This window comes from Halichoerus grypus, chromosome 8 (genome assembly GCF_964656455.1).
Source record: "Halichoerus grypus chromosome 8, mHalGry1.hap1.1, whole genome shotgun sequence".
NCBI lineage: Eukaryota > Metazoa > Chordata > Mammalia > Carnivora > Phocidae > Halichoerus > Halichoerus grypus.
In genome coordinates this window covers 57,352,581-57,640,938 of record NC_135719.1, presented here as the reverse complement: position 1 = coordinate 57,640,938, position 288,358 = coordinate 57,352,581, and the positions used below count along the sequence as shown (strand labels likewise).

The 288,358-nt window shown below is 38.8% G+C and overlaps 2 protein-coding genes and 2 pseudogenes across 9 annotated transcripts in view; all 4 read right to left on the bottom strand.

The window, feature by feature from the left end:
* The window catches only part of PRTG (protogenin), a 121,607-nt gene extending 10,977 nt beyond the window's left edge, over window positions 1-110,630 (bottom strand). The window contains exons 1-15 of the mRNA XM_036101615.2: window positions 110,537-110,630; window positions 107,982-108,284; window positions 52,516-52,660; window positions 51,164-51,297; window positions 49,553-49,690; window positions 49,142-49,300; window positions 48,354-48,513; window positions 46,847-47,094; window positions 44,599-44,763; window positions 41,220-41,525; window positions 40,330-40,518; window positions 6,771-6,866; window positions 5,946-6,132; window positions 5,134-5,261; window positions 3,513-3,683 (exon numbers count right to left, since the gene is read on the bottom strand). Coding sequence (XP_035957508.2) covers window positions 3,513-3,683; window positions 5,134-5,261; window positions 5,946-6,132; window positions 6,771-6,866; window positions 40,330-40,518; window positions 41,220-41,525; window positions 44,599-44,763; window positions 46,847-47,094; window positions 48,354-48,513; window positions 49,142-49,300; window positions 49,553-49,690; window positions 51,164-51,297; window positions 52,516-52,660; window positions 107,982-108,284; window positions 110,537-110,630 — 2,623 coding nt within the window. The remainder of the gene's footprint in view (window positions 1-3,512; window positions 3,684-5,133; window positions 5,262-5,945; window positions 6,133-6,770; window positions 6,867-40,329; window positions 40,519-41,219; window positions 41,526-44,598; window positions 44,764-46,846; window positions 47,095-48,353; window positions 48,514-49,141; window positions 49,301-49,552; window positions 49,691-51,163; window positions 51,298-52,515; window positions 52,661-107,981; window positions 108,285-110,536) is intronic.
* On the bottom strand, window positions 33,094-33,671 carry LOC144382757 (NADH dehydrogenase [ubiquinone] 1 alpha subcomplex subunit 1 pseudogene; annotated as a pseudogene).
* A 53,942-nt stretch (window positions 110,631-164,572) lies between the features above and the next one.
* On the bottom strand, window positions 164,573-285,924 carry NEDD4 (NEDD4 E3 ubiquitin protein ligase). 8 transcript variants are annotated; one of them, XM_078079306.1, is made up of 29 exons: window positions 285,649-285,924; window positions 270,898-270,971; window positions 261,469-261,547; window positions 261,328-261,366; window positions 242,434-242,487; window positions 203,483-203,533; window positions 201,979-202,040; window positions 199,331-199,433; window positions 194,106-194,272; window positions 192,110-192,227; window positions 191,850-192,017; window positions 188,544-188,609; window positions 185,462-185,581; window positions 183,391-183,591; window positions 182,244-182,324; window positions 181,758-181,812; window positions 181,605-181,663; window positions 180,508-180,573; window positions 176,730-176,959; window positions 175,864-175,985; window positions 175,701-175,771; window positions 174,510-174,605; window positions 174,107-174,180; window positions 173,759-173,819; window positions 171,496-171,555; window positions 171,306-171,413; window positions 170,598-170,694; window positions 168,140-168,212; window positions 164,573-167,594 (listed from the first exon to the last, which is right to left on the bottom strand). In XM_078079306.1, exons 1-29 carry the CDS (start codon window positions 285,691-285,693, stop codon window positions 167,492-167,494), a joined length of 2,703 nt encoding a protein of 900 aa, XP_077935432.1. In that variant the 5' UTR covers window positions 285,694-285,924; the 3' UTR covers window positions 164,573-167,491. The 8 variants fall into 8 exon arrangements, with proteins under 8 accessions (XP_077935432.1, XP_077935433.1, XP_077935434.1 ...); XM_078079307.1 differs by lacking the exon at window positions 185,462-185,581; XM_078079308.1 differs by lacking the exon at window positions 261,469-261,547 and having other exon boundaries at window positions 285,649-285,667.
* Window positions 263,766-269,676, bottom strand: LOC144382812 (large ribosomal subunit protein eL37-like; annotated as a pseudogene).
* Window positions 285,925-288,358: the final 2,434 nt, after the last annotated feature.

Genomic DNA, 288,358 nt, shown 5'->3' with positions numbered 1-288,358 from the left:
TAGGTGGTTGACAAAGTAATCCTTTTAAAATGTAAATCTGATCAAAAGTCTTCGATGTCTTTCATCTCTCTTAGAATAAAATCTGTGGTCTACAAAATCTGCCCTTGGTTTCCTCCCCATTGATTTCCTACTGCCTGCTCTTCCCCTCACTCTAGGCTCCCTGCCTTCTTGTTGTTCCTCTAACGCCAAGCACACTTCCGTCTTAGGGCCTTTGCACTTCCTCCAATACTCACATGGCTCCGCTTAGATGTTTCTTCCAAAAGGACCTAACCTTGCTACCTCCATCATTCTGTCTCTTCCGCCTCCCCGCTTGCAGCTTTTTTAATACCACTTATAACAGTACCTAAATATCTACATATTTGGTGTTACTGAGATATAAGCTTCAAAGGGGAAAGAACATTGTTTTGTTCACTGTGGTATTGCCAACGCTTAGAAAAGAGCCTGCCACACAGTAATCACTCAATAATTCATTTAATAAATCAATTTGTTCCTACTATTGGTATTCTGATTTACTTGGCAAATGTTGAGTTAAATTCCTTTATTGAAGAAAATTAATTTCCAATGTGCATCTCTAATAGGAGGAAATGACATATTTATTTAGGTTAAATCTATTTAGTCATGTAACTTTTTTTTTGAAGAAGGAGCGTCTTTACAATTGTGGGAAATTCATGCTATGAGGAACAGAGTTCAGGAACTGCTGTAGTATAGGGCATGACTTTCTATAGTGCCTTTTAGATTTTAAAAGAACTGACTAGTTTGTGCTGATTTACTGCATATCAGAAAGGTAAAGGCTGTTAATTTCTGATTCACTTTAAATTACACACAAGTATGATTTCATATCACATCTCTGCTCAACCATTTGACCATGTACACTTTTAGCCACAAATATTATCTGGTCATCAGGAACATTTTTAAAATGCTTTATCTTATTCCACTTGGCAATATGTGAATTAATTATACACATAAATATGTATAAACAAAACATGTATATAGGAAAGAAATACTGATATTCTCCCTCTTCTGCTTTCCTCATCTTTTTCTACACTTTCACCTTTTCCAAAAGTTGCCATAATTAGACATTAAAGACCATTTTACATTTTATTTTTCTCTTTAAATGCCATGATGTATTTTTTGCTTTTGGTTTAAAAGTCAGTGACTCAAGGGGCACCTGCCTGGCTCAGTTGGTGGGGCATGTGACTTTTGATTTCGGGGTTGTGAGTTCAAGCCCCACACTGGGTACAGAGCTTACTTAGACATAAAATCTTAATAAATAAATAAATAAAAATAAAAGTGGGTGACTCAAACCCTTTATTTTTTTTTTAAAGATTTTATTTATTTATTTGACACAGAGAGACACAGCAAGAGAGGGAGCACAAGCAGGGGGAGTGGGAGAGGGAGAAGCAGGCTTCCCGCTGAGCAGGGAGCCTGATGCGGGGCTCGATCTCAGGACCCTGGGATCATGACCTGAGCCGAAGGCAGACGTTTAACGACTGAGCCACCCAGGTGCCCCCCCTTTATGTTTTTTACTCTCAAAAAAATAAACTCAACTCTTTTTTACCTATATTGCTTATTGTGTCCTCTATGAAGTACTAGCATTAGCTATAAAAAAGGACGTGTACAAGATGGTATAGCTTTTTGCTGAGAATTTTTCTTAAAATCACAAAAGTAGGATAATGGCAAAAATAGATTTTTCCCCCTCCCATGCATGATTATGTAGTTAGAACAGCTTATATAGGTGTAAAAACCTGCAATTACAACCCATTTCACTACTGGGTAATCAATGAGGCAAAATGTTGTTTTCTGAGCCTTGTCTGAAACTGACAAATGAATGTGTTAAAAGGAACCAAAACAAAATACTGTTTCTTTTTAGGCAGGTACAAATGAAGAGCTAAAGGGAAGAAGTGCTCATGTGATAAATCAGGTTAGTCAGGGTCAAATGTGTCAATAATTCATTTTGGAATTAACTAAAACTGAATTGTACATTTTAAGAATATTGTGGTAGTTTGTAAGACTAATAGCCCCAAATAAATTGTACCTCCATCAGTCCACACCCGTGGGCAGTCCGGTCCGGCACTAACTCTGGGCTTGCCTACCTGATCTGCTTTGCCCAGTGGGACATTAGCGAACGTGATACAAGCAGAGGCTTGCAAAGCTTTGTACGTGCAGCTTCCTCACTCTCTTCCTGATGTTGGAACTCTCTCTTGCTGTTTTTGACCTACTCACACTCTGTTGAAACCATGAGATGATTTCAGTCTCATGAGTGACCTCAGGAGAGACCAAGAGAAGAAGTGCCCAGCTGATCCCAATCCAAACTGCTGACTCACAGAACTGTGAGAAAATAGGATGGCTAATTTTTAAAGTGGTTTGTTAGGTAGCAATAGATAACTGATGCAAATATAAAACTGTATTGCCGGCAAGTACTTATTACTTTCAAGTCTCTTCAGTGACTAGGAAAATATTACTTAGTGGGGCTTTGGCATAATGAAAACATGAATATACGACTATTAAAATTCCATAGAGGGACGCCTGGATGGCTCAGTCGGTTAAGCGTCTGCCTTCAGCTCAGGTCATGATCCCGGGGTCCTGGGATCGAGTCCCGCATCGGGCTCCCTGCTCCGCGGGGAGCCTGCTTCTCCCTCTGCCTCTGCCTCTCTCTCTCTCTGTCTCTCACGAATAAATAAATAAAATCTTTAAAAAAAAAAAAAATTCCACAGAAAGTCACCATTTGTTTGTTTTACAATTGCATAGAGAGTTTTATCTTAAATCCACAGGTCTTTAAAGTTCATCCTAATTAGGTAAATGTTCCCTTTAAAAGGTAAAATGTATGTGCAAATGCCTAGTACTGTAAAAATGTTTAGAATATGTAGATGGCCAACAAATTTCCTTCTTGAAATCCTTCTGAAGCTTTTAATTGCTTAGCAAACTGTTCTTTTCCCAGCATGCATGTCTGAATTAAGTACTTAAGTGGGACCCTGATATTCATATGGGCCAATTTATTTGTATGTGGACCATTTTAGTACAAAAGTCTGCTCCCTTAAACCAGATCTTCTTCCAGTGTTTGCTACTCTAGCGCAAGACACACAACCACTGGAAATCTAGTAGTCATCTATAATAATTCTTCCTTCCTTGCCCCATTCTTTCTCTACTTAAGCTACTGTCATTTGACCATCCTCTCCTTTCCATCTCAATCCTCGGTATCCTAATACAGGCTTATAGTCTGGACCACTGTAGTCACCTCCTAGTCTCTACATTATTCTGACCCATCCCTCCTGCACCAAACCCATTCTAGTCACAATAGTCAAGAGTGATCTTTCTGGAATGTGAATCATATGCTCATGCTTAAAATATGCTGATGGTTTCCCAATGCTCTGTGAATAAAACCCAAATCCTTTATCATTTGTTACTTCATAAATATAAATTCAAAACAAACTCGAGATCCTTCTTTCTGTTTGTTTCCTTACCATCGATAATCTTACTTTTCATCCTCTTTGATAATTTATGCTCATATTTACCTTCTCGGTGTAGGACCTGCCACTCTCCTGCAATCCAGGCCTTCCTGGACGCGTACAAGATGGTATAGCGCGTCACCACGGTCTCTGGACCATCAGGAGGTTTCCAAGAAACCAGAGCAGTGTCATCTTCTATCAACGTCACTTTTACTCCAACTGGTGGGCCTGCCGGTGCTGTGCACACATGGAGAAAATACTGTATTACCAGGATTAAATGGTGATAAACACTCAAATACCTGGCTAACAGACTGAAAACTCAGGGAAAAGAGTGTGAAAAACTAAAAACCACTAAAAAACATCTCAGAATCACAGCTTTTACAGATCATTAATGATAAGAGTAAAAAACACTACTTTTTTCTTCTTTTTCTGAGAGCTAATTTCATTTTTATAATGTTTAAAACATCAAAAAAAAAAGAAAAGAAAAAAAGGAGATGGTAGATTCCTAGATGGAGAATTACTAAGTCAAAGGGCATAAGAATTTTTAGGGCTTTTGATATTGTTTTGCCAAACTGATAACTAGAAAGGTTTACAATTCCACCAGCAGCACCTGCCCATTAGGTATTGAGTCTCACCCCATTAGGTATTGAATCTAAACTACATTTCTTACTAAAATGTACAGAATATATATTTCACCTGATCTAGGAAACCACTGAAGATAATACTTCTGAGACCAAAACATTTAGTTATTCTCCAAAAAGTTGTGAATCAGTGAGTTTACAGGGCAGACCTTAGACTAATACTTTATATCTGCAAAAGCAGTCAAGGCTTGGGATTTTAGCTGACCACATGTTTAGTACGAGCTAAAAGTGTGAAGAGCTGGTTTTTGGCATCACATCCTATATGGAATATAGCCAAAACCACACCCAACAGGCCCTATGCTCCCTGAAGTTCATGTCTTTGCTTTGCTTTCTCTCAGCATAATTAGAATAGAGTTGTGATGGTCCTTACATAGATCATTTACCCCCTCACCCTCATTCTAGAGAAAAGGAAATGCAGGTCCACAGACATGAAATACCTTAGCGAGAGACAGAGGTAAGCTCCAGAAATGGTGTTCGATCAGATATCCAAACCACCACACTGTGCACAGGATCAAGCCACCACACACATTACTTCTAACATGGGCTCCCAACATCATTAAGTACACTATTCACTTACTTCCATTTTAAATTATTTGGGTACAGTCTTGAAGAGTACACCTGATTTTAGAAAATGTAGTGTTTCCCCAAAGAGACATTAAATTTAAGCCCACTGGCTTGTGTAATATATATAGTGAGAGGAAAAAACATTTACTATAATAAAACAAAATACATTTCAAAAGTTAAGAAACAAAACAAATGCATACATGTTAACCAGGGTGGTAACCAGGTAGTATCTTCTTTAAAGACCTATCTATTTTTTTTAAGATTTTATTTATTTGAGAGAGAGAGAAAGAGAGAACACAAGCAGGCAGAGGGGCAGAGGGAGAAGCAGGCTCCCCGCTGAACAGAGAGCCTGACACAGGGCTCGATCCCAGGACCCTGAGATCATGACCTGAGCTGAAGGCAGACGCTCAACCAACTGAGCCACCCAGGTGCTCCTAAAGTGACATATCTATTTTTTAAACATTTAGAATAAATGTCTGTACCTTCTGGAAGGGTCGAATGGTAGACAACGGGGCTCCAGGGGCTAGAAAGCTGATCCACATGCAGTCGTACAGCAAATTCATATTTGGTGTTTGGTTCTAGACCTTGAACCAACATGTGAGTTTCTGATCTATAAAATGAGTAATGAAGTTGTTAATGCTGGTAGTACTTTGTTTCTAAAAGATTATCAGTATTTCCAGTCAATATAGGTAAGCATACTGTTATTATTATCTCATTTTCTTTAAAACCAATTTTTTTAGACTAAAAAAGCAATCTCCTCTATTAAAATACTACATTTGGTATTATCCTGTAGAAATCAGCCTACAAATTGCCTCTCTGAGAGGAAACTATGAAATTGGCAGTATAGAAATATCCTAATACAAAGGGATTTCCTCTGAAATACTGGAAGTCAAATCATTCTTTTAAACTATAATGATGGGCATTTTTCTAACTATAACCAAGAAGACAAAATAAGCTTTATTTTTTGATGCCAGCATGAAAGTGGTCTTTTGTTTTTTCCTTTAAACATGCTAAGGGTAGCCACTTGAAAGTAGTAATATCTTCTTGCCTAATCTTGTTGCATGAGGCTGAGGAAACAAACAAACAAAAAATTCATTTACAGAAACTAAATGTCAGAAGATGCAGTTTTCAGAACTGAATATGGTAAAGATACAAAATTCCCAGCCATTTTATAAGTAAGATAAGTCCTGAGACAGGTGCTTACAGCTAAAGGTCAGCCTGGCCCAAGATGGTAAGAAATAAGTGGGAAGAGGGAGAAGAGCAAAGAAAACCACCATTAATAGAAGCTACATACGTTTGAAGGTACAGAACCAAAGAAGCGTTCTGCAGGCCAACGGGGTTACAACGGATGGTGTAGTTAATTATTTGTGCAGTGGTGAACGCAGGCCTCCTCCAGTGCAGGAAGATGGAAGATGAGGTGTTAGCCTTCGCATAGAGATGGTGGGGTGGCGGTGGTGGAGGAACCATGCGATCACGGACAGCTATCAAAAAAGACAATGTTAATTTACTGTACAGCATATTACTGCAGAAAGTGGTAAAATGATAAAATCACAATTCCCCACCCTATTAAGTTGACTTTAGGTCTTTCTTTCATTAAAGAGGTTCATAGATACATCTAGAGATGTATCATTCAATTATGAGCAACTCTTCCATGAGTTAGATAAGGAATCAAATATTAAAACAGAAGCACCAAGAAGACAAACTACTAGCCAAAGACATTCAGAAGGCCAGCAATGGACTTAAAACTAAACGGACACCCTCTCTTCAGTGGCAATAAAACCAAACAGGTCTTAGCAGCAGTAAAACTGAACATTGTAATGGGAAGGAAATAAATAGCCTCAAGATTAGAGCAGATAGGTATCCAGGGTTATTTTTCCCAGTTAAATTACTAAAGGTCTTTTGCTTGCAAAAGTAAAATGAGTTCTTATAATTAAATACATCTCACTTAAATATTCAGTTTGAGCACGTACTTGTTCAAAATAACTATGTTAGGTGCCACGGAAGATAGAAAACCACCAACGATTCCAAGTAGTAATGAGACTTAAATTTACAGAAGGAAGAGGAGAACAAGGACTGGGAGCCACACAGAGTGAAACGTGCTACCCCGACTCTTACTTACACACGCATCCCGGGGTGCTGACGGTCTGATCCGCCTGGTAGCCGTCTTCTACATTGTTATAAGCCAGCAGCCTCACGTGATACTTTCTTCTGGGGTCTATAAAGAAACGGACAGGTAATAATTTGGTCCTGCCCTCTAGATGTCAGCCCTCCAGAGCCTTTGCAGGTTTTGGTTTAAAAATCTTTTGGATGCCTAACAGTTTTATGTAAAATGAGATGTTTTTTCCTCTCCTATCCTACATAGTGATTCAGCAATTCACCTCTGTGTGACTTTGCCACTGTGACTATCTACCAGTTATTTACAATTTTACTTAACCTCTCTTCAAACAATAACATTAACTCTACTACTCTTCGTCCTCCTCCTCAACCGACCAGAGATAGATTCTTGATCCTAAAAGCCTTGGGATCACTCGTAAGAGGTTACACTAAAAGCCTTGGGATCACTCGTAAGAGGTTACACTACATAGAAGTTTTTTGTTTAGTTATTGGAGGGTTAGCTACCTTCAAAAGCATGGAAATCAAAGCGAGCTTATTTTCTCCCTCAAAGGTAAAGATAATTATAATTGTCACCCTTTCATACCTTTAAAAAGTTTTATAACCATGTGTAATTTAAGTTTATTTCTATGTGTGCCCTTTCCATTAACTATTTTCAGGTTGACTGCTAAATTCACCAAGAAAGAGGAGTTGGAGCTCCCTCTACTGGTGCTCATTAACTGTCACAATATGAAATCCAAAGTCCATCCCATACATACAGAAACAAAAAATTTTTCAGGTTTTTGAGGATATAAATGGTTATACATTTTAAATGACATGTTTTAGAACATATTCAAGTTTAATAATATAAATACATTTAAATATAAATATTTATGATAACATTTAATTATAGAGTACTTGCTTGGGACAAAAATAAATACTACTGAGAAATAATGTATTTTTTTTTTCTCCCCAGCTTTGCTGAGGTACAGTTGATGAACAGAAGTTGTATATATTTAAGGTATACGAGTTGATGTTTGACATATGTATACATCGCGAAGTGATTTCTACAATCAAGCTAATAAACATCAGTTTTTATCTGATGTTTAATATCAGAAAAAATGATGTAAAATGATGTAAAATATCATCTCACATAGTTACCATTTTTGTGTAGGTATGTGTGTTGAAAACAAGATCTTAGTAAATCTCAAGTATATAATACAGTATTGGTAAGTATCATCACCATGCTGTACATCAGATCTCCAGAACTTAATTCATCTTGCATATGTGCAACTTTGTACCCCTGAGCAGCATCTCCCCACATCCCCCACCCCTGAGCCGCTGGCAACCACCATTCTACTCTCTGCTTCTATGGGTTCAACTATTTTGGATTCCATACATTCATGAAATCATGCAGTAACTGTCTTTCTGTATCTGGCTTATTTCACTTAGCATAACATCCTCTAGGCTCATTCATGTTGTGCAAATGGGAGGATTTCCTTCCTTTTTAAGGCTGAATAATATTCCATTGTGTATATAGGCCATATTTTCTTTGTCCATTCACCCATCAGCAGACACTTAGGTTGTTTTTATATCTTGGCTATTGTGAATAATGCTGCAATGAACATGGAGGTGCATAACAGTTATCTCTTCAAGATACTGATTTTATTACCTTTTGATATATACCCAGAAGTGGGACTGCTGGATTATATGGTAGTTATATTTCTAAACTGAATATATTTCTATATTATATTTCTCTAAATAATAATAAACATACAAACACATCCAATACTTCATAAGGGAAAAATCATCCTTGAAAGTTATATCCAATGTGGAAAAAATTTAGAATAAAAAAAGATAAAAATATTTCTAGAGTGAATTTAAACATTTAAAAATCCAAAAATAAGGGTGCCTGGCTGGTTTAGTTGGGGGAGCATGCAACTCTTGATCTCAGGGTTTTGAGTTCGTGTACCTTAGCATAAGTAGCACATAGAGATTACTTAAGTAAATAAACTTTAAAAATAAAAATCAAAAATTCAAAAATAAAATGTGAAGTTTATTAAAATCTCCAAAATAATCTGATTCTGCACATTTTAAAAACTGATGTATTCTATTATTTAATATGAAAGTGCATTAAAAGGATGTCCTAAAATTTTTATTTCTGTTTCTATTCATTTTGACAAAATTAAAACCACAAGAAGAAAAAAATTTATACAACTTAGGACATTTCTATACTTTTTAGGTAGGAAGTAGGAAGACTAATATTCGATTATACTATAGAAAATGGTATCTTATATGAGTAACACAAAACTCTATCAATGTTCTTCCCATTCTATAAATGGTGGTACCAAGGTGTTAAGTAGCATGTCTAGTGTTACTCAAAGCTAAACCAAGGACTTGCTGATATTTTTATCACATGTGCTTTTGTCACAGCAGGTAAGTCTGTCTCCTTAAATTCTAAAACTGAAATATTTTCAAACATTTTATAAAATAACTACAGAAAACACAGAAATACATTTGGACTTCATTACTCAAATGATTTCCAACATTAAGCACCGAAATTCTAAGATTCGAAAATTTCTGTTCAGATTAAGAGCAACTTAATTTGAATCTGTGTTCATCTTTCTTTCCTCCTAACATATTGCTGAGCTCATTAGGCAACTGAATCCTACGTGCCATCTTACAAATACTACTTCTGAATGGGTACAAATGGAATTCATTTGGCTCTCTGCAGTCAAGTTCTTCAAACGTATTTCTTCATTCTGTCTCTACTCAATCAGAAGAGTATCTTTAGGAAAGCCTCCTGAGTGTGGGGCATTGTGCCAGGAATTAGGAGATACAGAAAAAGAAGGCGGGATGAGAGAGAGTTTGCCCCAAGTAGCTCACATTCTCAGGGAGCCAGACACGGATACGGTCCGCTCTCACCGAAAGCGGATTTTGATGAGGGTTATGAGTATGTGTGGAGAGATTAATCTTTTTTCCACTGTGCAAACAATCAATCAACAGTTCATGAATATTTCTCTGGAATGGTTATTTATTTTTAGTCCTAAAATCGATTCTTCATTTTCCCTTCTTTGTCCTTAAAAAAAGGAGCTGCTTACATTAAATTTTAAACCCCAAATTAACCTTTTCTGGTTGATGAGAAGCAGTGTACATGTCCTGAGACAATGAGAGAAGAGCACACCCAGCCCTTGTACAACCCACTCAGCACGGTAACAACCCAGGACTCCTGGTGCTCATCTGGAAATCATCCAAGTCACTGGAGCAACCATCTCCAGGGCTGGGCTCCTTCCCCTGTTAGTTTCCATGAGGTCAGGAAAAGGCAAACCATTAGGCTGGCAAATCAAGTACATCAGGTGCACAGGAGTCCTCTCTATCCACACACAAAAAGTACAAGAGCCAGGATAATTTTGGAAACCACTTTAGTGGAAAAAAACATTAATGGGTGCATTAATGTTTTATGCACCCATTAAACGTTTGTTCACATGTGATCAACTCTTTATGCTCTTCAAAGAATCTCATTTATTAAAATTAAAGTGCCAGGTTGGGGGCCAAGCTGAGCAGCGGGCCATGCTCTCCTCTTAAGCCCTGGGAAGTAGGACTTCAACCTCAAAATCTAGTCACATTATTTTGGTTTGTTAATCCAGAGACCCTGGAACAACATGGCTCATCATGTTTATGCATCAATTTGTTAGAAATTTGATGTCATGGACCCAGGGGACCAGAGCCCTCAAATAATGTTAAAATGAGCACTATCAGGCAATAAGAATTATCAGCTAAAAAAGAAAACAGAGAACAGCTATACAATTAACAAAATTAAAAATTCAGAGTAATAAAAAAAATCAGAGTTTAAGACCAGCATGTTAAATGTAGTTAAATGCACAAATAATGTACCTTAGCATAAGTAGCACAAGTCCTAAAACTCTACAGTTCTGAAAAGACCCTCCAATGCATAAAGTACAAAGCAGAGACCCAGGATCAACACTGTGAAATGCCACAGGGAACCAGCTTCCAAGGCCTGCTAACAGCCCTCCTTGAGTCAAACATTGCCACGTCTGTGGTGCTTGGTTACACGAGACTCAGCAGACTTAGGGAATGTGGTTTATGGGGAAAACAGCAGAATCAAGAAGAGCAACCACAAAGAACAGTATAGGCCTTCCCAAAACCCAGTGAGGGAAAAAGGAGAAAGGGAAAGAGCGGAGAGAGTTCGTCCCATTTCCTTCCAAACTCAACACAAGGGGCATAAAAATCACTCATTGGGGCTAATCCTTAACGGTCTCAGGAGTGATGGCTCAGATAGGTAGTATTTGCATTTAACTTACTTAAAGATTTAGCAATATGTAAAGATGGAGGGCCAGGAAAGAAAGCTCAACTTTAACGCGAACCTCCAGTGAGTGTCAGCTTAGGTTAACAGAATCGTGGTCCCAGCCAGATTAACTTGTACCTTTATTACGGAGTCAACCTTTGGCCAAAAAATGAAGATCTCCTTCCTGAAACACTGCTATGGCCACACTCCTCCTTTCTCCTCTGGCTCTAGGATTTGCCTTACCTTCTTTCCTTTCTGATTCATTCTCACCACTAACTCTTCCACTTTAGTTTGTTTCACGTGAGGAGAAATCAGAACCAGAAGTCTGGTTGGCCAAGAAAGAGTTCACAGGTATCAAATAAACATTTATCAAATGCCTACTAGAAGCCAAACATTATATGAAGACTCAACAATTAGAAAGCCGTAACTCTTGGGGTGCCTGGGTGGCTCAGCCAGAAAAGCGTGTGACTCTTGATCTCAGGGTTGTGAGTTTGAACCCCAGGCTGAGTGTAGACATTACTTAAATAAATTTTTTTAAATAAAAAATAGCTCGTGCTTTTAATTTTAATCTACCAGAGTACAGACTGATAAATGAATATTCTGTAAATAGTATTTACTGTTTAGCCTTGAATATATTTTTTAGTTTTCTAAGCCTTGCTTATTTTCATTTGGAAAACAGACACATAATCCCTTACAGGGATTTTAAGAGTATTAAATGAAATCATGGCTATTAGGGACTTTGTACAGTCCCTATAATTAGTAAGCACACAATATTATTATTGTTGTTATTATAATGAGGAAAGTTGCCCAGGAGAACAGAAAAGGTTCTACCAAAAATATGGTACACTTAAATTTGGGAATCATCTTTGTGAAGGCAAAAAATCATCAAGGATGCTCATTCATACAAGCAAGGTCTGGAATCCAGAATGTCAGTAAATGAGCTGTTGGCAAATACTAAAGCTGATCTCTAACTACTCTCTGTCCTCATTAATATTCCCTGGTTTGTGGAGCAGGCAAAGGCTCCCAAGTGTGTGTCTGACTTGTATATACGATTGAAGGAGCTGTGTTCTGGGTTTATGGCCACTAAGAATGCTTGCTGTTTTGGCAACCATGTCACATGGTGTATAATCCTCTCAGTTTCAAATCCACCTTCACCCACGTCTTCCATGTTCATTTAATAATCTCTCATCTGCTAACAAACTACCTGATGAAATAAAAGCTTTAGAAAACAACATAATAGGTTTCTTCCTTAATGGAAGAACAGTAGATTGTTTCATGAAATGGAAATATGGAAGTCTGAGGGCTAGCATTAGCAACAGCAAGCAGATGGAGACAACAAATTCATTCACTCTGTTAATTATATCCAGTTTTAACAATTAAGTATTTATTACCCTCAATGACTACAACTCAGAACAAGAAAAAAGTTCAATAAAATGAGATTCTCTGTAATGCCAAAGTCTTTTAAAGATGTACTGATCGAGGACCTAAATTCCATTCTAAAAGCACCCGATTTAACAACAATAATGCATTAACTGTATCTTTATACATCTTAAGGAACCTACAAAAAACTGTGGTATAATATACTCAACTTTCATTGCAACATGTTCCCAAAGACCACAAGACAAGAGAAAACCCAGGTCTTCTTCCAGTGTTTTACTCGAATAACTTGCACTTCTCTTGACTACCACTAGATGGCACCTGTGTGCCTGTACAGAGAGTGATGGCCCCACTCATCCAGCTACTGAAGGTGGGAGCTATTCAGGTACCAGCTGTAACTATGAAAGAGCAATTCGAAAACAGGTATGCACGAAATATGGCTATTGCTTAAGATTCATCAAAAGAAGGACTGCATGAAATGCAAAGCAGTGAAAAGTAAGGGTGCCTTGGATCAGTATTTGTCATATATATAAATATTTCACATGGAGTTTAAAATACTCTGTGAGCTAGATCATTGCTTTTGTCACCCGACCTCCACAGAGAAGGATGCTGAGACAAACAAAAGACAACTTTCCTAATGACTCAGCACTACTTGGAAGCTAAGAGACAGTCTAGCACAACAGCGAAGGTCTCAGATGCCAGCCCCAGGCTGCCTGGATTCTGATTCTAGCTAGGTCATTACCGTGCAACCTGGGGAAGTTATTTTTGCCCTCTGTACCTTAGTTAAAATCACCTATAAGACGGGAAATGATGATGATAACAGAATCTACCTCTCAAGGCTGTTGGGAAGAGGAAATGAATTAATTCACTGAAAGTGTCTACAAGAGTGCCAGCGTATCACAATAATATACTGATAAAAATTTCAATAGCAATAAAATAATTACTAGCAGCATCACATGACCCCTAATCCCTGCTTCCTTTCAGGTAGAAGGGCAGGCTGGCATAGTGACTAAAGGACAGACTCTGGAACCAGACTACTTGGGTTTAAATGGAGTTTCCTCATCTGTAAAATGGGGATTAAATGGATTTATATTTGTAAATGCTTTTAAAAATGCCTGGCACTTAGTAGGTGCTTTCCAGTGCTAAATAAATAAACACAGAGGAGAGGGCTGGTTTGAGAATTAGGGGATTTGGATTTTAATCTTGTATTTAGTAGCCGTGTGGCTGCAAAGGCAGTTCCCTGGAAGTCTGTTTCCTCATCTTTAAGATTAGCAAGTTGAAATATATCAGTTGTCCTCAAATTTGTTTTGGTAACAGTGTATTAGGGAAGCTAAGACAAAGGTACAAATAAGTATCATGCAACACAGGAAGAACTGCTGCAAAGAGATTTGTTAAGACTAAGGGAATTCAGAAGAAGGAAAGGTTACTGGTATTTTTTTATTGCGTGGGGGAGGGCTTCGTTGAAGTAGAGCATGTGAGCAGAATTTGACCTTACAATAAGCACAGGGCGAAGAGATTAAGGCCAAGGGAAGAGTGTAAGCAAAGGCTTGAGGACAGGAACACATGGATCAGGGATGAGTAATGGGGAAGAGTTCGGTAAGGGGGCATGAGTGAAGGTCACATAGACAAGTTAGGCTGGGGGTGGATCTCAGAGAGCTTGGAGAGCCAGGCTGGCCAGAGTGGATTTTGTTACACAGACACAAAAGATGGCTTGAGTAAATGGAATTGTTGAGAGAAGGGATTCATGAGGAGTCAGAAAGCTCCCAAGTTCCCAGCCTGGGTGGACAAACAAATGGAAGAGGAGATGCAGAGAGCCAACGACATGCTGAATCAGAGATGCCAGAGGAACATTCAAGTGGAGCTGACGCATGGGTGAGAAAGCGTGGGCTGAGCCGGCAGTGAGGATGGAGAACATGGTCAGTAGTCCTGCACACAGAGGACAGGGTACCCAGGAGGAAAGATAGCAGGGACTGGCAACCTGGGCGTGAGATGGCAAGTGGTGTTAAGGAGTCATGAGGAGAACCAGGAAGGTATCACGGGAGCCGTGAGCAGACTGGATGACAATGTCCAGCGCTACAGAGAAGTCAATGAGGGTACAAGTAACACCTGATATCTAGGTCCTTTAACAGAGTAAATTCATCAGGAAAGAGTGGGGTTGTGGGGGATAGCAGAAAACAGGGACTTAAGGAGCAAGGATGTGGTGACCCTGGAGGCAGGGCTCGAAAGGAGAATGAAGATGGAAATGCATTATTTTCTCATATGTACCAAAGTGTTAACAGTGGTATTTAGCTTTGTCTCCATGGTAGAATTTTTAGCTATTTTGCTTCCTGTATTTCTACCTGTTCTACAATAAATATGAATGGCTTTGGTAATCACAAAATATTAAAGAATTAGAACTCAGAAAGCAAAACTGACAGACACCAATTCAAATTTTATGGATTTTTTGTTGTAATACTAACACTTCTAGAAGTTTGAATTCCTGGAAAATGGGGAAATGCATAATAGAAAACTATTATTTACAAAGTATTTAGCTATGGACCAACAAAAAGAGATAGTATTGGGGTCATGAAAACCAGGACTTTGCTTCCTTCAGCTGCTGTGTTGGTGACACTCCAGAACCCTTGAAAAGAGCCGGGCTGGAGTGGACAGGTCAAAGGTAGATAAAACCAAGAAAACACCTGAGGTCAGGACCGTGAGAAAACTTTTACCCGACATGAATAAATCCACCTCTGACATCATTTCTAAAATCCAAATCTAGATAAGACTTAATGAGTTTTATCCCCCATCCTTCTAAGGAAAACTTCTCAGGTGGTGCGGAAAAAGTCTTCCTAGGACCAAAAGGAAGATCGAGCAACTGCATTTACTTTGAGACATTTCCTGCCACTTGGTTCGATTTAGACATGGCTCATGTTTAGTGAAATGTCTTAGGTAAATACAAAGCGTTACTTTAAAAATCCCCACGTACAACTTTAAATGATTTACTTAAAATACCACTATAGAAAGCTTTGCTAACGTTAACCACCAAGTGTCACAATTAAGATGGCTACAAAGCATTAAAGAAGTCAAACGAATTAGACTATATATGCAGAGGTAAACAGCAATCTGAAAATTTGCTGATAGAACGTCACCACAATGTGAAGTTTGGAAATGTTAAATTAAGAAACGTTCAGAGTAAGTGAGAAAGGTGAAATTCTGAAGGACGAAACCTAGTATCTGGCCCAATGTCCATTTTTAATTTAATCTTTTGTGTTACAAGGTTTTGTGCGAGCCTTTTCAGGGCCATTGTTCCGCTGTGGTCCGACTGGAGAACCCCTTGGTCTGGCTAGTCAGGGTGACTGCACTGCCCCCAAGCCTGTCCCTCCAACACAATACCCCCCCATATAATTATTCAGAGAAGAGGCCAACAGTATGACCGCTTTGACACCCGGGTCATGGCCTCTGACACAGGATCTGGGGCCAGCCCAAGTCTGGTCCAGCATCAGAAGAGCAGGAAAAATGCTAAGGGGGATGGGTGGGAAAGGAAAGCCTAGCGAAATACTCTGCTTTAAAATGGGATGTGTAAGCACAGTAACAAAAACACAAATCACATGCAAACAATGTGATTTGCGTTCAAGTTATCCAAACGTTGTTAGATTGTAGGTTTCTCCTCTCTGAGAGAGAAACCTGAGAGAGAGAGAGATTAGAGGAGCAGGTCTCTTTCAAGCAGGAATTCTTTGTCTTCTATCTTCAGACTTACATTAGAATGGAAAAAGTTAATTCGTGATGGTTAAAACAATACCTGACATGAACGTGTGAGTATGTAGATTTAAAAACAGGTTTTCAGCTAAAAGAATGCAAATTTTACTTAAAGCTGAGATTAAAATTTCATTCTCCTTTTGTTTATAAACTGAATTTCTGTAAGGATTGTTAATGATAAACATCTTTCATGTCCATTACAAATTTAAAGGATTTTTGTTAATGATCACTATGTCAAAATGTTATAAATCTGTTCTGTGATAATACAGAATATTTGACTGTAAAATAGACACAGTGGCAGATGGGAGGGGGCAACCCCCACTCCCCAAATTTCCCTGTGTTCTGTGTAACAACTCTCTATGGAAGCTGATGGTAGAGTATTTGTCTAAACCTGAAATGACTCAGTCCCTTTTGTTCTGCCCCCATGAAGGGCCTTAAGACAAATAACGCCTCTCACTCCCAGTGAGAACATCCCCTCTCCTACTGAGTTTAGGATAATTTAGAAGAAAGTTCTTTGCATGTGACATTTGAGAATCAGTTTCCTACCAAAATAAGTATATCCTACTCATAATCTCTATTTTAAAAAACCTCCCCCCCCAAAAAAACTCGGGATTGTTTTTACAAAATCCAGAAGCAAATGGCTTTTTCAATCATATCATGTTCACTAATACTTTGGTCACATTATTTTTTGAACGTGTGATTTCATCTTTATACATCTATAAGGTTTTCAAGACTTCTTGTAAAAACTATTTTTCATTTTTGACAAATGCATTACTTGAGGTTGTCTGGATAAGAAATATTTGGTGTTAAAGATTTCTACTTGAACACTGCCATGAATGAATCTGATTTACATCCAAATCCCGAAAAACAAAACCTCCCACAAACATGGTTTTGATCTTTTAATGTTCTTATGATACTTCTTTCCTTTTGTGAATCCCTGTGGAAAAAAGACACCTCATTTGTCCAATTTTGTAAGATGAGAGAGCACGGCCACTAAGTCTCTCTATCACATAATCAATTAATGGAATTACGCCAGTGGCTGATATCCTTCGGGGTGGGGAGGAGAAAAAGGGAGACTCCAAAAGAGCAGTGGCTTAACTGTCCCCAAATTTATGAGAGCTTGATGTGAACAGTACTAATAAAGCTGGTCCACATATATGTTCCTGAATAACTTAAAAGTGAATATAATGGAACTGCTGATTGTAAGAATTTAGAATTATAAGATTAAAAAAGTGTGTTAGAGTGGGGGGGCATGCAGCCTCCTAGGACAATTAAGATGCTACAAAGTTTACTTAAGAAAATGAAATAAATTACTTTAATTATATTGGTATTTCTATCACAAACAATCCTCACCCTAAAAAAATCCAAGTGCTTGACTTACGATACTGTACTTGGCTTAGCATTTGTTTAAGTAGCTGCTCTGTCTGCCAACACACTCACACTGTCTCATATATATCACATCCTTACAAACAATATTTTTATAGACTGACAGAGAGAGCCTATTCACGACAACCAAACATCCCCTGAAGCCATGAAATAAATTTCCTTCCAGGACTAACATTTCTCTGTTTCACTGTCATGGGCTTGCCATGCCATTTTGACCCTTTTGTGAGGCAACATGGAAATACCATCTATCATCTCCTGAACCACAGCGACTTGGTCGGAGGTGCACAGTTTCATTGCAAAAACATCTGTGGTTTGATAACCATTCCTCCAAATCTCAGCCCTTGGCAGTTAAAAGCATGCTTACAAGATGGGAAGGATGCAGGTAGACAGCTTGAAACCAATCTTAAATTTCTTCTCAAGTGGGAAATGCAAGCCGGAGAAATATCAGCCTCATCAATCACAGTGATAAAACACGATCGTGTTATTTATTTATGCCTCCTTTAGAATTCACAAGAAGCACTACGTGACAATTTATTTAAACTTTGTTGAATGTATCACACTGAAATCAATTTTCATGTTAGCAGATAAGGGAACTGTGGGAGTTCTTTGATACAAGCAGGTGCAGGTCATTACCATGTTAATTGGCTATCAATAACCTACTCAAATTCTATATAAACCTTAAATCTTTCAGGTATTAAAAGACACTGAAGATTACTGGGGTACTGGAAAGTATTCAATATATCTTAAGATGGTTTTCAACACACATGATAGAGAATCTCAAACAATCTGAGCATACAGAGTTAAACAAAAAGGCGTTTTCTGATAAATAAAACATTCAACAGAAGATCTAAGGTTTCTTATATTCCGTATCTGTTATTTCAGAAGAGTTATTGTTGCAACCATGTACATAGTCACTGTAAAACCATTCCTAATTTGGAAATACTGATTAAAGATTAAAAACAAAACACGGCATTTTTTAACCTTTTAAATTTTTTAAAAACATTTTGATGATTTGCTTTATTACTTGTTCTCTTATTTGTGTGTGCATGTGCAAGTGTACACACACAGAGACACACAATTTTCTTTTGTTGAATCATCATACTTCACACCTAAATACTTGGACATGCTTCCCCCGAGAACAAGGACATTCTCTCCTATACAACCATAATACCATGATCATAACCAATAAATTTAACAAAAACACAATTTTATCTAATATATTTCCCAAATTACTTCCAAAATGTCCTTTATAGCTGCTCCCTCCCTACCAGTACGACGGGGGGTCACACACTGCATGTCACAGCTCCTTCATGGAGAATTGCTCCCTGTCCTTTTCCTATCTTTCATGACAATGACACCTTTGAAGAATCCAGTACAGATGTTTGGTAGACTCTCTCACAATCTGGACTTATCTGTTTGTTTCCTCATTATTAGATTCAGATTAAACATTTTCTTTTTTTGCTAAGACTACTTTATCAGTCAGATTATGACTCTAACACAGGGTCTTTTATTCAGGGAAATTTAAAACTCACAGTTTTTGCAAGTGAATTTGTTTTGAATTTTGAATTTGTTAGATTGCTTGTTGAAGGGGAATATTATGGTTTCAAAAGCTTTCCTAAACTCAGAATGGCCTAATTTTCTCACTGGCCAATCTTATCTATTTATCTACATTTATCCATATAAATGAACTCTTCCCTGACACTGAGGACAAAAAAGAGAAAAGCACCAACATATTTTTAGGCTTCTTGAAAGATTTCTAGAAATATCTGATATATTTTTTATATATGTAATGCAAATGCAGATTTTTTTTTCTAAAAAATTCTCAATGAGTCACACTGGAATGCCAATTTGTAATATGCACAGAGCATGGGAATAAAGCATACAAGGAAGCAGGGCCACACACATGTGCCACTGAGTCAACATGGGAAAGAGAATACGATGAGAACAATCCCTGTAATTCCTCAGAATAGAAATGTGCATTAGCAAAATGAGAAACAGTGTCTCCTTACTTTTTGAAGTTTTCAGAGGTTTAAAATGTAGTTTCTATAGTTTTTTTGGAGTCAGAATTAAGGCCCATCTGCCATGATTTTTCTTCTGAGACAAAAGGTCATTTTATGAAAAGAATGGGAATGTATTCAAGAAAGGGAAATACACTAAAAACCATCCTAATGGGCCATCCAGATGGAGAAAGGTGAAAGTTCAAAAAAATTATTTTAATTGTTTCCTCCACTAATATTTCTAGATCATCCAAAACCTATAACTTGTCAAATGATCCTTTTACCACAGAAATCTTCTTTCCTTATTATAAGTCATTGTCAAGCATAAGTTAATATGGTTTTCAATACATAAATTCATAGAGAATCTTCAACAATTTGAGCATATAGAGTTTTTCTGGAGGTACTATATTTTGGGAACTTCATTAGTATATTACAATTTTTTTTTCTGATAATTAAAATATCCTGTGCCCTGTAGCTAGCAGTGTTTGTGGTTTGCTTTGGTTGCAAGGAAGCTCACAGCTAAACTTATAGGCATTTCTAGCAACTGTACAGGACCCTACAGCATGCAATAAAGAAGTCAATATCCTGGTTTCATCGATTTTCCAACTTTATTTATCTTGGCTCTAATTTCTTCATCTAGGTATATTCAATTTTATTTTATTTTATTATTTTATTTTTTTAAAGATTTTATTTATTTATTTGACAGAGAGAGACACAGCGAGAGAGGGAATACAAGCAGGGGGAGTGGGAGAGGGAGAAGCAGGCTTCCCACGGAGCAGGGAGCCCGATGTGGGGCTCGATCCCAGGACCCCGGGATCATGACCTGAGCCAAAGGCAGACGCTTAACGACTGAGCCACCCAGGTGCCCCTAGGTATATTCAATTTTAAAAAATACTTTTTTTCTCATTAGGATCAAATGTTTGTTATAGAAAGTTTATAAAACTCAGACAAGCAAAAAGAGAAAATAAAAATAAAATATCTTAATACCAGCACCCCGATATAAGCTCTTTTAACATGAGGTTGTACCTCTTTTTTTTCATTCCCTTTTCTATTCACATACATACTCAATATTTTTTGTATCTTATAGACTGCTTTTTCTCACTCAATATACTGTGAATAACCATTCATGCTACTAAATATTCTTCTAAAACATTCCTTTCAATGTCCACATTTATTCAAATTGTAAGGATGTACCACTGTTTATTTTATTAACCTCTGTAATTGAGTATTTAGGTTTCTTCCAGCTTTTCACAATTATAAATGGTCCTGCACACTACAGTGAACATCCTTATGGTTAATGTGTGTGTCCATGGGGTGCCTGTGTGGCTCAGTTGGTTGAGCATCCAACTCTTGGTTTTAGCTCAGGTCCTGATCTCAGGGTCATGAGACTGAGCCCCATGCAGGGCTCTGCGCTCAGCTGAGAGTCTGCTTCTCTCCCTCTCCCCCTGCTTGCTCACTCTCTTTTTTTGTTCTCTCTAAAAGTAAATCAAATCTTAAATGTGTGTGTTCATTAGTATTTTCTCATGATAGGTGTCTGTCTACTAACAGAATTGCTGTGTAAGGGAGTGTGCATATCACAACCCCCCTTGTGGTGTTACCCAGTTATGCCTAGAAAAGTTGTGTATCACTTTACACTCCTACTATTTGTATGAATGTTGTTTAATCCCAAACCCTTTCAAACACTGAGATGCATATCACCAATTTGTTTTTTGTTTTTGTTGTTGAATTTTGTGTTTCCGTACTGAGTCACTCCAAATCTTTCCTGGAAAAGGAAGCAGGAGATATGTACATCTGAAATAATGACTTGTTAGATATATTTATACAATCTACCAGGGAAGATGGACACACTGTGATAATCAGGCAAAATGTGCTGCCTACCATCTACACAGGTTTCTTAAGTTATTGTTAACATCCTGGCATGCTGACAAAGCGAAGATGCCATTTTAACCTTCAGCTGAAGCAACAGCTCTAGTTTCTGTAATAAACCAAGATAAGCGTCAGTGGAGTCAGCTATCTCAGCTAATTCAAGAGGCTTCCACCTACGCAGGGCAGTCTCCATTTTCTGGGATGTTATGCAAAGTCTTTCAAGGTTTCACATGTTTTAAAACAGAGTAGCTATAATCATCAAGACAGTATGGTACTGGCACAAAAACAGGCACACAGATCAATGGAACAGAATAGAGAGCCCAGAAATGGACCCTCAACTCTATGGTCAACTAATCTTTGACAAAGCAGGAAAGAATGTCCAATGGAAAAAAGATAGTCTCTTCAACAAATGGTATTGGGAAAATTGGACAGCCACATGCAGAAGAATGAAACTGGACCATTTCCTTACACCACACACAAAAATAGACTCAAAATGGATGAAAGACCTAAATGTGAGACAGGAATCCATCAAAATCCTTGAGGAGAACACAGGCAGCAACATCTTCAACCTCAGCCGCAGCAACTTCTTCCTAGAAACATCACCAAAGGCAAGGGAAGCAAGGGCAAAAATGAACTATTGGGACTTCATCAAGATAAAAAGCTTTTGCACAGCAAAAGAAACAGTCAACAAAACCAAAAGACAACTGACAGAAGGGGAGAAGATATTTGCAAATGACATATCAGAAAAAGGGCTAGTATCCAAAATCTGTAAAGAGCTTATCAAACTCAACACCCAAAGAACAAATAAACCAATCAAGAAATGGGCAGAAGACATGAACAGACATTTCTGCAAAGAAGACATCCAAATGGCCAACAGACACATGAAGTGCTCAACATCGCTCGGCATCAGGGAAATCCAAATCAAAACCTCAATGAGATACCACCTCACACCAGTCAGAATGGCTAAAATTAACAAGTCGGGAAACAAGAGATGTTGGCGAGGATGCGGAGAAAGGGGAACCCTCCTACACTGTTGGTGGGAATGCAAGCTGGTGCAACCATTCTGGAAAACAGTATGGAGGTTCCTCAAAAAGTTGAAAATAGAGCTACCCTACGACCCAGCAATTGCACTACTGGGTATTTACCCCAAAGATACAAATGTAGTGATCCAAAGGGGCACCTGCACCCCAATGTTTATAGCAGCAATGTCCACAATAGCCAAACTATGGAAAGAGCCTAGATGTCCATCAACAGATGAATGGATAAAGAAGATGTGGTATATATACACAATGGAATATTATGAAGCCATCAAAAAATGAAATCTTGCCATTTGCAATGACATGGATGGAACTAGAGGGTTTTATGCTAAGCGAAATAAGTCAATCAGAGAAAGATAAGTATCATATGATCTCACTGATATGAGGATTTTGAGAAACAAGACAGAGGATCATAGGGGAAGAGAAGGAAAAATGAAACAAGATGAAACCAGAGAGGGAGACAAACCATAAGAAACTCAATCTCAGGAAACATACTGAAGGTTGCTAGAGTGGAGGGGGGTGGGAGGGATGGGGTAGCTGGGTGATGGACATTGGGGAGGGTATGTACTATGGTGAGTGCTGTGAATTGTGTAAGACTGATGAATCACAGACCTGTACCCCTGGAACAAATAATACATTATACGTTAATTAAAAAATTAAAAAATAAATAAAACACAGTAGAAAAATATGTAGAATCTCAATAAAGCCTGTGAGGATTACATTATCACACTAGTTTATACAAATCAACTGATAAATCAGATTGTTTAGATGCTAAGATACTCTAGTATTTAGCCTGTTCTGATGATTAGTCTATGACTATTGTTTATACCATGCCTGCTTTAATTCTTTCATTATCCCTTCAGGGTCCTTCACCCAGTTAACCTGTTATCATTCAGATATCAATTCAATATCAGTTTCTCAGGGAAATCTACCCTGACCTCCACCCTCAAGCCATCTCCTGTCCCCTGTAACACAGCCTTATAACTCCCTCTGCTTTTCCATCAGAGCACTTACTAAAGTTTGTAATTATAATTTCTGTGGTGATTTTATGAATGTCTATTTTCTCTTCTAGATTGTACAGCTTCATAACTGAGTAGTTACTTAGAAATATCTGATTCAATATTTTAAAATAGTGGTCTCCCAAATCTTTTTATTTTACCTTCCATTAGTAAAATATTTTTCTAGCATGCATATTCACAACATATATACTTTTATTTATAACATATACACGTATAACTGTCCTGATATACTATGCACATTATGAAATAAACATGCACAAATATTTTTAAAGGCTAAGGTACAAAATATTTTCCTCCAGGAATGGCCTATCTTGCAGCTCCCCTTCTACCCCATGGAGTAATTAGTACAATGCTAAAAATTTTATTTGCATGAACTAAGTTTTTTTTGTTTTTTTTTTTAAGAACAGGCTTAAAACAAAAACAAAACAAAACCCGCAAGTATAATTACTGCTTTACAACAATTTTTTTTCTATCCACCCTGAAGTTTCTTTCATGTGCTAATGGTGGTATTTAAAAAACCTCCTCTCCTTTAACTTACTTAGATCTTTAAGGACCTCACACATCTAAAGACTCTTTACATTCACCAGAAACTTCCAGAGTGGTCTGAGGGCTGACAAGCAGTATGATTAATGAACAGTATTGATTTAATTTTCTACAAGAGTTTTTCCTCCTATAAGGAAAACTGTTTGTAATTCATGTCATTTTGCCATGTTTACAGATTCTTAAAAATAGGAGAATGAAAAGCTTACTGAAGTTTTTCCATCATTCAAAAAGTACCATTTGAAAGCTCCAGCCTATAAAACAATCAAGAGCTGATGGATGGCTAGAAGTATCTTCTTAAGACCAAGGAACTATTGCTTTTATTTGTCACCATTTTAATCAGGTTTTACTAGCACATCTAGGAAAGAAACAGGAAATAAAACAGTAAAATCAGTTTAATAAATAAGCTTCAAAATATAAATACAAAGTGCTACAGAGGACAATGGGATTTTTTAGAAGAAAGATACATCAAGTTAAAGGTTTAGTATAAAGCTCTTAGTTAAAAGCCATGAAACAGATGTCAACATCATCAGATATAAATGATTAAAGTTTCTTCAAATGTCTTAATTTGAAGTGTCATTTGGAACCAAGCTAAACACTCTTTTTCTGGAGACAAATAGTGGCTAATTTTGATCTCATGTACTTTTTATATTTTATAGCTGAAGAAAAACTTGACTTAACATATGAAGAGCTACACAACTGGTGATTCTCATCCTCACCCATATTTTGATAGTACCTTTTTTTTTTTTTTTTAAGTCTTCTGTTGTTTTGCTTTCTTTAAAGGAAAAATATTTCAAATGGAAATTTAATTTGAGGGAGTCAGCAGGAAGGGATATTTGCTGGTAGCAAAGGAGACAGAGAAGGATGCTTTGCCCAGGGCATCCCTGACTCAAACTATCCCAACATCAGACCCCAAACTTAAGTGACATCAGACTCAAAACTGGAAACACATCGCAAATGGTATTTCACTTTATGGACTAGTAAAAATAAAACAACACACAGCCACTTGAAATAATGGAACTTCCTTATCCTGCTTATTTTCTCCATCTCCACAGGGGCCTTACTTTATTTAGGGCTCTTTTCAGTCAGGCATGTGGAATGAGGCTCCACAAGTACTGTAAATCTTTACCCCAGTGCCACAGGTCAAAGGGTTATCTGTGCTATGTAGTTTTAGGGTAGATGATCTTCTTTACTCTTTTCTTTCTTTCTCCTTTTTTTTTTTTTTTAAGCAGGAGAACAAAACGAATGCATATGAATCAGAGCAAACTAATTTAGGTACTAAAAAAGTTCCTCTTCTAGAGATAAACTGCTTTCTCAAGAAACCACTAAGTATCAACTTTTCAGACATTCTACAAAGAGAAACCAGATGCAACTGAGCTCCCCCTCCCCACCTCCATTGTCTGCTAGAAAACTTGCCACACAGCTGCTAAAGCAGTAAAACAACTTCAAGCGTACAAAAGTGATGACCATTTAGGCAAATGCATCCATTTCATTCTTGGGGGGAAAAAGAACAACTTGACTTTATCGTAAAAAAAAAAAAAAAAAAAAGGTAGTAGCTGTGCATCGTTTTTGTTCACAAATTACACTGCATTTAATAACAAGACAGATGTTTTTCACAGAGCTTTCCATGTTTTAGAGCATTTTGAAAGGTGATGACTATTCAAGACTAAGAATATAAAAGCCCAGGAAAAACCATCAAAATTCTTTTCTCAATTATTTTTTGGGATTTTATACGGAAAGTTGAAGCTTATTTTTTTTTAAAAGATGGTAAAAAAAATATTTAAGAAAGTATAGGCATTTATTTCTCCCTTCCTTCCGTCTCTCCAAATGATTTTCCTTAAAACGAGAAATAAAATTGTGAGGTATAACATCCCATAGGATGCCATTAATACAATTCTGATAAAGTACAATGTACAGCAGAAGAGTATAAGGCATTGGAGGCACTGTCATTTTAATGCTGCTCACAATGCTCTGACTTTAAGAGGCAAAAATGCAAATTATGATAGCATTGCTATTACAGTATAAAATATCTTCTGTAATTTGTTACAAGATTTGGTTTGGAATTTGCCAACTATACTTCTCCCATAATACAGCAGCAATGATTTACCTGATCCTCTTTGCTTCCTTCTTATTTAAAATTCTTCTATGTTTGTGTGGTCAGAAAAGGAACTGATAAATGTTTAGAATTGCACCAAATTAAGGTTATGTATGACCTTATCTATATGGACAGAAACTATAGAAAGAATTTCAGTTTCCTGAGGTCTAGGAAGATAAAAAAAAAAAAAAAAAAAAAAGACTGGATGGACAGTGATTAACACAGGAAATGAGAATGTTCAAGGTTTCACAGAGTAAGAGGAATTTCAATTGGATTTGTTGGATGTGTCTCGCTTTCCTCAAAATGACCTAATGTCCTTTGTTTTACAGTTATGCTGACAGAGGTTTCTTCTGCTCAAGTTTTTCATCAGCTTCTTTAAAGGTAGCTAAGCCGGAGAGAGGCCAGGTCTCTTGGAGCACGTCTGCATCAGTAAGCAGCCTTAACTCCCAGATGCACACAGATTCACCATTTCAGATCTTCTGAAAGCTAAACTACTAAGCTATTACAGACATCTCCACTAGAACACCAATCTTTTCAACCTAATATGAGCAAAACTCAACTCAGTATCTCCCACTTCCCCACACCTGATTTTGCTCCTAAAAGCCCTACTCCAATTAAAGCACCATCCACCCAGAGCTCTTGGGAATCATTCCAACTTCTTCCTCTCTGTAATCATATTTATAAAGAGTAACTAGTTACTGAGCACTTACTTTGTATCATACAGTGTGCTGAGGGTTCCACATGCACTAGCACATTTAATCCTCAACATCCTAGAGGTGCCTGGGTGGCTCAGTGGGTTAAGCGTCTGACTCTTGATCTCAGCTCAGGTCTTGATCTCAGGGTCGTGAGTTCAGGCCCTGCACTGGGCTCCATGCTGGGTGTGGAGCCTACTTAAATCATCATCATCATCATCAACATCCTCAACATCCTAGACATACAGCAAGCTGAGGATCATGAAGGTAGAGTGACTTGACACTAGTGGGTGGGGAGCTAGGATTCAAATCCTGGCCACTTGGGGAATGCAAGCTGGTGCAGCCACTCTGTATGTGTGGAGTTAAGTATGGAGTTTCCTCAAAAAGTTGAAAATAGAGCTACCCTATGACCCAGCAATTGCACTACTGGGTATTTACCCCAAAGATACAAATGTAGCAATCTGAAGGGGCACATGCACCCCTGTAGTGATCCGAAGGGGCACATGTACCCCAGTGTTTACAGCAGCAATGTCCACAATAGCCAAACTATGGAAAGAGCCCGGATGTCCATCAACAGATGAATGGATAAAGATGTGTATATATTATACACACACACACACACACACACACCCCCCACACACACACACACCCCCCACACACACACACAATGGAATGTTATGCAGCCATAAAAAATTGAAATCTTGCCATTTGCAACGACATGGATGGAACTAGAAGGTATTATGCTAAGCGAAATAAGTCAGTCAGAGAAAGACAATTATCATACGATCTCACTGATACGTGGAATTTAAGAAACAAGGCAGAGGATCATAGGGGAAGAGAGGAAAAAATGAAACAAGATGAAACCATAGAGGGAGACAAACCATAAGAGACTCAATCTCAGGAAACAAACTGAGGGTTGCTGGACAGGAGGGAAGATCGGGAGGCTGGGTGATGGACACTGGGGAGGGTATGTGTTGTGGTGAGTGCTGTGTATTGTGTAAGACTGATGAATCACAGATCTGTACCCCTGAAACAAATAATACATATGTTAATAACACAAAAAAAATAAAATAAACAAACAAAAATAAATAAATCCTGGCCATTTGATCTCAAAACCCAGTCTTCTGTTTTAATTTCTAAATTTCTATATACTTAAGCTGACCTTTCTTGGTGTACAGTTTTATTTAACACATGTATAGATTTGTTCACCACCACCACAATCAGGATACAGAAGAATTTTATTACATCAAGAAACCCCTTTGTGGGGGCGCCTGGGTGGCTCAGTCGTTAAGCGTCTGCCTTCGGCTCAGGTCATGATCCCAGGGTCCTGGGATCGAGCCCCACATCGGGCTCCCTGCTCAGTGGGAAGCCTGCTTCTCCCTCTCCCACTCCCCCTGCTTATGTTCCTGCTCTTGCTATCTTTCTCTATGTCAAATAAATAAATAAAATCTTCAAAGAAAAAAAAAAAGAAACCCCTTTGTGTTTCCCCTTTGTAGTTAAATCCTGCCCCCACCCCTAATCCACGGCAATCACTACCTAGTTCTGACTTTCCAAGAATGTCATATAAGGGGAATGATACAGAATATGTAACCTTTTGAGACTGGCCTCTTTCACTCAGTATAATGCCATTGAGATTTGCCCACAAATTGTTGCAAAAGCAGCAATATAGTTCATTGTTCTTCATTGCTGAGAGTATTTCAACTGTATAGATATATTGCAGTTTGTTCATCTGTTCATCCAGTGAAGGACATTTACTGTTTCCAATATTTGGGGTGTAATAGAGCTATACATTTGTGTTACAGGTTCCTGTGTGAACATAAGTTTTCATTTTTCTAGAGTAAATCTCTAGGATGGGACTGCTGGGTCATATGGTACAGGCATGTTTAACTTCAAAATAAAAAAGCATTAAGTTTTTTTCCAGAGTGGCTGGACCATTTTGCATTCCTACAGTTCCAGGTGTTCTGCATCCATGTCAGCACTTGTTATTGGACGTTTTGGCATTTAAAATTTTTCAGTTGGGCACCTGGGTGGCTCAGGTGGTTAAGCATCTGCCTTCGGCTCAGGTCATGATCCCAGGGTCCTGGGATCGAGCCCCGCATTGGGCTCCCTGCTCAGTGGGGCATCTGCTTCTCTCTCTACCCCTCCCCTCTGCTTGTGATCTCTCTAATAAATAAATAAAATCTTCAAAAAAATAAAAGATAAAAAGAAATAAAAACAAAATTTTTCAGTCATTCTAATAGGTATGTAGTGGTAGCTTATTGTAGTTTAAAATTTTAAATTTGCATTTCCCTAATGGCTAATGATGTTGAGCATCTTTTCATTTTTTTTTTTTTTAAAGATTTTATTTATCTATTTGAAGAGAGAGAGAGACAGCGAGAGCAGGAACACAAGCAGGGGGAGTGGGAGAGGGAGAAGCAGGCTTCCCGCTGAGCAGGGAGCCCGATGTGGGGCTCGATCCCAGAACCCTGGGATCATGACCTGAGCCGAAGGCAGACGCTTAACGACTGAGCCACCCAGGCGCCCGAGCATCTTTTCAAAGATCCCTTAGGTGTGTGACCCCTATACCTCTATCTGAAGGCCTCCCATCAGGCCATATGTAATCAGTCAAGTCCTGATTGAGCTGAGATTAAGAGTCAGATGCTTAACCGACTAAGCTATGCAGGCGCCCCATGATTGTTCTAAGCCCAAAACAACTTCACATCTGCCTTCTCTCCAATAAACTATTGTCTTAGTCATACCCTCATCATCTTAAATTACTTCAACAATCATCGTATTGATTTCCTGTCTTCAGTAACTCCCTCCCTGGCCCATACTCACTGCATTTTCTAAACCTATCCTTGACATTGTCTTTCTAAAACAAGCCACGTTTTACTTTCAGTTAAAAACTTTTGATGGCTCCTCATTACTGTATTGTAGGACAATATTATTAGGGTACACAGGGCTCTTAAAACATGGTTCCTATTTAACTCTACAGCTTCAGTCTCTACGACTCTTACTCATGCGACCCATGTTTTAGCCATAGTACACCAATGAGGCCACCTCTTCAATCTTCTTTTTTGTACCCTGTAACTTCCTATTATTGGAATGACTTTCCTCCATTCTCTACTATGCAAAACATTCTCCATCATGCAGTAAAAATTATCCATTTATCCTTTATGCTTCTAGAACACTGACTATATCTCAATTTTGTCCATTAGCACATTTTCCTATGGACACTAATAGGTCCCCTTCATGCTGTGCTTAGATACTTTGGAAGCAGGCATGCCATCTTATGTTCATACTCCTTGTCCCCAATACAGGACCTGGTACAGAGTATGTGCTTTCAATCAATATACACCAATTTTTAAATTTTAACAATAATGGGAAATAAACTTAACATCCATAATTAGGCAGGGTAAACTTTAATGTGAAAATTTAAGAAACAAGAAATGGCAATGAAATTGGTATAGATAGCAATCTCGTGTTATTAAACCAAGTAGCTTACATAAAGTTCTGAAAAAATATATATTGTATCAACCCTAAAATTAGAAATTTTACATTTTTATTTAGCACTATCTTCTAGGCAAGGTCTTCAGGAGGTGTTAGGAGAAGAAATCACACAAGTCAAAACTGTATGTTGTGGGGATGGTTTCAGTTTTGTGATTGATTTACTGGTAATTAATTTACGTTAATTTAATGGTAACTGCAGCCCATTATCAGCAACTTCTAAATTGAGTTCATCTTCTGATTTGCAAGGCCACCAAGCTTCTGTGTCATAAGCCTTCTAGGAGCGGCCCAAAAGAGCAACCAAGAAAGCATAGAAATCTCTTTATCTGAGACCTATTGAGTTCCATAAAACTGTACTCACTGTATTCACACAGTGTTAACGAGGGTTTTGTAAACAGTATTGTAGCTCTAAGAGCCTATCCTAAAGCTCAATGGTAGCAGCTGAGTGGGCTCAAAAATATTGTTCTTTTGAGTGACTAATAAATGCTCCTGAATTCACACTGTGGCTTCAAAGAACAGTTTATATTATGGGTTTATGGAATCCATGGCTACATTCCTTTACTTCCTTCTTCATGTAAAAACATGAAATTTAATTAACTTGGCAACATCACAGTTGCCTAAAATGAAATGTCCCAAATCAAGGGTAATTAGGCATTCTCAGGGGGACAGAATACACCATTAGATTTGTGACTACATGCCTCTTGAGAGCTGACTCAAGCAAAGGGAGGGGGAAATTAAAACACTTTAACACAGTTACAAGGCTGACTTTAAGACAAGCATAAACCAAAGATCCAAATATCTTTCCCTTTATAAAAGAGTAGGGTTTGTTTTTTTAGATATGGGATCAATATTACCTAACACTTTGATTTTTGAAGAGGGTCTGCACAAAGAAATTTCCAATTTTACTGATTTGGTGGAGATATATATGTGTATATATAGATACAGATAAATTATACCATGATTGTAGTTCCCAAAAGTTGAGTATAAACTGATTAAAAGCAGCAGAATTTGCTGTTTTCTGAAGAAATCTTTATGATTTGTGTGTATGGAAATTGCCATGTGCAACAGGATTGTAGCAAACATGAAATGTACACTTATAGCATCTCTGAATCAGAAAGGAAGTGAAAAAAAAACTTTCAGGGAAGAGGTAGTTCTGAGCTGCTTCATGTCTTATTTCTCCACATTATATTTTACACACTGCAACAGAAAGATATATTTTTTTAATGTTTTATGTATTTATTCATGAGAGTCAGAGAGACAGAGAGGCAGAGGCAGAGAGAGAAGCAGGCTCCCCACCTAGCAGGGAGCCCGATGCGGGACTTGATCCCAGGACCCTGGGATCATGACCTGAGCTGAAGGCAGACGCTTAACCGTCTGAGCCACCCAGGCGCCCCAGAAAGATATTTCTAAACAAATCTAATCAGGTCACTTGCTTGCTTAAAATCATTCAGTGGTTTCATGCTGCCCTTAGGATAAAGCCCAAATTCCCTCATGCAGTTTCCCAGGTGCTGGTGACACTCTGTCATCAAACAGTAACATTTCGTCTTCTCTGGAGCATGGTCCCCCTCACCTCCTGCATGTCCCACGTGATTTTCACCAGTCCCTGAGCACTCCTGGGTTCTGCCCTTCCCTCTTTGCAGAGCAGATTTACCATGAAGTTGTGAGAACTTTTCAATTTTCAGAACCCTTCACACTTGCATGGAGCCTATACTCTACAGTGTAGGTACAAGGCCCTATACTGACAGTGTATTTTTACATTATTTTTATGTTGTTATATATTATTTTATTAGGTCCCATATAACCTGTGCCTGCCCCTGCCCCTTTGCCTGACTAATCCTACTCATCCTTTAGATCTCAACTTAAATATTTGTCACTTTTTCCTGGAAACCATCCCTATTCAGCCCTGGAACAGGTCAGAAGCACCTGCCAAATGTTGTCCAAGAGTTTGTCACCTGGTTTTTCAGTTGCTTATTTGCTGGTCTTCCTCCTAGACTCAAATGTCATGACCATGTTTACATTAGATGTGGCAGGCCCTAACACAGGGACTACCATACCACAAGCTTTGTAAGTATCTGAGAATGAAAAAATGACTTTGTGAATGAGCACTCAGTGACAGACAAATACAGGGAAGAAGGGCCCAAACTGGAAGATTATACCTGAGAGCTTGTGATTCATCCACTTCCTGGATGTCTAGGAAAAAATGCATTGGTTAAGGGATGATACCCATGAAAGGCCATGTTTATCCCCATGTGAAAGCTGAAGAGTATGGGGAGAGAGGACTAGAAACAAAATATGCCATAAAAAGTCCAGTAAAAGGAGACTTAAGAGAGGCTTAGTGGCAACAATATTTAAAACCTATAATTGGCCTGACAATTAAGAGAGTCAGCAATATAGGAACGCAGAAGGCACAAAAACAAAGTCTGAAAGATTTCCAACATGAGTAACAAACGAATGCTAAAATCTATTAACTTACAAAGAATATTAGTTATTTAGAAAAAATATACTAGGTCCTCTAGTCCAGTGTTTCCCAAGCTTCAATGTGCATACTAATCACCTAATAATCCTATTAACACAGAGATTCTGATTCAGAAGATCAGGAGAAGGGACAAGGGAAGGCCGAAATTCAGCATTTCAGTAAACTTCCAGATTTTGCTGCTGATCCTGGAACCACACTTTCACGAGCAACAACACTAGCATCTACACTTGGCAAGACACAAAAGACACTGCCTAAAGACACCTGCAGATTGAAAGTGAGGGAATGAAGAAACATCTATCATGCAAATGGAAGTCAAAAGAAAGTTGGAGTAGCAATACTTGTATCAGATAAAATAGACTTTTGGTGCATTTCTGTATTTCCTCTGGCTGCCTCTGTGCTCCAGTGACAGAATGGAACACCTGTGGTGGGTCTTACGGCCCGCTGTGTAAGTCTGCTCGGGCTGCCATAACAAAATACCACAGACCAGATGGCTTAAGCCACAGAAATTAATTTCTTACAGTTCTGGAGACTGGGAAGTCCAAGATCAAATTCTGGCAATGTTCAGTTTCTTTTCTTTTCTTTTTTTTTTTTGATTTTACTTTTTTGTTGTTTTTATTACGCATTACATTAATACACTGCATAACCTTCTAGAAGGAGTACATGAGTATGACTGAGTTATTTTTCATCAATCAGGAAAATGCTTCCTAAATCGATATTCTCCAAACCCTTTGACACATAGTAACGATTAACTCCAGAGACCCACTTATCTCTTTGCATCAAACTCCACTGAAATGCATAACAGACAACCCTTTTTTCCTTGTCCCCGTTACTGAGCCTGTGGATGTGCGCCGTGGCTATGCCGGGGAGACCAAGCACACGACCATGACGCCGATCCCGGGCAGGATCTCGAACCACATCGCAGCACGGTTGCCAGGGCCAAATCCTTCCTTCCCGGCCCAGTAAAGATGACCTGACCTCGGCCCCCTTCCCAGTAGGCTCCCCAGTGTTCAGTTTCTGACAAGAGCTCTCTTCCGGACTTGTGGACAGCCACCTTCTCACTGAGTCCTTGCTCACATGGTAGAGAGAAAGCCTACTGTCTCCTCCTCTTCTTAGAAGGGCACCTGCCTATCATATTAGGGCCCCACCCTTATGCCCTGACTCAACAGTTATCACCTACTCCAAGGCCGTATTTCCATATATCCAGTCACATTAGGGGTTAGGGCTTCAACATATGAGTTTGATGAGGACATAAACATTCAGTCCATAATACCCACAAAGCCTAAAATATTTACTATCCGTCTCATTACAGAAAAAGTCTGGGAGCGCCTGGGTGGCTCAGTCGTTAAGTGTCTACCTTCAGCTCAGGTCATGACCACAGGGTCCTGGGATCGAGCCCCACATCGGGCTCCCGGCTCCTCGAGAAGCCTGCTTCTTCCTCTCCCACTCACCCTGCTTGTGTTGCCTCTCTCGCTGTGTCTCTCTCTGTCAAATAAATAAATAAAATCTTAAAAAAAAAAAAAAAGTCCGCCTACTTCTGGTCTAGATGCTGTTTCTCAAAGTAGGTAGGAATGCAAAGATTTTAGGCCATTTAGATATTAAAGTTCAAGAAGCACTGGTTTCCAAATCTAGTGATCATGGTAAATCACATGAAAAACATTTTTTTTAAATACAGATTTCCAGGTTCCATCCTAGGAGGAGAACAATTTTAAAAACAATTATAACAGCTAACATTTGTTGAGGACTTACAATGCAGTTTTCTAGGAACTGTGCTAACTTTATTACATTATTTCATTTAAACTTCCTAATGTTCTAAAATAGCTATTATTATTATTATCCCTATTTAAAAGATTAGGTAAATAACCAGGATTTAATCTGTTAATAAGTTACAGAGCTAATGCCAGGCAACAGACATGAAATTTACTTCACAGATATTTTTCTTTTAGCTGTCAGTGCCAAGTGGTCCTATAATAGAGCATTATAAATGATGTACCATGGGAATGACTGACACCATTTGAGGTCATAAGAGGAGTCCCAGAGGGTTGAGACTTAAAAGCTGGGGAAGATTTTTCCAAATGGAAAGAGATATATCTTCAATTTCATCCAGGGAGTATCAAACATACTTCAAGAGAAGAAATTTAAGGAAAGTTTACCAGATGACAGCCCTGTAAATTTTGTATAGTTCTTACAGTTTCACAAATCGGTAAACATTTTTTCTTTAAATGGAGGTAGTTGCAAATTGGCAAATGAAAATCTTTCCTTTGTTACTGTCTTAATGGAACAGTATTTTTTTAGTAACAGGATTTTTAAAGAAATGGATGCTCCCTTTCTTTTGAGGTATTGGTTTTTAAATATTTTAAGTATTAAGGTTCTAAAGTTTGAGCTGAATATTTATCATATGTGGCATGTTCAGAGACTGCAGAGAATGAAATATTTAAAAGTTTTTGCTCTCCTAGTAAATTAAGAAAAAACAGTTGAGTATTTCCTAAAATCTGCGTTGACATTTCAACATATCTTGGCTAGATAATAAATTAAACACAAGAAAGGGTAACTTAAAAGATAATTAATAGTGAAATAAGTGAAATACAATACTTTTACAATGTTCCCTTTGTTATAATTTGTACTCCCACATTGTTGGTCAGTTTTCTGGCCTAGAGAGTAGGTGGTTTCCAAAATTATTCATGTAAGTTAAATGAATTTATTTTGTAATTCTTTGAAAGGAAGGAAAGAAAGAATGCAATCAGACACTGTTCAGAGGAGAGCTATTTCTACTAAAAGTGGAATTTAACAGTGATAAAGCACAGGAAGAACTGAAGAGAGGCAAAAAAAATACGAGGCATGTCCCCAACTATCTTGCCTGTGGTAAATGACAGCAATAACGTCAATGGAATTTCTACACCAATCGCTAAAAATGATCTGTTAACAAATAAATGCAAAGTGATCTCAAAGAAACCAACACTACTCTGTGAAGTCAACCCTAATCTGGACAAAGTGCTTAATCATGCCTATGTTGTTGATTATATGTTACTTTAGAAAACAGAAGAATCCTGGCATCTGTAATTACATTTGAGTTGGTAGTTGACAGCAAGGCACCAAATTATTTGAAATGAATTTTTAGGTTAAAAGTCAGTATGCTAAGATATACTCGAAACTATACATAATCAGGAAGATCTGTTTATAAAATATGGTGTAGATTTTTACTCTCTCTTAAGGGGTGCAGCGAGAAAGTTGCAAAACAGCTGCAATACAAGAATTTTCACCTGTAGCATGTTTCCAGAGATTTTTCTGAGTGTTATCTAAGGCTTCCTTGTGTGAGAGGAATGAGGGAACACAGTCTCTGAAAAGACTTTGGCTTGCCTTAAAACGTGACTTCCATATTTTGTAAACTGAGTGATTCTAGTTCTCTTCAAAACAAAATCACTATTATAGTGAGGTTCACAATGAACCCTCTCTGATAAAAGTAGTCTCTTTTATGCCACAAAATCTTGTCCTGTCTTGACTAAAGGGAAGATTACAACTCCCTCCAGATATATGTTTGACTCACCAGGGGTAGCTCTTGATTTTCTTTCCTCAGATATGTAATCACACAACCAAATCCTATTCTGTTATGGTAAAGGATAACACCCAGAAATCTGACTTAATTTTACCATGCTTCCATACAAACTGGCTAAGGGACTCTAAAATTACTTGTTACCCAGGGACTGTTTCTTCTGCCTCCTATTTCCCCCACGGTAACTGGGAATTCCAATTTTGGATTTATCAAAAAAAGATCTGTGAGTTTTAAAGGTGTGCAAGGAATCCAGGAACATTACTAATGATTTTAAATATTTTGGATCTTTGTAACTGTTGCTAAATCTCATGCTCACCAATCAAGCTTGCTGTGAAATATAATAGCACACATTCTTTGGCAAAATAGAAGCTAAAGATTATCGTGTCCCAAATGCTAAACTAACAACAGCACCATCTAAATAATCCCCCCTTTCCCCCTTATTATATAAATACTGAACAATTAAGAAGTTTCTGACAGCTTATGAAAACAGTCTTCTTTGCAATTAGAAACCCTAACTTCAGAATTTGAAGCCAACTTCTGAAATAAACAGACAAAAAAAGAGGAATGAATTATTTCAATCAGTCTATTATCAGAGAACACAAGTGTGCTATTAATTTTGCTTCAGTTTATTGTATGGTAAATTTAACAAATGTTTTAAAATTCTGCTTAAAACAGGTAAACATGAGAAGTGCCAAGGGAGGAAAAAAAACAACTGAGTGAAAATAATCACAACAAAGATGCAAATCTTGAAGAAAACCTCAAACCACAATTTAGAACAAATCACATAAACATTAAATCACAAGCCAAATGTTTTTTTCCCCAACCCCCAAACCATTTCTAATTAAAAGCAAACTGTGTATTTACAAATCATTAAACTAGAACAAACCAGCAACATCAAAATACTTCCATTGCTCTACCAATATTTATATTACTCTAATAAAGACACAAGAATCTTTTCAGCCACTTTAAAAAACAAAACTGTCTGCATCTTTGAACTGAGCATTGAGGATTTAGCATAAAATGTTGTAAAACAACTTGCATTACAATTAAATTTAGTTATTCAGAACTTTGGGAGAAAATCAGGAAAGTAAATCAAGTTAGTATCTTTTGGTTTTTCTTGTTTTGAGCAGAGGTCACATCTGTTAAATCTTTTTATTTAGTACTACAATGCCTTATTTAGAAAAATAATTTGTAAATTCTTGTTAAATGAATTGAAATACACAAATTCATTTCTTTCTTTCAGAAACAAAGAACTGTATGTGTTACCAAGGAGAATGTGTCCCAATAACATACTTTTTAGTTGAAAACTTAATTACCAGAAGTAACAAAAGGATGTGTATTAGGGCATCAGAGAAGGGATTAGTATGAAAATGAAATTTTGAGACATCAGTTTGCTACTCAAATTGACACTGATTCAGCAAACAGAAGCATTTAAATTTCATTTCCAAGCCCACTTAGTAAATCTAGTTCTAGTTAGAGCATCTTTAATGTACAAAAGCTCTGTGAAAGAAAGTATTCACCATGCAAGACACAGATAGGGTTCCCTTAACCTACTGCCCTCTGCACACATCACTCTCTGTTAAACAGGCAGCTAACGCCAGATGCTCTTGCTAAAAATGGTCACAGATGGTCAGTTGTCCAGTTAACAGAACATACTGCCCTCCCAATAGCCGAAAGTAAGAAGGAAAAGAGTGAGAGCTCTTAACACTTGCCTGCTTAGTGGGTTATACCCGTTCAACTTGCTATAAGCTCAGCTAGGCCCCAACGGTGTCTAAGAAAGAAAGACTATAGACCCTAGGGCTCTCAAGAGTAAAAGCCATCTTAAAGGTGAGCTAGTCAACAGCTGTAAATGCTTGGATCAACTGCATCTCTGCTGGTCAGCCCGTTCCAGCCCTGGCTTGGCACCTCCAGGGGTGTGGAACCCACTGTCCAACAAGAAAGTCCTACAGCTGAGACACAGTCCCCTGTTAGCCTGCCCTGCAATTAGCCCAACTACCCAGTCTAACTCCACAGTCAGGAAACATGGAGTTATTTTAACAGAGAGGCATAGTGACTATAACAAAATAATTTCCCAGTTTATGCATTATACAGTGATTTTAAGCTGAATTACCCCAAGTAGTATACACAAAGGATTTTACAACATAAAAACACAGGCCGTAATATATGTGATTTACTTTTAAAACACAGAAGGAAATAAAAATTCATAGTACTAAAAGCTATTAGAGATTATAAAAAAATTTCAACAAAGATCAATGGGTCTTCTTTATATTTATACGCACCCATAGAAAATGTTTAAATTTTAAAGCATTGTTTTTTGTTTTAAGATTTCATTTATTTATTTGACAGAGCGAGAGAGCACAAGCAGGGGGAGCAGCAGAGGGAGAGAGAGAAGCAGGCTCAGGGAGCCTGATGCGGGACTCGATCCCAGGACCCTGGGATCATGACCGGAGCCAAAGGAAGATGCCCAACCGACTGAGCCACCCTGGCACCTCTAAAGCGTTGTTTTTAATTGACAAAATTTTAATAAGATGTTTCTCTAAACTTTTCACAAGCAGAGCATTATTCTGTTCTTCCCAATAAATTATTCATTTTTTTAAAATAAGCTACCTAAGTGTTCAAGAAAAGTGCTCTATGAACTTATTTTTTGTATTTTCTACTTATTTATATTTCCTGAACAGTGAAGAAACTGGAAATACTGAGTTTGATGTATGATTTTTCATCAGCTATTGTCCCAAATCCCGTTTCTTACTTGATAACTTAGTACAACTCTTTTGAATAAATGATATGAACATAGAATGGGAGAGCACACTGAGAAGCCGCGGCTAGAAATAAATGCTCCTGACTTTGGCGACAGGTTTTGCTAACATCACCTCTGCATCAGTGGCTTTAAGGAAGGTCACCCTGGAACATATGTAACTTCTCCTCATCATTTATAAAACTGTGTGACAGGGATCAATAGTGAAATTTATTTAAGCAAATGTAGATTAAATTAAAATCCAAGACAATAAGATTAGAAGCAAAATGCCATCTGGAAAACTACAGCAAAGAACCAGAGGATGGGGTCCTCCTATGTGCCTGCCTCTAAAAACAGACTCCCACCATAGCTTGTCACCACGCAGGGTCTCAGGACTACTGCTGTTTTCACAGGTTGTGCCGTGAGGCCAGAAAAGCAAATGGAGCTATCCCAGTGGGGTCACTATGCCCCTTTCCCTTCTGCACTCCAAAGGGTAGTCTGTGATGGGAAGAGCCAGAGAGCACTGTAAAATTCCAGTATGCGCAGAAGGTGCTCTAACAATTCAGTAGGAATCTAGTTGGGAATCACAGTTCAAGTTGCTGCTTTAACAAATAACTAAGAAATAACTGAGTATGCATTTTACAACTTGAGTATCTGTTTATACCCATGTACTTATTGTAGACATAAGTTTCCTTACTTTCCATTAAACATGGTCACATTATGAAATTCTTCACACAGCAAAGATAAGACGAACAGAGAATAAAACGGTGTCTTTCGGAACTGTGATAAACCCAAACACAAGGCTGAGTGCTTTTTCTGTGTTACAGCTACAAAAATAAATATGTATAGTGACATGGGTCATATGTAAGAGCATTATTTTGTACATAATTTAAATATATTTTACATGTGAAAATAACGTACCTAAAAGCACTCTCCGGCAATTTCTAAATTAATCATTGTCTATTTTCTGCTCATTTTGTGATATTGCTATTTCACGTACATCATACACTCACAATAATTGATCAGATCTCACTCTACCAGAACTTAACTGTAGAAAGAAAAGAGGTGGGGGAAAGATAGAAAGATACCATGGTTATCTGATGCCTTGTCAGTTCGCTCACAATGGTGAGTCAAAGACCAGCACAGAGTCAAGCAGGGGGATATACACAGTGATGTCATAAAGGCAATTCTCTTTCTACTAGTAAGTCAGTTCTTCTGCCCTATATCCAAAAACTCTTTTCCCAACTGGTCAGAGAGGAAGGAAAAAAGGAAAGTGCAGTACGGGCTCACTCACCTAAACCACTGAGAGTGTGGAGAAGGTCACCGGTATCTAAGAAAATGGGTCCATTTTCCTGCTGCCCTTCTTCTTTGTAGTACAGCTTGTAGCCCTGAATGGTTGCTGTGTCCTCAGCATCTTGCTGCCACTTCACAGAAATGGTGGTACAGTTCAGAGGCTCCAAATGTAACTCTGGAGACTTAGGGGCTAGAAAAAGCCACCAGAAATGTATGCATAAAAAAATCCATAGTTCATAAACATACACCCAATTTTAAACCAACAGCTGCAAAAAAGTGCAATTCTAAGCAATTATATTTTAACCTAACTTTCAAAATTCCACAGTGATATTAAACTTTGAGACAGAATTAAAAATATAAAATATTGGGCGCCTAGGTGGCTCAGTCGTTAAGCGTCTGCCTTCGGCTCAGGTCATGATCCCAGGGTCCTGGGATCGAGCCCCGCATCGGGCTCCCTGCTCAGCGGGGAGCCTGCTTCTCCCTCTCCCACTCCCCCTGCTTGGGTTCCCTCTCTCACTGTGTCTCTCTCTGTCAAATAAATAAATAAAATCTAAATATATATATATATATATATATACACACACACACACATATATATGGCAATAATATCAATTAGGTCTCTATTAATATACAACTTTTGGTAATTCAGTTTGATTTGGATTCACCCATTTATGCTGAGCAAACTAACAGTGTAACCAAAAGTTTTACACACTATTGAGCTCTATGTCAAAAGGGACTATGCAACAAAAAGTTTAAAATTATTTTCAGTGAAGTCCATGATCTATGGAATATTTTCATTCATAAAACACCATTTAAACATGACTTAGATTTTATAAAAGTAAGTTTCAAAAAAGTATAAATACTCTTCCTCAATCGTGTTTAGAAATTTACCTTTCACACTTGTAGCTTTGGGTGTCCTATGTGAGGTCCACACTGATGACTCTCCTAGCCCCACTCTGGTGGCAGCAGTAATCCGCACCAGATAGACACTGTCTGGTTTCAGGCCCTCCAGAAGGTACTCATGTGTGGTTCCCGGGAGCTCCAGAACTTGGATGGAAGTCTCAGTACTCAGGCGGAAGGACAGGCGATAGAGGACCACCTGGCCCCGTCGGTATTTGGCTGGGATCGGCAGCCAGGAGATGAGGATATCGGTGGGACTTCGACTCGTCAAACTAATTTCAGGAGGTCTCAAGGGAACTAGTCATACAAGAAAACAGGTTGCTTATGAATAGAATCAAAACTGTCAATTAGCATTGCAGTATTTACTGCATTCTCTTAAGAGCAACACACATGATAAAGGAGGGATACGTTCAGCCCTAGCAGAGGTTTTCAGGCGAGTAGATCACAAACCAGAAAAAAAAAGAAGGAAAAATAATGAGGAAGGATCGAGCATAGAGAACCAAAGAAAGCGAAGTGTCACTGAAAGTAAAAGCCCAAGTCCTCACTGTGACTTCATACAAAGCCCTATGTACTTACAGGGTCGGCTCCTCATGGATTCAGGGCCCCAATCTCCTACTGCTTTCCACCCATTCCCTCCACTGCAGCCCTCAGCAATGTCCACTTCCTCTGCCGAGCGTGCACCTCCCCCAGTCACCTGCTTCACCAGCTCCCGCACCTTCACTTCCTTCAAGTTTTCATTCAAATGTCACCTACTCAGTGAGCCTTTCTTGGGTGACCCTGTCTCAAGTCTCAAACCCTCCCAACATTTCATACTCCCTTTCCTTGCTTTTTTCCCCTTCTCCTAGATACTTATCAATATCCCACATAGCATATAATTACATAATGGACTGTTTATCTTGTTTATTGTTCCTCTGCCCCCTCTCCCATTAGAAAGTAAACGCCATGAAATCAGGGACAATTTTTTGTCTCTTTTGTTCACTACTATCAAATAACACACAGCAGGTACTCAATGAATATTTGTTGCATGAATGAACTAATAGTTGGAAAAGAGAAAATCAATTTATTAAGCATTTCTGAGTCCTTGATATGTATGAACTCATGAATTCTCACAAAAACCAAAGGAAGCACCATGATCATTATAGCTGAGGAAACTGAGGTACAAAGAGGTCAAACCGCTTGCCCAAGGTCACACAGGTCGTTAGTGAAGGAGCAGATGTAGGCAGACTGAACAAAGCCCACATTCTTATCCCCTCTACTTTACTGTGTCTTATATAACAACAGTTCTTCTATCACAGGGTTATGTAGGGATTAAATGAGATAACGGAGAGAAGGTTTTTAGAACAGGCAGGGGCAAGCCCTCCACAAGTGTTAGTTGTATCTGCTGCATGCGGCCGTGCCCCTAGGACACCCACACATCTCCGTTTGAGACGTATGGGCTTAGGAAATGTGGAGAAACTGGTGTAGAAACGTGAAAAGTAGGGTCAGAAGTCTGTGTTATTCAGAAAACAAAATGAAACTTCATTAAGTAAAAAAGTTACAGAGTAAGAAAAGGTTTAAAGGAAAAAGAACTCTGAGATCATAACTTAACTGGAACTGGCAAGTTTTAACAAGTAGCTTGCTATGGTCAGACTCCTTTCCTTTAAGGATATAGGGAGGAATACACCAAAAAACCCCCACAAACCCCAAAACAGCACACGCCCCCAGCCTGTGTTTCACCTTAGATATACATGTCAGAGGTTAAATGTGATGAGAATTTGAGAGGTCATAAATACTGTGATTCACTCTAAAATGGAACAGACTTTTTTTTTTTTAAAGATTTTATTTATTTATTTGAGAGAGAGAGAGAGAGCACATAAGCAGGGGGAGGGGCAGAGGGAGAGGGAGAAGCAGGCTTCCCACTGAGCAGGGAGCCCCATGCAGGACACTGAGCCACCCAGATGCCCCTAAAATGGAACAGACTGTTAAATGAAAACTGAATTGGAATTGAGCATCCAGATCAGTAATTTTTTTCATTTAGTCAAACTCTGAATTTATAAACATCTAATAAGTGGCATAATAGAGATGTAAGTAAGAGATCTGGGACCAAATGAACAAAGAAAATGATATGGAAATAATCTACATAAAAATGTTTTGGGGCGCCTGGGTGGCTCAGTCGTTAAGCGTCTGCCTTTGGCTCAGGTCATGATCCCAGGGTCCTGGGATCGAGCCCCGCATCGGGCTCCCTGCTCAGTGGGAAGCCTGCTTCTCCCTCTCCCACTCGCCCTGCTTGTGTTCCCTCTCTTGCTGTCTCTCTCTCTGTCAAATAAATAAATAAAATCTTAAAAAAAAAAAAAAAGTTTTGAAGGACACCTGTGTGGCTTAGGTGGTTAAGCATCTGCCTTCTGCTCAGGTCATGATCCCAGGGTCCTGGGATGGAGCCCCCTGTCTGACTCCCTGCTTAGCGGGGAGTCTGCTTCTCCCTCTCCCTTTACCCTTCCCTCTGCTCACGCTCTCTGTCTCTGTCTCTCTCCCTCTCAAATAAATGAAACAATGCTTCAAAAAAATGTTTTGAAAACTAAGGGTGGGCCATTTTGTGAGGATGAGAAAACATCTGTAAAGGAGGAACAGTATAATTAAGCATATGTTAAATCATTCCCTTTTCCCAGTGACGGGTACAAAAAGGGCCTTCTAGAGAGCCCCTGGAGAGAGAGATGACGAATCAGAGGAGGAGAATCAGTCTCAGGACTTTACTAATGGATCTCCCACCATTACAAGAATATATGGAGGCCTGCCCTCAAAAGGACTACAACTCAACTTCCAACCCAGGGTCTGTAACAACTATTACTTTCCTTCTTAAGCAGAATAAACATATTATACCTAAAAATAGACTAACTGCTGATTTTTAAAGAATATTTTTTAACTGACAGTTTACTAAATTTCAAAAACTCCCAGTTTCAGAGGTCCAAGACCTCTGACCTCTGTTCATTATATATTTACTCGTTATATTTATATTTATTTATGCTTAGGAAATTTCACATTTTGTTCCACTCAAAAAAACCCTGCAATGTCAAAAAAAACAATTTTTTAAAACGTCAATGTATTTACAATTTACACTAGGAAACTTGAAGAAATACAATAATATAAGATTTTTATTATTAAAATTTATGTTACACATTATAAGTTATAAAAACTCTACACTTATCATCTTATTGTCAAAAAGTGAGGGTCAAATTTGAAATGGCAAACTAGCCTGCCAGTTACCATACCTGTTTCGATTATTTTTTTTAACCAAAAAGAGGATATTTTCTCTAATTTAAAACACATTTTTTCATTGAAATGGATTAAACATATTAATGTTCATACTTAAATGACATAGACTGTGTTTTCTTACCATCCTCTAAAGTATTCTGTGTCACATGGTCAGACATCTGGCTGGCTCCCATTGGCATATATGCCACAATGTAGAAAGTATAATTGCTAGCAGGTTCTAAGTCATCAATAATATAATGAGTTGTGTCATTTCCGATGACTACTTGATACTCTTCATTATTTAAACCTAGATTAAAGAATCAGCGTTTAAAAATTAGGAGTATTCAAAATGAACAAGACCAATTTCCCTTACTGTGACACACTGATCCTCCTGTCTAATCTCTGTTATCTTTTGTGACCCTTTAAAAAAAAAAAAGAAATGTGACTTCTAAAAGTAACTACATCTTGCTACAAATTAGTAGTTTGAATTCTTCCCTAGTAAATCAAACTGAAAATAATTAATCTCTTCTAAATTTGTTTTAATATCCAGTCAAAACCCATAGCAGAGACAATGTAGAGCAGTAACACAAGAGAGTGTAATGTTACAGAACACCGTAGTTTGAAACAGTGTAAGTTTTACTTGCTTAAACGCATGGCTTCTTTTTCCTTTTAAAAGTAAATGGAGAGACAGTAGGGAACGTAAAGGCTCTAGGCTTTATGGGAATGTAAAGTCTCCAGGCTTTATAAAAACAAACCAAACCAAAAGTCGTCCTGCAAAAGATCTCATTTTGGCCCTAGAGATTCTATTAAATTTGACTGACACAAGTTGTTCTTTTTATTTATACTGGAAGCAAAAGAACTGGGAGGCACAGAATGTGCTTCAAAACACTTTGTTCCACAACGAACTTTTTCCCCTGCCAAAGAGGAAAAAAAAAAATTTCTCAGCAATTCTTAATAAAATATGCATGGCAAGATATAGAACAGAATTTGCCTTTGTGTGATTTAATTCCTACGGCGCGGATCTGTAAAGGGGAATAAGCACACTGGCAGCTCCTGGGCTTTGCGAACAATTCACGGTAAATGCACGTCAACTTCATCAAAACGCTCTAAGGACCAAGGCCCTTCTCCCCCTCACTGGATTTATAAACAAAACAGAAGGCAAATTCCACTATTAAGTTTTCCCACATTTCTGAATTAACTTGATAGCATTTTAATTAGACAAGATTACAGCCATTTCACAACAGACTGGCTAATGGCTTGTTAATTAGGAACTGCATAGTACGATTTCTGACCTACCAAACAAGGTCCTTGAGTTCGAATTAAAAAGCCTTGTTCTGTCCTTGAATAGACCACTGAGCTGCATGTGGAGGCTCTAATGAAATGACCATAATAGCGAACAAGAGTGGTCTCCACCAAAACCAGCATTCCTTTTACCTTCCTAAATCACTAAGAAGGGAATTAACATACTCCAACATGCTCAGTTAGACTTTCATTCTTCTTGCTAAAACAACCCCTGATTTAAATTCAAAATATTCCTTTTCAAAATACTACTTCAAAGTATAAAAAACAAACAACAACAAACCACCTGTTTATATGGACAATTTTATCATACCATCATTTTTGGGTGCTAGGATTTGTTTTAATGTCTACTGCATAAAATCTAGACTGTGCACAACTAAAATTTGTAAACTTCTGTGGTTTCTATGAGAGATCAATAGAGAAATCTCTAGGATTTCTAAGTAGCTTTTCCTTTCCCTCGAATTTTTTTGCCAAAAGAAAATATTAGGGCAAAAAAGATTGCAAAAACAATGGAATAGTTCTGAATAAAAATTTTAAGACAGATTTGATTTCTACTTTTATAGAAGAAATGACGTATCAACAAAGAGAGTCCTGTTCAATATTCAGAGTTTTAAATGTTTTCAGGAAACATTCAAAACATATAAAATCAACTTATGGGGATCTGATAATGTTTACTCCCCCCCCCCTTAAAAATAACGTGCTATAGTGACCATAATTCACCGTATTATTTTATGAACCGATTACAACATTGCTCCTATGTAACTGTATACTTAAATTGGAATATTAAGTCGTAGCTAAAGAATTTATATCTTGGCTGGAATGAAATTCATTACTCCACCACTCTGTAATTTTTAGCAGGCAGAGATGGTACTTATTTCTAAACAAAATCTTAAACTATACTTATATATACAAAGTATACAATAATAAAAACATTTAGCAAAAACTGATATGCAGGTGATAGATTATTTTATTAAAAGAGATAAATGCCATAGAACTTCAAAAACATTTTCTGGATTATTTAAGACATCATTCATACTGAAATTATTGACAGCAAGTAGCAGTTGAAAATAAATACTCCTCAAATTGCTTACCTTCTGCTTTCATATAGTGCACAGAATAAGCGATGACTTTGTCTGAATTATAAAGTGGCCTCTCCCAAGCTAAAAGGATTGCTGAACTTGACATGGTTTCAGCATGCACGTTGTAGGGAGCACTGGGTCTGTCTTCTGACATTACTACGGTCAGTCTGGCTCTAGATAAAATAGATCCTTGGCTGTTCTCAGCCATGCACTGATAAATAGCATCATCTTCAGGAATAATCTGGTTAATTACCAATTTACTGAGAAAAGAAAAAAATATTTTTATGAAAAATTCTAAGAATGATGTAAAAATAAAGTTAAACTATTGCTAAGTTCACTCTCATTTTAAGTGACAAAAATTACAAAGAACAAAAAACTGTGTAATCAACCCTACTGAAAAATCTGAGTTGCTTAAAATTACTCTTATTTTCTGAGTTTAAGTAATAGTGATATCCAAACCCTGCTTGCTTTAGGTGAAAGACTAATCTCTTTTTTAAAATTTGGCTTTTAGGGGTGCCTGGGTGGCTCAGTCATTAAGCGTCTGCCTTCGGCTCAGGTCATGATCCCAGGGTCCTGGGATCAAGCCCCGCATTGGGCTCCCTGCTCCACCAGAAGCCTGCTTCTCCCTCTCCCACTCCCCCTGCTTGTGTTCCCTCTCTCGCTGTGTCTCTCTCTGTCAAATAAATAAAACCTTAAAAAAAAATTTGGCTTTTATAAAAAAGTATATTACTCTGTAATAGCATCTAACTTATATAATATTGCAATGTTACATAAATTCAGATCAACAAAAAATTTTTAAGTTTTATTAAACATATGGCAATGTTTTAAGAAGATTCATATTTATACTAATAAAAATGAGTTCTAAAAATCATTAAGTTTGAAAAATTCCTTGAGATTTGAATATTTCCTTCTAATTTTCTCTTTTTAATGGAAGAAGGAACTGAGGCCCCAAAGGGTTAATATGCTTGCTAATAACTTAGCTATTGGCTCATCAGGACTAGAACCCAGGTCTAGGGGACTGTCCAACATTTATTTCATTATAATCTACCACTTCCATGATCCACATATAAAATACAAAAGGATCTATGGCGTGCTGATGTTAGAATCTTAATTTCTTTTTCTTTTCATATTTTATTTTATTATGTTATGTTAATCACCATACATTATGTTAATCACCATACATTACATCATTAGTTTTTGATGTAGTGTTCCATGATTCATTGTTTGCGTATAACACTCAGTGCTCCATTTAATACGTGCCCTCTTTAATACCCATCACCAGGCTAACCCATCCCCCCGCCCCCCTCCCCTCTAGAACCCTCAGTTTCTCTCTCAGAGTCCATAGTCTCTCATGGTTTGTCTCCCCCTCTCATTTCCCACCCCCCTTCAGAATCTAAATTTCTTATTTTAGTTTAAAAAAGCAAGATAATTTAGATATTTGATATTACAACCAGTTCACATGGCAATTACTAAAGCCATTATATCTTCTCTAAAATAGTAGCAAAGTGACATAGCCCACCTGTTGTACATTTTAATTCTCCCATTTGAATGTATCTTCCTCCCATTTTTCAACCATGACATTTTGGGTGAGGGGATTCCTTCTGCTTGACACACAAATCGAGCAGTACCAGCTCGAGGCCTTGTTAAACTTTCTGGCCATTCAACAAATGAAGGAGGAGCTATTTTTAAAGAAAAAAGAACAGAGAAAAATGTCCATGTCTCCAACAGGAATGATACAAAGAGTCAAGGAAGAGTTCGGCAAATGACTCAAGTCCCATCCTTGAAAATATTTAACATTCTGAGCCTCTTATCTACACTCTACATATAACTATCCAGATGCCTTTTCTCAGCATTGTTCATTTAGATGTCCACTCCCTCGAGGTTTTCCCTATTGAGACCCTCTGTGTCAACACACTAAAAATAGGTACACTATAATCCTACTTAACTAAGCCCAATAATATATAGCCACTTGTGAACGCATACAATCAACAGATTAAAGTTTTAGATTGGTAAATGGATATGTGGATTTGTGGGTGGGTAACAAAGACATAAAAGAGATGCTTAAATAAGAAGGAACATAATGGTATGCCGGCAAACAGGAGGGTGACTTAAGCATTATAGTTAGTTACATTTTAACCCAGAGCTTTAACTTTCTTCTAAAATTCATTGTTGGATTACAGTATTTCATATCAACCTTCATATCAACGCTACAAAGTTCAAGAAAGGAGGAAGTAAGCGATGAATGAGATAATACAATAAATGTTAAAATACGAGATTCTCCTGAATGCAGCATGAAATAAAACATACCTAAGACAGTTAAGGTTGCCATGGCAACTGTAAAGTTGCGCGTGCCTGGGGTTGTGGCCCGACAAATATACACTCCAGCGTGCTGCAGCTTGACATCAGATATCATGAGATTACCATTTCCCAGTACCCGAGTGTTAAAGACATCAATGGACTTGTGATCTATTTCCAAGAGAAGACTTCAGTTAAAATAATGTAACATAAGATCTAAAATTATGTCAAAAGATCACCATCTAATCATACCATAAAAAGTATAAAATTTGCTATACAAAAACCTTTTCTCTACACACTGAAATGCCAAAAAGTTAAAAGCCACTTAAATGACAAACATGTGTTTTGCATATAAAATAAACATTCTGTCAGTTTCATTAAAATCAACAAAGTTTAAAGACTTTTTTCCCTGAGAAAACTTACCAAGGCGGCTCCAAGAAATGATTGGTTTGGGATTTCCCGTGGCCACGCATTCCAAAACAACTGTCTGATGAAGAGATGTTGTTATGTTCTGTGGGCCTGCTATAATGGTTGGTGTGTAGAAGGAATTAGACTCTTCAGCTTTGAGGAGGAAAGGCACAATATGAAAATAAATTACAAATAAGATATAATAAGTGAGACAAGTTAAAATATCCTTGTTATTCACTTAAAAAATAACTTTATTGAGATATAACTCACATCATACGCAATTCACAATTTTAAGTACTTCAATGATTTTTAGTATTTTCAGAGTTGTGTAACTATTATCACAATCAACTTTAGAACCCCAAAAAGAAACACCACACCCATTAGCAATCTCCTCTCTCCACAGCCTGGCAACCACTAATCTTTCTGTCTCTCTGGATTTGCCTTTTCTAGACATTTCTTAACAAAGGAACCATGTATTATATGGTCTTTTGGTAACTGGCTTCTTTTCACTTAGCATAATGTTTTCAAGATTCATCTGTGTTGCAACGTGTACCAGTATTTCATTTCTTTTTATTGAGTAATAACAGAATAGAATTTAATTTTATCAATAGAACACATTTTATTTATCCATTCTTCAGTTGATGGACATTTAGGTTGTTGCCATATCATTCCCTTTTAATTGAGGCTCAAACATTCATTTAATCCTTTCGCCAATCTTGTTAAGAATTTATGTGACAGTGGGGAGAAGAAAAGAAGTGTGGGAGTGCTTTTGTCTTTAATCTTTCATACCAGGAAGCTAAAAGACACTACCTGATATTAAAACATAGTGTTAAAAATGTAATTTCAGTTTCTCAATGTTTTCCAAAGAGATTTTTTAACCTTCAAGGATATTTTAGGAATCTTGTGAAAAATAAACATTCATATGAAGTTCACCAATGTCTTTAGTCCAGATTTTCTTCCACTATATTCAAGTAAATTTAAATTATTTAAAAATAAAAACTAGTATCTATGTGTAATTCCATTTTAATAAGATACATATTTCTTTCTTCATATTCATCTCTTTAGCTAGTTTCCCTTCTAACTATATTTATGTATGGCAAAATATAGAAAATTACGTTCGCTTAATGTTAACAATGATAATTTCTGGATATTGGAATGGGGATATTTTTAAACTTCTATCTGTACTTTTTTACATTGTTTAATGTAAAAATTTTTATTTTTATACTTTTATAGACATCACTCTTTATGATAAGCATGTATCATTTTTACAAATGCAAATTATAATTTTTCTTAAAACAACAAACAAAAAAATACAAACTGGAAACAAATATATCTTTATTGACAATGGACAATTTTGGTGGAAATGGATAATCGTTTTTCTCATTTCGCATTTTATATTTTAAAAACAAAAGTGAAATAGTTACAAAACAAATATTCATTCTTTCTTAAAGATGTTGTTCTTAAAGATGTTAACATAAAATAAGCTGGCCTGTGAAAGAGGAGGAACCTAAGAGGGATAAAAATGACCATTTCCAACTAGATTACAATAATTTACATGAAATTAAAATGCTATTTTATAGCATACTATTACAGCCACAGAAGAAAAATTAATAGCTGGGACAGTACCTGGAATCACCGTCAGAGAGGCTTCCATACTTTTACGTCTGTGGACTACGGTAGCAGCAACACAACGGTAATTCCCAGCATCCCTTTGGCCAACATCATAGATTTGCAATACTCCTGTTGGTAGGGCAGTTATCCTGTTACAGGAAGAAAGATGACTAAATTCTTTGTAGTAGATTTTATATTTTATTTTAACATGTATTCTATGATTAATATATTCAACCTTTTTAAAGTGCCAGATGCAATACTTTAAAGACCATTTAAAACAATTAGCTTGATTCAATTGTTTTTATTTGGGTCACTACAGGTCTCTAAAACATACGTAACTATGCAGTATGTGGTTTGTGAAATCTACCAGCCTTATTTATTTTTTTTTTTTAAAGATTTTATTTATTTATTTGAGAGAGAGAGAATGAGAGACAGAGAGCATGAGAGGGAGGAGGGTCAGAGGGAGAAGCAGACTCCCTGCTGAGCAGGGAGCCCGATGCGGGACTCGATCCCAGGACTCCAGGATCATGACCTGAGCCGAAGGCAGTCGCTTAACCAACTGAGCCACCCAGGTGCCCTCTACCAGCCTTATTTTATACAGAGTTACATTTGACATTATAGCTTATATAACTGGTGATCTAGGGCTTAGTATGATTTTTTTCAAATCCTGATTTCTTGCCTATTAATACAGATATATTCTCCAAGATACACCTGAATCTAAGTTTGTTTTTTTTTTTAAACACTTTCTTGAATAACTTCTTCCATCTTAGTATCATGAGATTTTAGTAAATGATTTTTACCTACTTTGGAATACTGCTACTCATGAGGACAGGAATTAAACTTTATGAAGGCGCTACTAAGTTCTTGATCCTTAAACCTCAACCACCTGCAGAGCACTGCGGGGGGTGGTGGGGGTGAGCGGGTGTGTGTGTGTGTGTGTGTGTGTGTGTGTAGCCGAGAGGAGACTGGAAGTGGGAGGTGGAGACAGAATGGGCAGGTACCAGGGCATATTGGAGACCCCTATAGTAGTATTGCTATTGCCAGCACTGAAGGTCTAATTTGGTTTCCTAAATCCTTGGGCTACAAAGCAGGTGCTCAGGTGGTCCTATGGTTGGAAAAGATGTTTAAGGAAAGCAACAAAGCAGTAAGAAAGGTTATTTGAATTATGATCTAAACCAAAAATCAGAAATTATTCCCCACGTGCCAGAGACTGATGATCTAATTCTTTGCCTAAGTTTGAAATATCTTTAAGAGGTTGGTAATTGCTACTGTAAATGAAAATAAGCTCCATCATGGTCTTTCCCCCATAAGTCTCATGACACCTTCGTTACTCCTGCATCGTCTCCAAAGACAAAAGCTGCATTTACCTGTCCATAGTTACAGGTAGAGTTGTCCGATTTAATTCCCATGTTATGACTGCAGGAGGGTTTGAGGAAATCTTGCATGCAAATCTAGCAACTCCACCTTCTTGGACCTCAGTAGAAATTGGCTGAACTTCAAATGCAGAAATAGCTGTAAGATAAAGTTTGACAAATTTAGAATAAGTACAGATACTATTATACTGTACTGTACTTGGAAATAACATTATGCAAGATATTATTTATCAGACTTGAACTCCCGCCCAGACATAAGAGCAACCCAACTTAACTAGCACAAAGATAATTTCAGCAGTAGTTTTGGAAAAACCACTGACAGTTGCCTAGCTCAGGGAATCTGGTCTCCCCCAGGATGAAATTCTAAATAAGTTCTCGAGAAACTTACAACTTATTTGGAGAAAAAAAATTAACACAACTGAAACAAAAATAAACAATTAATAATGATATGTAATCACATACCATTTTTGTGTGGTACAAACTTCAACTACTACTACATTTCAGAGAAGAGGGAAATCAGAAAGACAGATTAGACAAGTAAAAACCATTTACAGGGACTGGTTTTGAATTAAGTTTTGAAGACTCGGTTGGGTTTAGATGGAAGGGGGAAAAGAAGACATTCCAGGCGAAAGGAAGCAAGCACAGAAGAAAGGTGTAGCCTCTGTTCACAGGATTTTAAGGAAACAGCCAAGACTATTGTAGAATATTTCAGATGAAGGGATCATGGAAAAGTGGAAGAAGAGTAGAGATAAAGCAGATTTGTACCATGGCACAAATGAAGACATCATTGAAAATTTTTGAGCAAAGGACAATAGTAGTCCTGATAATAGCCGTGTTTGGGAGAAATCAATCAGGCATGGATACACAGGATAGAGTGAGAAAAGGAGAGCCTCAAGTCAAAAGACCAATAGGCTGTTTAAGTAGGAATGACAGAACTGGGTGGTGGCAGTAAGAATGGTGAGATTCTACAGAGAGCTCAATGGAAACAAAGACTTGGTTCTCACTGGACACAAACATGTCACTCTGTTTGGAATCAAATGAGGTTGGTGTTGATGGAGCTGAATGAGAAAGGAGAGAAAGAAGACAAATGGTGTGTGTGTCCCTGATGAATTAAAGGTAGAGAGACTCAAGAGACTATTTTTAGTCTCATGTATTTCCAAAGTGGAGATACATCTCGAAGTGTTGATATTTCTAGAGATAATTCTTCTTTCTCATTCTAGGCAGGCCTCCAGGAGCTAGTCATCGGTGTCCACGCTTTTACATTTTGATAGAGTCCAGACTCCAGGTAACACTGTGGTTTTCCTTCCCTCTACTGTTTTTCAGGATATAAAGAAATGGCCCCAATGATGGTCTTACTCCCCCTCTGCAGACTCCAGTTTAATATCCATATCCATATCCATATATATATATATATATATATGCCTTTACAGTTTATCAACAAAGTGAGAAGTCATGAAGAAAAGCAGAGGGAATAAGGTCTACATGACTTATACTTCATTAGAGTAGGAAGGGTAAAAGGTGAGAGAAGACTATAAATTCTGCCTTAGAATTAGCATCATCAATCTGTAAATGGATCACAAGACTTTAGAGGTACAGGACAAAGCCAGGGAATAATGGTGAAAATACTCAGGAGCATCCACTTCCAAAAAGCAGATGGGGGTAGCGTAATACCTTATGTGTGTATGTAACAAAAAAATTCTGCTTCCTCAAGAACAGTGGTTCTCAAACCGCTATTGTCAGTGGATAACAAAACCAAACCATTTTCATGATCACCATCATCTGCCTTTTTCACTCTTATTTCTCGAGTGTACAGTGGGATGGATGATATTGCAACAGACTTAATGCAGGAGATATGCCTAGTTTATGAAGCATTAATTTCTCTTATTGATCCCATATTTACCTTGTTCATGTATGAGGGGGTGAGTTTTAGTTCTGGTTGTCATTCATAATCCAGACTATATTCAATTTACAGACTTCAAAGGGGGAAATGTATCTTATTCTCCAGTCTTTACCACTCTAGACCAAAATATGTAATATAGTTAAATTTTTTCTTCATAAAACAGTTGTTCCTTCAGCCCTATCTGACTTCTTTACCCCAAAACATATCAAGCACCTGATTCAGTATGTTTTATCTCCTATCTCTCTCCCATATCTGACTTCTCTCCATCCCTAATAGTCCTCTCTTCAATCCAGGCCCCTATCATCTCCTGCCTGAAGTCTTGTAGGCACCTATTAGGTGATATCTCTCCTACCAGCAAGGTTACTCCAGAAAGTTAAGTCAAAAAATATAAATTTGATTGTGTGGCTGATGAATTAATTAATCCCTGCAAAACGCTCTTGTCTCAATCACTTATAGTTATGTTCCATGAGCACTGAACTACTTATAATTCTCTGAATATACCATGATATTTCATACCCCTAAGCATTATATGAGCATATCCTTCTCTCTCAAATATCCTAGGTCCCTCTGTCCATCTGGTGAAATCCTGTCATTGTTTAGCACCTAGTTTGCTTGTCCCTTCCTTTGGGAAGTTGTTCCTTTTTCTCTGCAACCTCTGTACACTACAAACCTCCACTGCTACTTTTATCCCACAGTATTATAACCACTTCACATTTTTCTCCCCTTCCAAACTATGAGCTCCCTGGGGGCTAGTAATGGGTTGTATTCTTTGCAAGACCCCTTAAGACAGTGAATGGCACAGACTTGGCACTAAAATACTTGTTGAACTGAACTTACATATTTTTTTCTCTAATTATATTAGGTCTTTCAACATAGTAACTAGAAATGTAAGGAGTTTCCCAGGTACAAATACAAATACTTCTCATCTTGAAAAGAGGCTAATGCTTTTTATTATTTTGTTTGCTGTAATTCCAAATGGTCCCCAATATTTTAGTGGCATTATCTTTAGAGACAAAAATCGGATCCCCCACTATTAAAGGATTTTTATGAAGATTAAAAAAAACAAAAAGTGAGGGATTTTTATGACTTTCTAAATAAATGTTGTGATTATTGAGAATAAAGATAATTACTTTTGCCTTGAATAATTTCCCTCCAACCACTTAGACATCTGAGCATTGTTTTCTACCCTAAATCTCATCTAAACAAACAATATGATCTCTCTGAACCTTTTTTTTTTTTTTGAGCAGCTTCCTGCTTTCTGCCCCAGATGCATAAGTCTATGAAACCCCTAAGATTTTTATGAAAACTGAACTTTGCACTTCAGGTCAAATGTGCTAGGGCTTTGGAGTCAAAAAATTCCAAGAAATAAAAGGTAAAGGAGTGCATCTTCTGACTGAGTAAGGGTATCTCTTTTGGGGAAAGGGGAAAGAAACTGCTTTTGAGATATAATCACGTAACATGTAATTTACATACCATACAATTCACTCATTTAAAGAGTACAATTCAATGGTTTTTTAGTATATTCAGAGTCTGCAACCATCCTCATGATCCATTTTAGAATATTTTCATCATTCCAAAAAGAAACCCCATATCCTCTAGTTATCACTCCCTAATCTGCCCATCCCCTCCCCAACTCCAGCCCTAGGCAATCACTAATCTAGTTTCTTTCCTCCCTCTACAGCTTTGTTGGGTTGAGAATGACATAGAACATTGTGTACAATGTGATTATTTGATACATGCATATATTGGGAAATGATTACCACAATAAGGTTACTTAGTTAACACATCCATCAAATAAGGGTATTTTTTTTTTAAGATTTTATTCATTTATCTGACAGAGAGAGAGCGTGCACACAAGCAGGGGGAGCAGCAGGCAGAGGGAGAGGGAGAAGCAGGCTCCCCGCTGAGCAGGGAGCCCGATGTGGGGCTTGAACCCAGGACCTCGGGGATCATGACCTGAGCCAAAGGCAGATACTTAACAGACTGAGCCACCCAGGCACCCCAAGTAAGGGTATTTCTTGACCTCACCCTGGTTCTCAGCAAGGTCTCAAGCAAGGATAAAGATTTTTTTTAATCCCCCAAACACCTTTATATTTAACATTTCTCACTTTCTGGTCCCTTTTGAAAATTCAACCTGCTGGCAAAATGATTTTTCCTAAAGAAGACCCCTTGGGACTCTCATCAGTACCTCTGAGACTAAAGAAAAAGAGGCATTCTCATGATTCAACAATAAAAATAAGTTACCATCCTTCTGTCCATAACTACTTCATCTGGGTACCAACCCCATTCTCTTCCCTCACCTCTGGGAACCCAATGTATCTGCCTTTTGTCTGTCTTTCTGTCTCTCTCTCCTGCATATTCAAATTCTTTTCCTGGATCCTTCTCTCAGCCTATAAAAGTGATTAAACTTCTCCAAACCGCAAAACACAAAAAGAACAAAACTCCAGACCTCTCTTTATGGCATGTATCCCTCCAGCAGCTATCTACCCTCTCTCTTCCTCATGGCATTACAATTTTTCTAAAGAGTAGTTGATTCTAGTTGCCTCCCCTTCTTCCCCTCTGACTTTATACCTCAAACATCTCATGTGCCTTCTTCCCCTATTATTTTATTCAGTGTCAATGACATTGCATACTCTTATTTCTTACATACTTTCTTATCTATTTCTCTGATTCCTCCTTCCAGTCTCCCTTTAAAAAAGGGCACTCCCTCCTCCTATGCCCTTCCTTCCAGAGATTCTCTGTTCTCTTCTCTCTCCAGATTCTCTTTGGGTGATCTCATCCACATTCAGTTTTCAATGACATCCATCTCTTGCTGCTGATTCCCCAAAATACATCTCCAGCTTAGATCACCAATCCTAGAGCTTCATACTCATGGCTCCAATTGTTACTGGACATCTTCACCTGGAATTCATAAAAGGTACTTCCAACTCATCAAGTCCAAAATGAAATCATCTTATTTCCTCCAAGCCTGTGTCTCTACTTGTCACAGGACTATCCAGATACTCACCTGACCTAGACACTATTAACTCCTTCTTCTACACTCTCATTCACTTGTTCCCACTGATCTTACTTAACTCCTTAACATATGTCGGATCCACTCCTGTGTCCTCTCCCAATGTCTCTCACTGGAACCACTACAGAAGTCCCTTATCTGATCTTCTTACTCCCATTTTTCCTCTTCCCTGCTTCAAAAACATCCTCTAAATGTACACAAGTATTTGATATGGGTGCACTGGGCTCACAAGCAGCTTCCATCTATTAATTCAAAGGCTTCCATAGGTCGACCTATTACTGCTAAAAACCAGAAAGGGAATAATCTCACAAAAAATGTGATTCCAATTTTAAATGTCAAAAAGCACTATGCCTTAGCAACCAACCCCTCCTTCTAAGTCTTTAAACTGCTTAGCCCAATTATTAGAAAAACTGAACGTATATATCCTTGCTACATCAAAAGGAACAAATAGCTTTCTTTATGTCAACTACATATTTTTAATTCTTGTGGCTGAGTACATTCTCAATAAATAGATTAACTGGCTCCTTTTTGTAAATAAAGGAAAGTAGTTTGACATCCCTTACTCCAAACCAAACTGTTTATATGGTAAGCATACAGCAGTATTTAAAAAGTCACTCTAAATAGTTACATTTAAAAAACACAGAATAGCTCTGCGATTAGAGATACACATTATAACTATGACACAAAGCATTTAATTTCCACAAGTCACACAGTATCAATCCCATTATCAGTATAATCACACCATTCATTTAGTTTGTAGGGCTGGCAGGCTTTGAGTCATGCAATTATCCATAAATAATGGGCCAGATTAACTATCTCCCTAGTCCAGAAAAGGATTTTAATTACACCTATTTTAGAAAAATTTTTGACTAAAGTAATCTCTTCTAAGTTCATACATTCATTCTATAAATATTCATTATCTAGTATATTCTCAGCGTCAAGGATCCAATAATGAACAAAACTAACAGAGGCGCTACCCTCAGAGATCTTTGTCTAATGATACAGATAGGCATTTAACTAAATTACTATGCAAGCATATAACTTATAACTGTGGTAAGTGCTTTCAAGGAAAATTACCAAGTATTATAAAAGCACATAACAGAGGTTATGATAATGACAGAAATAAAAATAGCTTAACATATTTTATTGCCAGGCAGTGCTTTAAATGAATTATATATTCCAATTTATTTAAACCCCACAAATTTCAGTTGAAGAAACTGAGGCATAGGGAAATTAAGCACCTTACTCAAGGTTTTGCAGCTAGTGAGCAGTGAGGCTGGGATCTAAATCCAGGCAATCTCCAGTGACCCTATGTGAATTCTCTCATGAATAAAAGTTTGAGATCCCCAACCTTTTAATCCCCCAAAATTACTGGTTCTAAATCCAAGCAATTCTATTGCTCTGGTATAAGTTAATATGCACTGACTTTCTAGTTGCAAGTATATGTGTTACAATCCTAAATTTCCAAAATACAGTAACACCTTTAAACTGCTGTATATGAGGATTCTGAAGCTAAGGTGCTCATCACAAGCAGGAGTACCTCTATCTCTAGGAACCCATGAAAGATAAGAGAGACAGGAATGCATGCAAATTGAATCATACTATCTCAGTCTAATATTTCTTTAGAAATCAAATTTGAGGGGTGTCTGGGTGGCTCAGTCAGTTGAGTTTCCGACTCTTGATTTTGGCTCAGATCATGATCTTGGGTCTTGGGACTGAGCCCTATGTCGGGCTCTGCGCTTAGCGAGGAGTCTGCTTCAGATTCTCTCTTCCCTTCTGCCCCTCCCCCCAACTTGCACTAAATAAATAAATAAAATCTTAAAAATATTTTAAAATCTCGGGGCGCCTGTGTGGCTCAGTCGTTAAGCATCTGCCTTCGGCTCAGGTCATGATCCCAGGGTCCTGGGATCGAGCCCTGCACTGCGCTCCCTGCTCTGAGGGAAGCCTGCTTCTCCCTCTCCCATTCCTCCTGCTTGTGTTCCCTCTCTTGCTGTCTCTCTCTCTGTCAAATAAATAAATAAAATCTTAAAAAGAATATTTTAAAATCTATTTGAAAAACAGTTTACCTAATGGGAATGCTAGCTATTCCTACATTATTATTCTCAGTTCTAAGTTCACATACATTTGATCATCAGAAAGTCAAATACTTGGAGAGCCCTTAGAGGTAGGGAGACCATTTAAGAGGCTACCAGAACAGTAGACAAGAGACCAGCTGTGGGTCCGAATGATGCAGGAGATTATGGAATGGAAGGGAGGACACATATAGGATGATGTACACCGAACATCATGATTTGGCCACAAGGTGTTCAAGGGAAATGGAACGATCCAAACAGTTGGGGTTTCTACCTATGTACCTGGAAGTTTGGGGTACAGTAATGGTGCCTACACGTGGAACACAAAAGAGGAGCTCAGAGGCACTGGTGAATTACTATTACAGACTCTCACATCCTCAGAATGAGAAGAAACCAGGCATATAAAGGAAGACCAGGAAACTATAAAATTTATAAAATAAAAGGCCAAGCCTTAATAACATAAACCTCAAATATCTATCCATCCTGATTTTTTAACTGGTTCAGATGGTCCAGATGTCAGGCTGTCATTAAGATTTGAAGAAAGACATCCCCGAGTTTTTAGAAGAACAGCCTATAAAAATAGCAATGCATAACGTAAAATCAGCAGAGAAAAGAATTTCTTACTTCTCAGGCTCTGTTGGGATGAGCTTAGGAATAGTGTTTACTGTTCTTCCAATTTAACTTATTCTCATTTTTTTTGTTAAAGATTTTATTTATTTATTTGACAGAGAGAGAGACAGCAAGAGAAGGAACACAAGCAGGGGGAGTGAGAGAGGGAGAAGCAGGCTTCCCACGGAGCAAGGAGCCTGATGTGGGGCTCGATGTGGGGCTCAATCCCAGGACCCTGGGACCATGACCTGAGCCGAAGGCAGACACTTAACCACTGAGCCACCCAGGCGCCCCAGCTTATTCTCATTTCTTGATGACAGAAGTTAAGGCATTAGAAAACCAAAGTAGAGGACTAAGGCAAAACCTTAGCCTTAGCTGGTTTAAAGAAAATCAGGGGGCGCCTGGGTAGCTCAGTTGGTTAAGTGACTGCCTTCGGCTCAGGTCATGATCCTGGAGTCCCGGGATCGAGTCCCGCATCGGGCTCCCTGCTCGGCGGGGAGTCTGCTTCTCCCTCTGACCATCTCCCCTCTCGTGCTCTATCTCATTCTCTCTCTCAAATAAATAAATAAAATCTTAAAAAAAAAAAATAAAGAAAATCAGTATATGTGCTGCCGAAGTGAGCACAGAAATAAAGAAAATCAGGAATAAATTCCAAATAAACTACAGGACATAATTTAGGCAGATAGAGGGGGGCAGTGCAGCAGTACAGCCCTGCAGTTAAGAGTGCAGGTATTAGGGGCACCTGGGTGGCTCAGTCGTTTAAGCGTCTACCTTCGGCTTAGGTCAGGGCCCTGGGGTACTGGGACTGAGCCCCATGTCGGGCTCCCAGCTCATAGGGGAGTCTGCTTCTCCCTCTCCCTCTGCCTACCCCACCCGCTTGTGCTCTCTCTCTCTCTCAAATAAAATAAATAAAATCTTTAAAAAAAGAATGCAGATATTAAAATCTATAGCTCTGGGTTAAAATCACAGCTTTGGACTCGTGTTCATGTACTGTATGCCCTTGAGAAGTTACTCAACCTCAAGCCTCAGTATCCCTCAGTAAAATGGGGATAATATTTTATAAGGCTATTATAAGAATACTGAATGATACACACATATACATATGTGTACACATATACACACAGAACATGAGCATGTGCTGAGGCACTGCTGGGCACCTAGTAACCTTGGTCATGGTGGAGGTGGTAACAGTAACAGGATGTCCTGCTATGAATACACTTCTTTTACTTTCAGAATGATGACTTACAGAGCGGCAAACAAAAGATGTTAGTGACCATCACACAATAAAAATAAACCTTAAAGCCCTAACAAAGGCAGAGGTATTCTAAGATTTAAAATTCTTCTTTTCTACTAAGCCAGACATTGTAGGCTGTCTGTAAAGGAACATAAAGTGGAGAGAAATAATTTTCTCATTTTTCATGTGCATAGATAAATTTTTTGGAGAGGATAAAATCCCCTACTTTAATAATAAAATAATAGGGGATAGATTACAAGAAGATAGGTAATTAAGTTCAGATCTCTAGTGGCAGAATTATGTATAATTTTTTGTACTTATATTTTTCCGACAATACATATAAACTAAGAAAAAGTAGTATTTTAAAATAAACTTTATATGCTTACATGGGGAATAGAATGAAAAGTTCATCTGCATAAATTTTCTATTGCTCCACTACCTGATAAAATCCCTCACTTTATCTGCCTTCTCTTTAGTACTTTGAACTTCTCATTCTTTGGTAGACAACACCTATGAGCTATGGATGCTTGATTCTCAACCCAACCAGGGCCCTCAATCTGAGAATTACAAGAAAAAAAAAGACATCTGAATAATAGCTACTTTTTCAACAAAAAACAAATTGTATAGAATTTTACATGAAAACTTAGAAACTTTAGAGTAACATGTAAATATGCATATCTCTATCATGATAGTCTTAAACTTTGTTTTCCAGCAAATATTTTTCTATTTTTTTCTCACCTTTTTTAATTTTTATTTTTTTAATTTTTACTTAAATTTTAGTTAACATACAGTGCAATATTGGTTTCAGGAATAATTTTGATTTTTTTTTTAAGGGGGGGCATTAAATGGCAAAACATCTCTTATGTTCTTATGCAAATCTTGGCTCTCTCCTTGACATGGACTTTGTGTCTGCCAGTTAGGTATGATTTTACAAGTCTACAGCCTCCTTGTGAAACCTGACCTCTTTCTTCCCTCCACAGCCAGTGCTAACATAAACCAAGAGCCCCACAAGAAGTCATTAAATCAGTGCTGTTAAGAGGCCAGAGCTCTATAAAATAGGTAAGAAACAAGGTCTCGAGAAACATGCACCATCCTCAAAAACAACCTTGCAAACACAATAAATGTAAGTGCCTATTTTATTTGTGACTTCCTCCTCTACACCTGTCTACTTAATCAGTTGCTTCTATGATTTACAGTCAGGAAAAAAAAAAGAAAGGATCAAAGATGCTAAGAGGAAAATGTTCTCCAAACCTTTATTTGATCAGAAAGCAACATATATACATTTCTACACTGGAAATGCAGGACTACCATATTAAACTAATGTGTCATTCAGGTTTCTAAAAGGTTGCAATGAATAAAAAAAAAAATACTTAATACATATTGATTTTAAAACCAACTAAAAATTATAGAAACACAGTCTGAAATGATAAAGCCATACAATAATTTAAAATAAGTTCACAGAGGATGGAATAAAAAATAAACAAATAAATAAGTTCACAGACTATTCCCTAGCTTAAGAAAAATATCACTTTCTTTTGTAAATCTAATTTAAAATATTCTTTCACTAAGCAGAATATTCTTCAGTAAGTCAGAATCTTGACGCAGGGTTTACATCAGTGGTCCTAAGGCTGTGGATGAGCCAAGGGTTCTGGAGGCCTGAGATGGTCAAGGACCGCACCAGCTGCTATTGCCACGCCCCGCTTCTTGGGGAGTCCTAAATGGCAGGAGAACATGGCCAGTAGTCACGTTCTGGTGCCCCTGTGCTCTTTCCATGGGTCTAAGTCCCCAGTCAGTAGCTCTGAGGAAATCTGTAAGCTCATCAAGAATATAGGGAGATTTCTATCTCAGACCCTCCCATGTGTACAATTTCAGAGTCCATCATGGAGTGTATATAGCTTAAAGTTTATTTCTATGACAGTGGTCTTTCAAATCATGCATTTGTCTATTCCAGACATTACTGATCAAAACATAGTTGTAATTTCTTACCTCATCAGGTCCAATTCACTTTGAGTCTTCAAACTTGAAGACTGACCTGCAAACGAACAGGAAGTAAACCAAGAGACCCGATCCATCATTTAATCAAAGCATCAGGGTAACCGATGCTTTACCTACTGAGGTAAACCTGATCAGGTAACCATCAGTTTACCCTGATGCTTTACCTACTGAGGTAAAAACCAACCAAGGTACAAGTTTCAAACAGAAATTAAAAATTTATTATATCCATAAGTCTAGGCAAGAAACTACTTGTACCTTTTTTTTTTTTTAAGATTTTATTTATTTGAGAGAGAGAGAGAGAGCATGAGCAGGAAGAGAGGCAGTGGGAGAGGGAGAAGCAGGCTCCCCGCTGAGCAGGGGCCCCCCCCCGACGTGGGGCTTGATCCCAGGACCCTGAAATCAAGACCTGAGCTGAAGGCAGATGCTTAACCGACTGAGCCACCCAGGTGTCTCCTACTTGTACTTTCTTAAAAAATGATTTTATAGGGGCACCTGGGTGGCTCAGGTGGTTAAGCATCTGCCTTCGGCTCAGGTCATGATCCCAGGGTCCTGGGATTGAGCCCCCACATTGGGCTCCCTGCTCAGTGCAGAGCCTGCTTCTCCCTCTCCCTCTGCTGTTCCCTCCACTTGTGCTCTCTGGCTCTATCTCTCTGTCAAATAAATAAAATCTTAAAAAAAAATGATTTTATAGAAAAAAATTTACCTCCTTAATAGAAATAATGTAACATAAGACAGATGCACTCATTCTGTGTCTTGGGTGTCAACCTCTTTATTCAGCTGTACTGAGCATAACATAGCTATTCTATAAATGGCTTATTACCTGACTTCTAGTCAATTTAGTATCTGCTTGAATCTATAGCAATTCTGACAACCAGCTGCTAAGAGGTATACCTTTGCTTTTCAAAGGAAGTGTTTAGCCAAAATATTTGTCAAAATAAATATAAACAAAATAAAGGCTAGAAACTTTATAACAAGGCTGGAATGCAGGGACTTTCAGAAATAGATTCCACATGTAAGGTTTCCAGACTATATTATTTTCCAGTATATTTCTACTGTATCCATGTTAAAAGATACCTTTAATAACGCCTGAAAATTCTTTGTTTCTTTGATATTTTATCAACCCTGTTCTGTCAAATACCAGCCACAGCTCTCCCCACAGTCAAGTTCTCTGGAAAGAGTGACACAAAGCTCTTCAAGTCCCCTTCTGTCAGCTGGGCCACCCATTGCTGTTCAACAATTCTTTTCTTAATTACTGGTTTTAGGAATTCTCTAACTTTCCAATTTGTTCAGGTCCCCAACCATGTGAATCCTAGATTATAAATTCCTTGAGTTCAGACAACATGTCTTATATGTCTGTATGTTGCCAGGGGCCAGAACAGTGCCCTGCATACAACAGGTACTCAATAAAGATTTCTTGAGACTGAACTCAATGAACCACATTACCATCTCCCTCCTATTTGCAACAGAAAACTCTGACTCTTATCTCCCTGAGAAGATTATGGTAATTTTGGCTATAGCATTCCCTACAGTATAATCCTGAGCAAATTACTCTTCTTAAACACAGGTGGTTATGTAGGGGTGCCTGGCTTGCTCAGTTGATAGAGCATGCAGCTATTGACGTGGGGATTGTTAAATTCGAGCCGCTGGGTGTTGAGATTACTTAAAAAAAATAAAATCTTTAAAAAATGTGGTTATGTAGGGATGCCTGGGTGGCTCAATCAGTTAAGCCTCTGCCTTAGGCTCAGGTCATGATCCCAGGGTCCTGGGATCAAGTCCCACATCGGGCTCCTTGCTCAGTGGGAAGCCTGCTTCTCCCTCTGCCTGCCGCTCCCCCTGCTTGTGTGCTCGCTCTCTCTGTCGAATAAATAAGTAAAATCTTTTTTAAAAATGTGGTTATGTAAAATAGGGTTCTTAAAAGGGTTTTTTTTTTTTTTTTAAGATTTTATTTATTTGAGAGAGAGAGAAAGTGAAAGCACAAGCAGGGGTAGAGGCGAGGCAGAGGGAGAAGCAGGCTCCCCTCCGAGCAGGGAGCAGGACGCGGGACTCAATCCCAGGACCCTGGGATCACGACCCGAGCGAAGGCAGCCGCTTAACCGACTGAGCCACCCAGGCGCCCAAAAGGGTTTTTTTTTAATGGATTACAGAAGGTAAATGCATGCAGAGCACTTAGCACAGTGTCCCTAATATTAAAGGCACTCAATGATTTTTAACTATTTCTATTATTTTATTGGACATAAATTTTCTTCCTTACCACCTAAAAATCTCTCCCTCTTCACTTTGCTTCTCTCCCTTCACTCCTGGCTCTGAGGAAGAAGTAACCATTCCAGTCAGTGCCAAGGTTAGCCCTCTCCTGGCACTCTTAATCCCATCCCTGGGCCCCTATTCTATTTATTATTCCCATTCTCTTGCATCACTCGCTCATTACTAGTTTCTTCCTCTCTGACTATAAACATACTTCTATATTCCCATCCTAAAAAGGAATAAAGAACTCAAGCCAAGCCAATATTCAGTACATTTCTTTTCTGTCACTGTCATTCTTCTGGAATTACTCCACCCACCTAATTCTTTACTTGGGCTGGGATGGGGTGGAGTGGCATGGGACAGGGTAGGGATGGAAAGGAGAAAGGGAGAAGAGCCACAGATGTACAGTCAACCCTTGAACAACGTGGAAGTTTTAGGGGCACTGACGTCCTCCCTCCACCTCCCAGCGTACTCAAAAATCTATGTATAACTTCGATTTCCCCCAAACTTAACTACTAATAGTCAACTGTTGAGTGGAAGAAGCATTCCAGATAACATAAATAGTGGATTAACACATATTTTGTGTGTGGTATATATATATGTATGTGTGTGTGTGTGTGTGTGTGTATGTAAAATACACTGTATTCTCACAACTAAGCTGGAGGAAAAAAATGTTAAGAAAACCATGAGAGAAAATCCAATTACAGTATGATGCTGTATTTATTGAAAAATCTGTGTGGACCCACACAGTTCAAATCCATGTTGTTTGGTCAACTGTATTTATATGCAGGGCTCAGGAACCTCCTTGGGAATGAAATTTATCTTTTTTTTTTAAAGATTTATTATCAGAGAGAGAGAGAGAGGGAGGGAGGGCATGAGTGGGGCGAGGGGCAGGGAGAGAGGGAAAGAATCTCAAGCAGACTCCCTGCTGAGCGCAGGGATCAATCCTACAACCCTGAGATCATGACCTGAGCTGAAATCAAGAGTCAGACACTGAACTGACTGAGCCACCCAGATGCCCCTGGAATGAAATTTATCTTAAGAGAAGTAGTAGTGCTCACAGTGCTCATGGATTTGGTTTAAAACAAAACAAAACAAAACTGACCTAAACTGGTAAGGAGTGTGTTAGAATTCACAGCTGCTTGATTCTCAAATTAGGCAACCATCAGGACCCATAAATATATGTATATAAAGGAGAAGGAGGGAAGGGAGAGGGAGATGTATGTGGGCTATTGGCTAAAACTTCTGAAAGTTTTAATAAGATTACCAGTGAGAGAAACATGGGCAAAGAACACAGGCATGCCCACCATTTGGGGTTACTATAGTACAAACTTGAATGGGGCACAGCAAATACAGTTCATCCACTGGGCCTAATCGGAAAACACCTGGAGAAAGAAACCATAATCCTCACTTGGGGGAGATACTCAATTAACAAAAGAAAGAAGAGGCTGCTGACTCCTCCAGGATCCTAACCACAGGAACTGAACTGAACTGGAACTGACTGAAAATTTACCTCTCCCACAGACCCTTTTTTTAACTTTTCACCACTCAAGACTTGCTTTTACCACTGTTTACTGATAGCGTAATGCCTAGTGTGCCCCTGTAGAGATGCCCGGCATATCTGTCTTTATCTGACACTTGGCGATCAATTTTCATCTTAAAGAAAAAATGATAATCGTTGACTTTATGTTGTCCAGCCACTAACACAGTCTCCTTGCTCAATTTCTTCCCTCTCTCCTTCCTCTGTCCCTCTCTCTCTCACTCTCTCTCTTCCCAAACTTCCATATTCCTTTGTCTCTGGAAGACATTCTGGAACAATAACTACGGCCTGGCCTGGAGGAATGACTGGGGATAGAAACATGGGGACAGAACAGAGATGTCTGGGAGATGGAACCAGTATGACGAGAACTTAGGGGCAAATGTTCCAATAGTGCAAGATAACAAACATTCTCATAGCACATTGCTATTGGCAGTACAATATCAAAAAAGGTTAACGTATAACAACAACAACAACAAAAATGCCTAAAAGGGTGCCTGGGTGGCTCAGTCGTTAGGCATCTGCCTTCGGCTCAGGTCATTATCCCAGGGTCCTGGGATCGAGCCCCACATCGGGCTCCCTGCTCGGCGGGAACCCTGCTTCTCCCTCTCCCACTCCCCCTGCTTGTGTTCCCTCTCTCGCTGTGTCTCTCTCTGTCAAATAAATAAATAAATAAATCTTTAAAAAAAATGCCTAAGGACACTATTCTATCTTCAATTAATGCAACTCAGAGACCTTAAAATGACTATGCTATTACACAGGAAAAAGTTTGAAACATGCTAACTGAAAAAAGAAGATACAAAATTATATTGACAACAGTCTCATGATCGCTCAACTGGAGAGTTGGAATTCACTCTTACGACTTATTTTATTCTTAATAAAATATGAGCAGGTCAACCAAAGTTCTTTTTTGCGGGGATCTAAGAGCTAGCACTAGAAAACAATGCTGTGCTTAATAGACTGGCACTGGCCAATGTGGATGCAGACAGAGTGAAGCAAAAGATGTGAGTCCATGGGACAATGAAAAAAGCAAAAGATTAAACAAAGACATTTTACCTCTTTGAAAAACTTAAAAACAGCTCAATGAGAACTCAAAGTTTTTAGTGACAGCAAAGGATAACTGCTTTAGGAGAGAAGCAAGACTGAGGCAGGGAATTTTATTTACTGGTTGATTAAATAAATGAATGCATATGTAGGGAGCTGCTATAAATGTGTAATAAATATTTATTAGTAATAAAAATCAATATAAAAGTTGCTGCTTGTTGTTCATCTTAAAGAATATGGTAAAAGATTTCCAAATTGGGTGGAAGGTGGAATGATCTTCATGGTCTCAAAGGCACCTCCCATGACACTATTATTCCAGCAGCATATGTTGTGCTCTTGGAAGCTCCATCTCTGAGAGAGAGGTACCTGTGGCACAGAGATCCTGGAGTCAGAAACTCCAAGCTGTGGTTTGGCTCACTTACTCACTGCCTTTAAGAGGCATAGATCGGATTCTCCCTTGAGGCAGTGAAATCTACTTCACAGGTTCTTTTGAGGAGGAGATAAGATTATAGGCATGAGTGTCTTTACGTCCCAAATGTGGGTTACGAATGGACCTTAGCTATGGGGCAGAAAGCAATGCAAATTGAGAAATAGGACTGGACTGAGTTCAGGGACCTGTACTCTTTTCAAGCTCTGTCATAAATGAGCTGTAGGACCTGTCCAAAGTAAGCTCCCTCTGGCTCTCAGTGTCCTCATACTCAAAACGGTAGTGCTCTTCTTCACTCATTCATCGACTCTGCCCCCAGCCTGGGTGCTGAGCTGCAAAGAACGGACCCAGTTGCTTAGGGCTGGGTGTGGGAGGGATGGGGGTGGAGCCACAGGCGTGGTTGCTTATGGCTACCCAGCTTTCTCTTAGGGAGTATGAACATATCCCAAAATTAGATTGTGGTGATGGCTGCCCCAAGTGAATACACAAAATATTTTTTTCATTATATACTTTAAGTGGGTGAATTGAATAGCATGTGAACTATGTATCAATAATGCTGATTTTTAAAAAAAGAAAAAAAAAATGGTAGTGTTCTTCTCAGCCACCACTGCCATTCCTTCCACTCCTAAAGAACCTTCCCAGAGGCACAGTTCAGTACGCCCCAACCCATCTTTGAACTTGAAAACATAGGATTCATGGAGCTAAGAGAGATTACTGGTCTAGCTATAGCCATTGTAGCCTTAAAAAAAAAGACCCAACATGGATGATCTTAATCCTCAATGATATGTTCCCAGCTATCCATAATTTTCAATGGCAAACTTACTAAGGTTGAGGCTTAATTGTTAAACAGAGGGCTCTTTTTGGTAGGTTCCCCTAATTATCCACTTTTTGGCACCCCTTCCAATGCATACACTCAGCAAAAAAAAAAAAAAAAAAAAAAAGAACAAGTGTCATTAACTTGGCATCTGTCTCCTAAAATATGCAAGGATCTCAAGAGCCAGGAATTAGCAGTAATTTCAGCAGGCCTAAAAGTCATAGTGCTTTAGATATAATTGCCCATCATGAAATATCTACTGAAATGAAATTAACTCACAGTTAGTTATGATGTGTTTCGTACAAAACTAGAAAACTTAGCATGAGACTATGAATGACTTAAAATCAGTCCAAGGGCACCTGGGTGGTATAGTCAGTTGAGAGTCCAACTCTTTTGTTTCAGCTCAGGTCATGATCTCAGGGTCGTGGGATCAAGCCCTGTATCGGGCTCCATGCTCAACATGGAGTTTGCCTGAGATTCTCTCTCCCTCTCCCTTTGCCCCTCCCCCCCGCTCTCTCTTGCTCGCTCTGAAATAAATAAATCTTTTAAAAAATCAAAATTTTCTTATACTAAATATTTACAGCATCATTAGTTTGTGTTTGAGTTCTAGTATACAAGGAGACAAGAACATACTTATATCTGTGCATAAACATATGTATCATAAAGCACAAGAATGGAACTTAAAAGACCAGATTTAGCCAGCAGATGCCATGTTTATGAAAAAGAATGCAGACAGTCAAATTCTCCTTGGTCTAAAGGGTCTTGTCAAGTCTGGAGCAGGGAACTATTAAGCCTGAAAGTGGCACAAATATATTAAGTAGCCAGTAGATGTTAAGAAGGTTGGATACAAAATATATGGAAAAAAGAAGTCGCAGAAGACTAAAGACAGGCAATTTTCCCAGGCCACACCTGTCCTTACATGTAGAATAAAAAGCTACATCCCATTATAAAATGTTAATGGAAAGGCAAAGGAACTAGAATAGCCAAAATAGTTTTGAAAAAGAGGAATAAATTGGAGGGCTTGCACTCCTTGATTTAAAGACACAATTTCAAGAATTACGATAAAGCTACAGTAACCAAGGATCTATGGTATTGGCAAAAGGACAGATTCATAGATCAAAGGAACAGAAGAAAGAGCACAGAAATAAACCAAAACAAATATGTCAGCTCATTTTTTTACAAAGTTGCAAGAGCAATTCAATAGAGAAAGGATGGTCTTTTCAGCAAACAGTGCTTGAACAACCGAAACCCCATATACAAGAAATTAGTCTTGACCTATACTTTACACCTTACATAAAAATTAACTCAAGGGGTGCCTGGGTGGCTCAGCTGGCTAAGCGTCTGACTCTTGGTTTTGGCTCAGATCATGATCTCATGGGTCTTGAGATAGAGCCCTGTGTCAGGTCTGGGCTCAGCAGGGAGTCTGCTAGAAGAGTCCCTCCCTCTGCCCCTCCCCCCACTCTCTCTTTCTCCCTTTTACTCCCTCTCTCTTAAATAAATAAATAAAAATTAACTCAAAATGGGTCACAGACCTCAGTGTGAAACATTAAACTATGAAACTTTTAGAGGGAAATATAAAGAATATTTCTGTGACCTTGGGTTAGGCAAAGTGTTCTTAGATACGACATCAGAAGTGCAATCCATGAAAGGAAAAAGTTTACCAACTAGACTCCAGCAAAACAAAAAAAAAACTTCTGCTCTTGAAAAAAACACCGCTAAAGGAATGAAAAGACAATCCATAAACTGGGACAGAAAATTTGCAAATCACATATCTGACAAAATATTTGTATCCAGAATATATAAAGAAAACTCAAAATTCAGTAATTAGGAAATATCCAGTTAAAAGGGGGCAAAAGATGTGAACAGATACTTTACCAAAGAAGATGTATGAATAGCAACTAAATAAGATGATCAACCTCATTTGTTATAGTCATAGGGAAGTGCAAATTAAAACCACAATGAGATACCACTACACACCTATTAGAATGGCTCAAATAAACAAGGACAATACCAAGTGCTGTAGAGGATGTGGAACAGCTGACATCCTCATATACTGCTGGTGGGAATGCAAACTGGTACAGTCACTTTGGAAAACAACTTGGCATCTTCTTGAAGTTAAACACTTATCATAGGCACTTACAGCATTCTCATCTTTAAATATTTACTCAATAGAAACTTATGTTCACACAAAAGCCTATACAAGAAAGGTTACAGAAGCTTTATTTATAAAAGCCCCAAACTGTAAACTACCTAAACATCCTTCAACTGGTGAATGGACAAACTGCAGTAAATCTATACAATGGAATACTACTCAGCAATAAAAAGGAACAAGTTATTAATACATTCAACAACACAGATAAATCTCAAATGCATCAGGCTACATGACAGAAGCAAAACCCACAAGGCTACATACTGTATAATTTCATTTATATGACATTCTGGAAAATGAAAGATAATGTGGCTGTAGGAGTTAGGGGAAGGGGAGTATGACTACATGGGCAGTGAGAGAATACTTCGGGCTGATGAAACTATTCTATATCCTGATTGTGGCGATGGTTACATGGTTACGTATATGTCAAAACTCACAAAACTATGGACTCAATAAAGTAAGCTTTACTCTTTTTTTTTTAAAGATTTTTATTTATTTATTTTAGAGAGAGAGAGCAAGAAAGCACATGAGTGGGGAGAGTGGCAGAGGGAGAGGGAGAGAAATCCTCAAGCTGAGCACAGAGCCCGATGCAGGGCTCGATCCCAGGACCCCAAGATCATGACCTGAGCCCAAATCAAGAGTCAGATATTTAACTGACTGAGACACCCAGACGCCCCATAAGCTTTACTTTTTTTAGGTATGTAAATTAAGAAATAAATTTCAAAAAAGGCTATGTTCTTTACAAAACAGAAGGTTTTAATTCTCTAGTTACTCTTAATAAAGAATTATAAATTCAGCAAGATGGTAACACATAAATTTTACAAGCCAACTCCTGCAGACCATTTTTACTTCTTCTGTGCAGTCACACCTGATTTTCCCAAGTACAGAATTCTTTCATACTCCCAGGATCTTGGAGTATGCTACTCGTTCCATTGTTTTATCAGCTCAACTTTCTGCCCCTACTCACAGGACAAGGCCTGTGTCTTTTCATCTTTGTATTCTTGGCAGTGCACCCAGGCAAAAAAAGCTCTCATAGATACTTGATAAACAAATGAATAAGATATACCCAGGGTACATATACATTCAGTTCCGTCACCAGATCCATCATCTGGAGTGTATAGAGTATAATGTGTGCATAATAACATGATGCTGAAACTAAGTTTACATTATCTTTAGCATACTATAAGTGAAAAGTGTACACAAAAATATTTATCCTAATAAAAAGGAATGGATCTATGCTCCTGAGGAAAAGGAGGAGTAAGAAACCCAGAGCTCTCCTATTCCTCTTCCTATGGAAATGGTGGGAAAGCAGTCACACCTGTGCTGAGAGACTAGACTAGGGAGTCAGTAAGGCATTACACACACATATGTGAAAACACACACACACACACACAGGGATGCACCTAAAAAAATGAGCCCTTCCTGAGCAGCCCAGCACAGTCCTCTGCCTCTTGATCCCAGCAGCACCCTGCAGGACTGCAGTTCTGGCAGGGACCTTTCACAGGCTGCTGACCCAGCGTATGCTGCAGACGCTTGTCAGTTCCCAAGCTCCCTGACATTCTGAGCCCATCTTGGGAAGCCGAATATTCAGCCTGAAACAGATCCCATCCGACCAGGCTTTAAATTATTGAGAAATTGGGTTCTAGAACAAACTGGCTTGGTCCAAAGAACCTCACATGGGAAACAGAGTTTCTAGAGTGGTGACAGGGTTTTGGAATTCATGTTTGACGAAGACTGCTAAACATGCGGAGAGCTCCTTCAGGGTTAAACAGCACCACCGAATGCTTCAACAAAGGTGCACTGTGTTGCACAGCCATGCTTCTACTTTCCTCAAGCAGAGGTGGAAAGAGTTCCACTGAATGAAGGTGTGCAATGCTGAAGCTACAGCTACTTCTCTTGACATCCTCAGCTACAGCTGAAGTACAGTCCTCTTTAACTACACCTTGGCCTATGTTCTGCTGGACTCATGGTGTCCATCCTCAAGAGACCAGCACTAACTAGAGAGTGACAGGCAACAGGGGTAGCTCCTCAGGACCCGATCATAAGAACATGAGAAGCAGATGCAGAAATGTGATGCTGTAAGAGAAACGGTCTGTTTTGGTAGAAATTTAAGGAAGAGATTAGGAACAAAGAGAATCACACAACAAGCAAAATAAATAGGAGCAGGCTGCCAACAGAAAAAAGTCCACTGAAATAAAAATGGTTTTCAATTTTTTTAAAAGATTTTATTTATATATTTGACAGAGAGGAAACACAAGCAGGGGGAGTGGGAGAGGGAGAAGCAGGCTTCCCGCGGAGCTGAGAGCCCAATGCCAGGCTGGATCCCAGGACCCTGGGACCATGACCTGAGCCGAAGGCAGACACTTAACAACTGAGCCACCAGGTGCCCCGGTTTTCAATTTTTTTAAAGATTTTATTTATTCTTATTTGAGAGACAGAGGGAGAGAGCACAGAGGGAGAGGGAGAAGCAGGCTCCCCGCAGAGCAGGGAGCCCGACGTGGGGCTCTATCCCAGGACCCTGAGATCATGACCTAAGACAAAGGCAGCCACTTAACCAACTGAGCCACCCAGGTATCCCAGTATTTTTTAAACCACCATAAAATTACTACCAATATTCCTTATCTTCCTTTTTAGAACTTACAAAATGAAAATAAGCCACTATTCACCTTGCCTTTCACCTTTCCCAACTTCTACTTAATCTTGAGTTGGAAGTCTTTTTTAAATAATCAGTCTCCGTATGATACTCTCATAATCTAGACAGAATCCTGTTAGTTGGGAGTAAAATCTGATCTTACTTTGAAAGACGTCCCCAACTGGGATTTTCCTCTTCTCAAATTATCTGTCTTTCCAGCAATAGTGTGTGGTCACAGAAGTGTATGGGACATGCTAATGCATTTATCAAGTGATTATTCTTGGCCCCTTTGCCGGCAAAAACAAGCAGGAAACAGTACAGAAAAAACATGTCTAGTAAGCCACATTATCCAGCTTCAAAGCTGTTCAACTTGTGTGGCTCCTATGAATTCAAGGGGAAGAGAAAAAGCACCATTGCTTTGTCTTCACCAAGACCACTTCCCCTTCAGCCATTTGCCAAGTGTTTGCCTTATATTGCCTAATCCAAGAAATGCCTTTCGTATGCCTTGTTGTCATTCCATAAAGAATTAGTTCTGCTTAATAGCTCAACTGTGCAGGAAGAACATTCCATGCAATTTTACACTTTGCATCAGTCAGAGAAACAGAAGGATCAAGAAAGCATTAAGAAGAGTGAGGTTTTGTAACAAAACTCATGTCACTTAGCAACTTCATCCAAGTAGAAATTTATAATGAGAAAAATACAGAATCCATCAAAACTACAGCAGAAATGTTTCTGCTAGGATTGTTTTTGCTTTTCCAAATGATTATCTCCTCAAACACAATTCCAGAACTTCAGTACCTTATTTTTTGATAAACTTTACAGTATTCTTTTCCACTGCTGTTTTATATATTGTTTTCTCAGATTATAATTGGCCTAGTTTTCCTTTCTCTTCCTCTTAATAATCTCACACTCAGTGGATATTCAGTAAATGCCTGTTATGCAGTGCAATTCATTACACTTTATGTAATCACAATTTATTACACCAATTAAACGTGCTATATATGACATTCAATTTATAAACTGGGAATCAATCACTATGAAATGTCTGGGTAGCTCTTTCATCTTCTAATAGCTATTAAAGGCAAAGCCTATTTCATTGATAACAGAAAAAAAAACATACACACACACACACACACACACACTCACACTCACACACACATACATCAGATAAACTTGTTAAAGTAAATTCATAAAGTGGACCTTGAGTTCTAAGCTACCTGTCCACAACATAATGAAGTCTTTTAATAATATTGTAGCTCACATTTTTATTAGGCTTGACCACTAGCCCTAAAGGGGAAAAGAGAGAATTAACTTATTACATGTGTTCTATATATTACCTCATTTAAGACTCCTAAAACCTTAACAGGTAAGTAATATTACCCTCAATTACAGGTAGGGAAATATGTTCTGAGATGTTAGGCCATTCAGGGTCATAGAATTAGTAAATAGTGGAGCCAGGAGTCAAAATGGTGTTACTCTCTTTTAAATTACGCTCAAGTTGCAACCCTAGAGAAGTAAGGAGTTCCCCCGCTAGCACTTTAGAGCAGTACTCCTTGTCTCACCTTGTGAATTTACTCTCCCAGTAGGAAACATACATTCACCGACAAAGCAGAGTTTCCCTCTCCCCCAGTTTCTCTCCTTTAAAAATTCCCGGAAGCAGCAACAAAAATATATTTCCCCAACCTTTTGCTTGATTAAATATTCATCATTCCCCATCAATGAGGGCTTTAGGATCTTCTGTCAACAGTTTTTTCTCCCTCTTTTTACCTATTTTTGACCAACATCAATTTAATTGTACAATTACTTATGCAACATTCTACAACACTCTCCAATATGGTTTTTTTTTTTTTTTTGGCTACCCCCAAATAAATCCCCTTGCCATTCTTTAAAAAACACTCAGATTTCAATTACATTAAGTCCCTCCCGAAAAGCAAAACCCACAGGATGCTTTGCAGTCAGGGAAGGCTTTGCAGGGGAGGTGACATGTGTGGTTGAAGGCTGAAGGACTAGAAAGCAGCAAGGGAATATTAACAGTGGTCCAGGCAGAAGGCAGAGCATAGGGAGAGGCAAAGAGCAATGCAAGAGCACAACACGTTCAGAGAACTGAAATCCCATGTAATGGGAACAAGAGGTGTACAGAAGAACCAAGGGGTGAGGGGAGGTGGAGACACGGAGACAGGGTGGGAAAGGCTGCAGCCGCCAGACAGGAGGGACCAGATGATGAAGAGCCTTGCCTATTTATGCTCCAATGTTTTGCTACTCTTAAGTGTGGTTGGTCCTCCTAACTTGTTTGATCTGCAGTCTAACAGGCCCACCCCTGAGCTTACCACGTCCAATCAGCATTTTTTACAGATGCCCAGGTGACTTATATGCACTTTAAAATTTGAGAAGCACAGCTCTAACCATTTAGGTTTCATTCTGAAGGGAGTGACAAGCTACTAAATTTTGGAAGCAAAAGATATACACGGTCAGATTTGAAAGCCATATGCAAGACTGATTATGAGTAGGTACAAATGCAAATGTGTTTTTTTTTTTAATGGTTTGTTTGCTATTGGATTCTTCTATTTGAGAATGATTGTTTCATAAAAGTGCCTCCTACTTTTCTACTCTCTGTTTCCATGGTTGTCAAGACCTAGGAGGTGAGTACAAACTTTCAGCTATAGGATTAATGAGGTCTGAGGATCTAATGTAAAATATGGTGGCTACAGTTGATAAAACTGAGTTGAATAACTGAAATTTACTAAGATACTAGAACTAAAATGTTTTCATACACACAAAAATAAATATGTAAGGTTATGGATATGTTAACTAACTAGAAGAGGGGAATCCTTTTATAACATATACATATATTAAATCACCATGATGTACACTTTAAATATCTTACAATTTTATGTCAATTATACCTCAACAAAGCTGAAATGAAAATTCTTCCCTATCTATACAGAGGCTCCTAATGATAGGAGGAACAGACAAGGTTATCTCAAACACCAAAAATGCACCTTCTATAGGACAAAAGCATGTCCTGAGCATATCCAACTAGTGATTTGAATCAAATTATGCAATCATGCTCCCTAAACGGTTTCATCAACTCTAAGCTGTTGCATAAACAGCTCACTCTTATTGCACCTGTTGAATTACTTAGGTAGGGGTGATACGGGCTGTATTCGCTGCTCATAAATAATTCCTTAAATGAGCAAAGCATACATTCTCCCAGAAATTTGTGCTAAATTATATGCAACCTTTAGCTCAGAAGAATGAAAGCACAGAATTCCGGACCACAGCCATACAGAAATCCCCTATAATGTGTTCAATAAGCCAAATCAAAACAATGCATGTTTTATAGGAACGGGCTGAACGAGACTTGCAGCTCTTATTTCAGCTGCTGTCAAGTGTCACATTCATTCAAAGAGAGGAAAGTTAACTGATAAAATCTGCTCTTTAATGCCTGTTATTGACAATAGAGAGAGCCAAACAGCCTGACTTTTTCTTTGATGGCATATAATGAATGCCACTGAAAAGATTTTGTACTTAAAGAAACATGACCCTGCTAAAAAAAGATAATAAAACTGATAACGGCAAAAATGTAGTTATGTGTGTTAGAACATGTAATGCATCTTTCTTAGTGACCCAGAAGTTATGATACTTCTACCCCTATTTAGTCCTCACAGCCACCTCACCCAAAATTGATATCTCAAAAGGATCATGACTTTGATATGAATGAAACTACATTCAGAACCAATTATAGAGCTGGATGCCCCAACTTTGTGTAGACTGCTATTCACAGCCTAATATAAACATTCCGTGTGGCTTAACAAGAGACCCCGACTATCAGTGGCATCAAGTAATTGGAAAGATTTTTGAAAATATACCAGTGCTTGGAGGCCACGAAGGTAGTGTTTTTCAACCCCTTCCATTCTGTAATGGGCAGCCCTTTAGAGGGCTGGGAAGTCTCGCTGCCCACAAATACACATTTGCTGATGGGGGGAGTCTGTGTGTATGTCCATGGAAAGATGGTGTAAGCTGGCAAAGAAAACTGAGGCAAAGCAGTTAGTGAGAAAGAGGGGAAAGAAAAAGAACAAAATGGGAAAATATTACATGACAAGAAGACAAAAAACCAAAAGAGAAGGAAGAGATCAAGAATGAATGGTGCAAATAAAAAGAAACAAAATTTAAAAATAAAGGAACAGGGGCACCTGGGTGGCTCAGTAGGTTAAGCACAGCCCACTCTTGATTTCAGCTCAGGTCATGATCTTGGGGCCTGGGATGGAGCCCTGCATCAGGCTCCGTTCTAAGTGGGGAGTAGGCTTGAGGATTCTCTCATCCTCTCCCTCTGCTCCTCCCCCTGCTCACACTCTCTCTCTAAAATAAATAAATCTTAAAAAAAAAAAAAACAGGAACAAATCACTGGTCTACTAACCACTGCTAAACAATTATGACAACAGCTTCTAGTACATTTTAGTTTGGTGACAAGTACTGCAGCTGACTCTATTAGTAAATATGTCTAGCCAGGATTATTTCAAACTGATCCCTGCTGGCACTGTGAAATAAATTCTTAAAAAATTATCTGGGAAAATGAGTAGTTAATAGAATTACTGATTTTCTTAAGGTCTAAAAGAACTTACTCATAGTTTAAATTCCTTTATGATTGTAATTATGGATGTAAGGATGTGATCAAATTCAACAGTAGCAAGGGGGCCAATAACAAAAAAAAAAAGTATTTGTATATTAAGTGAAAAAAAAACAAGTTAAATACCAATATAAAGTGAAATCTATTTAATAGGATTACAACAACCACTTTGGAAAAATAGCTAGGCAGTTTTATAAAAAGTTAAATGTATATCTACTGTTTAATCCAGCCATTTCACTCCTAGTTATCAAGCCAGGAAAAATGGACAAAGATTTGTACGTGGCAGTTTTAATAGCTACAAACTGTTGGAAAACAGCCCAAGTGTCCCTTAACAAATGAATGTATAAACAAATAGTGGTATGCCCACACAACAGAATACTGCTCAACAACAACAAAAGTGAACTATCAATAAATATACAACATGGATGAATCTCAAAATATTTACACTGAATGAAAAAATCCAAACAAAATAGTACATGTTATGTGATTCTATTTGCATAACATTTTAGAAAAAGGCAAACTAATTGGTAGTAACAGAAAGCAGATCAGTGGATGCCTGTGGATGGTGAGGAAAGATGGATTATAAAGAGCACAAGGAAACTTTGGGGAGTGATGAGTATGTTCATTATCTTCACTGTAGTAATGGTTTCATTGGTACATACATATGTCAAACTCACCAAGTTGTGTACTGTTACATGTACAGTTTATCACACAATCATATCTCAATAAAGTTTTAAAAGACTGATTAAAAAAAACTGTGTATGGACATAAACGTATTTGTAAATACACAGAAAAAAGTCCTGGAAGAATCTACATAACCATTAACAATAACTACCTCTAGAGGAACTCAGCACTTAATTTATTCTCCATTACTTCAATATTTAGGGTAAGCATGCATTACTTCTGTAACTTCAAAAATAAAAATAGAAATCAGATAGTATCCTCAAAAGCCTTAATACGTTCCAGAAAGCCCTATTCAAAATCACAAACATTTCCACCAATTTCTTCATCCTCAACTGTTAAACATTATTTCTTGCTAGTTTTAATGGTAATCTACTTAATTCTACACTGATTATAGCAATACTCTTCAATATTTTTAATTATACCTGTACAATTTATTAGCTACAACGTGAGTCATACAGGTCTGTTTGCAATCTAATTGTTATTTGTAACACTTCTTTTCCTCATGGAAAAGTACTCTCTAACTGCAAACCACTATAATTCCTCATATTTAGTTTGTGTCTTTCTCTGATAATTATACTTAAAAGATGTGGAGCTGGAGTTCTGTTTTTAAAAAGTCTCATTTTCTGAAATTTTAGATTGTAACTGCAGTATAATATTCTAGAATTTAATATTTTCTTGGTTAGGATATTTACTCTAGGTATGTTTAAATACTTTTAATTTGTCCTTAAATCACTCTTCTATTTTTAACAGATCTAAAGGTCTTCTCTAAGCTAAAATGTTACACCTCTTTCAATGCAGTTAGTTGATTTCTGATCAGTTTAAATATATGGATTATCTACTCAAAATTATCAATTAAAGATATACTAAACCCCCAAAATTTTATCTAAGACACAGTGAGAGACAGAAACAAAAGTTAAACTTTATACCTGCCCTCAAAGGACTTGCCTCTTCCCCTCTAAAAGAATATATAGCAGGCATGTTTTTTAAAAACACAAACAAAACAAAAAACAAATGTAATGGTGAGGGCTCAGAAAGAAACAGTGAATTAGGCCCACTAATTAACAGCTGTATGACTTTGTAAGTTACTTGATGTCTCCATGTCTTAGTTTCTTAATCTATAAAAGGGTGAGAAATTTATTTCACAAAGTTGTTGGGAGGATTAAATTAAGTATCTACATAAAGGATTTAATTCTGTCCATTCCTTCCCTTTCCTCTGTAATCCTGATTTACTTATAACTTCTGTCTTCCAATTCTTCCTCATCCTTAGGTGCCATTAGCTTACAAATATACCCATGTCTTTCCTATCCTGCACAGATGGTCTCCTGAGCTAGCTTCTATACCCTTTGCCTTTTTCCCTCTTCACTCCTCCATCACTACATTTCCTACTCATTTTTCAACCCCATCATGATGATAGTGATGGACCAAATGGTTTCTCCTCCATCCTCAGCTGATTTGGACTCCATACCATCTCCAACAGTGGAATTTCCTCATTTGGAGACTTCCTTCCTTTCTGATTCCCAGGCTACTAATGTCCTCTCACTACTTCCTTGACCCACTTTGATGACTCCTTTGTTCACCCACTCCTTACATGTAAGGCTGATTGTGTCTTTAGTCCTTTTATCTTTGCACACAACCTCTTTCTTTAGCAACCCCATCAACTTCTGGCACCCAATATGCTCATAACTGCTAAATCTATATTTCTAGACTTAAATTTTCCTCTTGGAAAATCTTCAATTCTACCAACAATATGGCTAAATATCTCCATCCAGATGTCCCAAAGACACCTAAAGTTTGGTATGATAGGACTAAACTCATTCTCCTTCTCATTCATTCTTTCCTATTCTTTACGCTTTCTTCCTCTACCTGCCCCCTAACACTTTCTTTCTGCCTAGCTATCCCCACCTTCCTTTCTAATCCAATTTAATGGTATCACTATCCAAAAACACAAGCCATAAATCTTCAAGTTATATTCAAGGGTAGAAATCACCAAATCTTCATTTCCACACTTTCTTGCATATCCTTTCCATCTGCACTATATTCACTGCAAAAGCAACTAAAATTCTTTACTCTTCCATATCCATGCTCTTTCCAATGTACGTTTGCAGTCCTTCCCAACCCTCAAATCTGAGCTACTCTTGAGACTTGCTTTGGCCAAAAGAATGGGATAGAAGTAACAGCAGGCTAACTCCATGCCAGAGCCTTGAGAAGCCTTTTGTGAGTTCCCTCACTCTCTTGGAACTTGCCACAGACATGTGAACAAACTCAGAAGAGCTTGCTGGATGATGAAAGACGTGGTCCAATCTCTCCCATCACTCCAACCAACAAGCAGTCATGTAGGTTGAGATCCTCCCAGACCAACCAGCACCCCTCCTCCCAGCAGACCTCCCAGCCGACTGAAGATACACCAGTGAGTACAGCTGAGATCAGCTTAAAAGACTTGTAAGCAGTAATATACACTTACGGTTTTAAGTCACCATGTTTAAGAGTAGTTTGTTATGCAGTGATAGCTAAACTGATACACTTTCTTTTCTGCTCTGATGATTACACTGCCCTAACTCATGCATCCATCTCTGAGCTGGCTATTGGAAAGGTCCCATAGTTGGTCCCCTTGTTTTTTCTCTCACCCTGTAATCACTCATGTATATATGTGTGTGTATATATTATACAAATAATTTTAGCAACCATCTATATCTGTTTCTATAGTGGGGCAACTCACAAACCATGGTAGCTTAGAAATATTCAAAAAATTAAGAAAAAGGGGGACACCTGGATGGTTCAGTCAGTTAGGCGCAGATCTGCCTTCAGTTCGGGTCATGATCTTGGGATTGAGTCCCGCATCGGGCTCCTTGCTCAGCAGGGAGCCTGCTTCTCCCTCTGCCTGCCACTATGCCCCTGCTTGTGCGCTCTCTCTCTCTCTCTGACAAATAAATAAAATCTGTAAAAAAAAAAAAAAATTAAGAAAAGGTATGTTGTGAATGCATAAAATCTATGTAGGTGCTAGTCTATTTTGTCACTTACTACCATAAAACATATACAAATATATTATAAAAGTTAAAATCTATCTAAACTTATGCAAACACTTATAAGCCATACATGGTACCATTTGCAGTCGAGAGAAATGTAAACAAACACAGATGCGGTGTTAAATCATAACTGCATAAAATTAACTATAGTACATACTGTACTACTGTAATACTTTCATAGTCTACCTCCTATTGTTATTGTGGTGAGTTCAAGTGTTGCAAGTATCCACTTAAAATATGTGATACGAATCCCCTCCGTGTGAGCACTTCATCTCTCCAATAAATTGCATATGGTAGGTAAAAAGTGATTTCTTGTGTTCTCGCTATTAGTGATTAAGTTTTGGGGGAGTTGATAGTTATATGCAGATTCTCAACTGTGCAGGGGTCAGATGTGCAGGCATTGTTCAAGGATCAATTGTGTGTGTACATGAAAAACATTTGCTCAATGAATGAAGATGTAAGTGATTAAGTAAAATTAAGTTAAATAGGTGACAACTCTCAGCAGAGAAGGGAGAGATTACAGTGAGATGAAATGGTAAAAAAGGGCAAATGATTCTGGACATAGAATTTGGATTAGGTCAAATTAAAATAGAGCAATAAAGGCATTCCCAGGCTTCAAAGTAACCTTGTCAATCACACAACTGCAATGTAGCCTTTTAAATAAAATGAATAAGCTCACACAGAATCTTTTTTTTCCTACATGGTAAATTTTTGACATAAGAATGTGAACTCTAGAAGGTTAATGAATCAATTACTAGCAACCCACACTATGGTCAAGATGGTAAAATGAAATGCTTGGTCAGAGTTCACTGACCACTGGTCAAAGACAGACAAAGACCCCTGTCTCAAATAATAGCTTTAGTCTTCAGAGAGAGAGGCTTGTTTTCTGTACCAGAATGCAGTTTTGCTGCGTGTCACAACCAAATCCACAAATCTCAGGTGGATTTGCTTTTTTGGGGGTATTATAATAGCTAATTGAAAAGTAGCTGATTCAATTCCTAATTGTTCATCCAATTTGATCATTAAGACAACCAAAATAACCATGCATGATCTGGTTATTATAATTGTGCTACCTCCCAAATTGAATTAAACGTGGCAACCTGATCGATAACTCAAGGGCCATGCTGAATCAAAATAAGCCAATTTGGTGCCAAGCACAGATATGGTTTTGACTTTTCAACATATACTAGGGCAGATGTTATTCCAGATTATTAGTAGCCTTTTAAATCATAAAATTTAATGCAAATTCAACTTACTGTTAAGACTTGGAAGTAAGAAAAATAGTAAAAAGACAGTTAAGATGAAATTTAAAATTAAGCTGTTAAATAATTCAAGAAACAAAAAACATTTATAGCAACAGTAAGATAATTTAATTTCAGAAGGCCACTGAGAAGGTCACTTTATCTCTGACAAAATAGGGAAATGAAAGATTGTTTATTCAAACTATTTCAAACATACAGAAGAGTAACAGAAATGGCTCAGGTCATGCATGATCTCTGAGTCCTGGGATGGAGCCCTGTGTCAGGCTCCCTGCTCAGTGGGGAGCCTGCTTCTCCCTCTCCCTCTGCTCCTCCCCACTACTCGTGCTCACTCTTTCTCTCTCCCTGTCTCTCTCAAATAAATAAAATCTTTTTTTAAAAAGTAAAATACAGAATAGAGTATGATATCTTTGTATATAGATTGAAAGTATGCAGAGCAGTACATATCTTATTTATGAATACATAGATATTTTAGTAACAGTATAAAATATCCATGGGATTTACAATCACTAAATTCAGGATAGTAGTTACTTCTGGGAAGGGAAGGAATAAGATCAGATCAGAGAGAGGTATACAAGAAGCTTCAACCAAATCTGTAATGTTTTGTAGTAGGTTTCTAAATGAAGTCTATTTCCCTTGCTTTGTGTCACATAAACTTTGAAACATTAATTGCTTCAGGTGTCATGATGTAGTCCAGACTGTGACTACTCAACTCTTTTAACCACTTACACTTTAAAAACAAACATACACAAAACAGCTATGAGATAATACACATTTTTTTCTACCCAAAATATTTATGCATTGAAACTGAGCAGCAGCTTCTTAAAAATATATATAAACATCTTCGATGTTGCTGAAGTTAAAATTTAGGAACAATCCTTAAAAATCTCTGTGCTTAAGGAATTCAAATGGAAACCCCACAGGGGATTTTTGAGAAACATCCATTTACAAAGTTCCTTAACCTCTCAGGAGCAGAACTTTATAACATACAGATAAGATACTCTAATAATAATATTGAATACAATGGTTGTAATTTTTTCTTTTAATCTAATAATTTATCTCTCATTTATTAAAATAGTAAAATATATGAACATCAAAAACATCTAATAAAATATCAGCTGTCTTGACATTCATTTTATTTAAAAAGAAACTACTAAGTAATGTATCTATTGTTTAATTGAGGCTAAAATGACAGACTCTACATTGAAACGAAACACTACCATCCAAAGACCTCAGTGCCAAAGCTTTCACATTTGTTTCCTGTCTAATGAATTAGTTTCCACCATGCCCATGGCAAAACCATAAAAAAATAAATCTGAATTTTCAGGCTAATCAAGAGATTTTCCACTTGCCTTCAGGGATAAGAACACTTTCTCTAAATAATCCCAACTATGTTTTTAATCTTATTGATTCATTGATTCTATACACAAAGCTATTAGACTATTAGGAATTCCAGCCCTTATCCCTAAAAGCAAGAGCATGGAGTTAGGAGCTGACTTGGGGCCTTGAGAGTATTTGAAGCATTTGTAAAAGTGACCTAAGGGCAACTCCAAGCCCTAAAGGATGCTTTCAGTGTTTGCAAAAGCAGCAGGAAGTTCCTAATCCCTTTTTCCTTAAAAGAAGAGATAAATGTCTTTGATTTGGGATCAAAACATCCAGGGACCTCTGGAATTATAGTATCCCCAAAAAACCTGAGTACTAAGGATCCAAACTAGAGGTCTGTGGGGAAAACAATATTGGTTTTAAGATTTAAAAGGGCTAATCTTTAAGCTAAAAAGGCAGTGAAAGAAACTCAAAAAGGAATTCAACCGCTATTGGTTTGGTCTAACAATTAACACCACCAACTCCAAGTGAGAGGAAACCTTTGTGATAAAACATTTAGATAAATAATTCATTTCTTTCTGAATTGGCACACGTTGGAGAAGGCACAGGTAAATTATCCAAGTGCATGGCTATTAAAATGCTCAACACTTGTTCACATTAACTCATTTTTTCAGATACCATCCAAAAACTATCACAGAGACGATCAGAATATAGCACTTCCCTTGAAAAGAAATATTATTTACCAATTTATAAATGAATTTACATTGACGATCAGCTGATTCTCCAAATAAAATTTTGTTATCAATCACAATAACCCAGTTTGTTGATAACTAAGACTGAGCTTTCATTCAGAATAAACAACCTATAGCTGAAGACTGACAATTACTCTGCCAACCACAGAACCTTCCCCTTCCTCTCTAATCCACATGGCTAACCTAGTAGTTAGTCCTCAGTTTTATGAGAGGCAAGGAGTCACTGAAGAGGTTTTGGACTATCAAGAGGATTTCAATAGGATGCTGTGACATCTTCATAATATGGAAACTATCTTCCAGTCAAGTGCTGAGAGGATCTAATCGTCAAGAATACAATATAATCTATTTTTTAAATTTTTTCTAAATAACCCACTAGGAGAAAAAAAAATCACTCCTATTCCTTTCTTTTTTCTTTTTGTATCTACCTAATCAAAACATACAAAGCTATGAAAATTCTTAGGATTATAATTGCTGAGTTCAACACAGCATAGGAAAAGTAATTTCACAGAAATATATGTAACAAAAATATATATGTGTGTATATATATTTATAAAACTTGATAGTCCCTAAAATTCAAGCTGTGATTATGAAATTAGAAGAGTTTTTCATTTGCAAATGGGATTCATATCTAGTGACATCCTCACATGCAAAGTGGTGTACCACCTATGGTAAAAGACGTGGCTTTAGCTACATGATGAAACAACTTAATAAACAAAACAACTTAATGAAAAGTGGAAAATCCAGCCATTGATGTAAGGGCTTTAGTTACATGACACATTTAAGTGGCAGAAACCTCCAAATCTCTAACACTTTATTGGTCCATCCTGATGTCATAGAAACCTGGCTTTTACAGGAAAGTAGAAAATGTATATATTTAATACAGGTGCAATTTTCTAACTTATTTCAAACAGAATGCTTTAACGAAAAATATAAATGATACCTCACATAAAATAGTATACACAAGAAGGCACGTTACAATGAACCCTTCCTATTGAAAACTGTCAAAATCTGGGTAAAGTACAATATTATCCTGCAGTGGAATTCTAGTAGTTAATGATTTTACAAAGCCTTACAGGGGTAAAGGCTCTCTCCTGCTGATTTATGAGATGTTTCTTTCAACCATGCTTCTCCAGTAATTCTATGCAAGGGAGGAAAAAGCAAAAGGCCACAGTGAAGGTTTCTGGGATTTGCCATCTAAAAGCTTTTATTCTTCCAAAGAAAGAAAGTTATGACCTTTGACATTGTGCTATGGTGCCGAAGAAACTGCTCATAAATGTATGTCAGTAATGAAGCAGAAATCAATAATTTCATTTAATCTAGTGAACTATTATGTAGTGGGACACAATATGTTTGAAGAGCCAAATGTCCCTGTCTTATTAATGACACCCATGTTGCTCTCTCATTAAGAAGAAAGTTTTGTTCCTTTTATATTTTTAAAAATCATAATTTTCACTATCATATATGAAAATATCCAGCATTTTAAAGTTAACACGAACACTTTTTTTCCTTAAAAGAAAAACACCTCATAAAAATTCATGCAAATTTTAATGCAGTATTGGGGGGTGGGAGGATGGGTTAGCCTGGTGATGGGTATTGAGGAGGGCACGTTCTGCATGGAGCACTGGGTGTTATGCACAAACAATGAATCATGGAACACTATATCTAAAACTAATGATGTAATGTATGGGGATTAACATAACAATAAAAAAATTTAAAAAAATTAAAAAAAAATTTTAATGCAGTATTTTCGTTTGACCTCAACTATGGAGATACTGCACTTATGATAAGTCTCTTAAGAATCAAATTACTTTTCATAATAATTTTACACATGCAGACATACATAACTGATTTTACAAATATACACACTAATTTTAAGCCACTATATTAGTTGGATTGCTTAATAAAATTGAAAAACTGAACTGCTTAGAAAATCACAGTACCAAAAATAAGGGTTGGGGAATTGTTTTCCTTATTTTGATTGATTTTAATTAAATATTTCCAATATTTACAGGTTAATGAGAAATGGTTGTATGTGTTATACTACACCAACATTATCTGCAAAGTTGATATTGGAAGACAAAATAAAGAAAAGGAAAGTTTGTTTCTTTAAAAATCAAGCTTTCTCTCTCAAGCTGAAGACCTGGTAAGGCTAAAATTTTAGAAGTACATATTTTGAGGGAATTTAATAGATGGCACAGAGAAGTTTAATAAACAAATAATGAATGCCTATTAATGGTTTCATATATTCACTGATTGTTATTTTTAAAGAGTAAGTTCCCCAAGGCAGAACTGTACATATATAACAGTTATTTCAGATAAAATACAATACCAATTTAGCCACTTTATTTACACTAGTTAAATAACTAAATTTTCTGACAATCACCATGACATTGATAAAAGTTTCAGGAAAACATAAAACGGTATTATTTTCCTAAATCATAACACAGTAGTATTATTTCTAATTTCTAATATATTTCTTTTTTCTTTTTTAAGTAGGCTCCACACTGGGCGTGGGGCTTGAACTCACAACCCTGAGATCAAAAGCTTAGCAGAGACACTTAACCACCTGAGCCATCCAGGTACCCCCATAATTTCCAATATATTTCTGATTTCTACTTATTTCTATTTCTAATTTCTACAATAATGTTATGCTTAACCACCTGAGCCATCCAGGTGCCCCGTAATTTCCAATATATTTCTAATTTCTAATTATTTCTAATTTCTACAATAATGTTGGACAATATTAAAACAATGAGAAATTATCTTGCTGTTAAGTTTTAGGCAAAATTCTGTGTCCCTAAAAATTATGCTTGTGTTTCCTCTAAGATTTTAATGACCTATTAATTGCCTAGTACAAAGGGTATTTTTCAAATCTTGTTTTATCGAAACTCTTTGCTGCATCTGATGTTGTTCCATAAGTTCTTTGAAACTTCTCCTTTGGCTTCTGTGATTTAGTACTCTTGTCCTGGTTTCTTCCAACTACCTTCTTGACAATTTGACCAATTGCCTTGGTCTCTGTTGATTGACCATGGCTCTTGCACTGCACACTTATCCTGCTCAAAATCACCCATGATTTAAACTCCATTTAATAACTGGTAATGCTCAACTCAGTATCTTTATGCCATGCCTCTCCTGGCTTCCAACTGTTCTCTGGACCACCTGCTAACCAGTTCCACCTATACATCTCACAGACACCTAAAATGAACATTTTCCATGCCAAACTCATAACCTTGATCCCTGTATTGGCTCCTCTTCCTGTGTTCTTTATTTTAGTTGCTGGCACCACCATTCACCAAGTCACCCAAACTAGAAATACTGACATCATCCTGAACTTCTTCCCCTCCCTTATTCTCCACATCTAGCAAGTACTGCCGATTTTTAATCCTAATTATAACCTAAAGTCCCTCTTTCCTTCATCCCCTTAATGCTCCAGTCCAGGCCCCTATAAACTCTCACTGTGCTGCTATCACAGCCTCCAACCTGCCTCTAGCCCTGTTCACCGGACCTGTTTTCTTCCCAGACTCTAGTAGGATCAATCTAAAACACAAACTGGCCAATCCAATCCCCTGTAGCTCATCACTCACAGATTAAATTCCGGGTTCCTTAACATGCTATATGGTATATAATGAATCTTTCCATGAGTACATCCTGCCTACATCTCCAGCTGCATTTCTGGCCGCCAATTCCTTGAAATTTACTCTCTAGCAACACCAAAAATTTATTATTCCACATATATGATGTTGTTTCTCACTACTATAACTTACTGGACTATCCATCCCCTCATTTAACTAAAATCTAGTCTTCCTTTAAAGTTTAGCTGAGGCATCACTTCTGTAAGAACCTGTCTTTAAGTGCCCCTTAGCCCCTACTCCAAACTCAGAGATGCATGGAGAAGTATTTAGAGGTAAAGTGTCAAGATGTCTGTAACTTTTTTCAAAAGAAGGACGAAGTAAACGTGGCAAATATTAATTAACAGCTGGGCATCTAGGTGAAAGGTATTCAGGTGTTCATTATTCTATCCTTCCAGTTATCTGTAGATCTGAAAATTTTCAATATAAAAAGTTGGAGAAAATAACACCACATATGCAACTCTGCTAGGAGTATACTCTACTACTGCACAACCATACCATTCTAGTTATTACCTATTTATGATTTCCTTTCTGCCCCTAACAAATCATTCAAGTCAGAGACTGTTTTTTAGTAACTGTGGCATTCTCAGGACCTAGCAGAATAGGTTTCAATAAATATTTGTCGAAGAAATAAATGATAGTCCTAAATCAAAAATAAACCTAAACACAAAATTCTCAATCAGCAAGTATTTTAGTGTCTACAATGTGCTAAGTTATCTTAGGTGCTCTGGCGGTAGAAGGGAGTATCACTCAAAGTCACTGAAAAATCCCATTAACTAACATAGGGATATGTTAGTTACATGAGACAATGAGACATGAGTAACATGAGACAATGATGAAAGATAGAAATGCAGTTGGGAGGGATGATGAAAACTAAAATGAAGAGAACCATGATTATACAAAGCAAAGAAGTGAAGTCAGGAAGTTAGGAACTAAGTCCTCAAAGATGAACAAATAATGGCTGAAAACTTCAAGCCTACTTAAAAAAGAAAAAAGAGATTCTTCAGGACTCCATCCTTATTTCAGTTCCTACAAAATAGTAGACAGTAAACACAGCTGCTCTCTCCCACTAAAAATACATAGAAATGCTGCTCAGAACACATACAAAACAATTATCACTACCACTAACAAAATTTTAAGGTCAAGGTCAGAGCAGTAAATTCTGGCCTGATGCCATGATGCTCTAGATGTGGCTATAGGCACTAAAGGCTTCTAGAAAGTAGAAGTGGTTTTGTTCCATCACAACATAGTTAACTGAGACCTGAAGCTGGGAACTTGAAAGCACTTCGAGAAAGGATCAGTGGAAAAATTCACTCACCAGCCAGATTAGGAATAAGGAGGCTTTTATTCTCAATAAGAAGAAATGTTTCCATGACAAATATAAACCCCTGACGTATACCACACACTTGTGTAGAATCTAAATTTATACAACCAATGTAGAGCAGCCAAGAATTAACCCCCAAATTGGTTCATGATCAGCGAAACCTTGGGGCACCAAAAAGAAATAAATACTTCCGTAATATAGTATTTAGTAAGTCTTACGAAGATGAGATCATAATAAAAAATTAACAATCACGTAAGGAAACAATATGCCATAAGGAAAAATTACCAGACACAGAAAAAAAGGAGGTTGACACCTCAAGAACTTGAGATAATGCTACAGTTGAAGGAAATTAAAAGATAATAAAATATTTAAAGTCATGAAAGACAGAAAAGCCATAGGCAATGAATAATACCTTCTTGTTCCTTACTCAATCTTTAAAATGAAAATAAAAGTATGCATCTCATAAGATTATAAGGATTAGACAAACTAAATACATGTAAAGTGCATAGATAATGCCCCTCCCCCCACTCAGGTGATATTATCTATTATCTGGCAGTAAATGTCAGATACCATATGATTTCACTCTTATGTGGAATTTAAAAAACAAAACAAACGATTATAGAGGAAAAAAGAGAGAGGAAAAACAAGAAACAGACTCTTAACTATTGAGAACAAACTGATGGTTACCAAAGGGGAGGTGAGTAGGGGAGATGGGTTAAATAGGTGATGGGGATTAAGTAGTGCACCTATTGTGATGAGCACTGAGTGTTGTATGTAAGTGCTGAGTCACTAAAATGTACACCTGAAACTAACATTGCACTGTATGTTAACGTACTGGAATTAAAAAAAAACAAAACAAAAATAAATAAAAGCCATAGGGAATAAGATACAGATGTGCAAAAAAGAAAAGGATAGGTGAACACAGCCTAAGGGACATATGGGATACCACTGAGCAGACCAACATATACATTATGAGAGTTCTAGAAGGAATAGCAAGAAATAATGGGCACAAAGAATATTTGAACAAATAATGGCTGAAAATTTTCCCAATTTGATGAAAGAATTGAATCCACACACCAGAGAGGTTCAGTGAACTTCAAGTAGCATAAATTAAAAGAGATCCACAAGGAAATACATTTATAATCAAACTGTTGTAAGACAATAAGAGACCCAGGAAAACAGCAAGAAAGAAGAAACTCATCACATACTTATTATTCCTCTAATAAGATTAACAGCTGATTCCTCATCAGAGACTGTGGAGGCCAGAAGACAGTGGGATGACATATTTAAAGAGACATAAAAAACTGTAAAACAAGAATTCCATATCCAGTAAAACTGTCCTTCAGAAATGAGAGAGAAATTAAGACTTCCCAGATAAACAAATGCTAAGGCAGCTTATTCCATTAGACCTGCCCTACAAGAAATGCTAAAGTGAGTCCTTCAGGTTGAAATGAAGGGACACTAGACAGTAATTCAAAGCCATATAAAGAGATAAAGATCTCCAATAAATGTAACTAAATAGGCAAATATTAAAGTCAGTAGTATTCTATTTTTTGGTTTATACCTCCACTTTTAAAAAAAGATTTTATTTATTTATTTGACAGAGTGTGAGAGAGCACAAGCAGGGGGAGGGGCAGAGAGAGAGGGAGAAGTAGGCTCCCCACTGAGTAGGGAGCCCAACATGGGGCTCAATCACAGGACCCTGGGATCATGACCTGAACTGAAGGCAGACACTTAACCGACTGAGCCACCCAGGCACCTCTATACCTCCACTTTTTATTTCCCAATTTTAAAGATAAATAGATTTATATAAGTATAAATCTATCTTACTGGACACACATGTATAAAGATGTAATGCATCACAAAACATAAAAGGAGACTGAACTGCATAGGAGCAGAATGAAATTAAGGTGCTATCAATTCAAATTAGATTGTTAAAATTTAGGATATTAAGTGTAATCTCTATGGTAACTACAAAGAAATACCTAAAAAATATACACCAAAGGAAACGAGAAGGGAGTAACAATGGTTCACTACCCAAAATCAACTAAACACAGAAAGAATGCAGTGGTGGAAGAAAAGAGGGACAAAAAAAGGTATAAGACATTCAGAAAATAAATAGCAAAATGTCAGAAATCCTTCTTTATCAGTGAATATATTAAATGTAAATTGATTAAATTCTCCATCAAAAGACAGAGGCTGGCAGAATGGATAAAAAAAAAAAAACAGGATCTAACTACATTCTGTCTACAAGAGATTCACTTTATATCTAATGACATAAATAGGCTGAAAGTGAAAGGCCTGGAAAAGGTATTCGATGCAAATGGTAACCAAAAGAGAGCTGGGTGGCTGTAGTAGTAGTAGACAAAAGTGACATTAAGTCAAAAACTGTTATAAGAGACAAAGGAGGACATTATATACTAATAAAAGGGTCAATTAATCAAGAACATATAACAATTATAAACATATTGCACCAAACAACAGAGTCCCAAGATTCATAATACTGACAGAATTGAAGTGAGAAATAGTTCTATAATAATAGTTGGAAACTTCAATACAGCACATTCAACAATGGATAGAACATCTAGACAGAAGAAAAATATGGAAATACAGGACTTGGGACAACACGGTACACTAACTAGACTTAACAGACACATGGACACTCTACTGAATAAGAGCAGAACACACATATCCTGGAATATTCTCCAGGATAGACCACATGCTCAGTTGCAAAACAAGTCTCAAAACATTTTTAAAGATTAAGTTCATAAAAGGTATCTTCTCCAATTACAACAGAATGAAGCTAGAAGTAAAAGCACAGAAGGAAAACTGGACAACTCACACGCATGTGGAAATTAGACAACAAACTATTAATCAATGGGTCAAGGAAGGAAGGGGGGAGGAGAGAGAGAAGAGGGGAGGAGGAGAAGGAGGAGGAAGAGGGGGAGAAGAAAAAATAATAATACTCTGAGACAAATGAAAATGACAATGCAACATACTAAAACTTATGGAGTTTTGGTGGAAGCAGTGCTCAGAAGATCTGTAGCTGTAAAGGCCTACATCAAATAAGAAAAAAGATCTCAAATCAATAACCTTAACTACACCTTGAAAGATTAGAAAAAGAAGTAAAAACTAAACTGAAAGCTAATAGAAGGAAGAACAGAATAAAGATTAGAATGGAGATAAACAAAAGAGGCTAGAAAAACAACAAAGGCAATCAACAGAACCAAAAACTGGTTCTTGGAAAAGATGAACAAAATTGACAAATAGTTAGCTAGACTGACAAAGAAAAAAAAAAGAAGACATAAATAAAGAAATGAAAATGGGGACATTACTACCAACTTTACAAAAATAAAAAAGATTGTAAGACAATATTATGAACAATTGTATACCTACAATTTAGATAATCTATATGAAATTGTAGAAATTCTAAAAACATACAAATTATCTAAATGACTCAAAAAGTAACTGAAAATCACAAGAGCCTTATAATGAGTAAAAAGACTGAATCAGTAATCAAAAACCTCCCAACTAAGAAAAGGCCAGGACCAAATGGCTTCATTGGTGAATTCTACGAAACATTTAAATTAGAATTAACATCAATCTTCTCAAACTCTCCCAACAAACAGAAGAGAACACTTCCTAACCCATTCTATAAGCCCAACTCTAATTCCAAAGCCAGATATATATCACAAGAAAATTATAGACAAAGAAAATAGAAAATAACAGACCATCTTTATGAATATAGATGCAAAATCTCAACAAACTACTAGCAAACTGGATCTAATATTATATTAAAAAGACTGTATTGACCAAATGAGATTTCTCCCAGGAATTCAAAGGTGGGTCAACAGAAAAAAATTAATATACAACATTAACAGAACAAGGAAAGAAACTATATGATCATCACAACTGATACAGAAAAAGCAGTGAAAAAGCCAACACCTTTTCATAATAAAACACCTAGAAAACTAGGAATATAATCGAACTTCCTCAATATGATAAATGGCATTTATAAAAAATCCACAGCTAACACCATACTCAATGGTGAAAGACACAGCTTTTCCCCTATAATTTTTTTTTTCAGAAAAGTATTCTATTTTTCAGTTTGGTTTCTCTTACATTAGACTCTGAGTTACAGATAAAGCAAACATTCTTCCATTGCAAGTGAGGTAATAGTCTCGAAAGAGGTTAACATGACCAAGATTTTCAAGAGCAGAAGGAAACTTACACTGAGGACCCATTTCCCCGTTGAGTATTATTTCTACAGCACCTACCAAAAAGCAATGAAAACCTGAGGTCACTAGAAACCCAGCCTCTTTTAGAAAAATACATGCACACCAAAACCCTACCACCACCCAATTCAGGTACAAAATGCAAACATTTTATTTACTTGAGAGGTGATATTCTTCACTTGGTAAGACAAGTGGTAAGACAACTCTGACAAGTTCTGCAAAACTGCTTGAGGTAATCCTTGTTAGTACCCCGTATGTACCACACATAACCTCCTTCCCATCAGTTGTTGCAGTCTCTGCAGTGCTAATAGCCATATTTCTGATTTAGGAACAGGAAGTGAAGACTATTCAACATTGTACTAGAAGTTCAAGCCAGAGGAATTAGATAAGAAAAAGATGTAAAAGGCATCCAAATTGGAAAAAAAAAAGTAGTAAAACAATGTCATTCACAGATAATATAATTCTATACATATAAAATTCCAAAGAATCTATAAGAAATGTTCTAAAGCTAACAAATGAATTAAAAAGTTTCAGTGTACAAGATCAACACACATAAAGCCATTGTGTTTATACACACCAGCAATAAACTATTTCATTTACAATAGCATCTTAAAGAATAAAGTATCTAAGAATAAATTTCATTAAAAATATCTTTGGACTGAAAACTATAAAACACTGCTGAAAGAAAATAAAGATCTAACTACACAGTAAGATGTATTGTTTCTGGATTGCAAGACTTAATATCGTTAAGATATCAACATTACCCAAAGTAATGTGCACATTCAATGCAATCCATATAAAAATTCAAAAATTCTTTTATGCAGAAATGGAAAAGCCAATCCTAAAATTCATATGGAATTGCAAGGGGCCATGAATAGTCAAAAAAAAAAAAAAAAGTCAAAAGAAAGAACAAAGTTGGAATACTCACATATCCTGATTTAAAACTTACTGCAAAGCTCTAATAACCAAAATAGTATGGTACTGGCATAAAGGTAGGCATACAGACCAACAGAATAGAATCAAGAATCCAGAAATAAATCCTATACACCTATGGCTAATTGATTTCAACAAGGGTGCCAAATCCATTCAATAAGGAACAAAGAGTCTCTTCAATGAATGGTGCTGGGACAACTGGATTTCCACATGCAAAAGTGTAAAGCTAGACTCCTACCACTGGATTTGGTGATGGATTATTAGGTCTAACAACAAAAGTACAAGCAACAGAAGAAAAAATAAACTGAATTTAATCAAAATTAAAAATTTTGTGCATCAAAGGACATTATCAAGAAAGTGAAATGACAAAATACAGAATTGGAGAAAATAGTTTCAAATCATATGACTGATAAGATGAATATCCAGAATATGAAAAAAACAAAACTCCTACAATGCAACAAAAATATAAAATTCAACAACCCAATTTAAAAAAATGGGTAGTAGGTATTTCTCCAGATGGCCAGTAAGTACATGAAAAGATCATTAGTCATTAGGGAGATGCAAATCAAAACCACAATGAGGTAACACTTCACATTTACTGTGCGATACTAATAATAAGGGAAATAATAAGCATTGGTGTGGACATGGAAAAACTGAATCCCTTGCACATTGCTGGTGGGAATATAAAATGCTGCAGCAACAGTTAGGTGGCTCCCCAAAAGGTTAAATGCCGAATTACCATATGATCTAGCAATTCCACTCCTAGGCACATGCCCAAAAGAAGTGAAAACGGGGACTGAGATACTTGTATACCAATGTTCACGGCAGAATTATTCACAATAGCCAAAAGAAGGAACAATCAAATTATCCATCAACAGATGACTAGATAAAGATAATGTGGTATATCATACAATGGAATCTTATTCAACCATGAAGACGAGGTACTAATAAATGCTACAACATGGATGAAACTTGAAAACATTATGCTAAGTGAAAGAAGCCAGACACAAAACTCCACATATTGTACAATTCTATTTTTATGATATGTCCAGAATAAGCAAATCTACAGAGACAAATCAGATTAGTGGTTCCAGGGTATAGGTGAAGAGAGAACTGGGCGCTGTAAGGTTTCTTTTTGGGGTGATGGATATATTCTGAAATTAGATAATGGTGAAAGATGCATAAAACCCACAGAATTACACACTTTCAAAAGATGAACTTTTGTGGTATGTGAATTCCACCTCAATAAAACTGCTACTAAAAAAATTTCCATGCTAGACATAGGCTATCACTATGCCCCTCTTTCCAAGGAATAATAATAATAATGACACACAGTCAACCATTTATTTAAATCTCAACTTTTTTTTAAAGATTTTATTTGAGAGAGAGCGCAAAGAGAGAGAGAGAGAGCGCACGCGCAAGCAGGGGCAGGCGCAGAGGGAGAAGCAGCAGAATCCCCACTGAGTGGAGAGCCAATGCACCTCCCTACCCACCCCTCGATCCCAGGATGCCGGGATCATGACCTGAGCCGAAGGCAGAAGCTTAACTGACTGAGCCACCCAGGCGCCCCTCAACCTTTTGACTACAAAAGAGCCTTGTTCTTTGGAGGTTATTTAAAGATACATTGAAAATCAATGCTTTAGCTCAAACTTCCATTTGTACAGATATATCAACAAATGCTGAACCTCTAAAAGGACTGGAGCTCTATCTCCCTGCATTGAGGTTATACACAGGAAAAGAAACTTCATGAAGTGTTACAGGGCAGATTAAAGTAGAAACACATTAGTGATTTTGTTTGAAAATTGCCTATTTTCTACAGCAACAACAACAAAGTCTTATACAAATACAGAAGTAAAGGGTGAGTTGCACAATGATAAAGTAATGCTTTTAAATATTAAGAAATTAAAGAAATGTCTTTAACCTCAGGGTCAGTTCCACTATGATTCTCTTTTCTAAATTCTGGATTAGATGAGATATATTTGAATATAAAAAGACACATTTCCACACAATACACAGGAGAAAATCTTTACTGAAACACTGTGAATTCATGACTAGAATCAGCAAACTTGAACTCTAATCCCAGACCTAGTAGCTGTGCCCTTCTTGGGCAAGGCAGTTATCTCCTTTCAGCTTCATATTCCTTATCTGCAAAATAGAAACTTCTAAGACTACAAGTTGTGATCTTAACTCATGTTAGAGGAAGCCAAAATGATACTGCAAGTCAAATTAGGGAGCAAGGACTCTACTGACTACGGGTTTCAGAAAACCTTAAAGGTTTCTCTTCAAAATGTTCATTGCCAGTATCTTAACAAGTTGTTTTTTTTTTTTTTTTAAGATTTTTACTTATTTTTTTGACAGAGAGAGACACAGTGAGAGAGGGAACACAAACGGGGGAGTGAGAGAGGGAGAAGCAGGCTCCCCGCTGAGCAGGGAGCCTGATGCGGGGCTTGATCTCAGGACCCCGGGATCACGACCTGAGCGGAAGGCAGACGCTTAATGACTGAGCCACCCAGGTGCCCTTTAACAAGTCTTTAAAAGTTTGGAGATTAGCAGAAAAATAATATTTTTTTTTGTCTTTTATTCCATTTTTTTTTTAATGTTATCCCCGTCCGAAAATTGTTTAACAGGGCAAAACTTCAGATTGTCAGCTTCTTTCTGTCCTGAGAAGAGTCAATTCTACTGTAAGAAACCAGTCACTTCTCTATTGACCAGCTTGTAATTTCTCGGTGTACCATTTGCTAAGCAATAAAATTCTCTCCCTAAATATCATAGCTTCCAAGTTGACATCTGGTGGACTGAAAATTACACTTAAATTTCACAAAGTTTCTTCTGCCTGTATACTATCTTTCATGTATTATCACAGATTTCTAAAAATGTGGTAAATCATCCTGGTAAAGATACTTGCAGGCTTTGAAGAAATCATTCCATCACTGGGATAACTAATAATCCTTTTGGTAAAACTTTTAGTAATCTTACTGCTTTACTGAGGTTGGTCCCTCAATTAAAATTATGTTAAAAGTATTAACTAAGACAGAGCATGGAAATGTGACTTTCTCAAACACAAAAAGTGAATTCTTTTTAGTAAAAAAAAACAGTAAATACATTTAACTGTTAAAATTATTTAAGAAAAGCTGTGATCTCTCTTTTAAAAAGAAATACCAAAATGGCAATACCAACATCAAAGCATTTTTTTCCTATTATGTGTTCACTTTGAGGTCAATATTTTAATTGGAGTTACTTTAAATCCAATCAGAGGGACTCAAGCTAACTCAGTTTGAAAGCTGGGGGGGGAATTAAACTTTATCATTCTTAATAGGAATTGGTGGTGGGTGGAGACAGGCAGTATAATCTATTTCTATTAAAATACTAATACATTAGCAAAAAATCTGTTAAGATGAAATTGGCACTATTTCGCTTAAACACTGAGTCAATAAACATCAGAATACACTATTAATTAGCAAAACTAGACACATTTGTAAAGTTATACCTCTCACATACTACGTCAACCTTCAGAGAGCACAGCTATTATGAACTGCCCAGTGCCAGGCAAAGTAACTTATTTTTCTGACTCTTAAAAATTGTACTAGTTCAAATTATCAGTATTGGTTTAAGACTCCCCCCACCAAATTTGATTCCCCTATGATTCATGGCAAGAGTATGAATTCTTAAAAGTATCAAGATAAATAATGGCCAAGCTATTTTAATTTTTTCTCGGTGACTTAAATGGTTCTCTTACAATGTGTGATTGGACTCAGTCTTATAAAAAAATATAATTTATTGCCCATTTATGTAGAATTACAATAACGAATTACAAAAATAAGGGCACTGTGTTGCTCAACACCTGTCCCCCCTCCTTTTTGTCCAGCTACCCATTTTTACAGATAACACAAGGTAGGGATCAGAATGATTAAGTGATTTGTCTGAAGTCATATAAATCACCAGCAACGGAGAAGACATAAATGACTGGTTTTCCTGCCTTTTGTCATTCTGCTTTTCCACTGCAGTTCCCAGCAACTTGGTAAAATAAATAAATAAAATAAAATAAAATAAAATAGCAGTACTGAGAATATTTACCAGATATTGGTACCTGTCAAATTCATAATTTCTTTATGAAATGACTATAAGAATAAGAAAAGAAGAACATTAAAATTCTGTTTTGACACAACTACTATTTACCTTAAAATAAGGAAATGTGCATTTTCTCTTCTAGTTTGAACTAACTGATGATTTGTTCTACTCAAAGGACTTTTTTGGAGTAGAACACATGGTGCAAGTGTTCCACCATCCATGCATGGTCCTAGAGCCACTCTAAGAGATCCGGTTTTCTCCTTCATCCAGCTCAACTGCTACTTGAGTCAGCACTGGCTTCCTGGCCTCAACAGGTGACCAACCACCTATAGGCACAATCTTAACTTTTACTAGCATAAATAGCTAACCAAAACGAAAGCAAACACAAAGAACGATACAGTGAGAAAGAAGACTATGAAATCCCTGCCCACTACCACTAAGTGATCTAAGTAATCTCAAACAAGTATTTCATAATAACCACTCAGAATTTGTCTGCAACTTTGTGTGTGCTAGTTAACATACTGTAGTGTCTAATTCTTTTCCCTTTACTTACCCCTTGATGCCCTCTCAAGACACTACCATTTTTACATCATTATCTAGAGGAAGTTAAGTTGTTTCTGCCCAAAATAAGTCTATGGTACCGTTGAATTAGCTGAAAAGATTTCTGTTAACCATTCACCCCAAGAACCACCTACCACACAGCAAATGTAATTCTCCGGGCTGTTAATCTCATACAGTTTTACTTGTCTCCATGCAGAGCATCACAAAAGATGTTCCTTACCACTTACCACACATGGAGATTTCTCCTATCTTTATCAACACTGGAATCCATCACATCAAGAAAATAAAATGCACTGAGTAAACAGGGTTAAATAAAATTTGTTTTCACTCTTTGACTAGATATCCTCAAGAAAAGATCTAAAAATACTGAGATCAAAATGAATGGACCTATAGAAGGGTGAACTCCTTTTTTTTTTTTTTTAAGATTTTATTTATTTATTTGACAGAGAGATAGAGAGAGAGCACAAGTAGGCAGAGAGGCAGGCAGAGGGAGGAGACACAGACTCTCCACCGAGCAGGGAGCCAGACGTGGGTCTCGATCCCAGGACCCTGGGATCATAACCCGAGCCGAAAGCAGCCGCTTAACCAACTGAGCCACCCAGGCGCCCCTAGAAGGGTCAACTCTTAATAGCAGGTTTCAACGTACCAGGTGTGTGAAGAAGGAATGGAGAGGCAACATCACTCCCACTTAGACAAACAATGACCCAGATGCATTTTTTTAAATCAAGCTTCCTTCACAATACTAAAAAATAGTAACTAGTTCTACAATCAGCAAATTCAGCACTGTTAACACCAAAAAATTAGATTATCAAGCATAAGACAGAAATAGTTAAAAAAAAACTACTGGCCCAGTATCACTTGGAAAAAAGTTTTCTACCTCTTTCAGAAACATCAGTTCTCAACTACTGGGAGGCGTGATTTTGCCTCCAAAAACACATTTTTGGTTGTTACAACTGGGGAGAGGCCTGCTACTGGACTGGCATCTGGTATGTAGAGGCCAGGGATGCTGATGTACATCCTAGACTGCATAAGACAGTGTCCACAATGAAGAATTAATCTAGCCGCAGATGATGACTGCACCAAGACTGAGAAACCCTGAGAAATGTAACCTACAGTAGAAATACAGGATCTTTTTTTTTTTTAAGTTGGTGGAGTAAAAGAGATCCATTTTGAGTACTACTAAAAAGACTACAAAATCGTAACAATAAAAAGCCCATTTTGGAGGATTACTCCCAAAGAATATGATTTAGAGAAAGTAGTCTATATAAAGCAGCATCATTTAAAAAAAAAAAAAAAACCGTCACTGATTTCCTATGGTTTCATAAAGTCAATTTTTTTTCTATTTTTTTAAATTTAAATTCAATTAGCCAACATATAGTACATCATTAGTTTTTGGTGTAGTGTTCAATGATTCATTAGTTGCATATAAGACCCAGTGCTCATCATCATAAAGTAAATTTTTAAAAGAAAATTTCCCTGGGGTGCTTGGATGGCTCAGTTGGTTAAGCGTCTGACTCTTGATCTCAGCTCAGGGTTGTGAGTTCAAGCCCCTCATTAGGCTGGGCATGGAGCCTACTAGAAAGAGAGAGAAAGAAAGAAAATTTCCTTTCCGTCAGTCCTAGGAAATAAGCCCAGTGAGGACACAAATTTGAAACCAGAACCCTGAACAATGACTGTGTTCTCCAACAGTCACTTGATTAATCTAGCCACAAATGCTAAAGCTATTTAAAAAAAAAAGCGTATACATAAACATGAGAAAAGGACAAACCCTCCAGAAACAGAAAAAACAAACATTTTTAATTCATCCCTTCTGCTCAGCCTATAAGAATTTGGCTTTTAACACTCATCAAACGCAGTTTCTGAGAACCAGAGGTTGAAAAAAGAAAAAAACAAGGAATGTAAAAGTCAGGAAAGTATTTGTCAGATTAGTGTCAGAGACCTTTGTGAGGATGACACCTTCATCCTCTACAATACATATCCCTAGAGGGATTCACTTGGCTGCAGAATTATAGCCACTGAAGGTAATTTAGTACATTTTTACCTTTTTTGCACATCACCATTGTCAATTGCCGACTGTGAGCTTGCTCTGTGCAGATTACCATGTTAAAGCAACTGCCAACATTAATTACTTCAATGACTACAACTGTGTCTTCTTCTTCCTCTCTTATTTACCAAATTTAAATGATGAGCTTAAAAAATGTTTTACTGAAGAGTCTGGACATTCAGAAGTATTAAAATAGTCCTGACTGAAAGTGAAAATCTGGGGTATAATTTTTAGGTTTTCTCTTAAGACATCTCAATAATCACAGCTGTTCTTAAAATTCAAGTATGAGGGTCGCCTGGGTGGCTCAGTCGTTAAGCATCTACCTTCGGCTCAGGTCATGATCCCAAGGTCCTGGGATCGAGCCCCGAGCCCCCACTTCAGGCTCCCTGCTCAGCAGGGAGCCTGCTTCTCCCTCTCCCACTTCCCCTGCTTGTGTTCCCTCTCTCACTGTCTCTGTCAAATAAATAAATAAAACTTTAAAAAAAATTCAAGTATGATCCTCAACAAAATGCCTAACATTATTGATTATTTTTCACATAGTCATTGCCAATTTAAAAGCTGAAAGTAATCCATCCTAACTGAGCGAATCTGCCTATGAGAAATAAAAATTCTCTCTCAAAATTGTAGTCAGGGCTATTAGGGGTCTCAAAAAAGTAACCTCAAATGTATTTATTTATTTATTAATTGAAATAGTGCTTCAACTTAAAGTCCTGCTTAAAAGATTTGTTTTGGGGGGGATTTTGGGGGGTTTTGTATTTTGGTTTTTTTGCTAGTCTTTTAAATTACTCTGGACTCCATCAATAGGCCCAGCTGTTAAACTCAGGAGCAATGACAACAAATCCCTTGGCAAACAAGTGCTGAGAGTGAGACCCTTTCTTTAGAATAATCAGAGATAGTTGACAAAAGAGGGCCATACCAAATGCCCTTTCAAAATTCCATTAAGAAGCTGAACAAAAATAAAATAAACACATTTATATACATCTTAAAGCAAATTATAATTCTACCCCTCAGTGGATCCTGCTTGGTTATAAAATTAAAAATCCAACAACTTTGAAAAACAGTGAGATAGTGTTACAGGTTTCTGAAGATGAGAAATGATCCTCACTAATCAAGTGCAACGTGGGAAAAACTGGTTCCATTACCCAGAGATTATCAGGTACCTGATAAACCTTTTAAGTAGACAGACTTAAAGAACCAAGTGTCATTGTATATAAGCCTGTAGAACTCTATGTGCTTTTACTTCCCTGACTTAAGCAATTTTAAGATGGTCAATTTTTAAGTTAAACATGTACTCTTGAACCATAACCTCTTCTCTTTAAAGATGATTTTTCTTGGATCCCAGAAAGCATCATCTGAACCTTATCTACAGTGTTGGCAGATGGGTCTCTCTAAATACCTCAGTTCTGTCGTTATTTTTCTGAAATCAAATGACTTTTACTTTTGTGTTACAACTGTTGAATTAGGGCAGGTAACTGTTAGCAGCCTGAAGTGAATATGCACACATGTAAGAGGTGTTCCCCTTTACAGCATCTATAAATCTCAATAAAAAGTGACACTGTAGCAAAATCTTGCCCATCTTGGGTCCTAGATCACTAATAAAATTCTAAATTTAGGCTAATAGTCTCATAGTTCTTTCTCTTTTCAACCACCCACCTTTTTTTTTTTAACATGAGTCATTAAATGTTCTCAATATATTTTAACTCATTTTGGGCTATAATTATGTATTACTCCTTAAAATAGAAACCACACTCATAGAACAGTTTTTTATTAATCTAACTACAACAACAAAAGCCCTCAAGTTTCATCTCCATTTAAACTACATCCTTTTAAAGGGAATTACTATTCCTATGTAAAGTTATAGATACAGACCACCTCCCCCGCTCCCCCCCAACTTTACACATGCAAAAACTAACTTCAAAATTTTGGGGGGGGGAACATCATAAAGTTACAATACTATGGTCTTCCGGCTAACAAATGCTCGCTTAGAGAATGATTTTTCACCCAAGTGAACAGTCCTGAAATACCTAGAAATATAAGCTGGCTTTATGTTCTTTCCCTGTATCCTAAGACTTCAATTTCCACCTTTTATGGAAAGGAAATAAACAACTAGCTTCCTGTTCAATCACTCGCTTACAGCCAGTCTTTTACACATCACAGAACACAACCCGCCTCCTCCTTTACTTCTCTCAAACGTCTCTTATCTTAATTTAAACTTGTTGAAATATGAGACCATTTTACCACACTAATGCTTTCCTATGAAATTTATCTTAATGTTAAGAACGCAAGAAACATCAAAATGTCCATGGATTATTTCTTATTCCTAAAATATTTAAATTAAATTATTTACATAGTGAAGACTTAGCGCCTGTGAAAGTGAAAATTCGATTTGCCAAAAGCTAAAAATATTGCAATTTATAGGAAACGGCTTAATCTTCTGTTCTTACTATTGTATACAACTAGAAAAAGGGCCTCCCACATACTCTCCTTTCTATTCTAATTTCATGAAAATGTAAAACGGCTAAAATGCTTATCAACAAAAAGGATTACCTTTTTAAAAAAAAAACCTAAATATTAATTTAACCCTAAACTTTCCTTTAAAAATGGGATACCTTAGAAAAACTAAGTTAGACAAATTCTTTTGTGCTCGGATGAACAACAGGAAAGCAAAGCCTCCAGGCCTTTGGGGAGGAACCCTGTCCCTGCAGCCAGCTCTGATGTGCTTGGGAGATAAGACTCCATAGTGACACTTAAGGAAAGGCCTGTTCACATTTGAATTTCTGCATTCCTCAAGAACAATTCATGGCAATAACTAACTTTGCAGGAAGAGCTACATGAAAGCTTTGGCCAATGAATGAGGGTCATCTGCTCTTTATCACAAGGGTAAACCTCATCCTGGCCAGTTTCTAACCTTTTAACCCTGTGAATTCCTAATTTACACATGAATAATGGAATTCTTGCCTAGAGTGCAACTTTCAGCTTCTAGTTCCTAAGTTTAGAAACCAAGACTTGATTGCCTATATGTGTTAAAAATCTAAAACTTGCACAGATTAAAGTTTTAGATTTTCAGATGCTGTACTCTTACACTTTTGAACCAAAAGATATGCTTGCTGACAAATCTTTGATCAGAAAATAAAAAGAACATAGTTGCACCCTGCTGCTATCAATAAGTAGTAGAGACCAAGCTTTTTTTTTTTTTTTAAGCAAAACAGAATGTCCACTTAATGCCTATTCTCTTCCTGTTTAATATGTATAACATCTTTACCCCGGACATAAGATAAAGTCATCTGAGCCTACATCACTGGACATTGCTCTTTAAATATCCAAACTAACTTTGTCAATTCAGAACCTCTAAGAAGTCTCATATTTCTAAAGAAAAATTTAAAACCACTATGCATTCATTTTAGATCTATAATACTGAATGTAATTTCCTAGCAAAATATCTCCACAGAGTTAAAAAAAACGTGTGCTTATGAAAAGTGTGGTCCCTATAACTGAGTACAGTTGACATTTAACAGCAATGTTCTACACAGTTTCACTAGAAAGTTTTTGATACTCATTATATGAAAACTACCTCACAACAGCTTTCAGAACTATTCACATCTAATATTTATTATCCATAATTTTTACACAGTTAAAAAATCTAAAGATATTTTAAAAAGCCAATACTAACATTTGTTTCACTGTTAATAACACTTATTATCCTATACTGACTTTAAAGCTCTGTGTGTTTTCAAGGCATTTCTGAGTGCCTTAGAATTTTGTCAGGCTACTAAGGAGGTCCTGGAAATAATGTGTGGTCATGATAAATGCTTCATCCTTTCAAGGCCCATCCGCCCTCCTCCACCTTTCTATCCTGCTCCTCTCCTCTCCAGCAAAGAACTACAAGCTACAGTTCCTGGGTATGAAACACCTTCCACAACCCTGAAAAGGTGACAAAATTACAACTCTATACAACAACTTTATGTTACACAAAAAAATAAACGAACAGAGCACACTATCTTGAAAACAGCACAGAAAAACCGTTAGTCAACAACAACAAAATGATTATTGGCCAGTGATTACGACAAACAAAAACGTTTATCAGAAATTTTCTCAGGTTTTTGCTATTCTTGGGGGGGGGGAGGTTAGAACTGGGAACTTTTCTACCTTTCTGATATATTTCAATATAAAAGTATCTTTGCTTGGATAATTTTCTATAATTAATCATTACTGCACAAATAAAATAAATTACTAATATGATGGTGGCATAAATATGGTCATACAGTGTTAAAATAGTTAAAGTCACCTAGAAAATCCCTGCCAGTAGCTTTCTAAATTTCAACTGTGTAGACCCTGAAGAAACTATTTCCTAAAGATTATGCTTTATCTCAAGAGCTCCCTCTTCCTATTGTTCATCCTGTAAATGATCAATTTGTCAGTAAAGCACAAAATCTATCTTTTGCAGATTAATAAAAGAATGCAGCTACAATACTTATAAAAACTATTTTTAAAATACAGTTGTCATTGTTTTAAGATTTACATTGTCTATTGTCATCTTGAGTGTTGCACGTTTGATCCCCCAAAGAGGTGGAAAGCCTCAGTGGAAACAAGGAGTTCCCCATTCATCCTAGGCCCATCTTTACACTCAACAGTTATCAGGTCAACCACCAAGCACTGGATCACTTGGACAAATGGCTGATCTGACAGGGCTGTTAATACAAAGGAAATCATTAGACAGCAGACTTTATGACAACTGGAATAAAGGGGGTAGATCTGTTTTAAATCCATTAGGCATAATATGGAAATGGCCTTAACCTCTTTCTCTCCCAGCAGAAAAAGACTAGGAATACTTCAAAGGCTTGAGAGTTACTGACCAATGCCCTCTCTACAATTAAAAAGCAACATGAGTGATCTTAAAGCTCTCAGAGAAATGGAAGATTGGGCTTTAAGAAAGATTTAGCACTCAAGGGCCATCTACAAAGCAGAAAGATTTGCTTGTGACTTTTAAATTTTAATTATTAATTTATGAAAGATGAGATTTTAGAGCTTTCGTTGTATTAGCCAAACTTTTACACCCAACTCTTTTCATAGTGTGAAACACTTGTAAATTTATAGAAAGCCACTTCTACAGGTTTAGGTGTTCTAAAACTAACTTGACTTTCATTCTCAATCACTTATTCAAACTTATATTTTTTTCTCAGATTTTTCTGCACGCCTTAGTTAGCATCAGCTATTATCTCCAGGAAAATTCTTAATGTTTGTGTGATTTTTAGGGTTAGCACATAGTGAATCACAAAATCATCAAAATGTAGCAATGAAAAGTGTCAAACAATGAAGAATTTAAACACTTACTTGACAAGGTAAGATGCGCTTTTTGACTAAGAATGGCTCCATATTTGTTCATTGCCAAGCACTGATAAAATCCTTCATCAGACTGCTCTCCTCGCTTGCCTTCCGCTTCACTGATGTATAAAGAGCCATTAGACAGAACCTGGATCCGTTTATTTTCAGACACTTTTGCTCCATTTTTCAACCATGTGACCTTAATAGGAACTTCTCCATGAGCCTGGCAATCTAAAATGATTGGGTCCTTTCTTGTGACAGTTACATCCTGTGGTTCTTTTATAAAAAACAGTTCACTAAAGCACCACACTCCTATAAGGAAAAAAAAGGGGGGGCATATCCAGAATTACAGATATAAAATCATTTCTTTAACACGTAATTGTAAAACATATTCAGGGTGTAACATGACAAAGTTTAACAAACATATTAGTTAACTGATAAACACCTTAACAAACCAATCTAAGTTCAGCAAACCTTTTCAACAAATCAGAAAAATCATCTTTTACAACACCTACTCTAAAAGCAAAGGGAAGATTTCATAATCTTCTATGCCTTGTAATAATCCTGTTCTCAAGCTCCTTGCTAGAGTATCAAAATCATCAGGAAAACTCATGAGCACAAGCTGTTTGCTACTTTTACAAGCTTGTCAAAAAGATCTTGAGCAGAGTAAGTCGTAAAAGTCTAATTTTACAAGAAATCATTAGCAAAACTCCAACTCTGTGAACAAGCAAGTTTATTTCCTTGTCCCTTGAAGTGTTTTGGACCCCTTGGCACCTACTCCTTTGGGAAGTGCATTTATCTCTTGTGACAAATTACAAGTTTGCATTTTTATATCTGTCCTTTTACAGCAAGGACTCTGTCTCCTCTCCTCGAAAGAGATCCATTTTACTTAATTTCTGCAGAGTAAGATAGGTATTTAACGGACAAACAGTAGGCTTTGAAACGCTGGTAACTCTTGCTGATTGTACTCAGTGGGTGATCGGATTAGAAAACTTTTATTTCTTCTTTCTTTCCTTTCTCTCTCTCTCTTTCTCTTTCGAACTACCAACTGCTGGAAGAAAGTGCGTGACTAATTGGTCCTTACTGTCTAATAGGGATAGGAGATTGCTTAATCGAACAATATACATTTTATCAGAGCAAAGGAAAGGTTTTATCCTAAGCATACACATCGCCCCCGTCCTTGCCAGGAGAAAGCATCCCATGACCGCCTAATACCCTGTCACCTCCTGCATTCTGCGCAAAGGCCAGCTAAAGTCTGGCATACTGATTGGGGAGTGTTAGAGAAGTTTGGGAACATTTCATCTTCCTTATGATGTTCTGAATACATGATTACAAATTCCCGGGACTGATCTGTTTCTCATCAAGGCAGGTCCTCGGAAACCTCACACACTAGTCACGCTCCCACCCTCGGGCTGCGGACTTCTAATATATGCCCTGGGCGACGCGAGCGACCCTAACAGCCCCGCGCTGCGAGGACCACTCCGGAAGGCGCCCATTGTGTTTCCGAGTCACATCTGACTTTGATCCTTTTCTCATGCTAACAGAAAACTAACTCCTCCAGAAAAGATGCAAGTCCGGGGTTTGTAACCTGTAAATAAATAAAATAACCCATTCTCCTGAACATTTCTCCTCCTCGCCCCCCCGCAATCATCACATCCACTTTACACTTTTTATCTCTTTGAGGATAAACCAACGCAGACGCAAATGAGAAAAATCAGTTCATCCAAGTTTGTACAAGGTTAACCTGGAGTATGGAGTGATCTTCACATTGGTACACATCTCGGGCCCTGCCCCAAAATACCTGGCTGGGCGGGGGAGGGGGGGAATCCTATTTATAGGATTATACCTGCCTTCTCAGCTCCCGGTACCTTCCTCCCCTCCCCCCCACCCAGCACAAATCGGCCACGCACCTTCCAACCCATCTTGTCTCCAATTCCACCCCTCCCTCCTCCTCTCTTGGTTTGGATCTGGGAAAATGGGGGCCCTAGAAGTGCTGCCCTGGCCGCTGAGTTCACCTATTCTCTCCCCTGCCCTAAAACGTGGGGGAAACCCCCACTGCAAAAAGGGGAAGCCGCGAGAAACCGCGGCGCCCCCTGCGTGGCCAGGCTGCCACTAAGGAAACAATATAAATAAAGCCACGTGCGCCGCGGCGGCCCCGGCGGGCAAGCCGGCGACCGGGCCGGCGGCGGGGAGCTGGGGCTGGCCGCGGAGGCGAGGACGCGGTCGGAGCCCGGACAATGGCGCGAGGAGAAAGGGGTAAGAGTGGGCAGCGGGCGCCACGGCCCTGCAGCCTGCGGCTCCGGGAGCGCAGCGAGGAGGGGCGTGTGCCGGGAGAGGCGCCCACAGCTCTGCCCGCGCCCCCGCAGAGCCCCCGGGCCGCCCGCGCCTAGCAGCGGCTCCGGAGTGGCTGCAGGGAGGGGGCAGGGTCCGGTGGTCAGCGCACCGCGGAGGACCTCGCCGTCCCCCCAACACCCCCCCCCCCCGCGGTTTCCTCTTTCCCCAGCCCACTCGCGCCGGCTCAAACCCCACAGGAGCACAAGAAACGCAGAAGAAAGCGCGCCCACCTGGACCTGAGCCGAGGAGCAGCAGGAGCTGGAGCGCGCGGAGCAGCATCCCTGGCGGCCGCAGCCGGGCGAGGGGTCGCAGACAAGGCGCCATTCAGCGGGGCTGCGCGGGCATGCTCCCCGGCCGCCCCGTAGCCGCTGTCCGTCTGCCGGCCCCCGCCTCCGGGTGCTCCCCACGCCGCTGCTGGACGCGCGCAGCCTGGGCTTCCCTCTCGGGCTCCGGCGTGGTGTGGCTCGGCGCGGCCGGCGGCGGGTCTCTGTGGTCGCGGCGAGGCCGGCGCACGGACACCCGCTCGCAGGAGGCGGGGGGCCCGAGAGTCCGGCCTGGGGGCGGAGTGAGGCGGCGGCTGGAGGGGGCGGGGGCGGCGGAGTGGACAGCGCCGCCGCTGCCGGCCTGGGGACTACTTTCTACATCTGGCCCCTGGTCTGGGGACCGCGAGGTCGGTGCGGCCGGCGGAGGGAGACGCCAGGAGGGGGGCCCCGTGGCGACCCTGTCGCTGCCCCGCGGGGAGGGGCGGGCCCCGCCGGACAATGCACCTGGGGGTCAAGCCCCGGCTGAGGGTCTTCGGCCCGCGGCCCCGCCCCCTCTGCCTGCCCGCCACCGTCGAGGACAGAACCACAAAGGCCGAGGCTCGCAGCCCAGGCTGCCCCCGGGGCCCCTCTCCCGCCGGCTTGTTTAGGATTCGGGGAAGGAGGAGGCGGGGGTGGGGGAGGGATGGTGTTGAGAGACGTGGAAAGGCCGGAGACTTTTCCCCTGATGGCCCCTGCCCATCCCCCTCCTTCCCTCGCACGCCGAGGCCCTGTGGAGGGAAAACTGACTATTCCCACTTCGGAGATCTATCAGCCTGACTGGAGGCATCTCCGGGTGCTAAGCCCCACATTTGGGGACGGCTCTTACCTTCCCTGCCCCCCATCAGATGCAGCACTGGCTTAAAAACATCTCCAAAAAGTGCCCTGAAATGAACAATTACCTTTTGGGGAGACGTTTTATTATGTTTCTCAAGTTAGTCAAGTTCTTTAATTCGTGAGAACTGTGCACACAAAGGGCCCTGTCCTAAGAATTGAGGCGAGATAGGAGATTTCTAGATTCTTTGAGCTTGCCTTGGGGAACTAGGCTTTCATAGACTACCTGGTTAGAAGTTAAACTGACCAGGAAATACACAAATGTTATTAATTTGTTCACATCTCTTAAAATTAAGGATAACAAGAGGAGGTAAAAGGTACATTTGAAAATGTAATCAGATTGCTAAACATATGTGGATCATAGAGATCATTTCCATGTGGATTAGCACTTGCTAATCCAAAACTAAATCTATGGCACATGATGAGGGCACAGGCTAAAAGCTAACCTTAATGAAAGCTGCTGACAGAAATCTAGCTTTTGTCACTAAAACATCAACACACTGCCTTTAGCATGTTCCCAAAATACTCCTTATGAAAAAAGGAGGGGGCGGGGGGGCGGGGGGGGAGATCAACAGTTTTAGAACATCTGCTGGGAGGGCAGCACTACCTTCCCCGGAAGCTTTCTATAATAAGGATCAGCCTGTTTAACAGTTTTAACCCGTGTAAAACAGTAATACCCTTGGCTATACCGCCTCCAAAGCTTTACTTATAATTTAGATGAAGTAAAACAATTTCTAAGCATCAGAATAAAGGTTCAGGGAAAGGGAAAAATGTTGAGGTAATAAAATGAAATACTTGCAAGAATGTTTTAAATATCTGATAAATTTACACAAATTTACATGACATTCTTAACTGTTCCGCTAAACTAAATTCTCTAATTGTATGACATTCTTCTTCCCCTTGACTCCTTTCTCCCAGTTTCCTTTCAATTGACCCTAAGTGCTCATATTTCCTGCATAAGAATTGCTAATAAGATGCTTTTATACTCTCTTTCTTGAATAAATCAGAAGAATAAAGGCTGGGGGAGGGGAGAGAGAAGCTAAAAAGCAGGGGAAGAACTTTTTTTTTAATTGACATTTGCCTTCCCTTTAACATTTTAATTGATCATATAAGCCTTTGATTCTTACAGGATGGCTTTGCACTTTGAGTTGCATTGGAGAAGAACATAGCATCGATCTAATATGAAATAAAATAATACATGTGATATGTATATATATACATATAATATATATAATGTAGTGAGATTAAACAACCCTATGAAACTTTTCTGATATATTTACTGTCTCATGTTAGCCGGCAATACACTTACTCCGATAATGTAATTATACCATATTATATAAAATTTGCAGAATACCCAAAGTCACTCATTAGTAAGTGATAGCTGGGAACCAGAATTCATGTGTTCCAATTTGTTTGTTGCCCTTTCTACTATATAATCCTTTCTGCCTTTAATTTAAACTTCTCTCTTTTTTTCTTAAATATTTATTTGAGGAGGGGGAGAGGCAGAGGGAGAGGAAGAGAGAATCCTCAAGTAGACTCCCCGCTGAGCATGGAGCCTGACATGGGGCTTGATCCCAGGACACCCAAGATCATGACCTGAGCCAAAATCAAGAGTTGGCCACTTAACTGACTGAGCCACCCAGATGCTCCTCTCCTCCCCCCCCCTTTTTTAAACACCTATTCCTGTTGGCTTCAGAATTTATAGCATACTTCTTTAAATACCACAGTACATGTCTTCTTGGACATTATTACTTAGTAAGTAAATATTCCCAATAGTGATAAATCTTTGTCCGTTCAGAGTGGGCTTAATTTTTAAATATTTAAGTTTTTAAGAGTCAAATCTGATTAATTTGTTTGGTGATTACATTGATGATGACTCTAATAACTTCAAAAGTTCCTAAGTTGGTCCAGAAAGAGGTAGGAAGTGCCTAGTTGTTTAATCTCCCAAAGTTATCCCCTTGAAAGATCAATCTCATTGAGATAAACAACTACCTAAGCTCTATTTCTATTTTGCTTTCACATTTGAAAACAGGAACAATTATTTTCAGGCTGAAAAGAGCCTATATAGCTGAGAACTGAAATCTGAGGGTAAGTTAAAAAAAAAAAAAAAAAGGAATTGCTGTTTCCTTAAATAAATTCAAGTCACCTGGCCCAGCTTTGGGGGGGAAACCACATAACTTCACCCATCAAATTATGGAGCTATACCAAATGATCTTCAGGCTCTCTGATCTCTGAACATCAATCTGGTTCCATGAAATCCTAGACCATTTGTATATGTTTGTGAAGCAAGAGATTGAGAAAAGACAGCAAAAGTCTAGAGTTGTTCAACTTTTCATTTAACAATTATTTATTGAGCTCCTACTATGTTGGTTAGAAGACCGGCCCTGGATAAGGATCACATGCTATCATCGTCTCATGATTTCAGAAATCACTCACCCATGAACTTAATTTTTGCCATCAGAAGCATTCTGAAATGGACTTTTTTTCATAGGAGGATGGTAACTATTTGTGGAATTGTAAAATGGTGCAGCTGCTATGGAAAATGGTATTGAGATTCCTCAAAAAAATTAAAAATAGAACTACAATGTGATCCAGCAATCCTACTTTCAGATGTATATCAGAAGAATTGAAAATAGGACCTTGAGGAAATATTTGTACACCCATGTTCATTGCAACACTATTCACAATAGTGTTGTGAATGTGGAAGCCAAGATGTGGAAGCAACCTAAATGTGCATCAACAGATAAATGGTTAAAGAAAATGTGGTGGATATATATATGTGATGGAATATTATTCAGCCCTAAAAAAGGAGGTTCTGTCATATGCCACAACATGAATGAACCTTGAGGACATTATGTTAAATGAAATAAGCCAATCACAAAAAGACAAATAATGCATGATTCCACTAATCTGAGGTATCTAATCAAACTCATAGAAACAGAAAGAGGAATGGTGGTTGCCAGGGGCTATGGGAGAAGGAGATGGAGTTGTGGTTCAATGAGTATGAAGTTTATACAAGATGAAAAATTTCTAGAGATCCGTTGTACAATAACATATAGTTAACAATATTTTACTGTTCACTTAAAATTGTTAAGAATAAATTTATATAATGTGGGTTGTTTTTACCACAAAGAGGGTTGCAAATGTGTAGGAAAGCCAGTCGTCATGACAAGGCAGAAGCCCATGTTTGCCGAGAATACATATATCAACATAAATCAAGGAAAATGGAAAAACAAAACACATCTTGATTTCAACAAGACATCTGACCACCCACATGTCATGATATTCTTATGGAAAAATACTGATTGGTTGTTAAAGGGATTATGCAAAATCACACTTGATTGAAGCATCTACTGCCACTTAAGGGCTCCATGTTGTCAACTTTCTCTCTGATATCTTTTAAAATCTGTTCTCCACTCAGTATCTCTTGCCACTCGCCATGTTCTAGCTCTCAACAGACTTCTCCCAAATCTTCTCATCCTTCCATGCTCCAATCCATTTTTACAGTGACTACCAGGTTAACTTGCCTGTGATCAAGTTTTTCTTCTGATTAAAAAACTTTCACTGCCCCTCATTGCCTGTAAAATACCAAAGTGTTCATTATGTAACAAATGCCTTAATCCTAATGGCACCCTGCTCTGGTCCCAATCTACCATTACAACTTTACAGTCAATCTTTTCCTAAATGTATTCAACATTCAGGCCAAAGTGAACCTTCTGATGATTGCCCGATAGTACTTGAATTGCCCTGACTCTAAGCCTTTGCAGAAGCTCTTCCCTGAGCCTAGAAAACTTTCTTTACCCACACCCCCACACTGTATTGAGAACCCTCTAAATTTTATCTATATTTTCAGATGCAGCACAGATGTTATTTTGTCTAAAACCTTATAGTATTTTTGTGGCATATAACTTATACATATTTTATCACTAGCATTTTGAGGGCACAAATCATATCTGATTCATCTTTGTGTTCCTTAAAGTGAGAAAGACACTGGCCTTGCAATTAAGAGGAACTAAACAGATATTTGCTCACTGAATAAATAAGGAATTACTGTACTGAAATATTGTTTAAATAGGTGGAACCAATTGGGAGAAATTTCTTGGGGAGAGTAGTGCAAAGTCGTGTACTTGGAGATGAACTTGTCTAGTCTACATTTACTATAATTGGCTTGAATTAAAATACAGAGGACATATTTATCTGAGTTTGCTTGTAAAACAATGCATAACCAATAAGTTGCATGATAGAATGAAAATCTTTTCTATTCCTGGTAGTTGTCTAGGAAGGTGGAAACTAAGAAGAGAGGTCCTGGGGGGACTCTTTGGTAAAGATTTGTTACTAGAAGAGAAAAGAGGAAACAGGGACCAGGAGTAACTCATAAGACACCAGAACTGAATTGGCCATTCCAGGGCAGGAAAGGAGAGGTGATCAAGGGTTTGTGGCAGAAGAGAGCACAAGACATTCAGAACTGGGGCCAAGAGCACTGGGCATCTCCTTGGAAATATATCAGCAATGGGAAGAGTCTTAGAGGAATTGCTGAGGCCTGATCCTACTCACTCATTCAACAAAGTACTGAGCATCCAGTGTATTCCAGGCACCAATAGATGTTGCAGATACAGTTATAAGAAAATTATGTAGGGGCGCCTGGATGGCTCAGTCTGTTAAGTGTCCACCTTTGGCTCAGGTCGTGATCTTGGGGTCCTGGGATCAAGACCCAAGTCGGGCTCCCTGCTCAGTGGGGAGTCTGCTTCTCCCTTTCCCTCTGCCCCTCCCCCCCACTCATGCTTTCTCTCTCTCTCAAATAAATAAAATCTTTTAAAAAAAGAAAATTATATAGATACTGAATATTGTGATCAAGTGCAATATTTGGGATACTTTGAGAACAGAGCTTAAAGATATGTATACCCCTGCAGTGGGATGAGATGGGAAAGGAGGGAGCATGCTACCAAGAAGTATGAAGGGTCTCAGATTTTACCCTGCTTACAAGTGAACAAGTTAGCCTACCACCATTTTGTGGATACTGGTAAAAGACACAAAACTCCTGTGTCGGAGATGAAGGACAGTTTATTGCTCATGGCAATAGCAGTAGCCAAAGTACCAGCAATTTTGCATCAGTTCCCTAAGCACACACAGATCCCATAGCACCATATAGAGGTCCGGATGTCACCCGCACGTACAGTAGATTGTGTTACAGGAGAGGAATCCTAAGCTTAAGAAACCCAAACCTTTAATAATAAAAAATAAGTAATTTAAAAAAAGAAGCCCAAAACTTATAATGGGTAGTAAGTGTGCCTTCCCTCTGTCCCAGAGAGAGACACTCTGTGTGTCTTCCTCAGCTCTTCACTATACCAACACCCTTGAAGAGACAGACCGAACCAAATGCAGCTGCTATCTCTCTTGCAAGCTATTCTCTCTTGGGCAGAAATTCTAGAGAACCATGAAGAATTGTCTCCCAACACATGCTTCACAGAGGAGCTGATATCTGTGGTGAATGTTGAGGCTGAGTCGAAGTTTTCTAGCTGGACTGGATATTGGCTAGCCTTCCAGAGAGAAAAGTATGAATATGGCATTGAAGTATGAAAGTTGAAGATATACTCAGGAAACGATGGCTAGGTCAGTATAGCTGGAGAACAGGCCATGGAGAGTGGAGGGAAGAGAGGTAGGGCCATGTCCAAAGAGGCCTCATGCTCTGCTAAGGAACTTGAACTTTGTCCTGCAGGCCATGATTTCCCAAAGGCTGCCCTTTGGTCAGTTGCCTCTAGGGCATTTTTTGCTATCTGCCCTGTGCCAGGCACTTCAGCAAGTTTATCTCTCTCAGTCTTCACAACTTGATAGGCTGGCTATTGCTATCCTCATTTTGCAGACGAGCAGAGGCTCGGAGAGGCTAAGTAGCTTAATCTGGTTCACACAGCAGGTACATAACATAAGCATGATGCTCCCCCAAGTCTACTTGACTCAGAGTCCTTGTTCTTAGAACCCTGAGTGTCCTGTGAATAGTTGAAGAGAGGAAGTGATAGCGGGAGGTAGACAGAACGACTAACAGATTCTAACAAGATAATTTTTACTAGCCAAGAGTTGCTTCTATATTTCTTATGCTCGGAAATGACACTACTCTTTGGTTCTTGCTGGCACACTCTCCATTCTCCTATCACAGTCTACCTGAGACTACCGCCTGTTTTTCTCCTTTGCATGGACCAGTAAACCACAGACAACTGGTATAGCTGGGCTGTGTGATGGGTGAGAGAGAGCTCCCTTGTTTTTAAAACAGCATGGAATTTATATGAGACAAATATAAACTCCTATTTTTGGGCTAGTTTAATTGCATTTGATGGACAGGAGTCAGAGTTGGGCATGGGGAAACCTGACTTACCGGCAGTTTCTGAGAAAAAGACATGTAGATATCAATCACAACTAAGCCAACAATGTGTGTGGTTGCAATCATGATAATGCAAACCTGTGCTATGTTCATAGATATATATTGCCCAGGACAAGGAAGGTTTAGATTTACTATATGCCACTTTGGTCATATTATATTCATCTCTGAATACCACATTTTAAGAGACAAAGTCTAGCATACAGGCAGAGAATAACCAAGAGGGTGAAATGTTTGGGAGCCAAAATAATAATATTAGCAAAAGCAATAGCTAATCCTATTCTACAGAAAAGGACACAGGCTTGGAGAGGTTAAGAAACTTGCTTAGGGTCATACAACCAGTAAGTAATAATGTAGAACTCAAATTTGGGCTTGTTCGATCCATGCTTTATTGCTTCATGTGTATTTGTTTCTTTAACCACACCAAGAGCAGCATATCATTGGATTCATTGTCTTTGATCCTGTTCAAAAGTCTATAGAGACTGGATTTAAGACCAACTGAATTTTTGTTTCAGGAGTTCTACTGCAAAGCATTTAAGAAATAACAAGCAAAATACATGCATGCATGAAAACATGGCAATGGGATGCCTAAATATAACTTCTGGTATCTAAACTTAATTATTCCCTCCTCTTTAGCAATGGGCTTATCTTCAAATAAAGATTCTATTTCTAGGGGTGCTTGGGTGGCACAGTCGGTTAGGCATCTGACTTGGTTTGGGCTTGGGTTGTGATCTCAGGGTGGTGAGATCCAGCCTCCTGTCGGACTTGGGTTTCTCTCTCCTCTCCCTCTGCTCCTCCCTCCCGTCCCCACACACTCTCTCACACACAAATCAATCAATCAATCAATCTTTTAAAAAGTTCTATTTCTAGTGCTGCTTGATACAACAGAAGCAGAAGAAAAAAATTAGGAAATGGGAAATTTGAGGATGCTGAAGAGGAGGGTAGTGAAGATCTGTAAAGCAAAAGCAATAAGAAGAGGTGGGAAAACGTTTAGACCAAAGAAGTAAAGTTGTGGAATAAATTCACAATATGACTGTGAGATTTAGAAATCCCGTACCTTCTAAACCACCCTGCTGCCAATCTCCCGGCCACTGACGAGGTGCGTGTTCTTACTAATGCTCTGCTTGGAGGATGAGAAAAAGAGAAAAGAAAAGTGGTGAGGGAGGGAACACTGTGTACTAAGATATTGGCTCCAACACCTTCATGCTTCATTAGAGACACTCCAGGGGTCTAAAGGGATTTCAGCACTCCATGTCTAGACACACCCATGCTAAGCTTTTATTGAGTACATTCATAAATCTTTTATGACGGTCCTCAACTAGTGCACCATGCCTCAACACCTTTACATAGCACCTAGCAAAGTACTGTGCACACAGTGGACCAGGGGGTCCCCAAATTTCCAAAAGGAGGAATAAGTTACTTTTCACTTTGTCTCCTGATGAGTGGAGTGGTGCTGATAATCTAGAGTCCATGGTCAGTATGTGTGTGATGGGACTGATGTAGAAGTAGAGAAAGTTCACAATTAGAAGCCTCTGAGTCGTGTCTGCCCCACTCCCAACTCGCCTGGCCAGTGTTCCAAGGCCTAAGCTCAAGGAACACCAAGCTCTCTTCACTCCCTGCCATGGGAAATGTTGATGACACACACAGAGATATAGTAGCAGTTTCTAGATCATAATTTACTGAGTTAGGTTTTATGATCCAATTATTTATTTATTTATTTATTATTTATTTAGATTTATTCATTTGACAGAGAGAGACACAGCGAGAGAGGAAACACAAGCAGGGAGAGTGGGAGAGGGAGAAGCAGGCTTTCCGCTGAGCAGGGAGCCTGATACCGGGCTCAATCCCAACACCCTAGAATCATGACCCGAGCCGAAGGCAGATGCTTAACGACTGAGTCACCCAGGCGCCCCCCAAAAATTTTTTTAAAGATTTTATTTTTTTTAAAAAAAGTTCTAGGGGAGCCTGGGTGGCTCAGTTGTTAGGCGTCTGCCTTTTGCTCGGGTTGTGATCCCAGGGTCCTGGGATTGAGCCCTGCATCGGGCTCCCTGCTCCATGGGAGGCCTGCTTCTCCCTCTCCCGCTCCCCCTGCTAGTGCTCCCTCTCTCGCTGTGTCTCTGTCAACTGAATAAATAAAATCTTAAAAAATAAATAAATAAAAATAATAAGTTCTATACCCAGTGTGGGTCGAACCCACAACCCTGAGATCACAAATTGTACGCTCCACTGGGTCAGCCAGGTGCCCCTGAACCAATAATTTTCTTGATCCACTCTTGAAGGACCTCTGTAAGTTGGTAAGTAATTTAATATTTCATTGAAAATGAATTTTATACCACTGGGCAATTTGAAGTCTGTCACTTTCAAGTCTGTCAAGTCTGTCACTATATATTAGCTTGCTAGTTTTTCTGTTCCTATCATAAATGATAGCCCTTAGTATTTAGTAATACTTAGTGTTTAGTAATTGCTGTTTACTATCTGCTGGGTGGCCACACCCACGTGGTTCAGCCTCTGTATCCGGGAGCTCATAAACCTGTAGGTCCTTGACTAGGTCACGTGTTTCCAGCTAACAAACATATATTTAAATTTCTCTAGTTTGTAAATTGTATGGCTATCATTGCCAAAGGATAATATACTATGTGAAGGTGATTAAAGGAGAAGAGTTTTAATAATTATAATTACAGATACAGAATTTTTAAAAGTTTGTTCTAGAGGTTTTTGGATCACCGCAAAGTGTTTTTTAGAGCTCTTGGCTATTAGAGTTAGAGAAGAAAAGGTAAATAAATGTAGGGATATATATCATCCATCATATAAGTAGATCATAATTCTTTTGCTTTGGCTAGCATTTTTATTTATATTCTGCAAGTTCAAATTTCTTATTAAGATAACTAAGACTGATGACTTAATAAGCTATTAGTTGCCCTTTATTTTTTAAAAATATCATCTATCAATAAATATTCATTTTATAACAGAGAAACTTTCTTAGGTAGCATTTTTAGTGACGACATAGCTGTGAACAAAGACTGAGTAGTTTGGTATGTCTTCACTCTCCAAGATGAAAATGTATGACTATATATTTTGGAAGTGGTAGGTATGACTTACTCCTGGACAAAAATCAATCCTCCTTAATTATGTATGTTTTAAGAATTGGGAGAAATTTTCATTTTCAAGCTTGGTTCTTACAGATTCCCTTAGGTTTGATGTCCACTAAGCAATCATATTCCCATTTATACTAGTCACATCCCATTCATCAGTGAATGGTAGCACCGAAGTTGGAATGGTACCCCACATACTTTTTAGTTCAAAGCTCTTGCACTAGTGAAGGAGTGATAATTTCTTCTAAGGCTTCACGGCAGCTCCTTCACAGCCTTTGAGGGTGCAAGGAATTGTTTCCTGAGTCCCATAGAGGTTCTGCTTAATCACTTTAAATGTAGGGAAGGAGGAGGAGCTGTCCTCTCTCCTTCTCTTCGTCCACCCCTTCTTAAAGAATCTTCTTTAGTGCAGGGGCATCCTGATTAAAAACTTGCTGTGTGTTTTCTAAGGCTTCCCTATTTCCTAATAAGATGGAGGGAAGCAGAGGAAGAACAGGAACAAAGAGATGTGAGGGAGGCCTTCCCTGGCCACCCCATCTAAGAGAGCATCCCTTCGTCCCCCCACCCCTGCCCCGTCCCCTGCCCCCACCCTTCTCTGTTCCCTTACCCAGCCCAGCATTATTGCATATATATTTTTTGTTATTGATTTCCTATCTCCCACTAGAAGACTTTATCTGGTTTACAGCAAATAGAAGATTTTCTGGCACAAAGTGGACATTCAATATCTACTAAATGAACAAATTAGTACATTTTGGAGATATAAACAATTCGCCTGTTGGTAGTTTAATATTAACATCAAGAGAACGTTTTTGAAATGTTAGTTGTTTGAAATAGACTTTTCCTCTGATTTGAAATTCTATTATGTCAATATAAAATGCTCTTTTTGAGGAATTTCTTTCCAGCGCTATCTTAATCAGTATTTGGTTCAACCGGGCAAACACATACTATCTACTCAGGCACTCTGCTGGATGGTGAGAAAATCAAGATGAAATGATGCAGCCCCAACCCTCATAAAGCTCACATCATAACTGTGCAGACAGACATGTAAACAAGTGCTGATAAGGCTCTGTGATATATGCTGTAACAGCAATATGAACTCTGTGCTGGAGGGACTTGGTTGGGTAGGAATGTGTTTAAGTAGGGGAGAGGACAATTCAAGATAGGATATAATTTAAAATATTAATTTAAATGTTATTGAAGTAACACATGTACATAGAGTTAAAAGTCATGATGCAAATAAACAGTTCTGTGCACCTTGCCCCTACTGGCCAGAACCTCCCTCTACCAGTCTACCTCCCTCCTCCAGTCTGGGCTGGTTACTCTAGCAGTCTGCTGCATAGCTCTTGTCCTGGGACCCTCCTTCCCAGCTCTCCAGAGTTGGAGCCATGTTTTCCGGATCCCACATCATCTTCTTTCTTGCATATTCCTTTATTTTGCTTAAAGCATATCCTGTAGTGGATCTCCAAGAAAGGGTGCTTGGAGGTGTTATTTGAATCCTTGAATACCTGAAAAATATTTGTTTCACTCTTTGTGCTTGATTGATGGTGCAGCAAAATACAGAATTCTTGAATGAAAATCATCATCCCAGGGTACCTAGCTGACTCATTCAGTAGAGCATTTGACTCTTGATCTGGGGTTTGTGAGTTCAAGCCCCATGTTGCATATAGAGATTACTTAAAAATAAAATCTTTAAGGGATGCCTGGGTGGCTCAGTCAGTTAAACGTCCAACTCTTGATTTCGGCTCATGTCCTGATCTCAGGGTTATGAGACTGAGCCCTGTGTTGGGCTCTGCGTTGGGTGTGGAGCCTGCTTAAGATTCTCTCTCCTTCTTCCTCTGCCCCTCCACTTTCTCTAATAAAATAAAATAAAATAAAATAAATCAAATCAAATCTTAAAAAAAGAAAAAGAAAATCATCATCCTTCAAAACTTTAAAGGCATCCACTGTCTTCTGGCATCATTTTGCATTGAGGAGTCCTATAAACCATTCTGACTTCTAATTCTTTGAATGTGAGTTTTCCCCCCATCTCTAGATGTTTTAAGGATTATCTGTTTATCAAAGGTGTTCTGAAATTTCATCATCACATGCCTTGATATGGGTTATTTTTCATTCATTATTCCAACAACCAGTGGGGTCTTTCTAAGTTGTAAATTTTTTGAGAGCAACAATTTTACTGAATTTTATTAGCTTGCAAGGTTGTCTGATAATGACTTCAGAAAAATTAGAAAATTGTACTTTGAATAGTTATTTTCAGTTGTTTGCCTAACTTATCCCAATTTAAATTTTTTGTAATATGAAATTTCAAAAGCAGTATTCTTTTCTAAGAAGTAAACCAAATACCATATAATAATGCCTTCCATTTATACAATTTTTATAGTTTATTAAGTGTTTTCACAAACTTGATCTCATACAATATTTTATCAGCTATTCTGTAAAAATTTTTAAAAGATACATCACATAAACAGTGAACAAAAACTCATTTGATATTTTCCTTTTTCTATCTTTTAAAGAAACAATCAGTAGAAGGGTGATTTTCTCTAATCAGGGATCAGTTTGGCATTTTCTTTGCTCTAAATAAATTAAAAGAACAGGGTAATGAAAAAAGGCTGTCTGGTGAAGAATGTAAGGAGTGAGATAGGTAATCTGCATGTAGAAATGGAAAACCCACAGGAAAAAAAAAAGACAAAAACCACAAACAACTAATGACCTGTGAGAGGAACTAGGCTAGTGTACTAGAAGACATAGATATTGAAACAAAATGTTATACTCTGCGTACAAAGCTGACAAACAGGTCTAACTTCATGGGTACATAAGGGCCCAACTTGCTGAGAGAGGGGTATGAAACAAATTCTCCACTTTGGATGCCAGAAAATGCAGAGGGTTTCTATGATAAATCTTTTCCTCAGTCTCTGATTTTACCACCAAGTAAGTATCTTTTGGTTTCCCATCCAGTCTAAGGATAGAAATATATCTCTTGCCTTGGTCTTCTAATACTAGCTTCCCTGGCTCTCTAAGTCATGTGAATGCTCACAAGGGTGGAACAAAAATTCACAATGTTGTTAAAACCACGTTTCTTTCACTTTTTTTTTTTTTTTTTTTGCCTAATGGGCTTTTTTTTAAGTTCAGTAGATTTACAAGTCTTAGACTACATTGGCAAAAAAAAAATGCTCATTTTAACTACTAAACTTGACTTGTTTTGGAACTAAATATATACATGAAGTTCTCTTTCCAGACTTTCACTTTTATTTTCATAGTCATTGTAGTTATTAAGAGTGAATTCTCTAATCTTGAGTCTGATTACTTGGTTTCAATTATTCCCATCACTTACCTAGTTTCATGATGTTGGGCAAGTTGCTTAACCTCCTGAACTTCAGTTTTGCCACCTGTAATATGTGGATGATAATTAGCACCTACATGACGGAGTTGTTATGAGGACTAAATGAGATAATACATATAAACAGCTTGGCAGAGTGCCTGGTACATGGTAAATAAATGCTCAATAAATGTAAGCCATATTATATTTGCATATATAATGTGCAACTGAGCTCCATGTTCAGTTAAACATTTAATACTCCAAAAGAGTTCAGATTTTTTTTCAGTGAATATAAGGAGGCTTCTTGGCTTCCAAAGGGTCAGAAAAATATCTGATGCAATCTTTCCTCCAAATGAACTATCAGAATCAATGCAAAGGTATCCAATTCCATGTCTATGATGACCAAGAAACTTCAAATCCACCTGCCCTACCAAATATGGTTACACACCTATTTGTAGAGTGTATTTATATCTAAGAAAATCACACTTCTACCTATTGTTTCTCAAAAGGTATATATATACCTTTTCCAGATATCAGTGTTTACATATAACAGTCACCTGAGGTTATAAGAATTTCACTAGTTTGACTCTAAAATCAGTTAGACATTTGAAGCAACTATGACCAGATAGGAAGGTGTTTTGTATAAGGAAGGTGCTGAGCAGTTTATGACATGGATTTACCCAGTTTTGTTTCCTCATACTGTTTTGATAGGACTGTATATTACTTATGATAAATAACAATGGCTGCTGTAAAATTCCATGGTTTAATACAATAAAAGCTTATTTAATGCTATGCTATGTCCCGTGTAAATATTCATGGTTGGTGGATGAAGATCTACATAGTCATTCGGGGACCCAGGATCCTTTCATCTTGTGGCTTTACAGCATCAGACAGGGCTTCAGAGTCCTCTGCTGGGGATTCTACACCTGGCCACTGGACTGAGAAAGAGAGTAGAGGACTGTGCAGGAGGTATTTATGGGCCAGTTTTGGAAGTGGGGTACATCACTTCAGCCCATGTTTCCAGGGGTGAGAACTCAACCACATGGCCAATACATGGGGGCTGGGAAATATAGTCTAGATAGATTCCCAGGAGTAAAGGAAATTATAAACATGTAATCTCTGCCATAGCCCAGTTCGAAAGAAAGCCAACAAATATTCTGGGAAGCTGTCAGAGGGTGTGAAGTCAACTAGGCACCATGGTCTGGTCAGAGAAAAATTCTTGGTATCTATGGTCAAAGCAACACTGAAAGAATGGTTTCCAGGGACAAATGTTTACCTCCTGTGTGACATGGCTAAGTTCCTTAACCCTTCTGAACCTAAGCTTTCTTGGTCAGTAAAATGGAAATAGTGTAGTGTTTACCTTTTAAGATTGCAAGGATTACATAAGAAAATGTTTGTAAAATCCCTCGAGTATAATAAACACCTAACAAATGTTAGCTATCTATCATCATCATTATTACTATTATTAAGAATTTTACTAATACTCTCCTTAAAGTCCTTCTAGTTTCTTCAAAATTTCTCTCATATTCTAAGTTTTTATTGTTTGCGGTCCACTTTTAGGCATCAAAATCGTATCAGTTACCTATTGATGCATAACAAATTACCCCCAAATTAGTGTCCTACAATAACAGTAAATGTGTTTTATCTTTACAGTTTCTGTCAATGTGTTACTTTTCTATGGCTGCTGTAACACATTACCACAAGCACAGTGACTTAAAATCACACAGAAGTATGATCTTCCAGCTCTGTAGTTCTGAATTCTAAAACCGGTCTCCCTGGGCTAACACCAGGGTGTTGGCAGGGCTGTCTTCCTTGGTGGAGGCTCTGGGGAGAATCTGTTTCCTTGCACTTTCCAGCTTCTAGAAGCCACCCCATTCCTTTTCTCATGCCCCTTTCTCCATCTTTCAAGCCAGCGTAGCCGTGGAATTCTCACACTGCTTCACTCTGATCTCTTCTGCCTTCCTCTTCCGCATTTAAGGAGACGTGTGATTACAGTGGGCCCACAGGGATAATCCAGGATAATATCCCTATTTTAAGGTCAGAACCTTATTTCCATTTGCTACCTTGATTCCCCTTTGCTATGTAATATGACATATTCCCAGGGCCTGGGCATCTTGGAGAGGGGGTCATTATTCTATCACAGTCATTAGAAGTTCAGGCGCATCTTAACTGAGAGTCTCTTGTGAGGTTGCAGTCGAGATGTCAGCTGGGCTTGGTGGATGCACTTCCCAATAACTCACCAGGTTGATGTTGGTTCTTGGTGAAAAGCCTCAGTTCCTCCCTACATGGGGCTCTCTTCTACTGCTTGCAAATCCTCAAAATATGACTAATGACTTCCCCCAGAGTGACTGATCCAAGAAAGCCAAGCAGAAATGGCAATGTTTTTCATGAGCTAGCTTCAGAAGTCACACACCAGTACTTCTGCCATATTCTATAGATCACAAAGACGAACTCTGATACAATGTCAGAGGAACTATATAGGATGTGAATTCCAGAAAGTGAGGCTAATTGGGGCCATATTGGAGGCCGGCGACCACACTGCCACACCCTTCATTTGAAATCCTTTCTGACCATCCCCCTGCTGCCACCACACTCCTCTGTGCTTCTTCTGTACTCTTTGGATTCTCACTACCCTTCATTTCACTCATTTGTTTGCAGGTCAGTTCCCCTTTCCCTCATTTTGAACTCATTGAAGTTAGGGGTTATGCTTTATTTGGTTCTGAATTCCACATCCAGCACCGTGTGGTTGAATTAAATTTAGTTGAGGAAAGAAAGTCTGAGAACCAGAATGTGGAAGCAAACTCTACTCTTATATGGGAAACTTGCTGAATTCGGATGGTACCTTATTTGAATTTGAAGACTAACCAGAGAGAATCTTGAAATAGTAAATCCCTTGAGTAATAAGATATCTTTACAGTAAATGCAAGAAACTTGAGGGCTGGGGACTAAGCATAACTACTTTTGATTGCTCTCCTGCCTTGAATAAAATTGAAACTTGATGACTGTGCTGAATACCTATAGTCTTTTTAATTGTCTATTTGGACATGGAGACTCCTCACTCTAAACAAGTTGATCTTTCAACATTTGACTGTGATGAGAATCATTAAGGATTATTGTTTGCCTTATTTAGGTTCCCTATTCTTACTCTACAAATATCTCTATACAGACTGTTGACAGTTCCTCCAAAGACAAGACTTATTTGAACCCCTAAGATTTACATTTCCAGCCATCCTGTGTTCTCTTATTAAATAGCAGCATGAAAATTTACAGGGGCTCACACTGTGTTTATTCTGTGAGTGTTCATGTAAAATGTACTCAGTTTTCCAAACTGTGTATTAATCTAGACTCTTTAGAGAATTTTGTGTTAGTGAAAATTATTGTAGCATCCTGTGTTAGTGAAAATGGTTTCAAATTAGACAGCTTGAATTTCTTAATAAAAGCCAAAGAGACTTTTGGTTAATATGAATTGAAAGGAAAGGATCTGCCAGTTTCTGGCCAAAAGGTGACCCCTGTAAAGACATATTTGTTAGTTGTGAGTGACAGAGGTTACAGAGCCAGCCAGGACCATTTCTAAAGTGTTAAGCTGACCTTAGGTAACAAGGTCAGGAGGTCAGTAGAGGTCAGGATTGGTTGAGGAGAACTCTTTGCCTTTTGTGGGAGCTTTTAAAAGGCTTCAGCTCTCTGTCCCTCCTTCTTTCTGGCCTCTCCCTGCATGGCTGTTTGCTAAAAGCCAGAATGATTTGAAAACAGACTCACTGGCTGACCTTTCCAGCCTAGGGGCACATGGACAACCAGATGCTGGGGTTCAAGCCTCTTTCTGTCTGGCAGGGTGGCCAATGGACATGGGGCATCTCCTATTCCTCATGTTGTCTGTAGGTAAAATATTTTGGGCACCTATCCCAAGTACTAACTCTGCTTTCAGCCCCAAACTACTTAAGAACTTTAGATTAAGCTTTTAAGACTTTGCACATGGTTTTTGCTCAGCATTTGGTTGTGTTGGTTTCTCTACATCTCGCTTGTATATTACTTACATAGTACTTTGGACAATGATTTTTTATTAAAGAGACACTGTCTTTTCCCCTTCTGAACATTTTAAAGCACATTTGGACAAACATCTTTTAAAGAGAGAAATTCAGTGATTTGCTCGCCTATACCTTAACTGACTCAGGGACATTTCCTCTTCATTAACCTCTCTCCATCAATTTGAAAAGGAAATCAGCAAGACCTCACCATGAAGTCTCTTTACCTCTTCACTTCCTCTTTACCTTTCTTTGGAAAGTCTGCTGGAATCTGGGTCTGACTTTTGAATATTCTCCAGGCTTTCAGCTATGGTGATCTCAGCTCCCTGAAACCACAGTTGGCTACAGCATCAGGGTGCCCCTAGATGAGGCTGATCCAATGGTTGGAAGTGCGAGCCTCCCCCCCACACACCCCGTGGTGTTTGCCTGTTGACGACTCAGGCAGGCATACGAGCAGTTCTGGCTGCCAGATGCTCATCTAGTGCCTTCCGCCTCCATTTTAGGGGAAAATAACCAGGGGAAGAGGCGGAAATGATTGTGTTAATGATCATGGCCTCACAAAAATCTAGCGTACATGTTGGAGGAACAGAACATGGGAAGGAAAGACCCTGAGCACCTGAGTGAGAAATTTGGATTCGTTTACATCTGATTCAATTCAACAAATATTTGTGAGTAAAATTCTGTAATGTGAGCAATGAGGATGCATAAGACACACAAGAAGTGTAAGATGTGGGCCCTCCATTCAGTGGGAGAGGAAGAAAAAAGTATACAGAACTTATATACAAGCACCATAAAGACATAGAAGCAACACTCATGGGAATAGAGAGGAGGAAGGGAGTCATTCTGATGGGAAGACTTCCAAAAGTCTTCATGAAGGAGGTAGTTATCTTAGCCTGGTCTTGAAGAACGGGTATAATTTAGTGAATAGATTTCGCAGGGGGGTGGGGGGGAGGCGGGAGGGCAGAGGTCAGGGAGGATATTCCAGGGAGGAGGAAGAGAAAACAGCTTGAAATAAATCCCAGAGGAGGCAGCAAATGTCAAGAGACACACAGGTAGGAATTCGTGAGTAGCTTCTTGAACAATTAAATATTACTGTGAAATCATCTTGAGGAAGGAAAATGAGAAATTATCATCACTGGATGGAGAACAGGAAGAAAATTTAAAGACAAGATCAAGATCACTCCGGAAACTTAATTTAAAATTATTTTTGTCGGGGTGCCTGGGTGGCTCAGTCGTTAAGCGTCTGCCTTCGGCTCAGGTCATGATCCCAGGGTCCTGGGATCGAGCCCCGCATTGGGCTCCCTGCTCAGCGGGAAGCCTGCTTCTCCCTCTCCCACTTCCCCTGCTTGTGTTCCCTCTCTCGCTGTGTCTCTCTCTGTCAAATAAATAAAGTCTTTAAAAAAAATTATTTTTGTCAAGAAAAAAATAATATGTGTATATGGCAAAAAACACTTTGGATCATACAGAACATCTTGGAAAAAATCTTAGTAGTTATTTAGACACTTACTGGGATTAGGGTAGAGGTTGGAAAAGAGAAGATAATTGCCTTCATGGGGTAACACTTCTTATATTTAGGATTATTGTAGGGATAGAGAAGATAATTTAGATTAAAAGCTTCATACTAGGCCAAATCCCTAAATGGTAGTTGCTATTACTATTTAAAATTTTTTTATGATGTTCATTGCTATTGTTATAGTTATAGGAAAAATGAGACTTGAAAGTGCTTGGCCCTGGGAAGAGAGGGGAGGAAAGCATCAAACATTACCTTAGGGATTTAGAAAATTAAGAGTGAGACTAGGATCTTGGACATTTAGTCCCCTGTGGACCCTTCCCTCCAGTCTGTGCTTGGCCAACTTCTTCAACAGTCAGATGTTGTTTCCCTATCAATTTTCTACCCATCTCCCTAAGCTCAGGCCAATGCCAACCCCTTCCCTAAGACTGTTCCCTCCTGTCAGTCAGAATGCACCTCTGTTGTACAGCTTACAACATGTTGCTTGTACTTTAAGATTTTATTTATTTGAGAGAGGGAGCGAGTGCTCGCACACACACGAGTTGGTGGGGGGCAGAGGGAGAAGCAGGTTCCCCGCTGAGCAGGGAGCCTGCCGCAGGGCTCCATCCCAGGACCCTGAGATCATGACTTGAACCAAAGGCAGAAGCTTAACCGACTGAGCCACCCAGGCACTCCTATGTTGCTTGTACTTTGAATATGCACATATTAGCATGTCTGCCTCCCCCACTGGATTCTTGTGGGTGCCTTGCAATTAGTGGGTGTCCAAGAAGCATTTATTGAAATAAAATGTGGCACATGGTGAGTTTAAAGTTTACTACAGTTGAATTTTTAATGTAGGTATTGGGGATAGCCCCAAACCCCAGATGTATAAAAAAAAAGTAAAGTTACAGTTCTGTAAATCCTATTCATTTTTCTCAGGGTGATAGAAATTTAAGGGGTCTCTCCTGCTTTTCCCTGGGAGTAGATATAATTCCTGGAGGACTCAAAGAGAACCGTTTTGTTTTTAGTCTTCCATCTACACAGCTCATGGCTAAGGTGTTTTTCGTTCCTTGATTCCTCCCTGTGCCCCTCAGGCTCAAGGGAACCCATTCTACTACCCTGGTGTTCTGTGGGGCCAGCTCCTCAGACCCACTCTGGGCTGTGCTACCTGTTGGGTCTACCAGAGGGCTGGGGGCGAGTGTCCTCTGCTCTCAGCCTCCCTACACCCAGCTGTGGTTTCGGTTGTCATTTTCCACTGCCATCCCCCAGGCAAATTTAGAAGAGGCAGGCAGGGCAAAATCTGTGCTTTTCCAGGGAGCTACCTGCTATGATTTTTATCACTGTCTTCCTCCCCACCGGACTTGCCTCCTTCCAACCAGAAAAGCTTCACCTTGGCTTAAGAGTGGGAAAATTTTCACTAACGTCCAAAGTTTTCCCTCTACTCAGTAAGGCACTGGATAGCCTCTGGCCTAGCTGTCCTATTAAGGCAAGGTTGTGGAGTCGTGGAATGGAGGTTGTGACAGGAAATACCTGTCTGGGGTGGGGGAATCTTTAGTGTTTCAACCACATGGGCATCTGGCAACGTGGGGCTCCTGGTAGAGAAAAGAGAACCAGCAAGGTAGATTTGGGAATCAAAAACAGAACGTTGGTAATGGAAACTGAGAGTGAATCCATTTTCTCCGTGTCTTAAGGGGGAAAAGAAATCAATCACGTCATTTTTTTTTGAATTAAACACTGTGCTAATTACCCCTAAGGGACAGACAGGAAGCTTGCAATTTACTTATAAGAACCTTCTGCCATGTGGTCCCAGGGTCCCTCTGTAGCCTTTTCCCACCACTGCCTTCCTTGACCACCCGCTTCTCAGCTCCACCCTTTGCCAGGCTCTTCCCTGAGGCTGGACTGTCTGTGGGGCTCTCTCCCTTCTCTTCCCCAGCCAGCAAACTCGTCCTTAAAGAAGATCAAGTGTCTTCTCTTGAAAGCTTTCCTGATGCCTGCAGCAGTATTCTCCCGGAACTATCTCCCTAGACCCAGTTACACCAGCAACCACTGACCCGGGAATGGCTGAGGGCAGGGAATGAGTCTATCCCCAGGAACTAGCACAGCGCTTGGCACATGGCAGTTACTTAGTGAATATTTGTTGTCTGAATGGAGGAATTATATATACATTCAAAGGAATCACATATACATTCAAATATGTTTATGCAAAACAACAAAAACATCTGAGCAGTCAACAAAAGCAAACACTTGCTGTATGTTCTAAATACGGTTCCAGGCACTTTACCTCCTTAGCGTTGTTGAGTCCGAGCCACAAACCTAGGAGATAAGCCCAACTTTTATTTCCATTTTCAGATGAAGACACTGAGAACCGGAGAGGTCAAGGTATGTGCTTGGGTTACTTGCCCAACCCTATGACAATTTGCCCAGCCTTGGGTCGGCTTCTTAAGGCCTCTAGACTCCAGTTTCCTCATGCTTGAAGCAAGGGCATCGGACCCTGTGATCCACAAGATCACTTGCCGTTTGGAAGACCTTTGATTTAACAGTCAGGGATGTGACTAAAATGTGATGTATGCTGATGGTGGGAGTGACAAGTGCAGGGCTTGGGGTGGGGGAAAGAGGTATTCTGAAAGCAGATGCTGAGGGAAAGGCCCAGAAGCAGTCACTATGTTCCGTTCTCAGAGCAAGTGGCTGAATTGCCTCTCTTCTCCCCACCACACACCTTCCACACAGTTCCTTCAGAAAAGCCCTTTCTCAAGTTCCTGTAGTTTCTTTCCCTTTTTAAAAGCTGTGCTATAGGCTGCTCACTTGCCCTGCTTTTCCCAGGCAGTGGGAGGGATGCAGGGGAGGATCTCCAAGGATGCGGCCCCTAAGATGGTATTGGGTGCTTCATTCTGTAGATGCAGCCCAGGCCTGTCACAGCAGCTCTGAGAAGTCATGGGGCCCTTCTGAGATGGCAAAGGGGGGCGGGTGACCAGAGCTAAGCAGGTTGTGGGGTGAACAAATGGATCTCCGGCTCCTTTTGTCCCCTAGGGTCCACACATCCAGTCCATGAATCCCACCCATTCTACCTCCCACAGAGCTTGTGTCTCTCTCCCCTCTTTCCCTCTACCTCTCTCTAGTTTGGGTATTAAGTTCTTCCTTGGCTTGGTGCGGTGATCTCCTGAACAGTCTCTCCTCTTTCCAGTTCATCTTACACCAAGCTGTAAGATTTAATCACCAGTCTGGCCCCACAATGCCAGAGCCCCAATCTTCAGACCTTTCCCATTACTTTGTCCTTCATGTTCTGGTTCCAAGCCCTCCGTATTCTCATTTCCTACCATGTACAAGGCCACAACCCTACCCCATCTGTGCCTGTTGGAACCCTCTCAGACCTAGTGCAAATGTCATGACTTTTATAAAGCTTTCCCAAATATCCACAAACTTAATTGTCCATAGCATGTTTTGGTGCCTCTACTTTAGCAGAAGATTACAACCAAACGTGAATGTAGCATTATTTTTGTAAATCTGCTTCCAGATTTTGTAAATCTGCTTTCATGTAAGCCCCATGAAAGTAGGAATCCCATGTTTCAAGTTACTCACAGAGGCCAGTATGCAATCTTCAGTTAGTGGGCACTTGGCAGCTATTGAACATGGGAAGAATGTAGAAATGTCCAAAAGTGGAAAGCATGTAGAGACTAGAATGTGTCCACTGGGGCTGAGCACCATGAGCCAACACTATCTAACTTAATCTAAGAAAGAGAATGTATAGTCCTATGTTGTTGAAAGCCAGATATGATGTGTCAGATAAAAGGAACTTGCTTGTGGTTCCCGTGGAGTTTTCTGCTCCCGGCCTTCCACTCCAGTACATTGTGTTTGTATCCTCCTACCTCTTCAACTTTGGGGGGAGGGGTTTGTCCTGTGACCTCAGTTCTCTGACGGATTTAAGAAGAATTACTGATTCTCGGTTTATTCAGCATTTTCTTTTTTGTGTGGATGGGAGTGATCTCTAAGTTCCTTTCTTTTTTTTTTTTTTAATTTTTTATTGTTATGTTAATCCCCATACATCATTAGTTTTAAATGTAGTGTTCCATGATTCATTGTTTGTGCATAACACCCAGTGCTCCATGCAGAACGTGCCCTCCTCAATACCCATCACCAGGCTAACCCATCCTCCCGCCCCCCTCCCCTCTAGAACCCTCAGTTTGTTTTTCAGAGTCCATCGTCTCTCATGGTTCGTCTACCCCTCCGATTTCCCCCCCTTCATTCTTCCCCTCCTGTTTTTTTTTTCCTTAACATATATTGCATTATTTGTTTCAGAGGTACAGATCTGAGATTCAACAGTCTTGCACAATTCACAGCGCATACCAGAGCACATACCCTCCCCAGTGTCTATCACCCAGTCACCCCATCCCTCCCACCCCACCCTCTAAGTTCCTTTCAACGTGGGGCCAGAAACTGGAAGTCTCTATCAGGTCTACTTCGGATTAAGAAAGAATCAGATGACTCTAGTTTGAGAAGAAGAGAACCCAGGGCGGCTCTGGGTACCTGAGCGGTGGAAGTTGATGTCTCAAGAGTCCTGCCACAGATGTGATTTAGTGTCAGCAACATCCAGGCTCGTCCTCTCTCCCCTCCATACCTAACCTTCTAGGAAGGGACCCAAGGGGGAATTAGCCACCCATGGATCCATCAGCTATGGCCGAGGTCACTGGGGCCACTCCTCAGAGGGGTCTTTGTGAGCCTTGCAGAATCACAAGAAGCGTCTACCCCATGGTCAGAGGTCCCTATTTGAAAAGTTTGGCAGAAGAGAGAACAGGGCAGGGGAAAGAATAAATTAGCCTCTGGAGGAGCCAAATGTTGGATAAGAAGATCTATTACTGTCCAATCCCCAAAAGTTGGAAAATGAATACAAGACCTTTTTTTTTTTTATTACTGTTGTCCTTAGGACAGTGTTTTGGAGACTGGAGAGGTGGAGGCTGGAGTGGGCAAAAGTGTACATAACAAAGAAATGGATCTTAAACCCACTGATTTGGATCATACATTTGAAGAACCAGCTTTTTGGAAAGAGAAAACAGGGTGACAGTTGGAAGGAGGCTGTAAATTCCAAGGATTGTTCTCTTTTCATGTTGGTGGAAACAGGAGGGTGTGATTGGAAATGAGTCAGTAGGCTGGGAGGTGAGAGGAGGGGTCAGGGAGGCAAAGGTGAGGATGGGGGGTGCGGTCTCGGGGGTGGGGCTTGGCTCTGGCAGTCATGGCAGCTTCTGGAAGCAGATTTGCTGCTGGCAGGATTTCAGAGTAGGGAAGGCATCAGGGCCAGAGCTTAGGTGGTGGTGGTGATTATGTGTTCAAACACAAGAAGGACATCTCTCTCCCTCTGAGACCACAGGGAAGATAGAGTTTAGCTGTAAAGACAGGCAATATGGGGACCAGCAGGGTGGCGTGGGACTGAGCACACAGCTAGCAGCCGCTTGACACTTTGATCTATTATCTTCTTTCTTTCCAGGTGGGTATGTTCCTGAGTTAGTTTCCAGGGCTGTTGCAACAATGTATCACAAACTGGATGTCCGAAACCATAGAAATTTCCTGTCCCACAGTCCTAGAGGCTAGAAGTCTGAATCCAGGTGTTGGCAGACGTGGTTCCTTCTGAGGCTGTGAGGGAAAATCTGTTCCAGGCCTCTCCCCTGGCTTCCGGTGGTATGCTGACAGTCTTTGGTATCCCTGGCTTGTAGATACACCATTCCTGTCTCTTCTTTCATCCTCACAAGGTGTTTTCCCTGTGCCTTCACATGACCCATCTTCTTATAAGGACACTAATCATATTGGATTAGGGGTCCATCCTACTCTAGTGTGACATCATCTTAATTCATTACATTTGCAATGACCCTATTTCCATGTAAGGTCACATTCCAAGTTATGGGTTGTATTCTGAGTCAATGTATTTGGTTTTGGTGTGTGTGTGGGGGGAGGGGGGACACAATTCAACCAATAACAGTTCCCATGTTACAGATCAGCAAACTGAAGCTCAGAGAGGATAAATGCATTGCCCATGGTCATCTAGCTAGTGAGAATCAGTCAGGATTTCAACCGTGTCTCTCTCACTCCAAGACTGAAATGCTCTCATCTTCTCTGTGAACTGAGGGTTGGTGAACAGAAAATGGGAAGTGAGTGAGTGAGTGAGAGAGAGAGAGAGAGAGAGAGAGAGAGAGAGAAGGTTAGCAGCAGTCCCTGTACGAATTGAGCTTGAGAACTCACAGGAGGGTTATTGGTGGACGGCCAGAGTTCAGTTGAGCAGAGGACATAAAATTGTCATGGTGGGTCTGCACAGTTGGATGTGTCAATTGATGTATTTTACTAACTCACAGTATTTATGCCCGTTAGGATGGGACTGATAGTACTAGAATTTGAGAAATCCTGCTCCAAATTTTGAGGAAAAGCATATGAGCACTATTTTTAGAGCAGAAGGTCAGAAAATAAAGGTAACGACGATAGCAAGGGCTAGTTCTCCTACAGTGCTTTACGGCGTACGCAGGGCGTTCACCCTGTGCAGCACCTGTGGCCGTCCTGAATTTACTGACAAGGGAAGGGAGGCTCAGGAAAGTAATTACGTGGCTTCCCCGGGACCTCCCAGCTGGTATGGAGAGGAATGGCCAGGGTTCTATCGTGTCCTTTTTTCACTGAATCCCCTTAGATATCTTCTCCGCAGATACAATAGCTGAAGTGGTGAGAGAAGCGGGGGACGTTGCTGGGAGAGAGCACAGCACGGGGAGAAAAGAGAAGCGCGACAAAGCAACGGTGGACGCTGGACGCCATCAAAGGAACAAGGGATCACACAGGGTAGAATCACAGCATCGAGGGAGAAAGAGGTGGTGAGGAACAGCATCAAATGCTGGGGGCAGGTCGAGAGGATAAAGTTGAAGAAAACGTCACTGAATTTGGAAATGAGTCGTTCCCCGGGAACCTCTTTGAGCTTTCAGAGCTTTCTGGAGAGCAGTGGGAGGAAGCTGGAGTGCAGGGGGTGGGGTGGAGGAAATGGGATGATGAGTGGCTCCATTTTTCATTCAGAAAGTTTGGCAGGGAAAGGGAAGAGAACAGGATCGTAGCTGGAGGGCACAGCAGGACCCAGCAAAGGTTTTTCCAAGGGGGAGGTAGGGGGAACCTGTGCATGTCTGGAATACATCTGATTTCAAGGCTCGCCTCTGCTTCCAGATGTGCAACAGTCAATGGTGACTACAATAACATCTCCATCTGTCAGCCAAGCTGTAGTCCTGCTCTCAGGAAGGCTTCCATGTTGACTAGCATATGTTATTAATTCTGGTTGCATTGTAGTGGACAGTGCATTGCCTGACACTTGTCAGAGGAGTCCTTGCACTGGATTTATATCTACATTACCATCCAGCAACGTTTATTGCAGAGTGGCCAAGAGCTGGGTTTTTGAAGTGAGACAGACCTGGATGTGAACACCAGCTCTATTAGCTGTGCAGCTGTGGGCCAGTTAATATCCCTCTGCCTCCATCTCCTCATCTGGAAGTCAGAGATCGGATCTATCCTGGAGTATTGTCAGTAGCATTAAATGAGCTCATGCATGCCTTGTGCTTAACACAATGCCTGGAACATACTTAACACAATGCCTGGAACATAAACACTCAATACACGGCAAGCATTCGTAGTCTGGGGTAAAGCAGTAAAAGCAATACCACTACTGTCTTGTCCTTAAAATCCAAGTGGGGCCTTTGTTTTTACTTTTTGCACCTCTACAGTGTACAGTGATTGCTCACAGAACAATCCTTTAGATCAGAGACTAGGGGTGTTGAACTAGCTACACTCCACGCCCCTCCCCTACTCATGCCTCCACTATCAGGTCAGTCTGTATGTGGGAAAAGAGATCTGAGTCCTTTTCAAACAGATCTGGGATGAAGGGGGGAGGGAAAGGAAAGAGGAGAGAAGGAAGGACACCAAATGAAACTCTTTGATCTAAAAAAATACCCACCAACACACACACACACACACACGCATGCACGCACGAGTGCATTTGGTTTCTCTCTATCCAGTCTGTGTCCACACACCTTCCTTTCTGAGGCCTCAAAGACAAAGAACATTACTGAGGGTATCTATTTTTATAGATATTAAAAACTGTAAAAATCTGGATCAACCATCACAGCTACTTCTTAGCCCATAAAATCATTAATGTGTTAGGTGCATGGGAAATTCCAGAATTACAAGAAAATGTTTAACTTTTAGAAAAGCTATCCATTTGGGGAAATGGATGGGGTGAGGGGTGGAGGGCTAAAGGAAGGGCAGGCCTGCCGCATAGCTGCAGGCCAGACTGCCCCAGAACCCAGACAAATATAAACAAATATCCATGCCCACTGTGACTTTCTTTCAAGTTTTCTCAGCTCTCCACAAATACCACTTCTCCTTTGATCAAAGTTTCTTCTGAAGACGTAGGGGAAAAGATGGAACAGGCTTCCTGCTGCTCTCACCCCATTTTATCTCATTGAGAGCCACTGCTGATTAGGAGAAGGCCACTTGGCCGAGGAGCCCACACATCTCCGCTCCTGGAATGTGCTCGCTACAGTGCTCTCTGCTGTCACGGGAAGAGCGATGGCCTCTCCGGAGTGTGAAGATAAACAGATTTCTCTGTCTGCAAAGCCCGTTCCCAGCACCACCGACCCACCCCTGCTCTGGAAAGACCCTTGTGGCCATCCCCCTGCTTTAAAAACAACCCCAAACTATGACTGCTCTGCCCCTGGACTCTTTCTACAGTCGCATATGATTGTAATTTCCGGATCCCGGGGGAGGAGGCATGATTAGCTCAACGCCTCCTTCTTGGAGGAAGCAATGCGGGGACCAACTGGTTCAAGACATAGGCGAGCCAACGGGGAAACCGGGATGAAAGGAGTATGAACACGGTAGTTCTCTGATGTCGCCATGGCCACCTGAGAACAGTGGTTAGACTTTCTTTCTTGGGTCTTCCAGGCTGCTTGCCAAAATCTCGCTGGGACCTCCTGTTCCTGTTGGCCTGCAGCTGGCTGGGGACCCGGGTCTTCACGGTGGCCGCCTCATCCTCCACCAGAAGAGGAGCCTTTCTGAAGCCCTGGTGCATCTTGTTAGTTTGTTTGCTGTGATTCAGTAGCAGGTGGGGTGGGAGGAAAGAGCGATCACTTCTGGAAGCGACTCCAACAGTCCTGTACGATATACTTATAAGAGTTCAGTGAAAACCTGGCATGCGAGTAGTCTCACCAGTGAATAATTGCGGGAGGTGGGAGTGAGCAGGGAGCAGTTGGGTTACAAGAAGCCCTGGGCCTGCTCTCAAAATACTTCTTTCACCGCAAGAGCCATCGGCTTTTGCCATCGGCTTTGTTGTCAGGACGATGACAGTTACCTCCTAGCATGATCTGCAAGCCCGGATTTAGCTTTTCAAAGTGAAGGCCCCACAGAGATCGAAGGAAAAAACACTGTCCCCTAATGGATTCACACATGCAAATCTCACGTCTGGTGGTAGTACCGAAGCACAGAAAAGCACAGCCCCCGGGCCAGGTAGGAATTTTAAACCGATAACCTTCTGCAGAATAGCCAATTGGGTCAATAATCCCCCAGCAGCAGGTAACAAAGGCTGCTTGATGAGTTGTAGACAGAGCTCCCCGCCAGAGGCCCCTAATGGTTAGAAGTACATTCCCTGGTGTCTTCGTGCTTTTGTCCTAGAAAAACCTCTTCAGGCTCCATTGCTTCCCTTCTGGCGCCAGCTCCCCAGGCAGGTGAGGGAGGGAGGGAGGGAGCCCCACAGAAGAAGGGCTTCCCTCTCCCTTGGCAGTGGGAAAGCAGTCTGCAGAGGGCCAGGAGGGGGAAGGAGGTGAATCTGACTCTATCTTCTGCTTCGGGCTTGGGAGCTGGGGATGGGCAATGGGCAAATGGATGTCCCCACGGATGGAAAGTATTTAGTACTCCCACCTTGGTTCCCCCGGGCAGGAAGGATGAGGGCTTGGGACCCCATCTCCTTGGGCTCCTAAGAAAGGAGCAGCTTTCCATCTGATCTCAGGCAAGAGAAGCGAGGCCCCGCCCCCAGCCAAAGGTGTGCAAGCTCAGTGCTGGCACGGGTTTGTGCCTCCTCTCCCTTCCATCAGTTCTCCAACACCCAGCACCCCAGCCTGTTCTCATCCCCTGGGTCTCGGCTTGAATCCATCTCCTTCGTGAGGTCACTCTCTTCTCCTTCCCCTTCTTTCATCTCTTGATTCCTTCACATGCTCTCTCCAGTTTGTGGCGTTTGCATACTTGTCTCCCTCTAGACCTTAGGCCCTTGAAGTCAGGATGACGGCTATGTGGCTGCCCTGCCTGGTGTGTACAGCGGCAGCTCACTGAGTGCTGAACTAATGGAGAAATGAAGAAATGCATCACACCCAGGATGTCTGCAAAGCATCCCTTCCATTACTCAAAAATGTCTTCCTCCTCTTCTACGGACATTCGGAGAGGGTATTCTGAGTGTCTGGCGCTTAGGACAAGGAGGACAGATGCTGATAACGTACAACGCGCACCACGTGCCAGGCACTCCACCAAGCGCTTTTCATTTACTCATCTAGACATCACCACTCTGTAAAGTAAGCATAATCCTTACAATCCCCATTTTTTCAGATAAGGAAATTGAGGTCACACAGCTAGTAAGTGGCAGAAGTGGGATTCGGACCCTAGTACTGTCTCATCATTCTCTTGCAGCAGATGGGGGCCTCCTTCCGAAAGGTTGAATTCAGAGGTGGTAAGGGGCTCCCGTGTGTACATTGCTAACCAGCAAGGAAATTTTAGGTAAAAACAAATATACCCATTTGCTTGGAAAAGCTGGTTCCCACCTCTTTTTAGAGTAGGCTGTCATAAGTCAAAATGGCAAATAGTTTGAGTAGCTCCCTTCAGAAATCCCTTTCCCTCAGACTCTATTTTTGGGAGAAAAACAATGTTCATGATAATTCACAATGAGGTGTAAAAGACAAATGGCTTAATTTACCTAACTTCCAGAAAGGATCTGTTGTGCTAACAAATGGATGACTTTAGGAGTGACCATGCAGTATCCTTGGTGTGCTGATGGATGTGGACATTGCATGCTGGGAGGGAGTAAGGAGGAAGGCAGAGAGTGGGTGGAAGATGGGTGGAGGGTCTTAATAAGCAGGGAAGTTTAAAGATTTATTTATTTGAGAGAGAAAGCATGTGCATGGTACAGGGCGGGGGGGTGGGGGTGGAGGCAGAGGGAAAGAATCTTCAAGCAGACTTCCTGCTGAGCGCAGAGCCCAACATGGGGCTCAATCTCATGACCCATGAGATCACAACCTGAGCAGAAACTGAGAGACACTTAACCAACTGACTATCCAGGTGCCCCAACAGTCAGGGAAGTTCAAATGCTCTGTTGAGTCTTAGGAAAACTTGGAAAGTTTTTTAGCTAAGAAATGTCCATTCACCTATTCATTCAGTTGAACAAAATTGTAGCCCCAGAGGCTACCATGAATAAGCCGATCCCTGCCCTGTGTACTCTCTTACACGGGTAGAGGAGCTAAGTATATAAACAAGTAACTACAACCCAGCTGGACAAGTGTGCTAACAGAGCTATCAAGGCACAGAATCGAGGGCTCACTCTGGGGGAGAGGTGAGGGCTGGGCCCTCCAGGAAGGCTTCCTGGAAAAAGAGACATCTGAAATAGGTCTTAAGAGATGAACAGCAGTTCACTAAGTAGAGACTGAGTTAAAGTGGGGGAGCGGATGAAGGTGGAGGGCCACAAAAGGACATTTCAGGCAGAAGGAAAAGCATTAGCCAAGGCCCAGATGTGGAAAATAGCAGAGGATGCCAGTCTTTTGAGGTTTTGATATAGTGCATTTTGGAGAAATAGAGGTAGAGAAAGAGAGATGGTGGTAGTATGAAAAAGAAAAAAAAGGAGGTTGGGAAAGCTGTTGGGAGCCTAATGGTGAAGAGCCTTGCCTGTCTGCATCGTGGTTGGAAGCTAATCCCAGCCTTTCCCCCATTGTTTTCCAAAGGAACACCAATGCCCCTTGGGAGGATAGTACACATTCCAGTGTGAAGGGGGCCTATGGTCTGTTGGCTAAAATGCTTAAGGAAACCTTGGGTTAGACAAAGTTAGTTTTATTTTACTTCCTGAATTTTCAGAGTTTAATGTATTCTAAGAGCGGTTTTGGTTCTGTTTGTTTTTTGGGTTTTTTTGTTTTGTTTTGTTTTTAGCATGAAACAGTATATTATATGGGACAAAAGCATTTTTGTAAGAATTGATAAATCTTTATCTCTGGTGTATTAGGGTTCTCCAGAGAAATAGAACAAATAGGATTTGTGTGTGTACACACACATATAACTATCTATCTATGTATTGAGATTGATTGAATTTAAGGAATTGGCTTACACAATTGTGGAGGCTGCCAAGTCTGAAATTTGCAAGCTAGCTAGCAGGCTAGAAATTCTGGCAGGAGTTAATGTTGAAATCTTGAGTCTGGAGGCAAAATCCTTCCTCTTCTGTGTACCTCAGTCTTTTCTCTTAAGGCTTTCAACTGATTGGATGAGACCCACCCATAATATGGAGAGTGATCTGCTTTACTGAAATTGTGCTGATTTAAATGTTAATCTCATCTAAATGGGTAAAGAATACGCGCCCTGAATCACAGGTATGGTCCACATTTTAATCCACACACACACATGCTACAAGTGCACATAACCTATTATGAAAAACCAGACCAAGATTTGAGCTGAATGGGTCAAATGACGTTACTCCAGGACGGACGGCGCCTGCTGGATCAGAGACCACGTGTCCCTGGGCCACCAGCCAGCAGATACTGCGGGGTGTCCCTTGTTTCTCTCCCAAAGCCTAGCATGGGGTCAGACTGGTACCGTGGCTGTTGTGTGCAGGTCCAGACCAAGCCCTGCCTGAATGTTGGGTGTATTTAGAAAGGACTCCCACCATCCCGCTCAGTCTGAGGCCAGCCAGGATCTGTCTCCTTTCCTGGCCTGTCTTTCCAAGGTGATGCTGAGCTAGACCGTCCTCCCCTGTATGCCTTCCCACTGGTTCCCTTTCCCCAGGCTCTCCACAGGCCCAATCAAGCTGACGGTCAATAAAGTCACATGACAGCTTGTGATGAGACGCCAGTTGCAAGTATAGAGAAAAGTTCCCTGACTGTAGAAGACGGTGCAGTGATGGTGTAGTGAGGGCGGGGAAGGCTTCAGAAAGTAGGCTGGAAACCAGATTGGGCCTACTTAGTGAGAACTCAGCCCCATCAGATGCTTGCGTTAACCATGATGACTGTTTATAGAGCGATGGCGGGGTGCCCAGCACGGTGCTTAGCAGTTCACATGTATCTCCTGCTTCCTGGTCCACGAGGGCAATGAACATAGCCGTTTTGTTCACTGCTCTATCCCTGACATCCAGAACAGTTTCTTGCACACAGTGAGTGCTCAATAAATATGTACATAATACCTGAGAGGTCGGCATTTCGGGTTCTCTTTCATAGCGGAGGGATTTAGGGTGAGAAAGAGAAAGCGGCCTGCCAAAGCCACAGTGGTAGATTCAGGACTCAGACCCAGATCCTGCTGACCTGGGGTTCTCACTCTTAACTATTCTACTGCATTGGAACCATGCGGGCATGAAAGAGGGCAGTGCCCAATAACTATAGCTTGTAGACTGTAATGAAGTCCAGGACGTCCCTATCCTGTGCTATGGAAAATTAAGTGGGGTAATCAAAAGAGTTCAGTATCATCCTTACCCCCTTCCAAAACCACCCCTCATCACTGCCACATCCTCCTAGCCCCGGGCAGTATACCACACAGAGGACACGTAGTTGCTACTCAATAATTATTATTTGAATATGGGTTTGGTCTTTCCACACTGTTCATTGCTCTTTTTCTTGCATTTTTGAATTGCTATTTAACTTTGTTCCGTATACATCTGCTTGTCACACCTAGATTACAAGCTAGTTCTCTACTCTATCTTACCCCTCTACTGTACCCAGGCCAGGGCTGAGTACATTGAGGGGCTTTACGAAGTCTAACAGGAGAGAAAAAGCTTGTTATAAAACTCTCCACAGGCAGGCTTTTCATAGTTATCCAAGGTCTCCTCTTCCTTTCACAATTCTGTCAGTGGGTTCATTTGTAATGACCCTCGGCTAGAGGCTGAGCAGGATAGGAGAATGAGAAAAAGCCTGGTTCCTGCCCTCAAAGGGTACACACATAGCAGGTGGCACAGATCTGGTTATAAATACCATAACTCAAAATAGAAAGAGAGAGTTCCATTAGAGAAGCTCAGATAAAGCTTAGTGCAGCATGTCAGGGCAGGAAGAAATTGTTTCCAGCTGTTGAGATCAGGGAAGATGGCTTCTGGGATGTTCACTGTCTTATGCCACTCACCCCCATCAAAGAGAGGTGACCTCAGAGGACTTCAAAGGATACTGCTGACTAATTGGATGACTAAGAACTGGAGAGCTCAGCCTGCCCGTGCCCCTTGGAGTACTTTTGCATTTACTCTTCACTGCAAAGTGAAGGCTGTTTTAAAGACTTGAACTGGCTGGAGAGAGCTCAGAGGGAAGAGGATGGAAACACAAGCCCTAGCTCTGGTAATCAAGTCAGGGGCAATTATGCAAAGAGAGGTTTATGAAGAGTGGCAAGAGCAGAAGCCAGACTGCAAGGGTACCAGTTGGGAGAGGATAATGAGGAAATGGAGATATTCATGCATTTATTCAGGAAATATTTGAGGCCAGCTCTACGCCAGGCACTAGGACAGACACTGGGGATGCAGAAATATGCAAAACACATGTCCCTACTTTTGGGGACTAGCACCCTATGAGTCCTCTTTTAAGAAGATTGGAAAAATGTCATATGTCAGTTAAAACTTAATTTTCTTTTTTTAAAGGAAGATTGGAGGAGGTGCCACGAGGAGAATGAGGAGGGTAGCACCACTGAGTAGTTGAGGGAAGGTGTGTTTTGCTTTGTTTTGGGATGAAGGTGAGAGAGCCCAGGGTGTGGTCTCAGGCCGAGGGGAGACAGAGGTGAGGAACGCAGAAATGCCAGGGGGAGTGGGGTACCTAAGAAGGCAAAATCCTAGAGAAGACGTGTGCAGGATGCTGACATCACGCGGGGCCTGTGCTAAACACATCTCGGGAATGATCTCATTGGATCCTTATGCTAACCCTATAAGGCAGTTATTATTAAAGATGAGGAAACTCAGGTGCAAGGTCACACAGCAAGTGGGCTGAAGCAGAGATGGGAAGCCAAGTTCAGCTGCAAAGGCCAGGCTCTCCAGAACGTCATTGCTTTGAGGGATGTGGCCGCGAAGACATTCAAGTGAGTCTAAAACCTGCTTCAGCTGGTTGGCTTTGCAAGTTTCCTGGTCTTCTGGCCGCTATTTACTGGGACCTTTGGCAGTTTTGAGCAGCATGGCACAGGGAGGGGACCATCCTCCCCCACTGCAGGCTGCCCTGAGTCCGTCTGCAATAATGCTCTGGTGCAGATGCGAGCCTGGTACCAAGGCGGACTGCCTCTCCCTCGCCTCCAGCGCCACCCTGCCTCACTCTTGGGGCTGTTGGTGTTTCCTCTGGCCCATCCTGGTGCCCATTTTCCCAGCCCCTGCCTCCAGGCTCAGGCAGTTCCTCTCTTCGCAGTCAGCGTGGCGCGGGCTGTCCTAACTTAAAGCAGTGCTTAGCACACAGTAAGCGCTGCGGAATGATGGACAAGTAGCATTCTGCACTTCTAGAGCAAACCAGCCTACATGGAATATCATAAAAGCACAGGGCCAGTCAGACAAACCTAGATTTCACCTCCCCTTCTAGTACCTGGAAGCAGTGTGACTCAGAACAAGTTACTCCTTCTCTCTTCATGAACCTGTTTCCTCATCTAAGGACCGGGAAAACAAAACCTTCTTCATACGTCGTCCTGAGGATTAAGTGAGATAAATCATATCATGTGTTAAACGTCTCCTTCATAGTGTGTTTCTAATAAATGTTGGTTTCTTCCCGCCTCACATGCATTTTAATAAAGCGCTACCCCTCACAAGAGCCTGTAGGATTGGTCCCCTAATCCCTATTCGATACTGTGGGAAAGTCTCAAAGAAGGAAGTAAGACCTGAAGTATCTTCCAGAAATCTGTCTGGATTTGCTTCTCAAAACAGAAAACTCTCCACCTTTCACGTGCTGTCACAAAAGGCATTCACACACCGGAAGTGTGACTTTCAAGCAAGCAGGAGAAGGCACTACCTTCTCCAAGGACGGGCCGTGCTATTGAGACATTTTCAAAAAGCCACTGCAGAACCTTCTAATAGAGCTCATTTGTTGGTGGAGTCATGAGATGCCTGGATAATTTTAGAGTAGGACTCACTCATTAGACCAGGAGAAAGCCGAAAGCTCAACAGGCAAGTTCTCTTTCCATAAGCAGCAACAGATGAAACCATGATCATGCTGTCACCCACATGCCACCTGTTCCCACTGTGCAGATGGTGTGGGGGCACGAGCAGGAGGGAGTGTTCTGGCACCTACCAACCCCAGCCTTCCCAACCCAGTGAAGCAACCGTCCTCAGTGACATCTACATGACATGGCAGAGCCATCATTCTGACAACCCACTGGTCCCATTCCACCTCCCAAACCTTGAAAGGCCAAAAAGATGTGGGTTTTTAATGTAAATTCCAAAGCCACTTACGAAGTACTTGGCTAGTTAGTAATGACGAAAAATTACTTTACCTAATAAGATTTACACCACCATCAATAAGACTTGATGGCATGTGATGTGATTTCTCTCGCAATCTAAAATAATCAGTTTAGCTCTAATAAAAGAGACCAGGGAAGAAACTGTTCTGCCTGCACTGCTTTTTTGTTTTGTTTTGTTTTTTTGTTTTGCTATAAACTAGGAATCATCATCTTTTTTGGATGATAAAAAAAAATCTTGCATAGGGTCTGAAAGTAATTTTTTCTTCTTCATAATGAATACAACCTAAATTTTCTGCTGAGGCTGGTACCAGAGAAGAAAGTTTTGACAACCTAACATTCAAAAGGTCAAAATCAATCCACAGGATAATCTGATTTAACCCACTAATTTTCCAGCCTCCAACCAAATAAATGCTTAGAGCTTACGTGTGTAAAACAGATAGGGCAAGCTAGAAGCAACGATCCATTAATCTTGATATATCTTCACTTTCTAAATCTTAAAATTATTTCTTAGGAGGGAAAAGGCAGGATAATTATTTGAATGTTAACTATTTCACAAAACAACCTACCTGTCTCTTTTTCTGTCCCCCTCTTCTCTTTTCCATTTCTTTCCTCCCTTCTTTCGTTTCTTTAACTCTTGAGAAAAGTCAACGGGTGGAAGAGAGTGAGGGAATTTTCATCTTAAATTCACTTTACATATCCAGAACTGGCCTTGGGTAAAATTAGGAATTTGGCTCTATTGGCCTTAAGTCCTTTTCCTGTCCTGCTCACACTGCACAAGACTGATCCTCTTCACAGTAACCCAAGAAGACTCAAAAACCACATTTTCTGGGCCACTCCAGCCTGGCTGCTGCCAGAGATCTGAGGCTGCAAAATTCTATCTGTGACCTCCTACGTGGCAATTAGGCAATTGCCAGCATAAGTGGCCATTTGCGCCCTCCGAGAGCATGCAAATGGCCTATGGTGGGTGCAATTCAACGGCACAGGCTTAGTATCTGCAGTTTTGCTTTTGGGCAAAGGCGAAGTTGGCTTCATCAGAGTTCTCTCTTTACCCCTTTCCGAAATACTGATGACTGTCCAAAGGAAGACAATTTTGACATGCCGGGAACAAGAGTGGAAAATCCTGTCACATTCAGGAAACATCAGCACCATGATTTTAAAAGTCAGTTTAGAAGTAGCTGCTAAGCAGGCGAGTTTTCAGGCTCCTTTTCAAAGCTGAGGGGAGATTAACAAATGGTGAGCCCACATCTCTGCTGGAAACATGAATTAGTGGTGCCACCTCCTGGCAGAGACCACCTCCCTGGTGAAGGCTGGGAGATCGTGGCAGCCATTTTGTTTCGGGCACCAGAAGGTTCAGAGCTGGAAGAAATCACAGGGTTTGTTCTAGTCCCACGAGAGGAAATCGAGACCTGGAAAAGTGACATAAAATCAGTGGCAGACCTGAGACAGAGGAACTAAATGAACCACATCTGTTGAATCCATCCTAAGGGCTGATCACTGTACAAAGCACACTGCATACTCACAGTAACTCTGTGAGAAAGATGATATTCTCTCCCATTTTCCAGGTGAGAGAAGTGAGGGCCAGAGAGTCTAAATGACAGCCAATCAATGACTGACCTGCCTACTACCTTTCTGGTACTTCCCAGCTGCTTTTCAGACATCTGGACACCACATGGGACAGATACTAAGCCCGGACTCCAGTGTATCTGGAAGAAGTGCTGCCGCTGAACTACACATATTGTCCTGTTCGCTGGTCCTGGGAACCTGAACGGAAACAGGCCCGTTGTGTGGAGTGGGAGGGGGACACTGGGAGTGGTGGAATGGGATCTCCAGAAGGCAAGTGGTTCCTGAGAAGTCGATCAGTAAATAACACTCATCAGACACCATGTTCTCTCCGTTAGCTTTTCTGTAAATGTCAGGCCAGCTTCTTATTTGGAAAATAAGGTTCCTGTGTGGAACACAGTAGAAACTAAGCAGATACTTGTTAAATGAATTGTTCCAAAAGGGAATTTGGAGATCATCTCTCCATTCAGTGCCGTAACCCTCCTTCTCTCCCTCTTATTCCTTCCTTCCCCCCCTCTCCCCTCTAGCCTCCTCCACACACAAACTCCTTCCCAGTTCCTTATTCAACTTGAATATCTCCAGGAAACTCAGTATTTTCAATAAGTGTGTATCATTAGAATTATTCCTGTTGAATTCACTTGTCATCCAACAACTGCACTCCCTGATTCATTTTTTTAAGTAATCTCTACCCCCCACAGGGGCTCGAACTCATGACCCCTGAGATCAAAAGCCACATGCTTTACTGACTGAGCCAGCTAGGCATCCTTCCCTGATCCTATTTTTAACCTCTTGGGCAGCATAGGACCTCTCTAGGTTGTCATCTCTACAACAGTGGTCAGGTTTCCACTGGGCTCTTCCCCTTTAAGTTAAATATCCTTGGTTTGTTTTATGGTTCCCAAAAGGTCCCTCTTCTCTGGTCACATTGTGTCCCCAGAACCCCACCCAGCCTCTGGGAAGATAGCTCCTGAGGAGCAGGACTTCTTTCTCTTATTTAGGCTCAGGAACACCCAGGACCACCATGCCTACCCGTGGACTTGTTACGTGAGAAAAACACACCTATAAAGCCAGCTCTCTGTTGCTCGCAGCTGAACACTTTCCTAACTGATGTTTAAGTACCTGCTTTGTACCTGACTCTGTGCTGGCTGCTTTACTAATGCCATCTCCAATCACGAGGAGAATTCACTAACTGTGCCCCACCCCTGACTCCCGCTGCCTCAGTGTTGTCACCTGTAAAACAAGGGATCTGGACCTGGTCATCTCTCTGGTCCTTTTGGTCTTAGATGTCCACTCCATCGGCATCACCACCAACAGTCCTTAGCGCCTACACTGGGGTCCAAAAACAGTGCTGACATTTTTCGTCAATGATTTACAGTCATAACTGTATTTAATTTGCATAATATTTTCCTTCTGGAAATATTTTTCATAATTGCCCTTTTAGAGGAGAGAAAGAACAGGGTTTTGCAGAATCTGTTCCTGCTGAGTTGGAGAATCCTTAATATTCCAAATCATCTCTTCCCTTCTCCCTGCCTCATCCATTCTTCAGGCCAGTGCAGACACCAGCCTCCATCATCTCAGCTCTGAGAGAGAGAATTGGGAGGAGTGTCAAGGACTGTGGTGCGGACTGTTGCCCGCTGGCCACCAGGCCCCAGGGGGAAGGACGACAAGGAGCATGTTGATTTCTGATGGGCCCAATATGGCGTTGGCCGATAACTAGTGCCAGGACATCACCAGGCCCCTGTGTGTTCACCTGAATGATGGGGGTGGTGACGATCTCTGCTTAGCCTGCCCTGAGGAGTTAATGAGGGTTAGTGAACATTATGAAGAAGCTATATATGTCAGACTCAATTTTAAGATCATGATAGCTATTCTTTCCATATGATGATAATTTTTATGACCAGCATTATTATTGCTTGTCACCATTCAGAATTAATTGATGTGGAATGTTGTCTCTCCCCACATATCTCCTTGCGGCTGGAATGTGCATTTATTTGTGCAATTACTGCATTTATCAGACCAAAGCATATGCAGAGTTTAGAGCATCTAATTACTCTGGTACAAGAAGCATTTACTCTATTCCTAAAGGGGAAAAGCACCTCTGGAGAGTGACAGTTGCCTAGCTATGACTATTAAAGACACCAGCATTCCTGAGTTTTACTTCTCAGTCTCTGAAAACCAACAGAAGGGTTAAAGCTGAAACTCTAATTCTAGCTCAGCATCAGGGCTTGTGGTTGCCACTATGTTCTCGAGTTCCCCTGTGGGTAATGGGGGCCGGAACTGCTCTAGTGGTTGCCACCGCATGGGAATAATCATCAAAAGAGAAAAGAGACAAAAATATTTTAATTGCCTTGTAACCTCTCCTTAGCTGTGAAAGAAGGTGGCCTTTACAGCTGCCCCCCAGAGAGACTAAACACTGGGCCAGGACTGTTTTGAATGGAAAGCTATAAAGTCCCAGCCTTTAAAAGGAGTGTTACTCTGTAATCACCGCTGCTATTTATAGAGCTCGCCCTACTCCACAGGCTTAGGGCCGCACAGAGAACACCACTTGGCATCGGCCTTTACCAGCTGAGCTTGCGGAGATTGGGGGTGATGTCCTAGTGGGACCTGCAGTTGGAGGAAGTCTGGGTCCTGTGATATGACAGCCACTCACATGAGGTTCTCAATACAGGGACCAGAGATTGAACCCAGGCTGGAGACTTCCACTGTGCCAAGCCATGCCCGGAAGAAAGTGAGCTGGCCAGCCTCATACACAGAATCCCCCTCTCATACACAGAACTCTTGGAAGCTAGGGTTTGTTCTCTTGGAAAAATACTTAACATTTTTGTTTTTAATTAGCAGTTCTCTCCTAACGAAGTTGAGCATCTCTAGAGTTGTCTCAATTCTAGCATTTCCAGCATCCTCTGGACAGCTGGTTTCCTGTTCAGTCGTCGGCTGGATGACAGGCCTCTCCCAGTCACACAATTTCTTAATCCCTCATTCTTAAACATGAACAGAAATCCAAGGGTCACCAGACAGTTGGTTCAAATTACATGAATGAAAAACCTAAACAAACAGAAAAATTGACTCCAGAGGAAACAAAGGTAATTCAGGGAACAGGCTTTAAAAAAATCTGTAAATAATATCCTCAGAAAAATGTGAGATGATATCATGTCCTTAAAACAAGAACAGAGTGTATTTTAAAAAAATACAAGAAAGAAGTCTTAGAAATTAATGATTGCTGAGATAGATATTTAACAGAGAGTATAGAAATATACGAAATCTCCCAGAAAGTAAAATAAAACCAATACACAAAGACACAAAAAATAAGACAGACAGACACACACACACACTAAATATCAGAGAGAAAAAGAAAAGGCACAGAGACCAATCTAGGAGGTCCAAATTCGTATCTTCTGAGTTTCTGAAAAAAGGACCAAGAATATGGAAGGGAAGAAATAATGAAAAGAAGAATGTAAGAAAAATATCTAATGCTGAATGACATTATAATGTCAATGAGTGACGCTGCAATTAAAATGGCCCACTAAGTGCCTAGTAAATTTAATAGATTCATATATTCATACCTAGATATAACATGAAAGTTCACAATACTGAGACTGAGGAAGAACCTAAATGCTTCAAGGGAGACTAAAACAGAATAGCCACCAAAAACCAAGTATCAGAATGGCAACAGCAAAAGTAAATCCTAGAAGACAGTGGGACAAAGACCTTACAATTCTGAGAGAGAAAGAGTATCAACATTTGTGTACCCAGCAAAACTATCATTTGAACATGAGGGTAAAGCTAAGGCATTTTCAGGCAAGTAAGGACTGAAATGATTTAATTTAAAACCTTTCTTATGAATTCACTTTAATATATGCTCTTGAAAACGGAGGGATCAAATTGAGGAAGAAGTAAGACCTAAGAAATACTATAGCCAGTCTAGGAGGGAGGCAAGGGATCCCAGAGATTCCTCGAGCAAATAGTCCCGACCAGAGCAGGAAGCCAGGAATCCCAGAAAAGAGATCCCTGGGGAAAAATGGGAACTTAATAGAATACTTAAGTTATGAAAAGTTTGGAAATAACTGGGAATACGATAAAGATAATTGGTGGAAGAAACGAAAAAGAGAGCTAAGGAGAAATTCCAGGAAAACAGAAAGCTGCACCAAAAAAGGAACGTTAATTATAGTGCATACACTGTGTAAATTAGTATGAACACTATTTACCTGGTCATAACAATACGATTGTTGCTTACTGGTTTTCAGCTGCTGGACTTAACCAATGGGTAGTGCAAGGGAGACTAAATTATGGTTTCAGAACAAAACGTAACCATTATGAATCTTCAAAATGCAAAACTCAAAGTCAGATGAATAGGATTAAGAGAAAGGAAGGAGAGGAAGCCAGCTGGAAGACAAAGTAGGGGTGCTGAGAGGAAGCCAAGAATATTGTTTATAGTAGATGGAAGAAAAACAGTATCTTTTTTTAAAGTTTTTTGTTTAAGATGTTATTTATGAGAGAGAGAGTGCACAAGCCAGTGCAGGTGGAGGAGCTGAAGGAGAGGGACAAGCAGACTCCGTGCTGAGCTTGGAGCCGGATGCAGGGCTCAATCCCAGGACCCTGGGATCATGACCTGAGCCAAAGGCAGACCCTTAACCGACTGAGCCACCCAGGTGCCCCTAGCCAGTTATTTTATAGACCACCTCTATTTGTGCTTGTCTGATGTCTTCTCATTATTGTAGTGGAGTTATAAGTTTTTGGTGAGAAGGGCACAGTGCCCTTCTCACTGTCTTATATCAGGGCTGCATGCTATCAACACGACTTCTCACTGGTGAGGTTAACCTGAGCAGGGAGCCCAATGTGGGGCTCAATCCCAGGACCCCGAGATCATGACCCGAGCTGAAGGCAGATGCTTAACCGACTGAGCCACCCAGGCATCCCCATCCCGGTTGAGTTTAAATGTTTAATTTTGGGTGGTATGTGAAACATTACCATGGTTCCGAGTCAGAGCTTCACAAAAAGGTTTATTCAGAGAATGTTGCTCCCTCCTCATCCCCACTCCCCCATTCTAATTCCTCCCTTCTCTCAACCCCTTTCGCACTCACCCACCGTAGGGAACTGTATTTCTTAGGGCTGCCATTTTGTAAGTGCCACAAACAAAGTGGCTTAAAATGACAGAAACCTATCATCTCACAGTTCTGGAGGCTGGGAGTCCAAAGTGAAGGGGTCTGCGGGCCCGTATTCCATCTGAATCGTTCCTTGCCACTTCCTAGCTTCCGGTGGTTTGTCGGCAATATTTTTGTTCCTCGGCAGGTAGATCACCCTTACCATGGCCTTCATCCTAACATGGTGCTCTCCCTTTGTGTCTCTTTCCTCACATAGCCATCTTCCTTATAAGGATGCTAGTCCTTACATTGGATTAGAGGCCCACCCTACTTTGGTATGACCACATCTCAACAAATTATATTTGCAACAACCCTATTCCTAAATAAGGTCACATTCTGATGGACTGGAGATAAGGACTTCAACATAGCTTTTGAGGGCTGCGGGGAAAGAGGGTAGGACCACAGTTCAACCCACAACAGTAACCTATCGCTTTAGTTTCTGGTTTATTCTTCCTGTACTTTTTCTGTACAAAGGAAAAAATTACATATATTTTTCTTATATCCCTTCTTTCTTACATTTAGGATAGCATACTATAGATGCTTTTTGCATGTTTATTTTTTAGATTATTTGAGAAAGAGAACATGGGGGAGGGCAAAGGGAGAGGAAGAAGCAGGCTCCTCATTGAGCAGAGAGCCCAATGCGGGACTTGATTCCAGGACCCTGGGATCATGACCTGAGCCAAAGGCAGACGCCCAACTGACTGAGCCACCCAGGTGCCCCATTTCATGTTTTCACTCAACAATATATCCTGGAAATCACTCCATATCAGTTTTATGGAGATCTTCATTCTTTTATAGAGCTTAGTATTCCATTTTACAGATGAACTATAGCCTAATCAGTCCCCTATGAATGAGCATTTCTTTTTCAAATTTTTATTTAAATTCTAGTTAACATACAGTGTAATATTGGTTTCAGGAGAATACAGTGATTCATCACTTACATACAACATCCAGTGCTCATCGTAAATGTCCTCCTTACTACCCCTCACCATCTAGCCTATCCCCCCCACTTCCCTCCATCAACCCTCAGTTTGTTCTCTATAGTTAAGAGCCTCTTATGGTTTAAAAAAAAAAAAAAAAAAAAAAAGAGCCTCTTATGGTTTGCTTCCCTCTTTTCCCCTTCCCCTACAATTATGTTTTCTTAAATTCCACATACGAGTGAAATCATATGGTATTTTTCTCTGACTTATTTCAATTAACATGACACTCTAGCTCCATCCACGTCGTTGCAAATGGTAAGAGTTCATTCATTTTGTTGACTGAGTAACAGCCCAGTCCCCTATGAATGAGCATTTAGATTTGTAGTTACCAGCAATATTGCAATGGATAACCTTGTGCACCTCTATTTTCACATTGTTGGAAGTATGCCTGCAGGATAGTTTCCTAGGCGTGTTATTGCTGGGTCACTTTGCATATGCAGTTCTGGTAGGTATTGCCTAATTCTCTTTGCAGTTTGCATTCCAACCAGCACCACGTGGGAGTGCCTGTCTCCCCACAGCCCACAGACTGTACTGTAATACTTAGTTGTTCTTGACAATATCGTAGGTAAGAAGTGGTTTCTCCGTGTTGTTTAATTTGCATTTCTCTCATTATGAGTGACTCTGAACTTTTTTTCATAAGTTTGAAAAATACCTTCTCCATTTTTTCAATTGTCCTTTGTCCCTTATTTAGCATTTTTATTGAGATGTAATTCATACACCAGAAAAGTCACGCCTTTCATGTATACAATTCAATGGTTTTAATAGAGCCACAGAATTCTGCAACCATCAACCCAATCTAACTTTAGGACATTTTCATCACCCCCAAAACAAACCTTGTATCTACTCCCCATTCTTCTCCACCCCAGGCATCCGCTAACCACTCTCTGACCCTATGGTTTTGCCTAATTTTGACATTTCATATAAATGGAATCACACAATGGTGGTTTTTTGAGACTGCCTTCTTTCACTTAGCATGTTTTCAGGGTTCAGTCATGTTGTAGAATGTATCAATATTAATTTTTTTATTGAATACTCCATTATATAAATATATAGTTTTGTTTATTCGTTAGATGGACATTGGGGCGTTTCCACTTTTTTGGAAATGGTGAATAGCACCATTTATTAAAATGTCCATCTTTGCCCTAGGATTTGAGATGCCACTTTTTTTTTAAGATTTATTTGTGAGAGAGACAGCACAAGCCGGGGGCAGGTGGCAGAGGGAGCAGCAGACTCCCTGCTGAGCAGGACCCCTGACTAGGGGCTCAATCCCAGGACCCTGGGATCATGACCTGAGCCAAAGGCACTTAACTGACTGAGCCACCCAGGCGTCCCTGAGATGCCACCTTTACAAGGTCTACTAAATTTCCCTATGTACTTGGGTGTATATCTGGACTTCATTTTCTATTTCCCTGGTCTGTTGGTCTTAGTGGTACTGCCACCTTTTTTTTTTTTTTTTTTAAATTTGAGCAATCTCTACACCCAACGTGGGGCTCAAACTCACAGCGCTGAGATCAAGAGCCACAGGCTCTGCTGACCAAGACAGCCAGGCGCCCCCACACTTTTAATTACAGAGGATTTATAGTATAGTCTAGTGTCTGGTAGGGCTAGTCATCTCTTGTGCTTTTTCAAGTGTTTTTTGGCTATTTTTGCATTTCTGTTTTTCCATGTGAAGTAAAAAAAGCTTTTTGGTATTGCATTCAATTTTAAAATTAACTTAGGAAAAAGGACATCTTTATAATGTTGAGTCATCCTGTACAAGAAGAGGGTGTCTTTCCGTTTGTTCAAAAATGCTTTGTCAGGAGTGTTTGTCAGGAGTGTCAAACTTTATTTTAAAATTGCTTTGCAATTACTCGAGGGGCTGTGTTGAGTCCTTAGGAATGTGATGCCATGCAAAACAGACAGCATATGCCACATTCTACGCAGAAAAAAGACCAGGGTCTTAAGTGCTGATATGACTCACATAGTAAGTGATGTTTTAAAACCCCGTAGCCTGATTGACCAATGCCTTTGATGAAATTTTATCAATGTCAGCTGTAGAGGGATGGTTTGGGCAGCCAGGAAATGCCAGAAATACAGGATTATTTTCTTTCTTGGATCTTCCTCTCAGGGCTCTGTGGGGAGCCAGATTTTTCCCACCTAAACCATAAAATTTCTTGAGAAAGAGAAACAGTGTCTCTCTTGAAGAGGGGGAGGGGAAGGCTGATATAACCAATGAAGTCAATGATCTGAGACACAAAATTTCAGGGTATCGGGGAGGAGAAAAAGAATAAATTTTGTAGCCAGGACAGCAAAACCCCTGTAATGGAATAACCAGGCATTGGATGTATAGCAGAAAGTTTACAAATATACACCCCCTCCTTCTTACTCTCAACACACACACAGAACACCTAGAATGACAGAAAAGAACTGATCAAGACATAGAAAACAAGGTCTGGGGGACAGAACAAAGATCCTGGCCCAGCCACCCTCACCAGAGGATCTTTAGCAAACCCCCTGTGTAAGTGAAGCCAAAGCACCTGGATACGTTCAATTTCTAATTAGTTGTAATGTTTAACTATTTAGAACGTTTTATCCATTACTGATACTTATTTTAAGAATACGGTTTACTACCAGTACCAGTTTGAGAGCCTAAGAAGGTGATAGGAAAAATGCAAATCTGGTTAGTTCCTATCGCCCATTAGCCCCTGGCACAGGGACAGCCAGCCTGCGTCTCCTTTATCTACACCTGCTCTGTCTAGAAGGGAGGAAGGGTACTGGCCCTGTGACGGAGATTCCCGATGTGGGGGTTGTCTCCAAACCTCACCTGTAGGTCAGAGGCAGTGAGATTCAGGTGAGCTCACAGACCTAGATACAAAGTTCTGAAACTTTATCAAGCCTGGGTCAGGGGACCACCCAAAGAGGCTGACCTCACTCCTAGATCCAAGTCTGCTCCTAATTTACTCTGCGACCAAAGGCAAACCCTTGCTGTGTTTTACCTTTTTGATCTGTCAGATGAGAATCCTGACACCTGCCCTATCCACTCTCCTGGCATTGAATAAAGTGCGACAATAAATAAAAATACATTACAGAGAATTAAAAGTGCCACCTAAATGTAAGGGACTCTAGAATGGTTCAGTGAACTCTATGTTCTAGCAATTTCCAGTGTCCTAATTAGGAAGAGAGGGAACAATTAGATAACTTTCAAACATTTGTCATGGATTAAAAAATACCCTCTCAGGCTGAGTCACTGCGCTGACCGTGGTTGTATGTATGTTAGATTTTTTTTTAGATTTGTATTTATTTATTTGACAGAGACAGCGAGAGAGGGAACACAAGCAGGGGGAGTGGGAGAGGGAGAAGCAGGCTTCCCTCAGAGCAGGGAGCCTGATGCGGGGCTCGATCCCAGGATCCTGAGATCATGACCTGAGCCGAAGGCAGATGCTTAACGACTGAGCCACACAGGGGCCCGTTAGATCATTTTAAAAGGGCTGGAAAAAAAAAAAAAAATCTGTGTTCCACCAGTTGAGGAGATTTCGGAGTCCCCATAACCCGGCAAAGAGACTTGGGAATAAGGCCATCCCCACAGTGCTGGCAGGGGAGGCCAAGAAGATGAAGAAAGAGGTGAGTCAGAGGGAAAAAGTTATTGTCGCTCTGGAAAAGATTCTGTAGACTCACAGAAGAATAGTGCCTGGTATATTTAACTAGGGAACCAGTATAATTAAAGAAAACCTCACATTTATGTCTGACCCTCTTGGTGTACAAGTTTGTTCTCTGAGTTCATGCCCAGGGATATTATCTTCTGAGGAACTCAATACTTGGGAGTATTTTGCGATGCAGAGATTTGTGAAATACGTCTACACAAAAGTCTCAGGTGAAATCTCAGGCAGATGAAGTAATTGAGTCGTCCACACTGCAGCTAACACCACCCCCATTGCTCACACCAGGAACTCTGCCCCGGCCATTTCTCTCAGTCTGAGATTGATTTCAGGTAAACTGCCCCGGAGAAATGGGTGAGACTGGGGGTATAGGCCTTTTAGAACCACAGCGTCTCATTTCAGGGTGCTTTTCCAAACTAGGGGATGGGTCCCTTTTCCCATCAGTGTTGGAACAGGTTGTATTTCAGTCACTTACACGCTACTATGAGTTCATTTGGGGTCAGGAATCTTTTGTCCTTTGTGTTATAATTTCAGTCTTCTAAGTATGGAAGTGGAAAGTCTTATTTGCTATTAAGATCATTTCAGACATGAGCAAATGGGTGCGCGGGGCTGTCTGGTTGCCCTTGAGCCTCACCGGGGAGGCCAGCCCCCAGAGGGAACTAAATTTAGTTAGGTACTTGAGGGTCACTTGGGGTACACGGGTAGAGAGGAGGGGCTTTCATGCCTCTCTCCAGAGCTTGCTGCCTTACCTGCTCCCCCTTCCCGGAGTGGCCAAGGCTTGGTCCAAGCAGCTCTTGAGACAACATCGGCTCCGTTCTTGTCCCTGCTGGGCAGCCTGCTCCCCACCTCCTCCGTGCTCTCCTAGGCTCCTTAGCTCACCTCCACCCTCCACTTCCTCTCCCCAACACTTCCCCACGGTCTCGGAGCCCACTCTCACTTCCCTCCTCAGGGCCCGCCCCAAAGCCTGTTTTAGTTTCTCCACCCACCTACGCTTCCTCGTGGATTTCTAGAGCTTTCCTCATCGGCGCAATTATCCGCACGTCCGGGGGCTGGAGGGCCACAGCTCTAGCCGGCCGGCACCTGGACGCTAACGTGCAGCAGACCGGGCACGGGGAGCGAGCCAATTGAGGCAGGGTCTCAGGTGGGAGGGAGCAAACTGAGATCTGGCCCGGCACAGGGAAAATTGGGAGTGGGCGCCCCAGTCATCAACAAGCATCAGGCTGCAGGTGTGTGCACACTTGTTCGTGGGGGAGGGGGTGGAGCACTCATCAGCACCCAGGAGAGAAAGCTGTTGGCAATATTTGCAGGTCCTGCAATACCTAACAAAGAAGGAAGAAAGATCCGAAAGCTGGGTTTGGGCTAGAAAAACACTACCAATTATGTTGTTTATAGTCTTCCCCCAATCATCCAAATGGAATCATTTGTTCTATTAATTACAAAGTATAATACAATTATCTGACTCGGTATTTGGTAATATGAATCAGCTTTCCTGGTTTGCTGCACACGTAATACGGTCTCTTCACAGGCTCACAATTTTTTGCTGCTGACCTCCAAATCTCTACCCACTTTCAGACCCACAGCTGCCGACCGGAGGCCCCCTGTGATATCACCATGTGCAAAGTCCACAGTTCTCCAGATTCTGTACCTGGAGCGGCATGAGACCCACCCAGTTGGCCCCGTCTGGATGTCAGAGTAGGCGCAGCTAGACTCCTGTCTGCCCTTCTTGCCCCTCTCTGCGCAACAACAGGGACCCATTCAACCTCCCACCGCTCGCCATACCCACGTCTCAACCCTGGGTTCAGATGCTACCATCTCTCTCCTGTGTCACTGGAATGTTCTCTCAACAAGCACCTGCCCCGAAGTCTTGCTACCCCTCCATGGGTAGAACAAAGCCCTCTTAAGTTTATGCCGAATCCTACACCGTTGGCTTGTTGAAGAGCTTCCCTATCATTGACTGGGTAAAGTTGGGATTCCTTAGCCTTTCACAGTCAAACCCCTATTTCTCCAGTCCAATATAATCTCTGCTATTTTACTCATTGGGAGTAACTCATAATTATCTCTGGTGAGTCTCTTGTTTTATTTCACTCTTTGTTTCATGGGCCACACGCACTGCTGAAAATTAGAGGGTTGGTTCCAGTTCAAAGCCTCTGGCTGGACTGAGCGCTCAGCCAGAAGCTCTCCATCTGCGGCCCATTAGCCCTCCAGTCAGCATTTTGTTATTCTCCTCGCACCAGAAAAAACAAACAGATGTCTCTCCCACAGTCTCTGCCTTCCCTGCGATGTCAAAGGAGTTCTTTCCCAGGTGACCCCCTGCGACCCCGTGGAGCTCCCTCATCTGCAGCGGCCTTACTCTCCCAGTTGTCCAGTCTTATTATTGCCACCCCCTAACTTTCTGGCTGTTTCTCTCTGATAAACCACCCCCTTCTCTGTCCCTGTCTTTGTGAGGATCTTCCAAGATCTCAGATGTAGAGCTTCACCCTGGATGCTGGTTTCCAGCGATTCCCATATATTTGCTTCGGCCCACAGCTTCTGTGGCCTTCAGTATGGGACACAACTGAGGACAATGTCAGCCCTAGAAAGCAGTCTTGGGTGTGATGTGGGGATTTAGTCTCCTTCCCCATAATCCGCATCAGATTTCTCCCGAGCCATCCCTAGCAAACATACAATCTAAGTGTGAACACAGTTCCCCTTTCAACCAGACTGCCATTCTTAAGCTCCTAAATATAAAATTTGGAATAGCCACAGAGCAACTGTCTAGAATGTTGCTTTGTTTTCAACATTTAGCTCTCCTGGAGGAGCTTCTTCCAAGTCTCTGGAGTTGCCTGGAGAAAGTAAACTCATTTAGCACCTTACCAGGTGAGCTACTTCTAGCTGCTTCTCAAGCCCCTTATATTGTGTGGCAGCATGACCTAGGCCCATTGCTTCCAGTGCTGTCCAATACAGTGGCAGCAGCTACATATGGCTATTTGAAATGTGTCCGGTCTGGACTGAGATATGCTGTAAGCATAACATATATAGTGCATTCCAAACACTTAGCCCCCCAAGATGAAAAATATTTCACTAGCAATTTTATATTGCTTGCATGCTGAAATGATAATATTCTCTCTCGCTCTCTCTCTATGTATATATAGGGTTAAATACAATATATTATTATAATTAAACTCACTTATCTCTTTTTACTTTTTAAAATGTGCTACTAGAAAATTTAAATTTTTCTACTGGATAGTGCTGGACGAGGCCTTGGCTCTGGGTGAGGTCTTAAATGTCTTAACATACCTTCCAAAGACTTATAGTATGTGCTGCATGTTCCCTTTTTTCCTGCCCAGGCAGTGCTCAAATTAGTAATTAGAGGTCTTGATGATAAATCCCAAATTCCAATTCACATTGTTCCCAGATGGCAAGGGGGCAGGTATGTAAATTGAGTCCCTGGGGCAACCCCAGATATTCAGAGTCCTCCTAGTGACTGAGTTCATAGAGCTTTCTTTCTTTGTTCCTCGAACTTTTTTTGAAGTAGAAGACAAAGATACAACATTATTGAATTCCTCCTAGCTTAAAATCACACAACAACACGCATTCACAAGTATTACGCCATTACATTAAGCAGCAATATTATGAAAGCAAACCCAGTTGGCTGCTACCCATTCATCCCTGAGAAGTTGGGCATCCCTTTGGAGGGCCAAACAAACTAGTTCACAGTCATCGAGTCTGGAAGAATATTTATGCTACACTTGGGCTAAGGCCCAGTGACTGAGTATTAACAAAGTCCTTAATCTGGACTGTATTTTCAAGTCTAGCATCAGTGAAAGTCCTGTTTGTTTAAACTGGGATTATCCTTAGCTCACTGTGCTCATCACCTCTCTTTAATTTGATAGAATATGCCTGAGTTTCTCATTTATAAAATACACGTGTTAAAGAAAAACAACTCTCAGGAAAGCATGGGGTTTGCCTTCATAACAACTGGTTATTTTTCGTAGGAGAATGTAAGTCAGAACCTCAATGATGAATTAAGCATACTCATGGTTAGCTTCCTGAGAGGAAAAAACTCTGCTCCTCCACACAGGACCTCTTGGTTACCAGGGTGTCTGCAGATGCCCTTAACCTTCTCCCCAGAGACCAAAGGCCCCACAGTGATCAGGAACTCTGGACTGTGAACAGCTTTCTTCCTTTCTCAGCTCCATGCTGGCTCAGACCTACCTCATCATCCTGAACATGATTTTACTGAGAATACCAACCCTTCAAGCAAATAAAAGAGAGCAGCTATGATTTTTTTATTTCCCTTTATATAATAAGGAGGCTCCTAAGGATGAGCTGAATCTAATTTCAGGCCAATCCAACCTTGATGCCACTGAATAAAAAAGGAAACCAGTGGCTCGCCCGAGAACACTGATTTGTGAATTTCCAGCTGCCGAAGTTGAATCTTACCGGTAGATATTAGCATCAGTTCAGCTATCTGGCACTTCATCGACAGTGAATGGAAAACTGAACTGTGCACTCTAAAATTAGATATATTTCAGTGTTTTTCAAATTGTATCTCCACAAGCCTTTCCTATTCTTTACCTTTACCTTGTATGGGAGGCAGAATTTCCAGTAATAGCCCCCAACAGTTAAGTGTCCAATCCCTGCAACGTGAATGTCAGATCTCCCTCCTTGATTGTTATGCCTATGGCACAGTTAGACTTCAAAGGGGACATTATCCAGGTGGGCTTCATCACTTCAAGTGAGCCTTGAAAAGTAGAGAACTTTCTCCACCTGGTGGCAGAAGGGGACATCGGGGAGATTCCAGGCTTGAGGATTCCACACACCACTGCTGGCTTGAAGATGGAGATGGCATCTAGAAGTTAAGAGTGGCCCCCAGCTGACAGCCAGGGAGAAAATGGGGACCTCAGACCCACAGCCACAAGGAATTGGATACTGTCAACAACCTGAGGGATCGTGGGAGGCGTATACGAACCAAGCTGGTTGACACCTTGATTTGGGCCTTGGGAGATCCTAAGCAGAGAACCCTGCTGAGCCAATGTGGACTTCCTGACCTACTGGATTGAGATAATGAATGGGTGTTGATTTTAGCTGCTAAGTGTGTGGTCACTTATTTCGCCACAATAGGAAACTAGACAAGCATGGTAATTTGTTTGTTGGATCCCATAGCTTTCCTGATTTTGTTGTGGTTCATAATCCACTGAGTTGACAAGCTGTGTGGCCTCAGGTGAATTCCTTGTCCTTCTTGAGCCTATAAAACCTGCCTCACTGAGTTTTTATGAAGATTAAATGGGATCCACGTAAAGTGTTTACTGCAGCCCCCAGTGTTCAGCAGGATCTCAGTCAAGCTCCCTCTCCGCCGTGTATTTATATAGTTCCCCGTGTCCCCCTCCATACAGAGCTTCCTGCATGTTGTCGCACAGAGCCAGGGACCCTGTAGGTGCTCAGAACATGTGGGCTGGGTTGTATACAGAAACAGTATTCATCAGATCATCATATTCATCAAGTATTTGTTTTGGGAAACGCACATATTAAATAGATGTATACAAGATAGGCTGTCCTCAAGCTGCCCAAAAGTCTGTAGGAGGGAATTATGCAAACAAAGCATTGCAACACCGTGCTATTCATGGTATTCATGCTGGGGCCGCAGCACCTTTCCTCTGGTCTAAGAGAGACTCTCAGGTGCCCACGAGGGGTGAAGGATGCTGGGAGAGCAGGAGTGGAAGAGGCTGCAATCAGCAGGGGCTGGACAGAGGCCTGGTTTGGAGCGAGCACAGGGTGCCTGGGTGGGCTGGGAGGGAAGGTGGGAGGGCAACCTGCATGTCATGCCAGTGGGCTGGGCTTCAGGCTTCGGGTCCCGGGGAGCTTTCAGAAGTTCTTCGGCAGAGCAACCTGATTGGATTTATGTACTAGAAACAGTGGTGTGGGATGGAGGGCCCGCACAGGATGGATCGCAGATGAAGAGACTGGAAGAACCCAACAGGCAGCTAATTTAGTGCTACTCTTTAACTTCCAAGAAAAATACGCACAAATCTACTGGAGCCCTTTATCCATAGTGCGGCCCTGAGATTCGAACATTTAGTTTAATGTCCTTTGTAAGAGGAATGTGTCTGCCCCTGGTGGCCTGCAAAGCAAAGGCTTCCTGTACAGGGAGGCGTGGTGTGGGCTCATTTCTGCAGAGCTGGTTAGCCCTGAAGGGGCAAAAGTGGAGCGGGAGGTGGCCTGACTCCCAAGGATTAAAAGCTATGGTCTGGATTTTTAGCACAAAAGGGGCTGGAACCTTCCAGGGGCTGGCTTGAATTAGTTTGGGATTCCCTTCTAACTGGGAAACTTCCAGGTGCATAGAGGAAGGAGGAAAAGATACTTACTTCTGAATTAGTGCTTGGAACTCCTCCTTTCATAGAAATAAGTTTATAAATAATGGCTTGGTTACAAGCTGGCTTCTCCACAGAGCGACAGCCTGTCTGAAATCCAGTCCATTTGTAACTTTGTTATTATATTCTCTTCTGGATCTTTCACTAACTACCAGACTTTTGGAATATGACCTGTTTGTAAAGCAGAGATTATCTGGGATTATGAATTTATAATCATGCCAATTCATCAGACACACATTCAAGATGGTCTTGAGAATTCCATATGTGGCTGCAAAGGACCAGACCAGAAGCTATCTCCCAGAATACTGGCTTGGAAACATTTCTATTTGAAAATGAATCACAGTGGGGTGCCTGGGTGCCACAGTCAGTTAAGCGACTGACACTTTGCTTCAGCTCAAGTCATGATCTTGGGGTTGTGAGATTGAACCCCACATCTGGCTCTGCGCAGTCTCTTTCCTTCTCTCCCTGCCCCACCCTGCCCCCATGCTCTCTCTCTCTCTAAAATAAACTTAAAAAAGAGAGAACCTTTAAAAAATAAAAATAAAAATGAATCAGTTTTTGTTTTTCTTAGAATAGAACTTTATTTGTGGCATCAAGATTTTTAAAAATGATTTTATACTTTAAAGTATGCAATAAATTTGATACATTAATCTTGATATATATTCACCATATGAGAAGATTTTTAAGAACAATGTCAAATGGTTTATAATCAAAACAAATTGTGTTTAACTTGATAATTATGTAGAATAATTTCAGCATTATAAATAAAAAATGAAAACAAATACCACTTAAATTTGAGTTAGGATGAAATGCATTTGTTTTACAATTTTATGTCTATTTTAAAGTTCGTTTGATTACAGAGAAAATACAGGCTAAAATTATGTGCTCATAATTTCTAGAAAAATAGAACGTCCTTGCTTTATGAAAATGACCCTATTTACTCTCCTGCTGTAGAGTGCATTTGAGACCCTTTTTTATCTGGGATGAGAGGCTGTGTGGCTTGATACAGGTTCCTTCCAGACCCCAGCCCACACCTCGAGACGAAGGGGATGATGGTCTGTGGCTGGGAGCTGTGGGAGTGTCTGGTCTCATTAACACCTTGTTTTATCTGAGTCACAGGATCATCCAAGTGAGTATCAGGGAAAGCAAGCTTTGTATTTTCTTTAGCTCTGATCTGCTCTGATATTTCACAGAAATGATACTTAAACATATGTGGTAAGATCCTGTTTCAACAAAAATAGTTTTCACATTAAGTTCTCTAAAATGAGGACATTTCAAAATGCATTGGCCCATATTAATATTACTTTGCTGATGTGGAGAAAATTAATTCTGATGGTATATATAAACATAAACACACACACACACACACACACACACATATATATTCAATATCAGAGATGTTCCTACTTCTTTGTCTATTAGCAGACATTTTATTTTTAAATGAAGAGATTCTTCTTTGGGAGTGTAGCTTGTGTGCATACCTGATTTGACAGAATCTGATGGTCAGCACAAAGCACAAAGCATCTTCTGATTGTATCATACTTTACAAAGCGGCTCTCTGGAGCTTATAACAAGCTTCCCTGACAACGAGTGTGGGCGTGATTGTTCTCATCTGGCAGATGAAAGAACAGGAGCCCAGAGAGGTTAAGTAAATTGCTTCAGTTTCAACAGTTGGTAAGTGATAAAACTAGTACTACATCTGGTGGCCTTGCCCGAATGCTGGGGTGAAGATGAAACACAGGGTGCACTCATCTGTCCATTACTTTCCCTCAGCCCCGCTGGAGATGTGGTGTTTGGAAAGTGGTTTTGCTGCTGTCCCATTTGAGATCTTAAGCAGGTGCCGATCGGTACCCATGGTGCTACACCCCACAAACTCTAACCAATAGCCAGCTGCACTTCTTACAACTCTCCGAGTATACGTATGTATTTAAGAAGATTCATAACATATATTTACAATTATTCCTAAATCGCCAAGACATCATATTGAGAAACAGGTTTAACTTTTTGCAAGAGCATTTTCTATGTCATCATTCGAATATACGCATGAAACATATAAATACAAGTCTTGGCAAACTTTATCCGTGCAGGTGCACGGAGCACTTTCCCTTTTGCCTCTTTCTGCTCACCCCTACTTTTGATTGTTCACAAATTCATTTACATGTCCGTAAATTCCTGGAGGTGAGGCCTCAGCTAGATTTCTTTGAAGCTGACGGGTCTTACTCCAGGGCCTTCCGCAGGGCTAGGCACACAGCAGGCATTCAGCACACATTTGTTGAATGCATGCGCGTGATTTGTATGTACTTCAATTTGGTTAAAGTAGGATTCTGCTTGTAGCATTTTTCTTAAAGAGTTTTGGATTTATAGTGAAACATCATTTTCATAGTAAACAGTATTTTTTAAAAAGTGTAAGAAATACAGCAATAAATTTAATACAAATTACGCATTATAACTATTCTTTGGCTATTTTTAACAAATTATTTTTTTTTTGACTAAAGAGAGATACTAAAAATATAAAAATGCAACCACAGAAATTAGCTTAATCTGTAAACATAATAAACATGTTCTGTAAACATATTTACTACATAATTGGGCAAGTGTAAAGAATGACTAGTAAAGGCAAGTACTATACATTTAACTTAGTTCTTCAAGACATATTTAGAAATACTGCTCTGCGGAGCTTTAGTGTAATGTCTGAAGAAGGAATTCTTTTACCTTAAACAGGAAGGAGTGCTGACTATGCCAGTGAACCAGAAGGATATACACGCAAGACGAAGGTGTTAATACTTTTCATGCTTTGCGAATCTGAATTCGCTTCATGTCTTATAAACCACCTCGTTTAGTAAAGCTACATATTAACAAAAGCCAAATACTTTTAAAATGAAGAAGTAAACAATTTTTTTTTTTGCAAGTGAGTCAGTGGACTAAAAAGATAGGTAACACACTTTCCAAGGTTTTTTCCAAAAATCTGGGCAGTAAGGTGCAGTAGGCAGGTCTACAGAATAATATCGCTGTAGGCAGCATGAAGTATATTGTAGTTTAATCAATATTAAAGTATTCTTTTCCAAATTTCAGTTTTCCTTCTCAAAAAGCATCCAACTTTTCACACATGACACTTATCACAAATATTTCACAGTTATAATTTCAGTAGTTTAAGGAAGAACTGCCTGGCAAATACTGTAAAAGAGGTAAATGTTAAGGACACAACTCACTATTTCAGGCACGTGGGATTTAAATCCTAGAGTGGGAACTCTAAAGATGGAAAGAAACAGCTGTGTCAATGCAACATATTGTTGTAAAAGTGAATGAAATAATGGTAAGGTTGTCAAACTGTTTCTTCTAATGCTTTTATATGATTTTTCTCCACTATCTGGAAAGAAACAAAGGCCAAGTTTTAGTAGTTCCCTGGAAAATTTTAAGTCAAGATTTTGCTTATACAAAAGTGGCGGTGAAACACTCTAGATTGTTATTTGGAATCTAATCGACGCCATCAAAGCCCTGAGTGTTCTCAATTGCCATCTGAAGTTTATCCCATAATTCTTCAAATGATTCATAGGGCGGCAAGTCCAAGCGGTTAAAGCTGAAAGAACAGAGAGGACCTGGTTAGATCAGACACTGACAAAGCAAGTGCCACGGTGCCCAACAGGACCGCTGCTACTCGTGATGTGTTCCACCCACAACACTAGAAGACATTATATCACCGGAGAGAAGGAAGGTAACAGCACTGGGCGCTAGGCATGGACTCATCCCACGACTTCTTGGTGGGGTCCTCTCACTCCCATCATGACCTCCAAATGCCTGGGGTCCTCTGTTATTTTAACCTCCAAGAGGGAATGTTCTAGCTTCTCTTGGGATGGCCCATCATTCATGCGATGGAGGGCAACACATGGTCAACGGCTGAGATGAGCCTCTCCACTGTTCAGCTACCCAGACTTCGAGCCCAGGCCTGGCTGGCAAAGATGCACCTGTTCCTGTGTTGCTGTTCCTGCCCTCCCCCTGCCCTCCCGCCCCCCGTAGCTGCCACTGACACAGCACAGAGCGGGCTACACCTTCTGTACCTAGACTCTGTTGGAGGAGCTTCACTCTCTGAAAACTTGTTCTCTCAATGTTGAAAAAACTGCTTACCATGTGTGGGCTCGTGGCAGCTTTTCCGGGGTACCCCACTGTTCAACTGTAAATGACTGTGGTCCATTTGAGCCTGTAAGGAAGAAGAGTTGCTGGGGTCTCATCTATCCTTTATAGGAATCCCTAGAATTTCACAACTCGTTATTTCCAATGTAGAATTAAACGTCCAGAGAAGGAGTTTCTTTGAACTCCAAAGAAATGAAGGCTGTCCTGTCCTTGATGGCTTCATTGTCCAGCCACAAGATGAAGATCCCTCTCCATCGGCTCCTCTCACTGCCTAATTGGATTTCTTTTAGTCCAAAAGAGTCTCACTCCGCCTCTAGGGCGGCAGGCCTGACGGGACTTTTGAAATGTTTCCTAGCCCCGCGCTTCCCTAGGACCATCTCCTTCATCGGTACACAGAGAAAATGAGGAATTTCTTTCTTTCTTCAGTCCCACCAAAAATAGCTTTAATTTTTCTCTGATTATCTAATCTCACTGCAAGAAAATTAAAGCAATAGAGAGAAATATAATGAATAGTATAAAAATTGTCTCAAAGTCCACTATTAAATCTGAGTAAACATTCTTTTGTGAATCATTTTGCACATGTGCATATACATATGGAATTTTGTGTACAGGTGATCATGTTATCCATGCTACATTTTTCTTTTATTATGGACACTTTCAGAAGCTCTTTTTTTCCTCTGGAGTTTTCACTTAGCTCTTCCTTCCCCCAATTCTCAACATCCTCCAACCACCCAGGTAATTGGTGCTGACAACCCCATGTAGAACCTTCCATACTTTGCCCCGAGTCTTATAATCATAGCTAGTTATGTGTGGGAGTGTAACTGCCAGGAGCAGCACTAAATATACTGGATATTCTTGATAGTACAGTTTTATCAAAAAACATCGCTTTTCACACATCACATATCATAATTATGTTCACAGTTAAAATTTCAGTATCTTTGTCATTGTTTCCCGTACATGGGATCAAATATATTTCCCTGCCTCTTGATTCTGTCACCTAAATGACCCATTGTGAAAACTTCCTCTAAGTCAACCAATACTGTATTATAATATTAACATTTTGAAGCAACTTCTTCTTTTTGAAAATGCATATGAATTTGAATTATATTCTAATACTTCCAACTCTGGCTCCATGTGTGGGGTATTTCCCCCAAATTCCAAACAATTCACACACTCAGTGGATGGCTGTAGGCCTGGACTGCACAGAAGAGGGATGTGGAGCTAGACATGGAAAGGGGTGTTTGGCCGGCCTTGCTCTTTCCCCACCGTAACTGGCTAAAATACAGGAGAAGCAAAAGGAAGGGGGAAGTCACGGGAAACCACTGAAAAGACAAAGGCAAAGAAATCCAATTAGGCAAGAAGGGGTGCAGGGGGTTAGCGCAGAGCTCCTGTCTTGTTCTTCTCACTGTGCACGGTGACTCTAGGTGGGATGGCAGATGCTTTACAGGTTCTGCAAAATATGCATGAAGCTTAAGGAGCCCAGGTTTGCCGAGGAGACCGACGGGGCTAGCGATCCCATCAGACAGCAACAGCTTTCTCTGTGCGCAAGAAATCCAGCTCAGCAACGACTGAGGCGGAAGTCATGACTTGTCGTTCCCAGAACAATTCTAAACTTCGTTGTTGCTCTGCGTGGGGCTCCCACCTTAGCTATACCTTCCCTGAAAGATTTGTTCTTCATAGTATCTTTAAAAGCAAGTAAATGTCATTCCAATACATAGATATCAACTGATTTGAGTTGATTTACATCAGAAACAGCAGGTTTCTTGTTCTGTTTTGTTTTTTTTACAAAAAACACCTCTAGTGCTATGAGATATATCCACTGGAAAACAGTTTGCTAGGATATGCAGAATTCCACTTTATAGAAAACTGCATTAATAGTAACTATTCTGAATATTGGAAGACATGTGCAGTCTTATCACCAGTCCTGCACATCCCACACACACACACCACACACACATGCACGCACGTATATACAGAGAGTCCATGATCAAATAAGTTTTGGAACCCCCTCTTTTTTTCATAGTAAAGGTTCCGAATGAGTCCCAAAGAAATCTACTCACTTTTTAGTCCAGTATTTGCCCCAAATGTATTCCACTATGGAACTCTTTGTTTTCTGCTGTACACTTACTAACATTCTGTGGGACGTTACAGGTTGCCCTAAACCATCACCCTATAGACAATGCTTTTTCTGTGATGGGATATGTAGTGGGAATCAAATTTAAAACTCAAGAATGGAAAGGAACTCGAGCCATTTCATGTCTTTGGTATCCGATTAGAAGGTGTATATATATTCTGGCCTACTTCTGTGTATCAAATCCAATCATTTAAAAATCTTAATTCTTTTTTTATTAAGCTCAGCTTTTGTATAAATGATAGAAGCTTGACAACTAATCGTCAATGAAAAAGACAAGTGGCATCACTCCATTTTTAAATGATGTGTGAAAACCCTTACCATATAGTTCAGCAAATCCATTCATGGGCACTCGAGAGGTGCCAGTGACAAACTGAAGTAATCTTATTCTTTTTTCTGAATCCATCATTAGAACAGCCTGAATAAGAGAAAAACAGCATTTAGGAATATCACTGGGAAAAAAGTAAAAAAAGTAACAGCACTATCCTGAAAAATATGTTATCAGAATTTAGTTACAGTATTTGATCAGTTATTACATTTACATGTGTTTCTGGGTGGCTTACAAAGTTCCTGGAAACTTCATTTCTGAGGCTACATGGTAACTCTCTAGAATGAGATCATAGCCTAATAAAGTGACAAAAATATCTTCTTGGATGTGACTCATGGCTTTTTAAAAATTTATATTTACAGATATTATTGAGTGACATACACATTTCTTGATTAGATGGAAAGTCACATTTAAGGAGCCATGCAGGAGTCCCAGGGAACACCCAGCAGGTTATTACAAGTTCTCTGGAACAGTTTCCATGTTGGTAAGGGACTAAGCGCCCACTGCTGTTGTTCCTGCCATTTACTACATTCTGAACACTGACTTATCTATAAATATGTATGGAGGATGGAGCCATACCCAGAAGGTAGATGGATACAGTACACTGTTACTTTTTCTTATCTCTATGTAATCCACTAGTATGGTTAAGTATGATTGAATCTGTTGAAAAGGAATTTACGGAAACAGAAGCTTTCAATTACCTTCCAAAACCACTGTATGACTTGATGATTCACACCGTAGCCATTCTTATACTTTGTGTGTTCTCTCCAGTCATTCACATCGACATCTCCCAATCCACACATAAGAAGCTACGTGATAAGAAATGTCAAACTGTAGACAAGAAAAATAATGGGCACAAAAATCCTGTTTCAAAATAAGAATATTTCTTACCTCTAGTTCATTTTCATCAAAAATTTTGATGAGATCCTGTGGTATTAGTTCAAAAAATCCCTAGTGGAAAGAATGTATTTTAAAACCTGGTTAGCAGAGTCCATCGACAGCCCTACACGTCAGCCTCTGGATTGCTGTGGGAGAAATCCCACGTGCACATAGATTCCTGCCACCACACAGTCACGGGTTCTTAAGTCAACGGAGGTTTCAATATCGGCAAGAACACGGATGTGTCCACAGTCTGTTCTCTCTCATTGATTCCTCAAAACGGCCATTTTGAAACCTCCCCGCATTTCCCCAACTGCTTCCTCCTCCTCCATGTCATCCCTCCTTTACAGCAGATAACTTTTATTTGAGAGAGAAAACAGAGGTGATGATGGAATTCCCTCAACCTTCTGCCTGCCCGGGTACCAGCTGGCGCTGACAGCCATCGTGGCCGCCTCCCCCTTTCTCTCTGGGCTTCATCTGCTTCCCCAAGGGGCTCATCTCACTGAACCTCCTTCTCATTATTAGCTCACTCTTTCAGCATTTACATTTGTTTAAGCCTATCTAACTTACAAACAAAACAAAAAAGCAAACCCGTCTTTCTTCTCTTTACCGCCAAGTCATTATACCTGACCGAACCCACGCCGGACCATCTCTGCCTCCACCCGCTGCCCTCTGCCCTCCGTGCCCCTGCTGCCCTCAAGACAGCTTTGTGGCGAACTCTGACCAACGCTTTCTAGTTAGGTATCTTATCTGACTTCTCTGCACTATGAGATTGTTGAAAACACCGCTGTTCTGGAAATTTCGTCTGCTGTCGATGGTTTCTCTCGTGTCTCTGTCTGCATTTGCTAATTTCCTCGACGTCTCCCTTTCTACCGTCTGTTCCTTCCAGGTTGGTGCTCCCACACCCCCACCGTGGGCATCCACTTTCCCTGTTCTTACTGTTCTTTCCAATTTCCCATCTTACCGAGTCCACAGCTCCAGTACACATAGGCAGATGATCCCCAAATCCATGCTGCTCCCCCACACAGATCTCTATCCTTTAAAGCACCCTGAGCTACAGTTCTCCCTTGTGAATCCCATTCAGATACACACACAGTGGTCTTCCCACCACCACCACCTTCGTTCCTGCCCTGATCTTCTCTCACCCGGATCGCTGCAGCACCTTCCCGCCCAGCCCTGCTGCTAGTCTTGTCTATCTCTAACTTGCTACATACCACTTCCAGAATGATCTGACTAAAATGTAAATTGAATCCTGTTGTTTTATAGCCACCTTCCTTCCCCTCACTGGACTTCTGCAAAAACCCCAAATTCCCTCTGTTCCCAGTTTAGCAAACAGGCCTTTCTTAATCTGGTTCTGCTCAACTCTTCAGCTCAGTTTGACCTCCTGCCTCATCTTATCCAGTGTATGAACTGCTAGCGTGTTCGACATGTGCACAGTCTGTCTTATGGCCAGACTTCACACATGCCCCTCATTATGCTTAGAACTGCACTGCCCTCCTCTGTGTGGCTGGCCAGTCCCTCCAGGCCTTCCCTGGCCCTTCCTGCACCTCTCCCTGCCCAGATCTCTTCTCTGTGCTTACTGAGCACTTCACGCCTGCCTCTGTCCACGTCACTCTTTAGATTTTCTGCTCCCTAGAGCAGGACCTAGGTCTTTCCGCCTTGTGCAGCACCAGATACATAGCGAGCACTCAATACTGAATAAATGAAAAGTACGTGATAAACACTGAACGGAAGATTTTAAGTTGACTTAAGAAATGAGTGCACTGGCAATAGCCTAAACGTCCACCAATGGGGGGAATTTAAATAACTTATGAATTTATATTGTGAATAAAATGCAGCCACAAGGAAGGGCAGTTACGCATCTTGACGTGTAGAGATCTCCAATAAATATTTGATAAGAGAAGAAAGCAAGTCACAAACCAGCATGTACAGTGTGATCCCATGTGGGAAAATAAATGGCCTACTCCACTCTCCCTACGGCACTCTGAACCTTGTTCACCTGAGGTTACTTAAGATGGAGGAGATGTGACTGGGAAAAGGTGAGGAGCAGTGACCGGAGTATAGGGGGAGCGTCAGCGTTAACTGTATGGGCCTCTTGGATGACTAAGTTCTAACACCTATTCATTTAAATATTTTTTTACTATAAACATATAATTAAAAGTTGTTTTAAAAAGCCAGTCATCTCTTAGTTCTCAGATGTGATGAGCCCCCAATACTTGAAACTTATGAATTGTACTTTGAAATGGCAGAAGAACGAACAAAAATAAATGAATACCTCTTTAAATGCAGCCATTTGCTTCTGGATTCGGTTTACAAATCGCCACTGTATTACAAGACTAAAAAGAAACAAAACATTTCATCTTTTTCACATGAATGAAGAAAAAAATTTAAGGTATATTTATTCCAGTTGGAAACAAAAAATAAAGACTAGGTAAGCTCCAGGCAAAAAGTGAATATGAGTGGTAATATGGCATTGTTATAGAAAGAGTAAAAAGAACACTGAGACTCTGGCTATGAAGAAAGAGAAAGAAGGTACAAAGAGTCTTCCCAGAAAGAATTACAAAATTATTTCCAGTGAAGTATATACTAAACATAATAAAATACTTACTAACAAAATACTTACTAAATATATTCCTTTTTGTTCTTATTGGTGACAACTATTTCTGATCCACCAATTTTCAACTCGTGTTGATGTGTCTAAAATTAAGCATGATATCTTGATGTTATTTTAGTGAAAAAAATAAAATATATGCATTATAGTTATACCAGAAACCCAGTGTTTTAAATTAAATCCATTCACAAGCTAAGAAAACTTAAAACATTAGTTTTACTAAAATAAACATGGAATGAGTCAAATGTCAAGGAAAGCAGAAATTCTTGCTGAAACAGCTTTTGTTGCTGGAAAATAAATTTAAAAATAGAGCACAGAAATATGTCGAGGATATGCATTATTTAACTTCTAAACTTAAGTTATAACATTTGTTTCACAATTTATGTACCATTTTAATTAATCAAAGTTTACAAACCTGTCCAAAAAGCTCTTCATCTATGACAAACCTGAGGTCCAATTCTGTTGGATCATTTTCAAGAATCCATCTTAGTGAATTGTAATATTCACTATCCTAGATGGGGAAATCGCATATTTAAAATTTGTACATAAAAAGACACCTGAACCTGCAAAGAAAGTGTGCTGAGAGTCTGACTACTTGGACAAAAGATGAAAAGTAGTAGGACGTCTTTTCTTATATACACACAAGTATTATAAAAAGAGTGGGATGACTATTAAGTGTGAGAGTAAAAATGCATAAATCAGCAGAGTGGGGCTTGCCCGACAGTTTGGAAACCTATCTCTATGTAGAGGCAGTGGAGGTACAGATTTTATTATCCAGTTGAAGGGTCAACTAAAGTAGTTTCCAGATGAATCCTAACTCCCACGGATACCCAGGAGCACCTAGTGCCTTTCTCGTACGGCCTGTTGGAGACAGGGTGTAAAATGTATAAGTAGCTATGTATGAGCAGGTTGTTACTTATACTTGGCCTAAGTTAAAGAAAAATCTCAGATTAAATACAGAACCTCAATTACCAACTCAAATAACTGTGAAATCTTATGATTCATAAAGAATTATACAATCCACATTGATAATGTCACAAGGAAAGGAATAAAAAATGTACTTGGTCCCCAGGAAGAGAGCTTGGAATCCATGTGTACACACAGCGCATGAGGCTTTTCAGTTCACACAGCAAAGCTACCGTCAGGGATTTAATCCTTAGGTTTCCATTTCTTTGTAGTGGCCTAACCACAAGGCCTTGCCTTTGGACTGTCATTTTGAAAACATATCCACTCATCATAAAAGATCAAAATTCAAATGTTGATAGTACATTGGAGTAATTAGGAAGAGGGGCATTCTTTGAAGTGCATCAAAAAAGAAGATGGATTGATGGACACATGGGTGGACTGATGGATAGGTAGGTAATAAAGTAAGCATAGGGATAAAAAAACCAAGTACAGAAACTTGGTGGTGGATACATATATGTCCACTATAACATTTAAAAAATTTTTTATTATGTATTAGGAAATTTTCATATTAGAATGTTGGGGAAAATGTTCATTGGAACATTACAATCTATTAATTTCTTCATCATCAAATTCTAACTTTAAAATATCTAGTTGCTTCTTAAATTATATGTTCTGTACGTTATAAGTGAAAAAGACATACCACTGATTCCATATCATGAAGTGTTATTGGTTTGTGTAGCATCATCTTGTAAAACGGGCGGATGAAAAAACCTTTCAAAAAAATAAAACGTATTGAAAATGATTACCAAATGAAAGAAATAAGATCATTATACTTAAAAAAATGTTTTATGCTTAATACTAACCATCCAACAGTTTGCCATGATAAACTGCCATTCCAGCTACCCGGCCAATAAACTTGAAGTAAGAGAGGTGATCCTCATTACACAATCCGGAGTTTGGATTTATCTGTAGGGTATAATTATCCCTGTAAAGACAACCACATTTAAATGCTCCTCTCCACATTTCATATAAAAATTTTAATATAACAAAATTATAAATTAGCTCCCTCTTTTTGGAGTTTTTACTTCTATTAGAACCACATGAGACCACTGGATTTAATGGTTTTAAAAACAGTCATTTCTGTCAAAAGGGGGAAACAACCCAAGTGTTCAACAACAGATGAACGGATATGCAAAATGGGGTGTCCTTTTACACAACGGGGTATTACTCAGCCTCAAAACGGGAGAAAATTCTGACATATGCTATGCCATGGATGAACCTGGAGGATATCACACTAATGAAATAAGTCAGTTACGAAAGGAAAAACCCTGTAGGATTCTACTGATATGAGGTACCTAGCATGGTCAGATTCACAGAGACACAAGGCAGAATGGCGACCACCAGGGAAGGCAGTTAGTGTTTCATGGGCTTCACCAGTTTCAGTTGATGGTGAACGAGTTCTGGAAATGGACGGTGGGGACAATGGCACAACAGTGTGAATGTACTGAACACCGCTGAACCGCACACTTAAAATGGCTAAAGTGGTAAGTTTTATGTTATGTATATTTTACTACCATTTTTAAAAAAGTTATTCCTGAAACAACATTAGTGACTGTCTCCTTTTCTGGCATGTTGTTAACACACAGTTTCCTTGCATCATGCAACTCTTTGTTACTTTCACAACAGTGACTTTTGTTTTTCTGTATATAGTCGTTGTAAAAGTACTTACGTAGCAGAATATTCAAACAACCCATAATAAGGGTTAAACATTTCCTTTGAGATCAGGAAGAACCATTCTCTGGCGACTCCTCCGTAATCCAACCCCTTTTCACCGTCAAACTCGATCCACAGCCGAGCCTTGAGGAAATCTGCTCTCTTGACACCCATAATTCTCCTGTACGAGTCCTCAAGGACAGTTGCACGGCGAAGTTTCATTTCAAATTTGTTTGGAATGTCATTCTGAAAACCCAGAGAAGAGAGACTTAGGGTTTAAACAATTCAACACGATGGCAAATTTATTTCTCGTAAAGTTATAAAAACCGTTGTGCTCTACCCTGTGCCCAAGACCCTTTTTTGGGGAAAATCTAACTAGGGATGTTGTCTAATATTTCCTCTATGGTATAAAAGAATTCATGCCTTTTCTCTAATCACATAATAATACAGACTTCTGATTTTTATACTGGAAGAAGCAGTTATCGATAGTGGCAATAATGCTCACATGAAGGCATTTCATGAACAGTCCATTCCATATTAAGTTCCAGTGAAGACCATCCCGTGGCCTACAGTCCAGCCAATGCCTGCTCTTTCTCGCCTGCCTGTTGGTTCTGGGGTTTTCCCGACCTCCACCTTTCCTTCTTGGAGCCCACCCTGCTGCGCTCATTAATAGGCACTAACATTTAAAGACTGTATCAGGCAACTATTCCCAGCATTTTAACAGGTTAACTCATTTACTCCTCATAACAACGCAAGGAAGAAGGGACGAATATAATCTCCATTTTATGGGTGAAGAAACTGAAGACAAAAGTTAAGAAAGCCTGAGCTCTCGAGTCTCTGCCGTCTTGCTGATTTTTCTGTACACCCTTTGCTTATGTGACAAATGCAGATAACTATGCTTCTAGACAGACCTCATTGTAAATTTTATAAAAAGATGTCTGAATATTTTATTCTTGAGTGCTTTGTGTGCAATGTTCAAGTGGAAACCAGTAACAGAAAATTCTGTCACTTCAAAAGAAGAAGAGAAGGTTACTTCTAAGAAAAAAAATACCAATTTCACTCTTAATATATTTAGGGAAAAGGGGAAGCCCTACAGAAACATAATAATATAAGCAGTTTTTATAAGCAATATAAGCAGTTTTCTCTGCTGCTTATGCAAATAAAAATAAAGGCAAGATCGAAGAAAACCAATCTTAGACACTAGGCATCTTGTGCAGCCAAGCATTTACTGGGGCCTGCTCTGGGCCAGGCCCCATGCTAGGTAGCTATGATAATGGGGATGGGAAGAAAAGGGAAAAAAATGTGGTATAAGATATGATTCCTCCCTCAAGGAGTTTATAATCCAGTGTGTATAAGAGAAACAAATGTAAATATTACTAATCCTGAGATTTACAAGAGTAAGAAAATTGCTAATAAAAAAGATATAAGCAAATGTTCTGTGGGGCCTAAAAGACTGAGCTATTAATTGCAAATGAGGTGATCCAGGAGGCTTTAAGAACAAGTCCTGACTTGAGGGAAAGGCAGGGAAGGACTGAGGAGCAGCTAAGGGAAAAGCCTGTGGGGGGGGGGGCGGGGGGGGGCTACTGTATGTAACAGCAAGAGGGTGCAGGAGGGAGGGAGAAGGGGTTGTTGCAGTGACAGGAGAAGACAGAACAGTGGTCTGGGGCCAGAGTGGAGGGAGCATGGATGCCAACTGGGAAGAGCTGCTGAGCGGAGGGGCAGGGTCAGGTTGTTCCTGGAGACTGACTAATGGGTGGCTTTAAGGAGAGACAAGAGGCACCTGGTCAGTTAAAGACCCTGTGAGAGAGGGATGGCGATGGAAGAGAGAGAGGCCAGGAGGAGTGACTTCCATGTTTGGGCTGAGTAGTGGACCAGGGTGTGGATTCTGGGGTCAGGAGCCCCATGTTCAGATCCCAGCGCCCCCCTGACATGGCTTTTCTAAGGCTTAATTACCTCACCTGTAAATTGGGGACAATAATAATAGTCACCTCATGGAGCTGTTTTAGAACGTCAGGGGATAATCCATTTCGTGTGCTTCCTCCATGTCTGGCACATGGTGAGCTCAATAGTGATTAGCCATCCTTACTCCTCACTAGTGAGATGTTATGGATAAGGCAGAGGAAAAGGTTAAAGACAACTCAAGGTTTTGTAGCAATGGTTTTTAAACATTTTTATTTTTGTCTTGGTGTTCTGCTCTTTTGCTGTAATGAGACTAGATACGGATTTTTTTAAATCCTACTAGGGACTTTTTGATAAACTAAGGATGCAGGGTCATAGCCTCTTCCTCATGCTCTTGAGTCTCTCCCTCTGGAGCAACTCCATGTTTCTTAACCTTTCTTTCATGTTTTTATCTCTTTATATACCTTTGTTGCATTCTGGGTAAATATCTCTCTTAATCATCAATATATGTCATTTTGGTCAAGAACATGGACTCTGGAGCTAGACCACTTGTCTCCCTTTGCCACTAATAACCCTGGGACTCGATCACATTACTTAATCTCTCTGTGCCTCAGTATCCTCACCTACAAAATTGACAATGACAGTTCCTTCCTTACACTGCTAATATAGAGATGACATGAATACATTTAACTTGCTAAGAAGAATGTCCGGTTTGCTCTGAGAGCTCAGTAACTATTACTGCTTTCATTGTGGCTTCTGTGTTATGACCTGCTTATGAAGGCTTTGTTCCATATCTCCTGCTGCCAGGAAGACATCAACGATTAGATATGATAGCATGTTTGTAAGTGTTCAGAATGGCAAATGGAGAAGCTAGTGAGTTGTATTCCACCAGCATATTTTCATTAAGAGTGAAAATATTTACCAGACCAACAGATCAACAAAGTCTTAAAACCCCAAAGGACTTTAAGAAGTAGAAAACCAATTTCCAGAGCAATTTTGATACAAAGCTATTATTGAAGATGAGTTTTAAAAAGTTGCTGATAGTTTAGGCTTTTATTAAGGCACAAAATATTTGCACTAAAAAACTATTACATCTCGTTTTTTGTTAAATGTTGGATGAAAACATTCTTGGTAACAGACCCACCATCTTGAATCTTTGGAAAAGCAGGCTTCCGGCTTGGAACGCAAGAAAGTGTAACCCAATATAGCCACCTAGTGGTAGTATTCCTAAACTGCAGGGAAAGGGGAAAAGTGGGAGCAAATTAGAAAGGCATTACAAAGTGGTCATCACCAACAGAAGTGAAATAGATGGGCAGATGATAAGTATAGTTCCAAATATTAAATTTGTGGTGATGGAAGAAAAAAACTATAGTGAACACATCTGATAAGCAGAAGGAGACAAACAATAGGACCACTGTTTCAATCACAGTTGTATTTTCAAATTAGGCAGAGATAAGTTGTACGAAGCGGTAGAGCATGAATAACTACCACTGGAAAACCAGAGTCCAAGCAGAAGAGGAATATAGAGAGTCCTCCTACACAATCAGGGATGAGGCTGGGGGACAATCTGAGCTTGCTCGGATTCTACCAAGCCCAAGTTCCACAAACCCCACTAGGAAACCAGGTTAGAGCTCATTAAAAGCAAACTTTAATACTATTGTTCTATATATCATAAGGTATCTTGAAAAATAAGGAAAGACACGACATAACTGTGGTCTCTAATGATATGTAACACGGAGTAGTAAAAAAAAAAAAAAAGCCACCTTTCCCTATAAGAAGCTTTCAAAGTTGTTAAAATATAGAATAAATTCTCTATTACTTTTTAAAAATGCATTTCCCACACTTTCAGTCTACATAACAATCATTCCTAAGAACTCAATGTAAATATAACTAACCTGCTTCTTCATCTTTCGTCGGAAGAACTCATACTTTCTTTTGTAATCCCTGGAGTAGGGCACTGCCTTGAGTTGAAAATTTTGGAAAAATAAAGAAGGTTTAGGTTGTTTTTATTCTGGAACAATTTTTAAAGTTCCCCTCTGGGTATTTTATGAACATAAGTTAAAGGCATTAAAAGAGAATACTTGGAAAGAAAAGTTTAATTTGAAGGAAAACAAATACAAAACTTTAAAATTTTTAATTTCTCTGTTTAAAATTAAATTGTATTCAGCAATTTCCATGGCTGTAATTTTCATCATGCAATATTCTTGAAATGCAAAAAGCCAGAAACAGGAAATTTCTTCCAAGGAGAGAAATATTAGAAATGAAGATTTCCATTTCTAAACACACTGTTAAAGTGATTTCTCCATTAAGGGAACAATTTGAAAAATGCACTTTTTCCTTGAACTCTGAGGAATTGCCTTTTTTACCCATTATTTTAAAATACTAAACATGGAGACTAAAGAGTAATTTAAAAGAACTGGATCTTCAATTTCACTTGTTCTTGTGAATTAGAAAACAATTAAAATCTCAAAAACAAAATATGGAACAAGTAACTATATAAAGAAGAAAATGATTTTTCCTATCATTATTATATTATAACATTAAATATTATAATACTTATACTTAAATACGAGTATTTTATACACCAGCATTTACAGTAATTTCCACCAAAAAGTTCAAGCATGCCCCTGGAGTCGACTGGGTGCTGTCTGCTTTATCACCTGGTACATTCTTGGCTCCTCTCTGATCTCCTGAGGACTGCCAACATTCTTTTTCAGGCAATGGCAGGTACCAGCCTGAGCCCAGCAGCCCACTGCCTTGGCATTTGACTATCTGGCTCACTAGTCTCCTAAGGCTATTGCAAGGGTAAGGACAATGAGGTTATACACTCTTTTCAAATTATTAAGACCTGGAGTGGGGGTGGTGGGAGAGTACAGAATTGCAGATGTGCTGTCCTCTCAAGGTCTGCAGGATTATGCCCTTGACCATTTGCCCTTGACAAGACAGGTGAGAGGCCACGGCCATCAGAGCATACGGATGCAAAGAGACTTACTGGTCCAGTTATTGCTGCATTCTGCAACCGAGGATCTTCCCATTGTGTTCTTTTTATATCTGAAGAGGGAGAGAAATAAGGTGTTCTTGAGTCTCCTGCACAAAATTCAATATTACAAAAAAATAATGTAATGAAAAATCATGTTGCACCTACTGTGATTTATGTAGAAGATTCTTCCATCTGTATGAGTTCTTTCTTCCCATCCTGGCTATAATGAAGAACGTATTTCAATTATTTTTGGAAAGGGTCTGAGATGTATACAGGGTAGAAAAATGGCATTTTGTTATACAGTTTATTTTCATATTCCATTCTTAGTAGAAGGCATTACACTTTATTTTTTTTTTTAAAGATTTTATTTATTTGACAGAGACACAGCGAGAGAGGGAACACAAGCAGGGGGAGTGGGAGAGGGAGAAGCAGGCTTCCCGCTGAGCAGGGAGCCCGATGCGGGGCTCGATCCCAGGACCCTGGGATCATGACCCAAGCCGAAGGCAGACACTTAACGACTGAGCCATCCAGGCACCCCGGCATTACACTTTAATAATAACATAACTTAGAGTTGTTGAAGAACTACTGTATTCCAAAATAAAAAATGTTTGAGAGAGCCAAGTTAGATTGCTAGCAATTCTATAAACTTACAGGTAAAGGCCCCAGATCAATGGAAGAATCAAGTGATGTCTTTCCTCTAAGATGAGCTGGAATTTTCAGTCTTGGATCTTCCTTTTTTTTGGTAGAGTAAATAAAGAAAACAACAACACACACACACAAATTTTAAAATCAAGAAAGTCAATCTGTTACTATGTTTTTCTAACATCAATTGATATTTAAAATATTCTCTTTTAAAGTCTACTTTTATTCCATTTGCTTCATCTGTGAAATAGTAGTTTCTCTGTCTAAAACCCATCATTCCCAGGCTACAAGATTCAGTCCGCAGATCTCAGAGTAGGATCAGTTTTAACTCATCATCTGTTTCATAGAAGCCATTCAGAGAATTTTGCCCCACTCTTCAGGGATTGTGTCTCTACCTAGGGGCTATTCTCTCCATAAAAACTGCTGAATGAATGGACATGAAACTAGACCATGTGTTATTTCTGAGGCCTTGCGCATGCTTTTTGGCACTTATCTGTAAAGGTGTTGATGTATTAATATTTTTTAAAGCTAGGGAGGTAAGCTCAAAAAGGTTACTAAAGCCAATTCAAATTGTTGAAAAAAAGAACAAAATTCAATTTGTTTGGATTCACTTATATATATTGTTTTAATATTATTTTAAGTAGTTTATTAAACTATTTTAGTTTTATTAAGGTACTTTGGTCTTTTAAATAAATAAATAAATAAAAATCTAGTCATCTGTTGCTGATTTTCAGTAATTTTTCTATTAGTGGTGAACCAACTGCTAAACAGCTTTAAGGCTTATCTTAAAAGAAAAATACTATTCTACCTAGCCACCCCCAAGGTTTTCTAGGTATTAAATGAGATATGGATTCAAAAGTACCTTGGAACTACAAAGCAACATATAAAAGGATTATTACAAATACCTTCCTAAGCATTTATGTCTAGCGAGTTAAAAACGAAATAGGAAGTAAATGTATTTCCACAATCCCTAAAAATATTAAAAATAGGCATAAATATTTCTTGAGTAGAAATAATACTGTTAAGAATTTAGCATCTCTTTAAATGAATACAAGGAAATGTAGGTTATATTAATGTACATTTAAGGGTTACAGAGAACTATTCGTAAGAGTTAAGATCATTGTTCTAAATTCAAACCGGACAGTATTAAAGTTACCCAGGTAGTGGTTTTGGTGTTGTGGTCAATAAAGAAAGGCCTCCCATTGGGTGCGTGCCGGACTTCCCAGCCTTTAGGAAGGAATCCTTGCTCCGTTTCAGACGGCTGGGTCACCTGCTGTGCTGAATCACTTGTGGGGACGTGTGGTTGAGGGCACGCCGAACTCTGGCCTGACCGCAGCTGACTGGTCTCGGCTGTGGCCTAGCACAGGAAGTAAGTCATGTTGTCATGTTTTATAGAGAACACACAAATAGCTGTGGTTAAAAGGTAACTTAACCTGCAAACAGAATATATCCTTATAAATAGACCTAAACATGGCAGACTCATTTTTCTAATAGTGTTTCGTCAAACTTCGTTTTTAAAATAACTTATAATTCCTCAGCTAATTCTTGAGTGGTACAACACTTGCCAGCAGTCCAAGTCTGCTGCGGATGCGCGTGACGGAGGCAACGAGGTCAGAGGGACCGTGCCCCAGCACCAAGGTCACCACGGTGCCAGTTCAAGGAGGCTGTCTCTGCTTGCCCCAAAGACGCACAGAATGCGCAATTCCCCACACGTAGAAGTGGCTGCCAATGCTGGGCAAACAAAATGCATGGCAAATATCCATTGCAGAATTGGATCATTGAAATGTAATGTATTCATTTGATGAAATATTAGGCAGTGGTTAAAAGAAACACACCGGATCCATACATAAGACAACATGGACAGGATTTAAAAACAATGTTGAACAAAAAAAGATTTAGAATTATATGACATCTTTGCAAAATTTGAAACACAAGAACATAAACACTACTTTGCATCATTTTAGCTCTCTCTGTAAGTATATAAAAGAGCCTGGAAGAACTGTGTGAGGCCACTGCAAGAAGATGGAAGTCTGCAGCTCAGAAGAGGGCCCTCACCGGGACCCAAAATGCTGCCCTCTGAGCTCGGCCTCCCTGCCTCCAGAACTGTGAGAAATAAGTTTCTATTGTTTAAGCAAAAAAAAAAAAAAAAATGACTGGAAGAATACCCAACAGACTTAAGACGGTGCTTCTCTCTGGGTCGTGGGACCAAGTGCTTGGCTAAAAGGAGTTTAGTTTTATCTGTACAATTTTATATATATATTTTTAAATTGTATGCCACTGCCTTTATACTTGTTTTATTTTGTTTTATGATTTTATTTATTTATTTGAGAGAGAATGAGAGAGAGAGAGAGAGAGAGCATGAGGGGGGGAGGGTCAGAGGGAGAAGCAGACTCCCCACTGAGCAGGGAGCCCGATGCGGGACTCGATCGCGGGACTCCAGGATCATGACCTGAGCCAAAGGCAGTCGCTTAACCAACTGAGCCACCAAGGTGCCCACAATTTTATTTTTTAAATATTTTTTAAAGAGAGAGAGAGAGCATGAGTGGAGGGAGGGGCAGAGGGAGAAGCAGATTCTCCGAGTGGGGAGCCCGATGGGGGCGTGCTCAATCCCAGGACCCTGAGATCATGACCTGAGCCAAAGTTAGACACTTATCTGACTGAGCCACCCAGGCGCCCCTGTAAGATTTTATTTTTAAAAATAAAATGCCTAGAAACAAATACGGTAATTTGTTAATGGTGGTAAATTTTGGGTGTTAAGGTGTGCATTTGCTATATTGTTCTCTATACTTCTCAGTGTTAAAAAATTTCTGAGAGAAGTGGTGATAAAATAAATTAAAGATTTTCCTAAACACTTACGAGGAAATGTCACGAAAGGCACTTGCTGTTGCCAAGGACAAAGTGTCATCGTGGCAAATTTCTTTAACAGATCCTAATCACTAAGATTATCTTTTAGAGAAATGATTTTAACCATTCAAATAACAGAATTACCCAATGGACCAGATCATTTGCTCCATCCTTTTATTCCCAGTTGGATTTGTTTTACATGATAGCAAGTGGTAATCATGTATGTGACAGATCCATAGGAAATGCGAGCACCAAGGTCAGCAAACAATTAGAAGATGCTAGCGGCCACCAGTAGATGCCACAAAATGATGTACTAGCTTCCACAGGAGTATGATGGCATAAACTATGTGAGGAAACAAGTTAACAGGTAGATTGCACGGTACCTGTACCATGGGCCTTGTCCAGGTGGTCGTTCTGGAATTGTGATCTACATAATATGATCTTCCTCTTTCATCTTGTTTTTCTTCCCAACCTGGGGGTAATCCAGATGAAGTAGGCAAAAACTACAGTGAAGAATAATAGGAAAACTGAGTATGAATATGAAACAATCCTTTTAAAAGGACCACCTACCTCCCTTTTTCACTGCCCTCTCTCTTTAAAATGAAGAGACTTTTGGGCGCCTGGGTGGCTCAGTTGGTTAAGCGACTGCCTTCGGCTCAGGTCATGATCCCGGAGTCCCAGGATCAAGTCCCACATCGGGCTCCCTGCTCGGCGGGAAGTCTGCTTCTCCCTCTAACCCTACCCCCTCTTGCGCTCTCTCTCTCTCTCTCTCTCAAATAAATAAATAAATAAATAAATAAATAAAATGAAGAGACTTTTAAATCATATTTTGAGGTATATGAAATGAAGTATACCACATTCCACTTAAGAAAAACCAGAACAGACCACAATGATGAGAGTGATACCAACATTAATAAAACATGACAGTAATAACCACCACACACTAAATGTTTTAACATAGATCATGTCATTTAACCTCCACACAAATCTTAATGAGATCATTGCTATTACTAGCCCTTTTTTATTTACAAGGAAACTGAAGCTTAGAAAATTGGGCTAAGTGCCTAACAGATACATTGCTAATATGGAGCTGAGATCTGAGCCAGGTAGTCTAACTACAGAATTTATCACCCATATGTGCTCAGTCAAAAGTTACCTCTGCCGTCTTTCTGTAAGGGCTGGGGAGTTGCTACTTATGAGTTTATTACTAATGAATAAAGAGGTCTGGTTGTTCCCAGGTTTACTTAAAGTAGTCCAGGTTTGGTCTTCCTTTTGTCTTTTGAACCAGATTAGACTCCTCAAGGTTTGGCCTATTTCCCCAATGTGTCTTATACATATAAACTATCACCACTGGTCTGTTTACCAGCTACACTGTCCCTAGACACACAGGGGTAGATGTATATTGCTGACAGATATGATGAGCTGTTGGTCTACAAAATAATGGAATTTAAAGTTGCCTGGCTTTACAAATGTCCAACAGCTGGTGAGTAGATAAATGAAATAGAGCAGATACGTCTACACAACAGAATATCACGAACTACTGAGACATGCACCAGCATGGTCAAAACTCAAAAACATCATATGAAGTGAAATGGGCCAGATACATCAAACTACAACACTGTATGGTTCTCCTTGTATGAAACTTCTAGAAAAGGCAGCACTGTAGCTACAGAAGGAAGATGAGCGGTTACCTGGGGTTGAAAGTAGGTGCTGGGATTGAAGAAACTTTCTGGGGTGATGAAGGGTTCTTAGACTTGATTGTGGTAATGTTTGCACAACTTTACAAATTTATTAAAATTCATGTATTTGTACAAAATGAAGGGATTTTACGGTATGTAAATTATACCTCAAGAAAACTTTTTTAGGGGCGCCTGGGTGGCTCAGTTGGTTAAGCGACTGCCTTCGGCTCAGGTCATGATCCTGGAGTCCCTGGATTGAGTCCCGCATCGGGCTCCCTGCTCGGCAGGGAGTCTGCTTCTCCCTCTGACCCTCCCCCGTCTCATGTGCTCTCTCTCATTCTCTCTCAAATAAAGAAATAAAATCTTTAAAAAAAAAAAAAAGAAAAGAAAACTTTTTTAAAAACCAATTCAATGTATTGAGAAGGAAAAGGTATGGGAATAGCTTTTCTAGTACATGTAAAAACTGAAGTGCGTGTATATACAGATGAATATAAATCATCTCTAGATTCTGCTGCTCATCTGGTGAGCTTCTTGGATGAATGCCTGTCAGTCGATCAGAAATGCGACATTTTCCTTGTATAAGGACATTACAGAGCACAGTAGGAGAAAACCACAGGTCTCTGCTTAAGCAGGCTCCAGCCTAACGGAGGAGGACAGGCAAGTGGCAATAGTGGGAGAAAGGATGGTGAGGGCCGTGTCTCTGTGGCATTTCCTCTATTGTAGACGGTCCACGCTGACTGGGCCGATGGCACAAGTGAGTTGCCCCCCCCCCTCGTCAGTACAGAATCGTGTCCCTCTCTTGGTCGCCACCTTTTTAGATGGATGAGCCGCTCTTGGTTCAAGGAATTCTGAGCCTCTGCATCCCTAAGCTGGAATTTTCATAAAAGCAAAAACAATCCCCACTTTTCAAAATTAATGCATAGACTGCCATTCAAAATTAGAAATGGTGGAAAAAGGTGAGGAGGTATTCTACATGTGGAAATGGCATGCGCCCAGAGCCAGAGGAGGGAGACAGTCAGGAAAGGGGGCAGCCTGTTTGGAAGAAAAAGGAGGGACGGGGTGAAGGCCGCAGGAGGTTCCCGTGGGCGGATGAGGAGGACGGTAGGCTGAGGGGCTGGGAGCCTGGGAGTAAGACACAAGTGGGGGCTGCGTCAAGGAGAGACAAACTCAGGTAATGAGAGCTGGGTCAGGAAGAGGGGTGTGGAAGACCAAAAGGGAGTCAAGAGTCCAGGCATGAGGCTGTTAAGGTCTAAGCCCCAGTCAAGGCTGCGGCTGGAAATCCTACTGAGAAGGAGGCAGAAGGCCTCAGTGGATGCGGAGTCTGATGGGAAGAGCGAGCAAAACCCCATCCAGCCTGGCCACTGAGCTTGCCAACACCAGCCCACCCCTGCCCAAGTGACTGATGGGCCACTTCACATATGGGGCAGACACTGCAGCTCGATGCCAGGGGCCAGCATCCAGAGCAGAGGCAGCTGGGCAGCACAGTCTCGACCCGGAGGCTGCCTACAGACCACCTCCAGCCAGCCCAGCGCCTCAGCGCACAAGCCCACATGTCGTCCCCAGTCGCCGGGGCAGGGGCCTTGCTTTCTTAGCACGGGAGAGGCGGTCTCCCCCGCCTACCTACCTCATTTCCCCCTCTCCTGAACCTCATCTCCAAGAACCGAGATTCTGTGCTGGATTGGCGCATTGCTAAGCAGTCCGATGTTCATACTCAGTATTCCAAAAAAAAAAAAAGTTCTTAAGTTTCCTATTTTTACTGACAATGAGGGGAGAGGATAAAACTCACCACAGGAAGTGTAGGCTGTTCCTCAAAGGTATAGGCTTGTAAGCTGCCTCTTCTGCTGGAATGATTCTTATTTAAAAAAAAAAAAAAGGAGTGACAATAGGTTTAGGTTTTTGATCTGTGTCTGAGTGGCAGATAAGGTATGGGGGGGTGGGTGGGTGTGATGGGGTGGAAGGGAGAGCCACCGTGGAGTGGCACTCAGCTGCTCTCCACACCCCCATGGGCCAGCGCCTTCCATCCTGTGGCTCGCTCTTCGGCCCTGGCTCCTAGGCAGCCTCCCGGACACTTTCTCTTGAATGTCTAGCAGAGACCCCTCATTGTGCCCCACACTCATTCGCTTTTCCCCTGCCCACACCCACTCAACCCTGTTCCTTGTTTTAGGGGGCAGGGCTGGAGTCCAGTAGCGGCTGCCCTCAGGTATCAGTTCATCCCCAGACTCCCCTCCCGTCCCTTACAGGCAGGGCAGTCACCAGATCTTACTGTTTCTTTCCCAGCTCTCAACTATATTCTCCTTGCACTTTAGTGCAAGTTGGGTTTTCTGTTTTTTGTTTTGTTTTTTTTTAAATTTCAAGTTTTCATCATTTGTTGCCTTGCCTGTCACGGCAGCAACCTCCTCACAGATCTCCCTGCTTCAAGTCCGATTTCCTTAAAGCCGCCCTCCACGCTGCGCACTGTGGCCGGAGCACGCCCCACAGTGCAGACCCCGTCACATCGTTCTCAAGCGCAGAGCCCTTCTGTGCCCTCTCACAGTCACCAGCATGAAATCCATAGCCCAGAATGTAGTGAGCTCCCAGACCAGGCTGCTCCTCATAGCTCCAGCCCTTCCCACCTCAACACCCACCCTCTGGACATTCTAGATGACTCGTCCCCTCAGGAGCCCCCTATTCTTTCTTTCCCTGTGCTTTCATATGCAGGCCGTTGTCACTATCCAAATTTTTTGATGTTATTAAATAACAAAATCAAAAACTTATAACACACATATAAATTAAGTCAAAACATCTACTGTAGTATTGTTTCCAAGAACAAAGAACTGCAAACAATCTAAAGTCTATCAGTAGGAGACTGGTGAGATATCTTAATGATTACTTGCACAAAAGAATGATGTTTGATGATTTTTCTTTGTTGGTTTTAAAAGAGGACATCTATATGTACTGAAATGGTCCAACATGTATGATACAACAAGTGAAAAGAGTTAAGTTACCAAAAAGATGATCTCAGGTTAAAAAAATTATGTACAAATATATGTGTGTCATACATGTTTATAAATATATAGAAAATATTTAGGGGCGCCTGAGTGGCTCAGTCGTTAAGTGTCTGCTTTCGGCTCAGGTCATGATCCCAGGGTCCTGGGATCGAGCCCTGCATCGGCCTCCCTGCTCTGTGGGAGGCCTGCTTCTCCCTCTCCTACTCCCCCTGCTTGTGTTCCCTCTCTCGCTGTGTCTCCCTCTATCAAATGAATAAATAAAATCTTAAAAAAAAAAAAAATATTTAGGACAATATATGCCAAACCATTAATAGCAACTGAGGGAGCATATGTTAGAAGTAAGACGGAAGATTGAATTTTTGTTTTATATACTTCAATACTGTTTGAATTTTTAACCATGACCATATAATACTTTAAAAATAATAAATTATTTTTTAAATTAATATACACATGGTATGAAATTCAAAAGGTACAGGGGCACCTGGGTGGCTCAGTTGGTTAAGCATCTGCCTTCCGCCCAGGTCTCAGGGTCCTGGGATCCAGCCTCACGTCGGGCTCCCCTCTTGGCGGGGAGCCTGCTTCTCCCTCTCCCTCTGTCTGACACTCCCCTTGCTTGTGCTCTCTCTCGCAAATAAATAAAATCTTGAAAAGAAACACAAAAAAAGCAAAAAAAACCCAAAAAAAACCAAAACCCAAAAAAGAAAAAAAAACCCCAAAACTCCATTCTTTTCATAGCTGCATAGTATTTCATTGAATGCCATCTACCTCCCTGTTTAGTCCAAGTACGTCAGCTCTTATTCACACGTGTGTGCTGTGACAGGTGTGGTATAATTGAGGAGGAGAAAAGTAGCCTCAGACATGCAGGACTTGCTTGGCTTTCATCAGTCGGATCAACACAAAATCAAGACCACTTTATAATCATGCCTGAACACAGACAAAATGTGAACACTGTCCAAGCCACAAAATACCAAAGATCTCTCCATCCTGGCAAATCTGAGTGACTACTGCTTCTTTACGAATTACAGCTTTAGCCTCGCTATACATAAGATTTGAGACACACAATCACAGAATCATTCCTGCTTTTTTTTTTCTTTTAAGTGGGTCCACACCCAGCATGGAGCCCAATATGGGGCCTGAACTCACAACCCAGAGATCAAGACCTGAGATCAAGAGTCAGACGTTTAATTAACTGAGCCACCCAGGCACCCCACACTCTTGCTTCCTCACAGCATCCAGTGCAGAGCAAAGTCCTGCTTCCTTAAACCATCCTCAAAATCGCCTAACATGAACCCAAATCCTCCAAGTCTTTTCTAATGTACTCTTTTTTTTTTTTTTTTAAGATTTTATTTATTTATTTGACAGAGAAAGAGACAGCGAGAGAGGGAACACAAGCAGGGGGAGTAGGAGAGGGAGAAGCAGGCTTCCCGCTGAGCAGGGAGCCCGATGTGGGGCTTGATCCCAGGACCCTGGGACCATAACCTAAGCCGAAGGCAGACGCTTTAAAGACTGAGCCACCCAGGCGCCCCTTCGAACATACTCTTACTGAGACACTCAGGGTGTGTGTTCTCCTTGCTGAAATGAGTAATAAACCCAACATGTTTAATTACAGGTGTGTTCCTGAGGGTCTTTGGCTGGGAGGCCCTGGTTTATGTAACGGCTATTTAGACTCCAATGACCATTTGGGTTATCCATGACTCTGCTCCATACTATTAGTGGAGATATTCGAAAAAATGACCATACTGTAAAGTCCTAAAGTCCCTAACACACTATTACATGCCATTTAAGACATAATTTTTCTCATCACAAGAAAAAAATTTGTAGCTATGTGAGATAATAGATGTTATCTATTAGACACAACTAGACTTTGTGTGGTAGTAATTTTGCTATTTTATATATATATATATATATATATATATATATATATATATATATGTATATCACATCATTATGTTGTATACCTTAAACTAATCCAGTGTTGTCTGTCAATTACATCTCAATAAAACCAGGGATAAAAGACAAAATTTTATGTAAATGTTGGATACCCAATGGAATAATACATATAATATAAAATCCTGAAGCTACAACAAAATCTAAGAGCATCTTACCGAGCTGGATGCTGGCTGGCCGGTGGCTGAATTTCTACAAATTGTGCGTCTGGCATTCAATTCTTCTGCAAGATGAGTCTGAACATCCAAGTTATTTGATGCTGGGGATGATGGGAAGGCCTGATTGCTGTACATGGTGGCTTCATCTTCTCTTATAATTTCCCAGTTCTAAAACAAACAGAATAATCTTAAGCCACACATACTTTAATCTTATTGCTGTAACATGTGTCTATGGACAAGAACAAGAAAATTCTTTCTACCTCGGAAGACTCTCGATTATCCACACTTTCTGTCTCCTCAGATATCTGCCGCCTGGTGGTAAATGCACGCTGTGCTTGCAGTTGCATGTTACCGTTCTCAGCATCTGTTAGGTTGTCCCTGGATTAGAAATAGAAAAACCATCACTCATGTCTGAAGATAGTTAAAATGATAGTCAAAGATGCTATGATCCTTTAAAAAAAATACCTTAGATTAGAATTCACTGGTTGGGCCAAAGCCTATTTCAACACACACAGATGAAGTCATGGGCACATTGGTTTCTTCAGAGTACCTTGTGCAATTAAGGTTTTGTGAAAATGTATAACACGTCTGACTTTGATATTTTAGTTCATCACCATGCCTAGGGCAATGTTTGACATGTAAGGGCACTCAAAAATATTTGTTGAATAAATGAATTTCTGAGAGTTTTGTAAATAATTTCATTATATTATTATTTTGCCATGTTATGAGTAAAATCTAAAGTAGCTCTAGAGAGATTACAAAAAAGAAGCTTTAGGAGTTAGTTACATATACAGCTTCAAGAACCAGACAGTAATGTTTTCCAGAATTGATCTTAAGCCAAGAGTAGAGTTCCCCATGCACGAATGCAGAGGGCAAAATGAAGTATCATGTAAGAAACACTGTAATTAAAAACTTAATAGATCCCAGATTAAATAGTATCTGTTTTTGATCATTAACAGAAATAGGTCTGGTCTGAAAAAAGATAATAGTAAAAACATGTCTGAGTTTAGGAACATTATAGTAAATCAGACTGAACACCATTACCCCATTTATTCCATTATTCTAGCTATTTGCATTTAGTATAATCAGACCTTCAGATCAAGAATTTTATAAAATATTTAATAACAAAATTATTGTTAATTTATTTAATGCCATATAAGCCCAGGGTAGTTGGAAGATCAATTCTTAATGTACTATTGCTGAAGAAAACATAATTTTGACAGATGGTTCTAAGAGAATGCTTCAGATTTTTTTCTCCTCAATACCTGATTTAGGCTAGCTGAAAGTGACATCAACCGTAGTGAAAGAAATGTGATTCTGTTCAAGTCAGGCTTGCTATAATACTGAGGTCTGCAGTAGGACAATTTTGTAGACTTTCACAGTGTCTTCAGTTTTACGATTTGTACAGGTCCCTAAGAGATTGATGCTTCTGTGCCACGAAGAACCAGGATCACTGATTTGCTTTGGAAGGATTTGAGAACAGAAAATATCTATGAAAGTGCTTGGACTGTATCAGACACAAAATACCAAAGCCAAAAATTAGAAATTAATGGACAAATACGAAAAATTTTAAGTCTCTGTCAAAAAGTAGAAGACTAAAGAAAGCCTTCATAAGGCCATAAGGGAGGAGAAATGGAAGGGCATTTGATAATAAATGTGAGTAATGGGACATTTGTAAATGTATATTTAGAAATACACAGTCTGATGATAATCAAAGAAAAATGTCACTGAGTGGACATAAATTAGAATACCTTAAAGGTCATTCTTTCTGTCCTTGATCTGTGTGCATTGAAAATTGTGTATGCGTTGACAAGATTGGCAAATGAGTGTTTAACAAAAGACCCTTGGTATTCAGTCCTTTATGTTTTATAAGTAATTTATATTTTAAAATAGTGTACTGTAGAAATTAACATTTTATTACATTTTAGTAACAAACTACAAAAAATTTCCAAGATTTTCTAAACAAGTCTAAAGAGAAAAACCTATCCTTTGTGGCTACAAAATAATTTAAAATAAAGAAGCAATTAGAAGGGTAGTATTTGTGACTCCAATAATTTTGAATATTATCAAATCATTTAAAAAAAAGAAACAGTTAAGATGGCATTTTTAAAGCCCTGGGTCATAAAAATCCTCCTCACATTTTTACAGCTTATGGATCCCTATACTACTATGAACCCATTTGAGACACAACTTCAAAATGAAAATTAGTGGTCAAAATGTATTCATATCACAAATGTAAAAGCCACCAGCACATACTGAGGGGTTGGTCTTTTCCACTGTGTTCTTCTAGATTCATGGTTTACATAGTAGGTCCTTCCAAGAATATCCTGCCTCTCTTCCCATCCTGGAGGTAGAGGAGAAGGTTCTTGTTGCTGCTGCAAATGGCAAGCAGCATCTGGTTGGTCCAAAACAACCCAGCCAGGCTGAAAAACAGAGTGGTAACAATTAATTTTTTTAACCTTATAAATTATGCTGGAGGAAATTTAAAAAGAGATTAGCATATCCAGTTCCAGAAATTATGCAAGGAAAAATTTGCACAGTGTCAACTTTTAAGACCATAATATGAACATTTTATGATAATGAAGACTTTTTTCTGCAAAATGATAACATGTAAATTTTGCTTGAAACTTTTAACATTTTTCAAAAAAGTTTTAAAACACACCTAATAGGAAAAAAGGGACAGAGAATAAAGGTTTTATTCTTTAGTAGTCTCTATACCCAACGTGGGGCTTGAATTTACAACCCCAAGATCAAGAGTTGCATGCTCCATCTACTGAGCCAGCCAGGTGGCCCAGGACAGAAAAAAATTTTAAGTAAACAAACAATGATGGGCAGCACTGAGAAACACAGTTTAAACTCGTGTAACCTTAGTCTGTTCTTTAAATTACAAGCAAATGAATGAAGGACAAGAATATTGTCTTATTGGGCATTGTCTTTCCCATAGAGAAAGGAGCTTGTTATGGTAGAAATCAGTAACTAAGTGAGACCTGAAAAAAAATCACTAGATGAAGCCTAAATATGCGTAGGCTTGACAGGGAAAGGCAAAGGATTTAGAAATAATTGCTACAATGAACTCTCTAGCAACTGAAAAGCCATTATGATTCTCACATCTGACTTTTCTCTTTCTGGATTATGGAAAGGCATTTTGGTCAGGTCATAAAATAGTCGAAGAAATAAAATTTCATTTGTTTTCTTTGTTTGTTTTATTTAAGTGCTAGGAAAGCACTGGAAATTTCCTCTGGTACTAGTGAGGGGCATATGTACATGAAGCCTAAACTAGGGTAGTTAGGGTAAGGAATTACTCAGAAGGGTAGCAAGAGTTAATGGCATGTTTTTACATAAGAAACTTCCTAACAGAAAAGGACTACTAAATATCAATACTAAATACCAATAAATAAATAAAAGGTCCTACTAAATACCAATATGGCTAGGGAAGCAGAAATAAATGAGTGAAGAAAACTTAAAAATTCTCCTAAAGAGACATAAAAAGAGACCTGAATGAATGAAAAGACATAATATGATATTGGTTAGGAAGACTCAGCCTCACAAAGGTGTCAATTCTCCCCAACTTAATATATAAAGTGTCCAAGATTCCGATAAAACTACCTTACAGATTTTTTTTTTTAAATAGGCTCCACACTGGGCATGGAGCCCAACATGGGGCTTGAACTCACAACCTTGAGATCAAGATCTGGGCTGAGATCAAGAGTCAGACACTTAACCTACTGAGTCACCCTGGCACCCCTACTTTACAGATTTTTATAAATAATGGGACAAGACAATTCTCAAGTTCAAATAGATACACAAACAAGCAAGAATAACCAGCACAGTTCTAAAAACAGAAGAATGAGTGATTAACTCTACTGAATAAAATATAGCATACACTACAACAATTAAAGCTGTGGAGCATTGAGGTACACTCAGACAGCTCAACAGAATGAATCAGAAAGCCCAGAAAGACTCAAATTTATAGGATTTTAGGATATGATAAAGACAGTTCAAATTTGTGGGAAAATACAAAAAAAAAATATGTGGGGTGCTACCTCATACCTTCTACCAGGATGTTACAGATTGAACAATGTTTAAATGTTACAAAGTAAAACCAACATGTATTACAACAAAACTTGAAATTTAAAAGAACATGTTCCAAGACTGGGGAAGCCTTTGAGTATGAAAAAGACTGACAAATTTGATTACAAAACCCCCAAATTTGTACGTGGCAAAAATTACCAAGTCAAAGTGGAAAAAAAAAGACTGGGAAATGTATTTGGTAACATAATAACAGGCAAAAAAATAATGTCCTTAATATATACAGTCTTTCTTTCGAGGCACTGGGGATCTAGCGCTGAAGGATGGTTGTGTGCCAGCCAGCTGATGGCTTAGAAGGTGGAAGAGAGTTCTTTTATGTTGGAAGTCTGACTCTGAAAAGAAAGGGCCAGGGAGGAGAGCTGAGAAGGAAAGGAATGTTTTCTGGCAGCCTGGAGAAAAGGAAAGGGGATCTGCAGCAAGGGTGATCTCTCTGGCTGGTCTGGTGGGAGGGTTATCGGTTATAGACTGAGGCAGGACAGAAGGTGAGGGGGGCAGAGGGGGCAGGGAGAGAGGAAGATAGAAAGAATTCTGGAAAAAGGGATCTGGATGGGAAGTAAATTCACTCCCTTTCTTTCTTACTCTTATTTTTTTTCCTTTTTACCTTTTCTACGGAACCGACATCTCTTTAATTTTGCTTTCTTTTATTGCTCTATTTCTCTCCTTTTCCTTTATCCTCTTACTTTCTCTCTCCAACTATATTTACCTTCCTTCTCTTTCTCCTTTCCATTCCTTTAAATGATCATAATGTAGGATCTACAGACTTAAAAATTAGTCTTGTATATATTAAATCAATTTTATTTCTCTGGTCTCCATTTTAAAAGTAGGTGAATTGAATTTTTGTATTTCACTCTCTTGAAAAATGGTTAAGTTTTTAAAAATATGGTCATTGATTATTTTTCTGTAGATTAATAAAATTTATTAATAAGAGGGTCCTCACGACTGCTGTAAAGGATTGTAAAAATGTTTAGAGCTAGGAAAATGGTACCACAAGATTATTTCTTTAAAATCTTAAAGATTTCTCTCTTAAAGGTCTCCTTAGTGAATTTATGTTATCTAAGTAAACTTGAGAAGGTAAAGGCCTAATTTTTAAAAACCTGTTTCAAGTTCTAGGAAGTACAGTTGTACATTTGAATATTATTTAGAAAAACTGAGTTTTCATTTTTTTTTGTATAAAATGCCTCCCTATGAAACATATATCAGCTAATATTCTTCACAAAATAATTTTCTAAGTATCAATGAATGTTATTTAATTACTAACCTGAAAGCTAGTATGCAATTGCCAACAATTTAATGGAGTCAAAGAGGATCAGAAAGAAAGCATTCAGAGCTACAACACACATTAATGTTAGCCTTGCAAAATATATACAACTAAATCTAAAGTTGCAAAGGGTACAAAAATCAAATGTTAAATAATAACCTATTACAGCCAGACTTTGATATACTAAGGAATACAGGTTGCCTAAGTGTGAGCCTCTTTTGAAAATGACAACTGTTTTCTTTAAATAGAATTTTATATATTCAGTTACAAATTAGATGTCAAAGACAAGATTTCTCTGGTCATTAGCTACACAGAAGATAAATAAGCATAGATTCATGTGTTTAAATTCCTAGGGCCTTTCATAAATAAACTCCTACATGCTTACATCTACTGAAATTATAAGGTGCATTCTGAGGGAATTCAAACATTGAGACCTGAGACCACAAAATGAAGCGAAGCAACTCTACCCACAGGAACTGAACTGTGAATAAGGTACCTATGATATGTGTGTGTGGGCAAAACTTGGAGCAGGTTCCTAAATAATGAAATGCTGTTAAATTTTTTTTAGTTACTAAATAAAGAATTTTCTTTATGGCAGGCATCCTTCATCTCAAACAGAATTCCATTATGCAAGATACCCTGTGCACCAAAATGCCAGGCAGAGAAACTTCGACCCAATAAATACCTAAAATTTTAAAAAAGTGATTATTATATGATAAATCAGAGAAAAACTAAAAAAGAAAAGGTAATCAAATACGCAAATATAGACTTAAGAGAGGGTACCATGTTTTTTTGATTGACAAACTAAGGGTTAACTATATTCTGTGATTTAAAGAAAAAAGTTCTTTCCTTCTATTATTACAGATTTCCCCATAAAGTAAACTCTTCTTAGTGCATATAAGAAATTCCCAGAGGGGCACCTGGGTGGCTCAGTCAGTTAAGTGTCTGACTTTTGATCTCAGCTCAGGTCTTGATCTCAGGTTTGAGTTCAAGCTCTGTGTGGAGCCTACTTTAAAAATTCCCAGAAAGCTCTGTTACAAAAGCATGGCTTGTTCTCGAGCTTTCTTTCTCAAGGTATGTGGGTATGTGAGGTACTGTCCAGTGCTGGGGGAGGTACCTCACCTTTACAGTTCTTCTGGAGGCTTAACCAGACCCTCAGCCAAAGAGGCATGACTGTTGAGGAAGGCACACACAAGAAAACTCTTCAAAGCAAATTGGTGCCAATATACTGTGTGCTTTCAGTAAATGTTGCTTCAGTGGGAATGTCAAGAGGCAGTTGTTTTAGGGTCCCCTTTTCAAATCACAAATTTTTCTGCTGGAAGAAACCGTAGAGGTCATCTGGTACAATACTGTCATTCTACAAATGAAGAGCCTACGGTTCAGAGACCTTCAACAATTCACACAGTCACTTGGCTCACTAGCAGCAGAGCTTGGGATGAGAATTCCAGCCTCCAAATCCCCATCCAATTCTATTCCAAATACATGCTCTCTGCCTCTTCCTCACTTACCCTCGATGTATGTAGCTCTGCCCAAATACTTGACTTGAGCTTCTTCTTATCCTGTCATCCATGAAAATTGTTAAATTCTATTTGCCCCAGATAAATATGGCCTCTTACTAGATCACTTGAATTCCTTCCCTCTCTCATTCCCTCCTTTCCTCTGAGCCCTCCCATCCTCACCCCAACCATGAGAGGAAAAGTAACAAGAATTACATTTCATAAAAGAGTTCCTAATTAGTAGGGTCTTCTCAAAATTTCCATATATTTAACTTACAAATAGTAAACTGTATTCTTACTTTAATGGAGGGGAGAAGGACATGGTTTTAGAAAACTCTAAAAAAACAGAAAGAGTTAATGACTTAATTACAGTAAATGCTTTCATTTATAAACATTGTATTCTCTATTCACTAAGCTTTAAGAATGCCATCAATAATGGCTATTCATTCTACAGAAATGTCCTTAGAAGGAAGAAATGTTTAATGAATGCTTGGGTAAAATAAACAAATGCCCATGTAAATAATTTTTATTGCACACGTTAACTTCATTGAATAAAGTTATTTTTTTCTTCAAAGTACAGTAAAATAAGAAATGAGATATTTTCTTCTCAGTTGAACCAAATATTTATAAGATCTCACCTCTAATTCCTCAGCCTGTTCTGTGTTACCTTCTTCTGAGCCACTGGTTTTAGGTAAATAAGTCATTTTTAATCTCAGATAACCTTTAACTCTTGATTTGTGACTGTAGAGAAGAAAATAATTATTCGCAAAACTTTAAGAAGAAAAGCATTCATTTAACAAGAATTTACTGAATACCTACTAGCTACTAGAGGAGACCCAAAGATAAGCTCGAGGACAGAAGATATCTAGGCAAAGGAGTGAGTGGAGGACAAAATGTAACAAACATAAATAAAAGTTATGAAATAAATAAGATACCAAGGAAGTGTGAGTGACAGATCAGGGAGAAGGTGAGCGAGCAGTTGCATTTGAGTGGGCGCCAGCAGACTGGGGAGGATTTTGATCTGTGGCAATGAAGGGAAAAGCATGTAAGTGGAGAAAAGAGTAAAATATGAGCAAACGGATGGGAAAGCTGGGGATCAATGAAGGGAATGGCAATCATCGGGCTTGGCTGGCCTACAGGATACATGGAGGAGGTAGGGATGATCCAGAGGATGAGGTCCATGTGAAACAAGAGAACTTTCGATTTTACTTTGCGCACACTGTGAAGCCAGAGAATTTGGGGGATAGGGAGAGGCATCCTCAGAGATATGCTTTGGGGATACTAATCCAGTCAGACTGTAGAGGATGACAGGAAAGTGGAGAGCAAGGCCTGCTAACTGTCAGAGACCTACTGTCTTTCTTTGACAGCTGTTTGAATCTATCATACATTAATTTATCTACTCTATTTTCATAATGTATCTTGTATTACCTCTTCAAATAATGAGTTGTCCAAGCTAAAGGCTGCTGTACATTGTGTTAATACTTAAAAAAACATTAAATCTGTGTATGGCCCCCAACAATTCTAGCATCCTACTTACTTAAGAGATCTTTCCTTGTCCTCACTTTCTGTATAGATATTTTGGTGATTTTTATAGATATCAGCTATGTAACTCATTACCCCTTTTCTTTCTTGACAAAAAAGTGCCATCTTTTATTCTATATTCAAGAGATACTCCCTTCCCCACCCCACCTAATCTCTTAGGTGTTCTTTGTACAGTTCTCATGAACTTGGAAACTGTACCTTTCCTGAGTGGTCAAAAGAATCCCTGATGCTTATTTCCAAGGTCACTAATGTGGCTTGTGTCTCCACTTTTAAGGGGGAGTGAACACTGACTTGTTGCTATAACAGACATGTACAGAAAACTTGCTCAGATAATGGTTTTTACAAGCGTTTCTTTATAGTGATATGTTTCATGTCTTTTTTTAAAAGGTTTTATTTATTTATTTATTTGAGAGAGAGAGAAAGAGAGGGAGAGTGGAGAGAGGAGCAGAGGGAGAGGGAGAAGCAGACTCCACACTGAGCAGGGAGCCCGACGCAGGGCTCGATCCCAGGACCCTGAGATCATGACCCCAACCAAAATCCAGTCAGCCACTTAACTGACTGAGCCACGCAGGTGCCCCTCACGTCTTTTCAACCAGACAATAAGCCTGTCGGTTTGGACTTAATGGGGCTCAGAAAGTCTAAGAATGTAGTACATTTTCTATTGATTTAAAGTTCTTTCTGCACTTGCAGTGATATCCAGTGCAGACAGAAGATGTAAATTATATTTTTTAAAGATAAGGATACTAGAAAGCATTTGACAAAATGAAAAGCAGGCTACTAGGGCAATCAAATAAGAGAAGAAAATATTTATTTATTCTTGGTATGCAGATACCACAAGCAGTCTAAAACTAAAAAAGGAAGAAAAGAGATTTATATTCTAAGACTTCTGCAGAAGTTAAATATATGACTTCTCTTATAGAAAGTAAATATTAAGAGAGCACTGTCCCTTTTATTTTGCTTTAATAATTTATATTACAGAGCAATTAAATGTTTTTAAATGAAAAATTTTACTAAGTTCCCACAGTATATCTTTCAAATGTATTTTCTAGTTTTAAAAACAAGACAAATATTGTTGTACAGATGTACTTCGTTATTCTGTGACTTTTTTGACAGTAAATCCATACATGTCTTCACTAGATTTTACTTGACTATGTGGTACAGATGATCAAAGGAGTTTTATTTACAGCTTAAACTTAAAAATTTTAACCAAAATCAAATAATTCAGTTTAGGAAAATGGAATTATGAACATGTTATTTAGGTTTTAAATTCTAGTCTTTGCTCATGTTATTTTCTCTAAATTTTGGGTTTTCTGAAATATTTTTTATTAACACATGCAAGATGTAGTTAGGTTTTCCTGAAATTGGTTTTGCGCACATTGTTGGATATTGCTTTGGTGGAACTAATGTTTGTGATTTTTAAAAGGATAGTATGACAAAATTACATATACTTTAAGACATAAAAGGAATAATAAAACAATAATAACAAATTTCCACCTTCTAATCTGATAAATATTATGGGGACAAGTCTTTCCTAAGAAGTATGAAAAATACTTTTCTGTATTTTCAGAATTTTTTGTGCTGTGCATATATTACTTTTTAATCAGAAATAACAGTAAAGCTTTTAAAAAATAATATTTCAAGGTAGCTTATTTACAAAGGTTTAAACTATAAATTTCCAAAGAAGCTACTATAATGTATAATGAGATTAAAAAAATTAATATGTTATCATTTTGTATTTACTGACCTTCTTGGGTGAAGAACAAAATCCTTAAACGTATATGGTCTCTCCATTCTTGGATTTTCTGTCTAGAATAAAACAGTGGGTTTTCAAGATATATCTATAAATACCAAAAACATGTACTTCTAAGGAATATTCATGAACTATGATCTAAGCCATAACTGAAGTTAGAAGTGAGAAAAATGTGGCTTTAGCTCATTAAACGGTTATAACTGGTAGCTTGACAGGGCTTTCCCCTTTCTGCACCCTAGGACTTGCGGCGGTCACACCTCAGTACCAGACAGGCTGAGCAGGTGCACTGAGGAGCCAATGGAGGGAAGCGGAAACAAAGTAGAGTGGTTAGCATGTTGGTGCCCCAAAGGAATATGGAATACATGCAATGGCAGCAGTTGGGCGTGGTTAGAGCATAGACACCATTCTAGGAAAACAAAAAAGGAAATGGCCTGGAAAGTGAGACTGGATTAAATATATTATCAAAAGTGTGTAATCTCTAAAAACTGTGGAGAGCCAATAAATATCTCAAAAGACTGATACAGTAAAGAGGTATTACTTCTCTTTCTTATCAAGTTCAACAGCCCTTTGCTTTTATTATTCTTTACTTCTTACATTTTGCATTAACTACCCATTTGGTCTTGGAACTCTTTCCTTAAATTCTCATCACATTATTTTACTTGTTTGTTTTTTCGTTTCTCCTTGTCTGTGTTCTTCTCCTCCGATTGACCCACACTGACTGAGGCTCAATGTCTGGCCTTTGATGCTCTCATCTCTCTTACTTGGACAGCCCATCATTCTCAGAGATTCTGCTGTTACCTCGATGTGGTAACTCTCAATCCTCCCAGTCTCTTTCTCTACACAATTGATTTTTGTATTTCTGTTGGCTGCCCACTTTAGGCTTCCATTTTTCCTGTTTTCTATTGAAATTCATTATGGCCAAAGATAAATTTATCCTTTTTCAAAACAAAATGGCCTTTCCTCCTAACTTTTCTACTTGAGACACCACCTTAATTTCCAAAATTCAACCTGTATTATCATTACTTTTTTTTTTTTTTTCTCAACCTCCATGTCAGAAACCTGGCCCAATGGTGTTTTGTTATGAAATGTTTCCTGAGTCTTATCTTCCTTCATTGTGGTAAGATGCTTGGTCCACATTCAGTTTCATGCCCATATTGTCATAAATGATCCTAGGTTCCTTCTGTGAGACTAAGCTCTCCCCACTCTACGTATTCAGCAGAATATTTCCAAACTGATTTTCCTCAGACATGCTTTCCTGATGTCAACCAACCTCAGCAACTCTCTATTTCTTACCAGGGTTCATGTAAGGGAATCTTGGAAATAAAATTAAAATGGAAAATTGAGATGAGTTTTTAGAAAATAATATGCTCAAGGAATAATAGCGATATACATTTTACAAATCAAATATTTACATTTACTATATATTGTGCATCTGTAAGTATTTATTAGAAAAAAAAGAATAAACATAAAAATTAAAATCATGGACATCTATACCAACCGGTAATGGATAAAGAGGAACATCCACTTGACCTAGGAAATCATCCCTTGTCTACAAGAAAAAAAAGAAAAAATAAGATTAGTAATATGCTCGATATTTTTAGAAAAAATTGATGAACTATTGCCATCATTCACAAAAAATGCAGAAGTCTTTTTTGTTGTTGTTTAATCCTATGCAATATCAATGGAAAATAAAAGGGAATATGGTACAATTTGTGATAATGGCAGGATAGAGTATATTAGACTGATCCTTTTGCAGATAATAATTATATACCCTGAAAAAATATAAAAACTATTTGAAAGCACTCTAGAGTTACCATAAGCAAGTAGAAACTGAAGGGGAGTCGATCTTTGAAAGAAGAAACTGTATTGTGTAGGATTCGTATTTCCATGGCTTTTTACCTGATAGTACTTTCAGTTCATATGGTGGGATGATTAGAACTCAAGCAGGAATCTGACATCTTACTCACTTGAGGAGTATGAAGACCTAGTTTGAGGTTAACAGCGTAACTAGAAAGTGAGGGAGACAATTTCTGCAAGAAAGAAGCCACAGAAGTCCCTCCAAATCTATACATAAACTCCACCCAAATTCTTAGCTGATCCCTGAACTGTATCTATGAAAGGCAGCAACTGGACCACTGAGCATAGATTCCAGCTGATGTTCACCTAAGGGGAGATAACATTTGGATTTCAGCTGAGTTAACAACTTGCTAGAACAAAAGTCAACACTCTTCAGGGAAAGATGGTAACATTTACGGTCTCAATCATGTACCACACACACTGTCCAGTATACCATAAAAAGTTACTAAACACGGGAGGAAACAGAAAAATGTGATCCAGTATCAAAAGAAAAGGTCATTCAGGGCGCCTGGGTGGCTCAGTCGTTAAGTGTCTGCTTCGGCTCAGGTCATGATCCCAGGGTCCTGGGATCGAGCCCCACATCGGGCTCCCTGCTCGGCGGGGAGCCTGCTTCTCCCTCTCTCACTCCCCCTGCTTGTGTTCCCTCTCTCGCTGTGTCTCTCTGTCAAATAAATAAATAAAATCTTTAAAAAAAAAGAAAAAGTCATTCATAGAAATTGGCCATAAGATAAGCCAGATCTTGGAATTAGCAGACAGGGAAACTAAAGCAGCTATTATAAAGATGTTCAAGGACTTAAAAAGAAAATAAGGTCATAATGAATGAATGGAGGGGGAATCTCAGTAGTGAAATGGAAACTATAAAACTAAATCAAATGTATATTTTGAAATACATATAGAATTGAAAAATATAATATCTGAATTAAAGATCACTGGATGGGCTTAACATATGCCTGGAGAAAAGTTCCATGAACTTTAAGATACACCAATAGAATTTATATAATATGAAAAATAAAGAGGACTTACAGAATAATTTCATGCAGTCTAATATATGTGTAATTGGAGTGCCAGAAAGAGAGGGGAGGGGAGAGAGAGGGAGAGAGGGAGAATAGGAGAATAGGAGAAAAAATATTGGAAGAAAAAAGTAGCCAGCTTCCCCAAACATTAACATCTTACATAACCATAGCACAATGATTAAAACCAGGAATACTATTTTTTTTAGAGGAAATAGTAACACTTTCATATATTTAACCTTTTATTCCTAAGTTTTTAATTGTAAATAAAAACCTACACACATAACAGTGTCTGTCACCCATAATATTTATCAAAGTGTTTAAAATAACTTCTGAAAAACCTTGTCCCTCCAAGTTCCCAGAATGAAGCAGGGTTAACTGTTCAATAAACCTCCTTCAGATATTTTCCTACATATATGCATCCACATACCTTTTTTTTTATTAATGTGTAATAAACATACAACATTATATTACTTTCAGGTATACAACATAATGAATCAATATTTGTATATATTTATTTAACGTCTTTCACAATAGTTTTTTTTCTTGTGATGGGAACTTACAAGATTTGCTCTCTTAGCAGCTTTAATGCAATACAGTTTTATTTATAGTTGCCATGCTGTACATTACACTCTCATGACTAATTTATCTTAACTATAAGTTTATACCTTTTGACTCCCTTTACCCTTTTCACTCACCCCCACCCTCTTCCTCTGGAAACTACCAATTTGTTCCCTGTATCCAAGAGCTTTTTTTTTTTTTTTTTAAGATTCCACAAGTAAGTGAAATCATATGGTATTTGTCTTTGTCTGACTTATTTCACTTAGCATAATACCCTCAGGGTCCATCCACGTTGTTGTAAATGGCAAAATTTCATTCTTTTTTGCTGAATAATATTCCATATATATATATATATATATATATATATACATATATTTAAAACCATATATATGATTAAAACCATTTTCTTTATCTATTCATCCACTGATGGACCCTTGCGTTGTTTCTATAGTTTGGTTATTGTAAATAATGCTTTAGTGCAATGGAGGTGCAGATATCTTTTCAAGTTAGTGTTGTCATTTTCTTTGGAAAAATACCTAGCAGTGAAATTGCTGGATCATATGGTAATTTTGTTTTTAATTTTTTGAGGAATCTCCATACTGTTTTCCTTATTGGCTGTACAGATTTACATTTCCATCAACAAAGCACAAGTGTTCCTTTTTCTACACATCCTCACCAACACCTGTTATTTCTTGTCTTTTTTATAATAGCAATTCTGACAGGTGTGTGGTGATATCTGATGTGGTTTTCATTTGCATTTCCTTGATGATGAGTAATGTTGAGCATCTTTTCATGGGTCTATTGGCCATATGTAAATCTTCTTTGGGAAAATGTCTATTTAGAACATCTGCTCATTTTTTAAATCAGATTGTTTGTTTGCTATTGAATTGTATGAAAAAACCAGTAATAGTATTAGTTAATCTACAGACCTTACTCAAATTTCACCAACTGTCCCATTAATTTTGTTCCAGGATCCAATTCAGGATCCCACACTGCACTTAGTTATCATGTCGCCTTAATGTCCTTTAATCTGGAAAGTACCCTCAGTCTCTTTTTCTTTCATAATCTTGACTCTTATGAAGAATAATGGCTAGTTATAGAATGTCCATCAATTTGGGTTCATGAAATGTTTCTTCATGGTTGAATTTAGGTTATGCATTTTTTTGCAAGAATACCATAAAAGTAATATTGGCACTTTTCTCAGTGCATCATGTCAATAGTCGATAAACATTGGAATCTTATACATTATGGACAGTGAAGGACCACTAAATATTTGAGGACAGTCTATAACTAAATCCCCCCCAAGAAACAAACAGAAAGAAGGGAGTCAGAGGAATCAGAATCAAGTCAGACTACAGGAGAAATACTTTAGAAAAACTATAATTAACATTCTCAGAGGTAAAAGATGAAACATCTGTCAAACAGAATAGGAACTTATAAAAAAGAAGCACTTAGAGAATAAAAAAGAGCTGTCGGGAATTAAAAATATAACTGAAATAAAAAGTTTAATATAGAGTTGGAAAATAGAGTTAAAGAAATTTCTCAGAAAGTAGGATTAAAAGACAAAAGAAAAGACTTATTCCCCAAATAAGGAAATTACAGAACAAATTTAAGTCTACATCTAAATAACAGGCATTCCAGAGAGAAAAAAGAAAAGGGAAGAAATTATCAAAGAAGCATTTAAGAAACTTCCCTTAAACTCAAGCAAATGAATTTTAAGAGTGAAAGGTCCCACTGAGTATTAGGCAAAATGCATGAAAAAACATGCACAGCAAGGCATATCACCGTGATATTTCAGAGTATCAGAGATAAAGAAATTCTAAGCTTTTAGAGCTGGAGAGACACAAAACAGATTATACACAAAACTGAAAGACAAGAGAAAAATGTCTTCTAAATTGTGGGAGAAAAATACTTCCTACATTGAATTCTATACCCAGCCAAAATATCTTCTTTAATAATGAAGGTAGAATAAAGACATTTTCAGACACTGGTGTTCTTAGTAAGTAACAGAGGATATATTCCACCAAAATAAGGGAGTACATCATAGTAAGGGAAGATGCAGGAGATTCAAGATGGGAGACAAGAAAAGAGGATCTCCCAAATGATGGGGAAGGGAACTTTCAGAATAACAATAGTGTAAGATCTACAGAAAAACCAGTGCATACTGGAGCAGGAAGATGGATGGCTATAAGAAGGATGCTTCCAGAAGAACAGAAATAACCATATCTACCTAATAAGGTCTGTTAGAATTAAATAAGATAATATATATATATTGCTTTGCATAATATTCAGCATTCAATAAATGTTAGCTGTTGTATTTGAAATGCTGGATTCTTTATTAAGCCCCTGCTCCTTTTCTAATAAAACAGTCTGTAGACATTTCAAACAGGTACATAAAATAAAAGGAGCATGGCTGGAGACTGAAGCCTAGCAAATTAGTTTAGGGCCATATTCTTATTTTAGAACATGAGTTGATAATTTTTGAAATGTACAAGTTAGCTTTTAGTTATACCTTCAAGGCTGTTCTATGATATGGTTCCTTATTCTTGTTTTTATTGCACCTAGATGCTATAAATCCGATCTTTTTTTTTAATTTAATTTTATTATGTTATGTTAATCATCACACATTACATCATTAGTTTTTGATGTAGTGTTCCATGATTCATTGTTTGCATATAACACCCAGTGCTCCATTCAATACATGCCCTCTTTAATACCCATCACCAGGCTAACCCATCCTCCCACCTCCCTCCCCTCTAGAACCCTCAGTTTGTTTCTCAGAGTCCATAGTCTCTCATGGTTCGTCTCCCCCTCCGATTCCCCCCCCTTCATTTTTCCCTTCCTACTATCTTCTTCTTCTTCTTTTTTTTTTAGCATATAATGTATTATCTGTTTCAGAGGTACAGACCTGTGATTCAACAGTCTTACACAATTCACCATAGCACATACCCTAGAAGCTATAAATAAGAAAGTAAAATACAACAAAATGTAGTAAAATCCTAACCAGGATGACTGAAGAATAAAATATTTTGGTTAATTGAATGATCTAATTAACTTACTTTAGGCTTCACCAGATAAAGAAATAAACCACTTTTTGTTTTGTTTTGTTTTGTCGTATTGAATAGCCTTGCCCTTAGTAAACTGAACAGAGTAAACATCTACCTGTTTGATAATTCATGATCTTTCAGTGCTTCAAAAACATGGTTGCGGTCAATCACCACTGGAGTTAACACAGTTATTGAACAGGATTTCTCAACTTGGGCACTATTGACAATATGAGCCAGATAAATTTTTTGTTGTGGGGGCTGTCCTGAGCATTGAAGGATGTTAGCAACATTCTTGAACTCTACCCACTAGATGTCAGTAGCACCCCTCCTCCAGTTGTGACAACCAAACATGTCTCCTGTGATTGCCACATGTCCCCCGGGTGGCTAAACTGTCCCTGGTTGAGAGCCACTGCTAAAGAAGGTATAAAACAGAATGTCTCCAACAGTGAGTAAAAGACCCTCCCTCTTCAAATAACACCTTTATTGAGATATAATTTATATAATATACAATTAATCTACTTTATTGAGATATAAATTATATAATATACAATTCATCCACTTTAGAACATTTTTATTACTCTAAAAAGAAAATCCATACCTATTAGCAGTCACTGCCTATTTCCCCCTTCTTGCCTTAGCCCTAAGCAACCATCAATCTACTTTCTGTCTCCATGGATCTGCCTATTCTGGACATTTCATATAAACGGAGTCACATAATATATAGTCCTTTATGACTGGCATCTTTCACTTACAATAATGTTTTCAAGGTTCATTCACATTGTAGCAAGTATTGGTACTTTACTCCTTTTTAAATTCTGAATATTATATTGTATGGATATATTGCAGTATTTGTCTATTTATCAGTTGATTGACATTTGGGTTGTTCCCATTTTTTGGCTATGATAAAAAATGCTGCTATGAACATTCAAGTACAAGTTTTTGTGCTGACATGTTTTCATTTCTCTTGGGTATATACTTAGCAGTAAAACTGCTCAGTCATATGGTAACTCTATTTAACCTTCTTAGGAACTGCAATACTTTCCAAAGTGACTGTACCATTTTATATTCCCACCACCACTGTATGAGGGTTCTGACTTCTCCATATCCTTTTTTTTTTAAATTTTTTTTATTGTTATGTTAATCCCCATACATTACATCATTAGTTTTAGATATAGTGTTCCATGATTCATTGTTTGTGCATAACACCCAGTGCTCCATGCAGAACGTGCCCTCCTCAATACCCATCACCAGGCTAACCCATCCTCCCAACCCCCTCCCCCCTAGAACCCTCAGTTTGTTTTTCAGAGTCCATCGTCTCTCATGGTTCTTCTCCCCCTCCAATTTCCCCCCCTTCATTCTTCCCCTCCTGCTATATTCTTCTTCTTCTTTTTTTCTTTCTTAACATATATTGCATTATTTGTTTCAGAGGTACAGATCTGAGATTCAACAGTCTTGCACAATTCACAGCGCTTACCAGAACACATACCCTCCCCAGTGTCCATCACCCAGTCACCCCATCCCTCCCACCCCACCCCCCACTCCAGCAACCCTCAGTTTGTTTCCTGAGATTAAGATGACTTCTCCATATCCTTAACAACACTTATTATTATCTATCTTTTTGATATAGCTCTCTTAGTTGGTATGAAGTAGTATCTAATTGTGATTCTTTTTGCATTTCCCTGATGGCCAATGACGTTGGACACCTTTTCATGTACTTATTGTGCTCCTTATTTCTCAAAATCTCATCACTGAGAAATCTTCCCTACAGATTCAGTTTCCATTGCAGAAGCAGTGCCTGTCACTGTGGAACAGAAAGGAAACATCTCATTCCATATATTGCTCCATGTTCCTTGTTCACTGATTGCATTTTGTGAACAAAAGCATAGAACAAAAATCCTGCTTAATGAAAATTTCTTTGTCTCGAGTAATTCTGGTATGTAAAAACACATTTTAAGAACTTCTTGCAATGCATCTTCCTTCTTTAAAACAAGTGATCTGAAATGAGTTTCATAACTTCTACTTAAAATGAAATGGTCCCAAAGAACTATATTTCTAATATTAGAAGAATGAGCAAATTTTCCAAACTAAAAGTCAATATACATGGTCTGAGGAGATGGAGAATATGAAACTGGGAATTATCCTGGAAAGTCTGGGACATATGGTTGCTATAAATATAGGACAATTAGAGGTTCTTTTTCCATTTACAAAGAAAAAGTAATAGTTTTAAATTCATTCCTATGAAGGCAAGTCAGTCTGTGATGTTCATTAATGTTTCTCTAGCCAACCAATTGTTCCAAATTCTGAATATCAAGCATTTCTTTGCAAGAGTTATTACCTATATTTGAGCTGCATGCAGCTGACTTCATAAAGCAAATTTGCATTTGGTAAAATATAAGTAATTTTAAAACACCTGAAATCTGAGTAAGAATTTAGAACAGCAGGTAATTTTTAAACAGGACCATCTGTAGTGGGCACAGTTCTGTCAGTAGATAATACTTTTTCTAATATTTTAAAGGTAAGAATTTCAGTTTCCTAAAACAATTTTTAGAATATAAAAAAAGAAAAATCCAAATTGCTCTTTTTGCAAAACTTCAATTAGAACTATAGATGGCTCTAATTTTAGAAGGACAAATTATTATTAACTTTGATAAGGCTGCATAGCAGTTGAATTTCTGCTTTAAAAGAATCCAATGTTACAAAATATCAGAAATTTAAAAACAAAGTGCCGTAGCTTTGAAGAATACTGAATACTTGCCTTTAAAATGTTTCCATTAAATTGGAGCTAGAAATAATTTCCCAGGGCAAATCTACTGTATAAAGCAAAATAATAAAGGAAGACTCATTTCTTTACAATCAAAGTCAAACAACATAGCCAAAGATTATTTTTGCTGTAATACCCAACTTTTACTTTCAATTACGTTTTTTAATCAGTGAAAATGAAATTTTTTAAAAAGATTTTATTTATTTATTTGACAGAGAGAGAGATATCGAGAGCAAGAACACAAGCAGGGGGAGTGGGAGAGGGAGAGGGAGAAGCAGGCTTCCCGCTAAGCAGGGAGCCCAATGCAGGTCTCCATCCCAGGACCTTGGGATCATGACCTGAGCTGAAGGCAGACGCCTAACCATCTGAGCCACCCAGGTGCCCCTAAAATGAATTTTATACATGAATAAAAATAATTTTATACATGAATAACTTTATATAAATATAGCATAGTTTCAGTTTGCAGACTTAGCCACCAGCACTTTTTTTTTTTATCAAGATGATCTTTTAATTTTTAAAACAAAGGTAATGCATGCACAGGGCACAAAATTAAAAGGAAAAAGGTTCCCAGCCCCCATCTATCTAACTCTACCCTCTGTCGTTCCAAGAGGCAATAGCTGCTATTTTTGTGTGTTTGATATGTTTGGGTCTGAAACTATTCAGAGTTTTCTTTGACATACTGTTATGCATCTTGCTTTTTTCTCTTCAACAGTATCTCTAGGACTGTGTCCAATATCAGACCACGTAGAGACGCTTTACCTGTGGCTATATAGTATGCCATTGTATAGAATACCAAAATTTATTTCACTAGTCCCCTATTGACAGATACTTCAGTTGTTTCTAATCTTTTTTCTGTTATAAACAATACCTCAATGAATAAGTTTCTATTTTTTATATTGCATGTATATCTGAGATAATTTTCATTTTGTGTAATAATAAAGACAACAGTAGATTAATCTGAACTAATCTCTAGTGAAAACAGATCTCAGTGACTGACTGGATGTTACAGAAGCGAATTGTGTCCAGAGTAAGCCAAAACCACATATAAATTTTCAAAGATCAAAGATTCAAGATCAAAAGTGTGCATCTGAATCAATATCTTACTCAGTGCCAATAACTACTGTCTTCACACAGCTATATTCAAATAGTCTATGTGCAAATGTCATGATTCTTCTGTGCAAATCACTGAAACTCTAAAAAAATGAATTGGAGTGGGCAGCAAAAAAGAAACAATAAATCCACAGCTATAAAAATGTTCAAACTGGGGATGCTTGGGTGGCTCAGTAGGTTAAGCATCTGACTCTTGATCTCAGCTCAGGCCTTGATCTCAGGATTATGAGTTCAAGCCCCGCACTGGGCTCCATTGCTTCAAATTTATATTTCCAAGCAAAGGAAAATTACAAGAGGACTAAACGTATAAAGTTATAATTTAACTAGGAAATACCTACTACTAGATTTATTTAAAAATGAATGAATGAATGAATGAATAAATGCAAACTGTTGTTAATCATATTTAAATTAAGTCAAGAGATCAAGAGATATTTCAGAGACCATAAAAGATGAGAGTAAAAAGCTCTGAAGCTGAGAAAATAAAAGTGAAATTACCTAAAATCTCTATTAGGCAAATTTAAACTTTTATTCTATTATTTATGTTAAGATGATAAATATTTTCTTGAACACATGAAAAATTGATATCTTAACACAGAGGGTATTAGCTCATACGAATATCCGAGAAAAGTAAGTAAAACTTTTATGAACGGACCCATCTATAGCATTTTAAAAAAATCAGGGACCATATATTTTCTGCTTCCAAAATTCTGTAAAACACTATTGTTTTTAATGAACATCCTTACTCTCACAATCCATACTACATAGATTCACACATCTTCGATGTTATAAATAAAAAAAATCATAAAACGACTCTAACTTTAGCTTACCTATTTTCTAACATATGCAGATCTTACTAACTAAAACTGCATTTGCATAGCCTCTGCCTTCCTCCTTCCATACTGACTCACGCTATACTATGACCTGCTAATTTTAAATGTTTTTCCGGAAGTTCAAGATTTATTGATTCAATCTTTTTAGTATGTTGAGGGGAAAACGGTGTTAGCTAAACAAGCAGTATAATCTGATCTAGGCTATAAAATCATAGTGCTATGGAAACGGGATGTCTTTGCTTAAAGCAAACATTCAACGTCCCACACTTGTGATCTGCTCAGCCAGCCAGCAGCCTGTCTGGTAGATTTAACTGTAAGACACACACTGTACTTGTTCTTTGACAATAGCTTCATACTGCTTGAAAATTTGGGTACATGTGTTCTACAGCCTCTAGCAACTCTTGTACTTTTAAAGGGATTTTTACTTAATAGACACGGGTAGGAAGTCAGGAGAGGTCACTGTCTAAATCAGTTTTGGTTTGAACTCTCCTCCTCTGAATTTCAGTTTCTTTGGAGGGCTCCACTTGATAATCATCACATGCTTGTGAAAACTGATGATTTACCTGAATACATTTCTCTATCTTTACATGCTTTAGAGTTTAGCTTATAATTTACTCTGAGGATTTTCAAATACAAACCATTTTTTAAAATATGCTACCGAAGAGAATGACTTCAAAGCGGACAAGAACAGGAATCAGACTGTGTTATTGAACCTGAACAGGATTTTATAATTATTTTCAAAATTAAGCTTTAATATATCCAACATACTTTTATAAGCAATTTATTTTGTATGCCCCTAAACCAAAGGACTGTAGAAGATAAGAACAAAGTTTTGCATTTATTACAACTTTCTCCCCCCTTCACAAAAGGTGAAAGCCTCACCAATTTTCTCCATTGTTTCAAATTTATATTTCCAAGCAGAGGAAAATTACAAGAGGACTAAACGTATAAAGTTATAATTTAACTAGGAAATACCTACTACTAGATAACAGATAAAAGGGACAAGGCTCTTCCTTCCAGAGAGAAAAATATTCATTCTTGATTGAAAATAGACACAGATTCATCCTCCTGAGCTCCAATAAATTATGTTACTACTTTTTTCTTTCTAGGAAGGTCTGCTAAGCTATTAGGGAATAAAAAAAAGGTAAACTTTTGAAGAGACTGAAGCTAATAATCTCTGGAGAATTCTATCTGTAGTCTAAGTGAGAAATTAGTAGATAGCTTCCACTGTTGTGAAAGATCTAGTGACTTTAATTCTAAGACCCAAAGAGCTGTGTAAAACCTCAGATATTAATTTAAAAACAAGTAAGTGTGAGAAGACGAACTAAAATCATCACTTTAAAATGGATAAAGGGAAGCTAGGGCAGCTGGGGAAGTTGTCTAGAGGCTTCTGCTTCCAGCCCTAATCTAGAGTTTCAAAGGATTCAGGTTGAGTTAGTCCACTCAAGTGGTTTTCAAACTTCTGGGGTAGGGTCTGAGGACTTGTAGTTCCTACAAGTACTCAAGTGATACTCATGCAGTTGATCCAGTAGTCACATCAAGAGAACCACATCTCTATTCAATTCAATTTCTAAAGAAAATCAGGAAGAATAAACAATGATAACAGCTGAAGAAGAATGAGCAGGGCATCTAAATATATCTATTTTTATCCTGCCTTCTTCCAAATGGATTTGGCAGTTTAGAGATAACACACAATCACAGATCTGCTAGGTACTAAAAGAGGTCAAAGGTGGTCACATAATTGGGAAACATTTGGTTAAACAAAACTCAAAAGTTTATTTCCTGTAGGACTTTTAGAAACTTCACTAGTGTGCATTGTGACATTCTAAGAAATACAGCATGTGGCACTATACAAAATTATTTCTCAGTGGGATGGGTTTATATGAGGTATCTTACAGACTGGTGAGGAACACATTTCAAAGATACTGGTCCAGAAGAACTATAAATTTCTTAGCATGGGATGCTAGGCCTTTCCTAGCATTTCCAATCTACGTTGCAGCCTCATCTATTAATATAAGACCCCCAATAGTGTAATATGCTTTTGCTGAACAAATCCTATTTCCCCCTCTCAAACTCACTCATGCTTCCTGGAAAGTTTTTCTCTCTCTGCCTGTGTAAATTCTACTCATGAGGCCCAGCTCAGTGCCATTCTAATGGAACTTGTCTTGATGAGACTAAATTGCTAATTTCCTCCTCTGTAATTTTACTTCACTTGTATCTTTTAACATCTGTATAATAGTTCTCTTCTACTCCAAAAAATTATTAAATTGATTTTTAAAAAAATTGAAATGGCCTGACTTACTAGAATGTATCATCTTTATGTCAATTAATCCCTCCTTTATAAAAAACTAGCTATTTAGACCACAGGAAGTACTCTATGATGTGGAGATAACTTACTTAATAGTTCTAGCATTGTGAAACCAAATGAGCGATGTGATAGGAAATGCTACAACACTCAGAGAAGATGGTATCAGATTTTCCTTTTTAGGCAATAGACTAAGTCCCCCATTTTAAGAGGATTAGTATGTTGAACATGGTTGGAGCAAAAATCAAAAGGGTTAAATGACCTACTCGACTCCCTGCAGTCTGACTGCCTTCTTCAACCTGGACTTGAACTTAGTTTTCTGCCCAGTGTGATAACCTGGTAATGTTTGGGCTCCAGATTGGTATATTGATTCCCTGTCCATGTCAAAGCCGTAGTTAAAGCTATGTTCCTAGATCATTTACTGGCTTTTCAGCCTCAGAAAAAGGTTTTCAGCCAGTTTTCTTAGTTGTAAGGGGCTGTCTTCCTTAGGAAATGGTAGTATGATCTCTCCCTACTGTCTCTAGGACATCTGCGCCTGACCTTTTCTGCCTTTTAGGGACCATGAATCATTCACTCTCCCACCCTTGGCCTATAGAATCCACCACTTGCAGTCTGCACACGGTTGGTAAATTTTGACAGATAGAACATTTTGCACAAATCTATTATTCAAGTTCCATGAGATTACAACCCTGATTTCCTATTAATACTATGCCCAAATTTAAAAAATACATCCATGAGGTGAAATCCACTTAGATTCAGATGAAACTACCCCATCTAATAGTTTAAATATAACCTAAGAATGTTTAAAAATGTTTAAAGGAAGATTAAAAATAATTCCTAAGTTTTGCCACATTGTGCTGGGCTTACCAATGTCTGGCTCATAATAGGAAGTCATTATTTTGCTCATTGGTCAATTGCTCCAGATTTTAGTCATCTTTAAAGGTAACTGAATCTGAAATCTAAAAACCACTGAACTTCATACTACATATGTTTCTTCAGTATATTAAACAGCAGCTAGCATTAGTGGGTCTAGAGAACACCCATGACAATTCAGGATTTATCAAAGTTTTCTGACTACTTGAATGAGGTGATCCTCCTGCAAACTCTCAAGGCAAGCAGCCTTGAGGCTACAATCATTTCAACTCTCTGATCCTTAATTTAAAACTATTTTACATATTCTCTTTGTCTTCCTCGCTTAGACTGGCCCATCAAAAGTTGGGATGATGTCTTCTATTCTTTTGTATTTCACAAGAAAAAAGTATTTTTAAAAAATCTGCTTGCTGGAGTTTCAGTAGTATTTTTCCTAACTGATAAATAGTATTAAGCAGAAGCAAGGTACAGTTACTGGCAAATACTTTCAAAGATTTATTGTCAGTAAAATGACTATATTAAGAGAGGACCTGAAGGGACTGGGCCAAGAATATCTCTAAACAACAAAGAAAATAATTTATTATCAAATGATTCCCAGTGTTTCTTGCCCTCCTCCTCCTCCTCTTCCTCCCCCTCCCTGTTCTTCTTCATTTTTTGTAAACTTTGGTAGAAGATTACTTATGTACTGGTAGAAAGAAATGTTTTCTCTAACAACTTTTACCTTTTGAAATAATCGCTTTTAAGTTTTTAGAAAAAATTTCAGAATTAGAAACTCATTATTCTTATGATTTGATTACCTGATCATTTGGTCAAGTGTAAATTTAGCTGATCTATAAACAGTTTTAAAAGTTCTCCCCAGGGTTGAAAACTCATATAATTTTTATTGAAGAATATAATGTATCAATGAAAACAGGGGGGTGGGGGGAAGGATATGGATTACTGTTGTTTAAGAAAATAAGAACTCAATGGATTCCTTTAAAACCAAAATTTCCTTGCTTAAACAGCAGGTACCAGTGGAGAAAAATAAGGTCACTGAGACGTGGCTCCACTCCTTCAGCCATGACAGCTACCAAGCACTGTAGCTTTAGGCGCCTTCCTCAATAGACTGGAGCACTGTCGAAGTTACAGGGGTATCCATGGCTTGAGGATCAGGATGTAATGTTCTAGAGAAACCCTGTCCAATAGAACTTTCTGCAATAATGGAAATATTCTATAACTGTGCTGTCCAATGCAGTAGCCACTAGTTACTTGTGGCCACTGACCACTTGAAATGTGTCTAGCACAGATGAGGTTCAGAATTTTAAAATTTGATTTCATTTAAATGAATTTAAATCTCCATGGCCACACGTGGTTACTGGCCCCTGTATTGGACGGTGGAGTTCTAGCAAATTTTTTAGTAAAACAATACTCTCTGGTTTTAAGCTTTTACTTTTAGTTCTTGCCCAGCCATTCAGACATGTCCACAAAGCTGACTACCCCTCACCATACTGTATTTGGAATCATGACTCCATTTTTTTAAAAAATCAGTTTGGTTTATCATACCTAAGGAAAGGTTGAGTTAAACTTAAAGTATGCCCTTGGGAAATAAGTCACCCTAAGAAAAGAAGGAGCCCAGTGGGACACAGCAGTACCCCAAAATGACAATGCCTATAAATACAAAGCTAGCAATAACAGTGCTCAACTGGACTGGATTTGTTCAAGAGTGCATGGTATCCATCTCTTGGGAACCCCAGAAATAGTGAAGAGTACTTTACAGCTGCCTGGGATCTTTTGCGGACAGAAGAGAAGGGCTAAATCAGTGAAACTTGGGTTATAACTGTCATTTCGTCTCCACTAGCACCTGTACTCTGGTGAATCTTGGGAAAACTTAGGTTATGTGTATTGGGTATGCAGATTTGATGGTTTTTTATCAGTATAATATATTTTGGCATTTTTACCACCTGTCTGATAAAATTTTTAAATGATAATAATTCAGGATAATATCCAAAATAATTTTAGCAGGTTAAAAAAAATCCCAAGAGCCAAATACGTACTTTCTTTCAGTAAACGGAATGATAACTATAAGAAGGCTATTTTTAAAACCCCACCAGATGCACAAAATTACTTATATGAATTATATAAAATTGAGTTTTTTATGAATACCCCAAAGACAGTAACTATATAAATATGAAATTATAATAGCTGAGTTACTTTGCTTTTACCCTATTGATAACTGCCAACCAAACATTTTAATATTAAGATAAATGGGCACACTGGGATATGTTTCTTTTTGTAAATGTAATCTTTTGTTAAAAACATTAAAAAAAATAGAGATAATAGAAGATCATTTGATTCCTAAAGATCAAAATAAAATAAAAACCAAGTTATAATGTGATTTTTACAAAGTAAGATATTTAATGTTTTCAAATATTATAAACAATGAAAATGAACTTAAATGAAAATAGTGCTTAATGAAAACTGTGATATCTTAAAACAACTATTAAGAGACTCTCTGAATAGGCCTATATCTATAAAAGAAATTTAATTAATAATTAATAATTCTCCAAAACAGAAAGCCCCAGGCCCAGATGGGCTCACTGGTGAATTCTACCAAACATTTAGGGAAGAAATTATACCAATTCTCTATGAACACTTTCAGAAGACAAAAGCAGAGGGGATACTTCCTAATTCATTCTATGGAGCTAGAATTACCCTAAAATCAAAACTAGACAAAGACATTACAAGAAAGGAATTATACACCATAACCAGGTGGGATTTAGACCAGGTGGAAAATTATTTCAACGTTTGAAAATCAATTATCACGATATATCACATCAACAGGCCAAAGAAGAAAAAAATCACAGGATTATATCAATAGGTGCAGAAAAAACATTTTACAAAGCCCAATAGCAATCCACGACAAAAGTGTTCAGTAAACTAGGAACAGAGGTGAACTTCCTCAATTTGATAAGGAATATCTACAAAAAACCTGCATCTGACATTATACTAAGTGGTGAAAAACTAGAGCTTTCCCACTAAGATCAGCAACAAGGCAAAGATGCCCCCTCTCACCACTCCTTTCAGCATTGTAGTGAAAATCCTAGTTGATATAATAAGAAAAGGAAATAAAAAATATACAGATTGAGAAAGAAGAAATAAAACTGTCTTTGCAAATGATATTATTGTCTTTGTAGAAAATCCAAAAGGTTTGACAAAAAAAAACTGCAGCTAATGAGCAATTTTCACAAGGTCACAAGATACAATATTAATATAGAAAAGTCGATTCCTTTCCCATATAGCAGCAATTAACAAGAACTTGAAATTAAAACCACAGTATCATTTACATTAGCATCCCCCAAACAGAAATAGTTAAATATAAACCTAACAAAATACAAGATCTATAAGAAAAACTATAAAACAGATGCATGAATTTGAAGAAAAACTAAATAGATGAAGAGATAGTCCATGTTCACAGGTAGGAAGACTCAGTATTGTCAAGACGTTGGTTCTTTCCAACTTGATTTATGGATTTAATGCAATCCCAATCAAAATCCTAGCAAGTTATTTTGTGCATTTCAAAAATTGATTCTAAAATTTATATGGAGAGGCAAAAGAACAGTCAAGAAAATACTGAAGAACAAGAACAAAATTGAAGGAATAACACCACCTCACTATTAAACTATGATAATCCAGACAGTGTGGTAATGGTGAAATAATAGGCAAAGAGTTCAATGGAACAGGATGGAGAGCCCAGAAATAGACCTACATAAATAGTCAACTGATCTTTTTTGTTGTTAATTTATTTAAATTCAATTTAATTAGCATATAGTGTATTATTAGCTTCAGAGGTAGAATTTCATGATTCATCAGGGGCATATAACACCCTGTGCTCATTACATCAAGTGCCCTCCTTAATGCCCATCACCCAGTTACCCCATCCCCCAATAGTCAACTGATCTTAAACAAAGGAACAAAGTCAATACAATGGAGAAAATACAGTCTCTTCAACAAATGATGCTGGGATGACTGGATAGTCACATAAAAAAAAAAAGAGAGAGAGAATATCTAGACACAGACCTTATATCCTTCGTTAAAATTAACTCAAAATGGGTCACAGACCTAAATGTAAAATGTAAAACTATAAAACTCCAATAATACTGGAGAAAATCTAAATGATCTTGGGTTTGGCAATGACTTTTATTGTATTTTACAATACCAAAGAGATGCTCCATGAAAGAAATTACTGATAAGCTGGATTTCATTAAAATTAAAAACTTCTACTTTGCCAAAGACACCACCAAGAGAATGAAAACACAAGTCACAGATTGGGAGAAAATATTTGTAAAAGACATATCTGGTGAAGGACTATTATCCAAAATATATAAAGAAGGCTTATAAATTAACAATAAGAAAATAACCCGACTAAAATATGGGTCAAAAACCTCAACAGACACCTTGCCGAAGAAGACAGACAGATGGCATATAAGCATATGAAAAGATGCGCCTGAGCATATGCTGTGAGATGCAAATTTAAATAATGAGATACCATTACACATGTTAGAATGGCCAAAATGTAGAACACTGACAACACCAACTGCTGGTAAGGAGGTGGAACAACAAGAACTCTTACTCCCTCACTATGGAATTGCAAAATAGCACAGCCACTTCAGAACGTAGTTGAGCAGTTTCTTTAAAAACTAAACTTACTCTTACCATATGATTCAGCAATCGCACTACTGGGTATCTACCCAAAAGAGTTGAGAACATAAATCTACATAAAAACCTGCACACAGACATTTACAGCAGCTTTGTTCAGAATTGCTAAAACTTGGAAGCAACCAAGATGTCCTTTAGTAGGTGAGTGGATAAATAAACTAAGGTACATTCAGACAATGGAATATTATTCGGTACTAAAAGAAAAAGAAAAAACAAAACTATCAAGCCATGAAAAGATATGGAGGGAACTTAAATGAGTATTATTAGTGGAAGAAATCAATTTGAAAAGACTACATACTGTATGATTTCAATTATGTGACATTTTGGAAATGGTAAAACTATAAAGGCAGTAGAAAGATCATTGGTTGCCAGGGATTAGAGGATGGAGAGATGAAGAGGCAAAGGATGAAGTATTTTTAGGGTAGTGAAACTACTCTGTATGATACTATAATGGTGGATAGATACATGCCATTATAATTTGTCCAAACCCATAGCATGTACACCATCAAGAGTGAACACTAAATTCAACTATGGACTCTGGATGATAACAATATGTCAATGCAGGTTCATTAATTTTAACAAATGTACCACTCTGGCGGAGGATATTGGTAATGGGGGAGGCTACATGTTTCAGAGTAGGGGGGGGATACAGAAAATCCTGGGCCTTCTGCTCACTATTGCTGTGAACCTAAAACTGCTCTAAAAAATAAAGTTATTAAATAAGAACACCACCAATTGAGAGATTTGGAATTCTTTAGAATCTACCATCTTATGGCTAGAAGCTGATTCTATCAATGACATAAAGTCAATAAAATAGTTTCTGAATCACTATTTTCAATGAGGGATAAAAAAAGTAATAGGGTCACCTCTTTAGAACTACCAGTTGTTGCATAAAGATTGGCATTGTGGGGCACCTGAGTGGCTCGGTGGGTTAAGTGTCTGCCTTCAGCTCAGGTCATGATCCCGGAATCCCAGAACTGAGCCCCAAGTCGGGCTACCTGCTTGGCGGGGAGTCTGCTTCTCCCTATGCCCCTCACCCTGCTCATGTTCTCTCTCTCTCACTCTCTCAAATAAATAAAATATTAAAGAAAAAAGAGTGGCTTTGTGGCCCACATATAGGACTTTCTAGCTGCTAATTTGCTGTATAATTCTTATTTATTTCTGTATTTCTTCTGTATATCTAGTATTGATGTAGTTTTTTTCCCCAAGAATATGCAAATCAAAATTGAGTATAAGAAAAAAGAGCTGTGCTTTAATTTGTAATAGGGCTTTTAAAAAATTGTATTCCTTTGAAAATATATCTTGATCTTTGATAGAGTCTTATGAAGAAGCGCTTCCCCAGATTTCTGGTCTGTATTTTTGTGCCATAGTTGACCCTTGAATAACATGGGTTTGAACTGCACAGGTCCCCTTAAATGTGGATTTTCTTTTTTGATAAATACAGTATAATACTGTAAATGTATTTTCTCTTATAATTTTCTCAATAACATTTTCTTTTCTCTAGCTTACTTTATTGTAAGAATATAGTATATAATACATAAAACATATAAAATATGTGTTAATCGGCTGTCAATCAGAAAGGCTTCCAGTCAACAGTAGACTATAAGTGGTTAAGTTCTGGGGGGGAATCGAAAGTTATATGCAGATTTTCAACTGCATGGTGACTAGGGGGATCGGCACCTCTAGCCTCTACATTGTTCAAGGGTCAACTGTGTTTTTTATTTTTTTAATTTTTTTTTTAAGATTTTAATTATTTATTTTAGAGAGAGCAGGAGGGAGGGGCCGAGTAAGAGGGAGAAAGAGTCTTAAGCAGACTCTGCGCTGAGCATGAAGCCTGACGTGGGGCTCGATCCCAAGACCCTGAGATCATGACCTGAGCCAACACCAAGAGTCGGCCGCTTAACTGACTGCACCACCCAGGAACCCCAAATAGTGTTTTTTAATGTGTTCTTTTCATGTATTTCCTATTACTTAACTGTTAACCTGGATTCTTAAATTTATATATGATTCACTTTGTACACATATAAAACAAGAATTATTATGTTACACACTGTGGTACTTTACAGTACACAATGCACCTTCATGTACTCTCACAACAAAGTATAAGGTAGATAATAGCTCCTTTTTACTGAGCACCAACTATCTGCCAAACAGACATGAAATTTTCAGTCCTCAAGACAACTCTGCCAAGTTTCATAAATTTCATACTTCATAAACATGAAATTAAGACTCAGAGAAGCATAAGAAGAATAAGAGCAATTAATGTAGCTAATTCATCATAGTGTACATTTTCATTCTATCTAGGGATGAGGAATGTGGGTATCCTAGATGTTTAAACCCCAAATGCAGATTTGTGGTGATTTAAAATTGAGGTAAGGTATAGTTTAGGTGATAAATTCCAGGTTCTAACAATAACCTTTTAGTTTTAGGTTCCAAAGTGAAAGCCTCAATTTTATTGGTAACAAATATATTATCAAAAATTATCAGATTAAAGAAACGGAAAATCCCATGGTAAATAATTGACATGCTCAGCCCCACAGTGAAATAAACATCATAAAAGACATGAAAAATTAGATAGACACACGTTAAAGGAGAGGTATCCATCTTGAGCTAGGTCATTACTAAAACGACCTCGATGACTTAGGTAGAGATCCAGTCAAAACAGTTTAGAACTAGTGTTAATTTTGTTAAGTGTGAAATTGCACTGTAGTTTTTAAATATTTAAAAGGTCCTTAATCCATTACAGATGTACTCTGAAGTGTTCATCGTAAAATTGTAAGATGTATGGGATTTACTTAAAAAAAAAAAAAAAATCCAGGAAAGAAAAAAGGAAGGGAAAAGGTGGATGACATGATTGACAACACATTGGTAACAGCTGAAACTGAGACTTTACTGAGGGCACACAAGGGGGCTCCTTGTATTATTCTTTCTATTTTTGTGTGTTTGAAATTTTCCATAGTAAAAAGTTTAAATGTAAGTGAAAAAAAGATATGTAGTTTGTAATCATTTAGGTAGTTTATAACAATTATTGAAGAAAAAGAACATAGTGAAATTCATAAACTGTGTTAAAGGAAATATAAACATATAGTATGTGTTATTTGATCAATAAAATTAATCAGAAGGTGCCTGGCTGGCTCAGTCTGTGGACCATGTGACTCTTGATCTTGGGGTTGTAAGTTTGAGCCTCATGTTGGTTGCAGAGATTACTTAAAAATAGAATCTTTAAAAATAAATAAACAAAATTAAATTAATCAGAAAGAACAAAGTAACTAAAAAAAAGAACAAAGTAACTAAAAATGTTGGGTCACAAATTAGAAGAATAGAAAAAGAAATATTTAAAAGATAAACTGGTTCTCCAGTAATATGTTTAAATAATAATCCCCACACTTAGCTTTTACTCAACAATGGCAATAAGAAAGGACCTGGACTCACAGATACAGGGTTAAGAGTTTTAAAAGAATATATCAGGATTTTCTCCAAGTTAAAAAAATCATAGTTAAGGTTTCAAGTTCAAGTGACAGCAAGCATCCAATATCACATTCCATTAGGAGGTCATGACCATTACCTCTTTCTTCTTGTCCTCTACCCAAACACATTTTTAATAGGTCTATTCTCTTCCTCAGAGTGATAATCATGGGTATTACATTTAAATGGATTGCCAAGAATATAAAAGGTTAGGAAATATGTTAAGGAAATCACATATTCTATTACAAAGAATGTTTAATTTAGTCTTTCTAGGAGTATCTTCACTTCTAGACTATACACAATGTATATTCAGACAACAGGTATGAAAATCGGGTACCCCCCTACTGTAAATTAATTAAGCTACCAACAGAACCTTAAGGATTTGGTAAGTAAATACCACTCTTAAGGCGTGGTTTTACCAAACTGAACTAACTCAGTTTCAGAACCTAAAGAAATCACCTTCATGCATAGTTTATCACTAAGCATGGATATAGAACATAACTGGGTGGGGCGCCTGGGTGGCTCAGTTGATTAAACATCCAACTCTTAATCTCAGCTCAGGTCTTGATCTCAGTGTCCTGAGTTCAAGCCCTGTGTTGGAGCCTACTTAAAAAAAAAATGTGGGGGGGACATAACTGGGCAGTCATTGGAAGTTTCTTCTGTGGGGGAAACAAACTTGACGTCTGAGGAAAAAACTCTAGATAATAACAGTCAGAAGTCTCCCAACGATGAAGTCTACCAGTTTAAAAGCCCCACACAATTATAGAGCCTCCAGATCACTTAGCAGTGACTCACTCTCAAATATGAAGAGACAGCCAAGGTTCACCAGACACGTGAAGAAAAATGCCCAATAACAAAGAGAAACAAAAAACAGTAATAGCAAAAGGACCCATAAGAACCAAAGACAGTGCAGGACTCATAACAAAACTTGAAAAAAAAAAAAAAAAAAAAACCTGAAGTAAAACATTTTCAAAGAAATAAGAGATTGTATTTACAAAACAAGAATAAGAATAGGGAATCATCAGAAAACTAGAACTTCAGAAATTTAAATAACCAAAAATTTTAAAATTAAAAAGAAGGGGAAACTTGGGGAAAATCTTCCAGAAAGATTTGGAAAAATAAGGAGGCAAAGAAACAGAAAACAGGAGAGAAAAGTAAATCGTAGGAGCAATCCAAGAAATGCAAACTTTGGCTCATTGGAATTCTAGGAAGAGAGAACAAGAGAAAAAGGCAGAAAGGGAATTTTCAAAGAAATAACACCTGATTTTTAAAACAGGCACATGTTATCCTGATAGAAATTTAAATTAATTAAAAATTATATAGGCAAGGGGCGCCTGGGTGGCTCAGTCGGTTGGGCATCTGCCTTCGGCTCAGGTCATGGTCCCAGGGTCCTGGGATCGAGCCCCGCATCGGGCTCCCTGCTCGGTGGGAGGCCTGCTTCTCCCTCTCTCACTCCCCCTGCTTGTGTGCTCTTTCTCTCTCTCTCTCTCTCACTGTCAAATAAATAAATAAAATCTTAAAAAAAAAAATTATACAGGCAATCACATATCTCAGAGTTTAGGTGCTCACCTGCTTAATGTAGGTATATGGACATTATTGTATGTTATACTGTATCATACTGTAGTTGGTTGTTGTTGTTGTTGTTGTTTTTTTTAATAGATTCTACTGTCTTTTCATCTAAATTGTAAACTCTTCAAAGCGAGGAATAATATTTGCCACTCACGGCAGGCACATATTCTATTTCTGATAAATACTTGTTAAACTCATTTGCTTTGAAGATGACTTTAGTTTCCATTAAGCTCTGTGACTCTTTAAGAGGGATCAGTCACTGGGCGCCTGGGTGGCTCAGTTGGTTGGGCGACTGCCTTCGGCTCAGGTCATGATCCTGGAGTCCCGGGATCGAGTCCCGCATCGGGCTCCCTGCTCTGCGGGGAGTCTGCTCCTCCCTCTGACCCTCCCCCCTCTCATGTGCTCTCTCTCTCATTCTCTCTCTCTCAAATAAATAAATAAAAAATCTTTAAAAAAAAAAAAAAAAAAAGAGGGTTCAGTCATTCAGCCTTGGTACAAAAGGTAAAGGTCATTCTTAGCTAAAACAGTTACTTGAAACTCCAGGAACAACTCTGAGAATCCAATTCTTAACATCGTTTGGAATGAAGTCACTCTATTAAACAATGATAAATTTAAAGCTGATCAAATGGCCTTTGTTTAAATACCCTTAAAAGTTTTGGCTCATTCAATCTTCTTTTCAGAAAACTTGATCTGAGTCTCCATCTAGACACATAGTTCTATGGTACCAGTTAGTGGAATATGTAGGCTATGAATCAGACTCCACTGTGGAAATTAATCCTTGAGTCACGATCATAATATTCCATTGGCATCCACCCCAGGGACAAGGTATTCATTTAAGAGTGCCATTCTTCCATGCAAAGGATGAAGCACCAAGTAGCTCCCACTCATCATTACAGTCATCCCTTAAATATCCTAGTTTGGTTATCTGTTTGAGCAAGGCTGGCTGGTTGCCCTCATCTATCAGGATTCTCCAGTCATTTCTACCATTCCAAAGGGTCCCTTGGTTTTGGTCATCAATTTAATAAATATTTATTGAGTGTCTGTTTTGAACAAGGCACTGTTCTAGATACTGGGAATATAGCAGTGAGTAAGACAAAAAGTCCCTGATTTAGGGAATTATATTCTAGTAAAGTAGAACCCAGAAAAGTTTACCTATTTGCTTAATCTTTTCTTTAAAATTCTCTGATCAATTCTAGAAAATTCACATTTGCTTGTCTGCTTGCTTGCCTATCTATTTCTATCTCCCTATCTTTTTCTTGCTATGCTTCCTTTTCCCCATTTCTTACCTGAGATATTTAATATCTTATTAGGCTCCCTGAAATTAGGCTAAGCCCCAAGCGGCTACAAAGTCTACAAAAACCCAGCTACCAATAAGATTGCTTAAAGTGCTCCAATGGAAGGACAGGTCCTAAGATTTTCATGTCCTGATTTATATTTGAGAAGTAATATATGCTTGAAGCATTACAAAGTTGTACGTAACGGATCTCTAAATTTTCTCCTTATAGAACTATCAAAAGGATAGTAAGCACTGATTATATATGGTTTTTCAATTCATTACATAAGCCAGTGTAAGATTTAAAAATTCTTGGTAGCACCCTAACTGATGCTGCTACAGGAAAGCATATTGAGAAGATTCAAAATGTTCACAAAGAGGAAGATAGAAGATACTGCTTGGAAAAGCCAAAATACTTAAGAGACATATAACATTTCAATTGTGTATTTTTCAAATCGCATGCTGAGAGGGGAAAAAACTAACGTAGGCAACAATTTTATAAAAACAACATAGACCAGAATTACAGCCATTATAAATTTAAGAGATTCCCTTAGGTAGGACCACAAATGTTATAGACTAATATTTTTAAATTCTTAAATGAAACTAAAGTGTAATCCTGGAAAATTTAATAGTCAGAATTCTACAAGAGTCATATTAAAGTTCTTTTGTGAGGCAGGTAGGCAACTTTGCTCTTGAATGTTTCTTGGTCCAAACAATCTCTTCTATATTACATGGTCTCAATCAATAATGAGTCTAATCATGGTCTCAATCAATAATGAGTCTAATGCCTAAGTAGATTTAAAATTCTTTGCAAATTATTTTGACTCTGGCCACAGTATACCTACATAGCTCTGCTGTATGTAAAAGTGGGACAAGGACTCACTGGATAGTTCAACTATAAACTGTATTACTGTTCTCATACGAGAATGGTCTTCTCAAAATGTGTTTGAGAAATTAGCAGCATTGATACAACTTAGGAGCTTGTTAAAAATATGGAAAAGGAGCTTGTTAAAAATATGGAACTCTCAGGCATCCCAGACCTACAGAACCAGAAACTGCATTCTAATAAAATCTCTAGGAGATGTGCACGGACATGAAAATTGGAGAATTACTGGTCCAATTGACAACTTAAGGCATTTTCCAGTTGCAATCTTCAAAGCATGAGAGGGCAGCTTGCCAACAAAAATTTGAGAGGAAAAGGGGAAAAAAGGAAGTAGTCCTGGATAACATTATTTTAGCTATATCATAAAATGTTATACACTCAGCTTTTGTAAGGGGGGTAAGGGGGACAAAAGATAAAAAAAATCTGTTAAGAATATTTCTGTATTTAACGAACAACTGAATTTAAAGACATTGTCTGTTGTTCCACCAATATCCTTGATGGAAATTTCTTTTTCTTGGTAATATTTTTTTCTATTTACGCAAATCACACAATGTTTCACAGTTTGATGGTTTTGTAATACATCTGAATCAAGAGAAAGCCTGATGTTCCCCCCACTTCCCACCCCCACAGATATCCTAGAGCCTAACTTGAAACATTGTGGATTCACTTGGTCAAGATGTTCTTTGTGTTACTAGCCCATGAGTTGAACTACAAGGTACATAAAACAAGCTACCTGTTTGCCGTTCAAGTTCTCAGATCTGCTCTAGTTCTATCTAAGAAGTTTTGTTAAATCTCAGGGTAGGTAAAATTGCTTTTTTACCAACAACTGCTCCCATGTCGGGACAGATTCACTCACCTCTTGTTTTGAAACGCTTTCTTGCATTGCTAAGTGTCTGTCTTCATCTGACTATAGTCTTCCAGTCTCACACATGGCAAACAAAGAATTCAGAACCACACACTTGAGCAATACTTCAGGTATTTCCTGGACATGCTGACAAGATCACTGGTTCCCTTTCTTGGCACTCATTCACACCTGCTAACCACCCTGCTGACCTCAACACACGGGCTAGCCACACACAGAGACCGTGCCCAGCCCCTTCTGCCCAAACAGGCTCCCGGTCCTGACTTCTCCTGCTCTATCTTGTTCACTGTCACCCAAATGCAAAGGGACAGTGGGTCTAGAAGGGGGAGTCCTCACAACGGCTAGTACCCGGTGGGCTCCATATCCTGGAAGAAGCCCATGACAGAAAGACAGAGATGCCTACTCTCCAAGTAGTTTGTAGAAACAGCCCTTAAACCCTGACTTGCTTCCTACGGGGAAGCTCTGTTTTTGTTTCATCTCCTTTTTGGTGGTAGAGAGGGGGATGAAAAAGTTAAGAATAATACCATTCATGAGCTGTGACTATTCATAGGCAGCATCAAGTTTGCACCCCTGTGTGTTGTTTCTTTCATCATCAGATTACTGAATCTCCATTTCTGGTTTCACCGCTTATACTCACTTATTCTATAGTTCAAATGGAAAAGAATAGAGAGCTAGAAGCCCCTTCTTCCCCCGAGCCTAGGCTGCAATATCTTCATGGAACAGAGAATTAGTGCATTTATATCCACCCAACACGGTGCCTTCTACATACCAGCCATTAAATATATATTGTGCTCACACTAAGTCATGCCTGTCCTGTGATACTGATATTTCTCTTCCTTACCTGTTTCATTCTTTCTTCAGCCCGGCTTTCGTGCTGTCCCCCGATCCCACTCTTGCTAAAGTCACCACGGACCTCCTAACCACCACAGATGCATAGGTTCTGTGGTGCTGCATGCTGCCCTTCTTGAATTTTCCCTTCCCTTGACTTCTGGGCTTCCCTGCTCTCCTGGCCTCTCTACCCCTCCAGTGGCTCTTTTCTTAGTCTCCTGATTATTTCTTCTTCCGTTGTCTCCCCAAAGTTGGTTGTCCCCAGAATGCTGATTTACTACCCCCTCCCATCTCACTTTTATGCTTTTTTGGTTCGTCCTTAGCTAAGGCCTTGACTACACTTGTAAGTCCCAAGCTACATTTGCAGCCTCGCTTCTCTCCTGAGCCCTGCTCCTCCATCTCCACCAGCCCCACTTGACACCAGCACTACAAGGGCACCCTCTCAATACATGAACCTAATAATGCATGATTTCTTCGTCACCCTCCCAATTTGCCCTTCTCCTGGATCCTCTTAGTTCACGACATCACCTTTCACACATCTAGCCTTGCACGTGCTGCTGTTTCTACCTAGGGCAACGATTCTCAACAGGAGTCAACTTTGCCTGTAGGGGACCTTTGGCAATATCTGGAAACATTTTTTGATTGTCACAACTAGAAGAGAGGGGTGCTACGGGCATCTAGTGGGTGGTGGCCAAAGATGCTGCTGAACATCCTAAGGCACAGGACAGCACCCCCACAAGAAAAAGTATCCAGCCCAAAGGTCAATCAATAGTGCTGAGATTGAGAATCCTTGCTCTAGAATATTTTCTTTGCTTTCTCTGCCTGGTGAACTCCAACTCACCTACCAAGACTCAGCTCAAATGTCACCACCTCTGTGAAGTCTTCCTCCTTCAACCAGGTCCTCTCCTCCAGATGAGTATTCTTGCATCTTTCTCACCTTCTCATACACACCTCTATTTTAGCACATTAGACATTAGGCTGAATTTCTGTTTGTTTACCAGCATATCTCTATTACTAGCATGGGAGCTCCCCCAAGGAGACCATATTTTATTATCTTTTATTCCCAGGGCTTGGGTCAGTGCCTGGCAAATAATAGGCACTCAAATGTGTGCCAGATGAATGAATTAAAGAAATAATATCTACAGAGAAATCCAAAGTGTTTCTGAAGCAAACAACTCATCTCCCTGAACCACTCTGAAGTTAATATTCTAGTTCCTCAGTTCTAAGAGATATGCATTCACAAGTGTACATCTCTTAGCAAATTTCTAAAATGGGTCACTCACATTGCTACATCACAGTTTTGGAGTCAATATTTATAAACTATATTGGTTTTTATAGGAAAGGTTAAGTGTTGTTCAAAATAAATTTAACCAAATGTCTAAATATTCTGCTGAAGTTAAGAGGAGCTGAGAAAATAATGCAACACTAAAACAAATACATATTTAAAACATTTATTTTAGGAAGAATAACTAAGTAAATTATTGAAATGTATCATCTTCAGATTAGTGTTAAAGGCTTTGAAATAATTGAGACAGTGTTTTTTAAAGTTCTACTACACTAGGCTTAAACAATTTACCCACCCAGGATGAAGCAACAGGAAATAAAGAAAAAATTTGTAACAAAGAAAAAATGTAAAGCCAAACTTTTGGATAAAAATGTGCATCTACGTGAAGAATGGACGACATGTACAAACTTGGGCAAAATGCTGAAGTATTTTAAATAATAGGGTAACAAAATCTCTGAGCATCCTAACAGTATAACATAGGAGATTTAGAGAATAGGAAAAAATAAAATAACAACTGAGTAAACTGTTCCATAGAGTTTAGAAAACTGGAGTCATTTTTATAACTAGATAAAAACTACTTCTTGACTGAGCTGACAAAATATTACAATGTTAAAACATCAAATATCTACTTTCAGATCAAAAGTCATTACACAGCCTTTACAAAAGTAATATTGTATTTCAACAAGTATATATAAGAAACATATGCCAGTTATTGTTACGTTCTTTGATAGCAAATAAATAAAACAAACATTATCATGCAGACTACAAAGTCCCACTTTCATTCTAAGTTGTAAACACAGAACAGAGCCCTGTTGCAGATAGGTAAAAGTTCTCACTAGATTTTAAAATATCAGCCATTTATGAGCCGTTATTATAGAGAGCTAGAAACCGGATACTATGCTGCTGGACACTGGTAGCTGAACACAAGAAAAGAATTCGTAGACTCTCAGTGCTTTAGAAACCAGGGTCCCTGACCAAAGCAGTGATTTAATTTCACGGCTGCTCGGTACAGATAGCTGACATTACTAAATGCTACTCTAATATCAACTTGTTAAATGTGAATCCAGACTCAGCATATCAGAATACTAACCCAGACTAACTGGAGTCATGGGAAATATTTTGGGAGCTGTTTATTTATAAATGAGTTACAATATACCACTATAATTAGATTAATATATAATTATTGATAAACACAGGATTATTTCTAAAAGCCCAGTATTGTTGCCACTGCTAAGTTTAGAAAAAACATTAGCATTTTCTTTTTAAAATAAGCCTTTACCAATCAATTAGATCAATTTAGATCTAGTATATGTTGAATTTAATGGTCACTGTATTGCTTACCAATACTTTTTGATATAGAGTTGTTTAATAAACATTAAATGGAGGCACAAATTAAAGCTCTCCAGCAAACTACACATTTCTGAACTATTTATAATCCAATAATCTACCAAAAAATAGCATCTGCACAAAGCTAGACATTTGGCTGTCACAAAAAAATAGTTAAGTTAGCTTACCTAAGTTAAATAAAACCAATAAAAGTGTATATTTTTAGCTATGCAGAAGGCATTTAGTCACACTTTATTAGAAAACATTAAAAATACCTTTTTCAAAAGTATCATTAACAACAAACTATAATATTACCACAAAATCAACTATTTTGAGGCTAGGTCTACAAATATATTTATCTATAAATATTTCTAGGTTAATTATTCCTTTCAGATTTATTTCATTTAATGTAAGATAAGTTTACAAGGTACATGTAATTCAATTAGCAAATTATTAATATGTTTCTTTATAGAATCACTTCATTGCTTTCTTTCAGGGGGCAAAACAGTTTCATGGATTATAATCTCCTAAAAGCTGTTTTTTTAAAAGTTTTATAAATAAAATAATACTAAAACATAGATCAGAATTTGAAATCTGATCTTTATTCATCTTTAGTAAAGTAGTTGCTTATATTATTAACATCTGGGCATTGGGTAACAATAATTATATTTATGAGATTTGAAAAGAGAGAAAACTATCAATTACTTAATATTTTATTTACCTAAAGCTACTTGTGCAGAAGTTTAAAAAAAATTTTTAATATAGATATTGAGGTTTATATAAACACAGATAAACAGATAAGAATTTTTCTCCCCTAAACTATTATGTACTGTCATCTAGAATTAGTTTAGCCAGAAAAAATTTTTTAATTTCCTGGAATCTGGCAAGACCTTCCAAATAGAGAAATTTTAAAAACCTACTTAAGTTCAAATACTTTGGAAAATCTATTTAAGTTCAAATACTTTGGAAAGGCTCAACTATATAAAAAACTGTTTTGGTTAAGATTCATTAGAGTTAAATGACTAATAAACAAAATTATCAAAATAACAAATTAATAAGGTAACTAGAAGAGTATGGGAAATGCCTAGCAATTGAAACCAAATTCAAAAAACATAAAATTTAGAATTCAATATTGTTGAAAGACCAAGTTACATTTTAGAAGGCAGTCTTAACTGGTAGCTAAAGCTAGAGGAAAATCGGGTGGAAACAAAATTCCTGCGGTTAAGGGTATATACAAATGCAAATGCCATTTATTTTTCCTCTGCTTTAAACATGCAGCATAATCGTTTTTTATCAATGTTCCACTAAATACACATCTTTTAGAGGAACATTTTCTCTGGGTTCATTTGTGACAAGATTTTCACATTTTTATGCAGGCTTTTTATTGTTTAATATTTTAAATAAGTATTCTATATTTTACCTTATTTCACAATGATTAAGGAGGGGAGAATACTAAATGAATATTTTTGAAAGAGGAATAAAATATGAAGTTAGACATTAAAATGCTATGTTACCTGAAGAAAAAATTACCAAAGTAAAAATGTTATGAAATAAATTATTATTTAAAGCTTGTTTTATGCTACAGAAATGTCTCATGCCTTAAATCACTTTGGAAAGTTTTTTTTTCTTTTTAATGCATATTTCCAACACTGGTAAAATAACAAACAGAGTGAAAAACTATTGGGGGTTCTTCAGATTTGCAAATATAAAGATTATGACTATAAAACACTTGCTAAGTTATAATAAATTTTAACCAAATATTTCATAAAGTTTTTCTAGTATAAATTAACATTTACCAGGACCAAAGGAAACTTACCTTACAAGAATGCTTTAAAGAATTAGATAGTTCATTTGTGAAATCTCTGTTACTGTCTCTTGATACGTTATCAACTTTATCTTCATTTCCAGATGCAAACTTTATGAGTAATTGTGATGGTCCCCCCTTAGAACAATTGTGCTTAAGGCTGGATAAACAGGAAACATTTGGATAAGTTCCTCCCAATGAAATACTTCTTTGTAAAATAGCATGGTTTTTGTTTATCTGTAAATTTGGTCTTTCCAACTGTCCATTGATATTTATTTGGTAATCTATGTTTTGAGAGGATGGTAAACGTGCAGATGTCCTCTGCATAAGCTTAATGCACTCTGAATCAGAATTAAGCTTCCTTTCTGACATCTCTGGTTTACAATCACCATTTGCTGCTTCACAATCTAATGTAGTTGCTTTTTGTTGGCTGAAATGCACTGAGACACAAGAATATCCTTCAGATGACTTTTCACAGACAGTCTGATTTGGACTATTACTTGCAATAGCAATTTTCTTTTGTAATGAGCCCTTCCCGTGAAGTGGTCGTATGTCTCTTACTTCTCCGGGAGTACACATTGTTTTAGATAACCGAAGTCCATTGACAGCTGTGGAAAGAAATGCCTTAGCACTCGTCCCATCTTCACTGTGGGCAATTTCACTAGGAGAAATAATAAACTGGTGTGAGGTTTGATAGGATCCTTTGCTTGGAAGAATATCTGTACTTGTTGGAGAAGTTGGTGGGGTATTTGAAGGACTCCTAGGAAAAATGACTAAAGATGAACAACGTTTCAGTGGAATTTTTGAGTTCCTGCTCACTGCCAATTTCATAATTTCTAGTCCACGCTCCAAGTCCTCCTGGACAAAAGGAACAGTACTTGGACTTCTTGAAAAAATTTCACATGGAGTAGTATTCCTGTTTGGCACACTTCTATTGGAGGTGCCGTCAGAAGGTAGATTTCCACCCAAAAAAGTATCATCAGTTGGTGGAAAAGTATAACCACTGCTGTCACTGATGATACTGTTTGTGTAGGAACCACCACTCGTGATACTTGTACATGATCCATAATCACTACCGTTGCTGCTGTAAGACCCATTCTCACTGGTGGAAAAGTTACTAAGGCTACCACTGCGAAGGGCAGAACTGCTTACAAGGTTACCATCACTCACAGCGTTCAGTTCATTATCAGCCACAGCATTGTTGTAAATGCCGTCCTTGAAGACACACGTCAACGAAGCATCATCCCCATCATCTAAGACATTGCTAGGCTGAAGACATCCACCGTACCTTGTCGGCTGTAGCGAAATCTGCAGACAGCTGCTCTTTTTATTAACATTTTCAGGTGAAGGAACAGATGATCTTTCCTGAGACTTAAGGTTTTCCTGTATTAACGGAGTTGGTGCAGTCTGTCTAGGAGTCAGCTTCATTTGAACAACATTAGACGCTGAAATCCGGGTTGGTCTTTTGAAGCACATGTGAACATTGCTATCCAAATCATCTCCGGAGCTTTCTGACAAAGGATAAGTATTGCTTCTTCGGGCTGCAAAGTGCAATCGTAAGCTTTGTGCCATTTGTTCTCATTTCCAAACATGTTAAGGGCTGAAAGTCATGACAAAGATCTCTGTCGGTAGACAGGCTAGCAGCAGCTGCCCAGCATCGAAGGAAAAAATCATTTGTGGTGCCTAAAAGAGCTCTTAAGTAGCAGTCTTTATCCTAAGTAAAACCTTAGATACCAGCTATCATAGAAAGAAAAAGACGACCCATTCCAGAGCCTGACGTTTCCAAATATTTTGAATTGCTTGTAGTCAAAGTGCCTTCGCTTACAAAGCACTTGATTTCCAGCGACCTTGAAGCTGAGCTCGGCTGCAGCACTCTGCGTCAAACACTGCCAACCTTGTTTCAATTATACCTTCTCCAATTTGCATGAATGAGTAACACAAGAACAACAATCTTCTAGCGTTTCAAGTTGAAACAGTATTTTTTCACTCCTGCTCTACTAAATGAACATTTAACCATGTGAATCACGGTGCCTATACTTTCAACAGCAGTTCCACCACTAATATTTTTACCCATAGGGATAGAATTACAGGAAGTTGGTAGGAATGAAACCCCATGTAATTGAGTATCAAATAAAGGGTTGAATTTCCAAATAGTAGCCAAACTCGGAATCTCGTCAAGTTAGTTAATGTAAAAAGGCATATATTCTGTTAATTTTTTTTGAATGAGTAAATTCAAACAGTCGTATAAATTTGGAAGTACCAAAACTTTGGGGTGAGTTAAAACTCAAGCATTAAATCAAATAGATAAATATTCTAGCTTCCAAAACACTACTTAGGAAAAGTGAAAGCTTAAGGAGAGAAATACAAAATCAGCCTAGTAATACTATTGAAAAATTGAGCACAGGTCTGAGAAAGAAAAGTTTAAGAGAAGCTGTCACCAAGCATTTTCTCCTGTAATTTTAAGGCCTTTTCCAGCCAAGTGGTACAGTCTTTAAATGATGCCATTTATATTTTGACTATAAAAACTCTGCCAAGAAATAGCCTAAGCAAACATTCCATTAAAAATATATGCAGATTAGACAGAAAAACTATACCCCAATATAGTTTGGGCACACAAGATATTTTATTCCACTGTCTCTGCAATTCATTCATTTAAGAGAGTGTTGTGGTAAGTAAAGAAGTCTAAAAAGGATTTAACACATCAAATAAACATATCTCAATGCCAATTCTGTTCTGAAAACTCTAAGAGCTCTTTGCTGGCCCCTACTGGTGTGTTGAAACAATCCATTTAGCTGTCTGATATCTATAAAGAAATACAAACCATGCTGCATATTTCTTTGTATAAACAAAGTACATACTTGTTTACATTTTTTAGTACTAGCCTTGCCCTAGAGTTGGAATTACCTACTACTGCTGATAAAGCTCCCACAGTAGAGAACAGTAGACTGTTTGTCCTCCTAGAGGTTGTGATTTTGTATATATATTTTTTTCTGCTTTGTATTTATTTAACCTTTACTTTATTTTCAGTTTACTAGGTAATAAAAGTTTAATATTTTAATTTCTCCCCTAAATGTCATAGACCAAGGTTAGTATTCTACTTGAAAGAAACAAATTTATTTTTAAATAATACTCTAGGGTATATTTAAATCCCTTACCTGAATTTTATAGCTGGAACTCCAGTAATAAATATATACTGGCTCATTCATAGGAAAGTAAAAAGTAAAATAGTTCAGTTGTTTACACCACATGGTACTACACCCAAGTTGTATTTTTCTAAGTAAGTTTTTTTTCTAAGTAAAAGTAAATATGTAAAACATATACTTGTACTTTGTTTAAAAAAGAAAACGCCTTAAGATAGATCTGTTCTCAATCATAATTTTCTAAGCAGTATTTTTAATCAATTAGGAGATGATGAAATAGAAATATGGAATTTATGAAATTACATTTCAGACTAGGATGATATAGTACTATGTTTTAGAATGTGTACAATAATTATAAACTTAGCAATAAAATTATTATGTTATTTTGGTTTTATATAACCTGCCTCCTTTACGATTTTACAGACTTCAGTAAATATTCCCCTGTAATCCTCTCTCTTTATAGAAGAAAGAGTCCCAATCTTTTCACTTTACCTTCAAATGACTTCAGCTTTTCTTCCTGAATTAAGTTAGGGGTCTCATAACTCAAAGAATGGAACACTTCTAAGAGGCTAACTAATGAGATCTAACTGCTCATGCCTGTGGCCTAAAGCTTCTAGTTAACAGGCAAAACTCCTCTGGTTGTTGATATAAAATAATGAGCCTCAGACATTTGGCTAGATAAATGTTTTCTCTTTGGTAAGGTTCACTAGAAACATCAGTCTCATGTGCCCAAACTAGATTTCAAGCTTCCAGAATGCCAGGACCATAACTACACTTCTTCTGATCTTCCTGGGCTCATGCTGGGCACAAAGTAAGCACGAAGTAACACCAGAGAGGAGGCTAAATGGGTGGATGGTCACCACACTTACTCTGACTGGCTAATGCTTTCTTTCAGGATTTTTTTTTTCAAGTTGATCCAGCTATTACTTCTGAAGAAATATCAAAAAGCACCTTATGACCCAGCAATTGCACTCCTGGGTATTTACCCCAAAGATACAAACGTAGTGATCCAAAGGGGCACATGCACCCCAATGTTTATAGCAGCAATGTCCACAATAGCTAAACTATGGAAAGAGCCTAGATGTCCATCAACAGATGAATGGATAAAGAAGATATGGTATATACATACAATGGAACATTAGGCAGCCATCAAAAAAATGAAATCTTTTCATTTGCAATGACGTGGATGGAACTAGAGGGTATTATGCTAAGCGAAATAAGTCAATCAGAGAAAGACAGGTATCATATGATCTCACTGATACGAGGAATTTGAGAAACAAGACAGAGGATCATAGGAGAAGGGAGGGAAAAATGAAACAAGATGAAACCAGAGAGGGAGAAAAAACATAAGAGACTCTTAATCTCAGGAAACAAACTGAGGGTTGCTGGAGTGGTGGGGGGTGGGAGGGACAGGGTGGCTGGGTATGCACACTGGGGAGGATAAGTACTATGGTTAGCGCTGTGAATTATGTAAGACTGATGAATCACAGGCCTGCACCCCTGAAACAAATAATACATTGTATGTTAATTAAAAAATAAAAAAAGAATAATCATCAGATTTTAAATTAAAAAAAAAAAAAGCACTGCAGCTGGACTGGACAAGAAGGAATGATGATTAAAAATTTTCAAGGAGGGCTTCAGCCAAGGAAAAGGAAGGTGAGAGAATCATAAGCACTTCCCAGCCTGCCAGTCTGAGTTTCAATTGTAGAGAGGCTCAACAGTTCATGTTGCTGGCTCTGGGCTGGGATTGTACAGATCTACGCCACCATCACAGCAGTTAAGTGGAGAACCTGGCGCAAAATGTAGCTCCTTAGCCAGATTCCAAAAGAGGAGCATCAACCCTAAACTTAAGTGGAGAAGAGCTGGAGAGTGGTGACAGCCCTTATCTGGGAGGAATCTATGCAAGTCCTGAAGAATTTCACCTTCTAGAATGAAATGGATAATGTCTGAAGATCAGATTGAAACTCAGGACCCCACATTCTGAGGTGTTTGGTTATTGATGATATACACAGAAAATAATGTGATGATCTAAATGTCAGGGATCGACTCTGGATAACCCTCATCATTGACTACAACGTTGAAGGCCAAAGTCCACTGTGATGATTTTTAATTGTACGTGTCAAGTTGGCTAGGCTCTTTTGCCCAGCTGTTTGGTCAAACAGCAGTCTAGATGTTGCTATCAAGGTATTTTTCAGATGTGATTAATATTTAAATCAGTAGATTTTGAGTAAAGCAAATTACCCTCCATAATGTGGTGGGCTTCGTTAACAGCTAAACTTAAGAGCAAAGACAGGTTTGCTGAAGAAGCAATTGCACTTCAAGATTACAACATAGAAACCCTGCCTAAGTTTCCAGCTTGCTGGCCTGCCCTACAGGTTTCAGATTCAAGACTGTGACATCAACTCTTACCTGAATATTCAACCTGCTCTCCCTGTCCCACAGATTTCAGACTTGCCAGCTTCCACAATCACATGAGCCAATTCCTTGAAACAAATCAATCTCTCTCTCTCTCTCTCATTCTTCCTGTGTATCTCCTATTGGTTCTGTTTCTCTGGAGAACCCTGACTAATATGACCACTAAACCTGAGAAGCATAATTATCTCCATTCAGAATATAGAATATAGGCATCTCCTAAAGCTTCAGAGGCTGGATGTGTGCAGGTGTATCTCTCAGGTCAGTGACAAAGAGCATGAACTTTTGCATTGGTGGGTAGAATTCATGTCAAGGCACATCATTCTGAAATGTCCCATTACTGTCATCACCACCATGATCACCATCATCAAACTGCTGGTTTATAACCCTTAGGTCTTAAAACAAGAGGGATATAACCCTCTCTTTTTTCAAAACAAATAACACTTATATTGCAAATATTTTCCAGAGGACTAGAAATTGTTTCTGCTTAAAATTTTATCTGTGCCCTTCGCCATACATTTCCAAAGATAATTTGCTAGGAAAAGTATATGTTCTTAATTTAGTTGTGAGTGCTATAGGGGAATAATCATAAATAACATTTACAGTGGCACAGGACATTTACTGCTATATAGTCAAGCCTGTTAGTCTACCAATGGCTAGAGTTTCTATAATATCTCAGGTGATATGTACACTTCAGTTACCTGCTAGGACTAACAACAAATCAGAGGATTAGAATGACACACACCACCCTGTTCTAATTATTTCTTGTTTCTTGAGAAAAGCTGTATTTCTAATCCCAGTTGACACCCTAAATGGCACATGTTAACATGTCACAGAGGAATGTATTCAGTGATGATATTTTAATACATTCAAAAATATGCAAAAGGAAACTATACTCAGGGATACATATATACATGATAAGTTTTTTTAAGAGCAAAGAAATGATAAGCACAATATTCAGGACAGTGGCTACTACTTGTGGAGGAAGAAAAGGAGATGCTACTGGGGAGGGGAACGGGGGGGGTTGTAGATTTTGGTAATGTTCTAGTTCTTAAGTTGAGTAATAAGTGCACAGATATTTGTCTTATTATTTAAAACAAGGATTTAGGGGCACCTGGGTGGCTCAGTTGGTTAAGTGTCTGCCTTCGGCTCAGGTCATGATCCCAGGGTCCTGGGATCGAGCCCCGCATAGGGCTCCTTGCTCAGCAGGGAGCCTGCTTCTCCCTCTGCCCCTCCCTCCTGCTCGTGCTCACTCTCTCTCTCACTCTCTCTGTCAAATAAATAAATAAAATCTTAAATTAAATAAAATAAGGATTTATATTATATACTTTTTTTGTGTTTATTTCATGATTTTAAAAAACACAAATACTAAATTTCACCTGGTCCCATCTAGAAGGGAAACAAATCTGTAGAGACAGAAGGGGAAAAAAATCTCTATTCTATAGAAAAAACAAAAATACAAACAGAAAAGAAAAAGCTCTGCACCTGACCATATCTGATAACCAAACATCAACATCTGTCATGTCACTCAATGTTAAAAAGTTAGACTGCAGTTAGTGATGAAGTCTCCTTTGGCAATAAAAAAGCACTTTTGCTTATTATGATTGCTAATTAATAGATATCATTTGCAGTATCTTCCATTACTAGTATAGTTATCATTTCTTGAGGGGGGAAAAAAACATGTTATGTAGTCCAACACTAAAAACAAATTTTAAAAATCCAGTTTCTTAAAAAAAAAAAAAAAAAAGAAGAAAAGAAAGAAAGAAAAATCCAGTTTCTTTGTTAGCTAAAAAGTGAATGATTATTTCTTTTTTGGTGCTTCTGTTTAATAACTGATACGCCCTGAATACATAACACTGTTCTTACACCTTCCTGTTCAAATCTTACAGGTTTAAAACATACATGGGAGATGCTAAGAAGAAAAGATCTGAAATAGCATTCCTAAGAGACAAAATTAGGAAAAGGATAGGACTTCAAGATAGTCTTTAGGAAATCAGGAATTACAACTACCTTTTCATAAAAATAAAATCAGGCTTAACTTTGTCTTTTTTTTTTTTTTGGCCTCTGTAAGAGCTGACAGTCCTTTAGAGGACTTTATCAGTGTCAAGAGGACAGACAGTCCTCCTTTGAAGAAGAGCGGGGGAGGGGAGAGTGAGTGAGACAGAGCCACTGCAGCGAGGAGGTGCAGGTGTAGCGGCTCTGGGAGAGGGCTCCCTGAGCCTGGGCACACCCACCACTCCACAGAGGATGAGTGTGAGGGGAGGCAAGACAAAGAGGCCAGCTTTCCTGCCATCCCATCACATGGCACAAGAGGTCTTGAGTAAGACCGCAATCTGTGGAGAACTGACAAAAAGAGGGGTACCTGGGAGGAAAGTAGAAGGGTACACAGTAGCATTAGGAAGGAGGGGAAAAAACTTGTATCTGCCCCTCCATTTTGCCCAGAGCCTCCATAACCACCCTAAGTCATCTCTCCCATCACAGATTCCCAGCCCACTATGGCTGCCCTACTGAGATATACCCTTGCTTCCTATTTCACACTAGTACAATATAACTTACCAACCGATTTTCATCAAATACTTCAAAAAGAAGCCGGTGCTGCTGAGGATGGACCTAAGTAAGAAAAACACAACGTTTCTTTAAAAACAAGTGAAAATCAATCAACCTGGACTCTGAGAAATAAATTCTTGAAATGTTTCCTAATTCCTGCTATTTAGAGTGTATTTAAAATTACACGAGACACATCGTACAAAAGCAGGCCAATCCTATGTCACCCATTTTCTGATAGTTCTACCGTAACAACGAAGTGGATTTGGGTGCTTATTTTTACATTCTTTTCTAAAATAGAATAAAATAAAGGAAAATAAAATTTCAAAAAATTATTTAAATATTTGCAAGCATTTAAAAATATAGGTTGTATTTTAACTTTTCATCATCAATTTTATTTACTGACTTCTTATTTATCAAGTTAGAACAACCCAAAGTGGATACTGATTTTATGGAAACTAGTTTTCTGAATCCTTTTTAGGACTGACTTGATAAAACTGTTTGTTGCTTCTACTGTATAAAGGACATAAGCACTCAAAAAGTATACACTGAGTTTTCACTTACAGGATGAGTAAAAATTAACATGCAGTATTTTTTTTTCCAAAGCTGACACTTTCACATTTTCTGAAATACTTCAACATCAAGTTAATATCTACTAAATATCAAATACAAAGAAAATCTAATAATTTTTTATACCAGAGGTTAAGATGACATATAAAAAAATTCTCACATTTAAATTGATTTTTCCCCTATGATATATTACATTACACACTTTGATATTTTAAAACTTAGGTTTACAAAAAGACAAACAAAAAAACCTCCCCAAAACCCCCAATTTTGGTTTACACGTTAAAAGTATTAACAACCTCCAGCAAAAGTCCGACAGGTGTGACAAAGATATTTAGATACCTAAGCCAATGTCCACTCTCCCTTATGTCCTTCTAAGAACATAATCCTAATTTTACCTGCAGCAATTTGCCCAGGGTCACCACACTGTACAACTCTGGGGGAGAGAGGCTTTAATTTTTTTTATTTTTTTATTTTTTATTTTTATTTTTTTTTTAAGATTTTATTTATTTGAGAGAGAGAATGAGAGAGCGAGAGAGAGCACATGAGAGGGGGGAGGGTCAGAGGGAGAAGCAGACCCCTTGCCGAGCAGGGAGCCCGATGCGGGACTCGATCCGGAGACTCCAGGATCATGACCTGAGCCGAAGGCAGTCGCCCAACCAACTGAGCCACCCAGGCGTCCCGGGCTTTAATTTTTTTTAAATTGAAGTATAAGATACCTTCAGTAAAGTATAAAGTTTACTAACCTTATATACACAGCCTGATGACTTTTTTTTTTTTTAGGTTTCAGAACTATCAAGAGGTAGAACTTTTATTTTAATCTAGGCAGACTAATTTCAAAATACATGCTCTTAATTACTAGGTTATACAGCCTCTCAAAGTAAAAAAAAAAAAAATATGAAGTAAATGATACAAAAAGAAAACAATTATATTAACTTTTAAAAAAAAGTATTTCATAGGAAAAAAGCATTGCATAGTTCTATAGGTTCAATCCATAACATTTAGTGTTTACAATGAAGATGCAACTGGAATGAACATACCTAAAAAAGGCATTAAAATATACAAAATACATACTAGTGATAATAGAAGAAGGAATTATTAAAAGTAAATGTGGTCTTTTTTTTTCATTTATTAAGATTTTCCATGGCCTGATATAGAGCCAGATACTTAAGTATTCCAATGGCAAGTTAAAAAAAGTTGCATTTTCTGATATTAGGCAGCAACATATGAGAAACATCTGTTAGATCAACTTTATTCAGCTTATTTATTTGGATTCTCTTTATCCTTACTAATTTTTTTTTATTGTTTCTATTTTTCTTAGTATTTTCTTAATATTTAGCTCATTTTTCATGTATTTTATTTTTTTTAAATAATTTTAATTCCACTATAATTAAGATAGAATGTTATATTAGTTTTAGGTGTACAATACAGTGATTCAACATTTCCATATATCACCCCATGCTCATCATGACAAGTGCACTCCTTAATCCCCATTACCTGTTTCACCCATCCCTCCACCCACCTCCCCTCTGGTAAGCATCAGTTTGTTTTCTTTATTTAAAAGTCTTTTTTTCGTTTGTTCCTTTCTTTGTTCACTTGTTTTGTTTCTTAAATTCCACACATGCGTGAAATCATATGGTATTTGTCTTTCTCTCATTCATTTATTTCACTTAGCATTATACCCTCGAATTCCATCCATGTTGTTGCAAATGGCAAGATTTTATTTTTTTTTTATAGTGGAGTAATATTCTTGTGTGTGTGTGTGTGTGTGTGTGTGTGTGTGTATACCAATCTTCTTTATCTATTCATCTATTGATGGACAGTTGGGTCGCTTCCATATTTTGGCTGTTGTAAATAATGCTGCAGTAGTAAACAGGGGTGCATATATCTTTTAGAACTAGTGTTTTCATATTCTTTGGGTAAATACCCAGTAGTGAAATTGCTGGATCATATGTAATTCTATTTTTAGTTTGAGGAACCTCCATACTGTTTTCCACAGAGGTTGCACCAGTTTGCATTCCCACCAAGAGTACACAAGGGTTCCTTTTTTTCCACATCCTCGCCAACCTTGCTGTTTCTTGTGTTTTTTACTTTAGCCATTCTGACAGGTAGGAGATGATCTCTCATTGTAGTTTTGATTTATATTTCTCTGATGATGAGTGATGTTGAGCATCTTTTCATGTGTCTGTTGACCACAGCCTGATGAGTTTTTTATATACATATACTGTGTCATCATCACCTAGATCAAAATATCGAATGCTCCATTCTATTTTATGTATTGTTTTCTCTATAAATAGTGCCCTCTGGACTTGTTCAACATTGACACTCTGAATCTGTCTATCTAAAAATGGTTCCCTTCCATCCAGGAACAACCAAAGAGGCCAACCTACTGGCAGTCATTTGGATGGGCTTCTGGGAGAGCTCTTTCAGTAGGGCTGACTCAGCTGGGAGAGGTGTCCCTTCTGCCCCCTTGCATTTCTCTTCCTGCCTTGGTTAGGACAGCTGGCTCTCTTAAAGTCACATTGTGACCATGCAGCAACTATGGGGATGGAAGCCCCAATCAAGGGTGAGACACCATGGAAATAGAAAAGTAGTGTAAGACAATAATCTTTTCTAAGAAGATATAGAGGAATTTGGGGAGGAGATGAACCTTGAGCTGAAACTTAATGATGGGAAGAATTTGAATAAGAAAATATAGAGAGCATTTCACAGCAAGGAGATCACGTGAGGAAAGACATGGGGGCAGAATGAGCATGCTCTAAGGAGATCACACTGATAACATTTTTGTATTAGGAAGTGGCAAAAAATTTTTATTAGTGAGACTAGAGCCAGGCTGAGAGTACTGAAATCCAGAAGAGGAGTTATGACTTGATTGGTAGGGAAGAAAATGAAGCTTTTAAAGGAAAAACAACATGATGTAGGTCATACGTAAATATTATTTTGTCAGTGATACACAAAATAAATGGGGCTGGAGAGAAACCCTGGAGTCCATAGGGACTATGGCTCTAGGGACTCAAGCATGAAGTGTGTATGAAAGCTTTGCCTGAGATTGTCCCAGTGAGAATAGGGAGGGAGAAAGGCCATGAAAAATATTTTGAGGAAAAAAATCAAAAGTCTCAGTGTCTGTCAAAGTACCTGACAGACACTGTAGAAGTTTGACAAATATTGCTAAGAAAATAGGTATAATATCTGATCTAATCAGGCCTCTGCTGCCCTGGTTTAGCATTTAATTAATAGCAGGATTCGCTACCCCAACTATCGTATCTTTTAAATTTATCTTTCCTACTATAACTGGATTGACTTACCTAACAGACTGTTGAGGCCATCTTTACTGCCCTACTCAAAAGTTGTTCCCAATGGCCTAAAGAATGAAATCCAAATGACTGAGCACGGAATGATCCCTCATGATCTGAGTCCAGTTGCCTTTCCAGCCTCATCTCTTACAACCGTCCCCTTGCCGACCCAAATATACATATATACTATGTTCTAATCACATGAGAAGAGGATGACTCACCACTTACTGCGCTTCTGACCTATCCTTCAGTACATGCTAAGGTCTCTCCACTTGAAACACCTTCTCTGCTTTATGTTCAAGCCTTAGTTCAGATGTCAACTTCTCCTTAAAGCCTTACCTCCCCAGTCACTTCTACTCCTCTGTCTTCAGCTTATTACAACACTGGCTACAATCTTCCTTTTATCAAAGTTAATAGGGAATATGTGATATTTCCCTACTGAATTACAAACACCATAAGAGACTTATTATGTTGTTTTCTATATATGAGAGGCACACAATAAATGCAACAATACAATTGAACATGTGTGGTGAGAATACTAATTCAAAATGGTAGCCTGAACATGACTATTTATCCTCTCCCTCCTGAGAGCCCATTTAAGTAATAGTAAAGGAGTTTGTAAGAGGTGTAAAACCATTACAGCAAAGATAATATGAGGGCCATTAGCAAGTGGGCAATTTCAACAACTCCCCACTGGATAGATGAAGTAGGGATGAAAGCAGTAAGCAGAGCAGAAGATGATGAAAACTCAAAACAATGCAATCACCCCAATGAGAGAATGTTCATATAGCACTTTACCTCTGGATGGTCCACACACAGACATACACACACATCATCAGAGAGTTTCTTATTGCATCTGATTTCAGCTAGAGGTTTTACAAAAAATGCAACCACCAGTTTTAATATACAAAACTTAAATGGACTCTAAAAATGTAACATATAATTGTTGAATGTTTATGCCTTGTATGTATGGAATAGGTGATTTTTCTATTGTATCACTGTTAAGTATGATTAGAATACCAGAGATCACAGATGTACAAACAGCAAAACTGTCTTTAAAAGAAAAACAAATGATTTAGGAAACAAAAGAAAACACTTTAAAAAATTGTAAGTAGAAATATTGGGGAAAGTTCTGAATCCATAAGGCAAAAACAGGATAGTATAAAAAGGGAACAACTGGAGAACAAAGAGGCTTTGGAAGTAAAAATGACTGTTGAATTCAAATATAAGCAACTCAAGGTAAATTTGCAAAAATCTCTCAAAATATAGAACAAAAAGCTAAGTTGAGGAAAGTATGAGAGAAAAATTTAAAAAGAGGGTTTTTCTGAATCCTCAAAATTCAGTGAAAGAACTGGACCCTAATGCCCTAAAGTAGAAGTTGAGAAAACTATGGCTGTAGGCCAAATCTAGCCAGCCACCTGTTTCTTTTTTTTTTTAAACAGCCCATGAGATATGAATTTTTTTTTTTAAATCTTTTTTTTTTAACGATTTTTTATTTATTTGACAGAGAAAGACACAGCGAGAGAGGGAACACAAGCAGGGGGAGAGGGAGAAGCAGGCTCCCCGCAGAGCAGGGAGCCCGATGTGGGGCTTGATCCCAGGACCCTGGGATCATGACCTGAGCCGAAGGGAGACGCTTAACGACTGAGCCACCCAGGTGCCCCGAGATACGAATTTTTTAAAAATATAAAATGGTTACATTTTAAATGGATATGTAAGTAGCTACATAATAGCCTCGATTTTTGCCTCCAGGCCCAAAAACCCAAAGTATTTACTATCTGTCTCTTTTCTAAAAAAGTTTGCTAGGGGCGCCTGGGTGGCTCAGTCGGTTAAGTGTTTGCCTTCAGCTCAGGTCATGATCTCAGGGTCCTTCAGCTCAGAGCCCCCACATCGGGTTCCCTGTTCTGTGGGGAGTCTGCTTCTCCCCCTCCCCCTGCTCGTGCTCTTTCTCTCTCTCTCTCAAATAAATACAACTTTAAAAATTTTTTTTAAAAAGTTGGCTGACTCCTTTCCTGAGACATTCACTGTATGTTATCTATTTATTTCTCTCTGTATCTAGCACGGTACTGAATAAAACCATCCTTGAAAGGTGTGAAGAAACAGTCACTCAAACCATTTTCTGTGTTTTCTCTGGTTCACATGAAGAATTCTTGTTGAGAAAGTCTAGGTGACTCTGCATCCAACCAGTTGGAATCCTCAAATGATAATACAGAGGGAAGAAAATTATTAAAGGAATTACTTACACAAATTTTCAGAGCTGAAGGGAAACAATAGTCTTTAAATTGAAATGCTCACCAAAGGCCCAACACAATGAATTTAAAACTACACACAAAGGCATTTCACTGTGAAATTTTAAAACACTAGAGGGGCACCGGGATGGCTCAGTCGGTTAGGCGGCTGCCTTCGGCTGGGGTCATGATCCCAGGGTCCTGGGATCGAGCCCCACATTGGGCTCCTTGCTCAGCGGGGAGCCTGCTGCTCCCCCAGCTTGTGCTTGCTCTCTCCCTCTCTCCCCCTCTCTCTCTGTGTCAAATAAATAAAAAATATTTTAAAAAATAAAAAAATAAAACACTAGGACAATTATGAAACATTTCAGAGAAAGAGAAAAGAATCAAACCCAAAAGAACAAGAAACAGACTTCTCAACAGCAACACGATGCTCAACAATGTTATCATGAAGCCATGCCTTCAAGTTTCTGAGGAAAAATTATTTTCAATCTAGAATCCCATGAGTGGCCAAACTATTGGCCAAACATAAGTTGGCTATTCATCTGTCATAGCTTAAAGTCAGTTTGGGACATGGGTGTGTGAGCTTATTCAGCAACATGGGAATAATGGCCAGAATAACAAACAGAAACAGTTAAAAAGTGGTTTCTCCTGGGAAGCAGGAATAGGAAGAGAAGTAGAGCACTAGAGTCTGTCACTTTCCATTATAAGCCCCTTTATACTATCTCAGTTTTAAGCTATGTGTGAATTTTTTCATGAGATAATTCTTAAATATTTATTAAAAATAGGAGTAAAGCTATGATCACCAAAAAAGAGTTTATAGGGTCATATTTACAGGAAAGGTGAAAGCAAAGAAACAAAAACTAAAATGGTGGTGATAGATTTTTTGGAAAAAAAAAAAGGTATGTAAGTCTATAAATGCATAAAATAGTAGAATAAAAAAAATTTGCCAGAGGAGTAACCAAATGTTCAAAGAACAAAGGTATTGGTAAGTGTCAATTTATTCTGTAGTGTCCATAAAGAATGTGAAGTAATGTTCCTAGAAATTCTGCTGGTGGATGCAGGAAAAAAACAATGCAGGTACATTTCAGAAAGTAGCTTTATTGAGATATATTTCACATACCATATGATTGACCCATTGAAAGTGTACAATTTAATGGTTTTTAGTATTTTCATAGAGCATGCAACTACTGTCACGATTTTAGAACATTTTCATCACCTCAAAAAGAAACCTCATGCCCTTTAGCAGTCGCTCCTAATTTCCCCTCAACCTCACCAATCTCAGGCAACCTCCAATCTACTTTTTCTCTCTATAGATTCATCTATTTTAGACATTTAATGTAATCGTATAATATGTGGTCTTTTGTAATTGGCTTCTTGCTACTTTTTTGTGGTTCACCCCTGTTGTAGCATGTATCAGTACTTCATTTCTTCTTAGAGCTGAAAAATATCCCATTGTATGTATATACTCCATATTTTGTATCCATTCATCTGTTGATAGACATTTGGGTTGTTTCTACTTTTTGACAATGATTAATGGCTCTATGAATATTCATGTACAAGTTTTTGTGTGGACATGTGTTGTAAGTACATTTTAAAATAAAACTGTGTAAAAGTTAAATGGCTGTGTAAAAGTTAACGGTATTTTTATTTTTATTTATTTCTTTTTTTTAGAGAGAGAGCGTGAGTGGGGGTGGGAGGGCAGAGGGAGAGGGAGAGAAAGAATCTTAAGCAGGCTCCACACCCAGCACGGAGCCAGACACAGGGCTCGATCTCACAACCCTGAGATCATAACTAGAGCCGAAATCAAGAGTCAGACGCTTAACTGACTGAGCCATCCAAGTACCCCAGAAAGGTAATTTTACAAGAATAAAGCATTATATAAATAGAAAGTATCTTGGCATTTTTATTTACATGTTTTATGTCTGCTTTCTCTATATAGTTATTTTCATCAACAAATATAAAAATAAATTATAGATACATAGTCATGGGGGAAAAATCCAAACAGTAAAAAAGATACATAGTGAATTACAAATCTCTCTCTTATCCTTGTCTCATCCTCAGAGAAAATACTGCAGTTCCTTAGGTCCTTCCAGAAGTATTTTATGCAAATACTAGCATATGAGAAAGCATTTTTTGTTTCTGTTTTTACACAAAGAGGTGCATCATACACACAATGTTCTGTGCCTTTGCTCCTTCATCAGTATATTTTGAAACTAATTCTCTATTAATACATATACATCTCTTTCTTTTCAAATAGCTAATGAGGATTTCATTGTATGGCTGTACCATAATTTACTTAGTGCTTTATTAATGGGGTGTCCCCTACTTCCTAGCTAACAGAATTCTGATTTTATTCAAACAGTGGATGACAATGTGTGTCAGGGATAGATGGCCACTCCCCACCCCCAGGGGCTGAATTCTGATTCTTCTAAGCCTCGTAATTCCATTCTCCTTACCAAAAACTGGGTTAGAAATAACGTACATGACACAATTCTAGCCCAAGAGATAAGAATCAAAGTCTCCTGGGAGAACTTTTGAAAAGGGTGCTTCCCCTTTCAAAAGAGACACGTGGGGGAGAACTCTCCGTTTTCTACCTATGGACATCATTGTGTGAGGCTATGACTTTTGGAACTGCTGCAAGCATCCTGTAACCTGGACAGAAAGCCAAGAGAATCCCAGAAAGGCTGGGTCACACATGGCTGTTCAGCTGCTGTGGTCACACCCATTCCCCTATCTGATTCTTATGATTAGAGATAATAAATGTCTTTATTGTTTAAGCCAATATTAGTTGTTACTTCAAGTCTTTTACTTGAACCCAAAAGCATCTTAAATGGTACACTTCCTCAGAGGGGCTAAATTCCCTATGATCTCCCTGACATTATACCCTAAATGCCTAATATCTCCCTGATAGTCATTCCCTAGCATCTGGTGTTTCCCCTTTCATAATGCTCAGTACACTGGCATTTATTTTGACACGTTCATAGGGGTCCATAAGAGACAGTGAGCTTTGTTGAGGGACTGCGGCCATCTCATTAGCAAACATCAGAAAGTGCCTGGAAACAAATATAGAAAACTATCACACCAATTTTTTATGTGTTTGTAGAGGTGGAGGAGTATAAATATATGGATAAAAACACATAGGAAACAATACCAGAAGATTGCACAGTGATGGTTTTATGGTAATTAAATTACAGCTGATTTTCATTTCTCTTAAAAATATATATAATACATATTATATATGTGTATATATAAAAATATAATTATATATGAAATATTTATAATTGTTTTATTTGTCAGAATTTCCAGAACCAGGGTCTCTACTACACAGGTAGAAAAAAAGAAAATTTTACTACTTTGAAAAGGACACTCTGACAAACAAGTAATATGCTCAGAAAGGGGCTCCTCAAACAGACACAGAGTTCACCTAGAATGGTGTAGTATGCACAACAGAAAGGACCCTGTGTTCCCACATTTTGAGATCCGTGTTTCCCTACAGAACATATGCGTGACCATATACACATTATGTAAATGCAGTTGGCCCTGTTGCTCAAACATGGGGGTTAGGGGTGCAGTTGAAAATCTGCACATAACTTTTGACTGCCCCAAAACTTAATTGCTGATAGCCTACTGTTGACCAGAAGCCTTACGGATAACATAAACATAAATCAAGATAGCAAATGTGCTTATTGTTTATTGTGTATGTTATATATATTAAATACTGTATTCTTAAAATAAGCTGAAAGAAAATGTTATTAAGAAAATCATAAGGAAGAGAAATACATTTATAGTACTGTACCATATTTATAAAAAAAAATTCCGCATATAAGTGGACCCATGCAGTTCAAACCTGTGTTGTTCAAGGGTCCACTGTATAATATGCTGAGTATGACTACTAAGGATACAAACCAAGCACCATGGGAATATGAGGAATGGAGCGAGCTGTCTTTCCAGATGCTCAGGTACTGTACTCATACACAGAGTCCATCTTCCCGCCCATAACTTGCCTCCATTAGTCTCATCTGAGCTACTAACTGTCAGTACAGATTTTACTATAATTTGCTATGAAGCATACAGGCACTTAAAGGAGTCTTTCCTGTTTGTTAATCTACCAATAACAGTTCTTTGCAAAAACTTTCTTTGAACTTCATGTTTTCTCAAAGATACAAAGGCTCCCTTCAACTTCTGACCACAATTTCCATTTGGTTAAATGCCCAATAACTGTAATATATTATCTCTATAAATAGAGATATTTAGTTTTGACTGTAATATATTATCTCTATAAATATTTTATGTGAATACATTCAATTGAAAACATTTTATGCTATGTATAAATAATGATATAAATGACAAAGAGGAAAATAGGGGACCACACATAATCATGTCCTTTGTACAGAAAATACTCAATCACCATGTGTTTTCAGTTCTATTCTAGCTGTGATGAATTAGCATTGATATAAACACAGATTTATCTAGTTGTTGTTGCAATAAATTTGCGAAGTTCTGATGGAAATAAATGTGCAGCCTATGATCCCAGAGTAAAGCAACGCTGGCTAGAACATTTGGGAATAATGAAATTATGGTAAAAGAAACAATGAGTAAAAGACAGTAAAAGACACTAAGTTGCTATATCATTTACAAATGGCCTTCTTATTTTTGTGTTAACATCTCTAATTCAAAAGTAGTACCAATTTTCAAGCATCTTTTCTAGAAGGAAATCAAAATCATCAAAAATAATGAGATTTTTTTTTTTAAAGATTTTTTATTTATTTATTTGAGAGAGAGAGAATGAGAGAGAGCGAGTACATGAGAGGGGGGAGGGTCAGAGGGAGAAGCAGACTCCCTGCCGAGCAGGGAGCCCGATGCGGGACTCGATCCAGGGACTCCAGGATCATGACCTGAGCCGAAGGCAGTCGCTTAACCAACTGAGCCACCCAGGCGCCCAAAAATAATGAGATTTTTAATTCTAATTTTAAATTTAAAAAATTCTGAATTTTAATTACAATTTAATTTCCTCTAACAGATATCTTTGATTTATTTTTGGCTTTTAAAGAATCTGTCCATTTTAGCTGTTAAAATTGTTGCCATAAAGTTGTCCATATTACATTATTATTATTATTGTCTGTGGGATGTACCTTTCACTTTTTTTTTTTAAGATTTGTTTATTTTAGAGATAGAGAGAGTGGGGGAAGGGGCAGAGGGAGAGGGAGAGAGACAATCTCAAGCAGACTCCCCGCTGAACTCAGAGCCTGAGGTGGGGCTCGATCTTACTACCCCAAGATCATGACCTGAGCTGAAACCAAGAGTCAGTCGCTCAACTGACTGAGCCACCCAGGTGTCTTTCATTCTTGATAGTGGTCATTTGAATTTTCTCTCTTATTTGGGCTAGCTACAGCATATCAATTTTATTAATCTTTCCAAAGAACCACTTTGGTTTCATTTATTTTGACTTTTTATCCATTTTCTATTTCATTGATTTCTATTCTTATTTCTTTCCCTCTACTTTTTTTTCTAAGATAGAAACTTAGATCACTGATTTTAAGTCTTTTTTCTTTTGTATATAGGCACTTAAAGGTGTAAATTTATCTCCAAGCACCGAATTAGCTTATCCCATATTTCGATAATGTTACTTTAATAATCAGTTAAAATGTCTTGTAATTTTCCTTAAGATTTCCTTTTTGATCCATGGCTTACTTAAAATATGTTGCTTGGGGCGCTTGGGTGGTTCAGTTAAGCGTCTGCCTTCGGCTCAGGTCAGACTTGGGATGAAGTCCCGCATCGCATCGGGCTCCCTGCTTCTCCCTCTCCCTCTGCCTGCTGCTCCCCTTGCTTGTGCTCTGTCAATTAAATAAATAAAATCTTAAAAAAAAAATGTTGCTTAATTTCCAAATATTTGTGGATTTCCCAGGTATATTTGTACTACTGAATTCTATTTTCAGAGAACATGTTGAATCTCAAGCCTTTTAAGTGTATTCAGACTCGATTTATGGCCCAATATATGGTCCATCTGGGTGAATGTTCCATAGGCATATAAAAAGAATGTATATTCTTCAGGTATTAGGTGTAGTCTTCTATACATGCCAAATGGGCTGATTGATAGTGTTGTTCAGATCTTTTATGTATTTACCGACATTTTTTGTCTATTTTATTACTACTGAGAGAGGAGTGATAAAACCTTCAACTATTCTGAATTTATTTCCCTACATCTGTCAACTTTTGCTTTATAATTTTGAAGCCCTTTTATCAGGTGTGTCTTCTTGATGACTAAGCCCTTTTATGTTCACGAAATGGCCTTCTTTATCTCTAATAATACTTTTCATCCTAAAGTCTACTTATCTAATGTTAATACAGCCTTACCAGGGTTTTGTTTGTTTGTTTGTTTGGGGCCTTTTTTTTTTTTTTTTTTTTGGCCTAGTGTTTGAATGGTATATCTTTTTCTGTACTTTTACATTTGACCTGTGTGTGTCTCCTATTAAGGGCATATGCTTGAATCTTGCTTTTTTCGGGTACTTATTTAGATGGTTGGCATTATGACCATCATCTTTCTATTTCTATTCTATTTATCTTTATTCCCTTTTATCTTTTTTAAAAATTATTTATCAAGTATTTCTTGGTATTCCATTTTCTTTCCTTTATTGGATTTTTACCTATAATTTTCCATTTTAATTTTTTTGTGGCTGCTCTGAGGATTATAGTATGCACCCTTAAGTATCACAATTGTAACGGCCAGAGTTGGGCCACTTAGATCTCTTTCAAGAGAACCTGCATAGCTGATTGACAGCCTCTGGCTGACCATGCATCTTTGAATCTACCCATTGTGTTCTCCTGGGCATAGCAGGGATCTAGAGCCTGGCCATTCATGCCCAACACAGGATTTCTCTAACAGACAATCTTTCCTGGGAAACTCTCCATCAGCTTGGATAAGACTTTCTCAGAACTGTGCTGCAACACGGGGCTCTTGCTACCCAATCTTTTCCCCTCTCCCTGCACAAGTGTTAGGCCTGCATCATGATGAGAAGGCTCTTCCCATCTGTGTGTCCTCCCGCTTTAACCTTCACAGGTACTTGCCCAATAAACCTCTTGTGTATCTAATCCCATCTGAGTGTCTGTTTCTTAGAAGACCTAAATCAACCAGATGGTATGGGTGGTGGGGTTTTAGGACCAGTCCACACTTACTTGCTGTCAAGGAGCTCCCCATCCTGAGCAGAATGTGGGACACATGCAGTCCCTGGCATAACATGGTGGCTCAATTCATAAAGACTTCTCCAGTGGTATCCTGGGGAAATGCCCTGGCTAAAATTCAGCTTGTACTGAGTCCACTCGTTCTGTGGATCCACCCAGTAGTCATTTCACTGGTTTTCAAGTGTAAAAGTGGGATTGACATACTGGAACTTGGACCCCTCACCACCACCACGTTGAATCCATGGCTTGTGGGATAAGAGCTATCAAAGTGAGAAAGCCAAGTGGAAGCCTCTGAAACTGTCCTCCCTCTGGTCAAGGTAATAAATCTAAAACAACATTGATTATATATGACAACAAAAGCACAAGCAATAAAAGAAAAAATAAACTGAACATCCTCAAAATTAAAAATTTTTGTGCTTCAAAGTATACCACCAATAAAATCAAAACACACAATCCATGGAATGGGAGAAAATTTTTGCAAATCATGTGTTTGACAGGGATTTGTATCTAGAAATACAAAGAACTATGAAAACTCAAAAACAAAAAGACAAATAATCCAATTACAAAATGGGCAAAGAATCTAAACAGACATTTCTCCAAAGAAGATATACAAATGGCCAATAAACTCATGAAAAGATGTTCAACATCATTAGCTATCAGAGAAATGCAAATCAAAACCACAATGAGATACCATTTCACACCCACTAGGAGGGCTGTAGTAAAGAGACAGATAATAACAAGTGTTGTCAAGGATATGGAGAAATCAAAACTCACATACTGCTGGTGAGAATATAAAGTGGTACAGCCACTCTGGAAAACAGTTTGGCAATTCCTCATATGACCCAGCAATCCGACTCCTAGGTATATACTTCCAAATGAGCATATATGTCCACACATTATTCGTAATAGTTAAAAAGCAGAAACAACCCAGATATGCGTCAACTGATGCATGGATATATAAAATGTGGTTATCCGTACAATGGAATATTATTTAGAAATAAAAAGAAATGAAGTACTGATACACGCTATAACATGGTTGAACGCTGGAAACATTATGCCAAGTGAAAGAAAGCAGACACAAAAGACCACATACTGTATGAAACCATTTATATGAAATGGCCAAAATAGGCAAATCTAAGACACAGAGAGTAGATTGGTGGTTGTCCGGGAAGAGGGGCAGGTGTTGGGGAAAAATGGAGAATGACAGCTAGTGAGTATGGGTTTTTTTTTTCAGGCTAATGAAAATGTTCTAAAAGCTGATTTTGTTGATGTTTGCACAATGCTGTGAATATACTAAAAACCACAGAACGGTACACTTTGAGGGGGTGAATTGTACGTTATGTGAATTATATCTCAATAAAACTGTTTAAAAAAACAAACAAAAATCTTGCAACCTGGTGGAAATGTCAAAGATTAGTACACCACTAAAGCCCTAAAGGATACGAGGGTGGTTCCTGTAACAGGTTCATTTAATTCTCCAGTCTAGTCCCTGCAGAATCCAGACAGACTTTGGAGAAGGACTACACATGCAAGCTCAACCAAGTAATAGCTCCAGTCGCCTGCTGGTTTCCGAACACAAGGAGTCCAGAGTGCCCTGGCATTAGCTGAAGACTGTGGTTTGATGGGATTCACTATGTCCCCTGGTTGAGTGTGCTCCCTTTGGGAATTCAGACCTCTATCTCAGTAAAGCCCAGAGTTCCAGGGTTGGGAAGCATATAGTCCTCCAGTGGGTCTTTGGAAATGATGACAGGTAGGGCCACTCCTACTTCTACTCCTTTGTTCCGGGTCCCGTGTATACTTTCTGTTGCAAACACAGCTTCATATTGAAGCCTCTGGTTTAGTGAATAAACTGGCACCCCATCTTTGCAGACTATTGCCTCCATGTTGGTGCTTCAGTTGTTCCTTCAGTAGGCTGTTCCAGTGTCCTGTGAGGCTCCTGCTTCTGGATGATGTGGCAGGTGATGCAACCAATGGATCCCATGCTCATGAGTTCATTCCTGCACCCCTTTCACTATGAATTGGGTCCCCTGGAAGGTTGAAATGTTGTGTGGATTTCTATCCCTACAAAGCATCCATCTGTAAGCCCCCAGACAGTTGTGCTGGCTGAGATTCTGCAGACTGGAAAGGCAAACCCATACCCAGAAGTAATCTGAGAACAAATTACTGGCCCTTCCAGAATGGAAGGGACCCAATTTAGTAAACTTACCACAAAATGGCTATGGTTTTATTTTCTTAAAAAATATTTGTCTGGTTTTGGTATCAGGGTAATGTTGGCCTCATGAATGAACTGAGACATGTTCCCTCCTCTATTTTCGGCAAGACATTGTGTAGAATTAGAATTATTTATTCCTTAAATGTGTGACAGAATTCAGCAATGAAACCGCCTGGGCCTGAAGATTTCTTTATTGGAAGGTTTTTAACTATTTTCAAATGCAGTTTCTCTAAGAGCTATAGAACTTTTCAGGCACTTTTTATCTTCTTAAATTATACATATCTTTTAAAAGGAATTGGTTGATTTCATCTAAGTTAATGAATTTATGGACATAGAGTTGTTCACAGCATCCCTTACTATTCATTTAATGTCTGTAGGTTCTTGATGAATTTGCTCTATTTTTTATTTGTTGTTGTCTTTTTGGCTATATCTATTATTTTTTAGTGGTTACACTAGGGATTACAATATACATACTTAACTTTTTGCGGACTACTTAAAGTGAATATCAAGCCACTTTAAGTAATACATAGAAGCCCTACAACCAAAAAGATTGCTTTATCCTCACTCTCCTATGTTACGATTGTAATACATATTATACCCACATAAATCTCACCAGTGTTATAATTTTTGCTTTCAACAGCCATTAATATTTTAAGTTACTCAAGAGGGGAAAATAAAATATTATAATAACTGATATTTACTCTTTGTTGCTTTTTCTTCATTTCTGAGGTTAAATTTACCTCTGGTATCATTTACCTTCAGCCTAAATAATTTCCTTTAGAGTACGTCTACTGGCAATAAATTCTCTTATTTTTCCCCAGCTTAGAATACCTTTATTACACTATCATTCCTGAAGGATATTTTTGTTAGATATAGAATTCTGAAAACCTTTAGCTATTAAATAATTATTCCTCTACCATTTTTCCAGGCTGTCTTCAAAATTTCTTCATTATCTTTGGTTCCAGCAATTTGACTATGATGTGTCTATCTGAGCATGATTTTCTTTGCACATACTCTGTGTTTTGCTGAATTTCTTTAATCTGTAAAGGCATTTCTTTCACCAAGTTTGAAAATTTTTGGCCATTATCTCTTCAAGCGTTTTTTTCCACCAATGTCTTTTTCTTCTTCTGAGACTTCAATGACCCAGATATTAAGCTCTTTTAATATTGTCCACAGGTCCCTCAGGCCCTACTAATTTTTTTTTAATCTTTATTTTCTGTTCTTCAGATTAGATCATTTCTACTGCTTATCTTCAACTTCACTAATGCTATTAACTGTTATCTTCACTTTGCTATTGAGCTTATTCAGTGAGTTTTAAAATTTCAGGTATTATATTCTTAAATTCTAATATTTCTATTTCATTCTTTTTTGCAGTTTTTATTCTCTGCTGAGAATATCTATCTTCCCAGTCATTTCAAGAGTGTTTACCTCTATATCATGGAGCATAAATATAATGGTTATAATAGCTGTTCTAATTTGGTAGTTGTTCTACTACTAAATTCCAATGTCTGCATCATCTTGCTATTGGCACTTGCTGATTGTCTTCTTTTTAGAATTGGTCATATTTTTGTGGTTTGTTGTATGTAAAATAATTTTAGACTCACTTTGAATATTATGTTGTGAGACTTTGGATCCTGCTAACATCCTTAACACCTTTACAGTTGTTTATAGCATCAGGTTAAGTTCAATGCCCTATTACTACATTATGGCTAAAACTGGAAGAGTAAAATTTTTTAATTCTTGAAAAAAATAACAATAGCTGAATACCTCTTTAATGTGATAAAAAAATAAAGGCTATGTTTAATGGAGAAAAGCTAAATTAATTCCCATTAAAATTGGAAACAAGACAAATAAACATCCATCCCTATTACACCTAATTATTAGTTGACACGTGCAAGCCAATGATATTAGAAAAAAAAAGAGTAAGGTACAAAAAAACTTCAATACATTGAAAACACATATATTTCTAAGAAAAACACAATAAAATAAGTAAAATAATAATAAAAGTGTAAATAAGTAAAACACTCAACCACTTGGGAATTTTAAAATTCTCTCCTAAGCAATACTTGTGCCAAGAAGCAATCAAAAACAGAGGTTACCAAATCTGGAATTTATTCTGGTGAAGGTAAGCCAGAAATTTAGCTTCATTTTCCACCATATGACTATCCAGTTGACTCAATACTATTTCCTCAAGAATCCAAAATTTCCAAACTGATTTAAAATGCTGTTTTCATGCCATACTAAATAGGGTAAGGGAGACCTCCTTCTCTACATAAGAAAAACCAGAAGCACCCTAGTTGGTGCTGTTGGCTGGATCTTCAGTAACAGCTTCTCAGATTTGCTTCAGCAATTTCTTCCCTTCCAATTCACTTTATTAAAACAAAACAAAACGAATAAAAAAATCTTCCAATGTGGGATACAGAAGAGAGGCTTCTATTTTCCTGACTGAAGTCCGGTGTGGCACCATACGAGCCTCCAGAGAGGCTGGTGTTTCAGGCACAGTCAGCTACGTCAACCATTGCTGAGCATGCAAGTAGGGTGAGATCAGATGAATGTGGCGACACAGAGGTCAGTGGTGACCTCAGGAAGAGCAGGTTTATTCCAATGATGCAGGTGTGAGTTAGATTAGAGTGGGTTAAGGAATGCATTAGAGAAGCAGATACGATGGGGGCAGGCAACTCTTTCAAGAACGTTGATTATTCAGGTGAACAGAGAAATAAGTTCAAAGCTAAAGGGGAAGATGAGGTCAAGGCAGGACATTTAAAGGATGGAATGTACAAATGGGAACGATCCAGCAGAGAAGGGGAGATTACTGTTTGCATCTCTGTCACTGCTGGGAGGGTGTTGATTCTGGCATCAGCAATGACTCTGACAAACTGGTACAAAGAGACATTGTCAACTTGACGGCCCTCCTGAAGAGTCTGAAATAACTGCTGATCTGAGTTTGTTCTTATGGTATAGGGAGGAAGGGTGAAGGGGAAGGCAGGAATGTGAATGAAGGGTGTATAAGAAGAAATGCATCTACTTAGCGGTAGGCCCTCACCATCTCTTGTCCAGATCAGTCTATTCAATAAATGACTGGGGAAACACAAATATTGTATGATCTTTAGGGGAAAACACCAAAATCTGCTAAATTGGAATAAGACTACCATACAGTCTCTAAATCAGAATTAAAGTAGAATAAGATAATTCCAGGTTTATAATTGTCTTTTACCTCTTTGTTGCCTTACATACATTTTTTTTTTTAGATAAATGGTTCCAAGACCATGTCATCAAAGGGATACCTAGATTTAACTCTTTTTAAATTTTCAAAAATCTAGACAAATTCTAATAAGATACATTTTAGAATGTTATAAATGGTAACTTATCATTCAAACCTACTGAGAAAAATTTTTTGCTGTTTTACTGAAATAAAATACATACTTACTCTGAATAATATTTCTTCATTCCATTTTGGATTCAAAGTCTAAAAGACAACAAACATAGTATAACTAATTTTTTTATATTTTGTCATATAAAAATAAAACAAACTATATTTAAAAATTTTTTGAATACTGCTAAGTCTAACCTTTTTAATGGTTTTTGTTTGCACACTTGTAAAAACTCCATTCATTGGGTCATATAACGTCACTCTCACATAAGGATCACTGTTAAAATAAAAAATAAATAAATAATAATTGTTGTTTATTCCCAAACTCAGATTGCTCAAACTATAAAAATCATAGATTTTTCCTTGTTAGCAATTTCTACAATTATTTCCTACGCTTAGAAGGAAAGGTTCCTTAGGCAGGAGTAAGTAATTATAGTAATTTTTGCATCTTGTTAAAAAGCTAAAGTACTGTGTTAGTGAAATAGACAAAGAATTGGAAAGAAAACCTTTTAATCCAATTTAGTGATTTCTAACCTTTTTAGATTTTTTGAAATTTTGTTCAATTTTTATTATAGTCTTTCTTCTTTTGGGTTAAGATGGTTAATTTAATGATTCTCAAGACTAGCTTTGCAAGACCTCAGGTTGTTCCAAGTTATCTCATGGGTGTAAACTTTTTTTTTTTTTACAAAATAAGACAAAGTGCTTTCTGTTGAAAATAATTATGTGTCATGTAACCCTTTCTACAAAGAGACATGGAAAAAAAAAATCTTGTGATATTTAAGTTTGCAAAGCAAAGACTGTAGACATTTTACTTGTCCATGGTCGAATTTCTCTAATTTCCTCTGGGGATCCTAAAAACTCATGATTCTCCACCACCAACTCCCCCTCCACTTCCTCATACAACCTTACCTCTTACTTTAATTGACAAAAATCAAAGCCATCAGACCACTCCCAACATCCTGGTATTTATCATAACTCATCCTTACCCCTAACCTGAGTGATTCAGGTAGTGTGCCCCCTGTTTGAGGCCAATTCCTCTTTGTGCATGTTCCTCCCACCTGCTCTGGGACTTTGCATCATCTGTTTTCACTTCTCCCTTTTATATTTTCAGCTTTTCTTTTGACTTTTTTTCTAATCATATAAATACATTTTTAAACTCCTCCCTCCTTAACTCTCCCTCCTTCCTCCAGCAGAGTGAGCTAGATTGTCTTTCTTCCCATCTCAAACTTTCCAGGAAAATAATCTGCAATAATATTAATAACAATAACGACTAATACTTATATAACAATTACTCTCTGCTAGGCACCATTCTAAACAGTTTATATATATATATAATAACTACCTATGAGGTAGGTATGGTTATTGTCTTTATTTGGTACAGAAAGATAGGTCAGTCAACTCATCACAGATCATACCAGTAGTAAGTGCAAGGATGAGAACCAACACTCAAGCATCTGGCTCCACAGGCCATGTTCTCAGCCATAGAGCCAACCACCTCCCTTTCTTCATTTCCTCAACTCCCGCTGCTCTTGAAAGCCCTAGAATTTGGTTTCTACCTCTTTCCTTCTGACCCATTCCTCTGAAACTGCTCTCTAAAAGTCACCAATTTGCTAAAGCAATCAAAACTTCCAGGCACTTATTTTGTTGGTCCTCTCTATTTTTGATACTACTGATTACTTTCTCTTTGAAACTAATCTCATTTGCTTTCATGACACACCCCCTTTCCGGTTGTCCTCATACTATTCTAACAGTTCCCTTTCGGTCTCTTTCTTAGGCTCCTCTCCTGCAATCTACCAGTTAAATACTGAAATTCCCTAAAGTATTGCCCTTGGCCTTTTGTTCTCTCAACATTTTCCCTTCACAGTCTGATCTATGGCTTTAACAACTAACTACGTACTCTCAAATATAAATATTAAATGTGAATGTAAATACAAATATATATCCTCGATCTCACCACCCAGCTAGACACTCTCACCTGGATAGTCCACAGACAATGTCTGTTTCAGAGTTTTGCCCTTTTTTTTTTTTTTGCCTTTTCCACATTACTTATTCACAGTCAACTAGCTACATGAAGGGGATAAACGAATTAGTAGGAGCTTTTGTGGAAAATGGTGTATAGGCGGGAGGGTGGGACTGAAACAGAAAATAATCTTACACATAATCTAATAATCTTAGAAGATTTACAGATATCCTTTTTAAAAAACAGTATCCTCTGAGGGTAACAGAGGAAGATAAAATCATTATGAATAAAATAAGCTAGCAACTTCATATCAATGCATGACCCAAAAGTCTCAGAAAATGGTTTGCATTTTCTGTCATGATTTACAGATACTCATGCAATACATATTTCCAACACAGAAAAATTAAGACTAACACTGAGTAACAGATTAATACAATGCGGAGGGAAGTTGAGTACATGAAAATAGCTATCATCTGGTAGCAAAAATAGATTTAAGCTGATGTTAATATCAAAATTAAAGACATTCAAGTAAATTATGCCAATACATTACAACTATTATTCCTAACATCGTAAGAACTTCTTATTGTTCCTACTCAGAACTAAAAGGTCTGAGAAGGGCTTGGCCCATTTTTTAATCAGCTATTTTATCACATTATTTTTGAGTTGTAAGAGCTCATTACATACTGTGAATTAAAGTCTTCTATCAAATATGCTTTGAAACTATTTTCTCCCAATCTGTGGCTTGCCTTTTCCTATTCTTACCTGTGTCTTGCAAACAAAAGTTTTTAATTCTGATGAAGTACATTTTAACATTTTTCTTCCTTTACAGTTCATACTTTTTAAGTCCCATTCAAGAAATCTTTGTGTAACCCAGTAAAGCACAGATTTTCTCCTATGTGTCCCTGTAGAAGTTTTATAATTTTAGCTCTTATTAATTTTCTGTATGATGTGTAGTAAGGAATGAGATTCATTTTGTTCCATAGAGATAACCTGTTGTTCCAGTACCAAAGACTATCCTTCTCTTGAATTACCTTTACACATTTTGGAGAAAAACAACCAGCCATATATATGTGTGAGTGCGTGTGCATGTGTGTATGTGTGTGTGTTTCTATGCTCTTTGTTCTATTCCACTGAACAATATATCTAATCTTATGCCAATGCCACTCTGTTTTGATTACTATAGCTGTATAGTAAGTCTTGAAATTAGGTAGGTAGCATAACTTCTCCAATTTTGTTCCTCTTTTATAAAACTGTTTTGGTTTATTCTATGTTTTCACTTTCCACAAAAATAATGGAATCAGTTTATCAATTTCTCCAAAAACACATGCTGGGATTTTGACTGGGATTGTGCCAAATCTAATTAATTTGAAGAAAGATGAAACTCTAACACAAGTGAATCTTTCAATCCATGAACATAGCATATTTATCCATTGATTTAAATCTTCAATTTCCCTCAGCAATGTTTTGTAGCTTTTGTGTACAGTGCCTGCAAATCTTTTGTTAAGTTTATTTCTTTTTTTTTTTTTTTTTAAGTAGGCTCCATGCCCAGTGTGGAGCACAACATGGTGCTTGAACTCACAACCCTGTAATTAAGGCCCGAGCCGAGATCAAGAGTCAGATGTTTAACCAACTAAGCCACCCAGGCGTCCCTCTGAGTTTTATTTTTATGCTATTGTAAATGGATATTTTAAAAATTTATTTTCCAATTGTTCATTGATAGGATATAACAATATAATCGATTTTGGTACATTGGGTTTGTATCTTATGGCCTTTGGTACCCTGTACCAAAAAAATCTGTCTAGATTTTTTTGTAGATTCTTTAGGGCTTTCCATGTACATAATCATGTTGTCTGCAAATAAACAGTTTCCTTCCTTTTCAGTCTGCATTACTTTAATTTCTTCTCCTTGCCACATTATACAGCTAGAACATCCAGTACAGTGTTGAATTAAGTGTAAGAGCACAAAACCTTGTCTTATTCCTGAATTTAAGTAGAAAGCATTCAGACTGTTACCATTGAGAATGATGTTACTATTGTTTTTTTTCACAATAACCTTAATCAGGTTTAGAACATTCCCATCAGTCCCTAATTTGTTAGGAGTTTCTATCATGAATGGGTGCTGAATTTTGTCAGATGCTTTTTTGCTTTCATTGAAACGATCATGTATTTTTCATTTATTCTATTAATATGATGAACTACACTGATTAATTTTTGGATGTTAAACCAGTCTTACATTTTATTCTCAGCTTGCTGAGATTTTTTTTTTTTTACCATGAACAGGTGTTGGATTTTGTCAAATGTACTTTCTATGCCTACTGAAGTAATAATGTGTTTTTTTCTTCTGTACCATATTAATATGATGAATTACATCGATAGCTTTTAAGATTTTATTTATTTATTTGAAAGAGAGAGAGACAGCATGAGCGGGGGGAGGGGCCAAGGGAGAGGGAGAAGCAGGCTCCCCACTGAGCAAGGAGCCCGATGTGGGATTTGATCCCAGGACCCTGAGATCATGACCTGAGCTAAAAGCAGACACTTAACTGACTGAGACATCCAGGTGCCGCTGATAGATTTTTTTTTTTTTTTAATCAGAACATTTATTATTGTGGTGACTAACTGTTGAAATCCTTAAGATGAACTGGAGGCCCCAACAGAGTTTAGTTGTTGTTCCTTCATGGAATCCATGCTTGAATCTGCGGTATACAATTTTTGAGTGCCTCATTCAACCAGTCCCAGTGGTATTTCATCTTTTAGCTTTGGCTAGTTATACTCTCTCTTCTGCTCGACAGGATAGCCACATTTGCCATAGGTCGACTTCTGAAGGTAGTAGGCCTTAGAGCTACAGTAGCGGCATACCATGTGCATCTACTGTGACGCTTTCTAAATGATGACGTCCCCTTGGTCACCTTGTTTCTTTAGCTGAGACCAAAGAGGCTGGAAGAGAAGGCACTTCCACTATATCCTACACTGATAGACTTTTTTTTAAATGTTGCATAAACTTTACATTCCTAGAAAAATGCTCACCTGATCATATATTAATATATATTGGTCAATATAGGGCTATTCAAACTTTCTATTTCTTTTGTGATTAATTTTGGTAATTTTTGTCTTTCAAGGATTTTGTCTACTTCATCTAAGTTGTGTACAATTCCTTATTGGTATGAAGTTGTGCACAGTGTTCCTTTTTTGTCTTTTTCAGTTCCGTAGGATCTATAGCAATGCCTCTGCTTTCATTCCCATTATGGTAATTTGTGCCTTCTCTCTTTTGTTCTTGATCAATTCTAGCTAGAAGTTTAAAATTTTATTGATCCCTTCAAAAAACAAGCTTTTGACTGCAATGATTTTTTCCTATCATTATGCATTTTCTACTTCACTAATTTCTGCCCTTACCTTTACTATTTTCTTCCTTCTACTTACTTGGGAATTAATTTGCTCTTCTTTTTCTAATTTCTTAAGATCAGAATTCAAATCATTCATTAGATTTTGCTCCTTTTCTAAATTAGGCATTTTAAATCTATACATTTTCCTCTAAATATTACTCTAGCTGTAGCTCCAAAATTCTGATATTGCTGTATTTTCATTTTCATTCTGTTCATTCTGTTCAAAATGTTTTCTACTTTCTCTTATGGTTTCTTCTTTGACCCATAGATTATTTAGAAGAATATTGTTTTGTTTCTAAACATTTGGGGTTTTTCTAAATATCATAATGTCATTTATTCATAATTTAATTCCACTATTATCAGAGAACATCCTCTATATAATTTCAATGTTTTCAAAATTCCTGAAACTTGTTCTAACATGGTCTATGCTCTAACATGGTCTGTGTCCCATATGCACTTGAAAAGAATGTGAATTTTGCAGTTGTTTGATTTATTGTTTTATGGCCCAACATATTTTATGGCTGACAGACTCTAGGGTAGCTCCTATTATCCGTACCACCTAATGTTCATGCCCTTTGTGTTATCTTCTCCTTAAATGTGGGAAGGACCTATGTATTCTAATCAATACATTATGGCAAAAGTGACAAAATATATGTGATTGTATTATGTAAGACTGTAACCCATCTATGCTTAGAGACGCCCTCCTTTGCTAGCTTTGAAAAAGTAAGCTGTTAGCTTACAAGCTGCTGTATCAAAGTCATGAAATAAGGAACTTAGGGTGGCCTCTGGCTGACAGCCAGCAAAACTGAAGCCCTCAGTCTGGCAGCTACAAGGAACTGAATGCTATCAATAACCACATGAGTTTGAAAGTGGATTTTTCCCCAAATAAGCCTCAGATGAGACCATACCCCTAACCAATACCTTGACTGCAGTTCTGTAAGACCCTGAAGCAGACAACAAAGCTAAATCATGCAAGGATTCTGACCCACAGAAACTGAGATAATAAGTGTTTGTTCTTTTAAGCTAAGTTTATGGTAATCATAGTCATGCAGAAATAAATAATACATTTATGGGCTATGCTGGTGAATGTACTACATCCACTTGAAAATAGTGTATATGGGTAGTTGTTAGAAATAGTGTTTGTTCCTTATTTTGAAGTTGTTCATAATATTGTTCAAATTTGTTTTTGTTGATTTTCTAATCTAGTTGTTTCATCTATTGCTGAGAGAGGCGTTAATGTCTCCACTATGATTGTGGAATTTTTTATTTATCCTTTTAATTCTGTCCAGCATTGCTTCATATATTTTCAAGTTCTGTTAAAAGGTACATATTTATGATTGTTTTATAATTTATTTGTGATTTATGATTGTTATGGCCTCCCGGTTACTCTTTCATTGTTATGACATGTCTGCAAATATTTTCTGGTGTTGAAATCTATTTTATCAGATATTAATAAATCCACTTCAGTCTTTTTATGCTTACTGTCTACGTGGCATATTTCTTTGGGTCCATTTTATTTCACCTTATCTGTGTCTTTATATTTTAAATATATCTTTTATAAACAATATGTAATTGGGTCTTGTTTTTCAATCCATTCAAACAACCTCTGCCTCATATTTACCTTAGTCCATTAATGTTTAATGCTATTATTGATAAGATCGGATTTAGGTCTACCAGTTTATTATTGGTTTTCTATTCTTCCCCTTCCCCTTTTTGTCTTTTTCTCGATCACTTAGATCATTTATTCTTCCTTTCCTGGGCTTTCATTTAATTATTTTTTCAGGAATTTCATTTAAAAATGTCTGCTGGTTTTTTATATACAATTCTTTACATTACTTTTAGTGGTTTATCTAGATATTACAAAACACACCCTTAATTTTTTATTCCACTTATATTTAATATTGTACCACTCTAATAAACATTTATTTAGTTGAGTAAACAGGTCCATAACTGTTTTGAGGAGCTATATACTGAATTTAGAAATTGCAGATTAGGATCTACTGAGTGAGGAGGAATAAACCACCCACATGGGTGGTTGACAGGTAGCTCCCTCAGCATCTGAGCTCCCACTCTGTGGAAGTGAAAACCCCAGGGTCATTTTGATTGAAGGCATTTTTAATATACCCACATAAAGGAAGTAAAGCACAAGATTTATTACTTACAGATCCCAGAAATGGGAGGAAATGGGGAGGAGCAATGAGACAGAGGAAAGGCAGTCCTCTGTTACCAGGTCATGAGAGAGCAGGAGATGAAGAACAGGGTGGCAAGCACCTATTACTTATAAAGTGGTTGCGGTAGAGGTCACTAACTTTTTGTGGTCTTAACTCTAAGTGGTTATTTTAAAAAGGGTGTCCTGGGAAAAGCATAGCGGTAACTTGCGGCAGGAATCCTAATATCAGGTCCTTATTTAAATGTCCAAACTTGGGGTGTGAGCAGGGTTGTCATAATGTAAAATGCCTCGGCAGCAACTAAAAATAGTTGTTCTTTTTGTGATGATAACCCATACCCATCCCTATCCTTTATGCTATAGGTGTTATATATATTCCATCTATATGTAATAAAAATCCTGCAAGAAGTGTTACAAGTTTTTCATATTCCCATTTCCTTATTCTTTTTTGAGGATCTGAGTTTCCATCTATTATTTTTTAGCTGGAAGAACTTCCTTTACCTCTTCTTATAGTGCAGGCCTGCCAATAATAAAATCTCATAGTTTTACCTGAAAATGTCATTATTTTGTCATCACCCTGAAGGATATTTTCACTGAATACAGAATTCTGGATTGATGATTGTTATTCTATTGTTCCAATTTCTTCTGGCCTCCATAGTTTCTTTGGAGAACTCAGCCCTTAATTGAACTGCAGTTCCCATGTATGTAATATGTCATTTTCTTCTCTTTCTTCTGTCAGGATTTTTCTTTACACTTGGCTTTCAACAGTTTGACTATGATGTGCCTCAGTAGTTCTTCGTAGTGTTATTCTGCTTGGGATTTTTGAATACTATATATTTGTATCTTTCATCAAATTTTTAAAAGTTGGCCATTATTTCTTTAAAAAATGTTTTACCTCATTTTTCCCCCTCTCCTCTATTTCTAGGACTTTAATTTCATGTATGTTAGACTGTCTGATATTATCTAAGAAGTCCCTGAGTCACTGTTCATTTTTAAATTTTTTTTCAATCTTTGTCTCTCTCTCTTTTTTTTTTTTTCCATAGGCTCCATACCCAGTGTGGAGCCCAAGGCATGGCTTGAACTCCCCACCCTGAGATTGAGACCTGAGCCGAGACCAAGAGTTGGACACTTACCCGACTGAGCCACCCAGTTGCCCCATTTCTCTCATTTGCTAATTAGGAAATAATTTCTACTGATCTAATTTTAAGTTCAATTAAGTTTTCCTCTTCATCTGAATTCTGCTGTTAATTCCACCTGACTTTTAATTTCAAATATTATAATTTTCAGTTCTAGAATTTTCATTTTTTATGGTTTCTATCTCGTTCTTGAGATTTCTAATCTTTAGTGGTATAAAATCAAGTATAAACATGTTTTTGAACATATTTTCTTTTTTCTACTGAGAATGTGTTCCATTTTCCTGATTCTTTATAGATAATTTTGAATTATATCCTGGACATTCTAAGTGTTAAGTTGTAGAGACTCTGGATTCTGCAATTTTTCTCTGATGATTATTTGTTTTATTTTATCATCTAATTAATTATCTTCTCTGGACGAGAACCACAACCATGTTTCTTAGGCAGTAACTCTTATCTCTATTCAGATCTTTTGTCTTTAGCTAAGTTGCTTTGAATCTGCTATCACATGTGTGACTCAGGGTCAGCAGATATCCATAGACAGAGTTTGGGAATCTACTCTCTGGGTTTATTCCTTCCAGAATCCCCACCATTGCCATGTGGTAGATACCAAGGAATTTATTGGAAATACCAATTGGAAATATAATCATTCCACTTTGCACAATAATTTACCAATAATATTATTCAATTATTCATCTCACCAAAGTTTAGAAAAAATTATCAACCAGGGCAGTTTAAAATTACAACCCAGGGGCGCCTGGGTGGCTCAGTCGTTAAGCGTCTGCCTTCGGCTCGGGTCATGATCCCAGGGTCCTGGCATCGAGCCCCGCGTCAGGCTCCCTGCTCCACGGGAAGCCTGCTTCTCCCTCTCCCACTCCCCCTGCTTGTGTTCCCTCTCTTGCTGTGTCTCTCTCTGTCAAATAAATAAATAAAATCTTTAAATAAATAAATAAATAAATAAAATTACAACCCAACTTAATATACTTACCTAGCTCCCAAGATATCCTTTTTGGCAAGGCCTATTCCAGCTATAACTTTGACCCTCACAATTCGTGAATTTTCCTAAAATACAAAAATTTATATATTATTTTCATGTACTTTATAACATACCCAAGACACATACCTTTAAATATATACATATCAAATAAAGTAATCAGGATTTTAAAATTACTTGAAGGACTCTTCTTCAAGAATTAATTTGATTAAAAGATACATAAGAGAAAATAAAAAATATATTGTTATTTCTAGATAACTTGATTATCTACGAAGAAAAGCCAAAAAAACTAGAGTTAAATATTACATTAAGAACTTATCATTGCTTCCAAGAAAATCTACAGCCAAATTCTTAGTACTAATGTTTTCATTGTTGCTATGTACACAATGACACAAAATCAAGAGCTTATAATCATTTGTAATAACTGTTTAGAAAGGTAATTATTTTTTTAAGTTTTAAATTCCAGTTAGTTAACATACAGTATAGTATTAGTTTCAGGTATACAATTTAGTGATTCAACTTTTAATAAAACAACCGATGCTCACCACAAGTGTACTCCTTAAACCCCATCATCTATTTAACCCATCCCCCTGCCCACCTCCCCTCTGGTAACCATCAGTTTGTTCTCTACAGTTAAGAGTCAGTTTCTTGGTTTGCCTCTCTCTCTCTTTTTTCCCCTATGCTCATTATTTTAAAAATCCCATTCAATAGATTATACATTAAATAAAACCATAGTATATTGATACTGTAACAAATCAAGTATTAAATTTCCTGGATATCATAATACTGTTATAAGGTTTTATATAAGGCATCTTTTGAGATACATATTGAAATATTTAGGGATAAAGTATGAAAAAGTACAATATTTCTTAAATGTTTCAGCAAATAAAAAATTGAATGTGTGTGTGTGTAAATAAAGGGAGTAAGTAAAATGTTACCAATTTGTGGCTCTAGCTGAGGGGTATATAGGTGTTCATTATACTACTATTTTAACTGTCCTGTAGATTTTAAATAGTTCAAAATTAAAAGGTAAGAAAATATTATAAAACAGAACGTATATTTTTAAAAATTTCCAATTAAGCAAAACTATCAGACACAGAGTAACAGAGTAACATTTCTCTTAATGAGAAATGTAAAAAACTTTTATGGATAAAATTATAATAACTTACTGAAGAACACAAAGAAGACTTAAATAAATGAAGAAATTCACTGTGTTCACGGATGGAAATATTCCATATTATTGTCTGTTTTCTCCAAAGTAACCTATAAATTCAATACAATTCCAACTCCCCCCGCCCAGATTTTGTCATGGATTTTAACAAATAATTGTAAAATTCATAGGGAAGAGTAAAAATGAGTATAGAAGTAAATAATAACATTTAATCACTATCTTATACTCTATACAAAAACAAATTTCAGTTACATTAAAGTCTTAAAAGCAAAAAAGAAAACTTTAAAAATTTCATAGGAAATTTTAGAATACTGCCATGACACTGAGGTAGGAAAGGATTTTTAAAAATACAAATTCTAATGGGAAAAGTGGTGAGATTTGACATTAAAATTACATACCTTTTGTATGAGAAGAGATGCCATGAACAAAATGAGAAGGCAAGGGGATAGACAAAGAGGAAGTATCTAAAATGTGTGCCATTGACAAATTATGATTATCCAGAATATACAAAAAAAAAATCCTAAAAACCAGTAAGTGAAATATATGCAACATAATACAAGAAATCACAGAGAATGGACAGTAAACACATGAAAAGATTTTCAATCTCACCAGTAATCAGGGAAAACTCTTATATGGTGTTGGTAGGAAGTATAAATTGAGGAATCATTTTGAAGAGACATTTGGAAAATCTACTAAAGTTCTAAATCAATAACCCAGAAATTCCACTTTTAGGTCTATCCCCTAGATACACTCTCACTCATATACTCAAGGACATAAGCATAGCAATATTCACAGAAGCATTTAGAAGATCAACAAATATGAAATAGATGTTGCCCAACAGATAGCAACCTAATGGAGTCTATTATACAGTCATTCCATCAGCAAGTAGTCATATTCCCTTGTGAGCACAGGTCTGAGAAGGCGAAAATATACATATCACGGAATATTTATTTCAATCTTCTCCTACTTCTAAATGCTTACAACCACCCTCATTCCTGGAAGTTTCACTGAATAAATATGATCATGGAAATATTCTATTAGCTCCAAAACTCAGATGACAAATTCAGATAATATAAAAATGCTTACTAAAGATGTTAGGTAAAATATAAGTTTCCTATAGCCCCAAATAAAACTAAATACATAGCTGATTTTGCAGGAAAGAAGGGAAATCCTCAGGTATCAGAATAAAGATAGAATTAAAAATTAGAAAGGAAAATATGTGAACTGAAATTTCAGTTTTCTGCAGGGACTCTATTCCCAAAAATCGGAAGAGATTTGCAGTCACCCTTTCTTCCTGGAAAAGTCCCACTGAATAAATAGGCCCATTAGAGTATTCTATTGGTCTGAACAGCCAAATTCTCATCTACCGGTTGACTGGGAAATGGCTGTACTTTATTAGATGGGTATGGATCTCCAACACTGAATTCTGAAAATTAGAAGTCTTTTCTGTGATGACTTAATAAATAAATACAAAATTTTTCAAGGGGTAAAGTGTAATCAAAAGTGCCATCAGCAAATAATGTTATTTGATAATCCCAACTTTTGTAAACACAGACAAGTGTTTATAATTTATATATAAACTTAATTGAGGAAAGAAATTACCACACCCCTCTTAGAAAGTTAATCCATATTGGTGGAACCTCTACTGAAACTATCCCCCAGAAGTCTCCTGGAGAAAAATGTAACGAGTGTTAATTTAAAAAATTCCAGGGAATGATAAATTACTCACAGTCACAAACACACTTAACTTTCAAACCTTCTCCTTGCATTTCGTACAGCAAATATCAGAACTAGTCATCTTGGGTGTTGTGGTTAACTGATGTGAAGCTATACTGATCTAAGATTCTGTCATAAAATTAAATAAGAAATGCCCTTTATTTTCATATTTGCATTCACTTAAGTGCATTTTATGAATTAATGCTAGAAAACTGCCAAAACGAGTCTTTGCAATCCCAACCATAAGCAGAAATCATAATATCTCACAGCATCTTTGAAACCGAAGAACATAAATGCTGCAACAAGAGACTGAACTCTTCAATAACTTTGGAAACATGATATTCAAAGTACCGTTAATAGAAATGTGGATAGTACTCAAATGAGGGAAAAAGAAATGAAAATTAAACATCTTCTCCTTATTCAAAATGGGGACATTATCCCCAAATAGATCAGAGCTCTTCTTTAAAGCTTGAGACTTACCCCTTCCACTCCTAAGAAAGCTTTCTTGATTTATGAAAGTGAAATGGAAAAGTTGCAAATCCTAGGCAAAGATAAGTGATTTTCTCAATGACAGTGCAAAACAAAATAGTAATGCGTTATCTATGCAGGAGGCTACAGGAATTAAAAGCAGCTTTCCAGGCCTCGGATTTCTCCACAAGTCATAAAAACAGCTTCTAACTGCTCCCTAATCTTCTCTCAACCCCCAAAATCCAGGAATAGGAAATGCAGAGCCTTAGATCTTTCCATCTCTCACAGGTCTTGGAAGAATTTTTGTTCCTCTCTTCATCATTCTCCCTCCCTTTTGTTGCCTCCCTCCCATACCTAACTCCCCCCTCATACCTCCAGTCAGTCTACTTTATAAAAAAGATACCCTGTTTACTTATCCCTGAGATTTTACACAAGTTGGGTTCCCTGTGCCTGGGATAGTCTTCTTTATCCCCTACCCCTTCATCGTTAAAATCCTGTATCATCTGAGCAGCCATTTAAAATGTATTAATATTAAAGACAGAAAATAATTATCATGTTAACTAGAAAAATCAGGATGCAGAATGATATCTATTCTATGATAACTCTGTAAAAATGTATGTTGATGGATAAAGATTAGAAGGAAATATGCAACAGTGATATAACTATTTTAAAAAATGAAATAAAATAATGAGATGATAGGGGCACCTGGCTGGCTCTGTCGGTTGAGCACCTGACTCTCAGTTTTGGCTCAGGTCATGATCTCAGGGTCCTGAGATGGAGCTCAGCCCCAGGCTCAGCACTTAGCAGGGAGTCTGCTTGAGATTCTCTCTCCCTCTCCCTCTGCCCTTCCCCCTGCTCTCTCTCAAATAAATAAATAAATCTTTTAAAAAATAAAATAATGAGATGATAAAGGTTTTTGTTTTCCTTCTTAAACTTTTCATAAATTTTAAACTGTAGGGTGCCTGGGTGGCTCAGTCAGTTAAGCGTCTGCCTTTGGTTCAGGTCATGCTCCCAGGGTCCTGGGATCGAGATCGAGCCCTGCATCAGGCTCCCTGCTCAGCAGGAAGCCTGCTTCTCCCTCTCCCTCTGCTGTTCGCTCTCTCTCTCTCTCTCTCACTCTCTCTCTGTCAAATAAACAAATAAAATCTTTTTATAAATTTTTTAAAGTGTAGTTTTCTTTTAAAGGCTTGTCCTTCCTTCAAAGTCCAAATGCTATCTTTTCTAAAAGCCTTCATAGTTGAAACGAATTTTCCCCTTTCACTGTTAAAGGCCCATTTTTATAGCACTTATCACATATGGTCTCATATCTGAGGAGATAACGATGTGTCTTTCTCCACTATTAAAATTGTGAGATTTTGAAGTTCAAGAAGTTCATCTTTTCATTATCTTTGTATTCTCTGTGGAACCCAGCAGAATACTTGGCACATAGCAGGGGCTGACAAATTCTTGATTAACCACAAAGCTTTCTGAAGTAGCCGAAAGTAGGAATAAGGCACTTTATGGAAAGCAAGGAAAAGTTTACACAAACAATGAGCCCAGAACACTGGCTGCCAGATCTATTGCCACCAAACAGAAGATTGGAAGACTTCTCTCTGAGGAAACTGAGTGATGCAAGGGGGGAGAGGAACCAAGTATTATAAATATTTATACGTGAGAGTCCCACTGGGAAATGATAGGTTCAGATAACCCTATCTTGAAACACTCCAGTCAATAGTACCTGCCCACTATATAGAGGACGTATGTCAGCAAATGAGGGAATAAATTGGGAAAGAGGAAGACAAGAGATTAAAGAAACAGTGGCTCCAACGCAGAAAAGAAATCAAGAGAATTCTCACAAGGATGGCAAATGGAAGCCTGCAGGTGACAGCTCCACAGCAGGTGTAGAGTTCCAGCGAGCAGTTCAGCTGTAAGTGACGTAGCAAGAGGCTGTCTCCAACAAGAATGAAGAAAAGGGAATGGATACATTGAGTAGTTTTAAAGCTCTGTCAGACAGTTTGCAAATTTGTGACAAGTATATAGAAAACTAAAGTGAGAAAATGTGCAATAGTTATAAACATGGCATAAGGGTTCTGATGTGAATGATACTGTATTCACATAATGCAATAATATAAATACAGCATATTTATTTTAAAAACTACTAGAGTGGAAAGGAAGGATGTATTTTTGTCTCTTTTTTTGCAACATATGTTATATAATTTATGGTGACCGTATTTTCAAAACTAAACATTCGAACCTGTGGACTACCAGCAGTTTTGTTCCTCTGGTGTGTAAATTTACTTGCAACATTTTATAAAAATGTAAATGCTAGATCACCCTTACTGGAAAATACATGAAATGAGGACTGTCCCAGTAAAGGTGGAGTATATGACTACTATAGATTTGCTTTCATGGTCAAATCTCCTTCCCAGTGTTTGGCAGAAATAACCACGATAAACTAGAATACTCACACTCCTTAGATTTAGGGCCAGCTGTGGTTCTCAAAGTGTATTCCCTGGACCAGTGGTATGAGCAACACACGGGAATTTATCAGAAACACATTTTCAGGCCCCATATCTACTGAATCAGACACTCTGTGGTGTGGTCACTAGCCTGTGTTTGAACAAACTCTCCAGGTGATTCCAATGAACACTAAAGTTGAGACCCACAGGCAAAGAGCATGAAGGTAAGAAAGGGAAGTGCTATAGTTAATGCAGTTGTGGGACTATTCCCCTTCTAGAAAACTATAACTTTATTCAATCAGAACTATATAATCTCCAAAAAAGATCAGCTCATCATCACTTCACATTTTAACACTACTCTTAAATGTGATAGCACCATATATGCTTCTTTATACATGAAATGCCTCTGGAAAGGTACACACCAAGCTCATAACCTATATTTGTGGAAAAGATGTTTTCATAAGATTTGTAGATGAATGTTCACAGTAGGTTTATTCATAGTAGCCAAAAGCTGGAAACAATAGAAGTGTCTGTCAAAAGGAGAATGGATAAACATCTGGTATATTCATACAATGGAATACTACTCAGCAATAAAAAGAATGAGTTGCTTATACAAACAACCACATGGGTGACTGAAAAACATTACGTTAGACAAAAGGAGCCAGATACAAAAGAATACATAGTGTATGATCCCATTTATATGAAGTTCCAGGACAGGTCAAACTAAGCATGGTGATAAAAGGTTGGCTCTGGAGAGTGAAGTGGGAAGTTGACTGAAAGAGGGCCCAAGGGGACATTCTGGAGTGATGGAAATATTCTTTTTTCTTTTTTTTTTTTAAGATTTTATTTATTTGAGAGAGAGAGTGAGCACGAGCAGGGTAGAGGCAGAGGGAGAGGGAGAAGCAGGCTCTCCGCTGAGCAGGTAGCCCCATGTGGGGCTCGATCCTAGGATCCTGGGATCAGGACCTGAGCCAAAGGCAGCCGCTTAACCAACTGAGCCACCCAGGCGCCCCTGGAGTGATGGAAATATTCTGTATCTTAATTGAGTTGTGTGTTACACGTGTTGTTGAAAAGCACTGTACATCAAAGTGTACATTTAAAAACCTGCATTTCACTGTTTACAAATTTTACTCCACTCCCCCTTCCCCCCACAAAAAAGAAGAAAAGAAAAATAAAGACATTATCAGGCAAAAACAAAAACGGAGGAAGTTTATTACCAGCAAACACTAAAAAGTCTTCTACAGGATGTACTTCAGGCAGAAAAAAGTGATCCTAGATGGAAAGCCAGAGATGTGACAAGAAATGAATAACAAGCAGAGAAAAAGTTAAATATCCGAGGAGCAAACAGTAACTATAAAAAAAAATATTAGTGATGATGATGATGATGTGTGTGTGTGTGCATGTGTCCACACATGTGTTTGGTGAGTTTCCCTCGCCTGCCTGCCCGGGCTCTGCTCTTCTCTCCTCTCCACACTTATCTCCTGACACCACCATTCTAGTCTTCTTCACGTTCCTCTCCATCTTATCTTCTGCACGTGCAGTTAGCTCTGTTTACCTGGAAGGCTTTTTGCCCCACTCTTCACCTGGCTAACTCCCATTCATCCTTAGGTTCAGATTAAAGGTGACTTCCTCAGCCTTTCCTTATACTCTCTCCCCTCCTTCATACCATACAAGATGAATTCATCTTTCCTGTTATATACTTTTATCTCACCTTCCTTTTCCTTCACATTTATAAAATGTTTGTGTTGATTATGTATTTACTGTCCTTCTCTTCCTGTAGGCTATAAAATCAGTGAGGTCTGTCATTCATCATTATCACCTCATGGCCTGATCCAAATGCCTTACACATAGTAACTGTTCAACAAATATTTAAGCAAACACAGAATTCAAGTAATTCAGAGGTCCACCTAAAAGCTATTAACAAAAAAAGACAGAAAATGTGGAAGAACATAAGAATGGTTACAAGTTAATCCTGCACATGTTACATTTGTGACCTTCCTGAGAAAGAGTCTCTTCTGTTAAATTCTACTACTGAGGCAACTATTTGCTGTAGGACAGTGGAAAGACCAACTCTTTGGTATTAAAGAAATCTGAGATTCAAGCCCAGATCTGCCACCTAATAGGACCAAGACCTTGAGCAAAACACAATCTCACATACCTTATCTGGAAAATGGAGATAACACTATCTACTTCTGCAAAACTGTTTCGATGACTACAACTAAAGTATGAGAACATGTGACCTGGTGCTGGGAATATAGCAGGCATTCAATTAAAGGCAGCTCTGATTATATTTAGGCTGACCCTTTTACCTTAAAGGAGAATATTTTCATGAAAGCATCTTTATGCACTGACATGACTGGTCACATTCATTGCCACAGCACATCTCATATGGGGGCCAGCCAAATGTTTGGGTCAGGCCATGGGGTTATGATGTTGCACTACAGACATTTATTCCTCAAGACTTCAGAAAAATCTTATCAAAACCTTTTTTCATCTGTTTGGGCTGTGTCTTTCTCCCTGCATTTCTTCTTCCTGTCTTCTCCATTCATTTATCCTCTTAACTTTGACAGGGATTAGCAAGGGAGCCAGACTAAGTAGAGAAAGGTCAGTAGCACTGATGGCCACAGAATTCAGTAGGCAGTGGGTTTAGCAATTCAAACCAGCAGTCTTACATTCTCTCAGAACTATAGAATATTCTTAATACCAGACACAGTTAGGGAATGGGAGAATCAGCTGATGTCAATATCCTGCTCTGACAGATGTCAAGTACCTACTATGCTAGATCACTGAGAGTGACAAAGCCAGAAGTCTATCCTAGTCAAATTTGATTTTTCTATACCCCTGTTTACCCTAAAGGATTTATTTACGGGTGCCTTCCAGCTCCAAGATCCTATTCCTATATGATAGAGGAATTGCTAATAGTTAACTGTAAACAAAAATATATATACATACAGTCCCTTCTAATCTCTTCCTGGTGCAAAGGAATCAATGTCAGGCCCAACTCAGGCAGGGCTTGGGGGGAGGAGGAGTCTCATGGAGGTGCATGGTCAGCATGCTCCCCAGCCTGGGGCACTAGAGGAAAAGGACGGTACCATACAGAGATGCATCAGTAGGTGGCCACTGGCAGGGGGCACAGGGGACTCTGTGCCACAGCAATACTCCTACTAAAGCTGAAAGTGGCAGACACAGGAGATGCCCGCGTGCTGGGGAAATCAGTGACACCAAAAACATGAGTAAAGAGACTGGGCACATAAGTGAATACAATGAGAATAATAAAAGTCAGAATTTTTACTGGTAGAGAAAGTACTTATTATGGCTGGAAAGAACCCTGAGGCATTAGATTTGAATTCGAGAAACTGATATGAATTAATGATTTTTAAATACATGTATACAGATTGATAGAGAAATAGGTATTTCTATTTGTACACACATTTATGTACACACATTTATGTACACACATTTATGTACACACATTTATGTGTGTACATACACACACACACACATATTTCTTAACCGTTTGCTGAAATGGTTGAAGGGCCATGACATTCAATAGTAATGAGCACACTGAGCACCCAGATCTTGGCTTCTAAAAGGCATTTTCTCCTAAATGGCACCAGCGTTCCGAGGAGGAATGGCTGGTTCCAGACAGTGGTGGGCCAGGCAAAATACAAGAGGAGTCTGGAACGTCTTCTGCTAGAAAGTCATGGAGGGTTCAAAGAAGGACGGGGACTTGTCACAATGAACTAGGAACCCCCCTGAAAGGGTTTCCACTGACCAAACTGCGATCATTTGAGCAACAAAATATTTAATGATAGTAAATAATTACAACCCATTGAACAAGGTGGAATTCTACACACCCATGCTGATGTAAATAAATAAATGAAGGAGAAAGGGAAAGCTCTCCTTACACAGAATGCCAATTAATAAAGATGGAAATTAAAAAAATAGTGGTGTCTGATTCAGGTGGAAGTCATCAATGAATGCTAAAAGTACTGGATGGAAATCTGATGAATGAAGGATAGGCTACTGGCATAAACTCTGAAGATGTCCCCACAAAATACGAATCAGTTATGCATGGGGAAAAATGACATTACTAAAAGAAACCTGGCAGACACCAAAATGATCAAGTGAGCAAGGTTATCACCGACAGTGACGGGACGAATCAGTATCATGCACCCTCCTCATGGGAGGCACTGAGAAGAATGCAGCAGCATCTCCATGATTCCTCCCAAAAAAGCATGACTGTGACATGGCCCTGAGGAAGCAGTACACAGACCCAGGCTGGGGAACATCCTACGAGTTGTACGGCCTGTACTCTCTATCAAGGAACTGATACAGATTAGAATAGACCGCAAAGCCATGACAAGTACATGCAACCTATGCTCCTAAGGGGGCTCCTGGACCAGAAAGGAAAAAGAGAAATTATTAGAACACCCGGCAAAGACTGATGGGCTCTGCACTGCGGAGGGTAGGGTTGAATCAGTGCTGATTTTCTGGCTTAGAGGACTGGACAGCTGTTATGTAGGAAAGTGTTTTTGTTGGGGTGCCTGGGTGGCTCGGTCGTTAAGCGTCTGCCTTCGGCTCAGGTCATGATCCCAGGGTCCTGGGACAGAGTTCCGCATCAGACGCTCTGTCTGCTTCTCCCTCTGTCCCTTACCCTGCTCATGCTCTCTTTCACTCTCTCACATAAATAAATAAAATTGTTCTTATTTTAGGAAAATACACACTAAAATATTTAGAGGTGACAGGCATTGGGTCTGCAGCTGCCTTCAAATGGTTTAGAAAAAGACTAATGAGGGGCACCTGGGTGGCCCAGTAAGTTAAGTGCCCGACTCTTGATTTCGGCTCAGGTCACGAACTCAGGGTCATGAGATCAAGCCCCGTGTCAGGCTCAGCACTCAGCACAGAATGCACTTGAGATTCTCTCTCTCCCTCTGCCTCTACCCCTCCCTCTGCTCGTATATGCATGCTCTCTCTCTCTCTGAAATAAATAAATAAATCTTTAAAAAGAAGAAAAGAAAAAGACTAATGAAAATGGCAAAAAGGATTATGGAGCAGTTGTGGTGAAATGTCAACAGCAGGAGAACCTGCGTGAGGAGGATCTGGAGTTCTTTGCACTGTACTTCCAACTTTTCTGTTGGTTTTAAAACAACTAAAAAGTAAACTGCTACAAAATAAATTCTATTTATCCACTTCTTTGGTCCCATGGAAACCCATGAAAAATAGGATGCTGCTGGAATTAAGGAGTTGCAAAAAAGGAGCAATGGCAAAATCAATGCATGAAAAGTATGGGATAGATACTAACACAGCTGGGGCTTAAACGGTGCTTCTCCTCCTTTGCGCGCAGGGAATAAAGGTTTGGCAACTGTGCTCCCAGGCTCGGTATGATGCCAGGGCAGGCCAGGTCTGCTTGCACTTGGCATCGGGGGTCAAGAAGTGTCAGCAGATGCACTTCTTAGTTACCCCGCTGCTTATGCTCTGTTGTCGCTGTTCCCACCAAAGGCATTCATTCTTCTACGTGTACAAACCGTACTACCAAACTGGCAGTGGACACTCTCAACTCTTTCCCTTTCCTTCCCTCTCTACCTTGTTTCAGTCAGGTTTCAGGTCTAGGAAACGGACATCACTCTAGATGTTTTAAGAAAAAAAGAAGTTAACCCAGGGAACTGGGTGCGCAGAAAATCGCTGGGAAGAGCTGGAGAGGAGGGCTGCAGGCTGGGCTTCCTGAGGCCCTGGAAACAGCTCGAATTGGCCCACCAAGAAAACTGCCACTTCTGCCCCCGTCAGGAAGGCAGAGACTCAGGGGCCACCCCCAGATCTGCTGGCTTTACAAACTTACCCTAGCTAGTCATCAGGAAGCTGCCACCAGCACGAGTTCTGCAACTTCCTAGCAATCCTCACAAAACAAGTTACCAGATACCAAAACACTTCTGCAGGAAAAGTCAATGTCTACATGACTGTGCTTGTCAGAAGAACAAGCCAAAGAAACAAGAACTTATGCTCTGCTTCATATCTACCTTCCAAATCTCAAGCAAGTGTGCCATACTGGGAAACCTATTTCAAAACCCATTTCCAGAATGCTAAGTGCCAGAAAGTATGAGAAACATGGTGTTTGGCTTTCCAACCTCTGCCTAACAGAGAAGTCCACTGAAAGGGGGCTGGAAGGGATGCTGAATTCCAGTGTCCATAACTACGACACGCCTCCTCACCAAAGGTTGGTGGGAATTAGCCTCTATTGTTAATCCCAAGAGACTGTCAGAGCAACTCTGGTATAATTTATAGTCACTACTTCCTTAGTTTGTTATGCTTTAATGACAAAATTCTGCACATGAAGCCAGGACCATCTCTCACTAAAAGACATTTATATGTGGAATAAGAGCTAAAACTCATTGAAAAGTGATAGAGAGGAATTATGGTCTAAACTTCGGCCTACTTCAATGAGCAACTAATATGTTCATACAGTGTGACGCAGTAGTAAAAAAAAAAAATTGGTTAAATTATAATTCTCCAAGTATCTTCTATCCCATGTCTGTTCATTTTTCTTCTTGTTTCAGTTTCAAATTTAAAATGAGAATCATCACTTTTTGCTGCAATAGAAAAGCTACCTTATTTGTCGTCAACAGCAGAGGGCTGCCTCTTCCCAACTAGTCTGTGAATTCTAGAAAATAACAATGTTTTCTTCTAAAAAAAAAAAGTGAGGGGAGGCTTCTTCTAAGCCCTCTTTTACTTTTGATGGACCAGAAAATAAATGACAAATAAGAGTGATGAGATGGCAACCTCTACAAGAAAACAAATGATTTTTATCTTTCCCACCAGACTGTGAGCTCCTCACAAAACAGGCAGGGACTGTTTTTTCTCTTTCTATCCCTGGTGACCAGCACACTGCATGACACAGAACAGACAGTTAATAAATGTCTGTTGAATGAATAACCCAGGGGAAGAAGTGGAAGACAACACTCCATCATCATGTCTCTTATCATCCGATCTCACTCTTTTCTTCAATGTGGACAAAGTAGACAGAGGGAGCTGCAAGGAACTTTGAGTCATGGGACTGACAACTGGATCCCTATCATGCAAACAGAGCGGGCCCCACACCATGAAACTTCCTAGAAATACAAATCCCTCAGGATGCAAGTTCAGGAACACCTCATTTCAAAGGGTGGAGTTTCTGGCCTTTAGCCCCAATAGCTTACTGACCACCCACTAACTGCCATAATTCGTTTTATTTCAGCTGGAAGAAGGGTGATGTGAGAAGCAGGTAACAGAAAACAGAGAACCTGGACCAAAGAGAGAAGAGTGAATGATGCCTTTGGCAATATTCTATGCTCAACTGGCTTTGCTGGAACGGAATGAGATGAGAAATCTGGAAATCAGGATCTACCTCTGAGTAATAACAACAAAAACGAAAGAAAGTCCAAGGCCAGCCTGACTGGGTTGGATGTCAGCTTAAGGTTATCTGCATTGAACAGCTTATGGTAGCAAAGCCAGGGAGACCTGGCGGATAAGAAGAAAGCGATCACAGGTTCAACACCGCACTATTTTCCTCTGATCTCTTCTGCTGGACAATAATGGATGTTAGCAGGAATATCATCTTTGGCCATAACATACTGAATGTTGTTTCTGAGGGTCTACCAAGCTGCCACCATTTTTCCACCACCACTTTGCTTCTCTTCTGGTAGCAATAACTAAGAAATTATATTCTGATCTATCACAATTATTCTCAAAACAGTCTGAGATATTTCCTGCATAAACAAGTTGCCCACTGTTTATATACAAAGAACTGTCAAGATAAATGTAAAAGACATTTCGTAAAAGACATTTGAAGATACCAAGTTACTAAGAGAAGGAACTATTCCAACACGGTCAGAAGATAAATTAAATTTACGGTGATGTATTACAGGTAATTGGGTCCAATCTTGATAACAAGTACATGTGACAGTTTAGCCAGTCAACAAGAATGCTTAAATTTGATTTTTTTCCCCAACCTGAACGAGTCACTGTTAAACTAGATAGCTTTTCATCTCCCACCCATTCCCATTTTTGAGACAATCATCAAGAATTTAGGGAAGCCACATCTCATTTAAAACGGAACAACTCTTTCCAAATGGCCTCATTTTTACTACGTGTCAGGCATAACCAGCCTAAGTTATTTCGCTGAGAAGAGACGGCTTTGCCTTCTCAAATCATGGAACTTAATTTTCAAAGTCAATAGCTGTGGGAAGTTCTTTAAAGTATTTATACTTTTTCGGCTTTATATTTTAAATGTCACTGAACACCAGTGAAACATAGCACGAACGTGCCACACTTGACCCTTGTTGCTAACCCTGAGGAGGAAAAGCTATCTGCCTGCTTTCCCATCGCCCTCTCCAGTTACGGGGTTAAAAACGACTTCAGGTGGAAAAAAAAAAATCAAAACAGCTAATGACAATTCACTTGGAACTCTTCACGTCAAAGTCCACGAAGTGAAGTCCAGCGGGCCTGCGCCAGGGCAGGCTCATCAACAGCCGGGACGCCGATCTCCGGGGAAGTCCGCCCCACCCCCCGAGCTCCCGCACCCTCGGCGGGGGGGTGGCAGGAAGACGCCGGCGGGCGATGCGCGTCCCCCCGGCGCACTCACGCCTCTCGCTGCCTAGCGCCCCTCCTCGGCACTTCCTGAAGGAAACTGACAAGGAAGGCGGCGGCTCCGGGAGGACAGGGGCGTGGAGTCCACAGGCTGGCGAAGAAAATGCCGCTCGCTAAAGCAAGCACCCCCCCGCCAAACACACACACACACACACACACACCCGCGCGCGCCGGGCCGCCCCAGGTACCCACGGCGCCTTGCGCGCTCCCGGAGCTCGAGCGGCGGTAGTGGGGGCTGACAGCCGACCCTCTGGCCGCCGCCGCCTCCTCCCGTCCGGCTGACGAGCAGCGAGAAGGGAAGCCCGCCCCGCAGCCCCACGGCCCCCGCACCTCGTCCTCCGGGAGTCCGAACACCTCCACCGCGCAAGTTGCCATTTCCGAACGGTTCCAGCAAACCGGACGCGCTCGCCCCCGCCCAGGAGTGGGAACAGTAGTGAGGAGGAGGAGGAGGTGGAGGAGGAGAAGAGGGAGGAGGCGGGAGGAGGTGGAGGAAGAGGGGGCGGTGCTGCCCCAGCGGCCGCAGCGCCTCCCCCGGCCAGTGGGCGCTAGCGGCACTAGGAAGCGCGGCGGGAAAGGGCCGGCGGCGCGCGTGCTGGGGCGCAGGGGTGGGGGCGCGCGCGGTGGGGAGAGCGTGCGTGGGGGACTCATGTAGGAGGCGGGCGCGTGGCGGGGCTCTGGGCGTGGGGAGTGCGCGTGGCGGGGGCGCGCCGTCCCCTCCCGCGCGGGGAAGTTGGCTAACGCGCCCCCTTGGGAGAGCGGTGCAGCCCCAGGCGTCGAGTCGAGCAAGCCGAGCAAGCCGTGGAGGCCCGGGGACGTCAGCCCTTCCCCTGGGAAACAAAGCTTCGGTTTTCCCCAGCAACAAGTCCCACTCAGATCCGCTTCAGAGCTCGGCCTCTTACTAGACGCCTGGGATCAGGAGCGCTTAATCCCAGCTTCACCACGAGCTAAAGATCAGAGCCCTTTCTTGTCGTTTAGGGCTGCCGATTCCAATAGAAGCTGGACCTTGGGACCTCGTGGGGGAAAGCCCAGCCTGAGTGAGGCAGCAAATGGGGAGGCCTGAAGGGATCTCATCATTCTTGGACTCGGGATCTGAAATTCTCTCCTTGTGATTTTTAAACACTGTGCCAATTCATAAGCGATTTCCTGTCGTATGGTCTGTCTTTAAAGCCTATCCATAAAGTCCAGCCTCCAGGCTTAACCCTCCAAACCTGCTTAGCTAAACCTTGACCTGCAGCACCACAAAACGTAGCGAAGAAAAGGGGGAAAATGCAACGAACTAGGACCTCCTGTGCTGTGGAATGATCATGCTTATTTTATAGTCATGTCTGCTGGATTTTGTAGCTCCCTAATCACAGGAAGACTTTGGTGTTGAATAACTGATCTAACAAGGGTAACATGAAAGATACTTTAGTGTTGGTTATTTCTAAGGCATACCAAAAAAAAAAAAAAAAAAAAAAGTCTCGTTTGAAAGTTCTCCTTTAATCCTTCCTCACTCTTAATATCTGCTGGTGCCACTCCTCTAACAGTAAATTTTTGATATCTTTAAGGTTCATTTTTTTCCTCCTTCCCCTCTAAACCCCCCTGGACCTCATCCATTGCCACTGGCATGGTTTCAGCTACAATCCTCGTAGAGATTCAGACTAAGAGCTCAATAGTGCAAGATATGTTACTATTTAATTTTCTGTAACTGAACTTAGCTTCTTGTCTGCTCAAGTGGTAGAAAACTTAGTCCTAATCAGTTCACTGTTCTTCCTTAACCCTCGTTTTGCTGTTGATTCTACACTCTAGCAGGCGGTGGTAGTGCTAGGCCATCTCAGGGATGGAGGGCATGGCACATACCTCATCTCTCCAAGCTGGCATTAGTAGAACATTTTCCTTCCCACTGGTCTCTAATGGTAGATATCTGTATCCATTAGAATGACGCTTGGCTGTTAGTAATAGTAACCCAAACTAACAGAATTTAGGGATAGATGTCATTTTGTTCTCTTATATAAGAGTCCAGAGGTAGGTAGGCCAGGGTAAATAAGGCTACTTGGCTCCACAAAGGCATCAGAAATTCAGGCACTGTAAAGCAGGGTGCTTTGCCATTTATAGGTGTGGTCCCTATGCTCTTAGTCCAGGGAGTGCCTCAGGCTCCAACCATTACATCCCTGCTCCAGGCAACAAGACAGATGAAGGAATCAAGAAGGGAGTTCAGGTCTCATGCTTGTCTTTTAAGAAAGGCTTAGAGAGTCTTCTACTTAAAGTCATAGAACAGAACTGAGTCACATAGCTGTATCTAAATATGGGGTAGGCTGGCAAATACAGACTTTTCTGGGCAGCCTTGTTGGCATTCTGTTACTAGGGAGGAAAGGAACGGATGGGGTAGGGGGAGACTAGCCATGTCTGTCCTAGCATCTTTGCCCTCTGGCATTCAGGGAGAAATCTGCACTCCCAATCTGTTTCTGGTCTTCAGGCCACAGAATTTTAGGCTCAAAGATGAAAACCGGTTCAGGGCCTCTGACGTCTCATCTGCTGCTGGCCCTCTGCATCATTCTGCGGCTGCTGAGACTAGGTGCCTGTCTCCAGCCTGCTCTGGGTACTCAAGCTTTGCATCGTTTCTCCAGTATTGCTGCCATTCCACTCTGGTATGCAGTGGGGATGACGGGCATGTCTTTAAAGCCTTCGATGTAAGACTGTACCCAGGATATAGGTCATCTCTGCTCTTGGATTCTACACATCTAGGGATTTGTCATTCTCCAATCTTGAGGGAAACACCCAAGCGCTAGAAAGCTGTTCTTCTTGGAGATAGTCACTGTGCCCTGTATTATCCAATATAACTTTGTTACGAAGGAAATCTTCTGTATCTGCACTACCAATATGGTAGCCAGTAGCTTACTTGGTTATTGAGCACTTAAAATGTGGCTAATACAACCGAGGAATAATTTTATAGTTAACTTAAATTTAAATACTTGTGGTTAGTGACAGCACAGAAAATGTGTCCAAAATGTGTCCAAACAGGTCCCAAATTGTAGAAATTTTTTAAAATTAAATTTTGAGT

What these genes read in the sequence shown, in the direction of transcription:
- NEDD4 (XM_036101614.2), bottom strand. Translation starts at nt 235,897, where the DNA reads ATGGCACAAAGCTTACGATTGCACTTTGCAGCCCGAAGAAGCAATACT. An exon ending in TTCCTCTTTATCCATTACCG is followed by an intron (nt 202,041 to 203,482) that starts GTTGGTATAGAT and finishes GTTTTATTCTAG; the next exon opens with ACAGAAAATCCAAGAATGGA. An exon ending in AACAAAAAGGAATATATTTA is followed by an intron (nt 173,820 to 174,106) that starts GTAAGTATTTTG and finishes GTTTCTTTTTAG; the next exon opens with TCTTGTAATACAGTGGCGAT.